Source organism: Aythya fuligula, chromosome 2 (assembly GCF_009819795.1).
Source record: "Aythya fuligula isolate bAytFul2 chromosome 2, bAytFul2.pri, whole genome shotgun sequence".
Lineage (NCBI taxonomy): Eukaryota > Metazoa > Chordata > Aves > Anseriformes > Anatidae > Aythya > Aythya fuligula.
Genome location: NC_045560.1, coordinates 97,550,182 through 97,838,539, shown reverse-complemented (window position 1 = coordinate 97,838,539; position 288,358 = coordinate 97,550,182). Strand labels below are relative to the sequence as shown.

The 288,358-nt window shown below is 38.3% G+C and overlaps 2 protein-coding genes across 3 annotated transcripts; one reads left to right on the top strand and one right to left on the bottom strand.

The window, feature by feature from the left end:
* The first annotated feature begins 75,606 nt into the window (after window positions 1-75,606).
* On the top strand, window positions 75,607-144,220 carry ZNF236 (zinc finger protein 236). The gene is made up of 33 exons (XM_032181116.1): window positions 75,607-75,667; window positions 86,099-86,241; window positions 87,468-87,632; window positions 91,812-91,990; window positions 95,237-95,361; window positions 97,247-97,419; window positions 99,494-99,640; window positions 101,516-101,587; window positions 104,547-104,750; window positions 105,998-106,226; window positions 107,525-107,797; window positions 109,774-109,977; window positions 112,706-112,850; window positions 114,676-114,936; window positions 115,169-115,419; window positions 116,016-116,117; window positions 121,031-121,182; window positions 122,379-122,485; window positions 122,585-122,736; window positions 122,853-123,065; window positions 123,543-123,822; window positions 124,289-124,392; window positions 126,351-126,716; window positions 127,939-128,084; window positions 129,175-129,406; window positions 129,915-130,094; window positions 131,309-131,461; window positions 132,344-132,534; window positions 134,407-134,538; window positions 136,032-136,229; window positions 137,960-138,089; window positions 142,330-142,506; window positions 142,928-144,220. The coding sequence occupies exons 1-33, from the start codon at window positions 75,607-75,609 to the stop codon at window positions 143,053-143,055; spliced, it is 5,775 nt and encodes a 1,924-aa protein (XP_032037007.1). The 3' UTR covers window positions 143,056-144,220.
* Window positions 144,221-146,651: 2,431 nt separating this feature from the next.
* On the bottom strand, window positions 146,652-236,147 carry MBP (myelin basic protein). Of its 2 annotated transcripts, XM_032180611.1 has the most exons (8): window positions 236,082-236,147; window positions 206,082-206,172; window positions 166,322-166,752; window positions 153,628-153,732; window positions 153,101-153,136; window positions 152,471-152,503; window positions 151,365-151,490; window positions 146,652-148,471 (listed from the first exon to the last, which is right to left on the bottom strand). In XM_032180611.1, exons 1-8 carry the CDS (start codon window positions 236,130-236,132, stop codon window positions 148,415-148,417), a joined length of 930 nt encoding a protein of 309 aa, XP_032036502.1. In that variant the 5' UTR covers window positions 236,133-236,147; the 3' UTR covers window positions 146,652-148,414. The 2 variants fall into 2 exon arrangements, with proteins under 2 accessions (XP_032036502.1, XP_032036503.1); XM_032180612.1 differs by lacking the exons at window positions 152,471-152,503; window positions 206,082-206,172; window positions 236,082-236,147 and having other exon boundaries at window positions 147,258-148,471; window positions 166,322-166,588.
* Between the last annotated feature and the right edge of the window lie 52,211 nt (window positions 236,148-288,358).

The window sequence follows — 288,358 nt, the reverse complement described above, 5'->3', positions numbered from 1 at the left end:
CCACACAGAAATGAGGGATTTGCTGCATACTGGTATTTTAAGGATAAGTACATTAAATCTTGTGACATGCTCGTATTTTATGGTAACAGGGACGATTTATGCAGCAGAACAGATGAGCACATTCCACAGACAGGAGCATTCTGCCGCATTTATAACATTTGATAGCAAGTTCTTTATCAGCAACCATTGTCCCAGTGAAAAGATCCATTTAGTTTTGTGTGTCAGCAGACACACAAAGGCAGAAGCACACTCTGATCCTACCTGAAAGCCTAGCTACATCCAGTGTAAGTAATCTGTAGAGGATATTTTTATTTAAAGAAGGATGCATTTTTCCCTATTTCTGTCTCCTGTTTCCTGGAAGCAGGACTGCTGAAGTTGGCCCAAATTCTGTGCTTATGCGAGCACTTGTAGGCTGCCTGCCATCTCTGCTGCCTGCTGGACGTTGGGCCTGATGCAGCACCAGGCTGGCTGGTGATACGCACAGCTTGCCTGGGCTGCAGTGGTCCTCCTGCAGCAGCTTCTGCAGACAGCAAGGGCTGGAACATGATGTCCACCTGGCCTTGTCACTTCATCTTGGACCACTAAGTGGATTCAGTGATATGTGCACCTACAGGTGCATATCCTTACAGATGAACCTAGCTGTGCTTAGGAATTGATTTTCATTCCCATTTCCATGAAAACTTTGCAAATTGCACTTCCTCTTAATAAATTTTCAGACAGCTTTGGTTAACATAGGAGACAAATTTTTCATTAAGTCAATTTTAAATCTCATTCACATGAGTGATTTGAAAGACAAAATAAAGAAGAGGGGCAGAAGGAAACACTGAATCTAGTGACTAAAGAAATCTACATGAGTCTGGTTAACTAGCTCATTCCATAATGTTCTAATTAGCAAGGACAGGCAGACAAAATTGTATCCTTAACATAGGAGTTAACCAAAATGCTGGTTTTCTAAAGCTGTGCATCTAAGTGCAAGAAAAGTATAGAATCCTAATACACGTGAATAAAAGGAAGACTTTATGTGCTTCTTTTTCTAGCTAAAGCATATGCTCAAACAGCTATTCTTTTTCACAGTGAATGATTACTGAGATCCTTTCCGTGCTGGATGTCTCAAAAAATGTGAGGGCTTCCTGGACACCGGGGACAGATGCAGTGCAGCCTCTGGGAACACTGATCCTACACTGACCAGGAGTGCAGTGAGTGAGTTCCTACGCTGACCAGGAGTGAGTTTGATCCTTATTGATTTCACCCTGAGGCACCTTCCCCTGCAGCAGCAAAGCTGGCTCAGCACACAGACACTTCTGGCACTGAGACACTTCGGCGATAGATCCATGTTGTTCCAAAACACCAAACAGCTGCTTTCTCTGCTGAAGAAATTTTTGTTTTGCACTGCAGACTCCTGAGATCTGTGATCAGGCAACTGTGGGACTTGGGGGTGTCTCGGTTTGCAAACCACATCTCAAAAAGAGATGAGGGTTGCTTCCCTCTGGATTCACCCCTTTTCTCCTTCCCCTAAGATATAAACATCCAGGGAACACATCATAAGCTACTGGAAATGACTTCAAAATATCAGACCAGGCCAGCTGTGAGGCTGTGTATTCAACAGGCAGGCTACAGCGCTAGGCAGCTGATTCAGAAATAAATCTCCATGTACAAGTCAGCCAGCCACAAGCTGAGACAGAGGCAGGGCTGTAAGGTAAACACAGCTCAGCACTCTTAGGTACAGGATGGAAAAAAACACAGCGTCTTCTTTTGTCCTTAAAAAGCAGGTTCCCAATTTGTTCCTTCCTGTGGGAAGTGAGGGTTATGCTCTAATGTATTGTAACTGGTCCAAGCTATAGGCAACTAATGACAATGCAAAGACAATTCTCCTCTGACTAAGAAAATACTGTCTTGTGCATCTCCCTGAAAATGCATTGTCGGAGGGACGCAAGCTGTCATTAACACACGGTCATGTCATTCAAGAAGGGGCCGATGGACCTGATACAAAACCCACCAAAGTCCTTCCTATTAATGCAAGACTTTACCTTTAGAAAAACACTTACTGCAGCATTTTGACCCCTCTCTTTATTTTTATAAGGCAAGGCAGACTATGATTGTCTTTCAGTTAATGATGTGGCAGGGGGTGACTTTTTGCTAGGCTTAAGAGACTTCTTTTAAGTTGCAGCCTTTAAGATCCACCTGGACAAGCAATAATTAAAGGGAATAGCAAATTAAATGCATTAGGAAGGGGAAATGATTTACTAACCAGGGGGAGAAATAATTTATTAGAAAAGAAAACTTTTCCTCTAAGCCGAGAGAGTCACATTACCTCTTTCACAAATCACTGGCTCTAGCTTTTCCTCCTCCACAGAAAGCCAGCCGCCCGCCCCACAAGTCTGCGGCTGTTTCTTTCCCTGGGGCACCGCTGCTGCACACACGGGGCCCATCCTGACATGCGCCTTCATTGCCCTGCAGAACTATTTTGGGACAGTGTGGAGGGATGGAGAAGAAAGGGGGGGGGTTATATTCTATCGACGGGAATAACAACAGACACCTCGTTACGGCTGGCTTAGAGCGAGGGCTCCCCAGAGCCTCCTGTTTAGGAATGGAGCCAAAAATGTTCGGCTTAAGCCAATCGGCTGAAATTGAAATGCAAGAAGTCGCAAATCAAGCAGGAGTCAGGCTGCTGGACTTTTCCATCTCACAACCAAGCAAGAGCAAAATTAAAGTCATCCCAATGAGTGTTTATTTCTCTAAAAACATTCCTATGGAACTTATTATTGATTCTTGGCATCGTAGCTATATGGGAGACCCTAGTGTCCATGACAATTAAAAAAACAACATGTTTATTAAAATTCAGTCACAGTGGCACAACACAACGTGCAATTATAAACACAAAACAGATGCAACACCATCTTCCCTATAGTCAGCGAAGATTGCAATCTGCAAACCATGGAAATTTGTGTCCTTGATTTAATGGTTTAAAATGCAGGAAAGCTGTTTACATTCACTGTCAAAATGTTTGCATTACATATGCTCACTGCCCCTGTAGTGGAAATATTTTTCCACTAACATTGCAGAATAAGCACAAAATGAAGATGCACCCCTCTTGGTAACAAAGTGCTGGCATAATGCAGTTTTCACCTCTGCTAAAACATTTGTTAATGACTCATCACACTGTGCTATTTCTTCCCTTTACCTTGGATCAGCCTCTTGAGAAATCGTTTAGTATCATGCACCCATTTTCTATTCCTCGCTAATCAGATAGCCTTTTGCACAAGACTACAGACACTGCTTCCATGTCTCAAAAGTATTAGTAGGCAATGTAGATTTTTTTTTTACATCCGCTACAGCAGTTCTCCATTATTGCAAACTTGAAATTACACAACTGAATTTGGAAAAAAGTGTAGGTACCTTCCCTGACACATGTTTAGGATCAAGTAGTTAAGCTGGATATTTTAAATTCCATCTCCAGTTTAAAAGGTACAGTGATGAATTTCAAGTGCCTGTACCCTTAAACCTGAAGGGATTTAGGAATGTAAGTCTCACGAAGAGACAGCAGCATTTTTTTAAATCAGTGAACATACATTGCAGACATGAAACATTTTGCTACCAGAAAGTCTCTTAAATGCATATCTGAATGCCTAGACACAGTGCTAGTAATGCTTAAGTTAATTGCTATGAAAATCAAGAGTTTCTTATGTTTGCAGAAATTCATTTAATTTACATTAGCACTGTACAGACTTGCCTATCTTTTCTCCTGTTTTCCTCAGTTTCCATAGGAGTATTCCCACGATTAAGCACGCGTGCAGTCCTAAAATCAAGGTCACAGTATTTTATACTGAGTGTAGAGCAGTATTCAGACACTGATTATGTGGCTGGTCACAAAAAAAAAATAAATAATTCTACAGGTAAGAAACTTGCATACCAGTACAGCACAAAAGGTGGGTATATTCCTTCTAACGTATATGTAGTTTGCTTTTGTTAACTAGAAAACTTTTGTTTAATAGGAATTGCTGATATGTTTTTTTCATCTTATGCAACTAAATTGAATGTATGAAATACGTAGCAATGATGAAATCTTGTGCAAGAGTTTTCCACTGTTAAGCCTTATCAAGAAAAATGCATTATTTAGCCGAATGCATACTGTGAAAGATTCTTGCAGTTCTGTTTACTTAGCTTTTTTTACTGTGTGGTTTCTTTGCTTTTAAAGAAACAGAAGATGACTTACATCTGAGCATGTCAAGTGAATTTTGTGGCTATTTTGGCTGCACTAAAGGCTTCTTCTCTTGACTATGTAAAAAAGTTTGTTGTCAAGAATATTTACTAGCATATTCTCAAGCTGCCTTCCTACAGGCAGCCAGCATCTGTTAACAACAATTTGCCTTTGGTTAAATACAAAAACAAGCAAACAGTAATTTTTCCTGGTTAAGGCAAATACTACTTGACTGGAAGAATCTTTCCCCACCTGGTTCAATTAGGAGGCTGCAAAGACAGTCTTCTGTCTGCAGCTCAGAAAGGTTGCATGTAAAAAGTTCAGAGGCTTGTCTACATTGCAATAACTTGGAGTTACAGCATGCTTAAAATGTTTTTTCCCCATCAGTCAAAGCGTGAGATGGCTGAGATATGTGAATGGTTGCTATCCACACGTGGACAGCAACATGGATTTCTTCCATAACTCTGCTTAATAGGAATGAATCAGGCTTTCTGTCTTTACAACTGGGCATCCACTCTGTATGTTTTCACTGTGAACAGATTCAGCTAACAGCTCTAATCTGTTCCTTGTGGGATAGAACAGAATATTTTGGAGACTTGGATACTCCGTTTCTGAAGGTGTCTAAACAATGTCCAAACACATGTACATTCAAAAATGTATTTGCTGCCTGTCTGCTGATGCTCACGTTACATGGAGATGCCACGCATGTATTGAAACAAACGTGACTCATATTTGAAATGCACGTACACTCAGAGTAACGTATTTTAATGTATTAAATATGTGATCCCCAGAGACAAATATACTGAAATAGCTCTTCAGCTGCTCGGAATACATGTCCCACCACACCAGACTCAGCAACTCTCTCTCCTGACTGCATTACGACACTGATGATAGAGCAGACCCTGGTGTTTCCAGAGTCTGTCTTTCTCTCTTTCTCTCATATTAAATCATTCAATCTTTCTGAAAGAGATCTTCCTTTTTTTTTTTTTTTTTTCAGGGGGAGATTCGGAATTTTTATCTTTTCTCCTACTGAGATGTCATAAATTACAGTACAAGCCTGGGATTACTATATGAGAGTAGTTTTAAACTACTCACTTTCTGACAGATTATGAACAGCCCCTTTCATACAGTGTATGCCTAATTTTTATTCGTAGCATTTGTTTGCTGAAAGCTTGTTCTCTTAAATACTGGAAGATGCAAAGAGACAGTAAAAGCGTGGGTAATGTCTAAAGAAATCTGAACAAAATGTCTAAGATGAAACCTACTTTGCTGTTCCATTGTGATTTCAAAACTTGAGAATAGGGTCACTAATTCTGCAGCCCTTCAAGCACTCTCAGGATGATTTATGGTTTTGTGCTGAAACGCTATAGCAAACTTAATGGTTTTGCATGGTTGAAGCATGAAATTAGGTGGAACCTGAGTGTTTCCACTGGGTGTAGGTTTGAGTTTGGGAGAGTTTTGGAGTCCAACATACCAGCCAAATAGTTAAATTCTGAAGCATATACTTACAGGGAAGCTCAGGAAAAAAATAAATCTAATTAATGCCTTTCTGCAAGTGCTACAAACTCAATGACATCAAAATGCATACTGACTCATACCAGTTTTATATAATTGACCATTCTAAAAGGAATGCAAGAAAAGTCAAAGGCATTTAATCTCAACAATTTCTTAAAGGAATGCTTTGAATTTTCTTGCTCAAAATGTCATTTCTTTCTGAGAGGACTGAAATCAAATGCCCTTTTCCCATTTAAAATTGAGCAAAACAATTCACTTGGTCTCAGCTTGTTTGTTTGTTTGCTTGCCAGTTATCCTGACCTAGGTCCAGGAGTCACACCTCAGGACAACGCAGAAGTCATGCCTACTCTTTCTGGATCATGGAGCCCTGCATTCCATGTGTTATAGGGACGTGGAAACTATCTCAATCTTGTTTTTGTCACAGTCAGATGGGTAGGGGACATTACTTATGGAGGAATTTGTGAGTTCAAGCATTGTCTGACGTAAAACCCAGTCCTGCAGTCCCTTGCACTGAAGGCTGCCACTGTCTCCTCCAATTTAGGTGTATGAAACTCGGAAACTTTGAAGTATCGAATGCTAGTCATACAGAAGTATGAAACCGCAGGCTGCAAACTGTGTCCTAAATCCAAAGAAGAGTCAGGGTTTGAGAAAGTTTCTAGGCAGCCTAGAAACCTTCCCACTCCCTGGCTGGAGTCAATTGTCAGCTGTGCACCCTAGGAAGATCCTAGGGCAGTACTTGCTGTGAGGTGCTGCAACGCTGACTCTAGTAATAGCTGAGACCTGTTAATTTGGGCCTTGGCTCTCAGGTTGCTCTCAGTCTTTACTTAAGCACAAAGTCTTTTAGAGCCCTCATTTGGAGTTCTGGTTATGTAAGGAGCTGAGGATTTGGCCTGTAATTTATCTGTGCCAAGCAAATCCCTAGAGCAAACAAAATCCTACCATCCAACCTAGCCAGTCTTGTGCAGCTGTATGCTCAGCCGTTTTGTATCCTTCTCGTTTTCCATAGTTCTCAAGTACTCCAAGGCTTGGTGAGAAACAAATATTCTTGGGGCTACCACACTCAACTGAATTTCCTCAATAATTTCACATAAATCCATTTTACCAGTTGCAAAGGTCTATAATATGTACCTACTTGTACATCCCTGAAGGCCTTCTGGACAGACAGACCAAGGTCACGCAGGCAGGGTTTGCGAGCTGTCTTTTTCCCTCTGTCATTGATGGCTGAGATGAAAAAGATTCCTTTCAGGTCTCCACCTCAGCAGTCTCCTCAAAACTCCAGTTGCAGAACTCTGTAATAGAAACACCATAATTTTTCCTCCTCTGGCATTTGAGTTTATATATGGTCAATGTTGCATTTCTTACTATACCAAAATACGCAATCCTCCTGTACAACAATGGAGAGAAATATTTATGAATTTCATATGCTTAAATTAATACATTAATAAATAAAATAACCCATTTGTAGTGCTCAGCCAGATTTGATGGAGAATGTTTTTATGCTGTAATGCAATTTTTATTTAGTTTTTAAAGTTAAAACTTGTTAGAACCCTTAGAGTTTACTGAGTCCTGAATATAATTTAACTCTATCCTTAATCATGACTCTCTGATTCAATATATGAGAAAGCAGACCTTCAAAATAAAAATTCTCTACCTTTGCTCACTTCAAAAATGTTTAAATTGACATAAGCATCTCAGCATTTTACAGGACAGAATCCAAGGGTTACAAAAAGTAGTTCATGGATAGCCAGATCGGGTAGAGGCTACATGTGTTTTTAAAAGTAAGAGTCAAAAAAAAAAAAGGAGAGGAAAAAAAAGATTATGTTTAAAGCTTTAACTATATCTATTTACTTGATGGCTCCCCTGTAAATGTCTTCCTTTACACTCTACATAGCAACAACCTAAGCATTTTCCCTTCCTTCAACACGGTATCCAAGTGACAAGAAAAACTACAGAATTAATAAAAATATAGCAGGGATCAGATTTAAGTGCCTCCTTGTCTCAGCTGAAATCATTTCCTTCCACTACACAGAGAGGTTTTGATGGGAGAACTTTGCTCTAATGAAGGTGGAAACAATATCAGAAAGGAAATAACGAAAAATTGACTAATGTGACATTTGAGCATCAAATTTAAAAGCAGTGATGTGAACTATTGATCTCACCTGTTAATAGCAACTATAAATTCCTTCCAAAACAGTACTTCTGAAAAAAAAAAAAAAAAAAAAAAGAAAGAAAATCTTCCTTTCTTTCCAGTTATCTTGCTCCTAATGGTCATTGCAAGGATAAATTGATTTCAACCTAAAGCAAATTCATGTGTGCAGTGGGATTTGACAATCAGAAAGTAGCTGGCAGGATAGGGACCTTTGTTTAAACTTCAGAACAACTTTGCCCAGTGAGGTGTCTCTACTATTTTGCCTACATATTTTCAGGCTTGATGACAATACACTGTCACTTAAGGATGCTTCATTTCTTCCCCCATTTGTTAACAGGATCCAGGATTACTTTCAAGCACTGGGTGGGTTGGGGGGTAGGAGGGTGAGCAGGGAGAGACAAAACAAATGAATATATTGGTGTTTTTCTTTGAGAAGTGTAGGTAGAGATATGACAGTTTCTATGGTAACAACAAGACTTTTTTTTTTTTATTATTACTAACAGGAAAATAGGTGTTGAGATAACCTCTTGTAAATTTTAAGTGCGTAAGTTATTTCTAGTCTGAGACATTGTTTTCAATTAATGCGCACTTAATTTTTAAATAATGGGACAACCTTCTTTAGGAGATATACGCTTCTCAGGTGTATAATGAGAGGTGTTGAGTTTCAGGTATGTATTAGGAAAAAATGCTAGAATGAGTCAGAGGAAAAATATTCTGCAAGGAAAGATTTCTGCTTTCTGTGGGATTCTCATGGTAATATTGTTGTGTAATGGTGATTAACTTACTGTTTATCAAAAGAACCCACTGTAAAGCTGAAACATTAAGGAAAGTTCAAGTAAATACAACAAAACTGCAGCTTGATTCCTGATGATGGTTTTTAATATAACGTAAAGAAATCCTATCTTTTGCAGGTCAGTAGGTACCATGACATGCTGCCTTGCTATTGTCACTACAGTTAACTGCGACATTTCATAGGCAAAATAATACAACCAGGGAAATCTCCTGCATGCTGCCCAAATGGGGTACAGGAGCTGCAAAAAGGAATAATTCTGGGATAATTCTCCCAGTTAGAGGAAACAAACAAACAAACAAAAAGAAATGGATAGTGTGCATATATCTATTTCACAGAAGTGTTCAAAAGCTCATCTTTATGCCTGATATAGAGGCTTCTGTTGCAACAGCCCACAGCATTGGTAGGAATGGGGGCATGTTGAGACAGAAGAGGGAATGGTTGCACTGTGCTATGTTCTCTATATTACGGGTTGCATACCCCCCATAAATGCAGCAGTCATTCCTATCAACTCTAATTCTTGTAAGCAGGGCACAGATGGGTTTAAAGCAGCCCAGGAACCACATGCAGGAAGATGACTTAGTGCCCTTCCTGAACTTTGAGGCTGTAATGTACTGTTTGTTTAACATTGCCCAAAACATGACTAGATTTACAGTTATTTTACTCCTTTTTCAAGCCCATGGATTTAAACAAGGCTTTATGCAGGCAACCTTGTAAAAAGAAAAGGGTAAGATCTGAAGCATCTTAAGGTTTTTAACCTCCCCTTCTTACAATCTTGCAAATAATAATAGTAATCATCTGCCCCTCCTCTTTCTCTTTGCAGAGCAATACGATGAGTCCTTTGCCTCTTAAGAGAAAGAAGTCCTGCCTCCTATAAGCGAAGCAACGCCAGCTGTTCAGAGCTGCTGGAAACTCTAAACTAAGCAGCCATTACTTCTCAGAAGAAAAGTGTTTTTAAAAGTAAGCCTCTGTTTATGGATGGTACTTATCCAGCCCCATTACATTGCTCTCTGAACAAATCATAGCTTTCAATGTGATAATCTTCAAGACAGGTAAACATCACTATTTTACAGAAATGTGATCTTACAGATGCAGAATTGAGATTTTTTTTAAAAAATGTTTATACTACAAAATTTTATAGGTTGTGCCTGTGTGCACTCTTCATTTTGAAGCCAGATGATAAAATCCTGAACTTCTGTCAGTCGGGTTAGACCAGTTCTTCCAGCAACACAAGACCTGCACAGCACAGGTCCACTGCTACCATGCTTATATAGACACTCCTGTGTAGACATTACCTGTCCCTTGACAAGCAGTTTTTCATTAACAATCCCACAACTGCACTCTTACTCCTGCGGGATTTCTCTAATCTTACCCTCAACTAAGAGGCTTGGGACTAAAGTCATTATCAGTTTTGTGTCTGAGAGCCCTAGTGTGGTTTAGAAATGCTTTTTTTCCCCAACTTTGTGAGTGCAGAGTAATGGTCCATGCAAAGCAGCTTGTCCTTGAGTAGTTGCCTGAAACGGTACAATAAAAAATACACTAACCAATACCTGGACACAGAAAAAATACATTGGAAAATGTCAAAGCAAACTTAAAAGTGAAAGAGAAACACTAGAATTATTACTGCAAATGTATTTAATGCTGCTTTTCAAGGCCCACAGTACTCAGGGTTTTCTCAGAGAGAACTAATGGAATATTGAGGGCTTTTATGGGAAGAAGAACAGAGAAAGTGAATTCAAACATCTTCACGTGAACTAAGGTATCACCCATCTCATACAATACCAAGACTTTAAAATATTAAAAAACAAGTTTCTAAAGGATGATGTGCCATCAGTTATACTGTGTAGATGACTTCTTGTTTCTAGCATCTTCTAGGTTCCAGCATTGTGCACTTTCTCCTGAACGATGGCATGAGCTGTAACACTGTCCTTTCTGTACATCACTAGTGATTGATAAGAAGTGTTATGTGTACCTTTGCAACAATCTGTGATGCAAATCAAAACAACCAGAACTTTGTTGTTTGTTTTTATTTTTATTTTACATGTTTGTTGAGCAAGAGAGACTCATTTTGGTATTCAGTCAAGATTTTCTTCCCTTAAAATTGAAATACAATGAGTAAAACAACAAGAAGCAGTAAATAAACAGCAGTCCTGTGATTATGTAGTTGCTTAGTAAGACTAATAAAAGTTCAGAACAGTTATTGGCCCCATACTGCATATTCATAAAGCAGCCTTCTGTCCAGCAGGGGCAAGCAGTTAGTGTCAGCTTTTCTCATCACCATCATCCACGCAGGATTTGGAGAGGTTTTGGTGCCTTTGTGCTTAAACTTCCTATACCCTTCTGTCTCCATCTCATAAAGTGTTTCTGCTTTATAAACACTCATAACCTCTTAAACAATGATCAGCTGTCACAAGATTAAGGTTTTGAGCCCACTAACATCTAACCTAATGGTCAGACATTTCCACCTTCTTTTTTGTGTGACCATCATACTTTCTGCTGTTACCTCCCACCTGCACAGAGAATAGCTAAATCATTCTTTGCTATTGTCTGTGCAAGACATCAATCAAGGGAGTGAAAAGGTAAGCTGAGTCCTTAAGAACTACAGTTAGCATTGCAACAGCATCTAAACATCTATATACACTGACTAGGATATTTTTATATTTTTTGTGGCTTTTCAGTTAACAAAAGGGTTTGATATCTGATTGAATTAAGAATCTGAATAAAAGGAACTGGGGGACCAGATCTAAAAGTGCTGCAATTCCTGGGAGGAACAAAGAGTCCTCGCAGTGCAGTGCAGCACTTCCCATTGATAGCCCTATGACAGCCCTGTGCAGAGATGGCAGAAGGAAGCACCTCTCTGACATGTCTGTTGGCTCATGTGCCCCAAGAAGACAAAACGTACAAACCCAAGGAAACACAACTGCTTTGCTAGCAACTGAAAAAACTTTACAGAAGAGACACAGTCAGCAAGACTATATGTAAAGTCCTTGTCAGAGCAGAAATCCAAACTGACATTTTCAAGCTCTAGCTGCATCCTTGACCTACTGTATTAATAGTGTTGGATCACTGTATCTCATAAACTGTTGAATATAAAGACCTACAAAAGATGAAAAAATAAGGAAAAAACAGGCATAAGATGCACTTGCCTGTGCTCATCGTGGAAGACAACTGAGGGAATAAATGGAACCAATTTTGCACTTTAAAAGAATCTCTAAAATTTCCCTTGCAAGGACTTTTGTAGTGATTTGAAGACATAACTAACTTTCTTTAAAACTTCTTTCCAAACCTCCCCCAGGAGGTTAGTTGTGTCTTCAAATCCATCCTCCATCCTGGAGTTATCTTACAAACAGGACAGCATTCACATTATTTTCAATTTAGGAATTGGGGAAAACATTAGTTCCTAGTCCTAAAAATCCTTCTATACAAGCTGAGTGGTAGTTCTGTCGGCTTGCAGGTGAATTGACCAAAGGCTGCCTAAGCATATAGGTAACTTGATCCTTCTGTGAACCGAAAAGATCTGCTGAACCTTTTGAGGTTAGCTTACCAGTAATAAAACTGGGTCACAGTCATCTCTTGATCAGCAGTGCCATTCAGCCTGGCGCACAGTGATCTCAGGATAGGATACGCAAAACCGCTATTTCTTAAACAATCAGTTGCAGGCTGTATATGTTAAAGGGAAGTTAGCATCTCATTTTGTTCCCCAGTTTTTCATGCATCTTTTACCACACTGAAATTCACCCTTTATTTTCCTATTCTGGCTGAAAGCCAAGCTGAGCATGGTTGTCACTTGGAATTACAGGTGTACTAATCGTTGCTATCAAAACCAGTAGCATTGTGGAAGCACACAAAGTGGTACACTGCAAGTAAAGATATCACCGCACTGTCAATCACTGCTTAAAGTTATTTGGTGTGGTGGCATTTCTGTAAGATGACCAAAATTCCTCTTTGTGAACACAAGTCATTTCAGTTGCAGTGGGAAATCCCCGCTCTTCTGCCCCCTTCCAATTACATCTCATTGGTTCAAAAAGCCTCAAGAGACCATGTAGTAACAGCAGTTGGGAAATGGTTTATTTTTGTTGTTGTTTGTTTTCTTTTATTACTCTGTTAAGCTACAAAATGTGTTGGCTCCTTCCAAGCAGCAATTCTGTTTTTATTTATTTTGAAATAAAGCACAGGTTGTTGGATTTTTTTTATTTTTTTTTTTTTTTGAAAAGATTAAGATTTCTCAAAATTTTGGTTTCCAAATTCCAAATCTGGTTTCCTCATTTTTTTTTTTCTTCCAAGAACTGTGTTTTTCCCCACTATTAGGTATCGTGTGACTTTGGTGTTCTGAATTTTGCTAAAACCTACTTTCAAAATTTAAGCATGACTACCACACGCATTATAATGTCTGTTGTCCCACAGAGCATGTTTTTGATTAAATTCATTTTCAAATTGTACTTGGTAGTTCTCTCGACTCTTCTCCCTGGTCTATATGCAAGAACAATTTTATAGAATCACAGAATGGTTTGGGTTGGAAGGGACCTTAAAGACCACCTGGTTCCAACCCCCTGCCATGGGCAGGGACAGCTCCCACCAGACCAGGTTGCCCAAAGCCCCATCCAGCCTGGCCTTGAGCACCTCAAGGGATGGGGCATCCACAGCTTCACTGGGCAACCTGTTCCAGTGCCTCACCACCCTCTCAACCTCATCTCTTCTCTAGACTGAACATCCCCATCTCTCTCAGCCTGTCTTCATAGGAGAGGTGCTCCAGCCCTTTGATCATCTTTGTGGCCCTCCTCTGGATTCATTCTAATACTTCCATTTCCTTCTTGTTTTTAGGGCCCCACAGCTGAACACAGTACTCCAGGTGGAGTCTCATAAGAGCAGAGTAGAGGGGGAAAATCACCTCCTTCAGCCTGTTGGCCACACTTCTTTTGACGCAGCCCAAGATATGGTTGTTTTTCTGGGCTGCAAGCAAACACTGCTGGCTCATGCCCACCAATACCCTCAAGTCCTTCTCTGGGGGGCTGCTCTCAATCAATTCATCACTCAGTCTGATTATTGGGGGTCACCCCAACCCATGTGTAGGACCTTGCACTTCGCCTTAGTCAACTGCATGAGAGTCGGATGAGCTCACTCTTCAAGCCTGTCAAGGTCTCTCTGGGAGATGTTCCTTCCCTCCAGTGCATGAACTTTTTAAAGTTCACTCAACACTTTTTTTATTAATTACTTTTATTATTTTTTTAAATTCATTTTTCTTCTCCTGAAAAAAGCAGTCTTTACCTGCTTTACTTCATTACTATCTTCAACAGTTCTCCCCAGTACCTTTGCAGTGAGTTTCAGGGCGCCCCTTGCTGGTTAGCAAATGTCCTGCTCACAGCCAGTAAGGGAGAGAGGGGTGGTTGTTTTTTTCCTTTGCAGGCATTTAGCAGTAAACAACAGCAGCAATTTATTTGCATTATGCTGACCAAATAAAACTGATCTTCACTCTGCAATTGGAAGCAATCAAAAACAAGTAGAAAAATGTACTGGGAATTAAAGAAGCCAAGAAACAAACAAATGGAGATAGGAGAGCTATTTTCTTCCATTATTTGTTAAAATAAGGAGGAGAAAGAATAAGTGGTAAACACAGTCGTGATGGAAACTTCCTCAAAGATATGACCATGGGACATTTCTACAGCTCTTCCTTGATTAGTTAAAACTTGTCTCTATAGAGAAAACTAAAGGGAGCTCAGTTTCTACCTCCAAAATAGTTTTTCAAATTCTCCTGGAAGTTTCAGACACATTTTTTTTTTTTTTTTTCTGTCAGAATACCAGAAGAGTTTAGGCCAGAGTAAGAATAAACTGCCACAAATGCACTGCTTTCTCTCTAACAGAAAAGCAAACAAATCAATAGAAGACTAAGGCTTTCTGGGTGCATAGAATTTGACAGAAAAAACATTTGAAAGTCTGTCCCAGACCTCAATATTAGCTTTTGGCTTCTCTGCACTGAACAAGAAAATTAACTGGTTTAAGAAATGCATATGAAATTTCCCATCTGGCTAACAACATGTATGTTTCTGCTCACTATGACAATTTGAAAATGCTGCTGAGATGTTTTAAAGTCGGTGTTTATATCTAAAAAGCCAAATCTTCCACAGCTAAGGTGGCCCTCCCTGCTTTCCTGGGATATAAATTAAGACAATAAAGTACAGCTGAAACTGATTTTTTAAAGGTGCATAGCCATGTTGTAGGTACTTTGATAAGTGTTCTTTAAAATCTGTCGTCTTTGCTGACACAATTATTTCATTTCAAAGTTGTTTATTTCCTCCATCAAGGAACATTTAATAATGGGTTTAAATAATTGGGTTTAAAGCATATAAATCTGTTGTTTGTATTTACTTGCTCATCACCTTAGCATTGCTAAATACATGCGTCATGTGAAGGTACACTGCTACAATTCTTAACTTGCAAGGGCTTCAGGTGCTTTGGAAAACCTGATGATGTTATGACAGACAGGTAAAAAGCACCATAAAGCTTGTCTGCTAGATACAGTGTATGCAGAAGCAATTTGCCTTCTAAAACTCTGAACATGATATTCTCTAATATTTCCTGGCAGATCTTCAGTAGCTAGAAAATAAGCATTTCCATATGTAAGAAAATATTCCTTTGAAATGTAGATTTTACTTTACAAGAAAAGAACTCAGAGAGAATTGCATTTTTAAGCTAAGGGTTCATTATTATTTATTTTTCTGCTTTAAAAATGCTGTGCATTTTCCATATAACACTTAGGTAGTAACTGCAATTCTAGTATGAGCTAAATTACTCTAACAAATCTCCTAGCTGTTTTTGTCCACTAAGAATAATCTCTCAATAAACAAATTTTGGCTAATACTTAGGTCCTCATTGCAGAGTTGGCTTACATTAAATTTAATATAATGCAGTATGAATTACTGCATTTATCTAAGATTTAAAATATGTTCACAACACCAAGTTGTTCTTTCTGTTCTTTCTGTTCCACTGTTTTTATACAGTGTTTTCCCCTTTAAGGAAAGCAGTTTAAAATGGTTGCTAGTCTTCTCAGTTGCTGCAACCACATGATGCAATCTATTGTCAAATTAGTGGGTGGCAGCAAGTGGAAACAGATTTCACCAGCAATAAAGCCCGTCACATGATTTCATCTGTTCACAGTCATACAGTCTCTTATCCTATTTCTTGCTCGATCCAAAGGCCCTGTCCACATTGAGCAGGGTTTATCTTTGTGGCTGTTTTTCACTAAGTGGTATTTGGGGGGGGGGGGGGGGGGGGGGGGGGGAGGTTGGAAGTATACAGGGAATTAAATAATTTAGTACAGAAAGCTTTGCACATGTAAAAAAGGGGTCCAAATGTGCAAACATTTTGCTAGGTCTAAACCAAACTTAAAATAGAAATATTTGCAAAAAAAAAATAATAAAAAAAATTAAATACATATAAAAATACAAATTAAATACAAATAAATGTTACAAATAAAGTAATCTTTTTAGTACAAAGTTTGCAGCCATTGCATATGAATCAGCAAAAGGATGAGGGGAAGCAAAGGTAGAAAACGGTATGGTATAAATAAACACAAACTTTTTATCTAAATGGAAAATTAAACTATTTCTAACCAGAGGCCTTTTATTTTTTGTATGGAACAGTGTTATGAGACTTGACTTCTAATTTCAAGTGCTGTTGAAGTCAGTATCACATAATTTAAAGCCAATTGGATGTTCTTGATTCTTTCCAAGTTTACACAAAATTTTCAGCCCTAGCTAGTCCAGTAGAGCCACCCCCTGATAAATTCCAGTTTCTACGTCCAAGGCCTAGTGGAAGTGGGGAATGGGAAGCATACACAGAGCCTCTCTCCCCCTCTACCACTGCCATTCTTAATTTCCCAAGAGACTTCTAGAAGACAGCAGTTGCCTTGTGCATACATAACCTATGGGAAGGACTATCTATGAAGAAAAGCATGAGTTGCCTTCTGATACACCAACATCAGGGAGATGTGGTTTCTGCACGGGGCAAGACAAAAGGAGTTTGATGACAAGGCCTTTAACAACACAACTCTGCATAACAAATCAGGTGTGATATCGCTCTACAGTAACTATCTGTCCTGGTTTGAAATGAGGACAGTTGTAGTGTTCTTCAGAAATAGCTCTCAGCACCCTGGACCATCAGCAGAACATTGATTATTCTTGAATAATGTGATTCCTCATTAATAAGTTGGTCAGTTAAACATAAATATTTGTGCTGTCAAATAGCATTCAAAAGCCAATGTATATATTTTCCTGGAGAGGTAAATGTCACTTCATTTTTTGAGAACTGCAAGGTAATCTGCAGATCAATGGGATCACCATTTCCTTAACTATGGCAATGCTAGGTACAGTGCATAGTGTGGGTTTGAATTTCTCAGATCAGCTTGGACTACAAAAGAAATGTGGCTACAAAACATACTTGACAACACTTAACACTGCATCCACTGTAAACTCTTTCCATTGACTTTTGATTCTCTTGCAGAGCAGGAAATTAGGAAGCCTGGAAAAATATAGTACTGGATCGAAAAGTGAATCCAATTCAGAAAAGCACTGAAGCATGTGCTTACCTTTGCTTGGGTCTTTAGCTCCACTAAAGTTAAGCACATGCATAGATGCTTTGTTGTTAAATCTGCTAGGTTCACTGCTAAAACGGCTTTATTAGTGAGGTAGCTTTACATATATAAAGAAATACAATCAACTTGAGAGATGATACAAGACAGAAGCCCCCAATTTCAGAGTTAAAGGCCCTCTTTTTGTGTATGTAACCGTTCATGTAAACAGATCTGTATTTAATTGTATTTCATTCCATTTCAAACATATCTATATTTCATGTAGTCACTCTTGTAAACACATTTGCTTGCAAAAAATATTTATGCAGAAGATAAGGTATTTGCACATCTAAGGATCCCTTTTGCATGGGCAAATAGTTGTTTACACATACAGATGAAAAATAGGAATACATAGATATGCAAGTGACTCTGAAATCTTGACACACATTGCCTTACAGGACAAAGCTGGAAGAAAGTCAACAGGCAATAATTATCCAATTAAAAGTCATGTATGCATTTGGAATTAGTTCTAAAGGCTCTTTAGAAAGACTCTACTGCTGTAAATGTCTCATCGTTGCTAATTCTATCCAGATCTATTTGAAGCATGTCCCTTCCTGAAGATCCACTAATAATTTCTTATCAAGAAGTAAATCAGCAAATGTTTGTTTAGAAAGTTGCCCAAATCAGATTGTTCTTGAGACACGTGTTGTGGAAAAATAGCAGGACTTTATTCACTCTCAAGAGTAAAACAATCAGAAAAACAAAACTGCTGTGGACCTGAGAGCAAAATCTGGCTCTTGGTATTCAAAAAAAAAAAAAAAAAAGAAAAGAAACGAACACACGCTGGTTGCTATAGAGAGAACCTCTTACTTTCAACCACAACTGCAGATGTGGTGGGGTTGAAGTGAATATGTATCTATGTATGTCTGATAGTACTTAACAGCTCTATAAAAGACTCATAAAAGTGATCTGAGACTCCCGCCCCTCTCCCAAAATTAGATAATTGTGAGTTATGTACTGACTGCCCAAAGGAATATAGGAGCATTCCACAGATAACTGTGACTTAAGTAACCTTAAACAAACATAACAGTTGGCCAAACAGTAGTGGTTGTTTACAGATAATATGTTAAAACCAGTAAAATAAAAGATTCATTAGAACAATAGTCAATTATAAAGAATTTACACATAGTTGCCTGGTCTCTCCATGTGGAAAGCCATGAAAGTCTGCAGTCAGTAATAAGAGGCAAAGGAGAGCCCATCTTACTGCTTGAAGTAGTAAAGAGGGGTCAGTGCCAGGGCATTCTCAAGCTCCTTCTCTACCCAAATTGGTGCCTTTTTTGTCATGTTTAAGTCCCTCCTGCTGTAAATAAAGCCAACTGCACTAACTTCCTTAGTATAACAGTATATACTGCGGTTTACAACTCTTTGCTATTCAAAACTATTAATGCCTAATGTTTAGATTGCAGGAGCACTGGGAGACCAGCTGGTCAAGGCCACATCGTCCTAGGTGCAAGGCAAAAATAGAGGAAGTAGCAGTCTGTGTCTCGGAAAGGTTGGACTCATTTTTACAGCCTCAATTCTGCAATTTCTGCAACATTTTCTGGGTTTACCTTCTATATCACAGTCCGAATGTTGTCAAAGTTCTGCTTTCTCAAGCCATGCTTATGAGGGCTTAGGCTGCCTTCTTTAGCACATCTCCAAGCCTCTGTTGGTACCTGCTGGTGGGCGGGAAAGGAGAGTGAAGGGGAGCAGAGCTGAGTGGGCTCCAGCCCATGCAACAGCCATGCAGTGTGCCACTGCACAGCCCTTCATGGGACAGAAAAATGGCAAAATCCTTAAGAGGTTTTCAGATTAAACATAATCACTTCACTAAAAACAGAATGTAGTGCAGCTACCTAGCACAGCAGAGGACTGGCCTCAGTGAGCATGATCTCTGGTTTCTAAATGGCATTTTCTACACCACCCATGTGTTTATCATTCTCAGACAAGCCAGGATTCACATGATGTCAACAACTCTAATATATTCTTAGTAAATTGCAACTGGATCTTTGAATCTCCAGACAGTTGAGAAACTAGTTTAGTAGTTCTAGTTCTCTCACCATGTCATACTCTCCAAAAAGAATTAATTGTCTCACTGAAGCAATACTCAAAGATTCGAAAGAAAAATAAATATAAGCATGCAGCACAGTAAACGTTTATCCAATAAACATTTTCACAGCTGAGCTTCAACCTTCTCATGTTCCAGATTCTTACATTTTATCATCTCATCCCACTTGGTACAGGCACCGCATCTCTTTAAGATACGCCTCATGGGGAAACACTGCCTTGGTAATCAAAACATTTAGACTGTAGGAGAAACATAAAACAATTCGCAAAGAAGTTTTATGGTGCAGGAACTGTGCCAGGACAAAACTGTGACTTTTCCCTGCTTGGTCCTTAACAATTCATTAATAGATTGGTTTTCTATCAGGCTACCTTTACTTTGATCATCTCAAGCTTTGGCAGATGTTCCCTCTGAATAGCAGCCAATAGTCTCCTGGTGACACTGTGCAGTGCATCTTCTTAGTCACCACTCTGCCCCAGAGATTGGCTGGTGCTGCTTACCATAGCCAGAGTTAACCCTAAAAGTTTCAATTTTAACCAAATTGAAATAATGACTTTCTTTTTTTGCAACTGCTTTCATTTCTGCTTTTACGAATATTTTTCAACCTAAGGCTGAGAATGGAGTAAACAGTTGCACGTGAAAAGGAGAAATGAAAATGATCTTCAGATAGCTGTTTCTACAGTGGAAAGCATTTTTAGTGTTCAGCCGTGGTTACAGGACAGAACAAAACCTTTAGGGTATCTGTGAGATGGGCAATCATTGAAATGATGATGTTAATCATTGTCAATTCAATCCTGAGAGGCACTGAGGCCCTTTCCAAAGACACTGAAAGTTTTTAATTCTCTGTAACATGATTCCATTTCAAAGGGGAAAAACAGTATTCAACATCTGAACTGAGCAACTTCTTTCTTTAAAAAAGGAATAAGGATAAGTCATGGAAAAATATATATGCATTTCAATGAGAAGAGTTTCAGGTTGTGGGGGAGGGAATCTAGTCTGTCTTTGGAAATGTGCTCATCATTTTCCAAGCTTAATACCTATAACCTTGAACATTTCCTAGTCCTTAGAAAAACTGCTGCGGTATCTTCAGTTAGAAGCAGGTTTCAGCGCTGGTCTCCTGAAGGTTTTTCTAGCCCTTTAGGTCAGATATTCAAAAACTGGAGCAATATACCATAGCTTCAGTGAAGTTAGAGAGAAGACATTTATCATAACCAACAAAAGGTCCCCCTTCATATACATCAGCTCTAAAGAACAGTAAATCTCACAGGAAAAAAAAAAAAAAAAAAAAGAAAAAAAAAAAAGCATTCTAGCATTCTGGCAGATAAGTTTATTTTTGAAGCCATACTTTAAGGATGGTTTAGATTTTGCATTGGTCAAACAAATTATGATATACTATTTTAGTATCAAAAAAATGAGAAACTTCTCAACTTTGGCATTGTTCAATTTTGGTATTGTTCAATTTTGGTATTGTTCAGAGTAAACCTTAAATCATTAAACAATGCTTTGATAATTCCATATCTGCATGCCCTTGATCTTGTTTTCACTTATTCTTCCCACTCACGCTTCTGCATGTGTGTCTGTATTTAAATCTGCTCCTGTTCTCAGTAACTAAGATGGCAAAACTCCTGCAGCTGCATTTTGCCTGCTGTTTCAGAGCCTCTCAGGCTAAGAGTGCTTCACAAGTCTGATTTTCTGAGCTCAAAGACTGGGCAGACCCTGCGCAGTGCTGGGTGTCTGAAGTCCATCTCCAGGTGTCAGGGGACGTGAGCAATGGGCCAGACTATGTAGATACTTTTGAAAGACTCATCCTTTTCGAATTAACAGAATTTAAAAAAAAAAGGCAGAAATTCTCTTTCTGTGAAAAAAGGAAGAGGGTCAGAAAGTCCAGGGAGCAGTCTGTTTTTCTTTGACCTGTTTTGCCCCAGTGTTTTGAGCAGCTGTTACTCACTAACACGCCTCAAGATGCAGCACAAGCACAAGCATCTCCAAAGCATCCCAGCAGGCAGTGTTGGAGGGAAACGCATTCACTCCATCTGAACGGTGAGGTGCCACCAGTGTCGGGGCTCACCTGCTCTTTTTCAGCAAGCACAATCAGGACTGCTGCTTGTTGAATAGGTGCCCGAGGAGATGGAGGCTCTGAGCTTCCCTATCTCCCCTCCCTCGCACACCTGCTCCTGGGCAGTCACAGTCTGGCCATTGGTAAAAGCAATAATCTTTGCAGCATGAGAAATGAGCAGGCTGCTGAGCCTCGTCTGTAGCAGAGAGCCATTGGGAGGAACTGAATAAGTGATTTTTAAAGATGGGCTAATAAATCATTAAAGTGACATGGTATAGGCCCAGGGTTTGTTTTGCAAGCTAGAAAGGGAATTGTAACATCCGTATTTCAAAACACATGCTCACCCTTAAGCTCCCATTTCCTGTGGATGGCATCCAAATTTAACCTTTCATTTCTTGAAGAGCAGTGTATTATATTTATCTGGTAGAATAAGCAAACAGCTGACTATAGCAAATCCAGGGAGCTCTTTTAAAACTATCAGCTAAAATCAAGATAAGTGCACTTCAAACTTCCCCCAGGATCTTCAAAAATAACTACCTACCTGCTGCCAGCTGTGTTGCTTACTTTTATTTTAGTGGAGCTGGCATAGCCTCATCTCAGTCCTCTGCAACCCCCAAAATATGAAACCCGCACCACCTCTCTTGTGTCAAACATGGTGGAAAAAAGCAGGCTAAAAGGAGAGTGCTGTCAGGTGGCTTTAAGATTTACTAGTGTGTCTCAGAAGGGCCACGTTATCTCTGACAACTGGTGGCCAGACACTGGAGCACATGAGCTACTATCAGCACACCCATCTGGTGGGAGCCTGCCATGCCCATGCACAGCAGGGAACATTTTCCTGGCAAGTTGGGTATGCAAAATGCACATCCCAACAACACCACAACTAGCATGGCATGCCCTGAGTTGGGAGGCTTTCTACATCGGCAAGACAGGTTACCTGGTAGAGTCTTGGTGCATTTGAATTCAGTCTCCAGTCACTGCTCACAGCTGGATGAAGACTTGAAGAGGTGGGGAATCCTGGCAGTGACCCAAGGCAACCTTCTTCTGTGCAATCAAGGCTTTAGCTGGAAGTCTGTCTCCATGAATGGCAGCAGTAACATATTAAAGAGAACTGGAGCCAAGCATGCTCCTAAGGGGCCTTTATAACGTGATCATGGACGTGGTTCCAGCCCTGGTGCTTATGGGTAGAATGGGGTGGTGCAACCATGTAACCCATCACCAGTCATATCACCAGAGCACATAAAACTGTGGCAGCGACCACTGAGGGTTCAGTTTGTGTCCCCTGAGCAGTGCCCAGGTTGCCTGCAATGTAACAGTCTGGACCTGAAGAATCAGCAGAACTGTGCCCTTGTATGTTGCTCTGAAACACACAGGTGAGGAACCTCAAGTGTCTTCTGTGATGAAATTAGACCTGACTCCACTTGTAGTCAAGCTAATCCCTTGCCAGCAAGATGTGGTGAAGATGCTGGTTGTGGTAGTGGGGCAACCAGTTCTTAAGTATTTCTGTTTTGTTTTTTTCTTCTTGATGTAGCTTTATTCAGTGACAGACATAGTGCACTGCTATCTCCACTGTGGCTACTTATGTCTTGGCTGTCAGCAGGTAGGAGGTGACTGCTAATAGGTTGGATTTGGGTTCTTACAGCCACTGCTGCCAGTTCACATTACCTCACTTTCAGCAATTTTTAACTTTTTTTTTTTTTTTTTTTTTTAATGTAACTTTGAATGTGTAGTCAGTGTATCATGACTCATGACATAACAGTTCACATTTACCACAAACACCTTCTGACTGGTGTGCCAGTAATGGGACCTACGTCAGATGGCCTTCCATGGCCTCAGATCACTCTTCCAAGGTTTGGGGTAACCAAAAGAAACTGGTAGCAATTCTCTTCCACTAACAAGTTGTGGGACCTCTGAAAATCTAACTGAAGTGCCACAGGGTATTTACAGGAGCTTCAGTATTGTTACCCATGCTTCAAAGCACTAACCTGAGTAACCAGGAATTAATACACACTCTCTCGATAACTCTGGCTCTGGTATTTATGCCAAGCATTTCAGAGGGTGGCAAGTCTGGGGAAGGGAGGGGCTTTCCACTTTGGTAGGCCCATCTGAGAACTTCTTAATCCTTATTACTGTTACACTTTTCTATGCCTGCCAGCCCGCAAGAAGGTTTGAAAGTCAGCCTGACCTCTGGTGTGTCTGATCTAGATCCAACAGGGAATGAGATCAGGGAGCTGTGAGAAGCAAACTTAATGGGGAGACTGCTGCAAATGTAGCAAAACAAATAATAGAGGCTTGAGTTTTTTTGTTGTAGAAAATACAGTGCTATGGCTTTTGGGTGCCAAGAGGCAGTTCTTTTAATAGCTACATTCTTTGTAATGCTGATGAGTGGCAATATAGAAAGATGAAAGTAGGAGGGCATTGTATTATAGTCTTACATATATTATGCCACAAAGAAAATGCGGTTGCTGGGTGGGGATTCTTCGCCCTCCTCCTGCTGAGCTATTCATACAAATTCTCTTCTGTGGATGGCAATCCCCATTCCATCTCTCCTAAATCCCAAGGGGTTTGCCAACTGACTTTCAATTTTCAAGTGGAAATCGCAGGACTGAATGGAGCATTGATGTATTTCCTCCTACACCTCGCTGTTCCTTTAGGAAGTGAGCAGACATTTTTTTCCAAAAGATGTATGCCATCTCCTGGGAACTGAAGAAACTGCAACCCCCTTGTATGGAAAACCCCTGTAAATTATTTTTTCTTCTTCTCAGAGAAGACCAGAATAATGTCCGCATAGCTAGGATCACTCACCATTTCTAAAATTGTTGAATTGTCCACATTTTACACCAGCAAAATTCAAATCACATTGAAAATGCTGTCTTCTACTTGCTGTACTGCCAAATTTGGATGTATGCCAAATAGCTTGACAAGATTTGTCAATACTTGGTAGTAATTGGTTACAAAATAGTGGCAGAACTTATCACATGCTGCTGTGATGTTTTAACACAAAGGCAGTCCACAGCACTGCTATGATGCATCTATTTTGTCCTACGGGACAAGTGCAAGTCAGAATAAAAACATCAGCGATTTCCCTCATAAAACAGCATATGATTCTTTAGCATACGAGTGAAGATACATTTCTCTTAACTTATAAACAGCAACTTACATGTGTCAAACCACAGTCTCTTCTGCTCGTTACCCTTAGGCTTTTTATTTACTACTAACACACCATTAAGCTTTCCCCTGTCAAGAAGACACAACAGGGAATAAAATGCACAGATACAAATAAATGTATTTTTGCTTTTTTGAATTAATAGTTGTGTAGATGACAAAGATAATCCTTTGTCTTTGATCTGCCCTTAAAACAAGGTAGTTATTTCATGTGGATAAGTCCTTGAAATAATGTCCGTAAGCATGGATTTGTGCATAAAATGGTTTTCTGCATTATGTCAATTAAATATACCTGCTCAAATTCTAAAAATTATTTTGGTTTCATAAAGGTAGAGAACAGTATCTACTTTTAAATAATTAAGGATGGCGCATTGTGCTTATTCAATTTGCTTTGATCTGGGAAACATTATGTTTAATAATTTTAATTATTTTTCATCACTTTCTATTTCTTCCAGAGACCTGAGAGGCTTTGAATAAGAACTGAAATGGTATTTTTTCACACACACACACACAAGTGATCTGACAATACCAGCTGCTAACTGACTTTATATAATGGCATTGAAAAGTAAGTAAACAGTCGTTAAATAAAATTTAGCGTGATGCAACTTGTAAACTGATGACACTGTTCATCTGAGCAACTACCTGGGACACCAAGTTTCAGTGACAGATGGGGTTTGATAAAACGTATGTGCAAACTGCTGAGAGGCCGCTCTCATTTTGTAATCCACTGGGAGGAGCGTGTAACATCTTCTGATTGATCTAGTACCACACATGCGTCTTCGCATACATGTCATCTGCTAGCGGAAGCAAACACTCACAAAACCCTCTTTTCAGTTTGAGCATAAAAGATAGGAGAAAGCAGGAATGACCCAGGAACAGAGCTTCCCACTGGGATGGCTGTGCCAGGCACCCACGCTGACAGGGGCAGGTCTGACAGCACAAGCTTCAGCCGAGATCATCTCTTAATTCCCACAAGACAAGTCAGGATACTCCGGTCCTCGCTGCCAAACTCCCAGCCTCTTAGGAATTTCCCTTTGTAGTTTGCCTCCATCTCCCACTTCCTGCAGCCTGCCGAGCGGCCCTGGGGCAGGCTGCCATTTTGGCTGCCCTCAGACGCGTGGGGAGGCCAAGGAGAAGGCTGGGGAGAGGCAGGGGGATGTTGGACACAGGCTGGGTGCATGAAGCAGCTCATTCCTTAGGGAGGAACACCTTCCACCTGTGCAGATACTGCTCCTTAGTTCATGTCTGGCCAATGGATTAATAAAACACATTGCATAGCTGCAAGTCACAGTAATTGCAGCCCCCACGAAAGTGGTGAGGCCAGGAAGAGCCTCCCCAGAGCCCCATCTAGTGACAGGGACCGAGGTACACCGCAACTGAGCTCACACTGCATGACCCCCTGCACGTTTTATGAAAAAAAGAAACTTCTCCTGATGAATCTCCCAGCACACTGGAAGTCCTTTGGCACACTTGCAGTCATAGAGGTGTATGGTACTCACACCACCACTGCTCACATTTTCACGGAGCAAGAGAAAAGGAGGCATTTGTATGAGTAGGAAATTACAAATCTGGGAATGCATCACCTCGATAATTTTAATAGAAAAATCACTCATCAAGTCAAAATACTTGTATCAGCCCAAAATACTGTATACTCAGCCTTACACCAAGATTTTTGAGTAACCAGACCTGTGCTTGGCAGACCACAGTTAGGTGCCCAACGAGAAGGTGACTGACTTGCCTAGAAATCGCCAATCTGTCTTCTTGATGGCAGAGGCAACTGTGTGTTTCTCCCAGTTTTGAAAATCCAATAATTTTCATGTAAGCATCCTAAGTATGGTGTGAGGAATCCGCCTGTAGGAATCACCACTTGCAAAGTCTGGGCTTACACACGGGAGTACCCTGTTGGCTGCCTGCTTATTCTGGCAAGGTGCAGAGAAAATTAATGGAAAGTTAGTACCATCTAAGTGGATTTCTGCAATGTGCTCACTATGTGCAGTAAGCATTTACTTGCCTTTTGAGACCATTAATTTTATATATGTGGAATGGTTAGCTGAGACAAACCACTCTTTTATAAACCATCAGTGCAATGCAGGACACTGCTCCATGGGTTCTTGTTATAACGTCTCCATTGTTTGGGATGTCTCAGAAGTAGAATTTTGGAGGATGGCCAAAACCAGAGGGAGAGTATATTTCTAAAGAGAAATTATTGCTAAGTATACTCAATCTCTGACGTGGACTCTTCTTTCACTCTCTCTGAAATTACATCTCTCAACAATGTTTATAGTTGGAATCCTAAATCTTTAAAATTTAGATTCTGTGTTCATACGGGTGGTTGATATATCAAATTTAACACAGTGATTAAAGAAAGGCTATTTTATTTTATCCTGTTTTAATTTAGTGCACTTTAACTTCCCATTTGTAATTGCCACTCGGGCAAAGAAAGAAAAACCCTTTTTGAAGCAAACTAACACCCACAGTTAGGATTTGGTTAATCTCTTTTCTCCTGAGGCAGGAGTTAGAAGACTCCAGGTTCTCCATGCAGCCACCTGGGACACAACACAGTTTTTAGGGTGGTTTTACTTCAGAAAACTTGTTATGCAAATATCACCGCTGGTTCCATCAGTCTGAGACAATTAGTTGACTATGGAAATCCAATATAAGATGTATTAATTTTTGTTATTGAAATAAACAAAGATAGTCCTAAATATATTAACCAGTGGCAGCATTATTTTATGGTCTGTTCTCAGTGGATTTTACTCTAAGCAGGGAGAATACGCAGAGAGTACACTGCATGTGAGCACTGCTTGGCCCTGAGGAGTCACCATCGTTTATGTCACCACGTAAATTCTCCTGGACTGTATTCCCGACCAATTGAAACATACAAGTATCAAATAACCTTTAAAAATGTTTTAAAGTTGAGAATAAAATCACAACGACAGAAGTTCTGGATGGAACACTGAAATATTAAAAGGTAGAAAATGAGGAGAAAGCACTGTGACTTTATATTCCACTGGTTCAAGATAGCAAAAATCATCAGAATTTATTAAGACTGAAGCAGTTTTTTTTTTTTTTTTTTTTTTATATATATATTATTTTTCCCCTTCCTGTTTAATCCCACAAGCTGTTGACTGCTGAGTTCAGACTCCCCATGCTGCTGTTGTAAAAACCAGCAGACGTCATTACAGAAATCTGCCTTTACTGGACAGCAGCAGCGAGGCTTGCCAAATGTTACCCAATGAGGAAGCTTGCATATCAGTATCAGTGGGAAACTGAAGCAGACCCGAAGCAAAGGAGGGGGAGGGAAGGAAAGTTTGAAAGATTACAGGACATTGAGATAAATACAGAGCGTGGAAACAAAACATGTTTTATTTATTTGTAAGGTCAGTGCCCTCAGCTGGAACAGAGATTTTGGAAGTGTATTAGAGGAAAAGTTTAATCTATCACAAGCACAAGTTAGAGCATGTTTAAATTCTGTTTATGAAGCAATTTAAGTAAATTTGGGCAATGGGAGTTAGGAAATTGTAACCACATTTGTCTAGTAGATTGCAGAATAATAGCAGCCAAACTTTAGGCATAATCCTTTATGAAAAAAAAATAAAGATAAAAAATACACAAAACCAGCAAACCTCTGTATAAAGTGACCTAGACAACACCCAATTCCCTGATCATCTAAAATGCATATATTGACTGTGATGAACAGTGATGTAGTTGAGTTACTTAACTCAAAGCAACTATTTTCATAAGCCTTTAGCTTAAACCCAAAATGCCTGTGAAAGATGGAGCAGTCAGGCTTGTCACAGAGCAATAAAAAAAAAAAAAAAAAAAAAAGGCAGTTTGGCATGACTTCGATTTCTTTCTGAACAGCTTGATTCAGTCAGACAATTCTGTTCATAGTTATAGCTATTTAGTCTTGGAGTAATGCCATTAAATTAAATGGTGTTATGAGTTTTTACATTGCTTAAAGGAAAGGAAAATAAGTGTATTACTTAACTGGAGTTACTCTAGCAGGGCATTTGTCCCAGATAATACACTGATATGCTAGATTATTTGCCTACTCTTGAGATAACAAACACAGGGCATAGTCTCAGAGGCCATAATACAGCAAATATGATATTCTTTTGCCTTTCAACATTTCCATATATGATTTCTCTCTCTTCCTGTATACGTGGGTGGTTGTCCTTAAGGCCACAATACATTGCACATACAACATGCATAGTCAAAGCTTAAGAGGGATAGAGAGAGGATGTTATTGTGTTCTTAAAAGGAGAAATGGCACTCCAACCTGATATTTTTGCGCTATTCATTGCAAACTCCATTACCTGCTTCTTTGTGCAAGCATCTATGCATTGTGGTTACATGCTCACACTCAGTTTGGATGTCAGCTGGTTATCTGTGGGTTATATGTGACACCTCAGTCATATCTCTTGCTTATTTAAGTGTGTAAGTTTTTGCTTAGAATCAATGTGAATAATGCAAATACAGCAAGCAAGGAATGTATGACACAAGCCATGTTGGCGGTAATAAATTGTTTTAAGAGTGCTTTGTTGAGGAGATATGAAAAAGGCCTTCTCCATTGTAAATAGAATGTGTCAACTCAATCACAGCTAGTTTGTCATTAGTAAGGTGTTTTTCGTGCATAGTATGCTTGACCAATAAAAAGATGCAGAATGAAGTCATCTGAAATTAACCTGATGAGTCAGAAGTGGCTGTTGAAGCACATCTAAATGTACTACTATTAGATTGCTGGTTTACAGTCACTGCACCTATGAGCAAGGGTAGTTACAGTGAAAACAGAGGTGGTCTGGTGTAATGACAGTACTGAATTTTCATTGTTTCCCTGGTAAATGAAATTGGCAATAAATAAATAAAAATAGGCCTTTAGGGGAAAGAAAAATAAAAAAGTAAGTTTCAATAAGATAACATGTTGTAGGCATTCTGTGAGGTAAACTGTTGGTACTAAAAATGGTTTGTATGAAAATTGGAAACCCTAGTGTTTACTTATATGTATGAAAAGAAACAGGTCAGTGACTTTGTTTCCATGGTGACCATTATTGAAATAAAACAAACTGACACCAATGCTGATTTATTTTCCCCTTCTGTACCCTTTTTAACAATCACTTTAGTCTGAGGTTGCTACTGGATCTAAACATGACGCCAGAGTGAACTTTGACAATATGATCTTCTGAAGTTCGTCAATGAAAAAAAAGAGCTAAACCAAGATCCACTTCAGAAAAAAAAATGGCTTTTTGAGCAGGTGCCAATTCCTGGTGTCTGGCAACAACATAGCTGACATGCTGTAGAGTAAGAGTTCACAGGGAATTGTTTGATAAGACTAGTTTCAACAATGAAAGAGGAAACCTATTTCTCAGATCCAAAACTTTCCCAGAAGGATGGGAACATTTCCTTTGGATTTTTTTTTTTTTTTTTTTAACCTGAGGAGACTCCTCAGGTCTGCATTTTCCAGTCAAAACCAGACACAGAAGGGTGGATTAGAGATTCAATAATTTGCCTGCTATGGATAATATGTGGGTTTGCTTTTGGACTGGCTTCTACTTTGACTCAGGTGCATGCTGCAGTTATTGGGGTCTTTGACTTCAGAAGACAGGAGTCTAAACCAGTGATATCTTATGTGCTCCTGAGTGCAGGAACATTGTAATATCTTGAATAATCTTACTCTTTGTGATGCTCACTTCCCAAATATGTTAAGTGGTAATTATTCCAGTTTCCTATTTCACAGAGGTTCTGGGAGGTTAACTTCACTGAAACTTTTGAGATGATCAGAAAATAGGTTCATATAGACACACTGGAAAGATAAATCTTCTTGCAGGTTTTCAGTACAACCCATCAGACCGAGGATATCAACCCTGTTATCATAACACAGCACAGAAGAAGCAGTAGAGACACCATGTGTGTTTGGCAATGTCTGTTGGATATGAAGTGCCATGGATACAGATATGGAGGAAAAGAACACAGTGCAATAATACTTGTGACAACAAGATCAATATTGGGCCAGAAGTTGAGTGTACACACTTCATTTTGTTTTCCAGTATCATTGTTTTGATCTGTTATAATCATAGTCAATACATTTATTTAGGCAAGGTAACTAGTGAGGAATGCTCCAAGTCAGAATTTTGACTGATTTTTATACTGGATTTGATATCACAGCAACCCTACTGTTCCCGTTAGTATTTACAAGAAGAAGAAAAAAAAAGAATAGATGAAGGAAAACATATGCACTTTTAAAACCTCAACCTGTAAAAGCAAGGAAGGTACAATGAGTTTTGTCTCTAAGGAAACAGAAACATGAAGAACTGAAATGGAAAATATTAAAGTGAATTTCTCTTTACCTGTCTTATATGATCAAGTCTGTGACTTCAGTGGAAGCAAGATAGCTGCTTTCATTTGTAGAAAAAGGAAATGGTCTCCCCTTGATTTGAGCTCTGAGCCCAAAATGGCACTTAGTGATATTTTTGGCCAGGATGATATTTTTTACTTCATATTTCCTTTCCCAAAGTCCTTTCTATGAGCTTTAAGTGGAGGTTTGGATATTGCAATGGTAAAAAGCAGTGACAGATGTTGTTACTACTCAGATCATACTGATGGTAGTCCATTGCAATGTTTTTTTTGTTTGTTTGTTTGCTTGTTTTGGTGTGTGTGTGTGTGTGTGTGTGTGTAGGTTATGAATTCCCTTAAAAGGCTTTTGACACTGTAAAAAGAGTAATAGGGCATCATTGCTATTGTCAGGAACAACACCACATAGGGTGGGGGACTGCCAATTGGTCACATGTACATTTTTAAATAGGAGAAAAGTTATTTTGTCAAGTTCACTATATAACAACTGTATGTCTCAAGGGCAGGCCATTCAACCAAACATAAATACTTCAAGTCATTCTTTGAGATAGACGATAGTAAAATCATGCTAATAGGAAGAGTCCTTTTTCTATTTCAATTCAGTAGAAAGGCTAGTCCTGAATGTTTCATGTAATGTTGTCATGGTTATGCTCTTATCCTACAAGGCCTTTTCTCCCAGTCTATTTTTTTTTTTTTTTGAGATTTACCTCATCCATTTCAATTATTTGGAGTAAATGCAGATTCCTGTCTTTTCCCACTCAGCAAATATTGTGACAAATTATTTTGCTGCTAATACTTGGCTAGCTGTTAATCTCTTCCTTAAGGCTCCTTATCTCCTAGACATGTGTTTTCTCAGGACACGTCATCTCTCTGATGGGGGAGGAGATATTCTCCCTGATGTACACCTTTCTGAGGGTTGTTGCTCTTTCACCATATTTAGGCTCACTTTTTCCCTCTACATCTGCATCTCTTTGTTTGAAGATTTTACAGAGTCCTCTTCTTTTGTTTCTAAATAATTTAAAAACATAGGGTTTTGGTATATCTGTAAATAGAAAGGAGTTAAGAAAGATCAGCTTGTGTACCCTTAGCATTAAATTCAGCCCATGGAAGTTAAAGGGCTAAAATGATTAGTTAATTCTAATTCATCTTGTAAGTCTTTACTAAATCCTACCTTCTAGACAAGCAAGGACATTTGTTTGAATTCCCAGTGACTGTAACAGTGATATGACACTGTAAACGTCTACCATGAATGGTTGTATTCAAGATAAAATGCCAGAGTGGTGAGGAGAAGCAGATGTCTTCTTATCAGGGATAGCTTCAAAATTAAATCAAATTTGCCATAATACCAACACATAGATGACTCATCAGTGGTCATTCACAACTCTAAATACAGAATAAAAATAGCAAATGATTTTTGTATAATATACTTAATTTCACAGCTATTTATTATTTGATTGGTTCTTCCAGACTAAGAAAACCAAAACCAACCAAAAGAAATCTCAGAAGATTATTTTTTTTTTCATTATGAAATACATTTCTCAAGAGGAAAAAGGTCGTTTGAGCTGAGGAATGTTTCATGTGACTTGAAAATGGACCATTAATATTAATCAGAGGAGTGGTGCACAGAATGCATTGACGAGAAACTCTTATAAGCAACCCAGCCAAAGTAATCTATGAAATTTCAATGGTATAACAAATACCAAAATGTGGCCTTTAGTTTTCTGATATGTGTGTCTGAATCCCACACTTACAGATTATGTCAGTGGTTAAAAATAGGGCTAGGAATATCTCTACCTTTTTGTCAGAACTCTTCAGCTATTGCACAGTTTGGTTTAATAGCTCTCTAATGATACTACACTTACGATTCTCTAAACACAGACCCAACTTCCATAAATAGTTCGGGTATACTCTTTCTCGTTGTCAGAATTGTCTAAAGGGCAATTTAGCTTAAAGAATTCCACATAGCTGACCTAGAGATATAAGTTATGTCCATGTTATAAAGCATTTTTCCTTTGAAAACTATGTATGAGCTACACAATATGCATGAAACACGTATGATAGTCAAATGATTGAATTTGCCTGCAGTATGTGGTGCTTTGTGTTCTAGACAAAATTAGGCTCTAGGTAACTGAAATGAGATACTTTATCTCTGGTAATTTGAGACTATTACAGCACTCCTCCTTACCCAGAGGAAAAGGAGGCCTGCTTTCTTAAACCTTGCCCTCAAATAAACCTTGGATTTTACCTTGCTACCCCAACTACAAAACAATTATCTTCTCTTAGATCAAATTGGCTGATTTCTATTTATGCATAAACAGAGCAGATATATAGTAGTTGAGATGTGGGAGATACTTAGCAGTATCAAAAATGTATGAAAAAGTGATCATTTCCACTTTTGTTCATGTTTGGCAAAAAGGAAAAAAGTAATTCATATTTCCACTGCAGATATTCTGGAGGAAGACATGAAGTGGCTGCTTCTGCTTACCTGAGCAACTAGATGAGTGGAACCAGCACCATGTATGCCAATATCTCTTTCCCACAAAATGTATTTGAGTGTCCAAGAGGATGTCTAAACTGATAGAGTGTTTCTAAGCTTCCGGGCTTAGGTGTGCCTTTTTTGACAAGGCATGAACCCCATACTGTGGTGAGACATAAGCATACCCCAGCCCCTCCTGTCTTTGTTTTTGGTGTAAAATTTGTGTGTCTTGGCCAGAGGGAGCCCCAGGTGGTTGATAAGCAGCATCTCCAGGGTCCTTCCAGGCAGCAAATGCCCATTGCTTCAGCTAAGGGCAGACCTGCACATCACAGCTCTGTCTGCTTTCCCTTAGGTTTGCATGGAAAAAGCAGCCTCCAATATTTCATACTTTTGTAGCAAATACAATTAAGAAGATTGTGAGGTGAATTACACATAGTTTAACAGCTCCTACACTGTAAAGGAATTTCTGATTGAAGGTAGCTTCTAATTTAGAAAGAAAAGAAAAGTAAAAAAAAAAAAAAAGCCCAAGTAACAGCAAACCAAGAGGCATGAGCTCCAATATCTATACTGAGACATTAAATAAATGCTTAGTAGAAACACAGCAAAATTGTGCCCGCTGAGGTTAATTAATTGCTAACATGACCTGAATAGGGAGGGCTAAAGTAATAACTGGGTCTTCCTGGAAAACCAAAGCTAAATCAAGCAGAGATTAGTTGTCCAGGGTGTAAATTATTGGGTGAGGTACTTTGGTCTTTATTATACAGAATATGTTACCATAATTTATTAATTTCTGAGCAGTCTCAATAAGGAAGGGCTTCCCTTTCCCATTTCACAGTGGAACAATGCTGTGAGTACATCTATATAATTTTGTGTATGCAGATATATTAAATACTGAATAATGTAAATAGTGATATCTATCATATCAGACAGCATATAAATATGTAGGAGATATTCAGTAGCATCAAGTGGCATTTAATTATCTGTGAATACATTTAGGTTGCTCATATTGCCAATCCTATGGTGGCAGATGGGAATCAACTAGATGCATGTTAAGTCTGTGATAACATCAGTTAAACTAATATGACAGGACAGAGCATGGCATGGTTTTCAGCTCTGCCTATCTCTTTGCCCCTTTGTTTACTAGGTCTTTTCAGTGAGACCATGATGTAGTGAGAAGTCAGGATGACTAAATAAGAACAAAGAGCAGGATTAATATACACGTAAAGAATAAACAAGGATATCTGGGCAACAGTCCAAGTCATTGGCTAGGTGGAGAGACCTTCAACTGTTGTTTGGTTCACGTAGTTATCAGTCCCAGAGACGGTATCAGCCACAGCTACAAAAGCTGGGTCAGATCACTTGGGAATTGGTCACTGTTCATGGTATAATTCAGATATGAAGTCAATAACCACAATATAGCTTTTCTCAAATATATTAGCATGTATTCCTAATAATAAATAGAACAAATGCATAATGCTAACACAGAAAAGCTTGTGGTGATCCTTTTTTTTTTTTTTTTTTTTTTTTTTCTGCTTCGAAATAATAGTTCTGAGTATATTTCCTTCTATGAGCCAAAAATGGGTCTAGAAAAAATTACTAGTATTTTAGGAAGGTGTGACTTTTGCTCACATCAGTAAAGTTGCTCACCTGAGTAATCTGAGAGAGACTTTACTTTTCTTCTTTTGTGAATATATCTAGAGCATCAGCCCACAGGGACATAATTTGCCATGTGATTTCATGTGCTTCCTTCTGATATGGTGACTTCTTTGCACACAGTTTTCTTTCTTCTATATGCTATCTCTCATTTGGCCCTCATACTGTGACCTAAATGCAAGTAATGATTCACATGGAGCACCAATGAGGTTGCAGAAGTCTGAATGAAAGGAAGCTTTGAAATGGAAGACCTGAAAATAAATCCGGCTGTGTACATACAGCAGATGTGTATGTCTGCTGCCGTATGTGAGAGCTGGGCAGGGGATGGCGATCATTTAAATATACTTATGGCAATACACAGGACATGAAGCCTAAGGCAAAGAACTAAATGATTTAGCTCAGATGCCATTTAGTCAGGGTATCATACATTGTAGGCCACATGAATCAAAACTGTAGGCCTCACATCTCTCCCAGACAGCTCGTGTCTCACATATACAATAACTATCACTGCCTGAGGCATCTGACTCCTTCCTTGTCCATCAAAGACAGATCCTTACGAAACAGCTCCATGACTTCTCCTTTCTGGTCTCGCCTCTGTCCTTGTTAACGCAGAGCAACAATAGGCCCTAATTCAAACATGGACTGCACACGCTGTTGTTTACTGTAGGCCTCCAAATGGCATCGGAAGAGGGTACTAATGCCTGAGAGGAGCTGAACATCAAGTGCCAAGTACAGGCCTAGCACAATACTGGAAGTTCTGGATAATTTCTGTCCCAAAACCCCAAGATACCTGTCAGCAATGCCAATTAAAAGGGTGGGGGGAAAAGGAAACTGTGTGTCATTTCTTCCTATTGCAACACTTTGCTTTGGTTTTTATTATCAGATTTTACTGTTAAAATTAAGCCAGGGACATGTAGAAAGCTCCTACGAAGATTCAAAAGTTCCCTTTAAAAACTTTTCCTCCTTTCCAATATTCTTAAAACTTATTTTTCTAATGAGTTTTCTAATGAGAAATATCTCATATTTTAACAATATTTTTACTAGGACTCTAAATATATATATATTTTCCCCCCAAAAATAGTTTATTTATTAGTATACTAGCCTGAAAGGTTTTTATTCTGATAGTTTTCACAGGAGAGCCTGAAACAAGTGTGTTAAACATAGAAGTCTTTGGAGCACAACTATCATGTTTCTTGACATATATACTGCCAGAATCTTCTGAGTATCTTGAAAGCCAACAATGAAAATCCTAAGTTTTCTAAATTTTCTCATTAAAAAAAATAAAAAATAAATAAATAAAAAAGAGTATTGTTGAGGTAAAACCAACCACACATGTATGACTCAGCCACTCAGTGTCACATCTGTATTCACACTCCACATTGTCCATGAAAGGATCCCGGAGCAAGGAGAAGGTCAGACATCTGAGTGCTGTAGATTCTAATCAAACAGACAATAAACAGAGAAGCCAGGTTGTTAATTTTACTGGAATAATAGTATTACTGAAAGAAGTGATTTTTTTTTTTTTTTTTTTTGGCTGGAAGAAGGAGAAGGAATAGAACACTGTGGCTTATACACACTTAAACTGCAATTAAAGTGTTTTTAGTAAAGTAACACTTTACTGGAATTGCCTGTTTCAATTGTTCTATTGCTACAATGAAAACTGGGACAATTCCCTCCATATACAACACTGAGAATTTTCTACTGCCTTGGTATCACTAAATCAAGCAGAGGCAAGATTTATTCCTGGAACTGCTACAGATATTTTTGAATGATAATTTTGTTCCACTGGTAGAGAGCACAGAACACCAGATTTCAGGTATTTCCAATACAATTTTTTGGGACAGGAGACTTCAGGCCCTGAGCACAGGAGCTAAATACAAAGTACAGACTAGCAGCTCTAATTTCACTAGATTTTCTATTCTCACCTCAGTAGCATGGTTCATGTGGATTGTACACTCAGCTACAGATTTCACGGTTTTAGCGTTGGGGCATAGTCAGTTGTGATGGCAGTATGGCATGAAGAAAGCCCTGAGAGCCCCACCCAAACTTGTTATTTTGTGAGCTGTGCAATCTTCAGGCCCATTCAGTTTCCTCATTGCTTTTACTTAGGAGGCAGAGAGCTGAAGTTACAGCTGTTCATGGCTCAAAGTGGCAACTGAGTGAATTGCTGGACTTGGGTTCAGGGCAAGGCACAACACACAATGTAGCTTAAGAGGCGACACTTGCTTTCTTCCAGTACATCACAGATTGGATGAGGCCCTGGGCAACCTAATCTAGTGGATGGCATCCCTGCCCATGGCAGGGGGTTGGAACTGGATGGTCTTTAAGGTCCCTTCCCACCCAAGCTGTCCTATGATTCTGTGACACTGAGGTGTGTCAACTTCACTTTGCATTTCCCATTCGTTACCATGCCACTGCTATTGTGTTTGGGCTTACAGTATTGCATGAAACATGTTTGATTCTATATTTTTTAATAAGGCTTGTACCTGCAATATTTAACAGATTGTCTTCACAACAGTCAGTCAGAGGCAGCATGGCAGCTACTGTATAAAATTTAAAGGCAGGCCTAATCTGCAGAGACCATAAATGGGTCAGAGTGCTGGAGATTTTTTGTGGGAGATTTTGGCTTGGGTGGGTGAATTCATGATTTCTAAAAGAACATTAAATCAAACAAAAAGACTAGATAGTCAGAATATCAGATGATACTTATTTCTCTGAAAAGTATGCCACAGTCATTCAGATATATGCTGGCCATCTTAAATGTGGCTTTTCAGAGAACTTTTTCTCAGGGATATTGTTAACACATCAAAAAGGCCTGAAAGGAGAATATAAAATAAGCATTTTACATGAAGCAGCCATATTTTTTCTTGTGATATGGAAGGTTTCAAGATAAATAACAAAAAGTGGGTGGAAAAGCAGAACCCTACGGATTTATTAAGCATGAATGACATTAAGAGTTGGCGTAAACTACAGGGTGAGTCAGTGCTGCTAACTGCAATGCATTATGTCCATCCTGTAGTCACATGATAGAAAAGGAATGCTGCTCACAGCACACACAAAAATGACTTGTCTTGGCAGCGTTAGAAAACGCACAGCCCCAAGACATTACTGTGTAATAATTTCCCTAGCAAAGGAACAAAAAGTATGACTGAAGCCTTTCCTGACCTTAGAAGTTGAGTCAGTTGGTTAAAGTTGACCTACTTTGCACTTCCATTTTCAACTTTTTAAACTAATAGCTTTTTGCTCTGAGACATTGTTTTTTGATTTTTATTTTTTTTTTAAATGATTACTTATTTTTGATCTGAGGAAGAACAGTAGATGAAGGATAAAGTTTTCAAGCACAGAGAGAGATAAGTGGAGAAAATTTTGTCTTTGTAGATTACATGCTTTCTAATATCATATTTGCAAGTAAATTTGTCCTAAAGCTGGCAGGCAACACATTTTCTTTATTACCTGTCATATACATGTATATCAGTGAATCATAATATCTATGAGTGAATCCTAAGTAAAGAAGAAAAGAGAATTACCATAATGGTTTGTGCCATTGCTTCTCTCATGTGCCAACTAGGCATTACATAAAACTCAAAATACTATTTTTTATTATTTCAACTATAGATTTTATATCTCTTGCAAAGAGATAGGAATGTTATTCCTTACTTAGAAGATGATCTTAGAAGATGAGAATTAGGGTACACTGTACAGTACAGAGTTACCCAAGGTTTTTTCTAATCAGCCAACACTGCTGCAGGAAGTCAGTGTAGCTACAACAATACGGATTTCCACAGAGCTATAAAACTCCCTTTTGGATTAGAGACAGAACACAGAGTTGCATTCCTCATGCTTGTGGGTGGAACCTTTACAATTATTCAAGGGAATTTCTACACAAGACTACCATTTGGCCTTTGGAAATATGAAGACTTATGCTTCGGGTGTGAGACTCTCTCACCATCTTCTTGCCTCCCACTCTGGGACTTTGTCTATCGTATGCAGCCAGCCAGTGACCTTCTAACCAGCTGCATCTGGAGCTGAAGGACATTGTGGTGGTGTGTTGCATAGTGACCAAGGAGCAAGTTTCCTAGCAATTTTGGTGTAGCAAGAAAAACTTATGAAGGGCATGTCATTCAGTCATAGTTTTATGGCAGCAAATTTCTCTTATTAAGAAAGAAAACAGAAGAAGAAGAAGAGAAAAAAGAAGAAGAAAGAAAAAGAAAAAGAAAAAGAAAAAGAAAAAGAAAAAGAAAAAGAAAAAGAAAAAGAAAAAGAAAAAGAAAAAGAAAAAGAAAGAGAAAAACAAAGAAAAAGAAAGACAAACACAAAGACAAAAACAAAAAAAAAAACAAAAAGAAAAAGAAAAAAAAAAAAGACAACTTTTTTTTTTTTTTTTTCTTTTTCCTCCAGTAAACTTAGTAAACTGTGACTGAGTACTTTCCTTTCCAACCTTCCTCCCTGGTTTCTGGTCATCAGAGGATACAGGAAATTTAGACATATTTAAGAGTGTAATACATCCCACTGTACAGTGGTGACTTAATTTTCCCAAACACAGGGGCAGAGCCAGGTCTAAAATACAACTCCTACCTACCACTGTAAACGTTGGAAAAACACTGCTTGTCTTAGTGAAAGCAGATTATTATATATTATGGATATGATGCTGGCATTTGAGCTTGAAAATCATGCAGACTGCCAAAATAGAGGAAGGGCTGTCATCTAGCACAGGCACAGAAACACTAAAAATGAGCAACAATAGTCTCCTTCTTATGGTAATCTGAGTTACCTTGAGCAACGCTGGAAGACACTATATAAATATTTCTGTTTGCAATATACTTCATACAGGTCAGCAGTCTGAGGAGGATTTGGAGCCTGGCCATCAGCTGAGAAACTCTTGGCCAGAAGTGGAGCAAAAGCAACATTAAAGGCTCTTAACCAGCCAAGTGACGGTTTCTCGGCATCCTTACCATGCACCTCATGATTGCTGGCAGGGAGACAACCATCTTACTGGGTGCTATTAACAGCTCAAGGTAGTGCAGTTACAAGCACCTAACTGTATGAGGAGTTTAATCAGTTACTAGCTTGCTCCACATCTGCGCTTGTGCAAAGAGCAAATCCATATCTATTCATAAGGAGCTGCAGGAGGCACAGAAAAGGTAGGTCTATACTTCAGGCCCAGAAGACACGTCTATTTTGCTATAACTGTAGATTATACTACTACTTTGGATACTTATGCCAGCTACTGACACCTTCTGACTGCACCACATATTATATATCCTATTGTTTTCAGTGGGACTATTTAATAGCACTAAATCCACATACAATTTTGCCAGATGTAAATTCAGAAATCAAAGACTGTAAGTCAGTTTACACCAGCTGGATAACTTTTCCAAAATCTTTGCTTTTCTCTGAAGTTATAAAACAATGAATGCTTTTGCTTAATTCATCTGGAGAGAGAGACATTTCCTTAAGAATCAACAGAAGGATCTTTAGAATAGCATGGAAAGTTATCCTTGGGGGCTGCTTTAGAGAAACTTTCATTCTATCAGTTCACTTTGCAAGGATGGAGAAAATGGTAAAGAGGAGGTATCAGGGAAAGGTTGGGGTATAACGCTTCTCTTCCCAAAATATGATTTTTGGTTGGTTCCTATATTTAGGATGGATACCAAATAGAACTTCCACCAGATAACACCAATTCAGCATTCCCCATGCTAGAAGAGACTGATTTTTATTTTTTTTTTCTGTTTCTACTCTACAAAGAATTAATATCCTTCAAAAAGTAGGGTTGTTTTATAACTAAATTAGTTTAGATTACATAGATTAAAATTGTGTATTCTTTCTTCTGACATTATCACTATTTCCAGTAGTTTAGAAGACCTAAATATTCTTGCAATTTTGCAGTGGTTTTAGATTTATAAACAAATAGTACTAACAGTGTTCCACCTGTGCAGGTTGAATATACTTTGTATTCCAAGTACACTCCACTAGCTCATGACTGCAGTGATGTTCACCAAATGAATAAGCCTTCATATGCTCCAGAGTCTTCTCTAATCTTATGTACACTGTATCTCATCAATGGAATGATAAAAATAGAAAATAACAGAATACAGTTTTAGTGTCTACAAAATAACATAAATAACAATTTGATTACATGAAATAAACTGCTATCATTTCTCTTCTGGCTTCTTAGGCACAGTTCTGTACATTGCATAGACTGTTACTTTAGACATAATTTGCTTATACATCTGTATAGATATAGTCAAGTGTGGTAACATTCAGAATAAATTCTTTGAATCAGTGGGACAAATTCTGCTCCTGCTTAGTTTGATGTTAATTCAACATTTATTTCAGTATTGCAGAAGTCAGAGTTGGCCTGATGATTTTTTTGTCATTCCAATAATTAGTACAGACTAGTATATTAATCTAGATGCTAAATTAATTACTCTAGTAATTAAAGTCTTTATAGAAACAATTTAACTCAAAGCCTGACATTAAGTAATATACCTTTTTTTTTTTTTAAAAAAAAGTAATCTGTAAGTTACAACATTTTGTACCTCAGCAATTTTTGAAAATGTTATTTTCAAAAAAAAAAAAAATTTTTTTTTTTTTTTTTTACAAGCAAACTAGCTTTGTAAGGAAATGAGTGTTATGTGATTATGAGATTATGATGTATATCATTTACTAATAACCTTTGATCCCCTTTTGCCTATTTCAACCAAATTCATCAGTATATAGGTAAGAGAAAAATATCTCTGTGGATTGATACTCCACAGCTTCTCTGGGTGACCCACACCAGTGTTTGACCATCAAACCTGTGGAAATAATTTTTCTGGATATCTGATCAAAATTTTTCATGTCGCAGTTCATGTCTGCAGTCTTTTGTCCTATCACAGTGCACCTCCCAGAAAACTTTGACACCATTCTTGCCATGCTCTCCCATTAGTTTGTCTAGGATCCAATGGGATCCTAACTCCATCCTCTCGTCTTATGATTGAACCAGCCTTTCCTTGTGTGCTCCAGCCCCCAAATATCGTGGTGGCCCACCACTGGGATCCATTATGGGGAAAGCTGCTAAAAATCTCGATCCTTTTTAAGCATTAAAAAATCTACAGTAGAAATGCAAGTGGTCCATTCCCAGCCATGGAAAAAGCTTAGAGTCCATGAAGATGCAGTTACAGAACTCTTCACAAATCAGGCTTTATTAATTTAACTGCTCCCAGATTTTTTTTTAATTATTATTTTTATTATCATTATTATTTATTATTATTATTATTATTATTATTTAAAGGGTTTTGAAGTTTAGCATCAGAATTCTCCTACTGGTTATAAAAGTCCTTGAGCAAGAACAGCAGGACTTAATAATTTAAAATAAGATGTATTACAGAATATTGGGCAGAAGAGTATTCCCCTAGTATCCTGGAAGTGCTAATACATAGTAACTTAATGAGGACAGAGGGGTGCCAGGTATCCATATGGTCCTCATCACTTTTCGCAAAGCAGTGTGAAGGGAGGAGCAGGTCCCACCGATTCATTATGTATTCTCCTCATGCAGGCAGGCAAGAGCAGACAAATAGAAATTAAGGCTGGAGAGAGTTTTGCCAGAATGCCAGCCAGTGTATCTTTGTTTATTTTGCATAGAGGTATTTACGTTTTTTATTTATTTTTTCCTGAACTGCATGGGAGTTGGAAGGGGTTTTCCAGGAGGAGCACAACAATATGTTTCTTCTTGCCCTGTGCTGTACATAAGTTGTGTGGTCTTCCCAGGTAGCATGTCCAAGCTTATGCTGTAGTAACATTCTAACTCTGCATAGCTTGAGACCATATTTCCTATTCTTCTTTCAGCTTTGTGTTGAAGGTACAGGGCCTGGAAGCTGGGGAAGAGACATTTACTAGCCTGTTTCCCAATCTGGAAAACCAAGACCAGCATACTTTCCACACAACTGAGATGTCCATTTTGTAACCCTAAGCACATGCTTGCTTGCTCTAACAACAAACAAGGTCTAGAAACTTCACAGATCATTCACACTTTATTTAAGCACTTTTTTTTTTTTTTTCTAATTGAAATATATATCTATGCATAAAATGAAATAAAAAGAAAAAATAGAAAAGAAACAGAAAGAGTCTTAATGTAATATTAGGAATACAAAATGAAGTGTAAAACTCAGTTCTACATTGTAAAACTCAAAAAAGCATTCTTTTACTCTGAGAAAATTAATTCAATCCCTTTAGCTCTATTCAGTTGTCTACAACTCTTTTACATGCCAAATGTAAATCTTAACATATTATTGTATAGTAATCTTAAAATAGATATTTGATGTGGATGATTTAATGTAGTTGGAAAAAAAAATGACTTCTAGGATGTTCTAACCAGTAAATGAGTGACCTTACATGTCCTATTTTACACTACCACTAATTTTTCTCATGCAAGATTCACATTTGCAACTACACTGTATAGAAAGCGACAACTAATACTTTGTTTTAGGTTTTCAGCAACAAGTACTTTCTTTATCACCAAAGGACATTTCACAGAGTCACTTCAGAGAATGCAAATTAAATCACAGAGTAAATGTCTTTCATCTTACTTCATGTCAGAGGAAAAGTGCAGTCTTTCTAGCAAATATTCTATTTTGGCATCATTTGAAAAGAAAGCTTTAATTAATAGTACGTTCAGTTTTCTGATGTTGAGTACTATTCAGAAATGTAGGCATCTGCAGCCAGCTAGAGGCCATTAAACAGGCTTTTGCGCTCTGTTGACAGGGTTTTGCTCCAGTACAAAAAAGCTCCAACAAAAGTCTCTCCAGCAGCTACAGAAAAGTGAAGGAGTAAAAGAAGACTAGGAAAGCATATTAATATATCAGGTAATACGTACAAGATAGAAAATGAAATTGTGAATCTGTGTATAGATAAACTTAAAGGTTTATGTGAAGTGGGAGCTGTGATTCATTTCTGGTTTGCTGGATGAACAACAAGTTTGCTCCAAAATAAATGTTACAGAGCTGCTAGATGGGCAATGAAAAGGCAGAAGACAAAAGTAAAAAATATGTGCTATCTTTTAAGTCAAATGAAATTGCTGATGTGCAATTGTGTTGTTCTGAAAACATAGTGTCTGAAGAAAAATACATATACATATACACTACAGTCACTTCAGTTTCTACTGTCATGCTGGACTAGCAGTATCAAAATGGGAATATTAAATATGCCATGAACCTGATCTGAATCCCATAGTATCTAAATGTGAAGTGACCCATTTAATCCATCAGATGAGTGAGAGTATTCTCAGCATCTGCCGCAGGCACTTGTACAATTGCATAATCCTCAGGAACAGGAGCTAGAAGGGAAGGGGGAAATCTATATGCTATGCATTTGAGGATGTGATTTTTAGTGTTTTTTTTTTTTTTTTAATTATTATTTTATTTTTAAAGACAGTCCTGTAAATGTATTCCTATTTATTTAACCTTGGTACCCAGGTGTTAAACTTGTGTTAAACCAGTGGTAAACTCCCATGCAGGTTTGACTGATCCTGGTGTTTATGCGTTTGCACCATGCAGTGCTGGCATGCAGTTGCTAGGACTTTTTCGCAGAGACTCAGTAGCAGCCAGGGATGCATTCACAGGATAGCTGATTCCGTTGCTATGCCTGCCAACTAGTGGACAGATGAGCAGTGAGTCCCTTAATTAGCAGAATTCATGTTAGGAGTGCAATTTCTACATCTTATTTTTTCTGCATATGATTCAGGTTGATACAGTATTGGCAGAAATTTGCTTTTCTTTATTATTTTCTACCTTGAAATTGCTCCCTGTTCTCATCTCCTTGCCTTCTGTTGAGCCTGATAGAAGCTGCAACTGCTTATTTATTTAAGAAAACAAACCATTTATTTAAATGCTTGTGGGCAGATATTTGAATCTAACTTGGAATAGTTATATATATTTTAATGTTTTAATTTTAAATTTATATTGCATGAAATCCAAGCACTGTACAAGATCTAAGTTTAGAAGTATATCCAAGAGCTTCTGATCCTCATAGCAACTGCAAAAAAAATATTCTAAAGTGGATAATAGGTAATATTAGACAGGATGATGGTGTGTCTTGAGATGTCCTACAGTATTTCTCTTTGACATCCATTCTTTACAAAGTAGTTTTTGGAAAGCGTTAAGGCAGGACCAGCTCTCTAGCAATAAAGGACAGAAAGGAGACTTAAATTAGTTTCCTTCTTCTCAGGTCTGATCACATCCTTTCACATAGATGAAGTAAAGGAAAAAAAAAAAAAAAAGTGAAGCTGAGTATTTGTTGCTATGATGATTAATGTAAGAGCAAGGAATTCTGAAGAAGACAACTTAAGTTTACCAAACGTACCACATGAGACAAGAAGCCATTGTCAATACCAGTCATTTCTAGAGCTAATGGTACTGAGAACCATTTGGAGATACTAATTGAACTGATTCAACCAATACACATAAGCCTGCGTCTCAAAGAGCAGTTCAAAGACACTAAGCTTACTAATACTATGTGCTACTCTTTCAAGTGGAGCAAAGTGGCGCTCATCTGACTCCCCATGGTTCTGATAGTTCAAAGTAGTGGAAAAGAGCAGAAGGCTCTCTTGGCCTTTTTTTCTCTCCACAGATAAAGTCATTGCTGGCTTCTAGCATGTAGCACACACCTGTGGCATTCCAAAGAATGGTTAAAGAAGAAAATATCCTAGGAAGTACATGAGGTACAGAGCAAATCCACCATGGCCAACAGTGATGAAATTCTGATATATCGCCACACCTGTTTGGAATAGTTGAAGGATGTGAAAGAGGTGTTTAGGACAGTTTTATGAGCATGTTTGACTGTGTGAAAACTGAGAAAGTGGCCAGCTAAGTATGGATGAGGTGACTTATTTGGAATGTAGGATGAGAAGTGGTCAGATACACAGGAACTGGCTACACTGGAGCTACCTGACAAACACCAGATGATGGCTTCTTGAGGCCGTTATTCCCTCTCATGGTAAATACCTACTGCCTAATTACCTAAGAAATAAATTGAAAGATCAGTGTGTGTTTCCTGTTTGGGATGATACAAATATGATCACAGACCATAATGCCTTGCTGGGCATATTTCATTACCTATGGTGTGAGTACCAAACTATGTTAGAAGTCTCTAGTCTCTAGAAATACTCATTTCAGGTTCTCCATTAAAGTGATTTGGAAAATGACTGAACCTGAGTGATGTAAAAAAATCAATTATTGAGAGTTAGCAGACTATATAACTAGAGTTAGCTGTCTATGTAAGATGCTTTGTGATTAATATTGTGATTGCCACAAAATTACTTGAGTTAGCACAGGACTATCCTTTTTTGTTTTTATCATACCTACTAATTTTCATTTTCCTTCCTATGTACAAAAGATTTCCACCTAAGCATGTTGGACAATATCATTGTACTTCAGTTGCACAATAACTGGAGTTCATGAAGTAATATTTATTTTCCTGGATCCATTCTAGGCAGCATACAATTCAAATATGCGATGAATGCCCCTGGCCAAGGAAAGTGTCAGAAATCTCTTCCTGTGATCATATATTAATTTTTTTTGGACAGCTAACCTCCTGAAGCCCTTAACTGAAGTCAATAAGAATTTTCCTTAAAAAAAAAAAAAATCTAGCCCAAAGCATTTTTTTTAAACACAGAAAGTTTCCAAAAATCCAGCAAGCAGCCCAGTCCTTATTCAGCAAACTGTTTAGTAACATCACAAGAGAACATAAAAGCCATGCAAAGAACAACTGTATAAATAAGAAAACTGACTTATCGTAAAGGCAGTTATCTGCCACGTGAATTAAAGAAAGCTAAGCATGCTGTTCCAGATAACACAGACAACACAGTACTTTCTCATTAAATATTCTTTCAGTGGATCTGCTAGTGGGTGCAGGTGTAGACTGCTTCCTCCAGGAATTTCAAATATTTGCAAAAGCTTGAGAGATAAACAAGAAGAATTCAGGGAAGAGCATGACTGTGGGAACACATATAGCTGCAGGGATCCACTACTGATCTGCTTTTAGAACAGCTCAAAATTGTTTCTGTAGCAGCAAAAACAAAACAAACAAAAACAAAAACTAAAAATAAACAAACAAACAAATAAAAAAACCCACACCACAAATCAAGAATGCCTTTATATGTTTTCCTTCAACAAATATGGAGTGCACTTGAATGGTCTCATCTCCATGTGCAGAGGACCAACAGACCTATGTCCACACTGAGACGGAGATGCGCTTCCTAAACATGTTCCTTTTTCTTTCAGATTTTTTGATATAATGAGATTTATGCCAATGTAAATTACACATGCAAATCTTCCATATGTCAAGACACGAAGATTTACCACTTAAATTTTGTACTTGATATTTCTTTCTCCTGACTAAAGTAATTTTATCAACATAATACAGGCAGCAAGGCAACACTTCATAAGCCAGATGTTTATTGACCTGTGTGACCCTCCAAGTGTTTTCCTCCTGATTATTTGTGGTATGAACATAACAGATAACATCTGAAGTAATGTGGGAAAATAGGCCTATAAACCCAGTCACTTTTGATTTTTGTTTTGGATCATTTTGATTTCATTGGATTTTATTTCCTGAAGGTAAGAACCTTAGGTGAAAAAGAGACCAAAAAAAAACCCGCAATTGATCTGGCTTTCAGATAGTTCCTGAGTTTCACTGTTGAGTGCTATAAGAGGGCATTCCAAGTAGGGTGAAATGAAAAAAGGTCAGTAATTTGATTCTACAAGCAAACTTACATAGCAAAATAGATGTTGTGTATTGTATAATTATGTTTTTATTGCACTATTAAGTGCAATGCATTGGCATAGCTATTAAAATATTAGGTGAAAATAATTATTCTGAACTAAAAATGCTGGAATGCTAATTGGTGTGAAGTATCTGATGTTAAAGGTATTACAGAATAGGTATACAGAAGGTTAAAGATGTGTAAACATGCTGGATAACCTTTTGGAGAGTATCAAGCCAAACAGTAATTAGCTATGACCAGAAAATTATATTTTTCTTCTGGGATGGCATCTGAAACCTTGAAGCTCCCTTAAGTTGTGCAACCTCATCAGAAAGCACAACAAACGCAGAGAGGAAACACAGAAAAGATATGGATAGTCAGGCCTATTTAAAGAAAGATACTCATCCACAGATGCTTTTTCTAAATAAGCAGCACACAACTCATAGCTAGGAGCTTCCCAGTTGTGAATAAAGTGGTTATTGTAGAAATAACTGCAGCACCCCCTCCTCTTCCTCTATCCCCAGATATTTTAATGACTCTTAACTGGAAACTATTGGCTGTACTGCTGATTTAGTGAAACGATTTGTGAGTGCCCTTCATTCTGTTCAGTGCAAAGTCACCTGGATGCCATTAACTACCACCACCAAGAATTTAGGGCAACCGAACTGGTTTTATCCTGAAATGTTCAAGTGATTGATTCAAATGTCTCAGCTGAGGTTGAAGTAATCATGAACAGAAAGGTGACAGAAAGACACAAAACATTTCTGATCATGGTAGGTATTTCTGAATTTGGCATGACATCAGGATCATCTTTCTCTCAAGACCAGAGAAAGAGGCTGTGGAAAATTTAATGTTATTTGAGTGATGGTTGGTTGCAGAACAGAAGCGTCGGATGAAATTACATTCTGCTCTTTGTTGCTACTTTTATTTAAAGAAAAGAAACATCTATATGATATTTCAATGCACAATTTACATGAGTTAAATTACAGTTTTGTCACTTATTTCTGTTTCATATGAAAAAAAAAATCAACAGAAAATCTCTGAATTTTGCTACCACTTAGGAAAAGGAGAATGCTCTATCCAGCTCACAGAATCAGAATGAAACTGCCCTCAAACACTATTATTTTTTATAAATGGTGAACTGAGGATTAGATTTGTCTATTTAGTTTGCCTATATCTCATGGGCAGCTTGTAAATCTATGATGAACAAACTGTCCCAAATGCTATGTTTCCTGGGCCAGAGAAGTTGCCAGTAATTAATTTTAAATTTTTTATGAAATATACCCCAAGATTTACAAAAGAAGTTTCCAAGATAGCATTTACTAAATGTAATACTTGACCTTTCTTTGGATGTCACATAGTGTGGTTGAAATCCTGCTCTTCACTATAGTCAGTACTAATAACTGTGGCTCCATTATTAGCTTAGACCCCTCATCCAGAATATGAGATTGACTTCATTGCCATGTGGTTCAAATAGCAGGTGAGAGTCATTATTGTGAAAGTGGACATTTAAATACATTACTCAAAATGAAGCAGTGAAAACACTGATGGAGGAAGACATGCATTCAAGCATGTCTTGAATGAGGTGTGATGCTTAGGAGAACTACACAAGAGTCAGATGATCTTATCAGGGAAAGTTTGTCTAATTATATGAAGTGAGACCGAGTAATATGAAGGAACCAAAGGCACTGTCTCCCTAGCCTGCACATACCAGGAAGCTTTGGGCTTAAGGTATTAATCTATATGGCTTCAAGTTCCTTCAGACAAAGGAGGAAAATAAATCTCAATGTCCCTATATGTGAGGTGCCCTGATCGACTAAGAATGTGGATAAAAGAGAATCATACCATCCTCTAGTAGCTTTGTGACTCAGGCTCCCTGGAGGAAAAAAATCCCCAATGAGTCTATTAGCCAAAGTCAGTCAGAGCTTCCTAACAATTGCACTGCTTTTTGTAAACTTATTTATTGCCTGAAAAAGCACAACTCTAGGTATTGTCTAATGATCAGTTTTCACATAGGAAAACTGCACCATTGTGCCCTTTATCCTATCCTCTTACATATGGGTCTGGATAGATCGGTCTTAAAATCATGTAAACTTAACTTCACTTTTAACAGTTGTTTCCTATTGAACCTTCAAATGCCTTAGAAATGCCACCAATATTTCAGTTTTTGATGCCTAAATTGGATATAAGGAAACTGTATTAAAAAGGCAACCATATATCTTACTTAATTTCCACAGATCAGAGTTACTAATGTTTCTTAAATGAAGCATTAGAGAACTTTGCCTGAGGGATGTTATTTATAAACTTCTATAGCCAATAAAGCTATGATTGAGAAAGCTTTAAGTGTATAAAAAAAAGTAGTATTTGGAAGTAGTCTTATTTTATTGTTAACATCTTTGAAATTAGATTATAGATAACATGCAGAGGAGTATAAACTAAAAGCACTTACATTGCTGCTGTGTATGTGTAACAAAGCATGACTTGGCTACAGCATATCCCAGTAATGCAACAGCATATCCCAGTAATACAACAGCATTACTGCAATGGCAACATGGGTGTAAGAGGTGTCTGAAAATGCCAGATGGACTCCAGAAAACTGGTCTTAAAAAAGGATTAAAGTATCATATGGGGTAGGAGAAGTGTCTATTGGATAATAGCAAACATTACATTGCTAGTGCTGCTTGGGTTTGGACAAAGCATTAACCAACTAAAATGTCATAACTTTACCTGCCAAATTCCAAATGTAAGATGTAGCATGTGGGTAAGAGACGCACAATAATAGTTTTCATTTAGAAAACGTAAAATACAATTCTTCAAGTAGGGAAAGCATCTTTCCTAAAACCTCTTTCATGTTTCAGTTTGATGTTAATTGTTTTGAATAAAAAAAGGGAAAGGAATCAAAATTCAGCCCATAACATTTATTGAAGTGTATGTAAGTAACAAAGATGCCATATAGGAAGGTTTTGACCAGGTGCTAACAAAGCTGCAATGAAAGAAATTGAAAAGAAAGAACAGAAAGAAAAAAACAACATATTTTGATATCCTTCAAAATTTCATTACAACATTATTGGATTAAGATGTCCATATGACACATATATTACCTATTTGAATGAAAAACAAACAAACAAACAAAAAAAAACAAACCAAAACAACAACAACAACAAAAAAAAACAAGAAACAAACAAACAAAAAATCACACAAAAAACTTATTTACATTCTACTTGGTTATATGGTTTGGAGGACCAAATTTAATTGTAAGAAAAATGTAAAATATTATTGAGTGGTGATATGCAAAATATATAAACAAGTAATTGGGTATTCATTTGTACAAGCTAGAATGGTGGCTATAAATTTAATATTTGTGGATTTCCATCTCTGTGTGTGTTGTTACTACAAGCTTCCTGAAAAGAGGAAATAAAATTTTTCCATCTCACAAATAATCTACCAAGACATTTGTCTTCATGTAACTTAGGAAGACTCAGCTCAGTTCTGATACAATTTCAGTCTCTTCAAGTCTCTTCAAAAGAGTTATGTCTGTCTTATGAAGTCTGACTATGATATAGTCTTCTTGCATTTTCCTTTTTGTCCTATTACCTTCCTCCTGTCCTATTATCCTTCCTCCATTACAGCAATGTGTATTGTTGCTTAATTTTATCCTCCAGATGGTTTTCCTCATCTGTTTAGGAAAAAAAAAAAAAATCTTTAACAAGAGTAGTAACAAAATCATGAGTTGTTTTTATTGTTTTTTTTTTTTTTTTTTTTTTTTTTTCTTAATTGTATCAATAAGACTTTATTTGAAGAGATGCAAAAAAAAGCAATGTTTTAGGGGGCCTAGCTGCTTTAGCTCTAACTCTTTCTAGAGTATCTACAGTGTCCTTTAATGGGACGTTCCTAATGCAGATGAAAGAAAGTGGCTTGCCTCAGGCCACTTCTGATTTACCTTTATTTTACTCCATTTGACCAGTTTCAGATTTTGTGCATGTACATTTACGGCTTACTAGATTGCATTCAAAATTTATGGTCATTGTTTTAGTCCATTGCCTCTATTCAATCCATATTTACTCACTATCTTCATCATCAAGACTGTCTCATGCACTTGAGGTTCACAGGTTGCTTGAAGAAGACCCTTATGTGTTTCATTATACAACTTAAATACATTATTCAAACCCTTTATCTCCTGGACAATATAAAAACTTCCCAGGATTTCTGTAAGCAAGCACACCTAACCTGCCAACAGTGGAAATCTCATGCTCTCTCCCCACTGGTGTCTAAAAACAGTAGTGGTTTTGACTCCCTAAGCTCCTCTGCACATACAAAAAGAAAAAGACAGCTCCATTCCTTAGAATACAGGGCAGTCTGTAGAGTCCCACTCTTCTGGCTGCATCAAAAAAACATTAGCAGAAAGCCCGTTGTGGTGGCTGACTGCCTGGTGGCGACAAGAGGGATACAATGCAAGTTCTTGTGAAATTTGCCTTGAGTACTTTCTCAATGCTTGGCTCTCAACTTGCTCAAAATACTTCATGTAGTTATGCTAGAATCATTACTCCTTAACTCAATACTAAAATGAACAGATTTATAACATTATTTTTCTTTTCCTTTGCATTCACCAAATATGCTTTCTGTTTTAAATAATATTCTGTCTTTCCCCACAGTTTTGGAGGTAATATTTAGCCCTCCACAATTAGCAGGAAGTATATTTTGAAGGCTATATTTAGATCTATATAGCAAGATTCTAAAACCCCTCTGGACAACCTCTTTCAGGGTTCAATCACCCTCACAGTTAAAAAAGGTTTTCATCTGTTATCTGTTCAAGTGTAATCTTCCATATTTCATTTTGTCCTATTGCCTATTGTCCTTTCACTGGGCATCACTGAGAAGAGCATGGCTACATAGTTTTTACTTGCACACATCAGGTATTTATATACATTGATTTTCCTCCAGTTCTTCCCTTCTCCAGGCTGAACAATCCCAGTTCTCTCAGCCTCTCCTTCTATGTCAGATGCTCCATGTTCTTATGTCCTTATGTCCATGTCTCTCTTGTACTGGGGAGCCCAGGACTGGACACAGCACTCTAGATTATGTCTTCTCACCAAGTAGAGGGGAAGCATCACCCCTCTCGACCTTCTCCTGTATCCCAGGATGTTGTTGGCCACCTTTGCTGCAAGAGCACATTGTTGTCTTGTGGTCAGCTACTTGTCCACCAGTACCCTCAGTCCTCTTCTCTGCAGATCTGCTTTCCAGAAGCCTCCAGATTAGCCTCCAACATACCAGTTATCTTTCCACAGGAGCAGGACATTGCATTTCCCTTTGTGGAACTTCATGAGGTTCCTGTTGGCCCAGTTCTCCATCTTGTCAAGGTCCCTTTGGTGTATCAGCCACTCCTCTCAGTTTTCTGTCATCTGTCAACTTGCTCAACGTGCACTATGTCTAGCCATGGAGGTCATCGGTGAAGGGGGTAAACAGTACTGAAGTATTTGAACCCTGAGGTACACCATTAATGACCGGCCTTAAGATGGACTTTGTGCCACAGATCACAAACCTTTTAAGCACGGCAGTTCAGACAGTTTTCAATCCAACTTGCTATTCCATTTATCTAGCCCATACTTCATCAGCTTGTCTTTTGAGGAGATTATGGGAGACAGTGCCAAAAGCCTTCCTACAATCAAGATAAATCATGTTTGCTGCTCCCCTCATTCACCAAGCTATCTCATTGTTGAAGGCTATAAGGTCAGGTAAGTAAGACTTCCTCTCCACAAATCCCTGCTTACTATTCCCAGTCATTTTCTTGTCTTTCATGAGTTTGAAAATTGTTTCCAGGGTTGTGTGCTTCACCACCTTCCTAGGTGATGAACTCAGGTGGGGGTGACTGACCTGTGTTTCCCTACATCCTCCAGCTTGCCATTCTTGAAGGCAAAAGTGGTATTTACTTTCTTCCATTCCTCAGGAACTTCTTCTAGTTGTCATGACCTTTCCAAGTTTATTGAGAGCAGCCTTGCAATGGCACCACATCAATGAATCCTTGTGTAAAGTCTGTTGGGTAGTCCTTTTCCTATCCTACCAACTGTGGATCCTTCTATATAAACCATTTTATGTTTGCAGCATGTTTTCTCCTGCTGAGGTATCCTTTATTTTTTTTGCTTGGTTCATAGTTTATTTTTTATTCTCTCTTGGTTCTTTCCATTAATTATTTTGTAGAAACATGAACTATAGAGAAAGACAGAAGTTTACTATTCAGTGTCATGAACTTCACCACTAAGTGATCAGTCATTCTTCCTGAATAAATGGAAGTCTAACTGTGATTTTTGTTTTAAGCCAAATTTCATTCTCCAGAAACAAGTAACGTGATGTAAAGGAAGAAATAAAACCAAGATACTGACACTGGTTCCTGTGCCATAAAGTAATGTTAGAATTATTTTTTTTACCAAGAGTTTCAGTTATGGCGATACTAATTTGACAATACAATAGGATTTGGGGGGAGAAAGTGTGTCAACTTTCTGTTTAACTGGGAACTTATATATGAGTGGTACTTTGATGAGATATAAAGTAATCATTTGTTTGGCACAATAGCGTCACTATGGGATCTTCTGTCTGAAAGTTTTTATTACAAATATTTATATTCAGCAGCATGAAATTTCATTTCAAAAGGTTTCAGAGCCTGGACTTACTTTGATGATGACTAATTTTGTGTATCATGCTTTCAGGGAGCTGATAAAAATTAAAAAAAAAAAAAAAAAAAAAGTGCTGGACAAAAATGAATGCACCTAAATAGAGCTACATGCATGCTAGCATTGGTAGACACAACCTCTACAGAAATTATGCCCAGTCAGAGTACATATAGGTCAGTTTTGCTGCAATCTTAGCCATAAACTAAATCATTATAAACACGCATAAATCTTCCCACAGTTAAAATTTCAAGAGGTCATCGTTTTATATTTGGCTCTTCCAGTGGCCTCAAGAAATTAATATACAGTCTGTTCAGTGCAGACATGTAAAGTTTAGCAAAATATCAGTTTGAAGTCTTAAGGCTCTGACATACAAAGATGTTACCATGGGGCAATAAATTTCCATGTGTTTGCTCCTGTGAGGTAATCGTCCATATGCACATTTCTTCTCTTCTGCAAATGCAATATAATTATGGGTAGTTTTCCTCTCAGTTAAAGAAGGATAGGCTAGTTCACTTTTACTCAAGGTAAATGCACACTGAGAAGTAGTTAACATGGTAATTAATATCTTCCAATAATTTGTTCATATGTCACCACCTATATATCCACTAGTGTTCAAATGCAAAGGTGCTAATAGATCTAGTGTCCTTCAGAGCACTAGCCCACAAGTTTCACTCACTAATTTCTAGAAAGATCTCAACAACCTTTTGATCTAGATTACATATCTAGAAATACATCCCACCACAAAGCATGAACTGCCATAATCAGGCAGACCAAAAGTCCACCTAGCCCTATGACAGAAGGCTAAAATGGATGCTTAGAGACAGCATCAAAAACATATCAAGTATAGAGCAGTGTTTTCTAGGAACATCCACTTTATTTCCAAAAAGCTGCTGTTTTGTTATATCCTGTGTCAGTCTTCTTTTGGTCTACTATATTTAAAATCACAATGGATCTATCTTTCTTAGATTTGTCCTGTCCTTTGTATTTTACTTCTCCATCCTCCTGGCCAGATATTCTATTATTGTAACAACTGATAAAACAAACTCAGCAGCTGTAGAGCTGGCATGTTTACTGTGTAACACAGTAAGTTAGTTAGATAGCATCAATATAAGTGTGAAAAGAATGGGTGCCCTATCCTCATTCTGCTCCAACACTTGAAGGCTAACAGCTACTCCAATGTAAATATGAGAACAATAAACAATTGGTCACACATATATATATATATTTTTTTTTTTTAATGCAGAATTTTAGTACTCTGGTTGCTGATAATAGATGCTTTCTCTAGTTTATAGACACGCAAAATTAAAAGGGCATAGAAACTACCTTTTCAACAGACTAACTGGAAGGAGCAAGCAAGGGCCCCTTTGGGGGGTCGTAACTAAGTAACTAACTAAATGGGTTGCAATTCAAGAAGATGAGAGAGATGGAGAAGGTCTCAGGGGTGTTGGGAGACTGATTACCCATGTGTGTATGTGAGAAGAGCAGAAACCCAGAATAAGTAAAAGATGTCAAGGGCATACCTATGTAAGCAAGCCGTGTGGGGTTATTTGGGAGAAAAAATTCTGGAGAGCTAGGCAGACTTTGATTTCTGAACAAAGAAGCTGTCTCATGATGCTTGTTTCTACTATTTCCTAGAAAGCAAGATGTTGTTTGCATAATTTTAAATTCCTAGGATTGCCACTATTGGACTATTCCCCTTTTTTTCTTCCTAATGCAGAGAAGGCTCTAAACCACTCCTAACCACAGACAATGAATTTGCTCTTTACAAGCACAACTGAAAAATTTACTTTCTAAGCTTTTACAGAACTGCCATCACAATAATATTTGCATATTTTACAGCACAATAAAAGAGAATTTTTGTCATGAGGTTCCAATGTGTGATGTGACATGAGATTTATATGGAGAAGTTAGACCCTGAAGGTTCACTGTTTGAGTTTTATTAAAAAGTGAGCCATGAGTCAGTGTTTCCAAGGCACTGTTAAAAAATCAATAACACAGCTACACACATAAAGTGAGAAAAGATCATGAAAATTTCACTACATATTAACAGTTTAAACTGTGATATAACTTCTCGTTTTAGCATGTTAATCCTATGCCTTTCTAAAAAGTATTGTGCTAACTACTTCCATGAAAAGCTGGCTCCAGTCTGGATACCTTTGGGCAGTTCACCCCAAACGGTTTACTTTGTCTGAAACATGATGGATAATCTGATTAGTTTTTCTTCCAAACACAATTTACTTTGGAAAGTGACAGCTACTCTGTGTCTGAGATAGACATGGAAAAGTACTCACTCTCTCTTACAGAGAGAACAAGGACACCTGTAAACCCTTATGACCTGCCCATTACCCTGGGCTCCCACACAGTGGTTCCCAGCATAATTTAGACAGGCTTCAAGTCCTGGTTAAGTTATGGCTATCTCCTGAGGATGCTCTACAGATGGCTGAATTGCCTGAAGTCTTCACCGTGCTGAGTGTTGCACCATTCTTCACAAAGCATCCTGAAAGGGTGGCCTGTGCAGGGGTAGCGATGCTTACACTCACCTGAGACTGTGGTTGGATTTAGGATGCCCACATCATTTTGTCAGCTCTTTGAACAACCTCTGATATTGTATAGTGTGTAGATGACAAGGTTTTGGTAGTGGGTGGGCTGCAAGGTTGGCCTCTGTGAGAGGAGACTCATGCTGGACACAGTTGGTCAGCTGTACCACAGGACACAGCTTAGGCTATCAAGTGAGTTGGTGGCCCATGTGAACCAGACAGAGGAGTTTGTGGTACCTCTGTGAGAACATATTTAAGAAATGGCAATAAATGCCAAAAGGGAGAAACACTAAGGCTAGAGAAGTAGGAGGGGCTCCATGGTGGAACTCTAGAAGGACTGTGGCCTATGGATCGACCATGGGAAAGCAGGTACTCCCCAAGGGTCTGCAGCCCTACAGGCAACCCACACCAAAACAGATGAAACAAATAAGAGTGAAGGAGGAGTGGAAGAAAAGAGTGAGAAAGGAGGAATGGCAGAAAGAAACTGTTATGCCCTGACTCCAGCCCCCTTCATTGCCAACAGGACTGAGCATAACCAGCTGTGATAAAAAGGGGAGTGGAGACTGGCAAGCAAGGAGGAAAGGTGTCTGGAGGGAAGCTGAGCCTGGGAAAGGGAGAAGAAAGGTGTTTTCCCTGTCTTTAAATGCTTGCCTTCCTTGTTTCCTAATACCCAAATCAGTAACTAGATGCTTTAAATTAAGTTAAATTCCCCAAGCTGAGTCTGTTTTGCCCACAACAGTACTGGTGAATGATCTTTTTTTTTCTTCAACCCACGAGTTTTCTCCACACTCCAAATGGTTTGTGTGTGTGTGTGTGTGTATATGCGTGTGCAATCAAGCACTTGGGTGGGACCTTGGCTGGCAGCCAGGACCAACCCACCACAGTCACTCACCCCAAATCTTGTCTTGGTATTCTATACTGGCAACTGCCCATTTCACAAGGCTTGGAAATACAGGTGTTTTGTATCGCAGTTTCTACTATTGAAGCTCAGTTTTTTGAGCTGCAAGAAGACAATGTGCTAATTACTTCAGGACTAAAACTAAACAGAATTTATTGTTTTGCTCTTGTTGTTTAAAGATGAAAAACAACCAGTGTCAAGAAAGTAGGGTTATATTTATATAACAACAAAAAATGATATGGAAGTGCCAAAAAGATTTAATTTCAAGTGCCTTTAATGTTACAGTAAATACAGACTTCAACTACCTGAAAAGCACAGTATCATTTTAAAAGATGTCTTTTTTTTTTTTTTTTCTCCACCCTATACTTACTTGCCTGAGATGCAGTTCCAAAATAATATTCCTCCAGTATTCAGAATCCTGATTCTAAATCACCAGCTTAAATTTAATTATGGCCAATCCATAGATGTCTGTTATTCTGCCAGCATTGTCCCTTAGCTAAACAGCTTTTTTCTCCCCCTCACAGTTACCCTTTCTTACACATTTATGTCTTAGTGGCTAGTAAGGTTGTTAAACAACAGTACTAGGATAGAATCCTTCAGGGTCTGCATTCCTGATCAATACTAGTTATTATTTTCTTTAATGTCTACGGCACAAGCAGCATGAAAAGTGTTGATGTCACGTATTTGGAAAGCATCAACAATGCAAAGTAGGACTGGAATATCACTTAGATGTATGATTTTATGGAGTGGAAAAATTCTCATTTAATGAATTGTAAGAGCTTAAGATGCAGGATGCTTAAAGACTTTTGCCCTGAGTTGGGTGCTTGTGGTTGGAAATAAGTTTTTGCACATATTGATCGCACATGGACCAACAGGCAAAGGGAAACCAGAATGTATGAGGAAAGGTACTGCAGAGGAGCTGACTGTCTCTTCCATCCCACAACAGCACTCACAGGATTTTGCTGGAATTGTGGCTGAGCAGTATTTGAGACTAATGCTTCAAATCTGAAGGGAGTACAGTGGAGGCTTAGGAGATCAGAGAGTGAAGAACACATTTTCTGAGACATTTATTTGTTTAACCTCAATCTGTGTCTTATTTTATAATTCCCCATGCAGTTACCATATTAAATACTTCAAATCCACTGAAAATAAAATGGAAGGATATTGAATGAAGACTTTCTTATTTAATTTGATTTTTCTTCTACCCACTACAGTGTCTTTATTTTCCTAATTTTCTTCTTCCTCTGTGCTTTTGCCAAGTGTGGAAATTAACATGAATCTCCATGTCAGTCTTCCCCTGCTGTGCAAGCAATTTCTAAATATCAGGTTGAACTGCATAAGCAAACCTATCATGTGCTGCATATAGCTGTAGCCAGGCTGCTCCCGTGATGTGAAATAGTTCATGTACAGCTACGCTACTTTTTACCCATCACTGTAAATATGACAACAGTTCAAAGCTTTTAAGACTCTTCTAAGTTGTGCCAGAAAAACAGTACCCCACAGTTGAGTCCATTTTCAGTGAAATTCCTCTTCTCATAAAACTTATTCAATGACTGTGACTGAGCACTCATAACCAAAACTCTCCTCCAAATCCCAGCTTTTAGAATCTGTTAGATTTTGTTGCTTTCACACACCATGGACTTTTCTCTCAAAGGACAGGAAAAGACTTCCCTGTGTCCTTGTGGTGATGAAAGTTAACCACATCCTGTGCTGTATTAGGAAAAGTGTAGCAGCAAGTCAAATGAAGTGATTTTTCTCATTTATTTTGTACTTGTGAGACTACATCTGGTGTCCTGTCTTCAGTTTTGGGCTGCCCTGTAAAAGAAGGATATGAACATACCAGAGTGAGCCCAGTGGAAGCCCACCAGGATGACTATGAGGCTGGAGCACATCATGTATGAGGAGGTGATGAAGCCATGTTTGTTCAATCTGGATAAGGGAAGTCTAATAGGGGTTCTAACTGTTTTCTTCTGCTGTCTGTAGAGTGATTATAAGAAGATGGGGACAGTGAAAAAGTAGGATACAGTGGTCCTAAATTGCAACAACAGAAATTTTGATCAAATCTTAGGAAAAAAATGCTTTCACTGAAAGACTGATAAAATATTAAAGGAGGTTGCACATGCAAGATCTGGAATATCCATCTTTGAAGCTATTCAGAACTTAACTGGACAAGGCCTGAGCACACCTGATGTACCTTCAAATTTGGCCCTGCTTTGAGTGGACTATGGACCACATGACGTACGGAAGTCCCTTCCAATCTAAATTAATCTGAGTTTCCAATTTTACCTTGCCACTGTAATCTCTTGGAAATCTATGAAAACATAAAGCCAACTGGGCTTCATTAAGAGGTGAATGAGTAGCAGAAAGAGGCAAGTTGTTATTCCCATTTAGTTGGTGCTAGTGTGGCCATGCCTGGAATATGGTGTCCTGCTTCACCCACTCCATTCCCTGTCTATTAAGAAACCAGAGTCCAGCAGAGGGATACAGAGATGGAAAGAAGCCAAGGGCATAGCCCCTCACATATGTGGGAAGAACTCTGTTTAGTTTGGTGAAGAAGAAAACATGGTGTGATCTAATAGTGGCCTAGAACTGTTTGAAGGAGAAATTCTTTGAAACTGCTCGAAGGGGAAATTAACTGTTTTTTTAGGTCATCCAACTCATTCAAGCATCTATTCTCTATGTCATCTCATTTATTAGGTGTCTATAAATTTCAAGTTGCCTGCACAGCCTCCTCTCTCCCTTCCTTTGCCCTGTATTTTCTTATTACTCTTTCACCAATCCTCCAGCTGCAGCACTAATCCTCAGATCTTTTCTTCTGTCTGGCAACACTTCATCAGTAGGTAATTTCCATCAGGTACCTATTCAAGATTAGAAAATATTCTACCGCTTCTGCATCAAGTGTTTTTCATGCCCGTTCCATTTTTAGTCAGTTTTTAATGCATTAAAGACACTGTATTTCTCTGTCCCCTGCCTGTTTTTAATAGATTGTGGAGGGTTTTTTTTGGATGTGTCATATTGAGTCAACAACAATCTATGCAGACATGAAAATATATAGTAACTTATGAGGACTATCAAGTTTGTGAAGGATGATTTTAACCGACCTTTTAAAGACATGTGGTGTTTAAATTAGTTCTCTGAGTAAAAGATCAATTTAGATCAAATTTCCCTACATTTAAAGAGAAAATTGTACTTCCTTCATCTCACCCTATAAAAACATTTTTTTAATGTTCTTTATTTCTTTGCTTTTATAGTCACTGTACTTTCCCAGCATTGGCTACTTCCATTGTTAAATCTCCGCAGTTAACTGTCCATCAGCTCTGATTAAAAGCAGAATGTTTAAGCTGCCTCAGCTGCACGCTGTCTGTTTTACTTAGCTCCCCTGGAGAAGACCGTAAACTACAAACTGCAGCAAACCACAGATCCCACAGACTTGAACCAAGCCAACTACCACCAAACACTGAAACCCTGTGTCTGATTTAAAATTAGATGGGAAACTGAGAGAAGTTTTGGTATTAGTTGAAGTTCTCTAAACAGAGGAGATTTAATGTGATCAGGTGCCTAGAACTGATATAGCTGGTTTGAGATGTGACACAAATTTCTCATGCTGCTAACTTGTTGCTGTGTCATGATTTTCTTGGGATTTGTTGATTTATTTATTTTTTTTAATCCCAATTCCCACAGTCATAAGACTACCAGAAAATGCTGAACTTCACAGGATTTACACACCAAGGACGTTCACTGTGTTCATCTGCTTGTGGTGTACTGTAAACAAACCTATATACTTTGAATCACTCCCAGTCTTAAAGATCTGTTTATTGAACTACTTTGCTCATGAAAACTGGCAATCATAACATTTAATTTATGCATAATGGGTTTATCACAATAAAATAAAACAAAATAAAATACATGGGGTTCATGCATCACATTTTTCCAACCCATATTTATGGACTTTCAGTTTTGGAATAGGAGGTTCCGTCATTCAGATCTACATAAAACATCTGAAAATAGAGTCTTCTAACCATCATTCCTAGTTTTATTTGCTATATAATTTTATGTCTCTGTGTCTCTTTTCACTGCCTTTATACTAATAGCCTTGCAATATTTTGGAATACCACTAGGATAGGGTGTCACAACGTAGAGATTGTTATTCTTAGAAAAAGGAAAGATTCAAATGAGTCAGTGATGCTGAAGCAGAGTAAAGGAGTGGAAGGTAGAGTTTTAGAAGCATTTTTTCAGTTGATGATAGGATATAGCATAGCTGAAGAATAATGCTTTAAATTAGTGCTTTCATATCTAGCTTCACTATTATAAAAACTTTTTCTTTGGATATTTAAATGCTTGCATTAATTCATATTTACCCGACCCCTTTTGTTTGTTAGGAGTTGCAACACTACACAATGACACCACCTGATCTAATGCTCCATATCCGTCCCAACACCTGGATACCAAAAGGCCTGTTAAGAATATGCAGCAATAAAAGCTGCCGTTTTCTTCCTATTGTGACTTCATATTGCCTTAGCACAATTTTGTGTGCTAATTTTCTGTAAGTTTTAGTCTTTGAAATATGCAGACATAATTCAATCACAAAAAGATAAGACAATATCCTGCAATGTAACTGACCACAGGCTCCTCAGAGTGATCCTCTTAGGGCTTTGCTCTTTTATCATCACGGTTTGAAAAAAAAATAATTATATAAAAATACAAAGTGTCTCCTGAAGGGCAATAAGGATGTGACAGAAACTTTCGTCTGACGTTTTGTGGACTCAAGGGATTTAAATTAGTTCTATTAATTAAGAATAATTCAAAGATAAAGACATTTATATGAAACTTGGAGAAAAAGGAAAAAACAGGTTTTAGCTGAATTTCTTTATGCTTTATTTATGCTGAGTTGATTTTCTTTTCAAAAAGAAAGTAATACTTGATGGTAAAAAAACAAACAAAAACAGAAAACAAAAACAACATTTTCATGGGCAGAGTAAAGACAAGATTTGCAATCAAAGGCCTATTAAAACCAGGAAAATAAGTGAACTTGAAGGCAAAAACTGATCAATTATTTTTTTGTGTGTTATATGCTTACGGATGAATTTTTAAATTTTTGGGGGGTTATATGTTCCTTTTTAGCTGATTTAACATACGATGCAACAAATAAAGTTAGTGAGCAGTAGGTAGTAGGAATTATGAGATTTAAAACTGTGAACATTATCAAATTAAAATATATAACTAAATCACCATCCATTTTTATCTGTGTGTATTAATGACAGCTACTGATAATATGCTATCCAGTGCCCCAAATTAAGGGCCTCTAAAGATAGAGTTAAAGCTGTATCACCTTCTAACTAAGTATGGTAACAGACAATAATAGGTGCTGTAGGGGTAAGATTCTGAACAGAAGAGTGCTGCAGTTTAAGAATGGCACCAAGCACCCAATGTTTAGTCATCTGCTTCCAAGTTGGCCCTAAAGGTCACTAAATTCATTCTAAAACCTGTAGACATCGTCAAGATATTTTATGAGCCTGTATGACTCATTAACATGATGGCTGCACTAGAAAATACTAGCAAATGCACAAGAGAAATACTACAAGACCAGAAATCCAGGACTGAACCATAATATGTATCTTTAAGGAGCTAAAAGCTTCCCTAAAACAAGCATCTGAGACATATTAAATGGCTTCTCCTCAAAAGTAACCCGTATTTATAATTTTTGCACTGTTGAGACTAGTTAGTGGGATATGCCAGTCAACCTTGGGCTGTGCCTCTGTTGGTGAATCCCAGCACATGTGAGAGCATTCCCAGACTCCGGAATTTGACTGCTGCTGGCCTGTACCGACTAGCAGTCTCCCAAGCAATTCCCAGGCACAGCTTGGGCGTTAGAGCATCCCACAACCCATTACTGATTTGCATCCAGCCACCCTGCTCTGGAGGCTGAGCGTGTTTGTTTACTGCTCTGCTGGTGAGTCAGCCCATGCCAGTTGGCTCCCGGGCCTGGGAATGTCCTTGGGAACTGTTTAATTTGCTAGAAGAAACGCACACATATCCCTTCCCTGCTCATGCTTCAGGAGGGTAAATACTAAATCTATAAAGTTTCATTCAGCTGGAATCACTCTTGATAGTCAAATCCATAAGTAAAGGTGGGTCTTTTTCTATGTATATTTTTTTTTAACAGGCTGCCTCCCCCTGTTACTTTAATCCCACTGCAACACAGGTGGCACAACATTAAGCCAAAATCAGAAACAGTTTAAGGTGTAGCCTGCTTTTATTCTGTATCTTCATTAATCCCATGCAGAATGTCTGGAGTTATGTTTCAAGGCAACATACATCAATACACATTATTCTAAGTAATAAGAAATGACTGCCCGCCACCTCAAACACTGTCCTGGAAGTCATGAGACCAAAGTTTTAAATCTTCCAACACAATGCATGTGCAGAGATGAAGCTGCAATAAGGTGACCCAAAGCAGACCACCCAGCAGCTGAATGTGCAGGCAGCCCTAAAGGGATGTAGGTTTTTTGTGCATCTGCAGCTGAAGAGAGACAAAATGGAGGGGCTGGTGCCTCCCATCTCCAGGCTGAATGCTGTAGCCATTAGGCTGTCTTACAGAAGGTACAGTATTACCAAAGGTTACTTGTGCGCATCTCACATCCCTGAGGAAATCCAGCTTCTTACCTCACAGTCTTTCTATAGACATGTAAGTCCGAATCAGAATGAGTTTTCAGACAAACCTATGTGTTGCCAGTGCCTGTTGGATAATGTTAAGTGGCTCCACTTCACATGATTTTGGTAGGATTATCCTAAATCTGTCTAGCCCCTGTATTCTGTGTTTTGGATTCTTGAGGCCCTATCTCACAAAATTTAGCTGCTCCATGATGAAATTATGGACACTGAATCGCTGTGATAGTTCTGGCTTCCAGATCTCTGCTGGATCTACATGGCCACGCTACTTGGGGCCAGAGGGGAGCACCCTGTTGACCGTACCGCCTGCACATTGACTCTGACTTTGATTCTTGCCTGGAAGGAGCAAGGTGCCTCTCCAAAAAGGAAACCTGAGGCAGACAGCAGGACTGGCTTGCACCTGTGCTCCTGCTCCTCCAGGCCATACAGACACAGCTCGAGCCATTTGGCTCTTTGAATTCAAACACAGATTTCAAAGACAGTAAAATTAATGCCGTAATTCCCCATGCGCAACAGGGGTGTAGCAGAACTTTCCTACCTTACAGGGACTGGGAAGATGACACGTTCACATTTTGGAGGCACTCAGGCAACACACCACGGGAGCCACACCAAACACGCAGCTAAAAAGATGAAACACACTTGGTGCAGATGGGGCAGAAGGACAGAGGCAGTTAGGGATCATGGGCTCTCAGGACAGACATACATGCCCTAAATCCCGAAAGCTTTATGTACACCAGCTGAGCATGTAGCTCAGGGCAAGGTGCTTGCAGCGCTGCAGCAGAGGAGCGGAGCGGAGAGGAGCAGGAGCCAGAGAAACAGGCTGGGTGCCAGCTGAGTCCCCCAGTGCCAGGGGAATTCTCAGCTGGGAAAACCTGGCTGCTTTCCAGCCTTGTTCCTCCGCAGATATATATATATATATCTGCATGTATGTATAGCAGAACATTTAAGGGAATAATTATCTTCCATATGTCTTCTAGTTTGACTAAGATTTTTATTTCATATCTGGGCTAGGACAGAATAAACCTGCAGCTGCCTGATCTGTGATTACCCTCAGCTTTCACATAAACCAGACTTTTAAGCCATCACACGGACAAAAACCTCTATGTCTGTCTTCTCAGAAAAAATGCAACCTAAATATTCCAACAGCTTAATGGCTGGAGTACCTGTACCTGAGAAGAAATACAGACAGGTGCTCCAAAGTTCTGCAATAACAGAAAATATCTTCTTGCACCTAGCACAGAAGCAGGTGGCTGAAGGTATCCACTTCTAAAAGCAGAAGAGGGAATAGCTAAGTGGATTTCAAGATAAAATTAAATGTTCATTTCTTCCTCTCTGGAAAACAAAACAAAACAAAGCCAACCCATTTTACTAGTTACCAGGTGTTTCTAATTTAATTAATTTCATTAACTTCTTATAACTTGTTCAGCCAGCTCTGCAGACAATTGATTTTTATTACTACGTGCTTCAGTGACTTTCTACATTAGATTTTTCCATTTACTACACGGTTCTACAAATCTCTTCAAATTAATATTCTGTTTTGTTTCTGTCTTTTCAGAGTTTTGATTGTCTTTTCAATCAAGCTTATCATTTATTTAGCACATTCTTCTATAAGGTAAATACAATATACATTACATAACATCAAATATTTACATACAGTGTTGCTGCTTCCAGAGGGTTGATTTCAAAGTTCTCATTATTGTGCCTCTGCTAGTGAAAATTGCTGACAAGCAGAAAAATATCATGACTATGATACTGTAACTATTTGATAGATACCAGACATGTGAAACAACAGTATCTGGAAAGTATTTTCTAATAATACGGCAGCTTCTAACGTTCACATTAACTCAGGATATTATGTGAGGGCACTGAAAGTTGTTAATCACATTGTTTACACCCTTAATTATAGAGGCAGAGTTCACACTGACACCTGCTGTTAAGACTGCCTAACTTTTCTCATTTTAAGACCATTTTCAGGCTCATTGCCAATTTAACTCTGGGGGCTGACCTTTTCTGAGTGTCATCTTGAGATTTAAAAAAAAAAAAAAAAAAAAAAAAAAAAAAAAAAAAACAAAGAAGGAGAATCAGTGTTTCAGATAAAATGTTTTTGTGATTTTCAAGAATGATGCAGGAGGATGACAGCTCGCTTACTTTTTATGGGCTCTCTTTCAATTACTTCATTAAAAAGAAAATCACTTATCTACATCCCTTGAAACAAGAACTCCAGAGCTGGCAGAATTACACTTGTTGAAGTTCCTGAGAAAGGCATCCACAGCTGGCCAAGCTATGAGCACCAGAAAAATCAGGCAATACTCACTGACATAAGTGGAGGGGTATTACAATTTTGTAGCTATCATTTGTGAAGATTCCACTCTGACAAATTGACAAAATTCTGTTCATGTGTCCACAAAAATGGTAACTCATTTTTGTGAAAATGATATTATAATGAATGATAAGGTATGATAATGATAATGAAATGATATAATAATGAACGATGATTTTTTTTTTTTTGTTTTGTTTATCTGGTAATAAAATAATGATGAAATTCTGTGCAAGTGACCAAGAGCCCAAGAAGATAGATAACTCTCATGAAATATCAGCATGCAGTTTTTCTAACTCTTCCAGAGAGAAGTCAGCAACAGGTTTCTGTGCAGCTGACTGCATAACAAGAAGCTTCGTCCACATATATGCTATTACAAAATCATTTGTTCCTCTCACAAAAGTCATATTGCCTGATTCATGTTACACAGGGATACATTAAAGCAATAACTCTAAAACTACTTTTGTAAAAGTTTTTTGTTTTAAATTACTGACATCCCTAAAAAACGTTATTGTGGAGTGCTCATCTGCTAAGATATATACATGATTTTTTTTTTAATTATAATGATTTTACGCTTTATTCTCTTATCGCTTCTCAGACAATTTGCAATCAGGAAGCTTGGATTTTAACCCTGAGTTTGCCACTGTTTTTCTGTGTGGCTTTTGAAAATTCACTAAACCCATCTGCCTCTGCCGTCTGCAGTGTCTATAAAATAGATGCGTGCTTATCTGATTTACTAGCAACTTATAGAGCTTTCCACATATACATTGGCAACTACATTTTTGGTCCAGATTAGCAGCTGCTGGATGCAGCAAAGACTGCAATTAGCATCAGTAAAGGGCAATCCTCACTATCTGTCTTTGATGTAACACAGCTTGGCATTAGTGCTTTCCTTCTCCTGTACTGACAACTCACACAGCCCCAAAGTTTTATGGTCATCTGCCACCTAACTAACACTTCATTAAGTAGAACACCTGCAGTGATTTTAACCACATCCCAAGGTAATTTACCCACTAATGATCTGCACCAGACCAGCAGTTATAATCTGATTGGAAGTGGCCTTGTTGCCTCAGTCCTACTGTTTTTTTTTTTTTAAGAATAGATGAAGCATAGAAAATAGATGAATAATTGATTTATTTTCCTTATTTAAATAAGCAAGTGTATTTAAAAAAAAGTTTGCTATGATGCTGATTGATGTATTTTTGGGGTGGTATATTCTTCAAATACTGATACATATTATATTTACAGGGAATAATTTATTCAAATAGCTGTCCTCCTAATATTAATAAGAACTCTGTTACAGGTTTTGTTTAGTTTAAGGTGCCAGAAAAGGATCCAAAAGCTTAATGTGAAGTTGGACTCAGAAACAAATAAAAAGATATGTGATTATAACGTGCATTTCAACAAAATAGTTAAAACAAAAGTGGGGGAAAGTGTATGACAGTAGAAATACTTCAGATGTAAACAAGAACATAAAAATAACAGCATGTGATTTATATATATATATAAAGTCCAGTGTTAGTTGCTTGGTTGTGGCCATGAGTCTAGCAATGCCTCTGGGTGCAGAACTGCTGGCAGCATTCACCTAGTCTTTGGATGCCCTCATGGAGCAATGGGTCCTATTAAGAATCAGAATCATTAATGTTGGAAAAGACCTCCAAGATCACCTGGTCCATCCACCAATATTACCCACTAAACCACGTCCTTAAGCACCACATCCAAATACCATCCAGGTATTCTGCTGAGCATCTTAGTATCTCGTTTCCATTTTTTTTTTTTTTTTTTTTTACCCTTTTGACTCTTCCTTTGACTCTATTATTTGTAAATAATAATTTAGTTTTATAATAAATAATAATTCAGTTTTTTTCCTGGATCATTTTTCTTTAGCTTGCCTCTTGCCATTGAAATAATCTCATTTGTCTAAATAGTTGAAACTTACCTAAGTCATGCCTCATATGGAAGTTATTCTATACCTCTGGTGTAGAATCATCATTGCTGCCCTTCCTGAACTTTCTCCAAATTCCTGTATTATTTGAGATGGTAGAGAAGGACGAGACCAGAGTCACATGACAGATATGGTGAAACAAGATTTACATGAAGGCAGAGTGACATTCTCTCTTTTGTTCTTCACTCTTCTCCAAATGACTCCTAACCTCTGATTTACTCTTTCAATCACTATTGAGCATCAAGTGATGTTTCTGTGTGACTATCTATCATAATTCTCAACTCCCACTCTAGTCAGCTCAGAGCTCATGTAAGTGAAATTACGATTTCTTCCCCTTATGTACATCACCGCACAATTATCTACACTGAATTACACCTGTCATTTTACTGCTCAGTCACTATGTTTTACTACCCTGAATAACTTAATATCATCAAGCTTGATTACCTCATTGCTAACATGCTTTTCAGTTATTTATGAGCATGTTTTAACAGTAAAGGTCCTAATATAGATTTTATGGAACCTCAATGGTCATTGCCTTTTGTTGTGAAAACTGACCATTTATTCCTGTCTCCCACCATTTAACCATACAAGAATCTTCCCTTTCATGATGTCGCCCTAAGTTTTCTTACAAGCCTCCGGTAAGACCCTTCCCATATTTTTTTGAAAAACCAAGTAAGCTGTGTCAACCACACAGTTCTCAGCATAACTGTGATATGACTTCATTTCACAAAAGCCAACATGGCTTTTCTCAAAAAGCTATCAAGATACTTAGTAATTCTATTTTTATATTTCCTGCCAATCTGCACAGTTTAGATGCCATGCTTAAAAGCTTTGTAGCCCCCCAGGTCTTTTTTCAAAACTTTTTTTTCAAAACATTTTTTATTATTTTTTTTAGATTTTCAACTTCCCTTGGTCCCTAGGTACCAAGGCAAGTTTGTGTGAGAAGAGTCACTGTAATGGCTGAGGAATCCTTCAAAAATTTTGTACTTAAACTCCATTAGAACTTTTTTGTGAACACAACTTAGTCCTGCTGCTGCTTTGCTGTTGCTTGTTTCCTCTATTTGCTCCATATGTTGTCTTCTGTTGTCACCTCCTCTTCACATAGCTCCTCTGAGGAGTCTTTCACAAAGAAGACTTCAGCTTCAGAGCCTCCCCAGTATCCTGCGACACAAATCTTCCAGAGGCCTAATTCCCTTACAAACCTCCATGAAGAGGCCTACCCCTATTGCATGGCCTCCCTGTACTGAGGCAGCGTTCCTGAGGCTAAACTCGACTCCCTGATTTCTGCAGTTTTAGTACCTGGCTGAGGAGAAGATGTTTGTGTTTGTCATGAACGGTGTTTTGTTCTACTGTCTAAACAGCATCTGGATATAAAACAGAGTTCAATAATGTGTCCAAATGTAAGCCTTCTGAAGAAAATACGCCACACATCCTGCACGTGGGGTGAGCAATTTTCCAAACATTGTCTTTATAGTTCAGAAATGATGTGAAGTGTAATTTCTATGAACTGAAACCCTCATTTCACAAAATGCTTTGCAAGAGAAGTCTGTATATGTGAAAGAGAGAATAAAGCCCTGAGACTGTACAGTTTCTCTCACTGTCTGAAATACTTATGTGTCAGAAACAAGTTGATTGTTGCACACAGATGAAATCAAACTCACTGTATACACAAAGACAATGTTGTTTAGAAACTGGGCATTCTTGATGACAAAATGGGTACAGGACTGCATTAGAACAGCCGTGGCTTGGTCATTATTTTTAAAAACTACTACATATTCCAGGAGCATCTGGATAGCAAGAGAAGAGCAGGGAAGTTCATGTTTTTGGAGGCTTTCTAGGATTTTACATTCTCCCAAAAACTTGTGAAAGGGGATTTTTAATAAAGTGAAGAACCAACAGACCGGTATGTCTCTGAATTACACAACATGGCTGAATTCTGTAATTATCAGATTAAAGTCCCAATAAATTAGAAATATGAATGAAGCTGCAGGATATTGAATGAAAATATGCAGCAATTCATGCAAACATTATGAAGAGAGATAGACAAGTGCAGAATGGACAGTAGCACTATAACAGAGCAGTCTCGGAGACAAATCAACATGTAACAGGAAAAACACAGAAACAGAAAAAAAAAAAAAAAAAAAAACATGCCCAAGAACTAATCACCAACAATAAAAGCATAAAAAAGCAATACAGTGCAGAGAAGACAAGCAAAATGAGAGACCATGTAAAATAGTTCGTGGTATATTATGAAGAAAAATAAGATGATGGAGGGGCCTTCTATCTGGTATCATACATTTGTGGCAGAAGAAATTATCATGCCAAAACTTCTAGGTAAGGAAAAAGAAAAAAAGGAGAGGAAAGAGAAGAGCAGAATGAAGGAGAGAAGAACAAAAGGCAACATAAAATAGAAAACATAAACCTCAGCCTATCATAAAATATCAAGACAAGGCAGCATACAAACAGGAAATTAAATGCCAAATATGTAGTAAGGCATCAATGAACTTAGTACATTATGAAGACTCTGGTATTGTTACTTGATCATAGAAAGCAAAATTACAACCACAAAAAGATTTGAATTACACAAGACATAAATATAAACCCACAAAGATTATGAAATTAAAATAAATAAACAAATAGATCCACACACAAAGAAAACAAACAGACAAACAACAAAACAAAACAAAACAAACAAAACAGAAAACTTAGAGGCTGGAATTTTGGGTGGTACAGACAACACAGAAACTAATGTCACCACAAGAAATCACAAAACTAATTACACTAAATATCTGACAAATGATTTTAAACAGATTCAAAAGCAAAACAGATCAACCCCCCTGCTATCTAAAGCAGATAATACAGTCTGGCATTCTCACAGCAGAGCTGCTGAAAGATTAGGAGGTTGCATTTGAAGAACTGGAACATCTTCCAGGCACTTTACACCCACAAACAGAAAAAAAGCAGCTCAGTCAGTGGAGTACCTGCACCACAAGATATGTATTACATAAATAGTAGACAAATGGAAGCAACAAATGCAACAGAAACAGTACAGCTACTCACAGAGCCTCCGATTGATCAATGTCCTAGTAATAAATGAACATTTAGGAAAGATGCTCAAGTAAATTGCGAAATCCTCGTTCAGTTTCTAAGGTGGAATGAGCCTTAAAAACTCAGGGTAGGACCCAATATTGATAACACTTTTGTAGGGATTTATAGCTGTCAATTAGAACTCCAACATTGATAAGGAACCTAATTTTTAATGTTTAGACAAGCGGTTTGAGTTAGTGCCCAGCTGACAACACATGAAAGTCACATAAACATGACATATCTAAGTTCAGCTGTGTATATTAAAAAGAAGCTACTAGACTCAGTGTACTTACTGTATTAGTGGCCTCAGTCTCAAAATACATTAAAATTTCACATGAAATACACCTCTACTGTCTCAGTACTAGAGTATAACACATCTCAGTATTCTAAAGTATTTTCTCTTAAACTACTGAACTGCACATGCAACTTTAGGGCTGACAATGAGAATTTCATGGATGTTATTCAAGTGGCTAACAGTATTTCAATTTACTTTTTTTTTTTTTTTTTTTTTTTTTGGGTAATGAATGTAAACATCAAATTTTACAGAGTATTAATTTGTTATCAAAATATTATTTTCCACTGGGATAGTGCTTTTAGAAGCAAGCTGGCAGGGCTGGAAACCCAAGTCCTTTATCCAAACAACAGCAAACCAAGGCACCCATTCTTTCATGAATGAACAAGGCATCCCAGCAAAGCTGAAAATATTAATGTTTCTTTGGAAGTCAATATATTAACACTGGAAAACTGTTTCTTTAGTGAAACTCTTTACACAAAACATATACTGCAGTTCTTGCAGTGTATAATTTCAACAATTATATACATGCCAAGTATACACCAGGTCTATTCTAGTTCATGTTATTATATTAATATGAGAGAAGGCTGCTGCTTTTATTGGCATTTCTACATTACTGCAGGTTTTAGTTCAGGTTATGCCCTATAAGCCTAGAATTGCTCTCATGCTGGAGTGAAAACTTATCAATGGTGAGTACTGTAGTTTAATACAGAGAGGAATTTTCTGTGATCTTAAAAAAAAAATTGCTTGAAACATAATCTGACAAATAGAAGTAATGCATTCAAATGGACCAAACCCAAACTGAAGTTGGGCAGCATGCAAATTTTAGTCCAAACAGTTCAAGTGTGGCAAAGCTATAAGCAACTGGAGATAGTGTCTCACAACCGTAAGGATCTGACTACTGTAACAGTAAACAGCACCCTACTTTGTAAGTAGGATTACTGAGATGGTTTGCCAGATTTCATGAGTTTGCCTTAAAATTTGGTAGTACATTTACTAGGAAAATGTAGAATTCAACTTGTTCTGTGGCCCTGTGTCAACCTCACTCTGTAGCTATATTCTTCATCTGTAGACAAAAAGCAAGCATGACTTTTAATTTTGCATATTATAAGGGCTGACACTATAGCTGCTTTTCTTCCCATAAATCAGTGATACCAGATAAAACTCACAATGGAAAGAGTTAAAGGCCAGCCATCTGACTAGCACTCTCCCTGTATTACATTACAGATTCCCCCTGGGGAACAGACCCATGTTTCCTTTGCATGGAAAGCCGAGCATGACTAATGGTCTGCTAGGCTCTCACCTGAGAAAGCACAAGGTTGTAATACCGTGGCACACCCAAAACCTGAAAAGTTCACTGCATAGCACCTCCGTAATAATGCAAGAGACACTGAAGAGAAACTGTAGTAGGTTATTTTATTATTCACAAACTGTAACAAATTTTAAATATGTTGAAATATCACAATTTCTGCAAATACAGACAACAAAAAGAAGAGCAACAGCTTTAGCTATGCATTAAGTACCTTTCTTCCAGGAATTGCAAAGTTCAAGTGAAAAATATGTCTATCATATAGACAAAGAAGGGTAGTCACAGAGATTAAACAGCTTCAATAATCTGAAAGTGGTTGTAAAGTTAAAGACAATGCTTATGGTATGGTATTGCTTTTTGCAATGGTATGATTTACCATTGTATTTCCTTGTAAACAAGGAGTTACTTTCATGTGCTATTCAACACTTATTCCATTCTCTTCATTCAAAAGTGGAGATCTGAAGCAAAATCTGATGTCTTTTCAACTTTTAGACAGAGCTAGTTTTGTAGAGAATGAGAGTGATGCAGCAGTGTTAGAACACTAATACACACTGACAAAGTACTACATAAATTTGGAACAGACACACAGACTTCTGCAGTACAGGATTAACATGATTGTATGTTCTACTGCTGAACACTGAAGGAAATGCTGGAACTGTAATACTGAAAAGCCAAAATAGGAACTAAAGCTGCTTTTTGTGTTAGACTTGGAAAAACTATATACTCCTTATTTTCTTGTATACATCAGTTCAAAACTGAAACAGAACTCAAGATTCAAAGTTCTTAATCCTAACATGGAGACCTCACCAGAAATACAGATAATCCTGTGGCAGAAACTGAAAGGAATAAAGACTAGTAGTTAGAATAATGAGCCTGTGCAATGACTTAAGATACAGATTCAGTTGGGTCTCTTTGTTTCAGAGTCCTGTCCCTAGGGTCCAACTGAAATCTTGTGAGCAGATGTCACTTTATCTCACAGAATTGAAGGTTGTAGTTTGCTGCCGAAAAGAAAGGCGTAACAACTTCCAGCACAGAACTAGCCTGTAGCCACCAGAGGCCACTGCTGTTCTTCGTCTTTTCTCTCCGTGGAGCTGTGCTCTTAGCAAGCAGCCAGCTCACAGGAGCCCCAGGCAAGGGTCACAGCAGTTTCACTCCTCCTTTCCCATATTTATGCACCGATGCTGCGTTTCTGTAGAGAAAATCAAACACGGTACATTTTTTAACTGGCAGATAGAAGAAGAAATTATCTAAATATGCTTGCCCGACCTTAGCCTTCAGGAAGAAATGAGACCTTGCATTCCAGAAACCTGATTCCATTCCTTTATGTGATTAAATTTGGTAGCTGAGGGCAAGGTTTTAGGTGTAATTTAATTAGATATATACATGAAAAGCATTTAACTCGGCACCCATGAAAAAAACAGCTCCCGACGTTTCCAAATAGAAGATGATAAATGAGTTAAGGTGTTATCAATATTAAGTGATGAGAAAGACATTACATAGTGTTTAGCTGGTATAGTTTACAGGTATCCACGCCTAGCCTGCACTATAGTTTTGATTATAGTTTTGATCAGGGATCTGCAGCACTCATTTAATGCTATTTCTGAAGAAAGTGACATAAAAGAAGTAAGTAATGAAGATAGGGCCATCAAATTTGAGCGATTAAGTAACTCTGTGTAATACTAAATGCGTTTTAGGAGAGGCTACTGAAAGACTATAGTTTGAAATGAAGCGCCCATATGGGGTCGGGGGAGGAAAAGAGAGATAGAGAGGCAAACAACGAGAACTGCGGATCTTAACAGATGAACAACTAAACAGGACCCACGTGGCTCAGGGGAAAAGTGAGTTTTGGGTCGACTTTTGCGGAGAAGACTTGAGGAGCATTAAAATAAATAGGAATTTCAGCACTGCGCATGCGCTGTTTCCCCTCCGCACCTCACTCCCCCCTCCCATACACACAAGGAGAGCACTCAGCGCGCATGCGCCGCGCTCCCCGGAGCTCCCTTTCCCTTCCCTCCCCGCCCCGCCCCGCCCTCCCTCCGCCAACGGCCGCGTCGCGCGCGTGCGTGCGTGTGTGCGTGCGCGCCGGGGGGGGAGGGGGTGGGAGGAGGAGGAGGAGGAGGAGGGGGCAGCCATGCCGAGGGGGCGGCCTCCGGGGCCCGGCGGGGAGAGCGGCAGGGCCGGCAGCGAGGCAGGTAAACGGCGCGGCCGGGGCCGGGGCCTCGGCGGGGGAAGGAAGGAGGGAAAGAAGGAAAGGGAAGCTCCGCGGGGAGCGAATATAGTCCCCGGATATGGGGGGGAGGGAGCAGGGAGCAGGGCCCGGCCCTGAGCAGCGGCGGCGGCGCCGGGCACCGAGCGGGGAGGGACCGGGGGCTGAGGGAAGGGCTGGGGGGGGAAGGACCGGGGAAGGGCTGAGGGACGGGAAGGGAAGGAAAGGGAAGGAGCGAGGGCCCGGCCGGCCGCCTCGTCTACCCCTTCCCTCCACCCCCCCCCCCCCCCGAGTTACCTCAGGGAGCGAGGCGGCTGAAACTTCCAACGCTTTCCTTCCTATTTATTTATTTATTTACTTATTTATTTATTTTTATTATTATTGTCCCACCCAGGGTTTTAAAAATGATGTTTCGTGGGTGGGTAGGGACACAGCGCCTGCCCGCTCGCAGGGAGCTCCCGGTGCGTCCCGCACCGCCTCTTTTTTGTTCTTGTGCCTCGTTTTCTTTCCATTTATTTATTTATTTTTACTATTATTTTTGTCGCTGTGAAAATCTGAAAAATAACTCCCCGGGCGGGATTTGCCTGTGGTGGGCTGGGGGCTTTGACAGCGGTCTCCTGACGCTTTGGTGGGTCTTTTGTGTAGTTCGGCCCTGCTGGTGTGACTGGGGATCCATTAACAGCACCCGAACAAGGCCCGTAAGCTGCGAAAGTGGACGTAGGCACAAAACCCCCTTCAGTGATTTTCTGCAGAACCACGTAGGCCTGTTTTTTTCAGATAAGAAGGGGAGAGATTTCATAAAACATAAATACCCTACCATAAATATTTCAGTCACAAAAAGCCGGCTAATTAATACTTGCAGCATACACTTTAAATGTCTGGCTTTCTGAGCGCTCGCAGATGAGCTCTGGCTCTCGAAGAGGAATGTGTAGGTGAGCCTTCTGTCTGGAGTACTTTTTGTAGAATTAAAATGTGCTGGCAAACAAAAATAAAATGTTGCACTGTTACATGACTGATGTTTTTTTTTTTGAAATGTTTTCTCCTGTATGGAACACCAAAAAGGCCACAGAGTCCTGTCAGAAGATAGTATTTTTTTTTCTTGGAGCAGCTGATGTCAGTTTTTTAACGCCAAATATAAAGGACCCAAAGAGCTTTGGCTTCTACAAGTTTTGGAAGTTGAGATTTCTTTACGTTCATTTTGACTACATCGTCTACTTAATTCTGTAGTAATTCTTGTAAGGTTATACATGTATGGTGTGCTTGTAAGCCCTGTAATGACGGCATGGGGCTATGAATGGGAAAAGACTGAGACAAGCTGTCCAAGAAGAAGAGCCTGGTGGCCGTATCCATTCTGCTTGTAGTCAGACTTTGATCTTAGATCCTTCCTCTATAGAAAATGTACGGCTGAAAGAGATCACTGTGAGCTGATGTCTAATTCAATCGTATCTTGTAGTTTTCGTGTTTTTAAAAAAATCAAAATAAACTTTGTAATTTATTAATGAAATTGCTTTATGGGGTAGTTTGTTGATAGCAGTTTAGAATTACAGGGTCTAGGGCTGCTGCAGGGATTCAGAGACTTGTGCAGCCTGCAGTTGTGAGGACTCTGCCCTGCACAGGCAAATATTGTGGGTGCTGGAACCTCTGGCCCTAGAGATCCCAGAAGTCTGGGACAACAGCAAAATTAGTGTGGTCAAGCATCGTGTTTTTTTTTTTTTTTTTCTACATTACTGCGTGGCTTAATAAAAGTAATGAATGAAGAAGCTCTAGCGGAACAAGACAGCTTGGATCTAGTGAAGCTGTGCTCCCAGGATATTTGGCTCTTTGTCCCATTCAGGTACATGCAGAAAGACCTAGGAAATGGGTTGTGAATCCTATGGGCTTTGAGTTCGGGGGGAGGAATTCAGTTGGAAAATAGCTGTTTGCAAAAAGAGGTAGCATATCTTTTGCTTAGGAGACTGTACATGTCTAGGCTTTGTTCCCTGTCAGTCTGCCCCCCTCCACAAATTCTCATAGCCCTGGCGTGCTCGTCTCTTTCACGGAGGAGTGTTGCTCTCAGTGGTTAGATAATCTATGTATTTATGTATCTATGTATTTATGGCAATACAGCTCTGTTTGGAAGGAAATCAAGGTGAATCAGTAATGCTTTGTTGTGCGGCTTCTTCAGACTTCTTTGACTACCATGTGTGTCAAACACCAGGCATGTTCTTTGTCCCATGAAAACTAAAAATGTTAGGTACAAATCTGAACTCTAGGCAGAATTAGTCAAAATATTATCTTGACCTCAGTGGCCGCTATTCTAAAACAACTTTTTTTTTTTTTTTTTTGAATTGGTAATGGTTTCCCAAAAGTATTTTTGATTATTGTTCTTAGTTTTTATTTTTAACTTGATCAAACTTTTCAAATTGATCTCTCCTTTGAGGAAGGTGGGCATAGAATATGATTCTTGGGGAAGCTTCATGAGCTAGTCTGCTGGGATCTGGGATTTTGCTGCACCTTCGTTCCTACTCTGGCTGCTTAGTAGTGGTTGTATGGCAAATCCTAATACAGAGGTTGCAGATCCTAATACAGAGGCAAGACGTTGGCTCTTGTCCTGAAAATTTCAGGATGCGGCCTTGACTCTATATGAAGCAAGAATAATACATTAGAAAAAGTGCTTCTCCACAGAGATATTTTTGAAGAAAGAAGAGGACAAGCAGCGCTTCACATGTAATGGGTGTTAGCACGCTAGTAACACCTTCATGTAGGTTCTGGTGACAGCCTCTAACCTGAAAAGAAAGTTATGAAACAGTTACTTGTGTGTGTCCTCAGAGTTTCCAGTGTGGCTGCAGTGTAACTCCCCTTACAGTGTTTGGACTGTCAGATTTGTAGGTTGTGAATTTTCAGCAAGGCACAATATTTTCAGGGTGTACTCAAACAACTTCTAAGCCTGGAGTGCATGTATGTCCTGTACTTAAATACAATGTGGATTTAAACTGGTTATTTTGTGCTTTCACATGGCATAAATGTTAACAAAATTCACAGATGAAGGGGGGTAAAGTTACAAAAAGTTACAAAGTTAAGGACTATAAGGAAAACAGTGTAGCTTCTTTAAGTCTGCTATGCAGAGCTGGCTGTATTTCGTTTACTACCTGTCAGTTCTCTAGCTTGAGGTAGGATGTGAATATATTGAACTAGGGGAAAGGTGGTCCTGTGGCTTTACTTTCCAATGTTGTGTGACTGAAGTGAGATGCAGCCTTAACATGCCGGTTAATATCAATCCAGAGAAGACTTATGGTGGTTACTTTAGTAGTTGTGCGCTAGGGTTTTATACGTTGACCTCTGACAAGTACAAGTAAGGCTAGGTGAGTGATGTTGTGCAGGCAGGAATGAGGGGTTTGTGGTATTGCCTCTGTGATGTAGGCTAAATCTTTTAAGTATGATAGATAATGGTAATTCCGTGTTAAAACATATAGGAGGGCCACCTGCTCAAATGTTTGCCATAGAAAAAGGGAATCTTCAGGCATTAATAGTGATAATTTTGTTCTGTCGTCATGGTGTTATACAGCAACAGTCAGATCTAAGTTTATGCGTGAGGGCTACGTTGGGTTCCTGCTGGAAGAAGAGAGCTTTAGATTACATTGGTGTTCTTTAATTCCACAGTCGTTCCTCACTAGGCTTAAAATAAATCAGTGCCTTTTCCCCAGTAATCTAAGCAGTTAAATAACTGGTGTTTAAGTTCTGGCTGTGTGATAACTTCAGTCCTTGTTCTGTCCTTCTCAAACCTTTCTGCCAATTCCAGGCCCTTGATATTTTGTTCCCTATTGCGGTCACACTCATACCTTCATACCTCATTCATTCCTAAGCATTGTTTCCAAATACGTTCAGGTTTTTATTTGAGACCTCTCAGGTCTCTTTCTTTTTGAGTTTTCTTCTGTAGGTGGATTGTGTTCCTTCTCAGAGATGGGGAGGATCACCTAGCAAATTATTTAATTCATTCTTAAATTTTTATTAATGATATTGTACCTAGACATAGGTGAGGGTCAAGGTCCAAATAATACAGAAGCAAACATCTGAAAAGCGGTAGCCTGGTGTTAAATGTGCAACTGTCAAAAAGTGTAATTCCTGTTTCAGAATATTAAGCAATAAATGTAGCAATATTGTACTTGAATGTCTTGTGAAGCTATTAGATTTGGTTAAGGAGATGCCAACTTTCGATTATCTTTAGATTGGGGTGATGAGGGTGGTGGGTTATCTCGTGGGTTCACCCTAGCCACCAAAAACTCACTCACCTCCCTCACTTCACTGCAGAATAGAATTGGAAGAACAAAAGTGTGAGAAAACAATTATGGCTTGAGATACAGTTAGCTTAATAAATCAAGGAAAAAAAAAATAGGAAGAAAAAAAGCTGTGCAAAGGCAATCATTCATTGTACCTCATGAACAGACTGATGCTCAGCTACCTTGGAGGGACCACCCGGAGCTTTTTCTGTTGCTGAGTGTGAAGCTGGATGGCAAGGAATATCCCTTTGGTTAATTCCTGGCAAGGAACATCCCATCCCTTTGGTTAAATCCCAGCAGCTGTCCCCTCTCCTCTTGCCCACCCCGGCCTGCTCACTGTTGGGGCAGGGTGAGAAGCGGGCAGCCCTCACACTGTACAAGCAGCAGCCAGCACTAATGGAAGCACTGATGTGTTATCAGCACTGGTTTGTCACCAGTCTAAAATAAAACCTGGCACCGTAAAGGCTGCTATGAAGAAAATTAACTCCAGCCCAGCCAGACCCAGTCCAATATACTTTGCTTCTAAACAGAGAGGATGGAGCCTGTCAGACTTCTGTGCTGCCCGCTGGGCGTCAGTGTGGCCGTGCAACTTCAGGATTCACCTGCGCTCCAGAAAGGAGCACGTCTGGACATCCATCTCACAGAGTGCTTCTGGAAGCTCAATGTCTGTGCTGGTGCTACTTGAAATTCAAGATTGCGAATTGACCAAAAAATAACAAAAACTATCTATCTATATAATATATATATATATAAGCAAATTTTATCTCTGTATTTTGGTCTGATGTGTGGGCTGAGAGTTGAGCCTTCCCCTTGCTCCTTCCATGAGAAGTCATGAGGAGTGACTGTACCTGTACTTTTTTTTTTTGTTTGTTTTAAAAAGTGCTGAGTTAGGTTTAAAGAAATCTGATTCTTTTATGGTTACAGAACTAAGTGTTTAATGATTCATACATCGTTATTCATCATCAAGATTTCTAGCGTAATATGAGAAGACAACAATTTTGCCATCCCCATTCTGTTCCCTTGTTCTACCACTTTTAATATTCAAAATTAGTACACAGATTTCGATAGCCTTGGGTCCTTGTGTCCCTAGGCTTGTCAGCTGCCATGTAGATTCAGTGGCAGGTTTTCCTAGGTGAATTCGGTGAGCGTGAGAGTTGTGTTGGATTGTCCTCTTGGTCTAATGCCAGCAGGCTGCTCAAGATCTACCGGGGCTGTGGTGCACTTGCAGCTGAGTGCGCCCATCTGCGCCTTGCACGGAGAATTGCTTACTGGCATGGGGCTGCTTACATTAGAAGAAATATATGGGAGCTCTCTCTCTCTCTCTTCCCCCTTCCACACTGAGATGTTACCAGGCATTTGGAGCAGAGAGCACCTGCTTGCTGCTGACTCAGCCCCCCAAGGTGGATTTTTCAGAAGGCAGCAGCACAGAAATCCGGTGGAGTTGACCCAAAAACCTTGATGGCTGGTATGCTGTGAGGGATCGGGACACTGCAAACAAACTTGAAGGCTGTAAAATTAAGAATCTTTAAAACTAAAGTGGTGTTATCTTTGATACTTTTTAACCTTTGCACTACAAACAAACTGCAAGAATACAGACAAGATCTTTGTTAGTGCATAAGGAACTACCTTATGCTTCTTTAGTTTAATTGTATCAATACATGACTGTCCCTCAAGCTGTGATGTAATGGGGTTGGTTTAGGTTGCAACTGGACAAGCATTCAAATTGCAACAGAACAAAGCCAGTGCAAAAACCTTTTGCACTGCTTCCATGCAGTTAATATCATTAAATGGCAGTGGTTTAAACTTTGCAGCTGCTCAGTAAGGATTATCATTTGTTGTGGTGTGCAGACATGAAAGAATCACTTGTCTTACAGGGCACTGGTTGGTCTGACGTTCACTTTTTGTTTATGTTTACGTCAAGAAATAGCTTCTCTCTTGAGTGCATATTTTCATGTGATTTTGTTGGAAGTATATGGTTAATAAGTTGATGTCTAATCTAAATAAAACCTCAAACTTTTATTTTTGTTATTGACTTGAATAGCATTCTGTTATCTTTGTTAACAGCCAGTAGACTTGTGTTTCCATCTGGACTGAGTATATCTAAGAACAGACAGATTGCTTAATCTGTGTACCCAATATTTACATTTTTCTTAGAGTTTAGCTCTTCCCAGAGCTTAGGCACCACATTGGGTATTATGATAGAGTTGCTAATTGTGACCATCAGAAGCTTTATCATGTGTGTCGGTATTTGTATTCTCTTTGGTAAGCAGGGAATGCCACGAGAGTTTTTAAAATGAGCAAATTGATCAGTGCATTTGAAAGGATAGAAACCACGTCCCATTGCTGACTTCTTTAATTGACTTCATCTCCATGTTTTTGGGTCTTCAAAATACTGGTCTTTAAGATGGGTTCAGTATTTTTCAGTCTTTGGCCTGTTTCATGGCCCAAGCTCATACGTTTAAAAGCATTGCTCCTCTAAATTAAGGAATGATAATAACACAACAGGGTTTTATTGCTGATTTCCCCGAAATATGGTAATGTAGGTTATTACTTTGACTTGCTGCGTGAATGAGGTATCGGTGTAAATAGTGTCCCCCATCTGCTTATTAATTCTTTCAACAAAAAGTTCTGTCAAGCTGTTACTTTATTTTTATATCTGAATGAAGACAGGCCCAAGCTATACTTTGAGTCTTTGATGCCTGTCTGAAAAGTTACAATATATCTCACTTGTTTGTTGCTTTTTTTCATTGACAGTGCCTTTTCTGTTCTTCTGTCTTCCCCATTCTAAACACATGACGGTTTTGTCCTTGCTGTTATCTAGTTCCTTGATTTCTGCAGAGATATTATTTTGAATACTTCCCTTATTTCATTCTTAGAAGAATGAAATAAAAAAACCCTTCCTGCATCTTTAATAAAAATGAGCTATGCAGCTCTCAGCAATACCCCAGGTTTGGCTGGCAATAGAGACTAGACTGTACTTTAGTGAGACTGTAAGTGAAAAAAGATTATCGTAATTTCGTCTTTCCCTTAAGCTAGTTCAGACGCAGTGATAGCAAAGAATTGAATTTGTTGTAATTTTAATCTGCGTTAGATCTCAATCCTGCCCTTTGAGTAAAAGTGAAACAATTGCTCTTTCAAAGTTCTTTTGAGTTTTTTAATTGGACTGTTTTTCTGTTCATAAGTAAGAGCAGTTTCCAGCTGATCTTCAATAGTTGAGCCTTTCAAGATTTCTGTATCTAACCTAAATTGATTTGCTGTGCCTTATCTTTCTGGCTTTCAGATGCATTTCTGCAGTAAGAGTCATCTGCCAAGCAGCCTTCTTCAGGCTGGACCAGGCAGTCCAGAGCCCAATCCTGACTCCCCAGCCTTCTTTCTTTTGCTCTTTGGGACACCAGCTATGAAAGATGTGATCAAAAGAATGTAACATTTGGCTTTGCAAAGTGTTACAGAGGTTTGCTTTGAAAGAGGAATGCTTAAGACCTTTCAGACATCATCACTGTATTTTGTAAATGGGAGATGTGTGCTCTCTTCCTGGAGCCTGAGGACAGGAGGGCAGAAAAGCTTTCAGGCAGCTCGGGCCTTGACCAGCATGAGCTGGTCTTGAGAAACTTCTGACGCTTCACTATGGGGTGTGATGTGCTCAGCTGCTGAATTGCCACAGTTTAGGCTCTTTACCTATTCTGTGTTATGAAATATTTTAAGATTATGTGTTTGTTACTCCTTTCAGTGGTGATCATTTCTTTCTTTTTAAACAAAAGCTGGAGCACTTTCTTCCCATATATCAGTACATCAGACAGTATGACTTCGTACACTTTGTTATCACTCAAATTCTGTTGCAAGATACTAATTTTTCACTAACATATAATTCTGCTGAAGTCCTTTTTGTAATCCAGAAGAAAATTCGTTGCCAGAAGTTTAATCAGTGTTGCGCTTTTGAAGATATGATACATGTTTTAATAAAAGTGGAGTAAGTTTTAATAAATGTTACTGATTAACATTTAATAAATGTTACTGATGTGGAAAAATAACTAACAGGTAATCTTATTCAGAGAGTAGTGAGCACGTTGCTTTCTCTCTGTTTCAAATTGTAGACAAGTTAGCACCTTTGATTATTTTAGTACTAGTTCAGTTGCTTAAGCATTGTTTTTGTACGTTGTCTGGTCTCTTTGATCTCAGGAGTGAATGTTTAAAGATAATAATCTCCTTGGTTCTTGGAGAAAGTTTAAAGCCTTTTTAAAAGTCATGGATTGGATCATTTTTCAGTTGTCAATTTAAAGTGAGAGGTCAAGCCTTCATGGGGTTGAACAATCACTCCCTTTTTCAGGGAAGAGGAAAGCTCCTTGCATTAAGTTTCTGCGTGGTTCTAGTATTGGAGTAGATTTTTCTTTTTCTTTTTTTTTTTTATTTTTTTTTTTAATCGTGTCAGTATTTACAGAAACTCATTTTGTTCCCTTTGTTCTACTTGGGTGTATTTATCACAAAAATGCTAAACTGACAGTGTCTTGTAAGTAACGCTGTGCCTACCAGCTTTTGGCTGTGGCCATTTCAGAGATGGAAAGGATACCTGCTATTAATAGTGTCTAAATATGCTGTGAATTTACTGCAGAGTTTTTTAAATGATGTAGGTTTAAACAGACACGTGTTTAACATTTATGATACTGAAGTTGTCTCTATAACAGAATGATGCATAACTAAACTTTGCAGAGCAAAAGTTAGTGGGGTGACTCGGGTAGCCCAGGAATGGGAAATGTGAGTTTCCAGGATACTGTTTTCAGCTGTGATTTCTCACCTGTGCTAAAACATTTTCTAGAGCTTCCTAAACTACAAGCTTTTTAAGGTTGTGTATGAGAATTATAGTAGGAAGAAAAGGTGGTCAGTGCATAAGGTACCACATTTTTTTTTTTCCTTTCCCTTATAACTGAGGCATTGAATGATAGAGGACTTTGAAGTAGGTATAGTACTGAGCAGATATACTCTGTTGCTGAATCATTAATTTCTTCAGAGGAAATATAAACAGGATACTGTAAACTCCTAGTTTTGTTTCTGCTTTCTGTGGCTAATTCTTACAAACGCAGATGGAAGTGCTGATGTTTGTAAAGGGCAACATAACTTATTGGATATCTAGATAATTAAATCAACTTCTTTTTGCATCCTGTTGCATTCTGTTGTTGATGCACTTGGAGCTGTGGCAGTGTTTGAAGTAGAATTGTTTTTTTTTTTGTTTTTTTTTTTTTTTTTTTTTTTTTCCTATTTAGTTTCCTCACTCTGCAGCATGAGTCAACAGACCTTTTTTTTTGTTTTATTAATACAGCTTTGAAGGCTCTTACGTATTTTAACCCTTCCTGCCAGTTTCCTTCATTAAAGTTTTCCTTTATTAATTTCTTAGTCATACAGTATGGTCTCAAGTGTAAAATCTGTTTGTCTTGGAACCTATGATTTTTCAATTTCCCTTTTCTATTAAATATTTAAGATAAAGTGAAAATAGTAACAAGACTGACTTCAGTAATCTGAGAGAATATTTAAGCTTTCAACTTGTATATCAAAAGTTATATGACTGTGGGCATTCAGAACAAGAAACCTATATAGGGTTAGACTGGGTCTATAAAAAATCATTTTCTCCATTGAATATATGTGTACACAGTTTGACTTGCAGTTTATTGCATCTCTCTCAGCTATTTGAAACATTGGTGTTGGTTTTACAACTGTAAAGATAAAGGTTTCACATTGCCAGAAGTAGAAGAAATAAAAGATTACTAAATCTGTGTTAAAGAACAGAAATCCTGAGTAGTTAGAGGTGCTGACTATTGTATTAAGTACCTTTTTATAAAACAAACAAACAAACAAAAACTACCACCACCAACAAAAAAAACAAACAGTTAATATTATTAAAAGTAACCTTGGTCAGTATCTTATGTATTCCTTGCTGTTCCTTGCTGTCTTTGTCAGCATTTCACATTGTTGCAAAATCGAAGGGTCTTTATGAAGCATGGAAAGAAATAATTTGTAATCTTCAAGATCCAGCGCAGTTAGAATCTTATAGGGGTCAAAAACTTATAGGAATTAGAATAGTTTCTGCTTCAAAGAACTCTTGTTTTTACAATAAATTACAAGTGAATGAAGTACAGAATGTCATACAAAATGTCTTGATGCTTGTTTTGTAGATGGTGTGCTGACCCCGACAATAGAGAACAGTAATTTTCCCTACCAAGTACCCAACTTCCACAAGTGTGAGATCTGTTTGCTGTCTTTTCCAAAAGAGACCCAGTTCCAGCGCCATATGAGGGATCATGAGCAAAATGACAAGGTATGAGTTATAGTAGATTTGAATTTAGAAAACACCAGTGTATATTGATACTTCCATATTCTGACAAGTAAAGCTAATAAAAAAAAATAAATGATTTTTTGTAGTTACATACCTCATAATTACTACTTGTGAACTTTGGAATTTTATGAAGTTTTTCTTGAACATTTCTGCACCTTTCCTTTGAGACAATACCTTACTTTGATACCATTTAGTTAAGTTATTGATTGAAGTTCAGTATTTTTTATTTTTAGGTGTTTGATTTGATTTATGAAATAATGTGGAAAGGTATGGCATTCTCTTAACTGAATTTGCAAACTGTTTCTAGATGTTAGCAATAAAAGGAGAATGATGATTGTATTGATTACCTAGACCCAGTTAGTCTTGAGTAACTGTCTGGAATAAAGTCAAGTTACCTAGTTTAGTAATCAAATTGAATCAAATTCAGGAAAGAGAAGAATGCAGTTTTAAGACTGCTGACTTTTTTGAATGGACCTTCTGCCCCAGGTTTCATATGTACTTTGAAGCATTTTATTTATTTTGTTTCTTGCTTTGTTTCACAAAGCTTAAACTGTTCCATGTGATTCAAAAAGTTCCAGTATTAAGGTAGCTGTAGTTGTAGATGGAATGGATAATGTTGAGGAAATGTTTAACTTTCATATGTTAATTCATCTGTCCGAAGGGCTATTTACACAAATTTCAGTGTTCTAAAGTTGATACATAAAAAATTGAAGTTAATATTGTTAAAACCATTTTATTCCATGCTTGCGTAAGAGTTTTTGTATCTAAAAGTGAAGGTGTTCTTTAAAAATGAGAAATGGTTGTGCAAATACCAACTGAAGAGCAGGTCAATCTTAGCATAACTCTTTGCTTTGCTGGTTGAATTATTGAGTTTGTAGAGAATTCAGTATCTCAGTTAAAGCAGGGAAACTTGTCTCTTGCTTATTCTTTTTCTTGCGAATTTCACTCTTCTCAGGGAGTCTGTATTTTGACTCCTTGCTCCTCTTCTTTCTTTCCCTAAACTCTCTTTAGTAGTAGCATTTCCAGTAGGGAGAGCTGGAGGAAAATATTTAAAATGGATGTTATTAGGGAACATTATTATATGTGGGGACTTGAATTACTACTTTTTTTGATTTTAATTTGTATAGTTACGCATCATCTATATTGTATATATAAACTTTTGGGAAGATTGAATTTTGTCTTTATTTTTGTGTGTTTTAAACAAACAGCCTCATCGATGCGACCAGTGTCCGATGTCATTTAATGTTGAATTCAACTTGACACTTCATAAATGCACTCATAATGGTGAAGATCCTACGTGTCCTGTGTGCAACAAGAAATTCTCCAGAGTAGCAAGTCTGAAAGCTCATATAATGCTACATGAGAAGGAAGAGGTAATTCATTAAACCTCATGATTTAAGTTTTAAAAAGACAAATATGTTATGCTGGTTGTACTTAATCCCTCAGCAATATGTTTTAGATTGGAAGATTGAAAAAATGGTCTCATTTAGAAGAAGCACAAAATTTCTACTGGGGAAATTATTTTAATAATAGTAGCAGAAATTATCATATCAGATATAAACATGTGTTGCAATCCTGTCTTCTTTAACAGAGAGAATCTGTGTGTTCTATAATTGTCATACCTAGTCAATGATCATTAGTTGATGAATGTGCTGTAAGTAATACTAATCCTACTAAATATTTGGCTCTTTTAGTTATTTACAAATACTTCTATTTTGAAACAACTGGTGTGATTTTATGTACATTGATAAGCCCATATGTAACAGTCCGTGATAATTTTTTGATGGCTGATGTAATTTTAGATAATTCCTGCTCTTAGTGTACCTCTGTGTGTATCATAGAATCATTCTGGTTGGAAAAGACCTTTAAGATTATCTAGCCCCACCTTGAACCTGGCACTGCCAAGTCCATACTTGAACCAGAGCTACCACGTAGCTCTGCATCTATGTGTTTTTTGAAGACCTTCTGGGATGATGACTCAACTACTTCCCTGGGCAGCCTTTTCCAATACTTCACAACCCTTTCAGTGAAGGAATTTTTCCTAATACCCAACCTAAACCTCCCGTGGCGTAACTTGAGGCCATTTCCTCTTGTTTTACCACTTGGTGCTTGGAGAAGAGACCAATTCCCACCTTGCTATAGCCTCATTTTAAGGTAATTGTAGTGTGTGATAAGATCTCCCCTGAGCCTCCTGTTCTCCAGGCTAAACAACCCCAGCTCCCTCAGCAGCTCTTCATAAGACATGTTTTCTAGACCTTTCACCAGCTTCGTTGCCCTTCTCTGTACATGCTTCAGCACCTTGATGTCCTTCTTGTAGTGAGGGGCCCAAAACTGAACACAGTATTTGAGGTGCAGCTTCACCAGAGCTGAGTACAGGACAATCTCTTCCATTGTGTTGATGGCCATGCTATCCCTGAAACAAGCCAGGATGTTCTTGGCCACCTGAGCACACTGCTGGCTCATATTCAGCTGGCTATTCACCAATATTCCCAGGTCCCTTTCTGCTGGGCAGCTTTCCAGCCACTCTTCTCTCAGCCTGTAGCATTGCACAGGGTTGTTGCTCCACAAGTGCAGGACACAGCACTTAGCCTTGTTGAGCTAGTATATTTTAATTACTGCTGAGACTTTCACGATCTATTTTTTGCATCGTGAAGCTGTTTATGCTATTACTATCTGTAGGAAATGGTTCCCTCTTCAATATTGTTATCAGTTCCTATTTTGCCATGTACACAACAGAGTTAAAATGAGAAGACTTCAGTACAATTTTGTTAGTACTACAGATAGATTAACACCTAAACAGTTTAATGGGAGTTTATTGAAGCAAATTTTTGGACTGCTAAAAGCATTAGAATAAGGAAATTGAGCATCAAGGAAGATGCCTAAGAGTGATTTTTAGTATTAATTTCTATTCTTAAGCTACTCTGATCTTGATACTAGGTGCAGATGTTAGGAGAGTAGATTGTGTGATGCCTCACAATTAAAAAAAAATAAACTGCAGCTTAAAAATTAAACTTAGAAAAATATCAGCAACTTTCAATTGTGAATTAATATGCTCTTGTAATTCATTATGACTCTGTGATAAAGCAGATGACCATTGCAATTAATTCAGAGAATTGCAGGAATGACTTTCCCAGTGATAACGTTCAGGGCCTGATCACTGAAGAGCTGGAATTTGAACTTGAACCATAGGGTATTGAGCAGGGTACTGGCTGTCATTCAGGAGTTCTTCAGGATGTGGAGTATAAGAAGTTAAATTAGTACTGGAGTACATTCTACCTCTTGTTTGCTGTCACTTTCTTGCCCTTGCTGTTAGATGGGTTGAAAGTCTGAAAACAGAGCAGATATGTACTCGCTTAGGGAAACATACATAGCGGTGGAGGAGGCTATTGTGCAAAGCTGAGGTTGGGGTAACTTTAGTCTTGTTTTGTGCTCCATCAGCCAGCTTTATCTACAGGTGAGTGCAGAAGTAATAAGAAATTGGTGTGATTAGCTTCTTAAACTGTCAAATTAGGTTTGTGAAAGTATATCTGTGTTGAAATGCAGAATTTCATGATTGATTGCTCCTGTGAGACATTCAAGAAGTTCTCTGGGCTATTGAAATCTAGCTTGCAGAAGACTAGCTTTTATCCTATTCTTTGGTGACTTACGGATTCCCTTGTGATAAACTGGTGTAACAGGAAGCAAAACAAAAACACATACACAAAAAAAACTCCGTGTTTGAAATTCTTCACTTTCAGGTAGCTTTCTTCTTATAAGTCATAAAGAAAATGCCTAGTGAAATATGTCCAGCTTTGTAGAATATTCTTGTGTTGTCTCATTCTTCTGAATAATGGTGGCACCTGATGTTATTTTTTTGATTTGGTGAAAAAAAATTAATTGAAACTTAAAATGTTAATTTATTACTTTAAAACTGCAAATATGTCTTCTTTGGGACAAGACGCCTCTAGGAAAACCTTAATGTATTGAGAAAGTTGAAACGAATGCTTGCTAAAAATGTACGTTGTTGGATGTGATAAGATGAAGATGGGTAATATAGGCTGAATGAGATGAATAGAGTTGGATAAAGCTGTTGTTGATTTTGGAAGTTTAAGTCTTATGTAGCAGTATATGAACTGCCTTCTTTCTTCAAGTGTCAGAAGGGTTTAACCCCAGTGAAGTTAACATCATGCAATTACTTGTTCTGTGTGTGGTGGTGTTTTTTTTGTTTGCTTGAGTGGCAAAAAAATAAAATTGGTACTATCTATTCCAGGGAGAGGCTATTTGGTTTAATGCATTGCTGAGTTTTTTTTCTTCTGCCTTACTTTGTCCTTGCTTTACTACTTCTGCCTAATTGTCCTTGCAAACTTTACTATACTGAACAGAAATACATAGACTTTGTATCAAATACTTTTTATTAGATTATTCTTTTGTTTGTGCAAATTGCTTAATAAGATATGTCCAACTTAATGTAGATAAATGCATGTGTCTGAAAAATGCTGAGAAAAGATTGACAAACTGTTTGGGGGGCCATCAGCTTGGTATAGTATGCTTTAGAAGTTTCTCTCTGTGTAATTTTTCTCCACTTGTACCAAAGGATCATCATAAAATGAATTTGTTATATAAACTTTCTTTTGAAGAATATTTTTATTCAGACTTGAAAGTAGGTCCTGGAAAATAAAGTAATATTTATTGGACCACACTGTAACTTCATTCCAGTAATCATGATCTCTAGGTTAAACTAAACAAGTCATCTTTGAAGTAGTATTTAATTTCATTAAAGGACTTATCTTTGTCTGGCAATTAAACATTGGCAATATTACAGATTTTTTCAATTTTTTTTTTTTTAGACTTGGGAAACAATTTTGTTGTCAGAGCATTTTAAAATAGCACTGCATATCCTTGTTCCTCTTCTAGTTTGCATTACAACAATACTTGACTTTGAATCTTCCTCCAAATTTTAGAGGAACTGCATTAAACATTGCAAGTATGATTTCCATTCTAAATGGCTAAGTAGAAAGTGGCATGGTTAAAATAAATGGATTGAAGTGATACCTGTCAAAAACATTGTGTCACTACTTATTTCTGTCTTGTCTAGGTAGATAGCTTGAGGTCAGTTAGCATTTAGTGTGGTTTAATGTTATTGTTAAATGGTACTCTGTATCATTTCAACTGGTTAAAGTGTAAAAAAACTGAATCTGAAGTTAAGATATTTTTGGTTAGGAAGTGGTATTTTTTACAAACGTTTATGTAGAGCATAAATGTATTCTGTGTGTATCTTCAAATAGCCAACCAAGGAAATAGGCAGTGGAGATACTGCACTGCTTGTTGCTGCTGTCTTATGAACTATTTCAGTATTTACTTTGTGAAGTTTCTTAAAAGATAAATCTTACCGTAAGTATGCAACGATTAGCACTCATAATTTATATTGTGAGGCTTAAACTTTTTTTTTGCTTGTATACTTTTATTGCTGCTTGCTTCCAGCTGCCAGTGTCCTCAGAAGTATACATGCATCTACTTGAGCATACAGCTGTTTGTGAATCTTTTTAAAAATCAGTCTCTATTATCTCTTTCAGAATCTTATCTGTTCGGAGTGTGGAGATGAATTTACTTTACAGAGTCAGCTGTCCATACACATGGAAGAACATCGTCAGGAATTGGCAGGCAGTCGGGTCCACAGCTGCAAATCTTGCAAAAAGGAATTTGAAACTTCCTCACAGCTAAAGGAACATATGAAAACTCACTATAAAATAAGGTGACAGTCATGGGTTTGTAACAAAATGGGCAGATGTTACTTTTGTCTGGGGAAGGCAGGAATAGCATTTCCAGTCATTGAAGTACCGCTATCTGTAGAAGGTCGCTTCCTTTCTTTTGTGTGCTGTTCTGATATGGCACTTGTTTTAAATCCTTGCTAAACTAGGCGATTCCTTTTTGAGGCCATTTTCTTGCTGGTTTTGTATTTAGGAATCCATACTAAACACAGTTTCATCTGTCAGCTACTTGTAAACACAGATTTTTTTTTTTTTTTTTTTCCTGACACAGTGCTTTTTGAAGTGCGTTTGTATGATTTCAAAGCCTAATAGCAATACATTGAAACAAATGTATGTTAATTTTATATAGCAGTTACTGTAATTGCAAAAATCCTAATGCTTGTCTTTTGCAAAGAAGAAAGTTCTTGCAGTTTAATCATATTTTGCTAGTCCCCATCACAACCTGCCATGAGTTGTAAATCTGAAAAAGCACAAAATGAGGAGAAAAAAAGAGGCCTGATAAATGCTGTTCTTAATTTTGGTCAATATTCTGTAATATCTTTCAGCTCTCTATTTTAACTTCACTTTTAAGAAGGTGAAGATAATTTTATGTTAGAGGAAAGCAGCACTTCCATTGGTTTAGTTTATACATTAACAAAGCCTAAGGTTTTGACAATAAACTTAACAGACAGGAAAAAATACATTTTTAAAAATGAGAAATATGAGGTATTTCCAATTGTTCTTATTAGCGTCTGTCTTAGGTTGGGCAATCTTGCTATTCCTGTTCTAGAAGGTTTAAAAATGAATTGTAGTTTTCATTTGCAAACTGAAAATTGAGGCTTTGGAGTATAAAGTTAGATAAGCGTATAATACTAGCCAAAAGGTGAGTTCTCATTGTGGATGTCTCCTGTGTAAGTTAAGATGAATAAATAAAGAATAGATGCGTGAATATATCATGGTAACAGTGATTTTTGAGCATTAGGTGTGTTCCGTTTTGATGTAACTGAGATATAAGTATAGTTTTAATTTGCATTTTGTTAAAGATGTTGAAGATAGGAAGTGTTTTTTTAAGGAGGAAAAAATTGATACAACTAATCTTGGCAGGGAGGCTAGTGACAAACAGGTAAAACAATTATTTGTGGTATTTCTTCTGCAGATTGTTTCTTTTATGAGTAACCTTTGTCATTTTGCAGGAAAGTAGAGCTCAGTGATCATTTGTTCATTCACGTTTAGGAAAATAAAGATTACTTTTGTATTCAGAGCTTCCTTATACAAAATTAACCTTATTTATCAATTTAGGTGTAGTGACACATTGCATGTATATCCAAGAAACTATTGTTTGTAAAAGTTATTTACTGTCTTTCTACCTGCTCTTCCAATGCAACCCATGTATGTGAGCCAGGTTAATGAATTGCATGAGTGTTATTTCATCACAAGGCTAACACCGCTCAGACCTTCTCTGTTTCAGTAGAAATGATTTTGAAGAGAAAAGCATGGAAATTCTGAATTTTGATATGACACAGTCCTGTCATATTGTTCAGGTGAATTATGAAAAGTTAGCATTTCATCTAACTTGACAGTATACAGTATAGTATTTAAAGTTCAAGGACCTACATAGGTAGCTAAAACTCTTATTTTTTGATTCTTGCTTTTAATTATAAAATAAGCTTGCAATTTGTAGGACCTAAGGAAAGAAGACTTTTCTTTTTTTTTTTTTTCTTTTTTTTTTTTTGGAATGTAGCTGCTACTTTCCCAAAAGGTATCTGTTATATGTCTGAAACATTTGAATAGAAACTATTATGAAGTTATAATTTTAATCTTCCACTAAAAAGAAAATGGTCAATGTATCTGTAAATGCTGAAATATTTCAGAAGATGACCTGATCTTGAAGGACTGCTCCTGCAGTTGTTTCCAAATTAGTTATAATTTCTTTATTAAAATGTCACAGCCATGCTATGCAGATGTTATTACTCATCAGAGAGCATATTGGAACAGTCAGGCACATCTAACCTGAAATGGGAGGAAGAAGAGACTAAAAATCTGTGCTACTATCTGTGCTGCTTTTCAGTCTTCAGCAGATGTTACTCTGGATAATTCAGTAACTTTAGCAGACACAATTGACGTGTATTAATAACAGTATCACCCAAACTCTGCTTTCTCTGGAAGAGTATAAAAAGTATAAAAACACACAAAATTTGTTTCAAGTAACTGGAAGAAAAAATGTGCTGTCCTTTAAACAGGCAATGTAGACTCTGACTCTGTTTTGGAGTAGAAAAATGCATCATTTGAATAGAAGTTTAAAGATTTCATCTTATACACAGACTATTACTTCCCTGCTATTTGTCACATTGTTGTTACCAGTTTATGCTTCAAGGTATATTTTTGTACATCTGATCCATGTTAGCTAATCTTTATTTCTTATTTTCTGTAGAAAAACAGTAAGTATTAAAATCTGTAGTTTCAGTTTGCCTTGAGCAGTATTGGCAAGCTGAATTACTATATAGGCATAAATAATCAGGTACTAATGAAAATGTGAAGTGGTCTGTATGTCTTAGTAGTTTGCCCACTACATTCCATTTTCTGCTTCTTAAACTGAGTTGTAATGGTCTGTAAGGTGTCCCAGTTTTTTTTTTTTTTTTTTTTTCCTGGATAAAATTAGTTGTTGTTTTTCCACATTTATGTTGCTGGTTTTCAGCCGTCATTTAAACTAGTTAGGTTGATTTATAGAGAAATCATTTATAAAGCTTTGTCCCATATATTACTGTGGCTCTGTGGAGATTGTGATACATATTTGGGATATTAAATACTTAACCTGTTCTTGTTAGACATAAGAAACTGTGTTTGTCTCTGCTTATGAGATCCTCATATGTAGTTGAGAACAAAGATTTTGCTGTGTTCAAGGAACAGAAATGAATTTGCAGTGTTGAAAGTTCCCACCAAAACAATACTTCTGAAGTTTCTCTGTACTTCTAGCAGAATTTACAATGAAATTGTCTCTGGGGAATCTACAAGATGTATCAATTTTACTACAGAAATAACTGTAAAATTTCTATAAAATTCTAAGTGAATCTAAAGGTCTCCAACTATTTCCATTGTTCTTTAACTTTTAAAGAACTTTTTTAAACTTATACACCTGATAGTATATATGTTCATAAAATTAAAGGTGTATATTAAAAAATGATGTAAAATAAATTCCTTCAAAATAATGCTTAATATTGGGATTAAAAAGAACTGTTTTCTTTAACTGACAGGGTATCAAATACCAGATCTTATAACAGAAACATTGACAGAAGTGGATTTACCTATTCCTGTCCTCACTGTGGAAAGACCTTCCAAAAACCAAGCCAGTTAACTCGACATGTTAGAATACACACAGGTAAGACTATGAAAGCAACTATTTTACTAAATTCTATTACCCCTTGAAATGTTAAATAATTTTCTCCCCGCTGGGATGTGAAACATTATTATGATGTTACCTGTTGGTTTAAAACACCCTTTATGTAATTGCTTTGATTAGGAAAATTTATATGCTTAAGATTTTTTAAAAACTTTTCATAATGATATACGTCTGGAAACTTTTAAGTACTTCGTAGGCCTTGTTTATTACAGAATGACACTTAATTCTTACAGTTTCAGAGGGCCATAAAATTTGGATCTCTGGATCAGGGCTTGTCTGTTACTCTAAATAAGATTTTGCATATTCTATAGAACAGATTCTATAATGTATTTCTACTGGTTTTGTGATTTAAGATGAGAATAAATAGTAAATTAATGGCATTACATTTGTTTTTATATTGATTTATTTAAAGTTAAACCCATATTTTCTCTGACTTACTGTAACGGCCACATTCAGGATGTTCAAAGTGAATTTAGTAGGAGATAAGACTATACTTTTGGTATTTAAAGGAGAGCAGGAGACTAATCAGTTTTGCAGAATGAATAGCAGGTGGTTTGGGCTAAATTAGTTTTAAAAAAATGTATATTTGTTTAATCCTTAAACAATAGAAATAACTGAAAAAAGTGGTGTATGAAATTAATACAAAAGTTTAGGAGGAAGTGTACAGAGAACTGTATGAATAGTTAAGTTTTAACCAGCAATACGTAATATAGGGTGAGATCGGATTTAAATAAAGCATTGATGCGCACAAGTGATGTGCAATTTGTATGTATTCTCCATCCTATGAATAAATTGCTGCTTGTTTAGTTCTTAGCTAATTAAAGTAGTAAATTATCTAATTGCCCAGTGTTCTTTGTATTAGCATTGTGCTCAGACAATAGCAGTATCATGAGTCATTGTGTGTAGGAATGACAGTTTGCAAAGAGAAATAAAAATACCTTTAGAATTCCATTGTGTAATCTTTTCATAGCAACATTCAAGTTTTATAGATTTTAGTTGTGATGCAGTGACACAAGAGGTCACCCTTGTACCTGCTTTAAAAGTTGCCTCAAAATAATATCCCAAAAAAGTCATTAAAAATAGTTTTCTTATTTTAGAGTCTAGTCTCTTTGATACATTATTTTAGCTATTTGGATCAGAATTAAGCAAAATTATAGTTGGTTGAGGACACATTTGTGAAGTTTCGATAAGTTCGAGAACATCCACAGTTCTCTTGAAGAATAAAAAGACATTTGTCTATTAGGGAAACCAGAGACAAAAAATAGTCTCAATCTACACATCATCGTATGTCATTTCAAGTTTCAAGTTGTTAGGAAACAGTCATTTAAGACAAGGATTCTATTATTACTTTAAATCCACAGCCACTCTGTCTGGCATACGATTGCTTGAGGCACTCTGTAATATATGGGAGAATTTAGAATATGTACATCTTTAATTTTGGAAAGAGTATGTCTGTGGTGCATATACAGTACTATGCTACCATCATAGTTGCATGACTTCTTTCTTTTCACCTCTTTTTTCCCTCCTCGGGTGCTTTTGCATAGTAGCTTTTTAGATCCACAGGTTGAGTGAAGCTGTTCTAGTAATACTTGTACAGGTTTCATTAAATTTACATACTGCAATAATCACTTAGGCTCTGTGAAAGTTTCAAATCTTTGTCTAGATGCTATGATTAGTGTTTGAAGTAAACAGTCATTGTCAAAACACCTAATAATTTGTGTTTTTTTCTCATCTGTGTGCGTATATCTATCTACATGCAATAATTTATTTAGTGATAGAATTTTCCTTTCAGATATGGGAAACTGCTAACATTTATCTAAAGCCTCTTACCCCACAGCTGCCTTTTTTTTTTTTTCCCCTTTAGGTGAAAGACCTTTTAAATGTAGTGAATGTGGAAAAGCCTTTAACCAGAAGGGGGCATTGCAGACCCATATGATCAAGCACACTGGTGAAAAACCTCATGCTTGTGCCTTTTGTCCTGCTGCCTTTTCTCAGAAGGGCAATCTTCAGTCACACATACAGAGAGTTCATTCAGAGGTAAATGCAATTATTCATAAAGTGGTTGGTGCTAATATAGTGCTTATTGGTGTTTAACCTTTCGTTCTCAGTATTTAAAATGTACTGTTTGCTATTTCTATGCGCACTGGTGCTTTCTTCAGCCAATATAGATTTTCTGCTGTAGTATAGATTCCAGTTTGTTGTTTTTTTTACCAGCAAATTCAGCTTGCTTAAAATAGCTTCATCTGAATAAATGGATGCTTAGGATAATTAGCAAGGCCTTCATTTACCATTGTCTTTTCGGTGCATTGAAAGATTAAAACGTCGTGTTTCCTTTAATAGCTAAAAATGCTACTTACCTCAGTATTGAGAGAATGGGGTCTGAAATCAGGTGGAAGTAAGCCAAAACCAGCAAAGTAGAAAAGGAGAAATTTCAAGCCCAAACACCATCTCCGATATAAAGCACAGTTGATAATTGTCTTTGAAGAATGCATCTTGCAGCCTTTATCAGAAGCTTTGCAGTTACAGCCAGAAAAGAAAAATAATGAAATAAGACTTAAAAAAAAAAAAAAAAAAAAAAAAAAAAAAGAGAGAGAGAGAGACCTCTTTATGGCATATTTTTTAATGCTGACATTTTTTTTGACAGACAATTTTAAAGATACCTAAGGTACTGATATACATGTAATATAGTCTGAGCAACACTGGCTATGCAACTTTGCGCAGTAATTACTGCATTGATTCAGAGAGTTGTGGTTTGAAATACCCACAGAAAAAGATCTAGTTTTGATTTTGGAGGTATATTTTGGTGGTAAAGGTAGCTTTTTTGTCTTTTTGCTGCATGCAGGCTGCCCTCTCCACTCTTTATCTCCGTTAGGAGAAAGAATTACGTTCTCGTTTTCAATTTTTGTTACAATGGCAGATCTTGTTTTTTATTTTTTTTTAAACTAAGGAACCTTCTAGTATGATAGTTTCTTATTTTTTGGATACAGTCCTTCACTGAATGTTTTGTATTACTCATGGTTATATTAAATCATGTTTACACTTCATATGGATTCATGTGACTCTTCTTCCTTATTATTCACAACTTTCTATACATGCAATATAAAATACATATGATATACCTATATCTATATAAAGAAAAATGCATCAGCATTAATTTTATAATTTGCTTTGGGGTTGCTAAGTTTTGGGGTATCAAGCCAAGTATATTTTTCACCTTTTTTGTCCTGTCATAAATACTACCTCCTGGTCACATCTCCAGCATTGTTGCATGATCCTGAGTGCTTATTTTAGTTATGACTTTGGATCTTTTTTTTTTTCTTGTTGTCATGATTTCCTTCAAGATTGTGTGCAGAACTCTAATTCTGAAGCAGTCAAATTGTTACAGGTGGTGATAAAACAGGATGATTCCCACTTGGTTTATCACCATTTGATCTTATCTGTATTTTGTTAGTTGATAACTGGCAACAAGACATTTCAGAAAGAGGTAGAGCTTAGTGTCAGAAAATAGAATTCAATATTCTATTCAACTTTTAACTTACCTGTCTTTCACCATTCTTTTTTCATGCAGTACTTAATAGCCTTTGGTCCAATCTCTCACCTTTGTTTTACTCAGACCTAAAAAAAGGGATTTTATTTGTTCTTGAAAATTTATCAAAGGCACTTTTGCACAAGTAAACAAAAGAGAACCAAAATCTTAAAATAAACTATCTGCATTCTTTCCCTTCATTTTTTTCCCAACTTCAGCATGTATTCAGTATGTTGTTACTTTTGCAGGCACATCTTACTTTATCAAGTTGCATTTTGGTTTTGTTTCTGAGTGTGTAATGGTAGGAAATTGTAAGGAAAGAGAAATCTGAAGCCTGATTAGCCAGATGACGTTTGTCTCACTCTCTGGTGCTTTCCAGTATTGAGAAGTGGAGATGAGTCATGCACATAGATTACAGTTGACTTGATAGCAGACTGATTCCATAACAAGGTATCAGTAACTTGGAGAAACAAATCATTTTAACTCTCATAATCCCATCGTACATTTGTTATGCAAATAAATAATGTAAAAGATAATTAGGCAGGTTTAGGGAAAATGTACTTAAACACTTTTGTTTTCCTGAAGGTCAAGAATGGCCCTACGTACAACTGTACAGAATGTAGCTGTGTCTTCAAAAGCTTGGGTAGTTTGAATACACATATCAGCAAGATGCACATGGGTGGTCAACAGAATTCTGCGAGCTCTTCAACAGATGTATCTCATGTTACAGCGGTAAGCTTCACTCAGTATATTATGAAAATTCCCTTAAGATTTTAGTTGGGTCTATATTTTAATTCCAGTAATTATTCATGTAGCTTTGGTTCTGACCTATTGTAGGTTTATTGTCCTTTTTTTTAGATTTGTCCTTTTGGAATTGATTTGCATATCGGCACAATGTAGATTGGCCAAGTAAATGCAAAAAAGGATTTACAGTTTGAGGGTTTAGATGAAAATATGGTGTAGAATAACATCAACTAATTAAAACATAACTCTGGTAGTTACAAATTGTGTGGGGAGGTTTTCTTTCTATGTAATGAAACTAATTTGGAAGTTTTATTGGAACAATGAAACCTAGATTATTCCAAGTACCTAAGAACATTAATTTCATAAATTAATTGTTGGTGTAATTCCTAATCTATGCAGAGGAGATTCTTCTTTTGGGTGTTTCTTATAACTTGCTTTCAATGTTAACTTCTTATTTGACAAGATTGTAAAGGAAAAAGCTTTATTAGCAATGCTGAATGTGTTTTTTTTCATTACTGAAATAAAAGAAAATGCAAAGATTCAAAAAGTGTTTTTGCTTTCATTTGACTATTTTTTTTAAACCAATGCATGTTTTTACTACATCATATTTTCTTCTTTGAAGAAAGATTCTACCTTTTAGCCTTTCTTCTTCTATTGCTTACCATTTCCAACTTTAATGCTCTGAAATTCAGTGTATGACAAGTAGTACCAGATTTTGAAGAGGAGGGTTAAAATTTGAAGTCTCAGCTTCAATATGCAGCTGTATCTTGTTGACAACAAGTGTCTAGTAGTGTTGTGTGGAGTACTATTTTTCTTTAGATTCTATAAAGCTGTTTTTATATTGCAGATTGTTTCCAGGTTAATTCGGGGGGAGGAAGAATTAATGTGTCCTATTTACTTGCAAGTACATATAATCTATACCTCCTTTTGTAGATCTTCATATTCACGAGTTTTATCTTAAAATCAGAATGGAGAAGGATTCCTTCATAGCCACCTAATGTTTGCTTTCCCTGGCCGGCTGTGTTTTTCTTGCTTTGTTTGGCTTGATTATTTTGCATTTGAATTGCACATTGATATTACAGAAGTGTATTGCCATTATCTTTGTCTCATGCATCTATCTCTGCTTGCATGAAGGCAATGGAAAATAATCTCTGTACAATGGTATAAGCAAAACAGAAGAAAAGTAATTTTAAAAACAGATGCCAATAAGCTTAATAAGGAAGAACAAGGATGACTGACATCTTAATTGTCTGTTAAAAGTATTATAATTTCTATATTTAACTTTTCATCTGAAATTGCAGATATGTAACAGTTGATTGCATATTTATTGCTGTAGAAAGATGGTATGTTCTTAGATTAGCACTACCATTCTTACATTAGAATTGACTTCCTTATCCTGATCACAACATGCGGATCTTCTTTAATAACAGGTTTCCTGTATAATACTTTTCCTGTTCTAAAGTTCTCTTTGTCATCCCTTGCTATGGATGTTGGGATGAGCAATGATTATGTCCTAAATGCATGCATTCCTAAACTTGATGTCAGCTGTATTGCTGCACTACCAAAGAAAGCATTATTTTCTGATACACTGGTACATCTTGTAAACTTGCTTACTCTAGGGCTGTTATGTATTTGCAGCATCAGTGCTTTATAGCTCAGGTAGGTTTGTTTCTAAAATTTATGTTTAATACCTATAAACTATGGAGCAACACAGGTGATTCTATGTACATTCGTATCTCTCCCATAGTCTTTTTTTTTCTCTTTCTAGTCTCAGTACTGTGGGAAAATGAACTGTGGTACTTAAGATTTTTTTTTTTAATTTCTTGTACCAAAGCTTAAAATACTGTTTTTATTTCTTTGTAGGACTCTGTCACCCAGCCTTTAACAACATCTCCTGCTAATCTTTTGCAACCTGTTGATAATAAATGGAAGAATGTAAGTATAGAGCATTTTTTTTTTTTGTCAAGAATAAAAAAGGGAGGAACTTTACAGAATTTGGTAAACTTTCTGGTGGAAAAAGATGCACAATTATCCACTATGATAAGTTCATCAGTTAATACATGAAGGCAGACTTATTGGTGATCACAGGTAGGTATTATGGAGAGAAAAGACTTTGAATAGGGTGCATTATTTTCAAAAGCTTTTCAACAAAGCAAGCTCCAAAGAGGAGCTGATGACCTTTTTGTCAAATGTTGAGTGCCTATTTTCTTAGACTGAATCTGAACATTGAAATTAGGCTCCTGTGTCAGCATGTCCCCTTGTGCAGTTCCTTCTACTTGATGCAGAGTGCTGGTTCCTGCCCGCTAGTAGGTGCTGGGAGCGATGGTTCTCCATTCCCACCTTCTTTGAAGAAGTGTCTGATAGTCTTCCCTAGCAAGTGAGAGAACAGTCTCCAATTCCATCCTTAGCCACAGGGTCTTCAAAGTAGTGTCTTCTCAAATGAAGACGCCTTCTCAAATGAAGCAGCCTTAGTAGGTGCTGGGTGCCCAGGCCGTTTGTGTGCAACTTTGCAAAATTAGCTTTACTGTGTATGTGGGGAATCTAGGAAGTCAAGCAAAGGCAAGCCTGACTTTGTAGTCTAGCAAAGAAAAAACTTGAATTCTTTCCCCTTGCTAGGGTGCCTTCTATTTTTAAACTAACAACTATATATTGTAACATGTATGGGAATTTTGAGGAAAAGGAGCATATGGCACCACCCCAAAACTAAAACTTCAGTACAAAGAAGAAAGCAGCAATTTTGTTACATGCCTTCAAAGTCTCATTCTTTATTTTAAGATGTGCTTGCTCCCATGCCATCGGATGTGTGCAGCCTGGGCACATCTGGGCAATTTGGCCCAGAAAAATGGTCCAAATTCAAAGGAAAGACATTTGCAAGTCTTCCATAACCTTTTCAATCCTTATTATTATGGATATTTGATATGTTAGCAAAAAGCGAAGTTTTCCTTGCCTGCAAAGATCGGTTTGGTCTTTTTATTTTGAGAAGATGGCAGTTTTCAGATCACTATTCATGATCTGTATTGAAAGACACAAGAGGAATCACCCATCAAAATTCTTGAACTATATGATGTGTTTTGTTATCAAAGAGATTCAAGGAGCTGCATCTATTTTGCTCATCAGACAAAATATTTAATGATGACTTGATCTTCTGTTTTGCAGAAAAAGGAAAAAATCTATAATCTCTGCATTAAAAAGAGAAGGAAAAAAGACTTGTGGGTTGAAACTAGATACATTCACACTTTGAAATTATGTAGGGAGTGTTAGTGTTGGAGCAACTCAATGAAGTTTGTTAGCAATAGAAAGTTACCATAATAAATTACTTGATTTAAAAAAAAAAAAAAAAAAAAGACTAATTTCTGTACAGTTACTTCACTTGAGGGAGTAATTGACTCAGCAGTGCAGTCTGTGTTAGTTACACAGCCAGATCAGAAAGCCCGTCATCACAAGGTTCACTATTCGATTCCACACACTCCATATGTTCACTATTCACTATTCCACCAATGTGGAATTAGAGTAATGATATAATACTTCATTTTCTGTGCTATTTTTAAAATTAGATATTTAATTATTCTAAGGGAAACCTAGAAAGAGGTCGCATACTGAAATGCTTATAGTTTTTTTGTGAAATTAGAATCTGAGAAGTTTTTCCATCTGTCCCACTGGTGAGGTGAAAAAAGATGAACTAATGATAAAAATGATAAAATAGCAAGTGTTATTCTGTTGCTTGTATGTGAGAAAAATGAGAGAAGGGTTTGTTTTATATTGTCTCATGCAAAAAGACATTAAGAATACTTCATGAAATTCTCAGAACTCAATTGGAAATTGGAATCAAGCTGATTTTTCTTCATACATTTCTTTAGAATTATTCTCAAATATGGTGACAGTGTCACTTTAACTGTCTTATGCAATGTGTCAATATAAAGAAAATCTTGGGGAGCTTTCAGACTGAAAGAAATATTACATGCATGAAGGCTAAGATTGTTCTTTGTCAAAAATGATCTAAAGAATATAGTGTTTTGTATATGCGTTTTTGCCTGGAAGTGATTACTTTTGGGGAAGGGAAATATTAAAAGCAAATATCCAGTGTGTTCCAAGAAACAGAATTACAGGGCCAGCCACTATGTATGAATACATATTTATTTTTTTGCAGTAAAATGATTAAAAGCATTTGTTTCAATAATGGTATATTTCTGCAGTGTGTTTCAAGAAAGAAAAGTTCATAAACAAAAGAGAACTGAATGCCTTTGTGATTGTAAAAAGAAATATTGATTTTTTTAATCTTTGTTTGTTACTAAGGTGTCATAAGGATGCAATTATCAAATCAGAACTGAAAAATGATTTTTAATCTAAAGATTTTTTTTGGGTATTTGAACACAGCTCTGTATATTTAAACTCTCAGAGTATAAATAGTTTCTTTTAAAGCTCAGAGGTTTAGAAGTTTGAAAGTTGGAGGCAAACAAGTTAGATTGTTCTGAAGGGTTTCAGTGTAACAACACTTTAATACAAAAATCTCAGCTAGTAGAAGTTTTCTAAAGGACTTGTTTTTAGTTAAACGAATTATAAAAAGACAACCATATCAGTGTCATGTATCTGTTTTGTACTTTTCATGTGGCCTCTCAATGTGGAATTCAATAACTGATAAGTGTGTTTTGTAAACTGGTTGAAGGTTCAGTAGTTGCTACAAACTTAATTCAAGCTTTAAGCTTACAGTTATGCATCTTGGGAAGAACTCCAAAAAAAGGCAGTGAGAAGACCTTAAGTGGCAGATCTGTGTGAAGCAGTCTGATAGAAGTCCTTGTAGTAGACAGTTAACAGACATTTCAGATAAGGGAGGTTAAGAGATAAGTTCATATATACGTTTTATCTTCCTGTACAAATATACTGCTGTATATTTCAGGCCACACATTTCCGGTCTCCGCTTCTTCAGCAGACAGAAAACCAGGTGTCTTCAGCTACTGCTAATCAGGGACAACAGGCTGTAACCGATGTCATCCAGCAGCTCCTTGAGTTATCAGAACCAGGTCCTGTAGAAAATAACCAGCCTCAACAACCTGGCCAGCAGCTCAGCATTGCTGTGGGGATCAATAGAGATATTTTGCAGGTAAGAGCTCTGTGTGATAACATCTTTACATTTCAATGGTTTTTCTAGCTGTTTTTATTTTAGTGAAATTTTGTTTCAATATTTTCAATGACAGTACTCCTCCTGTATTTTGAAATGATTTATCAGCCAAGAGAGAATTGTAAAGATCTAATGAACAGGAATGGAATGTGCCAGGATTATGTATTATATATTATAGTATATTATATTAAATAATGTGCCAGGCTTTATATAATATTATAAAAGAAAGGTTACAAAGAGTGATTACATGGCCTAGAGGAAAGCTGTGAGTGTACACACCTATTCATGGATATTTTACCCTTTGACTTTTTTTTGTCTGTTGCCTAGAAGCAGCTTTTGAAACATCCTTAAGTTATGATTCTTAAAGTGTGATCATACTTAAGAGGGATAATATTTTTATCTGATTAAAAAAATGAGAATGTCTCTGGGCCTTTATCCTGTTCTAATTGACACAGGGTATTTGAATTTTTTCTGATCTACGCAAATTCCTTTCTGTGTTGTGTTTTGTCTAATCCATTATTCTGTCCTTGGTCTTGGCAATAGGAAATGCTGTGTAGTATGGAAGAGTTCTGTGCAGGTTCACCATGTTATCTGTGCTGAGTTCCCTAATGTCTGGAAGGTTGTGTGTAGTTGTAGCAAATTACAATACAAAATATATAGTCTTGATAGCTATTAATAAAAACAAGGTTTGAAGTATGAGCATGTAGTACCCTAAACATACAGTGCAAAAAAAAAAAAGTTTTCTTTCTAGTGATCAAATATCTGCAGTCTTACTGTGTTTGAGGTCTTTGATCCGGAATCTTCTCATACACAGTAGTATCCATGAAAGTGCTTCCATTTCGGTCCCTTCAGGTGTATGTGAAATGGGTGCATTGCTTATGCCACAGTCTGAGGGTTATCAATGATATGTTAACAGAGGCTTTTGAGCTTTTCCAAGGCTTTCTTTGATGTAGCATTCTTTCTTTTTGTTGATACCTTCTATGGCCTCTCCCGAAGCTTGTGGGCTTCAAATTGACTGTTTATGGGAAACTATTCTCTTATGTAGTGTAGGTGTAAGACATAATTGTATATTTCTGGCAAATGTTAGATTCTATAGAGACAACTGGCACTTTTCTGAAAGGTAAGCCCTTTAATTATATTTATGTTACATCTTCTAAATGTCAGTCTGAGGAAAGTTGGTGCAGCTGGGAATGCTTCCTTCCTAGTCTAAAAGTTTTATTCTCTTCTAGCAAGCTTTAGAGAACAGTGGGTTGTCTTCAATTCCTGTCTCTGCACATTCTACTGACTGCAGCCAAGCAAAGACTCCTGGGGCCCAGGATCAGAGCCCAGATGTCCAGACTCTCTCAAATCATCAGACTGACTCTAATAATGCAGAACAAGATAAGGAGCAAGAGAGTACAGATAAACTGGATAAAAAAGAAAAAAAGGTTATTAAGAAAAAATCGCCATTTTTACCTGGTAATGTTGCCACTGTTTGCTACTTCTTGTAAAGACTACAGTATTCTGGGGGGTGTTAATGACTTTGTAAAGGAATTTCCCAAAACCTTGCAGATGAGTTACAGGCTTAATTGACTTTAACATAAAATACAATATTTGTATAAGCTATGATCAATGTAACTTATAACTTTTGTACTAAAAACCTTACCGAGTAGCAATAACTGAATTTAAACACTATTCTGGACATTATTCTATACGCTATTCAATGTTCTGGATTTAGATCAGTGGAGTTTTTGGAAAAGGACAGAAAATAGAAATCTTCCCTGTTTCTCCCATCGTCTTTCTTTGAGGAAGATTGGGATTTCGTGGTGTGTCCCAGAGCAGAGGGTTCTTGCTAGCTCTCCTTTTCCTCTTTTGGAAATGAGGCCTCACAGGGACACAAGTACAATGTTGTTGCCTCATACAGATCATTACTGATGTTGCATGTTTAAGTCCTGAAACTAGTGATTGAGCTGTAAATTTATGTTCACAACTGTACAGGCTCTACTGGGCTGATGTGAAATTCTGGGTATCTGTGGAACAGCTCTGCCTTTATATTGTTGGTCCAAATGCAGCCCATATTATTTGTAAACACACATGTAATTTTTCTTTCAGTTGTTCACTTATGTTGCAGCTGTACCTGTATCATAAATTGAACTAGAAACAGAGATAAATGAAGAACAGCATACATTGAGCATGAAAGGGTCCTTAGATGAGAACAATTAGGGATTCATAGCTTTCTTGAGTATGGATAAGAGAGTGCCATATAAAGTACCCCCTCCAGTGAGGTACTTAAGTCTTTAGTACTTAAAATAATATGTAGGTGTGGTTATGGTTGAGGAGTTTTATTTACTGTTAAACAACTGTTTGTGTTAGATGTGGTATTTATTACAAGTTAACTGGTATATTATACTGCATTATACCTACTGTTATACTACATTATTACCTACTATTTGAAGTGGCATTCAAGCTGCATTGTTTCTTGTTACTCTGTGAAATCAGACACTTCTTAGCTTAATTTTTTCTCTCCTTTCTTCCTTTTCAGTAGCATAAAAATATTTTAATTTCAACAGGATTTTGTTTGTCATTCTAGCCCGTCACTGCTTCTGTGAACTAGAATGCATCTAATTGAGAAGTTAATTGTCTACAGTGTGTGTTGTAGTGGCATCTGCAAAATGTGTTCTTTTTGATTACTTAGTATAATGGTGTCAGCATAGTGGAACTTAGAAAACAAAACTGTTAAAATACTTCAAACAAATTGTTTTTGTTTCTTATTTCAGGTTCTATACGTGAAGAAAATGGAATAAGGTGGCATGTTTGTCCGTACTGCTCTAAAGAATTTAAAAAGCCAAGTGATTTAGTGCGCCACATTCGCATTCATACCCATGAGAAGCCGTTCAAGTGTCCCCAGTGCTTCCGCGCATTTGCCGTTAAGAGTACTCTCACAGCACACATAAAAACACATACTGGCATTAAAGCTTTCAAGTGCCAATTTTGTATGAAATGCTTTTCCACCTCAGGGAGTTTAAAAGTTCACATTCGTCTACATACAGGTAAGGTCTCAAAACTGCTGGTGTGTTTTTGATAATGTGAGTGAGGCTTCAAACACATACATATAATGTGAAGTGCTTAATTATAGAGGTGTCTATCATGCTATTTATATCTACCATAGAATAAATCATTTTCAGTGTATTAAATGATGAACTTAAAATTTGTCATAGCTCTCTAGGGTTTCATGGCTTTGAAACTTTGGGCTTATAGAAAAGCTGTGGGCATTTAGTTTTCTGATAGTGATTCAGCTGTTTTTCCTGTTTAATATCAATTTATGAACATATTTGATTATGGTTTCTAGAGAATCATACACTTAGACTTCGAATTCTAATTTTACTTATTCACAGTTACCTTATATACTCTGTATCTTTTATTTTCCCTTCTTCACGTTCTTCAATAATGTCATTGTATCTCTCAGGATTATTTGTTTGCTTCCGATTTTATCTTCTGCAGTAAGGTGTTGCATGGTGTTTTCACCAGTTTACCTGTTTTAAATATCTTGTGTTGCATACCCTAAAACCCTTCTCATTTGGTCTTTATTGTTTACATCATACATGATAGCTTCAAAATCTGTGGCTCAGCTTCTATCTTCTGCATAGATTAAAATGAATTTTCCACTCTTGATGGACTATGTTGTCATTTTCCACTTTTTCATACTTTGTACTGGTAAATAAGCTTTCAGTCAGATACTCATAAACATGAAACTCTTTCACTTCTGTTTATATATCTTAGTTCTGCAAGATACTGTTTCTTATTGACTTCTGTAAAAATGTTTGTAGCAAAGTTCTTTTCCTGTATTATTTATTGTCTATGTGCATTTGATGTTCAGTGTTCCATGGTCTAACACCTTTAGTCCATTGAAATGTCAGCGTTGTATTCATCTGCAGAAATCTGACCTATTCAAAGTTGGCTTAAAAACTAGGTAATTCCACGTTCATGGAACTCCAGCGTATAACTGCTATCAGAGATGGACATTTGCTTCTTTTGCTGCCTGTCAGGTTAGGGCTTGCAGGGTTAAGTTAAATCTAGCCCTCTGTGCCATCTCTGATGCAGACCTGGTGAAGAGGAGAAGCTACAGTAATGCTTCTTAGCAGTGTGCAACTAGTTTCCACTATACTTTTGGGGCTGAGGGTTTTATGAAGCAGGCCACACCTTTATGTTAAGCAACACGGTCAATTTTTGTCTCAGGAACTTAAGTAATAGGTTTTGAATTTGTGTGAACTTCCTGCCATATAGACAATTAAGAATTCAAATGTTGAACTATACGTTAAGTAACTTCTACTGTGTTCAATATTCTGCCCACTAGTTTCATTTGGTGTTTCTTAGTTACTGTATTGTGAAGAGCAGCAGTTCATTCTTAATTCTTTCACATACTTTCCGCTGGTTTTCCACCTAGTCATGTCTTCTAGCCCTGTAAGTACGAGATTTTCCTTTAAACAAAAGCTGAATGTTCATCAGCTTTGCCTATCTCTGTGACAGTTACAAAGTTCTGTATGCATTCCAAGTCTCCAGAACTAAATATTACTGTTCAAAATATTCCTGGATTTTTCAGTGAAAAAGTTGTCCTTTAGTAATTCCCACTGGCACACTTATTTGGCTGTCATCAAACACTGTTGACATTTCAGAAACAGAGTCAGAATTTCTTGAAACTGTTACAATGTTCATCTTTTTCATACTATTAGGTATCATTTGTCTGAATGTTCACTGGTTCTTTTTTTTCCTCATATTTCTCTGACCTGGTATCTGTAATTTTTTGATAGCTTCTGGCACCTTTTGAAAATTGCTGTCTTTTTCCTGTTATAACCAGTTAGTAATTTGGCAATTTCATATTTACTGTTGGTTGGATTTTATTGATCTTCTCGGAGAACACTTGGACAGAAAACAAAACAGAAAATGCAGAAAAGAACCTGTATACCAAAACAACGTTTCTGGGGAAGTAGAGATAAAATCAGAAACTAATTTTTTTAATCTTTTGCAGGTGTTAGGCCTTTCGCTTGTCCTCACTGTGACAAAAAATTTAGAACATCAGGCCACCGGAAAACTCATATAGCTTCACATTTTAAACACACAGAACTAAGAAAGCTGCGACATCAACGTAAGCCTGCAAAAGTTCGAGTAGGAAAAACAAATGTCCCTGTACCAGACATCCCTTTGCAAGAGCCCATACTCATCACTGATTTAGGTAAAGAGTGAGTAAATCTGTGGTTGCCTGTAAACATGAAATTTGGATTTCACTGGAAAACAAAGGTGACAGTTTAATCAAGCAAACACAATTAGACCTTGCTCAGAAAGATGTACTTAGTCATCTGATTTATCTGATTAGTCATCAGTTAAACTAATAAACTAAACTTCGGAAAAGCACTTTATTTCATAGTTTGCTTGAAACTCTTTTTTGCTTTCTGAATTAATAAGTAGTCTTTTATTTATGGAGAAGTTGTATAAGTCTTAGAAATAAGTGTATGCATTTTTACCTTAAGTTATTTGGACTTTAGTTTAACTACTGTTATACATTTGATATAGAAAAGGTGGCATACAATCTTAGATTTTTCTTGAGTTAATCACGTTTATTCTAATTACATACATTAAATAAGCCAGTGATACATGATTTTACCGCATTTGGTGTAATTGTGACCTCAGCTAAATTAGTGGTAATATTTCGATAAAAGGCAGAACAGTTTTTGAACATACTACAGATAATTCATATAATTATTTTAATTCTGTTGTAGAACAATTATTACATCATTATGTAAAACCACTTTTTGGAACAAGGTAAGTTGTCTCACAGCTCAATCAAGATATGTTGTCCATTAGAGGTCAATATAGTGGGCAGGTTATTTACTCTCCATTGTCGTTTGATTCAACAGTTTGCTAACCCCTGCCTTGTCTATTTTATAGTCAGCATTATATAGTAGAAAATTGGTAATGTATTTATCCTAAAATCTTTAAAAATCCACTTGTTTTCATTGCTTCCAAGAATTATGGTATGCAAGAGTAATTGTTTATTTGGTGTCTGATATAAGATGTAAATTTTCAAAGAGCAGCAGCAAGACTTTGTCTGACAGCTTCAGATACTCAAATTCTATAACATTTCTTTCTTGAATGAACCCAGGAACAGGTACAGTCATTTTTCTTGATTTTAAAGAAAAAAGCACTACAATAAAATTAAGATCTCCACAGTGAAATTGCAATAGGCAGGCAGATGGAAGCAATATTAACAAAATTAATATAGTAATATTAACAACAACAAAAAAGCACTACCGTAAAAGTCCAGAGCAGGCTGAAGGGAGGCCTCATGGTGGCCTGCAGCTCCCTCATGAAGGGAGCGGAGGGGCAGGCGCTGAGCTGAGCTCTGCTCTCTGGGGACAGCAACAGGACCCGAGGGGACGGCATGGAGCTGGGACAGGGGAGGGTCAGGCTGGGGGTTAGGAAAAGGTTCTGCACCCAGAGGTGGTCAGGCACTGGGACAGGCTCCCCAGGGCAGTGGTCGTGGCACCGAGCCTGCTGAAGTGCAAGACGTGTTTGGACAACATGGTGTGACTTTTAGGTAGTCCTGTGTTGCCGACCGTTGGACTCAGGGATCTCATGGGTCCCTTCCAACTCAGGATATTGTATGATTCTCATTACTATTGCAAAAAGAATGTCAGAAGAATTTTTCTGGGAGAAGATATTCTTCCTAGACTGAGTTAGTTGGGGAACACAAAGGAAATTTTGGTTCACATATACACATATAGAAATATGTATAACATACATATACGTACACTTACTCAAGTCACAGCCCGATAAACTTAATCCCCTTTTGATATTGCTGCAACCTCTCATCAAAACATTTTCCTTTCTTCTACACTTTTTAAATATATTTGGAAGTCAGCAGAAACCCATCAGACTTTCCTTTCTGAATATGAAATACAGGGTTAGACCAAGCAGTTTGAAGAAGAAGAAAAAATAGCATGAAGGGCTTTTTTGGTGATTTAGTATCATAAAGGTATTTTTTTGCTGCTATATTGAAACTGTGTCATTCATCAGTCTTTCACACCAATGTTGTGATGAGTACTTTTGCATTCAGATGTATCAGTGACTGAGCTTGTTTACTTGAGATCTCTGCTACTGTTCCTATTCTGTTATTATTTGGAATGATGGCCTTATGTTGACTGCTTCTGAGACAGATACTCTTCTATTAGCAGTTGGATGTTTAGTAGCAGAAACTCTTACGTGATTTTCCAGAACTACCCTTAACCGGTTTCAGGGTTCCAGAACTCCCCTTAACTGGTTTCAGGGTACGGTGTGTAAAGCGTCTTTGTTTAAATAAGCCATCTTTTGATTCTTTTTTCCCCCAATAAATATTTGGAGTTACCCAGAAAATTAGCAAGCATGCTGATTAGGCAGAGTAGATCAAATAAAATATTTTAAAGTGGATTTTATATCATTTAAGGCTGCTATAATGCAAACTAATTTTTATGCAAGATAAGTGTTAAAACATGACATATTTAACATATATGTAGGTACACAAAATGTTATGTGGATAAGATGGAAGTAGGAAGAACAATGCATCTGATTGGCAGTGAATTCATAACAGTTGACTTTCTTTAAAATTGATTTTTATTTTTGATATATGTGAGGCTTAATGTAATGAGGTTGACCTATGGGTTAAAAAAATCAACTGTGTATGTATGCATACATAGTATGCATACAGTGTGTATAATGTGAAGTAGATGAATATGTATGTGAAGTAGATGAATATATAATCTCAAGTAGGTGCTGAAAATGTACTAATTTTCTTACATTCTTTCATACCAAAAGCTTAGTCGTAAGTTTTTTTTTTTGTTTTTTTTTTCCAAATACTAGCTTTCCAGATTATTGCAGCTTTGGAGTATCTTTATCAATTATTTTTTCCTTTGTGTTTTTATATGCAGGTCTTATCCAGCCAATCCCAAGGAATAGCCAGTTCTTCCAAAATTATTTTAACAACAATTTTGTGAATGATGCCGACAGACCCTATAAGTGTTTTTATTGCCATCGAGCCTATAAAAAATCTTGTCATCTTAAACAACATATCAGGTAAAATAAATATGAAGGAGAAAGGAAATGTACGCAATAACAAATCTTATGGAAAAGTACGAAGTGTACATATTGGTCACCGAAAAGGCTTCTTTTCAATGTTTTAATTGTCTTTAAGTAGTGAACCAGTGATAACTGATTTTTCTGGTAATGTTGAAGGAGATTTTGGACTAATCTGTGCCCGTGCACAGTTCTAGCAGTACACATGGTTGTGTTTACTGTGCAGTTCATTAGCAGTAGAATTCTTTTTTTTTTTTTTTTTTTTTTTCCGAAATGGTATATAGAAAATTGCAAGCATTGCATGTAATTTCTTTAATAATTTTGTAAATGCATACTCCAAATCATCTGCTTTGTATGTAGCTGCTGTTATTTGAGAAGGAAATCAGCCTTGTGTTGTTTTCTAGTTTCTAAGTACTGAACCTAAAAATTTAGGCTTACAATGTAATCAAGTAAACATTCTTGGGATCTCTTGGTTCCTTGAAGTTCTGTTCAAGTTCCAGAGTGTGGGTATTTGTTAAAACCCTAAAGCCATGGAGTTATAGAAAAAAATGAGGTGTGAGGGGCACCAGTGGAGGTAACTAGTATAACCTTCTTTTTGAAAGAAGAGCTAGCTTCAAAGTTAAATCAGGTTGCTCCAAGACTTGACAATGTTTTGTGGGCCAAATAATTGAAAGAGAAGACGGGGGGGGGGGAAGGGGGTCATGATTACTATGACCTAAGTAAGGATTCCCTGCAAGCAGGTGGTGATCTGCTTACACCTGCAATGTGAGCTTTACATGGCTTTCATACTTTCTCTAATTCAAATTTAGATATGTAGATCTATCTATCATACTCTTCTTTACTGTGGCATCTGGTGTGGTGGTCATAAACTTCTAAGAGTGCTATAATCATAAAGCATCCCTAACTTCACCCGGTTCCAGCTGGTTATTTTATTAAATCCTGGTTCTTTTATCTTCTATTTGCTAGCATTCACACTGTTATTCTGGCTCTCACTGCTCAGAAAATACAGTTGTAACCTTAAAAATTTTCATTTCACTCTGCTCCATTTCCTAACTTGTCATTCAGTCTGTATTACATCTTAGTGGAGTCCTAAAGGGAAACTCTAACATGTCTGGAAGGAAGGATTTGTCGAGCAGGATTTAGCGTTAGTACAGGTGAGGGTGTTTCCCCACTTCTGAATATTGTTTTCACATAGCAGTCTGAAGTACTAGTTATACTGTGCTTTGTTCAGGGAGTATTCAGGATGGACATAGTTCTGTTCTCAAAAGTTAACTTCTAGAAAATTGGCTGCAGATTTTAGTTACTTAAAATTTAGTTGTTAGTGAATCATAAAAGATGTATTAGAGACAAAAAAAAAAAAAACGAGCCTTCTTTATTGCTGAAATTCAGTCAAAGGTATCCAAGCTTTTCATTAAGAGATTGCCAGAATAACAGTTAATATGTGCAGGACAATATATTTTCCTCTGAATTTCTGGGGACATTGTTTTAGCTAGAATGAGCACACTGCATGTGAATGATATTATCTTAGTCTGAAGAGCATATTCAGTTCAACCTGAATAGCTTAATTCAGGCAAAGTCTGACCAGAAAAGGTGGCTGGAACGCGGAACATGGTGAGAACTGTGAAGATAATATCACTTCTGGCCCTGCCAATGATGACATGCAGGACATGTATAATTTATTGAAGCTATAATATCTAAATTTTGTTAACTTAGGCCTTTTCCATCCATCCAGTTGTTTTCGTTTTCTTTATTTTACTCTTTTGAAAATTTGTTATCTTACTACCTTTTGGAATCAAACGTAAGTCTTCTCCTTTCTCTTAAAAAGGTCACATACGGGTGAAAAGCCATTTAAGTGCTCTCAGTGTGGAAGAGGTTTTGTGTCAGCGGGAGTTCTGAAAGCACATATTAGAACACACACTGGATTGAAAGCTTTTAAGTGTCTTATATGCAACGGGGCCTTCACTACTGGTGGTAGCCTCAGGCGACATATGGGAATCCATAATGACCTTCGACCATATATGTGTCCATATTGTCAAAAAACATTCAAAACATCACTAAACTGTAAAAAACACATGAAGACTCATAGGTATGTTTACAACTTCTATACAAATCCTTCAGCGTATTTCGGTAGTCCTTTCTTAAAGATGCTTCAAAAGGCAGCTTTGCTCGGTAATAAATGCTAATAATTGAATAAGGATATTTGTTCCTGGGTAGCAAATACCTAGCTTGCTCTGTAGGTGTAGTAAATTTTGCTGTACAGTAAAAATAATCTGACAGTGTCTAAAGCCACAAAAAGACCTTCTTACCTTTGTTTGCAGGTACGAACTTGCACAGCAACTTCAGCAGCATCAACAGTCTGCTTCAATAGATGACTCTACAGTAGATCAGCAGAGCATTCATGTTTCTACACAGATGCAAGTGGAAATTGAAAGCGATGAGCTTCAGCAGTCAGAAGCTGTTGCAACAGATCAGCAGGCTATTTTAGAGTTAGACCAGCAGCCAGTGGTAGGCACAGAAGAAACAGCACTAGAACAACAATTAGCTGACCAGCCTTTAGAGCAAGATGAGGGTGAGTATTTGAAACATGACATTTATAATGAGGTCTGTTTATTCCAAAAATCAAATGATTTTGGTTTCAAGACAGTGCACGTAACAAACGAGAAAAGTACATGGAGTCAAAAGCTCACCACTTAGCATATTATAAAATTTTATTCATTAGTTTTTAGGCATACTTTTAAAAATATAAAACTATGTATCTTTACATGTTTATTTGTATCACAAACGAAACTGTAAAATATATTGAAAATAACGTGGCCAAAAACTTTTTCATCTCTATTTTTAATAAAAAGCACTGCTGTATAGTCTGCTTAGGAAGTAATACCTGTGATTTGAGGTTGGAAAATAACAAGATGTTTGGTCAATTTATTCTGTTAGTGATGATAGATTACAGTATTTTACTTTTTTTTCTTTTTTTTCTTTTTTTCCATAGTAAGTACAAGAGCCTACAATAAGCAAAGATTTAAATACCTATTCAGCAAATAATTTTTTGTTTATTTTTTAATATAGGAAAAAATGACTAAAATATAAATTTTTAGGAATAACTGAATTATACAATTAATTCCATCTTTTCTTGATACATATATTTTTTCATCTCCACCATTTCAGATAGATTTGTGACATCCCAGCATACTTTACAGGAAAACATCGCTCAATTTGAGCAACAAGCTATAACACAGCAGTCGTTTGATCAACAGGGCTTATCACAAGGTTAGTAATAAATAAAGCTTTTATAAAGGTTTTGAAGGTAATCTTCATAAATTTGGTTTTACAGCGTAGCTATCAAAAACATTTTAAAATCGAGCATCTACAATCAACATAACTGCAAGGCAAATAACTTACAAAAGCATTTTCTTTAATTACAATTTTGAAACTATATTCGGTAGAATATATAGAATACTTGAATGTAATTAGATTTTGCTTTTATGAGCTGATGATTAGCCATTACAGTATGGGGCTTGCAGTCAGGCATTTTATATTCTTTCCTTACTCGTGTTCGTAAATGATACGATAGTAGGCAGTGCACACAACTTGCCCATCTAACTACCTGCTACTAATTTGAGATGATCAGGAACATGGTCTACGATTTGATTGAGTAGCTGTTGAGGTTTGTGATATATTATCATGTAAAAATCATTGTTTCATTTGATGACAGTGATTTTCTTTATATTTTATAAATCTACATATGTAACAAATTAAAAGTTCATGAACACCTGGAAGCTTTTTTTTTTTATTCTAGCTTTAAAATACTCAAGTGTAAGAGATGCTTTTGTAGCCTGCAGAGAATGAAGAAGTTAGTTTTCCTTTGCTTTTCACTGGTGTCTTTCTTGAGTTGTTGCTTGATACGATGTTACTAGTTCTTGTTTGGTTGGGTTTGGGTGTACATTGAATTTTTTTGGTTTTTTTTGGTTGGTCTCTTCCTCCTTGTTCCTGACTCTAGCAGAGAACTTTAGCTGGTGATCAGCAATTGGTATTCCATCTGATTAAACTTCTATATTCTTAATTTCATTCCCTGATTAATTGTAGAGTGCTTTTTGTAAAAATGCTATCAACTGTTAAATTGCATGACAGTGTGAAGAAATAGTGTAATTTCTTGCCAATTTTAATTTTCTAGGCTGTTCTGCTTTGTATGTCACTGGGAAAAGAAATTAGTCTCCACCTTTATTAAGTAAAAGTGAACCAGGTCCTATAGTAACCCTGTAGATTACGTTCATTAGTTACCTCTTAAAGTTTTCCAAGTGAACAAAAAGAGACTGCAGAATAAAAACACAACCTTTTCGCTGTCAGTGTTATTTTCAGTGTGATGATGTTTTTTGTTTGGATTTTTATAGCTCTTTTGAACTTAAAAATCCAATATGAAGACCTTGTTTTGTTACTTTTTATTTAGACTTCAGTTTCTAGTATGTTATTTTCTCCATTAAGTGAATGTTAAAAACCGAGAGCTTTTTTCAGGAGAGGGGAAAAAAGGATACTTCTAGATCCTACAAAACAATTCTTTGACCAGATCTAGGCTGATCATCAGTACATTATGAAACTGGTACAGGAGAATCAAAACATTTGTGGTTTTATTTAAGGCTCTTTTGTATAAGATGTCTCCTATTCTACTTGGAATCTCATCCACAGATTCCCTACTCTTTGAAGTTTCCTTGAAGATCCTGGAGCCCTACAAAATTTTTGAATTTCAGGTAGGTAAGCAGTTGCGCGGATGCATGCGTTAAATTGGTCGACCCTCTCCCTATGTCTGCATCTGTGCTTCATGCTCCTAATTTCTTTTTCCTATCAGCTAGGCAGAGCATTCAAGCTCAAGACATTGTGTCTTTTTTTTCCTTGATATTTGTAGGCTGTATTCTTAAAATATTTTGTGTCATTGTTTATTAACAGAACATCGAAGTTTTTAGAAAACCTTCAGTAAATTTTTTTTTGAGAAAGGAAATCTTTGCATTTCATCCAAATGAGGCTGATTCTATGTCTGCACAGACCTGTTAGAACTTGTTTTTTTTTTGTTTTTTTTTTTTTTCCTTTCAGGTTTGTTTGTAATACTTTTCAGTAGTATAAGTATTATTTACTAGTACAAACAGAAATTCTGGTTTGTTCAGATTTTCTTCTTGATATGTTCAGACTTGGTAAGAAGTGTGTATCTTTTGAGGGCACTTCTGCGTCATAATCTGGTATTCATTTTAGCTAGTTTTGAAGATAGTAAAAGCACTTCAGTGTCCTTTGTAATCTTCCGTATTCAGGCATCTTCATTTGAAGACTTTTTAGTGAGGTCAGAACAACTAAATGGATCCTTTATCAGAACGTGTCCTTAGGTTGTTGAACATCATCTGTCACCAAACGTGTTTTCGTATAGATTGTCACCCTTTCTTCCTGTAAAATATCCCTATAAGCATGGTTGAATGTTAATAATTCAATTAGTGGAGATGGGGAAATTGTTTTTGAAATACAATAAGAATTCCAAATACTATTACTCTGTTGCCTACGTGAATATACCCTTGCCACCAGACTGCTGTTTTGCTTTCTTAAGAATTTGATTTGCAATCCTAAGACTTGAAATTCCTATTCTTTCAGTTACTATTTACACATTGATTGTAATGAATATGGTTCAGGTGGTTCCAAAAGTTGCCTAGGAAACAAACCTCCGGAACATTGGATTGCTAGTCGTGGATCTCTGCAGTGATAAATATGTGCATGTAGATGCATTTGTAATTTAGAGTTTGAATGACCTGTCAGTTTGGAAAAGAAAGACACAAAGTTGTTATTACAAACTAAGATACTGTATTCTCTATGAGCTATTACACGGTAGGTTTCTGATTCTCATGTCAAGCCATGTGTCTTCAGTAGTAAACTGATTTCCAGCATATTCTATTTTGTTCAGTAATTTTTATCAATGCAGAAGAGAATAGGTTGGGTGATGTTATAAAGCCTAGAGAAAACGAACATTGCAAATGAATACTTGTACTGAACGTAAAGCTGATCCAAGTTTAGAAAATTTTGTAGTTAAGAGACTCCCTTTTATAATAAAGACCTTTTAAGTCATTTTCTGTTCTTTGCTTGGCAAAAGAAAGTTAGGCAGAAGTTTCTGGGAAATGATAGTGATGGAAAGCAAGAACTGAAATTCAAGGCTATGAATTTTGTCTCTTATTTAGACATAGCCTGTCTCATTTCCTTATTTTTGTGGGTAATGTTCTGTGAAAATATTATGGTAGTGGCAAATGTCTTTAACGTACTAAGAGTTGTCAGATCTTTCTAAAATATTGAGTGGAAATTGACCTTTGACCTAGGTGTTGAGCAACACAGTGATGCAGCACTTAAATTCTTTTTATAGCTTATTGCTATATTTATTCTAGAACTACTTTCAGAAGTAGTATTTCTTTCTTCATTTTGTCCTAAAATACATCTAAATTCAGAACTTTTCTTCCTGAGCACTCTGTTGCAGATTTCTTTCTGCGAAACTTTTCAGCATGTCTATAATTGCTTTTATTAAAACATTAAAATGAACCAGGTAATGATATAGTAGCTTCTTTTTTTTTTTTTTTTTTGCTTTTTTTCCCCTCTTGTTTCTCTAATAAATGTTTTTAACATTTGATAGTTATGTCCATTTTTGTATGTAGGGTGTGGAAGTGGCATCACTTTAGTTTCTTGGTTTCTTGAAGCTTATTTTTGTGTGTGTTCTCATCATATATAATGGGAATACCATTTTTCCATAACAGAGCTTTTAAAATATATTTCAAAACAGCAATTAGTATCCCTTTAAAGACCATAAAGCTTCATGTGGCTGTTTTTCAGGCTACCTTTTTTATCATTTAATTAAGAATAATTCAGGTGCAAGGTTCAGCTTGTTGAATCCTTTTTTCTGGTAATCTTGGTGGTTCTAGGAGAAAATCTAAGACAAGTTGTGGCATTAGGTTTTATGCTGAATTACCACCTGACTAATAATGCTCTCGAGTTGTTTACATTTGTGGCTTTTCATTCTATGATGTAAGTGGTAGCACGTAACTAGGATTTTCTTTCTATATTGATAATAGTAATCTTATGCTGTGAAAATATCTTTTGGGAAAATTTCTGCTTATACTTAACTCATCCCAGTGTTCGATAAATGTAATTCAAAACATTCTCTAAGCATTGCTTTTTTGGCCTCTGATGCTGTGATCATCTGATATGAGTTTTTGTTTCTACCCTGTTTTCATAATCTTCACCCTTTTTGTCCGCTGAAGGCAAACTGCACAGAAATAGTAAAATTGCTGCCCTTATTAATTACTCATACTGGTGGTTTCATTTCTTCCAATGTAACACCGATTTTATTTAATATTAGAAGTATTAGGGCTTGGAAGGGTTGATAAAAGGGCATCTCTAATAGCATAAAGAAAATTGGAATCTGAGCTGTATTTTCCTGGCTTTGAGTCAGTGATACTATCAGTTTGTTCATTCATTTAGAAAAGGAATTGGTTAAAATCTGATATTTTAGAAGAACAAAACTGAATAAAAATTTCAGGTCTTCATACTGGAAATGTGAATTAAAAATGTGTTTATTTTTACTTTGCAGTTTGCCTTTGAGAGGCCATACTTTACTATGATCTAAAGAGTGGGAATATGTGGAGGAGATCCAAAGTAGGAGAAAATGGGGTTACTTTATCAGAAACTGGAGTTCTCCTATTGGGTCATCTCCTCCACTCACCCGCCATCCTCCCCACTGAGCTTTGCATCCTTGTGATCGGCTTCCAGTGTAGTTAAGGGAGCGTGGTACCAACATGGATAAAGGGAGATGGGTCAACCTGTTTGACACATGCATGCTTACATACAAGAAATTCAAAATTTCAATGGCTCTAAGGTAATTGTGGCACCTTGAAGAAACTTCAAACAGTGTTTTTCTGTGGAGGAGATTGTCCAATAGAATTCCAGCTAATGGTAAGTAACCCAATTATGCATATTATGTAGATCCCAGAAACATGTATTTTGCCACTCAGCAGTGAAGAGTATAAAATGAGCATTACCATATAGTAATACTACTTAATCTCTTTTGAAGGTAGTCTTTAAAAAACAAAAACAAAAACAAAACAAAACAGTGGTGTTATTGAGTCCCATTTAGTGTGTTTTCTGGTTTTGTGACTTTTACTTTCTGATAGGTTTTACAGTGAATGACAGCTACAATCAACAGACTCAGTTTCCAGCTGTACAGCAGCTGCAGGATTCGAGCACACTTGAATCTCAGGCTCTTTCAACGAGTTACCATCCACCAGCCCTTCTTCAAGTTCCAAATACAGATGCTATTAATGTAGTAAGTACTGCTAGATGGCAGAATCCATTTTTTTATGTTCAGTGATGATTTTATTGAATTCTTTAATAACTGATTTTGTAAACTGACAAATGGGGAAAGTTTCATGTTTTCTTTTCTAGATTGCATTTTTTCTTTGAGCAGCGAGGGGAAAAAAAGGGAGGGGGTAGTATGTAACATGTGACATGGCTATTTGTTTCATAAAAAGGTTTGTACGATTTGGTGCTCTAGGCATTTAAAAGATATAATACTATGAAGTAAAATTGCAAGCCTGAAGCTAAGGAACCTGTATGAGTCTTCTCGTGTGACTTAATGTTATAAAATGATCTTGTATTATTGCACTATATTCTTTCCTAATTCTTAAATTCTTACAGATGTGATCAAGCAATAAAAATAACATTATAAATATGTAGTTATCATTCATGGAGCTTGTATATTGCAGTGTAGAGTGTTCTTTCATAGCTCTCATCTGGTTAAATTCGTTTAAGTTTAGTTACTTATAAAAAAAACAAAAAAAAAAAAACAAAAAAAAACACAATTTAAATAGTACTTTTTATTATGCTAACTGTATCTACTGTGATGACCATCTATAGTAATAGGGAGTGTCTTTACCATTCTGATACTGAGCTGCAGGAATTACAGCCCTTTAATACTATTCTGCAAAGGCAAATGCTAGTAAGGGAGCTAGGTTTTAGGGTGTGGAAATGTTGGAGTCAATTCAGCCCTTGGAGTTCTTCTTTAAACATTACAACATGCTATTGTTCTGGAGGATTTGTCTGTAGCTATTGCTTAGAGGAAAAACCTGTTCAGAAAGTAGTCAAGAACTGTCAGCACCACTGTATTTTGCTACTTGGTTTGTGGCTCATGCTGTTTAAAATGGCTGCTTTAGTGCTAAATTTAACCCTTCAAACATTAGAAAATCTAGGAGACTTCTTTTCTAGATTGGTAGGGAGGTGTGAGTACACCTCATCTCTTTATTCTGGTTTAGTAGGTGCAAGTTTTGCTACTTTCCTTCTCACTTGGAAAGAGTGAGGTATTATTGTATTGCACTCAGTTTCTTGGCATTTGTGAAAGGGTAGATTTCTGGCATTGCTTTGATTATTTGTATTGACTGCAAATACTATATTTTTCCTTACCTACTTGTGTGGCTTTGTTTCAATATTGTGTTGCTGAAATTTACTTGAGGCTTTGATTTCTAGACTACTCGGTTGATACAAGATCAGTCATCACAAGAAGAACTTGAATTGCATTCCCAGCGGCCTCATTTTCTTGAGGACAGTGAAGATCAAAGCAGGCGTTCATATAGGTTTGTTATATTTAACTTTTAGGATGAGTCAAAGATTTTCCTGAATTTCTTATTGCTACTAACTACACACAACTAATGAAAATAATTTTCTTTTAATAGATGTGAATATTGCAACAAGGGTTTTAAGAAATCCAGCCATTTGAAACAACATGTACGATCACATACTGGTGAGAAGCCTTATAAATGCCAACTATGTGGCCGTGGCTTTGTTTCATCAGGAGTTCTTAAGTCACATGAAAAGACTCATACAGGTAACAGAGTACAATCAGCTCTGCATTTGCTTAACTCAGAAGGTTTACAGTACCCAAACTTGTATACATAAACTTAGAAGAACTGCATGCTACTTACTTGTTTCTGTTATTTTAAGGAGTTAAAGCATTCAGCTGTAGCATATGCAATACGTCCTTCACAACTAATGGCAGCCTTACAAGGCACATGGCAACTCACATGAGCATGAAGCCTTACAAGTGCCCATTCTGTGATGAAAGTTTTCGAACAACTGTTCACTGCAAAAAACATATGAAAAAACATCAGGCAGTCTCCTCAGCTGTAGCTGCAGCTACAGAAACAGGAGGGGGAGGTAATTTCATTTTTTACTCTTACTGTACTTACTACGTAACAAGTACAAATGTTTCAGTGGATTGCATGAATGCTGTAACAGTAATGCTATAAATTAGCCTTCAAGCATGGGTAATGTCCTGAGCCACTGAAAGTACTTTTTTGTCTAAATTGTTTAAAGACATCAGTTTGCCAGGAGCCTGTCCAGTGCAGTCAGAGTATTGTGTTCCATAGCTATTTTAATGTGCCATTACAAGATTTTTTTTTCTTGAATAACTCATACCTGTATTTAATTGTTGTAAAAATAAGAGTTACAAATCTATCTTGATTTAAAAGAAATATAAACATCTAATTAGATCTCTGAAAGAGATTTAAGTCCAAGCTCAGGCCACAGACTTTAAGTCCACCTAGTGGCCATGTGGTTCTTGGCCACCCTTTATTTTCATAATTTCAGCTGACAGATTAGGCTAAACAGATATGTTTATATATTTTTTGATAGTTACGTGTGTTGAAGATGATGAAGAAAACTCTGAGAGAACTTCAAGAAAATCTCGTCCTGGAGTAATAACTTTCACGGAAGAAGAAACAGCAGAACTAGCAAAGATCAGGCCTCGAGAAAGTGCCACCGTCTCAGAAAAAGTTCTTGTTCAGTCTGCTGCAGAGAAAGACAGAATTAGTGAGATCAAAGATAAACAGGCAGAACTGGAAGCAGAGCCTAAATACGCTAACTGTTGCAGTTACTGCCCCAAAAGCTTTAAAAAGCCCAGTGACTTAGTCAGGTAAGAAATGGAAAACTTCTGTATCTTAGATCTCTAAGTTCTTCACCAGACACTTAGTCACAAAAAAGTTATATGAAACCGTTACTGCTAAGCTAAGGCTTGACTCTTATTTATGTACATTTGTCTTTTTTTTTTTTTTTTTTTCCAGAATGTTTAAAAGATATGTACCAAAATGCTGGTTTAGTCAAATACAGAATATGCAAACTTTTCGTATTTCTTGTTTCTTGCACTATTAAAACGCTTGTTGGATTTTAGATTATTTTTCTTGCAATAGAACTTGAATATTAAAACATAAAAATCAATTTGAAAAAAAAACCAACCACGCTTAAATCATCTTCTTTGGTAGTTCTGCTTAATGTTACATTAAGTATTTGATAAAATCTAAAATTAGTAAGATATAAACTATTCCTAGAAACTGGCATAAAAGGTAGAGATTCATGTCATACATGTATTCTGGAATTATTAGGCATGTTCGTATCCATACTGGAGAGAAGCCGTATAAGTGTGAAGAATGTGGGAAGAGTTTCACTGTAAAATCCACTCTAGATTGTCATGTTAAAACACACACAGGTCAGTAAGATTTTGAATATCTTTGTTGAGAATCTTGTAACTATCTTAACAGGTTCGTTTAGCTTGAATATTTTGCAAGGAATGGTGTATTTCACTATGACGTGGGGAATGGCAATGCTAGGTGACATTTTCTGTGCTTACAGCATCATCAAATGAGTCGTTATTTTGAATAAACCATATTATTACTATGTCCTATACCAGTAGGCTTATAAGGTAGAATCATGGAATCATTGAGGTTGGAAAAGACCTCCAAGATTATCGGGTTCAACCATCCATCTACCACCAATGTCACCCACTAAGCCATGTGCCTAAGCACCACGTCCAACCTTTCCTTGAACACCCCCAGCGATGGCGATGCCACCACCTCCTTGGGCAACCCATTCCATCCAATGCCCGACCACTCTTTCTGAGAAGAAATGTCTCCTAATTTCTAACCTAAACCTCCCCTAGTGCAACTTGAGGCCATTCCCTCTAGTCCTATCACTAGTTATCTGTGAGAAGAGGCTGGTGCCCAACTCTCCACAATTTCCTTTCAGGTAGTTGTAGTGAGCAATGAGGTCTCCCCTGAGCCTTCTCTTCTCCAGGCTAAACATCCCAGTTCCCTCAGCCACTTCTCACAGGACTTGTGTTCCAGGCCCTGCACCAGCTTTGTAGCCCTTCTCTGGACGTGTTCCAGGGCCTTGATGTCCTTCTTGTACTGAGTGGCCCAAAGCTGAACACAGTACTCAAGGTGCAGCGTCACCAGAGCAGAGTACAGTCATAGTTTTAGCTCATGGAAAAAGTATATATGTACCTGCAATTTTTTTTTTTAACCATTAGCACTGGATACATTTTCTTGGTTTATTGTATTATGACTTTTATTTAATATTGCTCTTCTCTTCAGGTGGACTTCTGAAATATATCCACATTTCTAGTCATTTCCTTCTGTTGTTAGGCCTTGTGTTTAAAATCAGTTTAAAGTCTTTTAATATGTAATAAGCCTTTTTCCCCTGAGTGTCTGGTATAGTGTCTTTAAAAAAAAAAAAAAAAAAAATGTTGTGCTATCTGCAAAAACTTACTGTTTGAGGTGATTTAAATTTTTTTTAAACAAACACTACTGTTACGCTTCCTTTCAGATATGTTATTCTCTTGGATTTTATTGGCCTTTGTACTGCAGTTACTATATAGAGAGATTCTGTTGTAATACACAGAACCAGCTCTTGTATGTTGTTGAAAGTTCTGAGATTTGGTTCTCTGGCTAAGTATTTACTCCCTGCATCTCATCCCGACGTAGTGTATACTGCTATAGTGGAATAACTGAAGTCACACAATATTGTACTTCTGCTTTCACTGCTTTTTAATTCCCTGTATGTATAGCAGTTCTTGTTAACGTTTTACCTGAGTAGCCAGCAATATTGCATCATCTTGTAGATGCAGTAATCATCTTGTAGATGCCATAAAGTATACTTAATTTGACTTTATTTGGAAACAGTGCTAATTCAGCATTTGTCATTCCTGTATGACCTTTCATCCCAATTTGTAATTACTATTTTGTTGAACAAAAAGGGACGTCGATGTGTTAGGGTTTTGTAATCTAAATCAGTAAACTTAAGTAGGTTGAATTGTTATGTTAGGAAGTGAGAGATAATGATGAAGACGAGACATCAGGTGACCTATCAGGGTTCTGAATGAACACAGTGTATTAGAAATAAACTGAGTCTCAGAAATGTATTAGAAATACATTTACTCAGAAGTGTATTAGAAATAAACTGAGTCTCAGAAATTAGGAAAAAATTAAGATTAATTAAAATCCTTTCTTCATTTGAAAAGCAGCCAAAACTATAAAGAGTGTGGTTAATTATTTCAAACTTATTATGTTCAATTTAGTTTAGAATCCATGTTTTCTTAATTCATTGGTATGGGGCTATTGATTTTTAGAGTTTTTATCACTTACCTTTCTCTTTTTAAAATTTTTCTAGGTCAGAAGCTCTTCAGTTGTCATGTGTGCAGTAATTCTTTTTCTACAAAAGGAAGTCTGAAAGTCCACATGCGTCTGCATACAGGAGCAAAGCCGTTCAAATGTCCTCACTGTGATTTACGGTTTCGTACGTCTGGGCGCAGAAAAACCCACATACAGTGTCATTATAAACCAGAGACCAAGAAGGTTAGGAAGCCTGTTGCCCGTACTTCAACTGAGGGACTACAGCCAGTCAGTCTTCTTAATTCATCATCAACAGACCCAAATGTTTTCATCATGAATAACTCTGTTTTGACAAGTCAGTTTGATCAAAATTTACTTCAACAAGGACTTGTGGGCCAGGCTATTCTGCCTGCTTCTGTGTCAGGTAAAAACGGGTTACTTTTTATTAGTGGTATTTAAATGAAATACTGAATTTGGCTTTCTGCTAGGGTTCAGAAACTTATACCAAACGCTACTTCCAAGCAGGTAGCATTCAACTTCCTTCACAGTGATGACATAAATAGCTATTTACATGTATTTTAGAATGAAGGGGAAAATGTATGCTGGTCATAGTTCACTTAGGTCTCTTAAGTTCTGCTGTGGTGTTGCACTGTAGAAAGGAAGAAAACAAAGATAAGCAGCAGGAGTAATTGTGTTATTTTCGGTAATATTCTTGCCTTTTCTTAAAAAGAAGCGAAGCAAAACTGTTTTGCAGTGATGTCTTGGTCTTGTACTTAACTATAGTCATCAGCTACCCTAAGCTGTTGTCTGAAACCAACAAATAGAGTTCAGAATATACTGGTAAATTTTTTTTTTTTTTTTGACAAGCTTGGTTTGTGGAAAAATTGGAGATTTAAAAGCTATCTGTTTGCTTGGAGTTCTTGAATGAACAGAATAAGGAGTCCTAGGAAGAAGCAGGAAACTTTTAAAATCAAGATTACTGATTTGCATTTTGCCCAGAAGAGGTATTTCTTGGATGCTTTGTGAAGCAAATTTATTTATTGTATTAAGGGATTTTGGATAGGCAAAGATAAATGTTCTTGAGACATGAACCAAATGTCTCTGGTTGATCATACTTAATACTCAAGGTGTTTGGAAAAGGTATGTCAAACAAGGTGACTTCTTCACCTTTTCTGAGCATTCGTAGCAACAGTCTGTTTGACTTTAATATTAGTTTTCTAAGTTGTTAAGATTTTGTTTTTCAAATGCTAACGTACCTTTATTTCCACCCACATATGTGTGTAGGTTTACCTTTGCTTCCTTCTTGAATAATGTTTCTGTTCTATGCATAAATGTGGCAATGACTCAGGTGGACATACCTTGTGTAAGTGTTGCTCGTATTTAGGGGTGACATACTCTCCAATTAAATTTATACCAAATTTCTCCAGGTTCCAAAGCTACTTTGGTTTTGGAAGATGCCAACTTGTGTTTAAGTAATAGCTATCCCTAAGTTATATGGAATTTATAATTAGCAACTACAAGTTCTGTTTCCTTGCATATATACATGTGTATATGTGTAGCTTTTGTAGTGATTTTATTTACAAAAATAAGATGGTGGTCAGTAATGATAAAGAAAAACATTATAATATGACTGTTTTCTTTGGTAGCTGGAGGTGACTTAACTGTGTCCTTGACAGATGGTAGCTTGGCCACTCTTGAAGGAATACAATTACAACTTGCTGCTAATCTAGTTGGACAAAATGTTCAAATATCTGGAATAGATGCCACCAGTATTAACAACATAACATTACAGGTAGGTTGCTTTTAGTCTCTTGTCTCTAATTTCATAGAGTCAGTTTGAGGACTGAAGGAAGTTTAACTGAGTATACTTCTGGAAGAGTTCCCTTGAGCGAGGTGTTTGGCAGTTCTGTGCTATATCAATTGCACAGTGTTAAAAGACTTCAACGATAGCTACATTGTGGGTTTTTCCTGCTTTTTCTCCTCCAGTCTTTCTGTTTTTTACCCCTCTGGGATTTTGTCAGATTGCTTTAAATGCTGCTTTTTCTTTTAATTGCATTTTGTCTTTTTCACTTTAAAAGCATTTTAGGCTAAATCTCCCCACCCAGCAGTCCCCACCCCTGAAAACAACTCAAATGATTACAGAAAAGTTTTTTTTTCCTTACCATGACACCTGCGTTATTTAGCATGTTTTTAAATACTTGGTTTCAGAATTTAAATTCCCTTTGAGCTTGTAAAATGAACAATACAAATGCTTCATATAAAAAAGTGAGATGGTTACATTTAAATTTTAAAATGATGTTAACAGTTTTAATGAACTAGTTTAGGTTTGATCAGTTTAACAGAATCATTCTGAGGTTGGAGAAGACCTATGCAGGTCAAAAGGGCCAACCCCAAGCTAAGGGAAAAGTCATTTGCAGAGTTGCATTGACTTGCTTGGAGCTTTTTCAGACTCATAGGAGCTGAAAAAGTAGGTAATTTCTGATATCAGTCTTATCTTCTGCTCCATGCCTTTTGGCATTGAAAGTCCTGAAAACAGTGTTAAGAGTAAATGCAACACTAAGTCAGTACAGAATGCCAGTATAATGGGTATCCAGAGTCCAGCATGCTTGTATGCAACTATAATAATGATTTCCCGAACTTTTTGATGAAGGATGAATCTATAGCTGAAGCTAAATAGACTGTTTACATGTAGACTTTGGAGGCTTTCTATATATAGAGAGAGAGATACATTTAAAAACAAACAAAAAGCACAATAAAAACTAAAATGTTCAACTACGAAGTTCATGTATATACTCTATATGCACCTTCTTGAATTCTAGGTTTGCTATGAATATTCATGTAACCCATATTTGTTAACTTCAGATTGAGAACTTGCTTTTCAGATTGATCCAAGTATTCTTCAGCAGAGTAATTTACTTGCTCAGCAGCTAACTGGAGATCCCACTATGGCTTCACAGAATCCCACCCTCCAGACAACAGAAAACACAGTGCCTGCTAATGTGGTTATTCAGCCCATATCAGGCCTGTCTTTACAGCCTACAGTAACATCTTCAGCTAATATGACAATAGGATCTCTATCTGAGCAAGAGTCTGTGCTGACAACCAATGCTAGTGGTAAGCAGTGTCATAAGTCTTATGCTTTGAATTTCTTAGTTTGTCATGCACTGAGATTTTTTAAATACCTTGTTTAAAAAGATAGCCATATACTTCTTGTAGCAGCATATTCAGCAAATTCTACAATTTTATCATTTTTAATGCTCTTTTTTCATAAGGTAAGCTATATAATGAAAATAGAAGAACATTTTTAGTCTTTAGAAATGTATAAAAACTTTGAAAATCTTAACCTTTAGAGGAGTAAATTTGATAGTGGAAACAACTTCTCCTTTAGAGTACACGTTCTAAAATTTTATGTTGGCTACATCTTCTATAGTGAGAATTTAGAAACATAAACGTAAGATATAAATCTATATAAGATGTGTGTATATAATTTATATTAAGATATATATAATAAAGGTTTATATTATGTATAAATATACTTAGAAAATGTAGTAATTGTTTTAAAAATTGTATCATAAAGATAGGATCTTCATAGATTTTTTATTTTGTTGTTCTATCTATTTAGGTACACAGGACATCTCTCAAGTCATGACTTCACAGGGTATGGTATCATCTTCAAATGGACAACATGAGATAACATTGACCATAAATAATTCCAGTTTGAGCCAAGTTCTGGCTCATGCTACGGGTTCTACTACTACAAACTCATCAGGAAGTCCTCAAGAAATCACTCTTACCATATCTGGTTGGTATTTTTAATGATTTCTTAACGGTACCAGGTTTCCATTTCATAGGCTAGCTATACAGTATTTGAGGATATTTTCCACTGTCCACGGCATTCCTGTGGTGTGTTTTTATATACATCAGCTTTGTATATGCTCCCCTTTAAAATCTGCCTTTAAAAACAATGTATGCTTGCTTTGAGGACACGTTAAATTGGTTCCCTATTTTCTTCATAGTCTTGATTCAACCGATACTTCTCAGGGAGAAAACCTGTATAAGCAGTTTGTATTTCCTTTCTATGCCTCGTGTGGTGTAGTATAACTCCTGGGTAATGCTGGGATTGGAACAGGCAGCTCAGGGCAGGTCAACACCTGGAGGACTGAGTTTGTATGATCTACATTTACTTAAAGTACAACCATCTTCTAATATGTGCCCTGATCATTCTTTGAGTTGTACTATTCAGGCTTTATAATATATAGTTAATACGCTGGCTTTCTTTGAACGCATTTGGACCAACTTACTTTACTGCCTCTAAGAGACTGATCCTATTATACAGCATAAATAGCTGTCTACTTCCCCCAAGACACTGTATTTTGTGTCATTGCTTTTCTTTAATAGATTTCAGTATAATATTTAGTGCTTCTCTCTTTTCTTTATTTCTTTTTTTCTTTTCTGTAAAGCGTTTTATGTTTTCAAAGTGTTGTGGCAATAATGTCCATGTTAGTGTCATGGTTCCTCACCTCTGTTTTTTTGCTTGTCAATGGATGTTCACACATCTAAGGAACATGGAGTTCGGCTGTGCAACAGCTGACAGAATCTGCCTTCAATTTCTATATGTTGGGTGCCTGTTGAAGGTTCCACAAAATTAACATTGATCTTTTTTCAAAAGAGAGCATGGTCAATGCAATTCATTATCTGTATGGTAGATATAAAAAATATTACAGCCTTTAGTTTGTTAGGCTGTATAGGTTCATGAAGTTGGTGACTTGAATCTAGGAAAGATCCGTTTGTCTAAATAAGCAAAAGTATTTCTCTGTTAGTATCTAGATGTATGGTCATGTGCGTACATAACCACATCTGAATTAAAAATGTTGAACCTCCACATAATGCATTTTGTGCTTTGGTTTTATCTTCTACTTCTTTTATCAGTATTTTATTGTTGGAAGTACATTAGTACAATAATGTTGAGATATTTCCAGTTATTAACAGATATTAACAGGGCTAATTTCTGTTTAGGACAAGATCTTATTCAACATAATTCTGGAAGCAGTGATATGAATAGTAGCTTAAGGCTGACAGCACCAACCATCAACAGCCAGAGTACAGGGGCAACATTAACTATAAGCAATGACCAGCTTCTTTCTCAGGGCACTTCGCTAAATGCTCCAGGTATGCATAAAATGATTTTCTAAGAAAAAATGTAATGCCATGTTAAAAAAAAAAACACAAACAACAACAACTAAACGATAGACCAGATAACTGAATCTGAAATAGTATGATCTTGCACATTACAATTGAAGAACTACAAGCCTTGGGTGTGTTTTCTCACTAGCCTTACTTCATTGTGCCAATTTAAATTACCCACTGCACAGAGTAAGAAAGAAATACAGATAAGTCCTACCCCCAGAATATTCTGTAAAATTTGGAGGTTAAGGCTAGTTACCTATTACCTATTCTTAGGTAATGAAAAACAGGCAGTTGGGTTGTACCTTCTATCTCATCTTTTCATCTTTTTGAGACTTAAAAACTGAAAGCTGAGGCCTCTAGTCACATGTTGGAGAATCTATTTTTATACAGGTGTCTTATAACAGTTTGATTTTAATAAACTAGACTATGTAGCTGTTATAGTTCATCATCCATGTTATGAAAATAGGGTGGGATTGCTGTGTTGCGGAGTTTGAAATTTTGGTTTTACTACCTTGAGTCAAAGTAGTCTTTGAGGATTCTGAAAGTGGTCAGACTACAGAAGTGTGTAACCTGAAATTTCTTTGGGTGTTCTTTTGGCAATGAATATGCCTTATTACAAAGTTATGGCCTCACAGTATGATATACATCAAGGTACATTAAGAACTACATTTTTTCTAATTTTATCATTTGACTGATGATTTTTGACATGTGATTAGTTTAACTGATTTTGTTCTCTTGCTTTTGAGACATAAAGGCATAGCAAAGGAGAAATAGAAATGGTTAAGTTCAATTAAAATAATAAAATTGCAGTTAGAACTTACGTAACTTTTTTTTTTTTTTTTAACTATTCTACATATATTCCAGAGCTTAGTACAACAGGTGGAACAAACCTTCCTTCAACAACACCCATGTCTCAGCCTACAGTTTCTACACAGAATTTGGTAATGTCTTCATCAGGAGTTGGAGGAGATGGTAGTGTCACTTTAACTCTTGCTGACACTCAGGGAATGTTGTCAGGTGGTCTTGATGCAGTTACACTTAATATCACTTCGCAGGTAAGAAATGTTTTTTTCTGAAGTGACAGATAAACTAATATTACTGTCTTAAAGGGCAGGAATTTGGGATTTTGCTTACAAAATAATTTTGTATGAGATCGTTCTTCTTTTGTGATAAACTGTATATACATGGCTACTGTAATTCTTTGGAGAGCAAAACCTGACCAAACCATTTAAAAATACCATAAACTTAATTTCTTCTAATTGTAGCTTCTTTTTTTTTTTTTTTTTCCCATTTTAAATGAAAAGGGAGATTAGTAATGAATATTTCCTGTGGGTGCTCTGTGATTAGTTCTTACTTAATCACAGAACTGGTAGATAGTACTTTCTTGAGGATTGGAATGAGTGCTACACTAAAAATGTTTAAGAAATGTTAGTAGCGAATCTGCAAATTCAGTACGTACAGAATAAATAATGAAAAAAAAATAAGCTTGCTTTAAAATGTATTTTTTCCTTCTGGTTAAATTTAGGTTGTACCTTTATTCTTTATTGTCATGTGAAAGTCATACACTGTTATAATAATTTATGAATTATTCTGCTAGGCAAAGTAGCAAAGGCTATTTTTTCTCTCCTCAGTCTTCAAAAGATAGCTTCCAATTTTGATTACATAGTCCTGTGTGGAAGAGGATTAAAAAATAATTTAATCTGAGACAGAATAGTTGACCTGTGATAATAAGACACGTTATGAAGACCTTCATGTAGCCTTTTCTTTAGGTCCTAACTCCTGGAGACCTAAATAAGATAATTCTTTTACCTTGAGAACGCTAGCTTGAGAATGTTATCACTTCAGTTTATTTTAGTTATACAACATATTGTTTAGTAAACAATATAGTTTAGTATTCCCAAACTTTTTATTGTTTAATCTGGTAAATTTTTATCTTCCTCCTTGTGGGTATATGAGTTGTAGAGTAATTGTGTTAGTTCTTTTCACGGCAAGTAATAGGAAAGTGATTAAATCTATCCCTCTTTAATAGAGATAGTGATAAGAAATGATGCAAGAATTGTGCGATATGGCTATCATCTCCCAGGTAGCTTTAGCATTAATTTTGTTTTTATTATAATGTAAGATTTTTGTGGTGTCATTGAAAGCTAAAGATGGGGAAAGATTGTGTAAAGGCTTCTTAAATGTTTCTAGTAACGCATTTGTCATTTTTGACATTAGAGTAACAAAGCAACATGTAGCTTCATTTCAGACTTTGTAATCATTTAAACGATGTAAAGTTAAGTGTTGATGATTATCAATAAGCCACTTTTAAGTTAAATTAATAAGACTTTAAGTCAAATAATGGAAAACCATATTGGCTACTATGCAAACACGGTGTATGTAGCGCGAATCATGATAAATGGACAGGTAGTACATAAAGTTAGTGCATTTCCTGGGGAGATGGAAAAGTCTTTCATAGTAAGAAATAGAAGTAGTGCTGTGATGTTAGTAATTGTGACTCTCAATTGGTAATTTTGTATCTTGATTTCATGTATTTTGGAAGATTTCTTTAACAGATTTTAAAAAGGGAAATATTGTGGGAGACCATGCAGAAAAGCAGAAGATAGGGTTAAGGAAAGTATGATCTGGGAAGACACAGATAAGGGAAGGATGAAACATGCAGCACTTGATGCAAGACTTGGAAAAACTGAACTGAATCTCTGCTTTTACAGACTTCCAATCGTTGTTACCCTTAAGTTGGTAGGTTTAAGATGAAAGGGGAAGAGGAGAGAGAACAGTAGCATTTGCTCAAATAGGATACTGTAAAAGGTCTTTTTCTAGAGAAAAAAAAATTAGTTTTAGGTATAAAAATAACACGCTTGACTGCAATTAACTGTTTCAATATAATTAATTTTACTTCCTTTCCCTTCTCCTCCCCTCTTTGACAGGGTCAGCAGTTCCCTGCTATACTCACAGATTCCAGTCTCGCTAGCCAAAGTGGGTCAGGCTCACAGCAAGTCATACTAGTGAGCCATACACCCCATTCAGCAGCTGCCAACTCTGAAGAAATAACATATCAGGTAGATGCAATATATTTCTTTGTCTCTTGTGGGTAAAGGATGTTATTAATAAAAAGTATTAGAATGATTCTTCTGTATACCAAAGCAGGAAGACTGATGTCATTCCCATTGGGTAGAAGTTCATTTTAACTGCCTAGTCATCTGGATTGTGCTTAAATTTTGAGTTGATAACACTCATATTGAAAAAAGACAACAAAGGCTCTGGGCTCTGCTGGAGCCAGCAGCCCACTGAGGTAGATGCCCAGGAGTGTAGTGGGGTCACCGCAGCAGCGCTGGTTTAGTTGGCCCAGCCTCTGCCCCAGCACCTCTGAGGAGTTTTTGCAGTTGTATCAGCAGCAAAAGAAAAATGAGTTAGTCTGCTACAGGGGGGTCAGAGGACGCGTGAAAAAAACACGTGTAAATGTCCCATAGACAGAGTGTCTCTTTTGCTTTGTTTTTATTGCTAAGATTTGTTTTCTGCAATCCCAAATCATCTGCAAAGTGGGACAGTGACTGAGTAGCAGTACTGCGTAGCAGTGCTGTAGCAGTCAAAATAGAACAGTAACGTAAACTACTTTTCTGTCTTTCTGGTGACCGTTGACTGACTTTCAACATTTTGGCCTTTTTCTGAGAGGTTCCAACCAGTTGGAAATGTGCATACATGTATAATTAAATGTGTGTGTGTATGTTATTTATCATTTTGTTCAGTATGTATTATATTGCATCATTGCTAATTTTGTTACTATTCCTGCTTTCTACTATGGAAAACATTCTACTGTGCTCTCTTTCTCAACTTCAGTTTATCCTAAATAAGTAATTTAGAATAATATTTCCTTTATCTTTTGTTTATTTCCATTTATTTCTTTTTATAAGATTTAGTATTTAAGATTCTTTTCTATCCACAAAATTGAGCAAGTTTTTTGTTACCTTATTTGAAGAAAGTGAAATTTTTGCAAATGCCAGCATTGATTAAAAAACAAAACAAAACACCCACATCCTCTCAACTTTTAATTACGATTTCAGTACTTCTGAAATTTTGTGTTGGTAGCTCAGAGCTACTTCATTTAAAAAAAAAAAAAAAAAAGTCCTTGATAGATAAACTAACCAGAGAAAACACTATCCTCTGTAAAAATCAGACACTCTTTGGGTTTTTTTTTTATTGGTTTTGTCTGAGGTGTTTTTGGCTTTGAATTTTTTTTGGTGAGAAAAGAATCATCTGAGATGCTCAGGAATATATAAGTATAGGAAAATATTTATATACTCAAACACATTGGATTTTTAGGACATACATGAATTTGAACATAGTTACTCTAATCTTTTTGTTTTTGTAAAATAACTGTATTTAGTCATTGTTAAGAGCATTGAAATACAAGTTTATGTTTACATACAACTTAAATTTTTCCTTTGTGTTCATAGCTGCTTGCAAGTACTTCAAAAATGGATCACGTTGAAAAATAAACAGCTGTTGTGGGTGTGCCTATGTAATTATTTGACTGTTTTACAAATTGTTATAGGTGACAGAGGTTTCTCCTAATGTGACTAAAAGCAATCAAGCAGAAAAAGAAAGTCGTGTGCACCAGTGTTTTGAGTGTAGTCAAACCTTCTCTTCAGCCACCATGTTGATGCACCACAGTAAAGAAGTTCATGGCAAGGAACGAATACACGTTTGCCATGTCTGCAATAAAGCCTTTAAGCGGGCAACGCATCTCAAGGTATTTGGTAATAACAGTGGATCGGTCTGTTAACTCATTCTTTCGGTGTGGACTTCTTGTCATGCTAATGAAAACTACCTGTTACCCCTTTCCTTTCCGTTCATAGTCTGTGAGATATGAATCTGAGAGAGAGAGCCTAAATGATACTGCTTGTACAGATAGATAACTTCCCTGAACCACAGAGTATTTTAATGCATATATTGACCTTAGGAAAAAAAATGTGAATGACTGTCATGCAAATAGCGGTGGCAGAAAAAGATTTCATTTACTTTACTTGCATTATATATGTCAGCACTGCTTGTCCTGATTTCCAGAGAGGCTTTTGTAATCATAGGGAACATTTTACTTTGCACACTATCCTTTGGTTTTTAGGTGCTCTCTTTTTGGAGCACAAGTGACATCTGCGGAGGAGGCATTGGTTTTAAGTTATCCTTATATTGTTGCTGTTTAGTGATATTTCCTATGTTTTCTTTAGATTATCAACAACCTGATACTTCTGAATATTTTCAGAAATTTAGTTGTATTTTAATTATAATTATAGAATGTTCCTGTTAAGAGTATCAGGCTGTAGTAAACAAGTGGTCTCTCTAGGCCAATATCCCATCTCTGAGAGATACTAAAAGGCAGTGGATTGAAGAAGTGTATTAAGAACAGAACAAACATTTAACTTCCCCAGAATTTTTCCAGCTTCCCAGGAGTTATAACAGGAAATTTCCAGATCCAGAAGCTACGCCTTAATATTTAGTAGCTCTTCAGAGAGCTTTTCAGGAGATTTCCTCTCATTTTTGTATCATATTTCAAGGAGATATACTCTGGTTGTGAACTTTACCCCCTTGGAGTGAGAGTGTGTTAAAAGATTTTTGGTCCTTGGGGAAACTCTCAGAATGCTGTCAAACTCAGCTACTTATGTTTGAGGAGTTTTCCAGCAAAAAGTTTTTGGAATACAATATAGATAATTGTTTTCTTTAAGTAATGATGAAAAACAAAACAAAAAAAAAAGATACCAATCTCTTGTTTTCTTAGAAGTAAACCTTTTCTAGGCTTAACATTAGGGAGTTAATACCACTGAAGTTAGAAATGTTATTACTGCTTCTTACTAAAACGTGCCATACTTTCATTCTGCTCTCTTACCTGTAAAGACCTTAGTGTTTTTTAATTAATTCAACAGTTTGTTGTTAAGTGGTTCAATGCACATGTTGATAGTGCAGCTCTGTGTGTTGTGACTGTCTTCTTCTGAGGCTTTCACTCTTTTAGAATGGTACTTATTCAGGTGCTGAGTATAAATGTCTACGCATCAAGCAAATGAGGGGGAGATGGATGAGAGGGGGGGAAAATCCAATACTAACTTAGTACGTATAATTGCCCTAAATCCATGTTTGTAAGAAAACAAAATATTCAAAGAGCACTTTGAATGAATAACTTTGTCATTTTGCTTCACATAACTAGTGAGGGTACTAATGTATTAAAAAAAAAAAATAGTTCATACAGTTCTTGACAGAGGTTTTCAGGAATCTAAAGCTACCGATGCCTCAGTCTTACAAAGAAATGATATACAAATGCAGTGTTTCTTCTAAAAGGAAAAAAAACCTGCAGATTTCCACCGTCTTCCTCCTTGTCTGTTGCTGACTAAGATCCTCTGCTTTTGTCTTCAAAATGTAAATATATTTCTGTGTTAGATACTGAAGGTTTTTTAAATGGTTCTAAAACATTCTTTTTCTCTACTGGCTTAGGAACACATGCAAACCCATCAGGCTGGACCTTCACTGAGTTCCCAGAAGCCTAGGGTGTTTAAGTGTGATACATGTGAAAAAGCTTTTGCTAAACCAAGTCAGCTGGAGAGACACAGTCGCATTCACACAGGTAACATTGGAAACATTAAAAATGGGGAAGTTATCTGTATTGCTTCTAAGCTGGAGGGGACTAACTGTAAGCTATAGCTTAAGATGACACCCAAAAAATGATTAGTGTTTTTGTTCAGTGAGTCAGCCAGAGTTTTCTCTTTCCCCGCTGTCATTGTCTGGCAGTTAGCTTTTGGCCGCTCTTCATGGATTTAAAGCAAAATTCCTAATCTCTTCAAGCTATTGTGTTAGCCTTGTCATTTTTCCTTGGTTGGTATCACTTGCATGTCTTGTGAAAGATAATCTGAGTTTCACCTTTTGCCTGGATCTTCACTTTGCACTCTCAGATTCAGTCTCAGATTCAGCACTTTTCAGCATTACGTCTCTGCTGTATAGGCTTGTCTATATATCCAGCTGTCTTGTGCATGCTCTTATTACGTGCATCTCAAAATATTAGAACTTTATTTTCTTTGACTTTGATAAATACAGTCTTATTCAAATCCATTTGAAATGCTTTGGCTTTTTTGCAGAACTCCTTTCTGGATGTCATTGTACTGTGTTGGATTATTGTTTTTATGCCTTCATTCTCATCCGTTGCACCAGCAACCACAAGCTATCTGTCTTCCCATTCAAGTGACACTGAGCTGTTCTCAATCTCTGTCTCTGTTCTCTGTCTCCCTCTATGCCTTTCTCTCTCTTCTGTCCTCCCTCTTCCCAGCCCCTTATTGAGCTGTTTATTCCAGTCTCTGGTCAGCATGTGATCTCTGTGTTTCTCACCCTGTTTAAAATTTCCCTCCACATACCTGCATGCTTTCTACCATATGTACCAAATGTTGAGAGGGGATGTTCCTCGACTGTTCATTCAGTTTTATCCTCAAAACATTTTTAAATCTTTTGTCAGTATATCATGAGGTTTACGCATAAATGAATGCCTGGTACTTGCTTTACCATGAAAAAAAAGGATTAGAGAAAAAATTATTCAAGAACTCAAAATGTTTGTGGATGAGTTAGATCAGGCCTATATAATGTACAGCTTTCTGTGCGTTGTTTAATTTGTTCTGGAAGAATGAATTTGCCTTGTTGACTAATTCAGCATATACTTTGTATACTGTCAAAGGTAAAAACAGGAACAGTAATTACAAACACCACCTCATTTACACATCAGTGTTTGAGCTTTGGGTTATTAGGATTTGCCAGGCAACTGAGAGCCAGAGGGGCTGCAGATTCTGGATCTGTCTTTTCACATTTTGTTCTCCTACTGTTGAGGTCTCTCTACCAGGAAGGATAGGACAGTGGATAAAGAGGATTCATGAACTTAAGATTAATTTATGGTTTGAGTCCTTTCACTAAGGAAATCCTTAAATTTGGGAGTCCTGAAAACAGGTTTACAGATGCTGCAGTAGGAGGCATGGATAGATAGGGGTAGTGGGCATTTGCAGCAGTCTGTCAGCTAGCAGCATTTATCACTGCTCAGTTGTAGCTAGTTGTGTTTATTCCCACAATACATAGGTGTGTGTTAGCCTGCTTTATAAAAGCTGTTACACCTGGTTGACGGTGGCTTCTCATCTGGTTGTGGGAGGAGGCTCTGATTTGATCTGTTACAGCTGTTATGTTTTAGAGGTCTCTGGTGATTCTGTGAGTTCTGATTTAACAGACTGCCTGTGCATGCTTCTCTTTCCTCTACCGCCTGCCCCAAGAGAATTGCAGCTGTGGATGAGTGGTGACTCTCTCTTCTTTGTGAGAGGAAAAGCTGAAGAAGGGGAGCAGAGCTTCATGTTACAGTGGTAGAAAGGAACATTCTGGTTATACTGGAGAAGGGAGAGCCAAGATTTAAAATCAAAGGAGATTAACCATCTTTAGAATTCCACAATAATTTGCTTTCCATATAACTTAAATATAGCTTAAATAATATAGTTTATTATATATAGCTTAAATAATTCAGATTTTAGAAAAAGGGAGTGTTGTGTTCTAGGAGTCCCCCAAATAGCTTGAAATCAGAGAAGAAGCCAGTATCCCTCCTCCCTGCTTTGGCTCATGCTGTCCATTGTAATAGACACAGAGCCCTTCAGGAAGGCCGTGGAGAGACCACAGTCCCTTTATGCATCTGTTTCTCATAAGTCTGCACAATCGTAGGAAAAAAAAAATCTTCCTATTTTGGAATCGCTTATAGCTTATAATATACTCAGTAAGTCATCAAATATTTTGAGATTTCTTGGACTTGAGTGTTCATAAGCTGGGAATGCCCACAAGCTGCAACAATCCTTGCAGAATTCATTTTTATATTATTGTTGTTTGAAGTTGTAGATTGACTTGCAGTTGTAACATAACATTCTCTTCTGAAAGAATGACTACTCTTTTAAAAATCCCTTAAGAAAAATGAGTGAAAATGTGCTGCAAGCAAGTCTTTAGGTGCTTTTACATACACAGCCTTTCCTGTCAAAGTTTAGGAAAGCCAATCAGTTTAGACTTAAAGATGATTCTTGTCTGTGAGAAACGGATACCTTTCTTCATTAAACACTTTTAATGATTTATAAATCATTAGTAGGCAATACCTACTGAATCTGTGTGAGCCTAAAGAAAATCACATTGTCTCTATGAGTAAAATCATAGACTCATCTAGTTTGGAAAAGACTTTCAAGATTACTAGGTCCAACCATCAATCATGCCCCTTAGTGCCATGTCCACATGTCTCTTATGCCTGCAGGGCATAAGACTGCACCATTTCCATAGGCAGCCTCTTCCAGTGCCTAACCACCCTCTTCCATGAAGAAATTATTCCTCATATCTGATCTAAACCTTCCTTGGTGCAACTTGAGAGTGTTCCCTCACATCCTTTAAGTATCTTGTCCTTCATTGAGAAGACTTGAATGTACAGTTTGTAGAAATGTTGTGGTAATTAGAGGAAAGCAGATGCTTGCACTTCTATCAGAAAAAGTCATGTGGTAATCCCTTACACAGCACTAAAAAGGTTGTTTGTTTTAGTAGAATATAGACCTTGGAGTCAAAAGTATCTGAAGAAACAGATTTTCTACTTCAAACTACTGAAATTGTTGTTAATAAAAATGCACAGAACACCTCTGTGCTGCAGTTTTCATTTCTATGTCAGTCCGCTTTCTGATCTATAGTCTTAAGCCACATACAAAACAAATACACAGGCTGCATGCTACACACCCAGAAAACCTGTCAGCATTTTTTCTGAAAAAGCAGATCTTTCAGTGGAGGAAGGAACTTGGGTTTTAAAGTAATTGATACATGTTTCAATTACTGAGTATAAAAGTGGGTAGAGCTTTAGCCATAATTTTGCCACTACATTGAAGATTTGTAATGCTCTGAAACTTAATTTCTTGAGAGTTTTCCTTGAAGTGAACCTTTGCATGTGTTTATTTTCAGCAGTGTTGTTGGAAATGCCATGTAGTGGTTACATTCTTGAATAGATTTATCAGAGCAGTCTTCCAAAAAAATCCTTCTGGACCACATGTGAAAGTCTCTTTAGTTGGCAGGTTAGCAGAAACAATATTTTGCAAGTCTGCCCATTTTTTCCCTCAAAATTCAAAACAGAAATACATAAAAAGATTTGTTTCCAATATCTAGGGATGTATTCTTACTCTTTTTTTTCTTATTCTATTGGGTATTCTTATTCTATTTGGTAGATTAATTAAGTTTGTTGTATGAACAATAGTCCTTTCTCTTCAGCTTGCCCCCCACCCAAATCTGTCTTCCCTCTGCCTATCTTAAAGAGTATTGTTTGTGTCACTGTAACACACATTGGTGTAAGCATGAAGCCCTCCTGGGAGAGGGCCATCCTGATAGAAATATACTTGTTATATTCTATTAGGGTCCTTTTACTCCCCCCAAGAACACTGAAATCACAGAATTATTCTGAGTAGATTCCTAACAGACCAAAATTTGCTCTCCTAGTTCTTGCTGTTGTGATTCTATTTGCCTTGTTTCCTTCTCTCAGGATCCTGAATTCCACTATCTGATGATCACTGCACCCAAAGATGTTCCTGACTTTCACATTCCCAACTAATTCTCCTTTGTTCGTGGTTACGAAGCCCAGCCGAACACCTTCCTTGCTAGCTTCTCAGTCATCTGTCTCAAGAAGTTACCGTTAATGCACTCTAGAAATTTCCTAGATTCCTAGAGACTCAAGGAAAAAAACCCATTTGTCTATGTAATTTCTAGGTCACCTTAATGATACTGAATTCTGAAAAGCGTGCACGTTAAAATGAGAATTTAGTAAACACATTTTTCTCTTCTAGGGGAACGGCCATTTCAGTGTGCACTATGTGAAAAGGCTTTTAACCAGAAGAGCGCTCTTCAAGTTCATATGAAAAAGCACACAGGAGAGAGGCCTTACAAATGTGATTACTGTGCAATGGGATTTACGCAGAAAAGCAATATGAAACTCCATATGAAACGGGCTCATGGTTACACTGGTATGTAGCATAATGATAGCAATGGTGAGTGCAGAAAGCCATGTGGTTCACTAGGAAAACACAAAATGCTTGCCCTAAGTTACTGAGGGATTTAGACAACAATAACACCAGTGCTGGTGAGTTAGTATTTGAACACAACCCAAAAAGCAGGTTGAAACAGATGGGTTAGCACTTCTGGTTCCTGCTTTTTATGTGGAGCTCTATATTGCAGAAGTAGGAAGTTCAAAAACTCTAATAGGAAAACAATTATATTTTTGTGATTTTTTTTCAAATACTGTGTAATGTGTTCATAGATTCTGAGTTAGTTGTATAGTACCTTTCCAAGCAAGATTCCTTTATTCCTCAGGAATGTTTCCAAGATACTTTAATTTTTCTTAACTACACACCCAATCATACTTATTTTATTTATTTTTTTTGGAAGGTCCTGTACAAGAACCTGCTAGCAATCAAGAACAAGAAGGGGAAGATATTAGTCGTGCTCTGAATTTAGAAGAAGTGGTACAAGAATCTTCAAATGAATGGCAAAGTATAGGCAGTGTTTTTCGATGACAACTTGAAATCTGAAAGCTAAAAATGTTTTTGGGACTTGAATTTCTCTATAAACAAGTTTTCAGAGAAGAAAAAGTTGGATTTTACAGTTGAGGCTTCAAGCATTGGAAATATTAACAATAGAATAATATATTATAGGTTTTTTAATTATTTACAAAAATTACCTAAAAGAATCATTGTCTTTTTTTAAGCTTGTTGAAAAATATTGGTAAAACATCACTTAATCTGTGCAAGTTGTCTGTGAATCAATGAACTCAGGTAATACTGTATACAGTTTCATCTTCTAATTCACAGCCAGTATATCTATTTGAAAAATAAACTGGAACTTCATACCAGAGTAGAACGATTCCCATTTTTAAAGGAGATGAAGAATAACTTAACTTCATGAGGAAGCTATGAAGCTGTTAGCTTCCTTTTTTTTCCTCTTGTTTAAAGAAATAATTGAGTTTGGAAACAATGTTACAAAGTAGATGCATGCAGTATAAATTAGATCTTTGTTTTTTACAAGGCACGGGAAAATGCTATATTTCTGTTTTAACCATTTTGAGAATTTGAAAAAAATAAATTGCCATAAATTTATGGCTTTTTCTTGAGTTACGCTCTTCAGAGGGCACATGTTCATTTCCATTCCAACCACAGGGGCAGTTCAGTTCGTTGTTAGATTGTACATTAAAATGCCTGAGATTTTAAACTCAGCAATAATTATTTAAAGAAAATTCAAACTAGAAGAGGTTACAAAGAAATCCTCTTTTATGTTTGCTGTATTGGATCAGCAGGTACATATCCCAGTATCTGTGGAAAGCACAGCCATACACTAAATTTGGGAATTAAACATGCAGTTCTCTGTTAGTGACAGTCAAAGTGAGTTGCACATTAGGTCACTTATATTATACAAAATTCCCCAGTGCTGTAAATGGTTGTTTTAAATCTGTAAATTCCTCATTGTTTTCTTTGTGAATTTGGGAACTTGTTACTTTCATATGTTGTTGTTGAAGTCATTGTTTCAGCAAAACTACCTAAGTAATGCTTTGACAGGTGCCACTTCTTAAGTATATTCATAGCAAAGAAACACTGGAGTAAAAACATAGTCATCTTTTAGACATTCCAAAGACAGAAGCTTTTTTCTTATTTTTACCTTGTTCTTTTGAGTTTTATTTATATGTTACATATATATAGATATATATATATGTGTGCTTGTATATATATATATATTTAAAGTTATATGAGCCTCTGTGTGGCTGATCAGTATATTTTGTAAATACTAATCCCATTTGCAGGAAGTTCATCTTTTCATTTTGCTGCAAGTACTTCTAGATCAGTGGTGGATTCATTGTACTATAATACAGAGAGGGATTTTAATTTACTTTCTGAAAGATAATTGCTCTCAAATCCAGAAAGCCCTTTTTTGTAAATATTGTCTATACTTTGTCTATGATTCAAACTAGTTATTTCGGATTGCTGAATCAAGAAATCACTGTTGTTTTTGATAGGGCATCTCTCAAATCTTTTGTTAACTCTTTGGCATATGTATATAAGTAATATAGTTGGTGACATGAAAATAACACTTTTGTTATGTGGAATATTTAATTCAAAAACATGTTAAATAATATTACTTTTTTCCAAATTCTGCTTTGTGTATTTTTTTTCAGCATTTGACTTGGGTTTCTAGGAAACTGAGAACTGTTTAACAGAAGTGTGCCCCTCTCATATTTAAAGAGTGTATGTGAAGTCTTCTAGCAGTGTCTTTCCTTCCAGACAGTGTTAGTGTTTCAGCTGTTTAAGGACATTTTACAGTTGTTGTCTGAAGGCATATTGACCCCTTCACACGGCCCCCTATTTACCTATAATAAGATAGATTTTGAAGTTACACAGCCCTGAAAAATTTCAAATGGGCTGTGTGATACATGCCATGTATAAAACACTTCTGCTCTTTCAGAGAATAGTGTATATGCACAGCAAGGTTTGCTGGAGCTGATTTGTTGCATATGTGATGATGGTGTCCAGAGGTGGCCAAATATACTTCGACAGAAAATTATTTGCATGTGGTCATGTCCAGATGTAATTCCATCCTTCATACTGGCAGGAGGATTCTTAAATGTATGAAAGCATTGCCTACTCTGCCTCCGGTTGCTTTGCAGCAAGTCAGAAGTGGCAGTGGTTGGAAACAAGAGATGAGATTGTGCTAAAAACACATCTCATGAGTAAATGGATGCAGTTTTAAAATGATCACTTCTCAAAGTGTTTTCTCAGCAAGAGGCAATGAGTGTGTTGCAAGTCTTGGAAGTGACAAATCAATAGCATGAGTTATGTAGTCACCTGACACTTTTCCTGAATTCAGTTTGCTTCTCCTTTAGCTCTTGCAGTCCTGACAGTTACAGTAAATAGACTTCCTAAAAACATTTCTGTACCATGGTATTTTGTGTGCTTGCCCCAGCACCACCCCACCTCCTTGCCGGTGAACTTCAGGAATCCACTCTCAAATATCCTGATAGAGAGGTTTTCATAGCACGCATTACTTGGTGAGATTGAACTGGAAGCTTTCAGAGCAATGTATCTGATGTTCAGTACAAATACAGGCACTGGAACAAATATGTTAATAATGCTCTTGAAAATCCAAAGCAGATGCATTTTGTTCAGGAACTGGAAAGAACTCTGAACCCTTATTCAGGGACCTTGCTGAAGAGTCAGACTGTGTAGTGGGTAAGGCAAAACAGGGCTTAGGTATGCCTCTGTTCTTTCTGGTTTTATTGCAGTAGTAGGTTTCTGCTTGCCTCAGGCCTTTTGGCATGTGTCTGCTGAAGAATTGCTTTTGGTTTATGTTTTTATGTCTGTTCTCTCAGCACAAGAAATGACAAACTCCTAGTGTTGGTTGTCCATTATTATCAGAAAAATCTTTTCTTCATTAGTCGCATAGCCATATAAATTGCTGTTTTGTCAGCAAAGCTACTATTAAGTAATTACAAAGAAAGATTTCACTCTAAGTTTTAGTCTCACAAGAATTGTGTTGGTAAAATATTGTTTTAAATTACTGTGCCTTTTCTATATGAAGTAAACAACAACAAAAAAAGACACTTCTAGTCTCTGAAAAAAAAAAAAAAAGTTACTGAGGAGGAGGAGAGTGGTGACGGAAAGGAAGAAGCTTTAGCTAAGATCTGTAGTTGCACAGTACAGTATTCCAAAAGATTTCTCTCACATTTTTTACCTTAAATATTCTTTACCATTTTTGAAGAATTCTTGAAAAAATAAGTTGAGTTTTTGCATGCTCTGTTCAATAAAGGCGCTTTGTGTTGTACTTGTCTATGAAGGGCAGGATTTTATTGCCTATACATAGGCATTTTATGCCTTGCAGTATCCCCCTGGCCTTTAGCTACCACTGCAGAGACGCTGGTCTCCTATAAATCCTGTGTCATATTTGTCAGCTTTGTGGGCCACATTAAGATGTTAAGTCACCAACAATGTCACTAGAAGCCTGTGAACAGGCAAGGGTGTCCTGCCCAAAATGTCATTTTCCAGTCTCTTGATTCTTAATAAACTTCAGGGAAAATAATACTGTTGTGTACACAATGGATGTTATAAAAGACAAGAATTGGTCCAAGTTTCATTACAAGTTGATTACTTTATTTCGATACTGAATATTTTTAAAAGCTTTGTTCCTATAAGAACAATATGTGTTCAAATTAAATCAACTATTACGTTGCGGAGTATACATCTGAATGAAGCTACAATAGAAAAATACACATAGCAAACAATGCAGGTAACAGAAGATGTAACGCATGTGTACTCAATAGTTTTGGTGGTTTTGTTTTCTTTAATCTCTATGTATTTTCTATCCTCTCATCTTCCACTGCTTTATATTAATATACGCTGAATAGAAACCTAAAATAGATCTAGATGTGAAATGGAATTAACATACACGTTTATAGGTGACTTTTACTGGGCACTTACTATAGATGCAGTTTCAACCTGGGAAGCATTAACTGTAGTCTACAACACATAGGCTAAAACTAAAACAGAAAAGAAGAATTAATTAAGACACTTAGACGACAGCTTGAAGGAATGGTAAGTTTAAGTAATAAAACAGTGCAATTCAGAAGAGCCTTGTATTTCTCTATGTGGCTGGAAATACCATTGCCACACATTCATTTTAGTTACTTGTGAACAATTAATACCTAAATCTAACTCGGCTATAATTTATTTCTATCAGGCAACTACAGTACAACAGTTAAACGTTCACAGTAGTTTTACTATGAGTTGGCTTTGGTGCACTGCCCTGAACAGGCATCCAGGTGTTATTCAGGCAAAAGCTGAGCCAACCAAACCCAACACTGCTGCAATACCAAGACCTAGGTTTGAAATTCTATCGTAAGATGTGCAGGACTATCTGAGATACCAGTACTGAAGGGCTCTCTTTCAGAAATTAGACTTATTTATGTATATGTTTATTTACTTACTTATTTTACTGCAAAGTTAATGCTGCTGCAGCAGAGTTCGCTTGGAGCAACAGTGACGTCCAGTGGTTGGTCACATGTGCAATCTTAGATGTTTCGTTGCTGGGAATATCCCTTGTTTCTTAACATTAGTCTAACTCAAATTTGAAATCCTCTTTCTCTCCCTCATCTGCTCTTAATTCTAATGGTTTGGATGCGACGAGCAATTTTTGGTATGGAAAGCATTTCCTTATTACAGCTGCTCTGCATCGTATTGATTCTACAACATCTGCCCCCTCCCACATTTCACATACCTTGAACTCCCAATGTTTGGTAAACCTTTCCATGACTGCCTAATCCTGTTATGAAAATAAATTATTCTGTGAGTGAGAGAAGGAAGATTAAAACAAAACAAAAAACAAATAAAAATCCCAAATTAAAAAAACGTATTTGGATAAACAGTCCTTACAACTTCTGCACAAGGTGGATTTTTTTTTTTTTTCTTTACAGCAGTGTCTCAGAAATTCGTTAACAGCAGTGCTCAGTATTCAAGATGTTAGCTCTTTATTTGCAATTCTGATGTTCAATAAAATGAAACCAGAAGACTCAAGCTCAAATTAAGGGCACGGGAGAAATAATGAAGTCCAGCGTACAGTTAGGGCATCCTGAAGAAGAATGAGTAAAGTCAAGAGATCTTGTTACTTTACATAAAAATAGGGAAAACTTCTAGTAAAGCTACTCTGTGTGTTCCTTTCATTCAACTGTTGGTCAGGGATTGCCAATAGAAGTTTGTGTCATCTACTGCATGCAGAACCTAATTGGCATTAAGTAATGGATTGCATCTAACTAGGTAATTCTCGCAGTTGTTATTAATTTTAAGGCCGTTACATTATGAAGCAGAATACGTGATCCTTGAGTGGCATCTTAAAGCTTCAGCGCCTCGCAACTGGTGAACCAGACCGTGATCCAGGTCGGGAGCCAGAGCCTCCCTGTGGAAGAAAGAGCAACGTGAAATTAAAAGGTACTGGATATTTAGGGCTGTGCATTTAAAAGCAATCATTCCCTAATGCAATAAAATTATAAATATCTAGTGATAATAATAATGACTTTGCAGTGACCACTAGTATATTTTTAAATCTTATTTGAATTTTCACTTGAAAGAGATGATTGCTTTTCATATATTTTCACATAGGATTAATTTCTTCTCATTAAATTTCTTATACAGGGCTAGGCAGTCTCTCATGAATCGTTTGTAAATGAGTGTTCTTATTCAGACCTTGCTTATGAAAGCAATTTATTTATTTGGACATCTTAAAATGTTTCATTTTCACCCCCTCTTATCACTCCAAGGAGAGGGAGACTACTGCCTCTTTATGGCTAGCCCCTAATCTGTATATATTAAAAAACAAACAAACAAACAAAACACACACAAATCCAGACCTTGCATACAAGTTGAAATGTAATCAATTTATTGGTGTAAGTTCTTAAATGTATGTAGTTTTATCAACATCTGTCTTCTAGGGAAGACTACGATGCAAGTACAGGAAAAAAAATAAGAAGAGATGAAGGGCTGAAACCTGACCTATTCTTACAAATAAGAAAGCATCAGAATAGGAAAAAAGATCTGCCCAGAGAAGCTGTGGATGCCCCATCCCTGGAGGTGCTCAAGGCCAGGCTGGATGGGGCTTTGAGCAACCTGGTCTGGTGGGAGGTGTCCCTGCCCATGGCAGGGGAATGGAACTGGGTGGGCTTTAAGGTCCCTTCCAGCCCAAACCATTCTGTGATTCTGTGTTAATTCTCAGTCTTTGAGTACATTTGTGACAATTCATAAATTTTAAAGCCCTACAGCAGTTTTATGGCAAAGGTGATCGAAGCTAGAAGGTTTGGCATTTCTTTCTTTAAGTCATTTATTTCAATATAAGATTAAGCTGACTGGGTATCTTTTCCCATCAAACTGCAACAGAAGAATTTGTACTACCTCCTTGAAATTTTCCAGCTCTCACTTGAGGCTGCTTGTGTTTGAAAGGCAGCTTTACAATGACACATGCCCTAAGCAATGTAAGAGAGAAAAATGTATATTTTGCTACAGGTGAAGGTTTTGTCATGCATTCTGTTGGAGAGTTTGAGATGATCAGCTCTGCTAATGGTACCTCAGACCTTCTGTCTTCAAGTTAAGATTACTGTTGATCATGTTCATCATGTCAGAATAGTGTATAACGATTTGTTACCAGCGAGTGCTTTACTACCTTTGAGGCAAAACACAGTCTTGGTAAAAGCAGTGGGTATGATGTGCTTGTCATGTGTCTTTTACCTAACACAGAATGTAAAAAAATTCTGGGCTATGTTCTGCTGCCATGCTCTATACTTGTGCCAGATAGAGACTTACGTAGTAAGAATATTTCTTTTGGAGATTTACAGAGGTAAAAATAAGACTCAATTGTTTGTGTTTGTTTGTTTGTTTGCTTTAAAGTAAGCAATTGATTGGTATCTCTCTGTTTTGGGAATTGGGAATGTTAGCTACAAAAATAGCTAAACGAGTTCATTGTTTGAAGTATCTACTCATCTTGATTTGTAAGTATACATTCAAGGATAATCTAAGTGTTTCACTTATACTTCTGATGATTCAATTTGAAAAACTGAAATATATTACATTTTCAGATGTCTTTGCTGTCGAGAAAAACAAAACAAAATACATTTACCTGAAGCCTAACATCTTGTCAAAGTGTTTACCTATTTATGAGACGTGCTATGCCAGACCAAAGAGACGTGACAGTATCATGTACATATGTCAGCAGCTCACTAGGAAAAGTTTAGAGGGATGAGCAAATGTGCAGTGTTGATTGTTCCAGTGTGGCTTCCAACATCTAGTAATAATGAATTTTTTTTTCATGAAATTGTAATCTTAATAATCTATGTATTTTATTTTGTACTTATTTTCCCTGTGTTTTTACAGTTATATATTACATACTGCTGGCATCCACATCTGCGATGGTAAGTTCTGAAGCTGAATTGGAAGTTTTGTGACAAATGTATTTCTTTTTGCATATGTTAAGCATCCGAATTAATAAGTTGATTTGAGGCCTCTGACTGTTGTTTTAATGATACATCTAGGATTAGGCTTTTCACCATTTATCTTCCCTGCATATATATATATATGTCTATTTATTTATTTTTCTAATTTAAACTGCAATTCAATTGCTATTTCTATTGGTAGCTTGATCAGCACCTCTAAATCCTCATGCCTGACATTTATCCTGCTCTGTTTTCATTTATTAGCACTGGAGGGTGCTGTGTGGTGTCTCAAAGTAATGAATTGGCCAGATTAAAGATGATCTTGATGAAATGTTTATTTTTAATATGACGGTTTTCTAATTTGCATATGTGGTTTTATAAGTCCCTCTGCCAACATTGTAGGAGCTCTCACACCTGGGGTGGGAACAAGCAGGAACTGCCCAAGTTGTTCTGTACCAAGTATTTGTGAAACTATGCCCTAGACTTCATTCTACAGAGTATCAGTGGGCTTTTGTTTTCACTACTCTACATAAAGCCTGCTGCTGCTGAGAAATTGTCACCTTAATCACCTTCGGAGTTTCAGATCAGTTGTGAGTTCCTTAATAACAGATCGTGGTGCAGCTCTCTGTGTGCCTTTGTGGACTTACCTTCTTTCCTGGTGGTAACTGGGAGTGTGTTTCTACCTTTGTTTCCTATCCTGTATTTACTAGGCCATGAGATAACCTTCTGTTTTACCCATTAATACCTAGCTCCTTCAGAAGCTTTAAGGAAATGTGGCAGTTTCAAATATGTCAGGTTCTGGAGAGGACTGGCTTCTCTTTTTCCTGGACTCAATTTTTCATACTTATAGTAAATTCAATTGTACTTTACCAGTTTAAAGATTTTGGAAAGAGTGCCCTGGCCCTCATGATAGGATCCCTTGTGTCCCTTGTGAGCAGATTTATGCTCATAGAATTTTCCGCTTCCTCCGTATCCTGGCTTGTGTCCTTCACCACCCTGCAAAGAAAGATTTTTGTATGTATTGCAAATTAACATATAGAAATTGACATATATTCACATTGTAATCTTTCCTTGCCATTGCTGAAATGCAATACTTGAACGAGAACCGTAAAGGTGTTGGAATAAAATAACCTTTTAAGTAGTAAGCCAGGATGAAGGAAAATATTAGGAGATTATCAGAATATGCTTAAATCTGAGGGAAGCACCTATCTGTAAAAGAAGAATTAATGATCAAAAATGGATCAGGACGTTAACCTGCATGGCAAAACTTAAAAAGTTTGCAGTTTTACAAGACCTGGGATGGCTAACGCATCAAGTAAACTGGTGGTCTACTGATGGTGAAAGAAATGGTTGACAGCATGAAGGCTTTAATGTGTTTCGTCTTAAAATGTACACGTTCCTCTCCTAGCAAAACCAAACCTGTGGTAGAGAAGTAGAATTGAATTAGCTGTGATGACTGTAGGAAGAACTTGTCTAATAGCTGTTTAGTCAGGTCTCTCCTTACTGAAAAGGGTTGTGAGGAAAGGTAAGACAAAATACTTGAATGAGTGACAGTGTTAGTTTTGCAGGGTTTGCTGTGTAAGAACAGCTGGAACTGTGGGGCAGCTTCCCGTCTTGTCCCAGCCCCACCCTTGTATTTTTGTTATTCCCGTGAAAAGAGAAATGCAGCAGATGAGTCGTCCAGGAATCTTTAAAGGAGGAGAGCTTTGCCATGCAGTGGGTTTTGCTCCTGTTGTGCTAAAGCGAAAGAAGTTATCGCTGCAAGGCTGTCAAGTTGTTGGGTAAGAGCAAGCAGCGTGATTACTGTCTTAAAGTGCTGTGGGAGGAGGGACGAAAGTGGGATAGGAAAAACAAAATAGCAAAATTGAGACAAAACAAAATTATCACGTTGCTGCAGCAGCTTGAGGCAGTGGAGCAAGATATGCTTTGGCCTGGTAAATAAAATGGCTTTTACTGCAAGCGCGTTCATCACCTACCCAGCTAAATCTGGTGAGGGATAATCCTCTTCCCTGTACATGTAAGAAACAGAAACAATGGCATGTTGATCACTGTGGAATATAACATCTGCATGTGTGATGCACAGATGGTGATGGAAATGCAGTAAAGATAACGAAATACTGGCGGGATAACAAAGCATCGGTTGAAATCAGCAGTCTATGTACTGTCATAAAAATGAAAAAGGCAAAATTCTCAATCAAAATTAGAGGAGCTTCCATCACAAGCCATGGTTTGTCAGGGCTGGCTACTTCAGGAGCCATTGGAGCTTAGTACATGTAGGGACGGCTCCTGGGGGGGGAGGCTTGTCTGAAAGCATTACCCACTGTTGGGTATCTTCTATGTTACTCAATGGAATCCCAACAGAATTGGGCTGCAAAGATCCCCGTGTGGGACTGCACTTGGCTCAGTGCTGTGCATGAAATCAGCCAGTGCATGAGGAAGAGAACCATAGCTTTTCAATCTTAGTCCGTTGCTTGAGATACTCCCTTAGATAGCTCCTGATTTTAATTTAATACAGATAGAGAAAATGAATGAGGTCAACAGCTGAATTGGCATAAACAAGCCTGCAAAAAATCTCAGGCGTTGCACGAGGCCCTGCAAACACTCACCTTTGCTTGCATTGGAGGAGGGGTGCGGGGTGAGACCTAAAAACCAACACAAAACAGAATTATAAAACCATGGCAACAATAAATGTAGGTAACCATCAAGCCTTTTGCATATTATCTGAGATACTAGACCATAGTGTTAATTCTTGTTTAATTTTGTTGTACACTTTATTGACATAGCTGTTTTTAAACAAAAGGCATGCCTAAAGACACCCCATGCCAAAGACACCCCATGCCAAACGCACCAGCACAAACCTTGTGAATGGTGAAGTTGTATAATTGCAATCCCTGTTGTTGAAATTTGGCTGTGCTGACCGAGGGCTCACCCACTTTTTTGTAGCATTTCAGTGGTGTTTGCGTTTCCAGTTAAATTATATTTGTATCAGATTGCACAGTTAGCTCTAAAGCACGAAACAACTCATGAGTTTCCAGAGGCTAACAGAGGCTAACAATTGTGGGTTATTTGGTTACTGATGGATCACGAAGAAAATCTCTCATTCTAGTGTGTAACGAGAAGAGATGAGACTTACAATGTTCTTGAAGAAGTGGACTACAGGGTTGTCATCACCAGGCCGGCCGTGCTGAGATCTCTGGGGGATGGACCCTACGTGGCTAGCCCTGGCTGCGTGTATATCCTGCAAAGCAGAATAGGCAGAGCGCCAAGTCAGCGAGGAGGGAAGGGCAGCTGGAAGCGTGTGAAGGGAAAAGTCGTCTTCATCAGCGGAGAACAAAGGAGGAAAATGCCTCAGCAGTCTGCAGGGACTGCGATCTAAACTTGGCAGTGCTGTGAAGGAACAACTCTTTAATACAATGGCAAGTGCACTGTATGTACATGTGTGTATGCATAAATATGTTATGTGTGTGTATATATAGGTGTATGTATATGCATATCTATATATACATATAGGTATAGGTGTACATGTTTTTAACATTAGAGCCCAGTGTGGAACTAAATCTGTTATGGGACAGTTCTGGTAGCAGAAACTTTAAAAATTTCCTTCCTTCGAAGTAGGCTCATAGAATGTAATTTTAGAAAAGGAAACCTGAGGAGAGGAGATGCTGGATCATTTGTGAGAGCAAATCCAGAAAAAAAGAAAAAACAAACAAACAAAAAAACCCAACTCATTTTCTCAGTTTTCAGCAACTACATAGCACTGGTGAACTGCAAGAGCAACTGTTTTTAGAATGAAGGAATTAAATGAGACTGACACTACTTTCAATTTTCAGTGGTGCTCCTGTAGCAATACAGAAAAGTCCACTAAGAGAAGGCATAAGGACACAAATAACATAGCAAAGAGTGAATACCTTGACAGGTGCTTAGAGTGTGACACATCTGCTGTGGTGAAAATATCATTTAAAAAAAAAAAGTAAAAAGTTATTGTTATATAGATGCAGTATGACTAAGTTTAAAAAAGTGTTATGTATGACTGTCCCAAATGACGACTTGTCCATCCATCAGTGTAAGTGTAGAGCCACAGTGCCTCACGGTGAGCACAAAAGTTCCTAAGTGTATGCAGTAGGGAACAGAGAAGGTAGGAGAGAATTAAAATAACGTTAGTGCAGCAATGGTTCTCTCAGTATAATGAATTCCATGCAAATACAGTGACATTATAAGCACCAGGTGGATAATAAAATATTTTTTTGGCTTCTACATATTTATATTTCATATTTAGTGAGACAACCACTCACATAAGCACTTAGTTGTCCAAACTGAATGGACATTTGACTATATAATAATATGAGTAGTTATTTAAAATACACTTTATTTTCATCACATATAGGAAAACCATTGATCAATTTGCCAAGGAAAAAACTTAGTCTTATTGTTGGAGCAGGACTCCTGACTTGTGAATGGTTTGGTGAATTTTGAGAAATAAGTTAGCATCTATAGAACAGAGTTTCAAAGGTTGAAAGAATGTTTTTGGGCTTTGATTGTCTAGTGACATCTGCAGCTTTCAGAGCAACCCTGCCCTGCCTGTGTAGCCAGTTCTCAGCAGTCATATCTTGAGACAGAGATTTATTTCCATGTGCTTAGATCCATGGATAAAAGGTCCCCCAGAGCTACCTAATGTTACTGCTCAAAGCTACTGAATGGAAGATCTATTCTTAAATGGGTGGAGGCAGATCTTGTGACTCTGTGTGAATGAAATGTCTTTATCCTATGTTGGATCCTTTGAAATGAGAGTCAGAAGGCACATGAGCAGTGCCTTTTAACTTGTGTGTTTCTTAAGAGAAATGAATGTCAGATTGTTTAGGAGATTCATTTCCTTAGGACAAAAACAAGCAGATGCAGAGAAGTTCAACGGGTATTTATCAGCATTTTTTGCATGTTGATGATATCTAGAGATTTACTGTTTAAAAAGCAGGAATTCTGAACTTTATTGGGTCACTGGGATTTCCACAGTGCCAGGCAGGCAGTCCTGCCTGTGCTTCTGCAGCAATTTCCATCCTGCAGCTAGTCCCAGCATTGCCAAAATACCCCAGGTTGCCATCACAAGGAAGAAAGGTATCAACATGTTTGCATGTTTAGAACCAAGATACTTCTGCCATGTTTTAAAGAAAGCATTGCTTTGCCTCTGAAACTCTTTGGGTGCATTGTCCTTATGATAAGTGTCCTTATTTGAGTTCCGGTGCACATCTCCTTCGACAGTGTTGCAGGTGACAATTCCTGTCCTAGCAGCATGTTGCTGTCTATCCATGAAACTCTGACAGTACATGAAGTGGAATAAAATTAAGTTAGTTTTTGCATGGAAGTAGCCTGCAATTCTGCAATGGGCTGTGGATTGCCAGCAGGCGGTAGCAAGTGTTCTATGGATTGCTATCAGGCAGCAGCAAGTCTGAAAACATTAAGGATGGTTCTGTATGAATTTAAGATGGTGTTTCCCCACATCACAAATAATGTGCTTTTTGTTCATGTGATTAGCAGATTTCACCTGTGGGCAGAATCTTCAATATTCTAAGTTTGTGGCATGTGATTATATGTTTTCCTTTGATTTATGAGCAGATGGACTTGCTTTTCCACCTACACGGTGTTCTTTTCAGGTTTTGGAGTCCTAATGGAGAGAAGGGAAAATCCTTTTTATTTTTACTTGCTCATATACATGATTTACAAAAAACATTTCCCTCAGAAAAGTAGTAACTGATATCTGTAAGTGTTAGAAGTTAAATGCAATACTTGGTTGAATGAAAGGGAAGACAAATCTGGTTTATTGTGCTAGGTTAGGCTACTGAGGTTTTGTGTTGTAGCTGGACTTTTTTTGAATGAGCTCACTGAGTCATTGATTGGTAGTCTCCTGAATGTATTAATGAAACATTCGTCTTTAAATACGCTTTAAGAGCGGCAGCCCCCTGTGCTGTAGCTCCCTTGGAGAATTTGCCTGACTTTCGGGACTTTCGGTCTTCAGGGCACTGCCAATGAAGTCAAACTTGGCTTCCATAATCTGTTTGTTATGAAACATACTTGTAAAGTATAGTCTTGAATTCAGACCTCTTGGGTTACTGTTTGTGAATTTTAAAACAGAGGTTCATCTGTGCCAGTGTAATTTCTGGGTCAACCGAATGGTTTGTAGTGAACAGCAAGCAGTCTTGCTTTCCAAAAAACATACAGGACAGAGGAGAACACATCTTTCCACTGCTCCCAGTTCACTTTTGTTTGACAGCTGTGTCAACCTGGATTAAATATGACCCAAAAAAGCCGTAGAGGAAAGATCCCTTAATCTGAATAATCTTAATTATTTTACAGTATTTGCCAGTATTGGGTATTTAGACTGTATCTGGGAGATCTGAGGACACGGGCACAGTCTGCAACTTCAGTGTGGAATTAACAGTTTAAGGATTAATAAGGTAAATACTGAACACTTAAATGTATTTCTGAATACCCATGGTTATTTTGTCACCAAGGGATTCAATCTTAAAATGTTTTGCAGCTCTTTCTGGTGGTGCACTGGGAAGAATCTATATGCAATTCTGCTTGGGCTTCATTTTGGCTGTTGTGCAAGATTATTCCATGTCTAATTGCAGTGAAGACACCTGAGATATGCTCTTCAGTTTTGGTTAGTAGACCTAACCAATTCTCTTGGTATTTTCCATGGCACTTTATAATTGCTAAGGGGTGTTACTGCCTGTACTCTACAGCAATTAGAGGGAGGGGTCTTGGGATTTTTGATAAATGAAGCATGGGGGCCTTTGGTCTGAACATTTGTACACTGGGTTTGATAATCCTGTTTTGTGATATATTCATCCAACTTGATGGTTGGAGATTAAATTCGCTTTCCTTTAAAACAATTGCAGTTAAGTATTCTACATGTCCCACTTGATTTTGCCTTCAGATATGATGGTGAGTGTTAAATATGTGTTTAAGCAGAAGCAAACATTTTTCAGTGATCCTATGACTTTGCTTGACCTCTGACTTTGCTTGGTATAACATAGTATGTTAGATCTTGCAATTCATACTTACTAAGGGTGATTTTAAAATGTGTGTTACAAGCTCTAAGACCTCTTGTTCTCTGTAAGAGGATTGCATATAAGTAGGGATTGCATATACATGTAAAGATAAACTTAAAACTTGTAATTCCCAATCAGTTGATAACATGTTTTAGTGACAATAGCATTAAGATCTTTTGGTTTTGGAGTACTGAATTTATGTTCTTCAAATCTCTTTCAGTATCATTAATACATATTTTTTGTTGCCTCTTTTAGGAGGGGAGGTGAAAATCTAAAGAACATCACATATGTAATGGCAAAATTGAGATGCATCCAAAACATGTAAAAATAGCTGATTTATAATGTAACCAAGCCTAGTAAGCATTTCTGACATTAATAGGAATGAAAAGCAATGGATGTTTTTCGTGGGTTCAGTGGGTTTCATGGTTTTCAATGGGTTGCCTTCAAAACAGTGATCTTCACCAAGATCACTGTGCATGAATAATAAATCATACAAAATCTACAAATTTCAAATTGATAGAGATATAGAAAGTATCTACAGGTTGCTGTATAAAACCAAACTGTTCCACAGCCTACAGGAAATAATGCTTAACCCCATGAAGAACTTTGCAACAGCACTGGCAGAATAAAATCGCCTTTAAGTGATAAATACAGCTCATGCTAGTTTGTTTGAAGAGCAAGGTGAAAGAACAAGAGGCAATTTGTAAGCCACTCAGCTAATTCTGTGTTAGCACTTGAAAGGCACTCTGCATCCAAAGTCTCTCTGAGCACAAGGGAGTGGATATTCAGCTTTGAATTTCTGTAGTTAGAACTGTTTCCAAACAGTCTTTGGATGGGAGTGGAGAGACAGGTCCTTTCAATGAATGGTTCTACTTCTTTCTTTTAAAAAAGAGGAAATTTATTATATAGACTTTGAGTAGAGCAATCCCGGGCAAACTGACAAGTGCTTTTTTACAGGATTTGCTTCATCTCAGAATTCAGAGGTGTTTTGTGCATGGGCCTTTGTGCTCCTGAGCACAGCTGACGTTGTTTCCTCCGGGCTCTTCACAACTTACTGATGTGTTGCTGTAGGTGATGGGACTGTTCACTTCATCCCCACATGCTGGTCCAAAGGTGACGGTATAAATGCTTATCTAACTCAACAAGCTTTTCTAATCACTTCAGAAAGGATGAGCCATGCGTCTTTGTAATGGTGCTGTTAGTTTTGAGCAGAAAGAAAGATGGAAACAAAACCACTTGCTCAAAGGGACAGAGCAGGGTGGTAGGAAGAGAGGGACTGAGAGTCTGGGAGATGTTGGCTTCCAGTCGTGTGCTGAGATCAGTAATACACTCCTTGCCTTGAAACAGGTGGTAAAAGAAAGAGGAGGCGCTGTAGCAGAAAGATGGGAATGAAAAGCACTGGAGGCAAGACCAGAGATGACTGACAAGAAACCCAAATGTGACAGCATGAAGAAGGAAGCAACGGAGAACACTCCATCGAGAGAGGTAAGGGATCATCCATAATCTCAAACCACATTTCTCCAAAACCTTCTCACTCCTTAGGGCCTTGATGACTGCGGTTCACAAATTAGAAGGTTGACAGTAAGAAATTATTGGGGGGAAGAATGAAGAAATAGCATCTTGACAGTGTTTTAGGATAATGGCTTGTTTTAAGACAGTTCCCAAGTGAGAGACTGGTCCTGTCATACCTTCTTGTTTTCTCTCCGTGTTTATTTCATTCCACTGTCGTGACACTTCATAACGGGTTTTGTCATCAAAAAACAACACTTTCATTTACCTTTGCTTTTTCTGCAGCATTTCTCACCTTAGATTAGTCATTATATTCAAATGTTTTTCACAGTAGAGGCTCTTTGAACTGCTTGGGCATTGTCTCTGGTGCACTTTCAGTGCTGTCCCCTGCTGTTTGTAAGGGGACCCCTTTGAAAGGCCTGATCCCCAGTACTTTCATACCTCCAAGAAGCTCATGCAATAAATATAATGTTGCTGATTATTTGGAAAACAAAACTGTAAGTACCAGGTATATACTACCACTTCATAGCTACTGACCAGAAAAAAAATCAAAGGAAGGAAAAAGATTATGGCCATGAAGGGGAAAGATGTTACAGCCCTGAGTCGAGGTAAAAATGGTGCTGTAGTAAAAAAAATTATTTCTGAAAATACGCATTTCAGCTCTTAGGTAGCTAACACAAGAGTAAGATCCATGCCCCCACCTTAAAAGAGTTCTCATATTTGAAGGGCTTGGCCAAATGTTGTTTCTTTTCTGCCTATAACAGGTAAGAAAATGACAAACCCAAGTTTTGTGCAGGTTGTTACATGTATTATTGCTGATATCAGCATAATGAAAAGGGAGCATATAATAGCAAGGAGAGTCAACTATTATGAAGTAATTAGACCTGGCATGGTTAATAGCTTATTTCTTTGAAGCAAATACTACCAGTGGTAAAATTTCCAATGGTGTAGTCACTACAAGATGAGGAGGGAGGGAAAAAAAGCAACACAAAAACACAACACTGAAATCCTGAAGCTTTTACAGCCTCCAAGGCATGTTAATTGTATGAAATGTCAGAAATGAAAAAGTAAATGCATTATGAATGAAAGGCAAAATGGTGCTAAGGATCATTCTGCGTCTCCAGCAGAAATTCAGAGTGCTTTGGGCATTTTTTTTTAATTGCTTCACATAAGGTCCAATAAAAGCATCCAAAAATAGTAGTGAAAGATTTTGTGTAGCTCAGTGATGGAACCCAGTAGCTTTAAAGTGAAATGACTAACTGTACATGCCTAACCAGACACCATTTCAGGAACTACATAAAATGTTTTGCATCAGTACATAAAGCAAAAGCCAGCATTTGGTGCTAATGACGTGTGATGATGGTGGTACAAAACAAGGTCGGGAAAAAACAAACTTTTTTTTTTTTTTTTTTTTTTTCTATCAGGGAGAATTTATTGTGCAATCTCAAAATAGCTAAAGTACAAAAAAAAAAAACCAACACTTTAATCACTGTAGGATGAAAAGTGCTAAGGATAACAGCTCATGATTTGCAAGGAATCAAGCTTAACATATGATAGAAAAAAACACTGTAATGGATTTAACTGTAGAGAAATTTATTTGTAAATCTGGCTCAGCTATAGAGAAGTAAGCATAATGAGGAAAATGTAACATTAGGTAGAGAAAAGCCTTATACTAAACTTTGAACATGTTCATTTGACCCGTGTCTGAGTTTCAGGTTTCCTCCCTGCCCTTCCCACTTGTTAAAACAACAAGCACAAGAAACCCAACAACTCTTGGGTGTATTATCATAGTAAAACCAAAGCCAGACCTTACTCTCAACTGTGCTGTGGTGCCTTGCAGTTGAAAACCAGAGGAACTGCTGCAGAATTAACAATGCCAGTTCCTACAGTAGCTGCCATTGCCACCTCTCTTGTGGCCATGCTAAGGTGCAGGGGAAACGTAGCAGCAAGCCTGTATCGTCACCATGCGCTAAAATAAATTATCAGTGGTCTTCTTGAGGGTGCCCTAATATCTCTTTTTCAAACAGATCATTTTAATGTCATACTGGTGGAGAGAAGTCCCCAGAAGCAAGCTAGTAAACACTGAAATGGAAGGTACAGTTTGAAATTTAACAAAAAAGGAAAGTCTTTTGCTATAGAATGACCCCAACCAGTAATTTTAAAATGCTTCAGTTGACTTACTAGTATTTTAGCCTGAACAAATAATTAAATACTTCTCCAAATTTGAAGGAGAAAAATAATATACTAAAAGCAGTTACGTGCATAAGTTTTTCCTGTCCATCCAATCATGATTTTCCCTTCAAATTCTGCTACAGATCTGTGGACCCTGACTGCTTTGTTCCACTTGTAACTGAACTCTGCCTGTACCTGCAGTTAGTCCGGACACAAAACATCATTAATGCTATACCAAGAATTGGTGCTCACTCTCAGCGTCTCATCTAAACTAGTTTGACTTCCAAATTTCTCTTATAAAGTATATAGTTTCAAGCAGTAATTTCCTTAAAATGTTTCCTTAAAATGTAAGAGATTAGTGCATTAAATAATGTGTTAAATGTTAAGCATGTGTAACATATATGGACTATATATGTGTTAAGAGATGTTAAAATGAGTCATATATGATGTTGGCTCCTTAACCTTTTCTTGTCAAGTGATATGTGGTACTTACCTGTTGATACTTGCTTGTTTAGTGCAAGTTACTGTATTTGTTTCGCTTTAAACAAAGAATTCTAAAGTGCTCAGAGGCCAACCTTACAAATCAAATTAACTTTAACGAAACTGATGGTTTTGACACACTGACTCATTTTTAGGTCATTCATCATCCATTACTACCTGCTATGAAAAAGAAAAGCCAGATTCAGTTCCCGTCACTGGAATGTGAGAACAGCAGATGTAGCAGCTTCAGTTATTTAAAGTGTGGCCACCTCCTTATAAAAGGTAAGTTTCATTTGTCAAATATACTGTGTCTTTCCACAAAAGTCAGTGAAGTTTCTTTTAATTATCTCATTATCCCATCAAGTATTATGAAGTAGTTTGTTGTGACTTCTGTTAATGTATTAAAAGTATTTAAAAGAAATTAAATCATTAGTACGCCAGTTTTGTCATGTAAACAGTTTAATGAATACATAAACAAAGCACATATAAAGCAAGAGATTAAAACAAAATCATTACAATCACCATAAACTATATCAAAAACTTTTACAAGCATATTGCTTGCACAGCAGGTTTTACAAAACCAGTGTATCATAAGCAATACCACTCCCTGAAAACCAAGACCTGGAAATTAAAGATCACAGTATTTACTCAAAGCACATCATATACTAGTCCAACTAGCATTGCTTTAACTACTTGTCAACATCTTCATGGTGCTGTAGTATACATTAAAGCTTGCATGAAAAAAATGTGGATTGAGTTCAAGTGCAATAAGAAAAGAAGTATGGGTATTCGGATGATTACATAGGTCTGTGTTATTATTTGAAATCCTGGTTCCTAAATCTTTTGCCTTTGCAGCTTTACCAAAACTCTCTCTGTAGATCCCCATCACAGCCATTGCTTAACTCTGGCGTAGGGTTTGGAAATGAAGTTTCCAAAATTCTGATCCTACCCCCTGGTTCTGCTCAGATGGGTAAGTACTTAAGATACCTTGTGGCTGCAGGAAGGGAAATCTCTGTGGCTGCCTCCTATATTCCTTGCACCCAAACATGTATCTTGGGAAAGAAACACAGGTGCAAGGCTTCATACAGGCAACAGGACAACTTTACAAGTTTACACAGAAAACTGAAGTTAATACAAGAGAAGAAAAGTGGATTTAATCTTTCACTGTCTGGCTTTGGCCTATTATTTACTCTCATTCACAATATTTTAGTCTGTTGCTTTTTGGTTTGTTCCAAATGCAGTGTAAAGTTTAGTATGTTAATGAATATTGTTAAATCGGGACAGAAAAGTTCTTGTTTCGTAGTTAAGACTTTAGTAGGAAAAAAAAATCATAAAGAAAAATTACAAAAGCATAACCAACTGATTTAGTTGCAGTTGTTCCCATAAAAGAAACAAGTCAGTATTCAGCACATACTGAAGCTGAATACAGGCTAATACCTAAGAGGCATAAGGGAGATTTGATCATTTTAACATAAACTTGCTCAAACACTTTATAGATTACATCTGTAAAGAAGGGATGTAATTTATAGTTACGCTGTTGTGCTGCATGCTTCTTAAAGTGTTTGCACTGCAGTTTCTTTCTGTTGCCCTTTTAACATCTTTAATACAATTAAAATTAAGCAGAGTGCAAAAATAACTTTGCTTCGAATATTCTACCTTAAAAAATTGTGGAAGTACAAAATTCAAGCTGCTTTTGATTGAGTCCGCTATCAAAATCTTGATGCGGCAGGGGGTGGAGGGGACAATGGCAAATGAATTCACTGACCCGTAGAGGAGAAAGTGTTTCTGTACATTCCAGTACTTCTATTTCTATTTACTCCCATGGGACTCCCACGGGCTCTTAATTTAACTTCAGAATTCCATGATAAGGGAGAACCTGCTCCATGGGAGAAAAGGAGGCCACAGAACAGTCCCTTCTTTGTTCCTACCCCACCTTTCCTTACACAATAGTGAATATTATTCATTTATGTACTTTTCAGCTATGGCTGGAAGATGAAAATGCCTCCACAAAGAATTTATAATGTGTTTTGCTTGAATGTCAGCCCTAAATTTGTACAAAGAGCAAGTGTTGTCTTTGCATTCCAGTGCTTGCTGGTGTGGGTAGTTCAGCTACATGCTCCTACTGGGACAGGGGTTGGCTGAAAAGGGATGATGGTGAGGAAGGCAGCTGCAGAAATGCTTTTAAAAAGCTTCAAAATTTGGTCAGCAATGAGTGCAAGCAAATACGCAGTGCAGCTCCAGGAATGCTTCTACATCAAGCCTTTGAAATTCAACCTTGAAGGTGCTTTTCAGGGTATCCTATTTACCAAAGCCCTGTTTGCTTAGTGGAGTTTGGAAAACTGCCAGACTTCTTTCTTGTTCAGCTCTTCCACAACCACCTTTGGCATGTCTCACTACTCACACTACAATATTCGGCAAATTAGAGCTATTTAGGTTTTAAGTACAGATAAGACTATTAGCCCCCTCGCCTTCCTCTGTGTACACACACATAAATAAATGAAAGCACAAGCCTTCCTTGACACAAGAAACCAAAAGGCATTGATTCAAAGGCTAAATAAATAATCGTTTGTGGCACATTCTCAACATTTTCAGCACTGAAACTCTCCCGCAATGTAGCTTCCTAGGCTATGTTTTCATGCATCAATATTATCATTGTGGGAAACAGGGGTAGAGGTGCTTTGGCACTGGAAGGCAGTGCTAATGGGACTGACTTTTGCCAGAATAACAAAACTTCTCTGTGCTTCTAGACAAAATTTGCAAGCCAGGACCCTCAAATTAAATGCAGTAGTTCTTAAAAAAAAAAAACAAAACAAATCACCCCTAATTCTGTACAGTTTTTACAGATGTTTAAGTGCCTCAGAATAAGCTCACTGAACAGCAACAGAGATAGGACAGGTGCTATTCTGTCTCCTTGCACATGATTGATTGTAGAGAGCTGAAGGGAATCATAGCGATCATGTTCACCCCAAAGGACACAATACAGAAATCTGTACAACTTGCAGCCACTTTTCAGTCATCGCTACTAAAAAGTGGGTTGGTTGGTTTGTCTTATTGCTAGGCAAGAATGTACACACCTCTGTATAGTCTGTAGGCAGAATTTAAGTTTTTGGCATTGTTTCCTTGGTATAAAGAGCATTTTGTATATGATTTTTCAGTGAGTAATACAGTATACAAATACACCAGCAAGAGTTGAGCTAGCCAACCAGGTTGCAGAATACAGCAGCATTGGGAACAGTCCGTGACAGCTGTGAGATGAAGAAAAGTGGCTTTTCTTCCTTCTCACAGCAACTGCTTGTTGCACGTTTTAGTTGCTGTATGAACATCCCTGTAGTTAGTTGCTAAATCCTTGTTGTAAGCATTATCATCACAAGCACTACTGTCCCCGGTTCGTTAAGGGGAGCAACACCATGACCAGAACACGCAGCGTGCTCAGCACTGGTGACAAAGCGGGAGAAGCTTTGGTAGTTCTGGTCTTAAGGTCCCAGAGTATTTTCCATCCAGTGCTCTACACATTGCCACAGCTCTGTAGGGAAGTGATCACAAACCCGCTGTAAATCGCAGTATAACACCCCAATGAAACACCACAAGAGGGCTGATTTGGGAAAGCTGCGTGTACTGACCCATCCTAGCAAGCATCGCGGGTTAGAACTGTTGAACAGACAGCAAAGGTTGTCAAAGGTTACCAAAAAATTCGTGGCCAGCCAACAACTGTGAGCATTATGTTTTGCAATACTTACACTTTGAGCGACTACATCAAACAATAGATTTAGCTAAAATTAAGATTTTAGGAGTAGATCCATTCAAATGCTTATGTAGTGTGTAAACACACAAACACAAGACTATTTTCACCCTTTGCTATGTAAATGATATCTTAAAGTTTGCCACTCAGTGAACTCATTATCTGCAAACTTATCAAAGGATGCAGATTAATCCTGGAGTAGGAAAGAATGCAGCATCCTTTAATCAATACCTTGTTTTTCTATTCAGAACAAAGAAATGGTTTTGTTACACAATTCCTAGTATGAAATGGTTAGAATACAAGTCTTTGCTTCTTACCAGAATAAAAAAAGCAGCTGGACTATTTTGTAATGCTATCAACTGACCTTAAAACATGCCCTTGTGCAAGCAGGCTGAGAATCTGGCCACAGTTCTTTTTCCACCATTTATTTCCAACTCCGTCCCGTAATTAGTGCCAAACTATCTAGCCATTGTCTTGCATTTAGTGCTTTCATCCAGCTCCAGTTTGCAAATATTTGAAAACAACACACAAAAGCAGACTGATGTCTCTCTCTAAAAAGCACAGCATACAAATGCATAGAATGCACCGCATAAAATGTTCATAAAAGTTCCTCTCGGTAATGTTTCTAGAGACACCTGGATTTCTAATACTCCTTGTTATGACCCAGAAATAGCTCCTCATGTTTCTCAGATCTATGCTTTTTTTTGTTGTTGTTTTCAGATCAAAGCCAAGCATTACATGACACAACTGCAAGTACTGTCTTGCTGGCTAAGTCAACTCTTGCATTATAGCAGTTACACCTTCTTTTTAGTCCCACCCTTCCTTTTTAATTGTACTTTATTTTGTTGTAGCTGTGCAGTTCTCTATTCCTCAGAGCTCACCTTGCCCGAGCCCCGCCGGGGAACGTGTCTTTCACCTCCAAAGAATCTGCCCAGCGAGTCAAGTAGACCCGAGTCTCTGTGCCTTGGAGATCCATGTCGAGCATGGTCTGTAGTGCTTGCAGAGGCCATTTTTGATCCGTGCCGGAACGAGGAGCGTTTTTGCGAAGCCATCAAATCCGAATTCTCTGAAGCTGCTGCACTGTCCTCTTGGATGGTCTGTAGCTCGTCTGACTCGGAGGGCCGATCTTTGAAGGTGTTGTCTTCTCTTCCTGGGGCATCTCGGGAAAAGAGGCGGATCAAGTGGGGGCGACCGCTCGTGTCAGCTGGGTTGGCCTCGGGCCAGGCATTCTTCGGGTCTGCTGCGCCTTTGGAGTCTGTCACCGCTGGGCTCTTCGTGGAGGTCCCATTGTTCTGGTTCACATCTGCCTCTCCTGCAAACAACAAGGATGAGATATGAATACAGGCCTGTGAAAAACAGCCCGGGAACAATGCTGCTTTCTCTCCCTGGCCTTGAGATGGCCATTTCATACAAAACCCGTAAGCTGTGCAGTTGCAGCGAAACTATGTTCTCTAGCAGCCTGTCAGAACATTAAGCTATCTTGCAACTGAAACGCTGATGATGTTCTCACACAAAATTTGAAGAAGTTCTATGTGTGTTTTTTTTTTGTTTTGTTTTGTTTTTTAAACTAGTGTTTGTAAATAGATTAATACTTGTTAGAAGCACAACTGAAATTAACTTTATGTGGAAGATTTACTGTTGATTGGGCTTTCAGGCATGATGTCTGGACAATCAGATTTCCAGTACTTCCCGTTGTAGACTGGAACTCTAAACTCTGCTCTCTGTCTCCAGAACAGGAAAAAATATAGTTAAAGTAACATGCCTGGCTGTGTCTTCTCAACTGCATATTCCCCCCCGTGCTGCCAGAGCATCTCTATGCTTCAGGTCTGTCCCCATTTTGAATTTCTCACTGTTACTTCATTAACAACCAAAAGCATAATGAGGCGTTGAGGGTTTTCTTTATTATTTAAATTGTCCTCACTTCAAAAAAGTGGAGAATACTTGGCTGTAATTTTCTGCTTTGTCTCCCATAATAGTTTTTCCTCCATGTGTGAGCCTGGCCTTCTATATATGATGTCCTTGCTCTGATGCTGATTGAAGGCCTGGAGCAAAATGATATAATATGCATTTATTACTTGTGAAAAGTGATGATAAGAATTACCAGAACCTGATGAGCATTTAGCCAAGAAAGGAGCCGAGGCAGACCTCCTTATTATAAGTGAATGAAGTGTTTGCTGCCTTCTCTACAGTTGTGTTCTGACACATGCAGTAAAATATCTGAAAAAAATCAGTTACAGCACACTCGATCCTTAACATCTGCTTCTACAAGTGACATAAAACTTAGCGCTTTTTCTTACATTCTACACTATTATTCCTACTGCATCCAACTGAGGAATATATCTTACCACCAAAGAATACTAAAAAAAAAACAAACAAAAAAAGTATTAGTGGGTTACTGCTTGGGAAGTAGCCTTTAAGCCTTCAGAGTAAATGCTTCTCACACACTCACCCCATGTTAGGAAGACCATTTTTTGGAGTTAACAGAACTTGAAAATGCATGATAAGTTGCAGTCAGTCACGTATTACCTTTAGCTTTAGGATCTTCTAATTATCTCATTCCTGTTTGATTTAGTCTTTTTTTCCATAAGCAGGAGCAATTCTGGCAAATACTGTTATGTTTGTAGCCAAGGCTCAAATACTTCACTAATTCACCAGAGCAATCTTAGACTTGACACAGTCATTTCAAATTGCTTTTCCCACCCACAGGGCACTGAAGAAACCTCTTCTCAGGCTGAGATTAATTCTGAAATAAATTTATGGATAACCGCACAAGACAGTAATGCTGGTTTCTGCAAACAGACACCTGCTACTCACCAGGCTACAATTTATTGTCATCAGTCTGCTGCAGTTTTACACAGCTTTTCATATAAAAATACATCATGCAATTCTACCGTGCACCTTTGGAAACTACCTAGAAAATGTTGGGGAAAACTTTGAGAGGTTTTTCTTTGGTTAAAACATTTGAAAATATTCCTCAGGAATACTATTATTTAACCAATGTTAATTGCAACTTAAGACCTCATCAGTGGAGAAAAGGAAATTATTTGCTGTCACCTTTGTGATTTTGGTTTTCCTGAAAAGATGATTTCAGATTTCTTAGGAACTATTAAAACCCTCGACTGTTTTTCTTAGTCAAATGAAAGAGAAAGTAACATCACGAAGATGTGACACTTTCTGAAACGGCAAAACATTTCAACTAGCAGCTATAACCCTAGATTCTATACCATAATACAAATCCATTCAAGGCCAGAAAAAGAAAAATGAACAAAAGAGCTATTGTATTTAATTAAATGCATTAACAAAACACTAGAGCATCTGCATACTAATATTTTTTACAACAGTTGTGCTTTGTGTCTCTGAATACGTGTATTGGTAAGCAACAAAGGGCATTTGTGCCATAAAAGTAGCTTCTCCCAATGCATATGCAGCGAGATGCGAAGTATAAATCTGTCTGTATGTTCTATTTCAGTAATGAAAGCATACATTTAAGTTTTCTTATGGAATTTTTGCACACTTCAGTGTTTTCTAATATTTCAAAATATACAACTGAGAGATACTGTTAATATTTGAGCTAAGTAAGCCAAGCCTTCACATGCATTTGGAGAGTCAGACCCCTTTAATGATACCTTAAGGATAACCAGAACTAATGGCACACAGAGAAATATGCCTATTGGCTGATTCAGTAACAAATGTTTAGACTTCTTCCATTAAGGCCCATCATAAATGCAGTGCACACAGTACTGATAATTTCTTTGTTTCTTCCGGCAAGACGAAGCCCTGCTTTGACAAGGTTGTCTAAGACATAGAATAAACAAGAGCACCCTTCCTATAGCATGTCATTTGTACAAGAAAAAGCTGCCCAGGGAAGAAGAGAGCTTCAGGCTTTTTTTTTTTTTTTTTTTTTTTTTTTTAATTTCTTGTAAAATGGGTTAATTTTAAGAGTACATATAGCAGAATGCATTGCCATAGGCATAACTGAAAGGCTACTAAAGTGTATGCTCTTGTATTCGCATTTAAGTGAATAAAGACATTGAAAGCTGTACAAGTGGGAGTGTGGGAAGCACATTTCCTTGCTTCATCCCAAAAGCAAGCAGGGATCTGTCGCTTCAGGCACAGCAGAAGACTACTCCTGCAGGCAATATCACCTTCCCACAACCCCTCGAGCAGTGCAGCTCTACAGCTTGCCACTGGCACAGCTTTCCCTGGCCATGTTGGTGACAGTGGCCAATCTGTTTGCTCCCTGTACGTGCAGTGACTCCCAAAATGAAGGAACACGGATGGACCAACAAATCCAGTCTCTTAGTGAAACACAATTAACAGAAATGCCAGGAGTGCTTTCAAAGAAGCAATATTAAAACTAACTCCCATTGCCTGCCCATATGAGTCATGCCCCATCTCTATTTTCACAACCACCATGCCTTAACGCTCAGTTTGGCAGAAGCAGTTTATCCCAGTTCTTGGGAATCAACACTCTTGTATAAGCCTCAATTTAGCTGGAACCTCTCAGCCCTGTGGCTTGAATAGCTACTATCAAAACTTGATTTATACGAAGTGAGATCTCCATCTCAGATGGAGATTTTACAAACATCAGAAGTAGGTAATCAAAGTCACAATACTGAATACTTACTACATTTTACAATAACTACAGATTGCTGTTACTGATTACTAATTTCCTTCTTGTTTCCCTCTTTTTCTCCAGGTACAAAGATGAAAAAGATCTCACTTAACTTTAGGGACCTTTTGAATCAACTTTTCTTTCTGTGTAAGTCATGTATATTTATGAAGTGGTGCTCTTCAGCATAAAAAATACAAAGTATATTTCTCCTCTCTCTTCTATGATGAGACAACTAGATAGTTAAACACAACACAAAACAGTTAATCCTAACTATATTTCAGTATGTTTACTGAAATGCTGATGATAAAATATCAAAATTTTATACTGACTTACCTGTATTTAGTCATTTAAACAGTTGAAAGTTACACCTAAAAATTACTCAGCTTCATAATGACTAAGATTTCAAGATGTTTAGTAAACTGAAGTAGTAGTAAGGTATATGTGCAGTGTACAGGAAGTAGTTTGCCTTGCATTACTTGGAGAGGCTGAAAAAAGTCTCTTCTGGAATATGTGGCTTTTAGTAACTCTAAGGGTAACATAGAGACATTTGAAAGAATGGAAAGGACAGAAAAAGCCAGTCCAGCATCACTACACAGGAACTGCAGCTGAGGATGTTTGGGTTCCAACTCTGCATTGAGATCATAGTGCTGTTCAACAGTTCAACATTTGTCTTTTTTTTTTTTTTTTTTTTTTTTTAGGCAGTTCAGTTCTAATATTTAGACACAGTGATATGCTATGAAAGCCAGGGTCAAATAAAGGTCAGGCCAATTCAACACTTGATTTCCTCAGAAACACGATTCAACTATCTGGTGCTCAGCAGCATTGAGTAGCAAAGGCAAGTGTGGAAAAACTACTTAATCTGTGGACCAGTGCAGGTCATCTGCCAGAAATACCAAGGCCGGTTCTGGCTCCTCCGCCACTGGAGGTGGTGCAGAGGAGCACTGCACCACTTGGTGTGCAGTGGGAGCACCTGCTGATCAAACTAAAAGAAATGGAGAAAAGACAATGACAGAAGGGGTACAAACCAATAAACTGGTTCAGCAAACAAGGTTACAGATCTCTTGGTCATTTCCTAAGTGGCTGAAGAAAATAGAAGAGTTTTCTGATCAAAATTCTTGAGGAGGTTGCACTTGCTCCCTTGAGTACCACTGAAAGGTACAGTCCAGCTCCTGTTTTGTACTCTGACTGCAGTGCAACTCACAGCAGAATGGCACATCTACAGCAATTAGGCTTCAATAAGTAAGTATTTAGGCTGAGAGAAAAAAAGAATTATGTTTGCATTAGTCAATCTGAACTGCAAAGTTTGATTTCTCATTATGTATGCTAAGATACAGCAGACAAAAATGGCTCTCAGCCTAACTTTACTGATTTGGTTAGAAGGCAATACGCCATCAGACATTTTACTTCACAGATCTATTTACCAGGTTTGTCTGATGCTTGTCAAATTGTTGGAAGTCAACTCTGACCAAATACTTCTGTCATGAATATGCTGCATGCAGCATAATGGTGTGAAGGACAGTTGGTCATAGCTCTGAACACAACCCAAACCAATCTGCTAGTGCATTTAGCCTTTACACAACTATTTTTCCTATTTCCCTAGCAAAACAAGTGCAGAGAAACGTGTGTCTCGTAATACAAATCCACATGAGTTCAATGCTCCAGTTGTAGTGAGCCAAGAGACCACTTCCATTACAGCTTACTATATTCCCTCCCTCCTTGACAAAACTTACCACTGCTGGGAAAAAAATCCACCCAAAGTTTTCTATAGCTTCAATGTAACTTTGTAGCACAGGATGAGTATTTGCAGAGGAAACTTAGCTTTTGCAATGAGTCTGTCAAATTGTAGTCCTTTGGACTTTTCCCCCACAAAAATGACAAACCACCTGCTAAGCATAAAATGCAATGCTTTGACTCTTCACTCACTGCCCACCTCAGACATTACAGAGCATATAAGGCTCTTCGCAGACAAGAATAAAAGGGCTTCTATTTCATTGATTAGCCCAGTACACTTTTACCCTACTCTGATGAAGCAGTGGATAATGGGTATAAAGTGGCACAATTTTCCTCAAACAAAAATAACAAAACCAACCAGACAAAAAACAAAAACAACAATACATTTTCAGAGCTGACATTAGACTGCATTGCTGTGGCCCAATGAATGAAACTTTCACTTAAGATTTCACTTAGAAGAAGGTGAGGAGCCTGCTAGATGCTGCTTTACATGCACCCCTGCTGACTGAGGGAATAGCAGTTCTCAGCCAACCTGTGCAGGAAGCATTATGCCAACCTAGGGCTACTGCCAGCCTAAAAATGGATAGAACACATATGATCTATTAATTGCTAGACCGTTTTTAGTATCTCTGTCTTGGCATAGCTACTGACTGCTCAAACACCTCACTGCTCCAAGTGCACCCTGGCCCTCTCTCTCTGAAGAATGGTTGATGCAGAAACAGAGCTTGCCCTTGCAGCAGAGCTCGTGTGACAAGGCAGAAAGGTTTTGATGGGGAGAAGGGCAGTGCCAGGTCACATCCAATTACAGAAATACCTGTCTTTGCAGGCTCAGCAGGAGAATGGGATGACAGCGTGCCGACACTATTTATGCTCAGATTTTGAAGGAAAGAAATACTGCATTCAGTTAGGGGGAATAGGAGGGGTTCTCTCTACTTTTGGTGTACTTTGTAGTGGGGGAGAAATTCACTTTGCTTAAGAGAATGCTATTCAGCAATTCTTTCAGATATTAATTACTGCAATATGAAAGATGTAAGTACAAATCCTTACTTAATTTCTGATACTAACTTAAAATGTATTCCAGAGCTGCTGAAAGAAACTCCAGTGTTTGACAAACATTTGTGACATAATTCACAGCCAGGTATTTCACTGGGTAAGGTGCTCAGTAAAGTCTCCCTTGAAATGACTCACAACCTGCTTCCCCAGGGGACACTTGCTGGCTGCCAAAGGTGTCTGTAATACCAGTGCTGTTCTTCTTTTGACACCGAGAAAAATAAACCTTCCATCCACGCTGACCTGCCAGTTTCTTCTCAGTTCCTTCAGTGCTCAAGGGAGAGTAGGTCTGACTGCGATCCCGAGATGCACCATTTTCAGGGCTTCCCTCAGCTACGTGAAACGTAGTTCCCAGAGCTCATGAACCAAAGCTGGAAAAAAAATCTATCTGTGAAGTAGATTATCCCAAAGGTTACTGATAAGAGAAAAAGGGTTACATGCAGACATCTCTCTGTAAACAGTATCTGCCCGATTTTGTGTCAGTTCTTTCAGAAATGTGAGACTGACTGAGAGGGGAAAAACAAAAGCCTTCAATATCCTGTAGGAACAGACTTGGGCTTGAATGCAGCTGAATCTAATTTTTGCTGCTTCTGGTCCTCTAATACTGATTTCCAGATCTGACATTTTTCTGCTTGTGGGACAAGAAAGGACTTTTGGATTTTAAGTACTGGGCCCTGTCACTGCACTGCTTATGCAAGCAGCAGCAGCTTGTAGGGGTTCCACAGAATCTGCTTAAAATAAAAAACACTGTTCAGTGTGCTGACAACTGTTTCGAGGTCACGCTTACATGGAGGCACACTATAAAATTATAAGCATCACAACTAGTAAATTATGTTATTTAACAGCAAATATCACACATCTTCTTCTAAATTTGCCTCTTTCAGTTCAAGGACCCAATGCTTAAAAACTAGATGATAAACATGAAATAGAATAGATCCCTATAGTAAGCAGCTCCTGGTGCTGGGTGTTAGTGTGGTGTTCTGTTTGGTAGGGTAATTACACTGATCTTTTCAGCTTATGTGGTAAAACCCAAACACAATCAATGACCAGATGAGAACATGCAAGAATGTGATGTGTAGCTGGAACGGTGACACTCTAATGAAAATGCTGAAGTATTACCTCTTGAATTAGCAAACAGCACCTAATTTTTACAGCCCTGGCTGTAATTTAATGATTTGAGAGGACTGGGTCTATGAAAGAAAAATTAAAACACACTGTACATTCATTACAGTTGGGTTCAGCATTATTATTCCACTGAAGGCAACTAAGTTTTATGGTATCACTGTGGTATAACTACTAATACCGAGTCAAACAGATTTTGGATATACCATCACCAGGGTTCCCCCGCTGGAAAATTCACTTATTGTGAGGCTTTTCACCAAGGGGCATATAACTCCTAGCATCTGCATGTCAGAGATGTGAAAACACTTGCAGTCTGTGCAGCAATAGCTCAGTGCTGTAGTCAGTGCCCAAAGGCTGGATGTTAACAGGAAGCACATGTGGTTACTGTGGGCTGACATGCGTTAACGTCCTGTTACCCACTGTGAGGGGCTGCTCTCTGGGAGCCAGCTTTTACACTTGATGGAAGAAAAACAATGTCATGTCATCCCCAAACTTGTTTACTCTGTGTTATTTGTCTTCAAGTAACTTCTTTTTAACTGAAGAAATTTAGCCCTTCTCACAGATGCTCAGTTAAAGCAGCAAAATGAGCAGTGACAGCAGCTGAAATAGCCTCGTTCATTATGGCCATGTCAAAGGAAAAAGATCACAGAAAGACAGCCCACAATGTTTTTCAAACCATAGGAACAGCAGCAGTAATCACATAGCAACTATGCGTCTTCTTCCATTACAGACAATGCTGAACATATCAGAAACCAGAGGTACAGACCATTTTTTCTTAAACTTACTCTAAAAGTCACACACTACCACCAGATTCAACATGCAAGAAATTAGCAGGGGGCAGGGAGGATGTTACATGTTTCTTTGAAGCTGCACTGAGCTTCATTTCCTCCTCTTCCCCTGTTGTAGTTGTGTTTTATTTAAACTAGAGGATATATATATTTCTGCAGTGGGGTGATGCATCTTTGTACAGACTAACCAGTAACTCTCAACTTCTGAAGTCTTGCAGAAAGGCTCTCTATCCATCTGCTGCCCTTACATGTAGATGGTCAGTGCAGTTAGGTAAAGAAAAGTAATGACTTGGGAGTACATGGTACCAACTGTAACGAGAAGAAAACTGTTCTGGACTTTGTTATTTGCTTCCTGGGTACTCAAAGGTGATTTATGCTTATGAGCACAGGAAAATAAAAGTAAAGAAAAAAGAGGCGTTCAAAAAAGGTAAAAATATCCCTCATGGAAAAGTTATTTTTGATATCAAGGTTGCAGTTAAAACCAACCCACTCGATTGCACTAGCTACCTTGCACTCTGCGTGTTTCCATGCAGCTGGTCATTGGTTATCCCTGCCACTGCCTTACAATGAAGAGACGAAGTGAAGCCCACACGGTGGCCTACCATTGCAGAGGAATGCAGCAGTGTAGGCCTGGCTTGCAGCCTCTCGCTCTTGTTTTCCAGAAATTCTGGCCTTGCCTCCATTTGCTGAGGGTTACAAAAGAGAATACAGAAAACAAAAAAGCCTGTGGTTGAAACCAGTGGGACTTGCTATGGCAGAAATTTGGAATCTATGAGAAGCATGTGGCAGTTCTCCATACAACCCGCAGAGGTTTGTTGTTGGAGGTTTTTTTTTTTTGTTTTTTTTTTTTTTTGTTACACACACAAAAAAATAAAAGAATTTTATCCACCCACCAGTTTCAAAGAAAAATGTTCCTTTGTTGTTACTAGAACATATAGGTTTGGTTTAATCTTAAGTATCTCACAAAGGATCCTCCCACAGTAAAATGAGCTGGGGCATCATTTTTTAAAAATAATAATAATAATAATAAAATAAAAAAAATGTTAACAACAATGTTGTGTTGTTAAAGGGGAAAAATGAAATCACCTGTTTGATCCATCAGCATTTGTCATCCTTACAAATTGTACAACTGACCAGTAATAAACAAAGGATTGCTTGATGTTTTGTCTTCTCTGCTAAAGTCACATTCAGCCTGTTAGGTTGCAAGACCTGTACACATCACCCCCACAAAAGTAATTGCACGTCAAAAGTACTAGCACTTAAATCAGATTTTGCAACAACTCACGTTATCTTTTTTATTTTTCACAAGTCACATTTTTCTGAGAAACAACCTATGCCCTTCAGTGCAACTGAGTATACAGTAGTAAACTTAGATTTCTTCCATAATGCCATAGGGAAGCAGGGCCTTAAAATCAGCATAACTGCAGGTGAAATGAATGAGCTAAGGGCAGTGACCAAAGCATCAGGTTCAAACCAGCTGTAGCATATAGACTGTTAAAAATTATCACATAGCTAGCTCCTCCAACACTGCACCTGGTGACATTACTGGTTTTTCTTGACCAGGAGTTAAGTGTACACGTTAGAGATTATACTTAGGAAGAATACATTGCAGAATAAAATACAGTTATAATAACCAAATATGCTGACTTTAAGAAACACTGATTGTAACAGAAAAATTACTTACAGACTACAAAACCTTCCTTAGATAAGCTGCTTTTCAGTCCTGCAGAGTAAAACTGTTGATGTGTATTAAGTTTTCCTGGCAATAACTACCTAGACCTAACCCCAACAAAACACTTCACAGTAGTAGTAGTAGTAGTACTGCATATGAGTTATTCATATGTAAAAGAATATGAATGCTTGTAGCTCCCCCAAAACCCACAGTATTGACTTCATGGGTTTGTGACGCCACTTCAAACTTTGAATTCCAAGATAGATTTTTACAGAGCAGACCCAAATTAAAAACAAATTGCAGTGATGTGGCTGATCTATTTGGTTACTATGAATTACCTGCAGGATGCTGTAGTCAACATGCTTGAAATGTTCATGCATGCTTTTGGTATACAATGATATTTCTAGATTTCTCTCTTTTCACTATGAATGTATTTGAACTGAAGCTTTCACTAGAAAGCCCACTTGAACTCAGAGAGTCACCATCATTACAAAATCTGCAGTGAGGGGAATTACTTTGGTAATTTTTAGAAGAAGAAATTTTAGAAGATCCACCAGAGTGCCATAAATGATATTCAGACCCTGAAGTGTGTAATTTGTTAATATTTCTAAAAATATTTGAAATGTTGGGGCACAAATGAGCCTATAGACCCTTTTACATTTTCTCTACAGGACTTGAAAAAATACTGAACACTTTCTAAAGGCCAAAAAAGGGCTATAGAGATGTTCAAGGCTGTCTGAAATGCAGTTCTCTATGGGCAGAACAATTCCACAACTGTCAGACACTGTCTTAGTGTGACATTATCTTCACTTTGGAATTAATTTTCACCTTACATATGTGGTGAAAGGACAGAGAAGCAAAAGCCAGCAGGAGTCTGCATGAAATTTGGTCGCAGAGCTTGTCATATCCCAGAAACTAATGGGTTACTCTATGGTTTATTTTCTTTAAACTTATCTTCTTCCCACTTAAAACACTATTGCAAAATGATAAGCTTATCATCAAAGATAACAAGCTCTTAACTGGCTCATCCCCAGCCCAAGGCAGAGCTCTGTGCATCCCCACTGCTCTCACGTGCAGTACAACTGCCCTTCCTTGCTGTCCCCCACCTTGTCCTTCCTGAAAGGCCTGTGCCCAGCATGGTGGGTGAGCTATCCCACCTTGTCTCTGTGAGATCTCAGTGAGATCAAAGCCCTGCCTGGGATATGTGGGTGGCAGCCTGCATATCCTGTGAGGATTCAGATCGAGAGCTGTACTTCCAGCTGTGTCCAAGATGTAGGAGAGGCAAGAGGATGAGAAGACCCAGGCCATGACCCACATCTCCTGCTCTGCCCACAATGCTGATAGGGAAAGAAGCTCAGACCTCTGTGGAGAGGAGACCCACATAACCAGCTGATTCCATAAGGTACAAGACACGAGGACCTCTGTACTCTTTGGGAAGTATAAAACCAGGCCATGAGCTGCACCTCCACTTCAAGATGGTTGGACTTGATGACCCTGAAGGTCTTTTCCAGCCTAGATGTCAATGACAGACAACTCCTGTCTGATATGGGAATGAACAGCGTGTGGTTGTCATCTGCAACACCAGCTCTGCCTTTGACACGGACAGTAAGAAAAGCTCCTTGTGCAGCTGGGATGCTGAAAGTAGTGCTGGTGACGGCAGCAGATTCAGCACGCTGACTCTAAACCCTTAACCAGTAATCCTAAATTCACCTTTGGTGACATTATCTGAAAGGCCTGCCCCTAGGGAGAGCCCCAGACCCCTGGTGTAGGGTTTGGCCCAGCAAGTGCCCGTGGTGTGTGTACCAGGCCAGTTACTGCCACTGCGACCTGGCTGATTTTGTTCCCCACAGCACCTGGTCTCACGCCTTGTATGGCACCAAGCGGACAGACCTCCTTCCCAAGGGGCATCCCCGTTTCCCTCATGGAGGAGAACCACCAGCCTGAGTCACTGACTGCTGGAGAGGGCTTTGAAGGTGGTGAGGCAGATGGCAGAGCTGGCAGCAGGCTCAGCACAAAGCCAGGAAACAAGTTCCTGCATCAGGCAGGAGCCGAGAGGCCTCTTCTCTGGACAGGCCACCTCTACATTTTTGTTCCACCTCAGGCCTCCCAGAAAGATCTTTATCACATTTTGGCAAACCAAAGGGTGCCTTTGCCTTCCAAACTCAAGGAAAATGTACTCATCTGTGCTTCCCTGACTTTCCTCATCTCCTAGCCTTTCTTTCACTAGTCTGTTAGCTGAGAAGCAAACAACCTTGGCAAGACGGACCAGGATGAGTCCCTTCAGACACCCTTTTCCTCAGCCATACAGTTCTGCAACCACAAGCTGTCATCTCTTCAGTCCTCAGGCCTGGGCAAGAAAGAGCAATATCCCCAACTCTGGACAATCAATCTGTATAAAGCTCAGCACATCTCTAATCCCCCACATCCCTGTGCACAGCCACAGCACTGCTTTCCTTTATTTCTCTGGCCAGCTCTATCAGCAAGGAAACACTGCTCTCCTCCACAGCCTGCCACTCTCCACTGCATTTCATGTATCTGTCTAATGATTTCAGGCAAGTGTGAGATGGAAACAGCAGTAGTTGGGGTGTTACCAAAGAGTAAACCATCATACTGTACATACACCCCCGGAGATCAAACTGATATATATATATATATATATATATATATATATATTTTTTTTTTTAGTTGACAAGACTGTTTGGCATCTGCAGGACTCAAAACTGAAACAATGTCAAGCTGTCAAGCTAAAACAATAAAATCTCTGGTAACCCACTCACTTCTAAGCATTAAATACCAATTCTGAAGGGATAAAAATGAAACATTGAAATAAGTCCCCCATTACATATATTTAGTCAGCCGTCTTCAGCTCTATAGATTTTGACTGCACCATTATTCTTGCAAATGCAATAAAGTAAAGTCATGTCAGGCCAAACTCTTTGAATAAATATTTAAAACATTTTATCACCAGCATTGCTAAATCTCAACTAGTGCTAAAATGGGAAAAAAAATAATTCTGCCTAAAAGATCAGCAGCTAACTGCTAATTAAAAAAAAATACAGTAAATTCTTTGCAAATGTGTCACTTCAGGGATGTTCGGCATTTCAGATTTTAGGACTTGGCTGCTTGACAACATTTCCTCCTTTAAGTTTATTCATGTGACAGGGATTCACTGTTGAAACAATCACCCTGTACTCTGGACATAAACCCAAAAGTCAGGTTACTCAGGACAAAATTCCCCACGCCAAAGTCACGTGCAGAGATCCCCACACCTGAGAACATTTATGATGAGGATGCTCCCGGGGCACAGAATCCTGAAGATGTTTGGGGCTGGTTTAAAATCCCTCTGCAGCCCCTGGCACAAGGAATACAGCGCCCAGGGACCTTGCATCCTGCTGCCTGCTGTGATGGGGGGAGAACAGGATTTTTGTCACCATGCCCTGCCTTGCTTGTCAAAACAGCTTTGTTTGGAGGCTGCATAATGGAGTACGTCAGCGCAGACCTAGGAACAGAGCCATGTAATTGCTGTGGCAGAATGAGTAGAGGGTATGAAAATATTGCAAGACATGCAATAAACAGTGGGTAGCTTGTTAAAATATTAGAAAAAAGGTTTCAAGGCCTTAATATTGTTATAATGTATGCAACTTTTTTTAAAGTTTTAGAGGTACTTTAGACACTTTAGATAAAGCAATGATAAACCATTTGGAGCCTTCTCAGAATTTTTAAATTACGATAAAAATTTAAGATATCCTCAGTAATAAAATTTGGTATCCAAAGAAATATTTTTCAGAAGGAAGCTCTAATATAGGCCTGAAGAGTTTATATGAGATTTGATTAAAATGTCTGCCTGTCTGGCAGAACAAAAGACACTAGAAGGGAATCTTATCTCCAGAATTTATCATAGGGTTTACAGCAAGCAATGTCTTCTTCATAATAGCCTCAAGTGCAGTCCTAAAACTAGGATAACGAATACTTGAAACCAAGCAGAAATTTCCAACAAATACAGCAATGAATACAAAGGACTAAAACAATCTGCACGGACTGAAATGGCACAGGGTCTTACAGCACGCAGATTATTCCACATACACACACACACAAAAATAAAAAATAAATCTAAAATATTGGCAAAGAACTGAGGCAGATGTTTGAAAGAAAGATATCAGAAAGAAAGAGGTGAGTACTTCTTTTGATGACTAGAAGGTTAAAGAAAAAGACAAATTCAAACCTCTAGAGCTGAATAGAAATCACCTTGTCTGTCTATCCTGTAATCAACTGTCAGCACGGGGCAGGCAATAAAGAAACGCATGACAAGAGGTCACATGGAAAGACTGTGGACTTGATGGCAAACTGCAAAATCTACAGCATTTGGTGTCTGGATGCAAGTCTTCCTACCTTGAAGGAAAGGACAACATTTGCACTTCCAAGCTGTCACAGCACCCTGCTGTTCTCCCGCACCAAGAGCCCTCTCCCTTTTTGTCCCCCCACAGTTGCCAGCCCTTCCTCTCACATCCTCTTCCCCAAGCTCCTGTGCCAACGCCGTTGTCCAAACCACTCAGCTGTGCAGCCCATCCTGCTCCACGATCAGCACCATACTGCTGGAGGCTTCAGCAAGCTTCTTCTGGAGCAAATTCTAAATTATGTCTGCACAGCCATTCAACTCTGAAACCTCTCCTGGTTGTAAAGCCTACCTGCTCAGTACTAGTCAGAGGTGTCAAGTATGAGAGTCAAAAGATTAAAATGCTACCTCTCCTAGCCTGCATCACTAAATGCTTAAAAACCATGCATATCTTAGATACACCCAGACAAAATGTCTAAATTCAAGGGGTTCCTGTTTTCAAAACACAAATACTGCACAGGTATTGAAAGAAGAAACAGCTCACTTCTCATCCTTTGCAGAGGAACTTAAACGGCTGCACTAACAGGCTGATCATACAGTGATGCCTTCTCCATGTCCCAATTAAACATAGGTTTCTTCCCATTTCATTTTGCAACAAACCTTTCCATGAAAAGAAAACAGAACATTTCTATATTGGCTGATGGAAGGGACAAAAATTAAAGCACAGGTTTAAAAAGTAGGCTGGTACCATCTGCACAGCATGAAATCTCACATTTCTAGAATGTGTGTTTACAGGGGGGTTTCTAGTTTGAGAGCCAATGTGCTCTGCCTACACCTCAGTTCAAACCCATCTTGTTTGCCACTCACTCTAGGCCAGCTGAAAGCTGTACAGCTTTGCTGAGCCATGAAGTACTAGCAGCTCAATGTGAAGAGATCCTGACAATGAGCTGAAGCTTAGCCTGGTGCAAAAGTGGTTTTCCTCTGCCAGCAAAAAACAATTTCGTCAAGCTCCTGTCCCACCGCATGCTTTAAGTGGACAAATGTGTGGTGCACAGACCTACTGCAGGTTCTTTCCACAGATTTAATTTCCAGCTTACAGCATAGGCACTAAATCCTCAATATTCGTCTCCTATAAGATCAAAGGAAAAGCAGGAGATGAACTTAGCACAGAGGTGGTCAGCTTTCATTACTTTAAAACCCTTAAGTGTAGCTCAGCTATTCTCCTTTGTTAGAATTATTTGTAAATCTAGTATATGCCTCAATCTTATGCTGTAAAGTCTATTAGTAAGAACAGTGTACTTTTATAATTTTTTTATATCCACATTCTGAAAACAGAAAAATTGAACTTCTCTAGCCCTTTTACTGTTCCCTAGTAATTTCTGCTTATTTCAAGGTCTAGATGCTAGACACTTTTTGAAGAAGCTCTGACAATTAAACCTCTCCAACCTCCAGCAAGTTCTAAAAGTTTCAAATTGTCAAGTTTGCACATTTTCTTTTCATCTTTGAAAGTAACATTTAAGGTCCTAGTCCTATTCTTCCCTACCCCATTGCACATTATAGCAATGAATGCCCAGAGACCAGCCTTGGTTTATATATTATATTGTAATATAACATATATTATAATAAATTGAGGCATATTCAATATAAATAAAAGCAGTAATAGCAGTAAAAAGCAATGATAGTAGTATCAATTACCATCCCCGTCGATTCAGCAAGAAAAATCTGTCAAATGATAACAAAACTCATGATGGAATCACTAAACACATTCATAGAGAAACAATTTGCTTAAATCAATGCACAGATAAGAGAAATAAATCAAACATCAGGAGAATAAAAAACAAAAACCACCGAATCCTATAAGAAACTTTAGATTCTTAGTTGACAAAAGCACAAGGTAAAGGGCACCAGTAGCATATCTAGGCAGCCCCAAGACTCCATGGCATTGACAGAATGTCAGCCTCAATAAAAAGGAAAAAAAAAAAAAAGTGACCATAATTTACACAGCTCATCTCTTAACTAAAGACGCACATACCTAGTGTTTTGGTTGGATTTTAGCTAGTGTCCTCGGATGCAGTATGCTCTTAGTCAGAGGAGATCTAGGAAATTATTAGGAAATCCCAAAGCTGTTAAAGTAAATCTAAACATAAAAGTTCATTTCTGCCTCTGAGCTAACCATCTGTTGGAACAGTGCTTTGTATTTCTTTTCTTAATATTTTAGTGTCTAACCTCAGCTATTTCATGTCCTTAGAAACTCCATCCCACTCTCCATTATTACAGACCACATTATATACACTTCTAAACATGTTAATAAACCTGTTCTCATCTAGACAGGAGGTCACATCAGACATTTTCTATAGGCTAACAAATCATTGATATTAGATTATAAATACTAAGGTTTAAAAAAAAATAAACACTTTCTTTTTTCCCCTGCTGAACACTTGTGAGCTGTACCATAGTCCTAAATGTGACTCAATGCTATACGACGAACAATGGTGACAAACTGTATAAAACAGCGGCAGTGATCGATGGTACTTTGCACAATATCTGCTTTTCATTAGCAGCATTCTAAGAGTGAAAAACTGCTTGCACAGTACCAAGCCTTGTACCAGTTCGTGGGAGTTACTGCTATTAAAAAAAAAAGAGAAGAAAAGAAAGAAAAAAGAATTCACAAACTTTATACATGTTCAAATAGCAAAATAAAGTCACTTTTTATGTGATGAAGAGCACACTCAACAAGAAGAAATATGAGTTGTAAAGAGTAAAATTATAGCACGATAAAGGCACGCAATCTGAAATACTGTATGAACACATTTTTCCAAGTGTTAACTGGGGATGCTCCTCTCAATCCACCCAGGATGCACAAGAAAGAGGAAAACCACCACTTCCAGAATAGTTTACAGAGCCTGCGAGCGATGTGTTAGGTCATACCAGGATCAAACACGCACGTTCCCCGTTCCCCTAAGTGCAGATGCAAGCCTGGGAAACCAGGCAATACTTAGCCTCCCTTTTGCAGGCAGGGCCCCAGGGCAGCCCAAGTCCTGCCAAATCCCTTGGCACCCTGCAGGTGCCTGGAGCAGCCTCAGTGCTGCCCCAACATGGGATTCTCTGCCACGTGTGTGTGTATTTCTGAAATAAACAGACACAGCAACCCTGCCTCAATTTGCTCAGCAGTAAGTTTTCATTTTACTACCTCGGAGGAGCTGTGGAGACAGCTCACAAATAGTATAAAATGCTCCATAGGCAGGAAATAGCTGTGTTATCTCTGAAAATGAAAGGTCATCTGTTTTCCAGGTAAATGCTTCAGGGGCATTTCTGTATCCACAAGTTGTGGCTGTCTGGCAAAATAAGAAGTCTCCCCTATCAACCAACTCTACACTATCTCTGTGTGTCCTTTGGAAATACGTAAGTAAAGCAGTCTATTTATAAAGCTCTTGTAATTTGGTTCAGTTCTCAATTTAGGATGTAGTCAATTCTAGTGAATCACAGACTTTGGTTACCTGAAGAAACTTGAGTAACTGGTGGAGCCTTCCAAGTGGGGTCAAAGGCTCCAAGAGTGCCATGTGCTGGAAGAAGTAACTAGAAGATTGCCCGTGTACTTCTAGACTTGTGTTCCTGGCTTATTGGATGCACCTTGTCAGGGTGCTGAGTGCACCAGCAGGCTCTGCACCCTCTTTCCCCTGCACACCCAGAAGTTTATCTGCCAGTATTTGAGGTCAGCTCTGCCACAGGGTGACTGTCGCCTGGGCTCAGACTGCTGGAAAATTGCTCAGTTGTGAGGTTTTGTGATACCCTCAGTGACACTACAGGGACAGCTGTGCCTCATGCCTTACCAAGCTGGGACCTGCCTCACCACTGCACGCTTGCTTGGTGGTCACGGGTGGTGTCCAACCCTGACAGCCAAACCAAAACCAAATACAGTTATTGTGGAGTCCTCCTTTGTTACTTTTGGCTTTCAAACACTGCTGAAAGAAAACTAATCAGTGTCCAATCTGATAAGTGCAAGAATAGATGATTCCATCTCATTTCCATCTGCAACTGTGGTTTACACAAAGTTGCCTCCAGCATGCGAGTTATCCTACCTACATAAATAAAATGAGATACTTAGAAGACGTGTTGAACCTCTAGGATATCCCTCCCAGCAGCAAAGAAGCCCACTGGGTATAGTGTTACCTGAGAGATGAAAACAACAAGAAAGCTATCACGTGATGATTAACAAACCAAGAGATTCATTTCTTACAAGACATAAGCAGTTCCTAACTAGGACAGAAGCTTCCAATTGCAAAAGCCTAAAGCTCTGACTGCTTGCCTTTCAGAAAGTGTCATAAAGAGGCATTTAGTGAAACAAATTCCCTCCTCCCTACCCACACATCCTGACAATCCTTCTTGTGACATTAAGACAAGCCCATCAAGCAACAAAGGAATCAGGAGAGACCTAATGTTTGGAACAGAAGAACATCCCCCCCCATTTCAGATTTCAGCATTTTTTATCCTGACAAGGAAAATATTTTCTTTGTGCCTGAAAGGAATAAAATTAAGGACCATATTTTCTTTACAGGTGGTTGACACAACTTGGTTGAAATCTGTAATTGTCAAATCATCCTGTGCATCTACTGATGGTATAAGTACTGTGGTGTACCACATATAGAAAATGAGAATAAGATACAGGATAACCTGGCTTGTAGCTGTAAAACACTGCTAACTTGGCATTTAGTCTTTCTACTAGAAATCTGACTTACAATTGGTAACAGCTTGACTAGATGATTGCAAGCTAAAGTCACGCTGGTTACATCTTTTTTTCTCTTCACTGTCAGGCTTGCCACACTTCATAAAAAAGGCTTCAAGCTTCCTGCATACAGTTGGAGTGAAGTGGAAGAGCAGTCCGCCTCTCACTAATGCACTGTGGGTGAAGTTGTAGGGGGTAGGCTGAGTGCTAACAATCACCACCACCTCCATCAGCCAGCAGAAAGATTGCTTAATCTTTAGCCACTGTTGTGCTCATACTGCAGTATAGATCTGCTCATTTTCCTGAAGATTATTTCCACTGGTCTCCAAGTCATTTCAAGCCATCTGTGTTCACACAAGTGGCAGGGCCTGAGACATCCACCCCAGTTCAGAGGCCCAGTTCAGAGGGTACTTTGACGTAACATAATTGCATGGATACAACCAGGTCTCAACTTTGTTGAGCCATTCTTTGAAGAAAAGAATTGCATCTGTACAGCACTGTCAATACAGCCACAGATACAACTGGCACAGTGTGTGCAACACAACTAGTGAATTTTGCACCTAGATGCCTTTTCTCTCTATTAATCTGCATGTACACACACAAATTTGAGGTGATTGGTAAATGCCAGCCTACCTGCTGCCTGAATAAAGGTAATTCCTTTAACAAACTCCAAGCAAATGCATAAACATCAGCACAAGGTAAGGGTGGATGTACCCCAGTGCAGCAGCACCGTGGCCCTGATCAATGCCCCAGGTTACCTTCTGCCAGTGAAGCTTCTCACAGTGGGAAGAAAAAGCTTCTCCAACAATAACAGAGCACGAGCATTAATAACTCGAGAATGCCAACAGCAGCAGGTTTAGCTAGCTAGCTCAAATATGCCTTGAATGGTAGCCAGAGAACAATTCAAAATGAAAAAAAAAAAAAGAAAAAAAAAAAAAAAAAGAAACAGAGTTAAAGTGTCAGTGATTGGAAAAAGGAAAAATTATTTGAAGAGACTGTCTTTTCATGTTTTATAACACCAGATGAAAAAGAGCAAGAGGCTCTGCTTTTGAAAAAATGAATACCATTGCACTTGAATGCTGACTGGAGAGATGCCAGTGATGCCAATGATACCAGAGAAAACAGCTACAGCAATGTCTTTTCCTCCTCTACAGAAAGCCTGTTTGCCTTACACAATTTGTAAAATCCTGAAAATATGACTGAGTGAAACTTTTCTACTCCTGAAAAGGCGTAAATGTATCAGGGGCTACTGGCTTCACACATTTTACAAGGAATTGATCAATGTCATGGCTGAGCTGATCCCTGCTTGGAAAACACTATGGGAAACACATGGAAAACATTTCCCCGCTTGGAGAACACTGAATTCCTTAAGTCCTTCTTGCATCCACTAAACACACTGATCAAGGCTACTGATTGCTGTAAATAAAATAGAATAAAATATACAAAATAAAATAAGAACAGCCTCATCCATACCCCCAGTGATCTGAGTGTAGAAAAACTGCCTATCCTGTTTATTTTTTTATCTGATGCATTCAGGTTATATAGCTGTGCCAACACTATGGAACAGGATGTGAGCTTTGAAGTCCTGTTATCAGCCTGAATGTTCAGGTTTCTGTGAGATGGAAACACAGACGTAAGCAAGCAGAAGTGGGAAGGAAGGGACTGTGTGCACATGAGTACAAGGAGAAGCCAGCACACAGGCCCAAGAAAGAGCTGGAAAGTGTCCCTGGGGTCCTGCAGTTTAGAGGCATCCTTTGCATCTGGTTATTCCTCCACTTCAAAAGAAGAGAGAAACACTTCTTTGTTTTTAATAGTCTGCATATAAACCATTCAGCAAGAAAGAATTGTAAAGTACAGAAGTAAATCTTTAGATTCCAGGACCAGCTATGTGCTTGATCAGCCAACTTTCCTACCACACTTGGGATATGAACACTCTGGTATTGTGTCTGTCAGAAGCAAGCAGCCGGAGAGGACTGAGCCAGACAGTTACAGTTTTCCACCCATGATTACGGTCAGTGTGAGAGACACATGCCATGAATTTCAGACTGAGATCCAGCTGCAGGAGGAGGAGGAGACGCCCTATTTAGCCACCATCACCTTTCACCCTCTGTACCTGTACGGTTCTTTTACTTCTCCTCTCCTCCTGCCTCACACAGGCATAACAAAACTACATTTCCCTAAGCTGCTATGTCCCTTCTTGCAGCTTGCAATGAAGTGCATTCACCTGCAGCAATTAAAAAGTGAGTGGTGTCCAAAATTAAAATTAAGAATTGTTCTAAACATCATGCAGTTACTGCCTTAAACCACCTCCTTATTGGAAAAGACTTTTGCATTTCAAGACAAACATTGGTAATTGTTAGCAAGCAAACTTTCAGCTTTGTCACTGGTATCCCGGGTTGGTTTAGCAGCAAATTCTAAATGAAATTAAAAGCAAACAAGCAAAATGTCTAATCACCCTGTGCTGAAAATGGGCTGTGTTTGCAATGGGGTGTTTGGCGGGGCTGGCAGTAAAGCAATGGCTGTTGAATTCTGCTTTTGGGACAGGTTATGCTTAACCAGCCCTTCCAAAGAAATTGCAGGGTGCTCAAAAATGCAGTAATAGCAGGAGTAAAAAATTAGGGCTTAGCCAAGTGAAACTACATGTTACAGATGGCTGCAGTACACGTGCTTTGAGCCATCTCACTTGGCTGTCCCCGGTATCATTTTCACAAAACTCCACACAGCTGGTGGCACTATTTCCAGTCAAACTGAGTTTAGTGGTGTCAGTATTTTACCTTTCAGCTTCAGCTCACGTACAGCCATACATCAGTTATTTTGAACTTCAGCTTGTCCAAAAAACCCTGTAGAGACTTCCAAATGTCAAGTTATGTTGCATTCTGAGCTCCCAGACCATGATATTGACAGGGTGTATATTACTAATACTTGCACAATCCAGACCCTTCTAGTCCTCCCATTCCATTTACAATTTTGTTTTTGGAAACTGAGCTGTGAATGTGGAAATGTTTCAGGATATTCTGTAGGACCCACCTCTCTGCCTAGCATTCTTCATTATTTACAACACATATGGTTTATAGTTTTTCAGACACTTCTTCCAGAGCATTAAAAAATTTACCTTGGGTATTTCAGAAAATCCACCCACATCATGGAAATTGCTTGCTTAACTTTTTGATTATTATTATATTTATTTATTTATTTATTTTGTATCAGTTTCATACTCAAACAGATAGGATAACATGCTGACAGCTTATCATGCCTTTTCATCTGTGTTATTTACATTTCAAATCTGAGGCAAGATAATAACCCACAAGACTCAAAATACATTAAGAAAAATGTAAAAAGGTCAGCGGTAGACTTGGACACTAAACCTACTTGTTTACATACTGAAAGAACCTTGTAGCAGGATGCCAAGAAGAGTGGATGTGCTAAATGCCCATCACAAAATAATCAAAACCAGCATGGATTTATCCCTTAGGATCACAGTTACACAGCACTTCGTTGCTACCTAAAAGACTCATTAGTGGACATGTTCTCCTCCAAGAGGAGAAAATAAGATTGAGAAGTGAGAAATCCATGTGGCTTTTATTCAGCAAGGACCACAAAGCACAGCATGTGGTAGACCCTTCAGCATGTGATCACTAAATCCAGCTATAGTGGTTTAAGTTTCCTTTACTGCCTCTAAGATGTTTCCAAGTCAAAAACTGAAAATGCCACGTCCAAGGCACCTCCAACATAGGCCTGCTAGGTGAATAAATATATAGATGATGGGAAAGAAAAAATATCAGAACATAAGACAATGTATAAAGACTATCAAATCAAATACCAAATTGATACATCCCCGTTTCCAGCCTTGGGCACTCCAGCAATGCAAACTCCAACAAAAAGTACCTTTCCTTATTACAAACAGCTCAAAGCTACCCATCAGCCAGCCTTTCAGTACTAAAATTCCACTGCAAGACTCTACTTTAATAAAACCCAGACTTCAATTTTCATTTTAGACAAGATATAACAACACAGGAAATTTGCAGTAATCTCTTTTCTATGAAGAAATGTTTAACCTTTGTGCAGTGGAGCAAAGTTCTTGTTAAAAATCACCCATGTCATTAGGAGTGCAGACTACCAATGTCTCTATCAACCCAGAGCTTGATTTCAGCCCAAGGAAGCTGCAAGGCACATATCAGCCTGATTTGGCTGGGTTTAGTAGCACAGAGGGGTTCTGAAGCAGATTAGGACATACCACAGGCTGCATACAGGTAACAGCTGGTACTGGATTTTTCTAGACTAGTAAAAGCACAACATCTGATAACAAATAAGATGCTTTAAAGCAACTAACAGAGCAAAACATTATTCAAACCAGCATGAACAATAAGGACGGTTTGCAGACGTAGTATAGCCCAAGATTTCAGATATGACCTGAGACTGCAATTCATATACTTTCCCAAAAAAGTGAACATAAACCTAAAGCATAGATAAATAGTATAAAGTAAAAAGATGCTTCTTGGTCTGAAGACGACAAGCTGGCAGCAGCATCAATTTAATGAACAGGGAGAGAGGAATAAAAAATAAAATAAATAAAATAAAATAAAATAAAATACAACAACAACAACAAAAAAGCCAGTAAAACAAACAAACACAAGGAATATTAACTTGAGGCCCACACCAAAGGCCTGTGAGCCATGGACAGGTGCAGAACTCTGTTCAGACAGCTGAATTCTCTACACATTGTCCATTAAAGTGAAAAGCAATCTTTGACACGTTCAATGTTGTGCACTCACAAACCTCAACATTATCTCATGAAAACGGCACTTTCAATTTCCTTAGCTGTTGGTTAATCCAGATGCTGCTTCAGCAGACGTATTCGGACAGATAAAAAGATGCTAACACATTAAGTTTCACCCAGTTTGCAACTGTGATTTCTCACGTAGCATCTCTGAGGCTGTGCACTGCGTGTGAACACCCGTTAGGATGTCACTTGTCACTCTGCATGCAGTTCACCGCTCTTTCCTCCCCATCATCCAGAAGTGTCAAGAGTCAGAGGAAGGCATCAACCCCAGCTTAATAAGCAAGTAGTCATATTCATGATTTGCAACACAAAGGTTCATAACCAGCATGTTTGCTTAAGATTACAGCCTCTTATGAGATTTTAATAGGGTGTGGACACTGCTCTAGCAAAAAAAATATATATATAAATAAATAAATAAATAAAATTTTAAAAGTTAATCACCCGATCTTAATTTTAAATCAATGTAATTTGCAATCTTCTATTCTTCCTTTTCTAGGATGAAAAAATTAGGTAACGTGAACATCCAAAGGAACACAGAATATACATGTGTGTGCATTGTACTGCTGTCTAACTGAGCAACAGTTTTGTATCCTACGCATACATGTTTATACATATAAACATAATATTTGTTTCCAGATTCAAAACAAAATTACTGAACTGCTTTTTAGAAATTCTCAGGTTAGCTAATTCCTTTGCCCTTTAATATATACACATTCAAGCCCTGTAAATTGGCCTAGTGGTCTATTACATGCTTAGGAAACAGACGGCAAGCCTGTACTACTTTCTTTCATTTTCAGGTTTTCAGAGATGCCATGTATTGCTAAAACCATTTAATAAAAGTTCTGTAGATAATCATAAAACCAAGCTATCTAATCCCACATTATTAGTAGCAGCTACAGAGGCTCAGTCACAGTAGGTTAAGAAGATCTGTGGATTGCAATGTAAAAGTGATCTGTGGTTTGTGAAATGTACTTTAGGGTGCAAATACTTCAGTGATATTTTATAGCAGAAGAACTTTTTATCCCTGCTGGCACGATCTTAATGAAACAATTCTGATTCCTAAGCAATTGCAAATAAAAACACCCTGTCTACTAAGCAGATTAAAGACACAAGGTCAGACTTCTGTTTTAATTGAGATTTAAATTTCTTTTATTTGTTGAGCAGATGTGCAGGGATGATGATATTTTCAGTATTGGAAAGTGTAACCAACTTGTTACAGAACTTACCTACTGTTGTATTTATAATTTATTTTACCTTTGGGAAAGGGAGTGTGCTTGTTTGCATCCTCATTCTGTGCTTTTAGGCCCAAAATCTGTTTAAAGACTCACAGACTATGCAAACTTTTACCAGAAAAGAATATAATTTGTTAGAAGCAGCTTTTCACAGAAACTTTCTTTTTCAAGGATGAAGTCTCCAGTTTTGACTAGAATTTGTTATTACAGCAAAACGGTCACAACAACCCCAAGCAATGCTATTAACCCAAGTCATCTCAACAGTAATTCATCTGTCCAAGCCTGGAATATTTCCTAGCACATGGCTTGCAGGATCTCACATTTGGCATATATCCTGTCAGTTTGTTACAAATAAAAAATGGCCTTTAAAAAAATACGTACACCTAAATAACTTTAAATTGACCCTTAACCTAGGGACTTTTTAAAGAAAACAAACAAACAAACAAACAAAAAACATTCAGGGATGCAAAGAGAGATGGAACAAGTAATAACTGTGCTTTGTGTAGCACAGTTGTGTTAATTGTGGTAACACCCAGATTAATAACCAAGGAGAAATTTGGGTGTTTGTTCAGGAGAGTAGCTTATGGAAAGCAACTGAGATAGATTTGACTCCTGGCAGCAAAGAAAGACCACGTTGTAAAGAGGGGAAGAAAGTAATAAAGAAAAGGAATGAAGCAGCCAGATGGAAGGACACAAATGCAGCAAAAGGAGGTCTGACAGAGAGAAATGAGGCAGTAGGTGGGAATAACACATGGGGAGCAAAGCACAGGGAAAAGACTGGTGAGAATGGACAACAGCAATAAAATACCATAGTCACATAGTGGAGATAAGTCGTAGTAAATAGGAAGAACAATACATTGGAGAAATGACCTAGAGCATAAGAAAAGCACGGTAGGTAATTCACATTCTGTTTACACCAGGAGGATTTTAAACCTGATTAATGCAAAACTGTCAGGCCAGAAAATGGACTGAAAAGAATAAGCAGCAGGCAGGTGATATTTTTTGGAAAAAAAAATAAATATCTGTCTTGATATACCAAAAATCTTAAACATATTTTTGCTGCAGCCCATTCCACTAACATCAGGGATGCAATAACAGATTGAGTTGTATTCCCTGACTACCAAATTGCTTGAATTTGAGATCCTAACATGAAGGTAATATACAAACTCTGACTTTTCTCCTCTGAAAGAAATGATGGCAACCAGTGATCCCATTGTGCTTTGTTGCTGCATAATTGTTAAAGAAATGCTTTCCGACGCCCTGTGAGAGGGGGTACTATCTCGAAAGCTCAAAGGGATCGTTCATTTGATCGCTAAACATAGTGTTATTCTAACCACTCATGCACTCAGAGAATGCCTCTATTCTCATGTTCCCCTGGGAGTTGAGATCATCTGAGATATGCCGGCTATCAAACATAAAGGCTGAGGTAGAACTGCGGGCAGGATAGCTTAAGTGAAAGCTTTTCCGAGACCTGGAATTCATCTTCTGCATTGTTTGATGACAGCTGAATTTGCAGACCAGCAGGCTAAGTCTGAAGGTGTGAGTGTACAAGAGAGCCTTTACGTATGTATTTCAAGTTTGAGAGCTTGTGTGTCGAATAGTGAAGCAGATTTAAGAATGACAAAATTGATACAGATGTGATTTAAATCTCAGATACATGCATCTCTCCCAAAAGCCATGGGCAGAAGCCTGTACGTGCCTTTTATACAAGGCTGTTAGTAAAAACAGATAATACACAAGACAATATATAAACAAATATCCCTACTCTAAAAGACACGTACCAGGCTAAAAAGTTCCCCACAGATAATGCAGTTAACAAAAAAAAAAAAAGGTTAATAAACACTGTCTTATCCTACCATCTCCTATAAATATAATTTATTTCTGACCTTCTCAAGTTTGTTTTTACAATATTCCATTCTTTGAGTCACTAAGATGGTCTTGTGATGCATTTTTATGACTCCTGAATTGTTTTGTTAAAAACATTGTTATTCACCAGTAATCTCAAAAGTGCTCAGCCTCTTACCTGTACATATATTAATAAAATAACAATAATAAAAAAACAACAATCACCACCTCTGATCCATGTCACTTTAGCACAAATAGCATACAAGCAAGAACTCAAATCAGTAATATTATGTACTAAAATCTACAGAAGACTGACACACTTCCCAATTTATAATGGAGACAAAGCAATTGCCTAAGCATCTCCACTCTGTGCATATTACCATCCTCAATTAACACACAAAACAGCCTAGATTCCACTGTGAATTAAATAGATACATATGCAGTGCATGAAATGAGCATAAACACAGCCTGACAAAATTCCCCATCAATCTAAATTCCCCCTTTTTTTTCCTTCCTCCTCCAGTAACATGGCTTACTAACTAATTTTGGTGTGCAAATATTAGCTTGAAAATAAATATAGTTTGTAATCATAACATTTCAAGAAGATCTGAAGGACTCTTAAAAACCTCCACTTTGTGCAAATAATTTGCAATATTCAGAAAGAAGTGACCTCATTAAAACTTCAGTGTCCAGGAAATTTTGGGATATTTCCCTCACATTAAAATATAATTATTTTTATACATATTTTTCTTCTGAAACTATAGATCAAACAAAATTACACGTTTCAGATCTCTTCTGCCCAAAATTCTAAGACCCTTCATATCAAAATCCTTTTTAATCATTAATTTAAAAAGCCAATTAAAAATAAGTAAAACCATCACATGGATCAAATGTTGCTGTACTTCCTCAACGAAAAAAAAAAAAGCCTGTTAAATTAAAAGGGCTATATTTGTATTTAAATCAGAAACGCTGAATTATGAATCTGACCCTAAAAATATTTAAGTCTTTACGTAGCAGTTGTGCATCCCAGCTATGTCAATACAAGCGGACTAATATAGATGGTGGGGAAAATGCTTTAATTTTAAATAGTTCCCTGTGTCCAACCAGCTTATACTCAGCGTGTGCACGAATGAAAACATAAGCCTTTTCTCACACTTCATTCCTGATAAAGAACACAATTATGATATGCTGAAAAACACAGGGAGCCCACTAGAAAAGTCAGATATTTGTATATGGCAATAGTGATTTATCACAAAGAGGCCAGGAGCCCTGATAACTAGCCAAAGCAGCATGCAGTTTTGAGCAACATGCTGATTTCAAGACATTGACTGGTTTTCTTGAGGGAACAGCTCTGCGTGCTTTCTTTTTCTTACTTTCTTTTTACTGGAATCTCAAAAATAACTTTCAAGAACATTCAGACTGAGAAATCACACAACAGGCACCTAAACTTTAAATAGAACTAAAAAGAGCCCTTTTACAAGGGATATAAGAAAAATCTATTAGAAAAGGCCTCGTATTTTCACCGTAGGAGACATTTGTAACAAACACATATGTTAAACAAAAAAACCCTGTGGGTGGAAAAAATGTAACTCAAACTAGTAAGGCATTTTTCAACCCTTATAATTACTTACAATTGAAGGAAAAAATTGCGAGTCAATATAAAAAGATTGTTGATTAGATGAATAGGAAAGAGAAATTATTTAACAGTTTGCCTTCAGGGAAGACTGACTGGCAGAGCTATATTGGTACAGGGAGAACAGTGCAGCTGTAACTGTGTCCAGAGGAGGAATAGCATGTACAGAGGGTGCTAATGAAGCACTCGTGTAATCAGAGTAATTGTGCTGCTGTGATTGTGCTACTGAGTTCTCCCAGGCAGAACAGGCTTTATTCTCTAACTGCAGTTCACCTGCAAAAAACACAGCATTTTGATTCTTGTACTACAGTTAGAGACCAACAATCTCCTTGGTGCAAAAGTAGTTTGACTGGTGGAGGAAGTACATGTACTTTGAGAAATTGGAATCAGCTGTCACAACCACTGAGTGCCTTTCTTATATTCTTCCCCTTATGACTATTGGTCTACAGGAAGAATGAGGTCCTAGTCCTCAGCTAGGTGCTTCTGCAGGATGAACAATAACTGAAATAATGCTAGGATGACTCTGCACTTGGACTATGGTAGTTTAAAAATTGAGGAGAAAATCATGGACAATATTTCAAGGTTTATTCCTAATTCTGCTGAAATCTGGGGAAGTTCCTCTGTTTAGTTTCATTAATCATTGTCCCCTAGCAAGGAGGAGGACAAATTTTTCCACCAGGCAGTTTTCCAGTCACTCAAATATAACACAGACATCAACTGAATATAACATCAAAATCAAAGGATGGCCTAAAAGAAAGTAAAAGGCAACAGAATAACATTACTAAAATGGCAAAGTCCTGCTCATTCCATAACCTTAGCTCAGGAAACTGAAAAAATTGAACATTTCAGATCCGATGAATAGGTGACACCGAAGAAAGCAAAACTACATCACATCTAGAACTACTCCAGCTCAAATAGGCTTTGCAAAAAATTCAGTCCACTTACAACAATAAACGTCAGAAGTGCACTTCAAACTTAGCCCTTCAGCAGTTCACAAATAAAATTTTCTGCTCAATAGACTGCAGCTCCCCTAATCCACTTAGTCCCACAGCTACCCGTTCGACTTGGGGTTGCAACACATCTACAGACAAGAAAATGGAAATGTTCTTTCTGCCTGAAGCTGCCTCAGCAGCATGCAGGACATCTGATGTGACAGATGGTTTCCTCAAAGTCTGCTAGCTAGGTCGAACAGTTCACCCCCCATGGACCTGAGATCAGCATCTGCCTTGTTAAAAAATCAGATATAATCACTGCATAGCTGTTGAAATCAGTAGAGTTACTGTACTGAAAAAAAAAAAAAAAAAGAAAAAAGAAACAAGAAAAAAAAATGGAGCTCATGCTTAGATAAGGAAAGTAAGAGTTACCACATCCCGATTAAATAAGTGGGATTCCCTGAATATTTCAGGGCAGAAAAGTTTCTCAAACTTTATATATCTGTTTTTGGAAGCGTCAGTATTTCTGTTTTGTCTCCACAGACTTCAGTGAAGCCAAGTCTATTTATCCTAATGTTATGTGGTGACTTAGTCAGGTGTCTAAAACCTATCATTCTTTTTCTTCAAGAGTAATATTCAATCACTTTTCCCCAAACAAAGATTAAAAAGAAAATCTTATTACAGGTCTTTTGGAACAGAAGTCAGAACTCTTGAGAATTTCTTTTATCTGTAGCCAATTTCTGCGGCAGTCACTTGAGACGAAAAGAGATTTAGAAGTATTTTTGCAACAGCAGCCATACACGTGTTTGTTTAAACAACTGAATTTAGTCTCCAAAACATCGATTTCTGCTGCAATCCCCCTTGTCAGCACTACCACAGCCACTGTTAGTTTTCCATGGTTAATATCTCACACAGCAGTCATTATAAGATGCTGCAGCAAGGAATAAACACAAGCAAAAACCAAGCCACCACAGATGACAGCTACTAAATATCACTCAGGCTAATTTAAAGTTCCTGTTCAGATAGAGATACATTCCATCCAGCAGAAAAAAAAAAAAATGGTTCCTTCTAATTAAGTAAGAATATTAAAAGGTCTAGAGAAAGCCAAGCTTTTTATTGGCTTTTCATAGGGGAGGCTCTAGAGAGCGAGCCTGCTCTCAGCAGCACAGAAAAGAAAGAGCAGCATTATCGTGGCTGTTCGCTGCTGCTCGCAAGGCTTGGAAGCAACCGCACTCTTGTCACTACCAGGATGTTTCTGTCCAAGTACCAGTGTGTGCACACCCGCAAATACTAGTCCTTTTCACTTCTATTTTCCCTATCAGAAATAGATACCTCAGATGTGAATTTCTGCTGTGGGGCTCCTTGTTAGCGCTTAAAGGGACACTTGTCGTGCCCACAGAACTGAACTAGTGTGCCAAGGTGTGTATTTTAGGGAGTTAAGCCAAACCACAGCCAGCTTGCTTGGACTATAGCTTTGAGTATGGACTGGGTTTGCTGCCTGACAGGGTACTGGAGTCCTGGGGTTTCAGAGCTCTGTGGTACAGAGATGGGAGTGCCAAACCCCACAGCATTTTCTTGTGCTCATACACTCTGCATTCCTTCTTGCTTTCACTCCACCATCTGATTCATTTCCAGTCCTATGGACGCAGTTACAAGTGTCATACATTACACCGAAGCACCGTTTAGATTGACTCGGCATAGAAGTGAAAATATTTTGTCAGGGTCACTAGAGCACCAAAACGACTTGCAAGAGGTGTTTACAATTTACAGACATTCTCCACTGTCACAGTCCTTTCACAGAGAGTTTTCTGCTGCTCAGCTCTCCCTGTAATGCTTTCAGATCTATACCCATTACACATCCGCTGATACTTTCAGGGAGGAACAGCTGCTGACAGAGAGGAGGCAGCTACTACACCTTTCTCATCTTTCCATGCTCTTTGGGCAACAACTTGAGCATGAAAGAAAGTCCACAACTTTCCATACTCCAGACCACCACCCCCTTTCAACTGGAAGGTCAGGTTGATGGATTTCTGTTTTTTAAGCTCAACTCACTATCTCCATAGTTTAGTCAAAGTAAATAGAGCTAATTGCAATACTGCCAATGACTGAAGCTTAAATCAAGGTGTGAGTGGAAAGAATCACTAAGAGCTCCAAGCCAGAACTCAGTCCTATCTAATCCTGACAAGAAATCACAAGGAACTGAAATTGCACCCTACTGATAGCACACTGTATGGGAGGCACCGACTTAATACTGACCTACTGTGGTCATGAGGGCAAGAAATATTTGCCTCCATACCCCCCTTTTCCCACTGACTTCTGTCTTCTGCATCTAGCCAAGATAAAAACTGCATCAGGATTCCTCACGCAATGTGTGCTACAGGCCGTCCAAAGGAGCCCAGCTCTGCAGCCAGAGGTTATATTGGGATACAGTCCCTGGCACAAACCCTCAGCAAAGTGCCTACCTTCAACCAGGATAACTGGCAACTGAAAGCCTCGGGAGAATCCATTGTATTCACACAATTCTTGCCATATGACATTACTTTGGCTTAAAGTTGATATTTTGGATTTGATCCAGGAATTACCCAATAAAATTCCTTAATTCTTACTGTTCAGGAAGTCAAAGTTGGTGGCTTTAATACTTTTTTTTTTTTTTTTAAGACACAAAAGGATTGCCAATCTCAGTTGACGTTTCTGGGCATGTATTCTCATACAAAATTGTACCAAAAAAAAAATACTCTGGTTTTCTCCGAGGCATTACATCAAAAGTGAGTCACATCATAATTAAACTTTAATGACAACATCTGTTTCAGCTAAAAGGACAGAAGAGTGGTTGGCCCACAGAGGAGTATTCTGCTTTCTTCACTCAAACCAGAACTGAGCATTTATTCAGCCTCAAAAAAAAAACAAACAACAACAAACAACACTAGAAATGGGACAACAGCATTATGCCAGCTACCTACCTCAAAATAATGATCTTTCAGAAGCACTTTTAATTCATTTGCAGATAAAATCCTGCCTTAACCAAACTGGTTGGTACATAAGGACCAGTGATGGAGAACACTAAGCAGTCTGTTTTTTTCTGTGCAAACAGACCACTGCCCTGGGCTGCAGGCTGCTAACAGGACAAAGAAGGCAAAATACACTGGGAAAGGAGTAACTTGTTTTCATGGTTAGCTAATTAGCAGAAGGCCTCATAATCACCACAGAGCAGCATGTGACATTAGGCCACCCTTAGCCATCCTAACTTTTACATTCAGACACCATGTGTGCTGTGGATAATAATACTGACTCACTCTGAATAAACAAGGGGAAAAAAATTCAGCAGATCCTGTACACTGTATAGCAGGCATTAAATTCATGAGTAACTCAATTATTGAACTGTTATCGTGCTTACAAATTACAGGGAGAGCACCCTGCCAGGCCAGCACCGCTGAAAGTACAGCAGTCACCACTGGCTCAGGTCCCTGATTTTGCTAATGAATCTAGTAACAAACCCAGGCCCCAGGAAAGAGAGAAAAACCCTACGCCTCTTTGATGCCTGTAGCTTTTGTGTGGTGCAGATGAGAAAAAAACAAACAAAACAAACAAAAAAAACATACGGGATCAGACTTGTTAAAATGGTTGCATACTAATTTTGTGGCAAACATCAGTGCCATGTTCAAAGTAATCTCACAGGTTTAGGTGTTACCATGGAGCACTACATTAATTTACTGGCATATTAACTAGTTAGATGCCCAAGAGCTAACATTACTGTTTAAAGCATCGAATGACTGCCAAAAAAAAAAAAAAAAAAAAAAAAGCTTGAATGCTATTATTATAAAAAGAAAATCCATAAAAATGAGTAGTCACCTAATAAGCCATAACCAAACTACAGAATTCACATCAAAATGCAAATATCTGTACTTTATAAAAGCTTCAAACTTGAAAACAGCAACAACAAAAAAGATCAGCCAACTGCTGTTTCTGAAATCCTCTGTGTCTCTTTTCACCACAGCAGTTCTCTAGTGCATAAGAAACAGGTCAAGGTCTCCTACACACAATTTGCAGAAAGTGAAGAACAAAAAAGAACAAAATGTCAACCTTTTCCCTTAAAAAAAAGCTTGGGGTGGACACAAAAATGCACCAAAAGTAAAAGTTTGAACAGTATTCATCTCCTACTTCTGAGATTCAATCACTACACAAAAATGCAAAGCAATTTTTTGTTGAAACACAAATCTATCCTTTCCAGCTCAGAAAATTATTCCAGTCTTTCTGGTGTCATTTTGATAAACCAGTGGTCACTGGAAGCAGCCAGGTCAAGTCTTGTAAGAAATTGTGAAAAGGAAAAAGACAATGAGGACAACATGGACAGCTGGAACAACAGAATAATTTCCTACCTTATAATGAAGAACTACAGAATTACAGAAAACTACTAAATCCCCCCATTTCCCTCTCATGCCAGAGGGAATAACCGCATCATAGTTATAACATTTATTTTAGGACAACCTGCTGTCTCACTGGATTGATTTTTTTTTTTTTTTTTTTCCATAGAGTTGATAGCATCATTTAGGTTGGAAAAGGCCTTTAAGGTCATCTTGTCCAATTTTTAACCTGGCACTGCCAAGTTCACCATTAAACCATGTCCATAAGCTCTACATTTACATTTTGGAAGACCTCCAGGGATGGTGACTCAACTACTTCCCTGGGCAGTCTGTTCCAGCACTTCACAACCCTTTCAGTGAAGGAATTCTTCCTAATACCCAACCTAAACTTCCCATAGCACAACTTCAGGCCATTTCCTCTTCTCATAACACAGGAAAACTTTGAAAGTTTAAATTTAAACTCATATTCATGTTATTTTTCATCTGAACTCCTCTATTCTTTGGTATAAAATTGATACAGACATTAGAGTTGGACAGGTAAGGCAAGGTGGGCTGGTGAATGACATAAAGGTTGAGGAGGGAGAGACCTAGCATTACCTCCTTGATGAGCCAGTACTTCTGCAAATACAGCTGGAGAAGCCAAGACACCAAAATTTGATCATCACAAACAACCCCAAGCACTCTACTATGAGGACCAGCTACCAGATAGTATGATACCATTTAAATCTATCCACAAATGTCCCTCTGTGGCTGGAAATCAGCTTGCCATTATTTTGCATTAAAGTCACAGCCTGTGTCCCACAATCGACCATGTTTACAACAAGAGAAGCTTCCTAGTAAGAAGGTCACTGAAAGACAGTAACACCCAGCTCTTAGCAAGTCCCTGACACTACCACATCAACTGGGAAAGGGATTGTGCAGCCAAGAGATACTAAAATCTTCCCAGCTCCTATTTCATTCTGCCCCTTCCCTTTTTAAATAGGGATTGAAAAGCAAAAAAGAACTCAAAAAGCAATAGTGACAATGCCTACGCCTGTCAAAACAAATGGCAAGCTCATGGAGACAGAACTCTCCCACCTGTGCAGGGTTAGACAAATATCCACAGGAGTTTAACATGTAGGACAGAGCAGTGGGTGTCAGCATAAGCGATGAATCAGGGTTAGTCGGGGTTGCTGTGGGATTGTTCTGAATGCACATTATTGAGCTACATCCCTGAGCTCTGTACACAAAACCTACCTTAGGATCTACCAGCACTGAAGCTAAAGCTGGCAGAATGACAGACGGTGCTTCGCTCAGTGCCACCTGGCCATACGCAGAACTGAGCCTACCTCCTGCTCAAGTAAATGGTGAAAAAGAGCTCCACATTTCTGATATTTTAAGAAAATAAATAAATAATTTTGCCTCTTTAAAAGCAAACAAACGAAAATAAAACAAACAAAAAACACTGAAGAAATCACCGAAGAAAACCACAGCACAACTCCATGCTGCAAGATCCAGTAGGGATGACTGAAAAACACTAAGCCATGGGGAACCACATTTTGGCCACTGCCCCAGGTACCATTTTAGAACTGACCTCAGTAGAGATGAAACTTTCCTGTTTGAGGATATCACGACTTACTGTATCTTGAAAAGTTAGCAATGAAAAGCTTATGTGTGCTATCAAAGAGAACACGCCGTCAACATATCACAGTTCCCCCCGAAAGAATTTTCCCTTACATGTAATTTTATGCTTGCTCAGCCCAGTAGAAAAAACTCATCTGTACAAGCCTGCATTTGTCCTTCTCCAAGCTAATGCATTAAGGAATTGCACCCAAGGAAGGTCCAATCACCCTAGTCAGGATGGCAGGCAGTTTGGCCCCCACTTTTACCTCACAGATGTAGTGTTGCAATGGATCTAATAAACTTCTGAATTTTCCAGAGATATTTTATAGTTATCTTTGGAAGCAAAGCCAGCTGTCACCTCCTGATCCATTTCTTTAAACGCACAGTACTCTACCCAGCAATATTTTATCTCTCTCCTGTACTGAGTCATTCACGATCCTTTCCGAGTACATACTGGTTGCAACAGAGACCATGTTGACTACGTGCAAGTTCAGCAGAAGTTTGTAGCAGCAGGACAGCACAGTTCTAGATCACAGATGCATATTCAGTGTAGAACAGACAACAGAACTCTGTTGGGTGTTACAAGAAAATCCTTTCAAAGGCCAAACAAAACTAATACTTGTTAATTCAGAATTTGATAGTTACACATACCATTATCATACAGGCTAGATTCCCTTTCTCTTACCCGTATGCTCCATCTGTCTACTCTATCTTTTTGTATTAAAAGTTCATCGCTGTTGAGAATTAGATCTCCAAAACACGGTACAAATCTGACTCTTTTCCCATTTTTTTGTGTGTAAAGGATCTAGAATAATGGAGCTCCATTGCTGCTGAGGGCATTTCAGCCATACGGCAGTATAAAAATTTAGTAGTAAAGGACAACTGAAGACAAAACCCAAAACAAACAAAAACCCTCCAAAATGATAGTTCCCAAATCCAACTCATGAAGAAGAAAACAGACATTCATGTTCACTCACCAGGAGCCCCTCTCCAGTAGCAAACCAATCTTTACTCAGATTTACAGAGAGCCCTGTTGGGTCTAGCAGACTTGAAAGAGATATCCACACTTGGTTCTTTATCACCACAGCAGTTTCAATCAGTAATACTGTGTTTGCCTCCAAACCCATACCCAACTGGTAGGAACTGCAGAAACCACACTTCCTCTAGAAAGTATTTCCAAAAGAAACACTGACATATTCAAGCAGTACAGCTTCCTCAGATATCCTCAGTGTATAACAGCCTCTAACACTTGCATATACTCCACACTGTCGACAATACAGAGGGTTCCCTTCCCCTGATAAATCACCTCGTCACCTGGCCCAATACTAACCTTGGAGAGGGGGGAGTTAAGAGATTTCTGCTTGCTTTGCTCGGGCAGTCCGGGGGCTGCTGGGGACTGGCAGTTGCTGCCACCGGGTGGCTCAGTGCAGAGGGACAGCCACAATGATTTCAGGGGTCCAGACTCCCGTGGGCGCCCGCCGAGCTCTCATGCACAGAAATACAACATGAGTCGAGGCACGCGATCCCCCTTTGCAAAGGAAGCTTTGTGACTGTTTCAGGCTGGAATTGAATCCTTTGCTTCCTTGTGCTAACCTTTCTGTAGGGGGTGGCATTGTCCAGATAAAGCTAGGGGAAGTGTGCTTTTGCACAAAAGAAAGCACAGAAGACAGTGATGTATGTGAAAAAGGAAGGTTGTGCTGCAGCCTCTCAAAGAGGCTGGAGGCTATTTAAAATTCCTCTGAAGAGGGTTTCTAGTCAAAGCTGAAGCTATAAATTAAGCAACTCTTGGTGCATACTTGACACTCATTATAATTAGCATCACGAGGGAGAAAGAAGAAAGAAATGAAGAATGGCTTGAAATAGATCAAGACGGAGAATAAGTGAGCAGGGCCTGTAATCTAACCATTTAAATCACAGGACAACAAATTCCTCACCTACGGAAAGCTTTCTGAAGCTTTTCATTTATCATCTATACGTTGGATCTGAATCTCTTAACAAATTGCCCAGAAAGGGCAGGGAAAGGCAGTTACGTACAGCAGTGTCATTCTCAGAGACATAAAACTTGTACCTGCAAAAAACGTCCTCCCCGACTCTCAGGGAGTCTCACTCTAAAGTGACTGCCTTTGTACCCTCAGCCTTTGATTTCTTTACTGCACAAGGGTCAACAAGATTACAGACTCTATTTGCACCATACTTGCCAGTTCTTTCCAGCCAGTTTTCAGTTAATTTTAGAAAGCAAACCAGCCAGACTTCATTTGTAAAGTGGTAAAAGAGTTGATACAAGATGCTGACCATTTTTTGAGCTGGAAAGAAATTTTCCTTCTTGTATTGCCAAGTTAGCAAAGGTTGATCACTGGCTTATCTTAGATAAGCTGTTCAGTTTACGGATTTAGAACATGGAAATATTTCACAATTTGTTAGTAAATCATTAGCTTTAAAGAACAGGTAGGACACAGCTTATTCACCTTCTAAAATTAGCAAACGAATTTGTAGCGAGGTTATTACTCTGTACTGCGCAGTGATCACTGAACAATAATTTTAAATATACCAATAGTGAACTTCATGTTTTTTAATTCCCTCTCTCCCCCCACCCCTTTTTTTAAAAAAAATAAAATAAATTCACGATCCCCATATGTGATAAGTGCCACAGGTTTGACCAACTAACTGCTGGTTTAGTTCACTACTATCTGGGGCTAGTGATCAGAATAAAGATGTCTCAGAGCCTCTGAGGCATTGTTTAAAAGCCTGAGATTTCACTAGTAGAAAGAAGTAGGCTGAAGTCTCCCTGCTTTGCTGTCTCCATCCGTCTCAGAGGAGGAGCACTAGAGAGATCTGAACCGAGAAAGGGCGCAGTTTGAGACATGCATTATGCAGTGCCGTGGGGTGCTGTAACCAGTAGCACTGGATCTGCTGCAAATAACTGGTGGAGCAGATGTAGAGGAAATGAGGTAAGAGACTCGCCACTAAGTTAATAAAGCTGAAACCTAGTTCTTATGTCCACTTAAGTCCACTTGTGGATTCTTCAGCCACTGGCATTGCATGATCAGTATTGGAAGAATTCATGCCAGGAATTCAGTCTCACGTGCTAATCACACTATGTTAGCTCACAGAGGAAAGATGATTTTAGCCCAAACCAGTCTAAATGGACATGCATTGTTTCCACATATAGTAAGAAAAATTTAGTTATTCACGCTCCACTCCTTCTGTACTTAGAAAGAACAAAAATAATTCCTTACTGTACTCATAAATAGCTGAATCGTCCAAAATTTTAAGCTAGTCAGCCTTAATAAAATCCAAATCACTTTTGCAGATGTAGAGTTTCCATTCCAAAATGTAATGGAGGTAAATATTACATTCACTGACAAATCTTCATCGTCTCCTGCGTTAACTTTTGTCTACTGCTTTTTTTTTTTTTTTTTTTTTTTTTTTTTTTTTGTGGAGTCCCACTACCATAAAATCTGTATAAAGTTGGAAAAACAAAGGTTTCCTGCTATTTCTCCCAGTCTTATTTCAGCAGAAGAGGCCAAAAATAGTATTGTTATTTGATATGAAAGCTATCAGCAAAACCTGTGGAAAAAAAAAAAAAATCACAGCAAGAGGAACTCATCTAAAATCTAGGCCTCCAAGCATCCTCATGTGTCATCAGTCAGTTAGTCTATCCTTCTGCCACAAAATGAACTCTCTTATATCAGTTTACACAGTTACTTGTCTAACCTGTTTGTAAAGGCCAACTATGATGAATCTCCACACTTTCTAGATGACGCACGCCACTGTTTCAGTATTTGTTTTAGGATTCCCCTAGCCAACATTTGAGTCTTTCTGCAATTTAAAGCAATTGCTGCTTGTTCTAGCCATCAGGGACAGAGAAAAATTCATTTTCCCTCTCACCACATACATCTTTAACTTTGTTGAAGACTTGCATTCACTCTTTCTCCTCTATAGTAACCAACTACAAATTTTTCTTCAAACATATATTTCACACCTTTGATCACTCTTTGTTTGTTTCTTCACCCTTTCCTCCACCTTTCCACATCTCTCTGGAACTGTACTGCCCATACTCAGGTAGATCAAAAGGATGTTGAAGGAGTTATTTCTTCTGTTTTTAGGAGAGAGGGAAAAAAAAACAACCACCACCTACAAGACTTAACAAAGTAACACCAATAAAAAACACACAAAAACAAAACAGATCAAGTAACATTTCCCAATTGTCTGAATAACTCACCAAATACTTCATTGTCCTCTGAAGACTGCTGTGTTAGTCTTGCTGCTTTTGGACTCTCTTTAGCTGCCTCTTCCACCTTGGTTTCAGCATTCTGTAACAGAAACATTTCTTCAGATTAGGTATTCTAAAGTCATCAACCAGAAACATTCTTCAAACATCTTAATTATGCAAAAATTATATTCTTAAGTGAAAACTGAAGCACTAACAGTGAGGGATTTGGTATCTTTTGAATTTCATATACATGTTTTGCAAAACATTGAGGGAAAACACTCAGAAAACACAGATTTTCTTGTTTTGTTCTGCTTTGAGTTTTTTTCCTGTATCTTTTTTTTTTTTTTCTTCCTACTTTCCAGTCATTTGCTCTTAAGTCTAAATCATTGCATTTTCTCTGCTGTTTCATTATGAAACATTTTCACCACTGTCTTCCTTGCACCTCTATTTATTTAAAGTTAAGCAAAACTCTCCCAAAAGATAAACATGGCTACATGTCCTATAACATACTCCTCCTTCTGGTTGATACTTTCTTTTTCCCTTATAATATAGCTAAATAAAAGTCTGTACAATTTTTAGAGAGGTTCTTTTTCCAAATATGATGAGATTTTCCTGCTAACTCTAATGTCATACGATAGCACTAATGGTGATGCTGTTAGTAAAATTACTGACGTGTCTGACTGTAACAGGAGATCACATGCCATTGCCTCCTCCTCTCTAATGCTGTATTTTCTTCCACAATGAAAGAGATTTAAAATTATTTCAGATTTTTTCTTTCAGAGATTTAAAGTTTTTTCACATGTGCAAAATGAAAAACAAAGACAAGAAATTGGGACTGGGACTCTAACAAAAGTAACGTTAGAGCTCAGTGAATAATTTGGTTGTGTATGTGCATGTAGATTATATATATTCAAAACAAAGCTGGGCATTTTTGACATCTTGCTCAGGTGTCTGTCTACTAAATTTGCTTTACTTGCTTCTTCACTGAACTCACTGGAGAGAGAACTGAAGTGAAATTCTAATGTCAGTGGGCAGATTCTCACTGAGCTCAAGTTTCCCACGTGCCTACCCATCAAAGATCTCATCTTTGGAAAAAAAAATGGTGTTAGCAAATAAGACCAAATCCAACCAATTTTAAGTTTTTTTTTTCACTCTGTTATTTTATCCAAATTACCACCCTTTATATTTAAATCATGTTACAACAGTACTACAGGATATAAGAAGCAGGCCTAAAAAAGACATCTAAATTGGGTAGAATAAGAACAACTTCTTTAAAAACCATGACAGGCTTCTAAGTTTCCATCTTTCTTTCTTATATTTTATTTCTTTCTACTGACATCTTCCAATGTTGACTTAGCGAACCAAGAGATCAGAAGATAATGCACAAATATTTCTCCTCACAAAGCAAAGGCAAGTGAGCTAGAGAGAGCTACTGTTGCTTGTGAGCAGCCATCCTCCAGTCTTTAACTACCGCACTGACCCTGTGAAGCACAAGCACTTACATGTTTCTGAAACAAATTTACCAATTAGCTATGTAGTGTTATACTGGGTCCAGAGATAAACCAACAGACTGCCAAAATTCAAAGCATTTCATCCCCTAACTAGAAAAGCCTAAAATCTGTGCTAGAAAAGATCAAAACCTGTGCTAGAAAAGACCTAACCTGACAAATACTGAGTTTCAAATAATTATATTGCTACTAAAACCAAACAAACCATGTCACTCCACTAAAACAGCAACAAAAGAAGCTCCTCATGTTTTCAAAATGGTTTACTTTGTTACCCAAAAGAAATGTATATGCATGCTTGCAGCAATGCAGGCAGTAGACTGCATACATGATCAATTCTTGAGTGATGGATACCAAGTGACTGATGCGATATTAAGTATTATTGGAAAGAGTTAACTATGAACTGGGGAAGAAAAAGAGAAAAGTAGAACACCTGTGTTTTTGAAAGGGCAGGTACTGTTCTATTCAAGTACATGTTCATTTAGCAGACTTTTTATAATGTTTTGAAGAAATCACCTTTGAACAATTTATAATTTCTGACTTACATTTTGGAAGTGCTGCTATACAGTCCATGAGAAATATTAGTTCTGCCTTCGGAATTGCAGCACACTTCCAAGCTGTAAGCAGTCTCTTGCTTACCCTTGTTAATAACTGCACAGCAGATAAAATAAAACAATTTGACTAAGTCTGTCAACCTTCCTACACAACACAGCAGTCGAACTTAGGGAACAAAACTCAAGAGACTTTCAAGCAAGACAGCAAGCTTTGGTGGGAAAAAAGAAGAAAGCAAGTCTTAGGAAGCCTAATGGTGTCACAGCAGCAGCAGACAAGAGTAAAGAAAAGCAGAAACAAGAAGAAAGGGGAGAAACTGCGCTTCAGAGGAAACGATCTGCAGAAGAGAAAAGATTCTGCACTTTCTTGAGGTACCAAACTGAACATCCCAAGCAGAAAATCCATCAGCTATGAATCTCAAAGCTGAGGAGACAGACAGTTTTAGTAGATGCACACCTCAGTTTGTGTTAACTAGAACTAGTGTCCCTCAGGAAGATGGTCACAAACCAGCAGTGAGTACACTGAGAGACAATTGGCTTTAGACAAGCAACTTTGTGATCAGCACAAATGCTTGAGCCCTGTCCCCCGTGGCTACCCTGTGTTAGCTGCAGTGTGCAGGTGCTGTCCAAGAGGCACATGCCAAGGCCCATGGTGCCTGTACTGGCTTACAGAACCAGTAGAGGCCACTGGCTCAGTAACCCATGTATTAAAGTTGGGCTCTCCATCCTATTTTCCTTGCACCATAGCAAACAGCAACTTAGTTACATCATTTTTGTAAGAGATGGAGACCAGCTCTGAAAAAAGCAGAAGAGGACTTCTGCTACAACAGTGAGCCAAAAAGCAAAAAGCTCCCAACCACCACCGTGACACCATGGAAAAGACAAAATTCATGCAGTTAGATGAGCAAACAGAGTTCAGGGCTCTCCAAGATGAAGGGGACAACTGAAATTGTCATCAGAGCTATTGTTCCAGGTTGTGCAAAGATAGTGACTGTCAGCTCAATTTTTGGGTGTATTCCATCATACCTAGTGTACTGTAAAGCCAAAGGAGGGAGGTTGCTACTCTCTGTGCTCTTGTTCCTTTTAGGAAATGGCTGAGTCTGCAACTTGCTGCAAGACATCAAGAGCAGCAGCAACAAAACAGCTGGTACTCATAGACAGTACCTAGGAGTGAGTTGTCACACCGTGTTCTTTCTAGGGAGACATTCGCATCCATTACTCTAAAAACATGTTTTTGGCATTCTCAGGAAAGCTAGAAAGACAGAGCCCTGAGATATTTTGGGTTGAGTTAAATCACCAGGGAAGACTACATAGCAGCTGCGTTGCCTGCTCCCTGGATGAGCTACATTGTTGGTGTTGACAGATGTCCGCTCCAAGATATCAACAGGAAAGCTGCCTGAGAATTTAAGTCTGAGACATGACAGTACATGGCTGGATGTAAATCTCTTTGGCATGGCTCCTTATCCAAAAAAAGCTAACTGTAAAAATATTTCTTTTGCTTTATTATTTGCACTAAAAACTTACATGACACATTGTTACTGGCATAGCTAATATTTTACTACCAAACCTGATACAAGAAAAATCACTGCAAAGGAGCAACTGATGACCCAGATGCTCTAAAAACAATTTCTATACTAAAACAGATTTTAAAAGGCAAGATATAGCCAGTTGTTCAATTCTATTTTCTAGTGTCCCAAAAGTTCTCAAATATCTCAGTCCTTCCAGCCAATAAACAGAAAGTGAAAACATATTCCTTTACACTTCCTGAGCCGTACCAGGATGGATTCATTACCTACAGTGATAAAGTGCTTGTGGCAGGTCGTAAAATAAAAGCCCTTTGTACCTATCATAGTAAATGTAATGCTATCTAGATCTGACTTGCAGGTTCACCACTCACTGCAATTTTAGGAGTAACTGGCAAAATAAGTTTATTTTATAGGATTAGTTCCCCCAAACTATAGATTACATCAGATTTAGGCCTATATAGTTAAATGAAGTTCACAGAAACTCCCTCTCTATCCAAAGCACTCCCACAAAAATTTGCTTCAAAACAGATTTCAAGTAGGGTTTCCTGAGATGAGAAAGGCACTCTGTGCGTGCTTAGATGCTTTCAAAGCCTCTGACCTGCACTTTGGGGAAGTGAGGAAGACACTCCCATTTTTGCTGGTGCTCTGACATCAGAAGAGAGACTGCAAAGGTCATTACCAAAGCACAATGGAGCTGCATTTCTCTTGGGAATCAGGCCAACCTTGGTCCAAAATGCCATAAAAACCAACCAAACAAACAAAAAACCTAGCACCTAATATATCTTAACAGCAGGTCACGGCAAGCTGTCACAGTCTAGAAATACTTGTGCCATTTTACAAAGCAGTTGCAAAATAAGATGTGTGTATACACTGTAACTGCATATATGCAGATGTGTATGTATAACAGCTGCTCTTGCCTCAGCTTCAATAATATTGAAACCTGTGTTATAATGTGCTACAAGACACTTGCGGCCCACTTTCCCATTGTGGCAGATCACCAGTTCCTTCAGACTCTGTTTACCTGCCTTCCATCACATTTGATGCATCTCATCACGTCTCAAGAGAGCACTCCAGTCTCTATACTAAAAAAACATTTCACAATCTTTTATATGTAAATATACAAATGACTGCCAGCTATCAAAATATTTGCCACAACTAATACTGATATGAAAATTGTGTTCTGGCTGTGTACACACACATTAGTGCAAGAAGCAAGGCTGGTTTGTATTTTGCTGCTATTGGTGACTATTTAGAGGATCTTTAACAAATAGAAAATATTAAGAAATACTGAATTACAATGCTGAGTGTTCTGCAGACACTACAGCAGCCAAGTTAGCAGACACTACAGTAGCAGACCACTGTGAAGCATGTTGCATTTACCAAACCAGCTCATTTTCTCAAGAAAATTTAAGTCTCGGAAGTGAAAATTGTGCTGTTGAGTACTCAAGCCAACTTTTTAAGCTCCCTTGCCATTTTGCATACTAGTTAGAAACAGATCATTTCTTTTCCTTTCACCATAAAACTGTTACTTGAAGACTTCATTTTGCAAAGGAAAAACACAGACAAATCAAAACTTCTCATCAGAAACCAAACAAGCATTCAAGCGGAATTAGTGTTTTATCCAAGAGAATTAAAGAAATCTGTGAAATCCTATCCAAAGTATAGTTTTGTGTTGTCTGTGCTGACATCCACCCCTGCCTTGTACAAGAAATTCTGTTCTCTTATTATGTGCTCAGACAGTCTGCTTAGCTCCAACCCAAAGGCAGAAAGGAAAATATACTTGTTTCCTTTATTTTTCAGTACCATACTGGCATCAGAAGCTCTAATTGCAGCAAAACACCACAGACTGTGAATATCCATCTCTCCAGCATATCCATCTCTCCATTTCTGTGTGTACTTCCTTCATTACTGCCCACAGCAGTTACCTTCCCTGCATGTAACTCCCCAAGATGTAGCAGAACTCGGGGCATGATAAAATGTTTGATTTCTCCTCTACACTAGATTTACAGAATTATTTAAGATAAACAACAGGCATAAGACAGACAGACGTTTCTAGCAGACAAAAACAGATTTGACTGGCAGTAAGCTCCATTTTGGAAGAATAGAAAAAGCATAAGTTGCTGCAGACAATAATAATCTTAATAATGCAAATTGTATCCATAGCAGTAAATCATACAACTCCAGACACAGCTAAAGAACTCAGAAAACCATCACTGATATTTCACTTCTGCAGTGATATTCACCTAATTTATTTTACACAAGGCCGCCTTTCATTTAATAATCACATAATGAATGTATGATCTTCAGGTGACTGTACACTTTCAGGACATTATATACTTTGCCTCTTCTCAACAGAGGTAACTGACCTTCCACAGAGTTTCTGGAGAAGAAAAAAAGGTAAATCTTCAAATGGTAGATATGTGCTGCTTCAAAATGTGACGGTAAGATGATAGAGAGGCACATATCAGTATGTCTGAAATGCACGAATATTTTTCTAAGTAACAAATACAGCTAAAATGGGCAAGAATTACCTCAGTCACTCCTAACAAGGGTAATTTTCTTTGCCACTATCGCCTCATGTTCTGCATCTCCAGACTAAGCACTAACAATAGTGCTATCAGGCAAGTCTCATTAGAACAAGTCAGAAAAATTTCTTATTGCTTCCTTCTCAAAGACCTGCATCAGTCTCAAAATTTTTAGCTCCTGTTCATTGGGAGGAATATTACAGGTGCTGCTTAGCACAACCAAACAGACCCTGCAGACAACCCTGTGGACAGCAGGAACTTGAGGCATGCTGCCTGGCCCGAGATCTCCTCTACCTGGATTAACGAATGTATTCAAGCATTTTCCTGAAGTCAGCCATTAATTCTTCTTAACTGTGGAGATCCTTTACCACACCTGCCATTAACATGGAAACTGACATACATATTAGGAAGCATCCCGTTTGTTACACAGATCCCGAATGGTGAATCTTAACAGTGCCATGGTAGTTAATTCCTACCCCCTTGAGTGAGGCTACTCCCATCACGCACAACACAGTTATACCAGACTGAAGCTGGGTTCATGCTAGCTCCACAGATTCAAATTCTCGAACTCCTTTTTCATTCTCCACCAGACATGAAAGTGTTTCATAATTTTCCCAATAATTTTCAAATAAATACAGTACTCCCTCAAACCACAACTTCATCAGCCATTATCTCCATTTTTCTGGTAGACTCCCCATACAATTTTCATTTCTACAGGTTCTTTATATCCCACTTTGGAAATGCAATACTTAAAATATCCTTTATTCAACAACTTCTATATGGAGTAGTTATTCTTACATTCCTCTGTGTTTGTCAAAATCTTATTCAAGATACGAAGTGACAGAATGAAAAAGTGACAGAGAGAGGTGGGGGGAAGAGAGAGAGAGAGAGGAAGAGTCCTCCAAGGAGAGTTTTTTTGGCACTCCAAAATCTCAGCTTCAGCAGTACTTGGGCTGCTCTTGTCACCAAACGGAGAATTTAGAAAGAAGTTTCAAACTAAAGGATCCGATCACTAACCCTCAAGGCAGGCCTGAAAAGGCTGAAATGTGACTGAGATGCCTCAAACACATTGTCCAAGTCTTTGAAGAAATGCATAAAGTCTATTTAAAAACCCTAAGATACTAAGGGTTGCAATAAGTAGTACCGAATTCCATCTAAAAAATATTGCTAAGTTCCCCATTGTCAGTTCCACACTATTTTGCTGTTTGCTTCCATTTATGAAGGACATTTTAAAACTGCTTTTGTTCAGGGACAAGTTTTTACCAATTGGGTTATGGCCTTTACTAGTCGATAAGGTATTCCCTGGTGCTAGGATGGAGGTTCAAGCATGCGATAAGGAGAAAATAGAAATAAGTGATTACATTACTGTGCCCACTCCACTTGCACAAGTTAATCACATCTGGAAGAAAGGTGCTAAAATGACAGAATTCATTTGGGAACCAAACCAAACCAAACCAAAAAAAAACCTGTATAAAGATTAAGGTTTTCACAAGAATTTAGTGAACTGAAAACAAACAAACAAACAAACAAAAAAACACCCCAAACAAGCCCATGTATCCTGTGAGGAGAAACCTATGTGAACGACCTCTTACTACTCTGCAGGTTCCTGAGACACAGGTAGTATCAGCAATGCTCCCAAAGTAGCACGGAAATCACAGAAACAAGTTAAGACAAAGAAGAAGAACATGCTCCAGGTCAATATTTTCAATTTGAAGCAAGAATCCTGTCACGTGTCTTTTACTCTGTGCAACACTAGGGCTGAAACCATACACAGGAAGCCTGACTGTGACTCACGCCCACTGCAGACAAGCACAGACAGAGAAGTGAATTGCTATTTCCTCCACTGATCCCACCCCAATCATCCCAGCAGGGCGACAACCCCCCAGCTGTACAAAAGACACAGCGGCACGCGCAATACCAAAGCGTCAAGATCAATACAAGGACCTAAAAGTGCACTTGGAAATGCGCTGGGTTTCAATAACCTCCAGAGCACTTGACCTGAAGGCAACATTATTAAAGCGTAGGCGCTCCCCACTCTGATCCCGGACACTTTTTCTGAAGCAGAAAACACGCGAACGGGTGCAGCTCCTGCCCTAACGGACCAAAGAGGAGCCGTAACAGCACTTGATGAGCCAAGGCAGAAACAACAGGCACTTCAACTTCAAGCAAATAGCTAAGATGTTCAAGATTTCCAGAGTAGTCTGAAGAGCAATAGCCATCAATACCCATGCTTTCCCAGTCCACTCACCACCTTTATCTGATCTGAACTGACTGTTTGCCAATTCACTCTCCTTTCACATTCATTTTAGTCCCATGTTGAGGAAGTACAAATATTTCACTCTTTTTTTTTTTTTCTTCCCCCCCCCCCCCCCAAAAAAAAGACATGGTTTAAGTCTGAAATGCAATGTTAATGCTGTAGTCTGCAATCTCTTTTCAAAATACATGGAACAAGGGCAGCATTGAACCCCACTAGATGGGTAATTTTCCAGTGTCACCATCACGTGAGGTCCTTCTGAAGGGCAATAATAAAGAAAAGTACACAAAAGCAATCCTGTTTCCTTCTGCTAGTGAAACCGCTCATACATGCTAGCATTTTGATAAGATCTAAAATGAATGAATAGGGCTATCTGATATACCAGAAGAAAACGAGTCACCTAAGCAACTGAATACACCCAAGCTAAAGGCGCAACAGAGATGCAAAAACTAGCAACCAGTGACAGAAAAAGGAACAACAGAGAAAAATAACCACATCCATGATCATTAAAAAAAAAAAAAAAAAAAAAAAAAAAAAAAAAAAAGGAAACTAAGTTCACCAGAGGATTAAGAATATCTTGTTTTTCAGGCAAAGTTTGCCTTACAACCTTCTACACTGAACTTCTGGTATCATGGGTTTGAGTTTGGCAGTTGGTAATGACTAAAAAGCAAAATACACGCCCAGACTCTTTGAGATCCTCAGCCTTGAGTCCTCCATTGAGGTCTATGTACAGGACTGGTTGTGGCAGTAGGGCTGCTCATTTGCCCCTCTGAGCCACAGAAAGCAAGACACGATGTGAAGCAGGTAGCAGCGAAGCATGACGCAGGGGTACCGCACTGCTACGAACCCACCTCAAAGCAGCACTGTAAGGATTTTACCTGTGTGCTCCTCTGCAATGAACAGCAAAGAGGCTGAAAAATGTGTAGCTCAATCAAAATTTTTTTTGCTTTCTTCCATTACCTACAAGGAAAATATTTTATATGGACCTGAAGTACCAAAGCAGGTTTTAGGCAGGCTGTGAGCTAAAGCATAACTGTGTCAAGCTAGACACACAGAGAAGAAAACCAGTTCCTGACAACAGCTGAGCTCTGCTCAGTTCTCCAGCAGCAAACCAGACTTCAAGCAGGCTAGAATTTCACTTCAGGAATTTTATTCTTAATTCCATTGCAGACAAGTAGCAGTCCTTCAGGGTACAAACTGAAGATGACAACATACACTTAGAAGTCATTTCTATATGCAATTGAAGATGGGCTTTATTGAATAACATGACTATCTTTTTAGTGCTTGATCTGTGTTAAGGTACTAAATAAAAAACAAATACACATACACACAAAAAAAAAAAAGAACAACCAAACAAACAAAACCAACCAACCAAACAAACAAAAAAACACTAAAAAGGGTAGAAAGGGTAGACACGTTTAAACAGCTTTTCCAGTGTTCTACCTGCAGTGATACATTAGACTAATCCAACCCCCTTCTGAGTTTAATATTATGAGCAGAAAAAAATGCCTGGAAACAATTCTCACCAAACACTACTAATGGACTTTCAACTTCTTGAATTTAATTTAATTTTCATTTCCCAAGTCCTAGCTCTTGAGGAAAGAAGACTCACAAACTGCTACTTAAAAGCATCTTAGATTCAAAATTACATTCCTTCAATTCCCTGAAAACTACCAAGACATCTTCAGCATTTAAAAAGTAGGCTTTACTCTTGCTTGTCAAGAATTAAAAGAATCGGTCATAACACCAATCAGTTAATATTATAATCTAATTTTTCAAATATAGTGATTTTGAGGGAAGACCATTTTCACTGCTTTAGATCACTTGACACTCTCTAGTATTTTCAAATTTATTTCTACGTCAAAGCTAAGAGAAATTTTATATCCAAGTTGCCTGATATTACAGTATATTTACCTAAAAAAAAAAAAAAACTAGCAGGGACACCTCCCACTAGAACAGGTTAAGTCTTATAACAAGATGTTGAGTTATTTTTAATAAAAGAGGACATTGAGAAAAATAGTTTTGTCTTTTCAACTGGCAAGATATTTTAACCTAGAAAAAAAGAGGTTTCAGCTGCTTGTTGGGGTGCAGCCCCCTCACTGCCTAGCCACATGTCCTCCATCAGGCCAGGAGAGAAGCTGTCATGAACAAGCCACCAATCACAAGGCCTTCAAATGTTCCTGGCTATCCAGACAAAACACAAAAGGTTGGGCTAAATAGCTGAATGGCACAAGCTATTTGATGTAAATAGCTCGATATTAAATTCAAGATGTTAAAAGAATCTGAGTATTGTTACACAGTGATCCTGGAACGAGCTCAGGTCCTGAGAGTAGTGCAAATAAATGCACAAATAGCAGTTAAAAGACAGTATTTTCAAATGTCTAGATTTATGGGGTTATATTCACCAAACAATCGAAATACAATTTTCCAAATGTAAATAGTGTTTTGGTTCAGCTTTTCTCAGATAAGAGTTGTGAAATACAGCTGGCACAGCAGCAAGGCTTTGTAGTTGAAGGAAGCTGATAGAGGCACAAAATAGCCTGCGTAATGGTAACAAATACTGCTGTGATGCCTTTCAACTCCCACTTTAGGAAACTAATACAAACAGGCACACACTCTATTCACTTTGAGAGTATATGGCTTTGTAAAAGACCTCCAGAATTGGAGCTTAAATCACCAGCACTGAATAGTGATCGGGCAAGGCCAAGCAACACGAGCAGGGAAATAGTTTTGTGCAGGTGGTCTGGTTTCTCTGTTCTCTTCTCCTTCCTCATTAAAGTGGAAAGCTACAACTCTGTTAAAACAATCAAACAAAAAAGCACGATAATAACAAAAAGATGGAGAAAGAGCAAAAGAGTGTTACATCAGTAATGATTCCTGTAAAACATCCTTTATTCTTTTGTGGCATAAGCTTCCCCTTCCTTCAAAGAAATCCAGTAAATACAGATTCAATCATATTCTTCTAGCACTAAAATGTTTTAAAATACATCATGTTAAGAGAGAGGCTTTGTCCATCAATTCTTAGAAACAACGATTGTCATACAAGACAATTAGCGGGAAGCAAAAGAAAGTTTAAATTAAATACTAAATTTTGATACCAACTACCTTTTCAGAAAGCCACACCACCGTTTGAAGGATCCGGTCACCTGCAGTCCCACTACGGGCCCAAATCTGGCAGACCTTCTCAGAAGGCCACTGCAAGCCTCTCAAGTGTTAGCCAACTGTTAATACATAGTTGTCAATGATATTTAAATATAATTCCTTACCAGAACACAGAAAAAATACCTAGATTGTTCATGCTTAGGAAAAATCATCCTACAGCCAAAGAACTAGGTATACTGAAGTGTACACACTCCTACTTTTCTGAATGTGACATTAAGAAAACAATTTCAGAAAGCTGATTACAATCAATTTATGGTTTTGCCTAGGGCATGTGAAAAGCATCAAAATAACGATCCCTTCCCCACTTTCCCTAGGTACTTTTTTAACCACAAAATGCATGCTCTAAAGAGAGGTTTAACTGATTTCAGAAATATTCTAGCTGTCAGTCATTTTCCAGAAGCTGTCTAAACAGAACCTGAAAGACTGTCATAAAAATTACAATAAATAGCAAAACGATACACCTAATTAGCACTAAAAAACTACAACACAACCCAGCAGAATCTCAGAAAAATTAACCCAAAGCAATCCATGCCAGAAAGAAGGAAGAGCTATGCAAGATGACCCCAACACGAGGAGAAATGTTCAATTTTGCTGGAACAGAAGGGTAGACCCTTACTGAGATGATCGTTTTCCTTTCCCAGTGTTCATATGCACAAGATCACGGCCCAGTGTTATTATTTTCTGAGAGGAAAGCTAGGGAGCTGGCTCTTCAGCTATCCCACAGGTTCTCTCAAAGCCTTCAGTAAGCAGCCGGATAGGGCCCCCCCTGATCTCTCTTTTGGCAAGCACTTGGAGGAGGTGGGAAGTCTGACATTACACAGAAGTTGATGTTTTCTTCTTTGATGGCTTCTTCAGAAACTAGCAATTTCATGATGCAGCCAGCAGTGAGAGTTGTAACTCTTGGGACTCTACACAAGAGGCTCTTCTGAACTCACCATTAAATCCTGTGTGTTTTTCTTTCACGAAGGTGAACGCCTTTACAGCACTATTTGTCAACCACCACTGTGTAAATGGCATTATGCCAATAATTCATATAAAAACAGATACCTCTTCCCCTGATTTCGCTTACAATTCTGTGATTTTAGTTTCTAAATGCAAAATAAGTGAACAATGCTTTCCTCCATGCTTTAAACCAACACAAAGGCACTCTCACAAGAAATACTGTGCAGTTACAATCACACCAATATGACTGGAAGACAAATGGGTCATTGTAACATGTGTACAAAGCTAACAAGCTGAAACACTAAACTGCGTGTCCAGTAACTGAACTTTCACATCTCAGAATTGAATAACAAGGTCCTAGAGGCAAAACTTACTTTGGAAAAAAAAAAACACATAAACTTTTGTATAGCCAAAGGTGCCCAGAGAGATGACATTTTAATTGTTTATTTTCAGGCAACTGTTCAATCAGTGTGTAAACGTTTAAGCTGGCATTCAGATTGCACTGACCCTGGTCTAGCAACAGCAAGAAAAAGAAAACATAAGAGCAAAGGTTAATGAATGGCACAGGCCAATTTCATTCCTTGCTACACAGTTGGTATATAGGGATCCCTCAAGGCATGAAGCAAGCTACAAGACATTAGGATGCAGTTTCATTCAGCAGCAAGAGTACAGGAATGCTTTTGCAGTTGTGAGATAAATACACTTTAATTAATTCGTATTTTAAACCTGATCTGAGCACCTGATCTTATTGGGGCTTCCAGACATCGTACAGGGTATCAGTCAGAGCTTGAACTCTCAGAGTTCTGGCTACCAGGCCACCAAGCAATTGGTTGTATCGGTTCCATCATCACCTTCAGATATTGGAGCCCTCCTCTGCAGCCCACCTACGCCCTAATGTAGCCCAGACTATCACATGCTGATGTGAATTACTCACATATGCAATCTTATTTGTGTTTATCCAAACTTCAGTGAAGTTATGGGGCTAGTTTCTACTGTGACTTTATGATTTGTTATGCAATGAGTACAGGTAAAATGTTGCATTTTTTCCTATAGATCAAGAATTCAATGCATTGCTAGCTCTCAGAAACAGTCACCTTGAGTCAACTTATTTCTACGTACCACAATGAGCCAGTGGTAAGACAAACCTTGAGAGCCTGAGGAAATGACTCACCCAAATTTCTCACTTAGTACTTATTCAGACCCAGGTGACACCTGATTCATCAGCAAATACACACTATTACTCACGTGGAAATCGGGGATGCTTGCCTGCATATATGATTGCTTCCATTTAAGCACACCAAAAACACCCTAAGATCAAAATGCATTTTTCAAAAAAGTGTCTTCAGATGTCCAATATGGTAAGATACATGCTCCTTAATATAAATGTTTCATAAGGCTGTTTTCATACCTTATGAAAAGTATGAACAGATAAGCATTACCAAATAAGCAATACTCCATCTGTACTATGCATAACCCTATCCTTTATAAGCATATTTGTTTTAATTTTGGTTTGGGTTTATTTTTTAAATGCCTTTTTTTTTTTTTTTTTAAATAGACAGCTCAAAGGGGCAGTGTTTATTTACTTTTTAATTTATTTCAAGTTGTAATTTCATTTTCCAAATTTAAAGTGAAACAAGACACCAAACCTGGGAAAGACTAGGCAACAGCAATTTCCAATTGACTGTAAAAATAAAAATCCACCTTCTGTACTACCAGTGAAGTAGTCCCAGAAGTGATGACAATAAAAGGCTCTTGTTCACGTATACAGGAGAAATGGTAATACCAGTAATGTGGCCACACCTATGAGCAGCCACTTTTTCACTTAGTGAACCAAAAAGCAAATAGAAACTGGTGTTTAAAAAGATGATTCAGTTTACCAGAGGCTGATTCATTAATGAGGTTCCAATAAAAACTCTTTGTACCTTCAGGAGAACAAAAGTATCATGGTGGGGGGAGATGGGAACAAAGACATACCTATGCCATGCTGAAATTCAAGAGCTATATGTTAAAAATGAGAGTTTCCTACTTTGCTTGTTGTGCTTTACCTAAGTATTACTTCTTCAGCATCTCTACTCATCCTTCAGGCAGGAGAACTTGTTCTTCTCCCCCTCAACTTCCACTTTTTTTTTTGTTTGCTTTTAATTTAGTGCCTAATTTTCAGATCTTTTATGAAGTTGTAACCAGTGCCCATCATTCTAGCAGGAAGATTTCAAGCAAACAAGGATCATCACCCAACTAGAATGTGTGCTTTATGCCTCTGTAGTGAGGTGGGGTTTGGTCCGTTCTCCCACGTGCTTAGTGACAGGATGAGGGGGAATGCGCTTAAGTTTCTCCAGGGGAGTTTTAGGTTGGATCTTAGGAAGAACTTCTTTACCAAAAGGGTTGTTAGACATTGGAACATGCTGCCCAGGGAAGTGGTGGAGTCACCATCCCTGGAAGTCTTTAAAAGACGTTTAGATGTAGAGCTTAGGGATATGGTTTAGTGGGGACTGTTAGTGTTAGGTCAGAGGTTGGACTCGATAATCTTGAGGTCTCTTCAAACCTAGAAATTCTGTGATTCTGTGATTCGTCTTGAAAGAAAGAGGACTATACATGAGTGAGCAACTCATCTCCACCATTTTGTTTTGTTTTACCATGTATCCCAAAGTATGGTACTTTATTGGGGTATAAGAGACTGTTAAAGATAGGGTACATTCTGTTCTCAATAGAAACACCTGCATGAGAAGTGAAAAGGCAGCAACACATGGGTAAAGTGAGAGCCATACTTAATAAATTGAATTTCAGATGCTTAGCTATTTTTATCTTTTTGTTAAAAGTAGATGACCAAACAGCTTTAAGGGTAGCTGTTTCCATGGGTGAAGAAGGTGGGTGGGAACAGACTGCTTGGATATGCCACACGTACCCAGTGTCTGACCAACCTGAGAGTCGCCTGTGGTGAAATGACTGCTTTTGTGAAGGAGGGGAAAACCACCAGTGGTGTGTGCCCTGCTTTTAGCACAGGCTTTGACACCAACTCCCACAGTCTGCTGCTCTCCTCAGCCAACAGGGGAAGATAAGGTTTGGGTAGGTGGAATACAAAAAGCAGACAATTGGTTGCACCACCAGACTCAGATGTCTGCAATCAAGGGCACCAAGTCCAACTGGCAGTCAGATAGCAGCTGCATCCCTCAGGGATCAGCACTGTAGCCAGTATCACACAGTGACTTTAGTAAAGACTGTTGAGCTGCTCACTACATGGAAAGGCAGAGCTGCTGTCCAGAAGAACCTCGACAGGCTACAGAAACGGACTGGCAAGAACCTCATGAAGTTTAGTAAAGGCATATGCAAAGCCCTGCATTTGAAGTGGGACAACCCCATTCACCAGTAGAGGCCAACTGGCCAGAAAATAGCTGTGCAGAAAAGGTTTTGTTTATTTTTTGCATCCACTTCTGTTAAATGAGTGTAAATGATTGTATTACAAATGTTTGGAAGTGAAGATAGCTCCTGAAGCATGAAGCAAAGAAAGGGACTATTAACATGAAGATTTAACCCCAGTTCTCCTAAACGTGATCATTTGAGAGAAAAGCTCCCTGTAAATCCCTATGTAGTGAAAAGAAAGGGGGTTAGAAGAACAAATGTGTACTTAAGAGTTATGCTGAGATTTTTTTTCCTTTGTTCTGCTTTGCTCCTTCTATAGACTTTAAAGACATTTTGCTTGGAGCCAATATCGTCGCTAGAAACAACAGCCTCCCAAGGGAAAAGCTGTGGCTAATACATCAGTTTAAAACCACTTGAACAGTCACAACTGGTCACAAGAGTTGCAGAAAAACATCAGCCTGATTGAGCAACGAAAAACTCAGGACTAATTTCTCTCCAGAGGAAAAAGCTTCTAGCCTCAGAAAAAAAGATGGGTGGACTGTACAAGAGACTACAAAAAAGCTGAGATACTATGCTGTCTCAAAGACTGGCAAAAATGCAGGCAGTACTTAAGAATTATACCCTGTCAAAAAATGTCAAGAGAATTACAATGCTGGGAACAAAAATCAATGTACCCAGCTTTTAAAGCAATGATGATGTGAGGGTACTTGTTTGTTTGTGGGCTTTTCATTTATTTGTTTTGGTAAATAATCCATAGCAAGAAAAAAAAAAAAATCAATTGCCATGACTGAACAGATAAAGTATATTTTGCAAGGTTTAAAAGTTATTGTACTATTCACATGAGAGCAACAAATGTTGGCCCAGGTAAATAACCTGTCTATCACACCCCAACTGTGATGCAATACTCGGCGATTAACAAATAACATCCTTGGATTCAGCTAAAACAAATTACAAAAATCTATGAAAGCTAATGGCTATGACTTACATATACTTATGCTGCTTTCATAAAAGGATTGTGGTAGTAGCTACTTGTCTATACTTTTGCACACCTCCTGTGTACATTGACCTAACAGTATAATTAGAACCTCCCTGAAATGAAATTCTACAGTCTACAATCAGCAAATCGTACAGCCTAGTAAGCTCATATTACTTTCCCACTGCAAAATTCACATGCACATACACAAGGACAAAAAGTGGCTTTATAATGGAGAAATAAGTTAAAAACTGTAAGAATTAATGACAATGCAACAGCTCATTTTCATCAATATTTGAAGATCTTCGGCTCAAGCCACTGCTGTAAGATTGGTTTGGTTTAAAGGAAAGATTGCTCACTTCAGTAGAATCTTCTTCAGTAGATATGCTCCGTCTCAGCCTAGACAGATGACCTTTTCGAGGTAACCTTCCTTAGAAAAAACAAATCCTCTGATAATGTCTGTGCAAAATTAGAGGTAAACACGGTTACTAGAGGCGACGCAGCTCAGGGCAAACTTCTCCTTGTATTACCAGCACCCTGCCTACGGCTGAGTCACATTGAGCTTTTAGTTTGTTTTCTGCTCACCCCTCCTACCCTTGGAGAAAGATGTAAATGCAAAACATAGATATAGGTATAATCTATATCTACAGGTAAAGATATAAATATGCATATAATATATATATGCATATATCATAATATATATAATATATATAATATTGGGGTCCATATTAATCATGTGTCAAGCAGAGGAAGAGGTAGAAGGGGGAAAAATTGGGTTTCACCTCTTGTTCATAAGACCCAGCTGCAGAGAGACTCCAGCTCTTCAGACAAAACTGCTGTTGTTTTTTTTTTTTTTTCCCAAAGATTTTGCTTGCACATAGCCCACGGCAAATCACATTACATTAATGTGCAAAATCTATGTTAATGCACTACTTGGCTGGCAGTTTTAAGTGCACAGACGTCATGAAGTTAAAAGACTGCATTTCCCTCAGCAACTGTTACTTAGTAACCCTCAGCACATAAATAGAATTTTACATGGCTGCATATGTGTTGTGAAGGCTGGAATTTATGCCTCAATTCTACCGGTGAGCCAGAACCCAGGGAGCCATGCAGGGCACTGTACATCAAACGCACACCAGCTACATTCAACTGCTTCTCGAGGCAGGGAATTTAACCGTGCATGACCAGAGAGGTATTTCCATTCCCATTCTCTTTCTGGTGTTGCATCCTAAAAAAGGGGCAGAGACAACTTCTTTGAAGTTAGACCTCAGACAGATTTTTCTGGTATTGCTCATCTGCTGTTCAGTGCAAGCTTCAGACACAAGCAAAACAGTGAACACACAAAGCTCTTCACCTTCATCCCTAGAGGTAGTATAATCTACTGGCTATGTAATCACCAGGTATAATTGGTGAGGGCAAACCCACAGTCAAAACACTGAAGGAAAAAAAAAAAAAGAAAAGTAAATATAGGGATGAATAAAAGAAGTGGAGCATGATCAATTAAAAAAAAAAAAAAAAAAAAAAGACAAGAATACATCATCTCTAAGTATAAAAGTCTAAATAGGTGTATTGTATTAACTTGTATATTTGATCCTTCCACATATATATATATACGCTACTTGTGAACTCAATAACTCAATGACAGCGTACTTAAACTGTCTGAGTAAATATAAATGTGGGACTGAGTAACTATCAATGTGGGACTTCAGAATCTTTTGGGACCAAAAGACAGCCTTTCCAGCGACGAACAGAACAGGCAGCCCTTTGAAAATGCCTGGGAATCTTTTTTATTCAATTCCCTACTGGTGCAAAATGATCTATCAACAGTACTCCACTTCATCTAATGCTTTCCTCTGACACCCAACGGTTTTATCTCCCACAATGATTTAGTCTAACAAAAGTGAAATGTCTTGACATAAAAACAACTGATGGAGTTACACATAGCATTTCACAAACAAGTATATAAAGAGGTTACACAAATTATATCTGTAGTTATTACATTAAGTATAAGCATATGGATAAGCAAACATATTTCATTTGAATCTTTTAGCAAGTTTACAACCCATTACAAAACGTCCAGCATATCTTCCCATTTTGTACTATGAATAAAAGTCTTTTTTTTTTTTTTTTTTTTTCCAGATTCCCCCAAAAGGATTCTAGAAAGCTGAGCCAATCCAAACAGCACCCTCCCCCCCTCCCAAGCTCCCCCTTCAACTCTTCTGCCTTAACAGGTAACTCAACAGGTACAAGTTCTCATTGCAAAATCCCAGAAAATCAATGCTTCAAAATATGGGCTGCTACTTAGATTTTTTTTTTTTTTTTTTTTTTTTTTTTTTAATCTGCTGCAACCATACCTTGACGCTAAGTCTTGTAACAAGCAAGATGTCTTAGCTCAGATCACGAAGTCTTGAGTCCTGTTAGGCGTCAATCATTTTTGCTTTCAAGACAAACAAACCCAAAAAACAGAAAACACCACCACTAAAAAACAACCAACCAAGTAAACAAAAATAGGTTTGAAATTAACCCCATTGAAGACTGTCCAAGAGAACTCCAGCTGCCCAAAGCCGTCCCTGGAGTCCTCATTTTCTTAAAGCCCCAAGACCCACCTTGGCAGCACACCAGCCTAATTGAGCTCTGTGCAGGAGACTTGGCCAAGACTTAGTTGGGAACGGGGACAATTAGCTGGCCATCTGGCTCTCTGCATGGAGGAAAGCAGCTCTGCACCTGCTCCACCAGCCCACTGCTTGTAGCGTAATTGGTTAAAGCAAGATGATCAGAGCAAAACCAGAACAACTTGCCTCCTGCTGAGACCCGTGGCCCATGAGGTGTGATTGAGGCCAAGCCCTGCTCCTGGTGGAGCCATCTCCCTCATGGGTTCCACATTCAGAGGGTCTCTGATCCCTTATACACAGCAGCAGAAACTATTAAGAATTACATTTTCTTGAAATATTGAATGTAAGAGGAAAACAAAAATCATAGAATCATAGAATCATAGAATATCCTGAGTTGGAAGGGACCCTTAAGGATCATCAAGTCCAACTCTTGACACCGCACAGGTCTACCCAAAAGTTCAGACCATGTGACTAAGTGCACAGTCCAATCTCTTCTTAAATTCAGACAGGCTCGGTGCAGTGACCACTTCCCTGGGGAGCCTGTTCCAGTGTGCAACCACTCTCTCTGTGAAGAACCCCCTCCTGACGTCAAGCCTAAATTTCCCCTGCCTCAGCTTAACCCCGTTCCCGCGGGTCCTGTCACTGGTGTTAATGGAGAAAAGGTCTCCTGCCTCTCGACACCCCCTTACGAGGAATTTGTAGACTGAATCAACACTGAAAGTAATTTATCAACAATCAACACTGAAAGTAATTTATCAGGTAAATGAACCTGCAAGAAACTGAAAGCTAGATGTTGCAAGCCCACATTCTCCGCACCTACAAATCACCATAACTTAATTTGTCACATCTGAACATAATGGATTACTGTGGTTCAGATCAATCTCAACTAAAATATATTAACATAAGTTTTCTCTGAACACAGATTTGCTTCTGAAAGAAACTGTAGGTTTGCACTGTATCACAGGAGAAAGCCTCTTCCTACCAGCAAATATCCCACAGCATATTGCAAATTATTTCTTTCAGCAGAAAAACAAAACAAAACAAAAAGAAAAACAACTAAGTTTTAGTCTTCATTACGTACAGCTTTTGACCTAGAATCACATCTCATGTGATCGAGCTCCAGAAATAACATCAATCCTCCTAAACATATTGAGTTTTCTGTGTAGCAGGGGACCCGAGATAGAACAACTGTTACTTTACGCAGCGGGTCTCACCTATTGTGAGCTCTGAAGCCTTCCACAGAACACCAGGAGATTTTTATATATTCTATTACTATATACTTAACATGTTAAATATATTATTAAATATTTAACAAACAGATGGCATTGGCAAGTATTGAACTGTCTTTAATATATATTTTATGACGTATAAGCATTCCTCATTTGTTACAGTCACTAACGTGAGATGCTGATTCAGAGTCCCACATTTACCAACCTGCATCTGCCAAGTCTCATAAAAACAAATGGGATTTCAGACACTGGATTAAAAAAAAAAAAAAAAAAAAAAAAAAAAAAAAAAAAAAAAAGCAATTATTCAAGGCTTTCTCACTGTGCACCATAAGGCAAATTTCTACAGTAGAAAGCTCTGGCTCAACATTAAGAAGAGATTTAGCCTGTAGTTCATGGGGAAGATCAGAATGGACAGCAAGCTGCCCTGGGGAGGAAGGCTGCTGGCCTCACTTCTTAAAACTCACATAGTGAACACATGTGCAGCCAGTCAGGGGTATATATATTGAATACACATTTGAATATACACTCACATTTTTATAGGTAGTTCAATATATGCTTGATCTTTTTTTATATATGTGTATATGTGTGTGTACATTTATATACATGTGTATACACATGCACATAAGTAATTAAAGAGGGATTTAAAGTTTTTGCAAGTTTCCCCCTCACAATTGAATCCATGCTTCCCCAAAAAGAATTCAATAGCTATTCTCTGTTTTCTGTAGAAGACAAATTTTTAACAGGTACAAATGTAACATTTATATATATATATACACACACACACACACACACACACACACATACATGTTACATTTATATATATGTATAATATGTATATATAAAATGATAGTTGGGTATAAAAAAAACAACAGAAGAACTTTGATTTTCAACTCTTTCAAACAATGGCAATGGCACTACTGGATTGCTTGAGAAGCAAGGTACGGTGATAGGAATAGTTGCTGAACGTCTTCTGTCAACACAAAGAGAGAGATCTGGCTAGAAGAGAACTATTTTTCAAGTAGATGTGTGTTATAGCAGTGCAAATTTTATCTCTTCTACAGTGTTCCCCCCTCCATGATAAGACTGCCTGGCAGCTGGCTGTCTCGTCACTGTTTCCAAGCATGAAACTGTGCTGTTAATCATTAAATGCTGTTTCTGAAGCCTCCAAACATCAAAATATGGCACTGAGTTTAGACTGCATTAGAGACAGAAATACTAGCAGAATATAGCGTGACAAAAAAACCTGCGTGCAAGGAGTAGGGGGACCGAGAAGGTATAGGGAGGAAAGAAGGGGGGACTGTGAAAGACTAGGAAAATGTGCTAGACATTTAGTAAGTCAGTTATGACCACAAAACCATAAATCACTCAGATTTCAACGTAACAGTCTCAACCAGTGCCTTTTAACCAAGACGTTTCCAGCATATTGGGATTTCCATGAGTCATGTGAAAACCTCAGCGCTACCAGACAGTGAATCTAGTCCTGAAGCTCTTACACAGAATAGGAATAACTGAGGGCCCCCAAACAGTGACTTTTTTGTTGTTTTGATCAGTAGTGACTTGTTTAAGGATAGATCTCATTGATGATAGCCTTGCTACAATTTCTGGTATCATCAATTTCTGGCTACAATTTCTGGCATCTGCATCTTTTGAGCTGTATGGAGGTCATGAGCAAGCTGAGTTCCTCCATACCTCCCTAAATTCAGCACTGTTACAACTGCCATATTTCAGTTAAAGCTAAGTCCAGGTACACCAACCTGAACGTCATCCTGTGGCATTGTACGGGGAAAAAAATAATAAAAAAATACCACCCACAGTTTCCATCATTGTCTCTTCCTGATTATAAGAGATGTGCAGAAGTCCCCCTAATTATCCAATGTAAACGGTATTTAACTTGTGGCTCTCAGCTCTATGCAAATTCTTATATTGTAATGGCCACATCCACGGGATGCTGCACTGAAAGATCAGACTGTTTTTCAAATGAGCCTTATCTCAGCAATCAAGAACAAAGTCATATTACTCTGCTTAAAAGTTTTTCAATTTCCTTTTGCAAAAGACTTTTTTCCTCCAGCAAATTTTTTCCTCTAGCAAATGTTCTGCAAGTATTTCTGTCATGAAAGCTGAGGGCATGAGAAAGATAAGTAAAAAGGAAAAATATCCCATGACATCTTAGCTCAAGGTGGAAAAATACTTTTTGAACTGCAGCCGCAGACAAATTACGTTTATTTGGTGTACAAAAAACTGCAATTACGTTAGAAAGAGCTGTTTATTATTCATCTTCAGCTTCTGAAGTAAAAAGAGAAGTTATTGTTAAAGTGACACTTTGTAAGGAAGTCCCTCATCTTTTTTCTTCTGATATCCATTTCATTTTTGATGAATTTACAAATTAAAGTAAGATTCCCCTCACCTTAGCTATGTGCAATTCCTCTTTTCTTGTGGCAGGATGCTTAGCATCAGACTATATCAACGCTCAGGTTTTGGCTTTGTACTGTTGCATGGCGTAAAACCATGTCTACCAACAAGTTTCATTGACCCAGTTTCACTGTCAATTACTTTATCAGAAATATAAGTAAGTATGAGATGGAGAAGTCATATAAACCATTGCTCTGGCATGCAATACTCCCAGCTGGTGCCCAGAAGCATCTGAGGCAACAGAACTAGCATTAGGGGAAGAAGATGAGGACACTACTGAACTATTGAACACACTTTTACCAGGGCTTAATACTTTGACAAGTGTCATGAGAAAGATTTGCCAGTCATTGTCCTGAATATTGGAGATTCTGCTGGGGTTTGGCCTCATAGGCCAAGTTCTAATAGGGTGAAAGCACTTCACCCATGCTGATTTTACAGATTTAACTGTCTTCTAAGGTAATATATTACATATTGCACAAGATTATATATATATATATACACACACACACATATATATATATATAATTAACAAATATAACTATTGGAAATTCTAGGTTGTTTTTTTGACCTATCTCATCCAGTTTCAGAGCAGCTGATAAAGCGTATTGCCACATGATAGCATGTTGATCTACAAACCGCCATAATAGTAGAAGCACAAAGAGGTTCTTTGAGAAAGAAGGAAGATATCGCTCCCTTCAGGATCTCTGTATCGCTTATTGCTTCCTCCAGACTAAAAATAACATCTTCACCTTCATTTTTCTGGTGTGAAGTCGCTAGAGCATTGAACAAAGTGTTCTTGGGCTTCAGTATGGGCTGACCCTAAGAGAAGCCTGTTCAGCAAGCAGCCCAGTTCACAGGGAGTTCAAAAAGAACGGGCAGTGAATTATACCCTTTTCCTTCCAATTCCTTGCTAATTTTAGTGGTTCTATCATTAAACTCAACTGACAGGACATTTGTCTAGCTCTGTATCAGAGCTAACAAGCAGCAGATGTGAAAGAAACTATAGGAAACTACCACAGCAACATGGCATCTGATGCACAAGACCTCAAAAATTACAGCACGCACTTCCCTCTTCTGCTAGTCAGTTCTGCAGGCTGAGGGTGGGAGAAGAAAGCCTAAGACCCTTCCTCCTCCCCAGCCAAAACCACAGTGACTGCACCTCTTCCTTTTACACCCATGCAGACTCAACCAGCTCAAGACCTAAACGAAGAAACGTTGGTACTTAGCACTCATGCACAACAGAAAAACATTCTTGTGACATTTCATTTAACATTTACTTATGTATTTACTTGCTTTTTCATTAAAATGAAGGTCTAATGAAAAATGTCCAGTATTACACAATTCAGGCAAAAGCCTTAAATACTCAGGTGCCATGGTCCTGACCATAACTTGCTGCTTACCCTTCTCAGTCTTGCCTCCCACCTGTAACTCTTCTGCCAGTTGCTCTGTTCATAAGCATTGCTACCTTCAGTAGCATTCAGATACACAGGAAAAAGGGGAATTAGGAATCATAAAAGAATGACTTCTACACCACTGATGGTTTTTCTTCCACACATACTTATGATAAGCTTCAGATATTTTAGACTTAAAAAAATATTGTAACATTAATAGACCTTATTCAACCCATTGCCTGAAAAGTTTAATGAACAGCCAAGTATTTAAACACATGACTTAAATTTGGACACATAAATCAGTCCTTCCATAGCAGAGCTACTTGCCTACTTAAACATTGAACAGGCTTCAGTACAATGCTGAACGATGGTCTAAAGGTTAATTTTTGATGAAAGATGTCATAGTTACCACATACTTGGCATTCTCAGGGGCTTCAAACAGCACTGTCCTTTCTGTATCGCTATGATATCATCTCACTGTCTGAAGCACATTAGTGCCTGAAGGCTCCACTCAAAGTCTCAAAGTCCTCCTATTAATACAGAATGACACTGCATCTGTCCCAACAAGCAATCTAGTTAGACAGTAGGAAGGTTAAGAAATGTAACAGGAGAATACAGCCAGCACAAAGGGATTTGCTCAAGGCCAAATCTAGGTCAATGGCAGAATTTGAAGAAAACAGATGCCTATCAAATTGAACTGGTTTTGCTTAGCTTTACAGAACTGCCCTTCGCTCCCTGGAATGGGATTGCCTCTTTTGAAAACTTCCTTCCCTTGTACCAGACACCAGCTTGACCAGACGTAGCAGTTTGAGAGAATTTCTATGTGTAACCTGTAAAACTGGCTGGTGAAAGTGTTCACCACATTTCTCACAGAGAACTTTGATTCGGTCAACATTTTAAAGTTTTTCTCTTTATTTTCCCTCTACCTTCAGAAAGCTATTGAGATGGAGTAATGAGCTTGAGAGGGAATATTTTAATCAATATATCAAATATATTTGATATATTGGATACATCACGAGTCCCTGGATTCTTTTTTTTTTATGGTAGAGGTTTTACGCTCAGAAAAACAAACAAAAATATTAAAGGAAAATAAAAATAGCACTATACAACTTTGCTAGGGGAAAAAGTGAAAGGGCTTCACTCTTTTTACACATGGTAACAAGAATAGTGTATTTAAACATATTAAACTACAATACCATATGTCATTGAAAAAAAAGTATATCCCAGACCTCATAACCTACATATCAAGTATTTCTTAAACTTGACGTATTGATTAATAAAGCTTTATCTTACAAAAATAAGACTTCAATGCAATTAATATAACTAATCAAATTACTCCACGTGTTGTGTTCCCTCCCCCCTCCCCCCTTTCTTGGTACTTTACCATGCATACTAAGAGGAAGCACCTGGTGTAAAAGAAAAGAACAACAAACATGCACATGGTTTAGAGACAAGCAGTCTCAACAGTCTGAGGTAGGGCATCAAAGGAGATCAGTGTGAAACTCTTCTGCTTGCAGATTGCTCAGTGTCTATGAGGTAAACTAAACAAGTACTACACTGAGCCAGCCAGCTTCAGAATTTCACACCTCTCTCATCAGGGAGAGCCAGAAAACTTTCTGTCAATGTTATCAGGAGTAAAGGCTGCACAGGGTGCGAGATCTCTGAACATCAGCCATACAAGGAGAAGAAAAAACAGAATTCTCTTCAGAATCAGTGTAGAAACCATCTGACTTGTTGATTGATGCATGCTTACCGGAGCAATTTTGCTTGAACTGTGTTGAGTTCACTTTAAACACAAAGAACAACTTTGTTTCTTACAATTATCAAATGAACCACTGCAAAACACATTACAGAATCCATGTAAGATGGTAATCAAAGGTAAGATTTTTCATAAATTTACTATACACCAAGACTTGGTCATTACTAACAGATGCCTTTGTAGTTCAAGCAAAACATTAAACTGTAGATTGAGTACTTTATCATCACTACATCTGTTTTGAATTTCTGACTGTGAAAATCAATATACTGTGGCAAATTTACAGTTCTCAAAGTTCCTCAGAGTTGGATATCAGAGGTAGCAATTGATTTTGGTTCTTTGGTGTTTATTGACAGCATACCCGAAGTACAGCAAGGACATGAAATAGGCAAATGACCCAACACGTTTCAGGCCTTCTTATGTTTCTTGAGCAATCTCTTTACATGGCAGGGCAGTGGGTTTTTATCTTTCATACAAGTCACAAGCTTGCTTTCCAGCACCCCACCGTATGATGTGACCTGAGGTACAGGAAAACCAGGCTCTGTGGTCTTGCTGAATTTGGTAGTTCTAGAATAGCTGAGGCAGTGACCGAAAGACTTCTTCCCAACCCCACGGGCCTGAACAATCAACACAGAAGGTAAGAGCCAATTTTGACAGGTATCAAGAAGGTTCAGTGATTTAGGGATGCATATATATGCTGAACAGAATTCTCCAAGGGAGACAGCCAGAACAGACAGCGGCAAGGAACTGTTCTAATGAAACACTTGAACACACCTTCTGACATCAGAAAGAAAAAAAAAAAAAAAAAAAAAAAGCCCATGGCTCTTTGCAGCTGTGCCGAATTAACATAGATCAACTAGAACTCAGAAAAAAGATCAACAAAACTTTGTTCACCCACTCTTTTAATTCTACATTCAGTTCTCAGAGAATGTAACAAAATTTGTGACATGAAGAACAGGACATTATTTTCCTTTCTGTTTTTCCCATATACATTTAAGTAAGTTTAAACCCAAGTATTACCACCAAGAACAAAGTTAAACAAAATCCATAGTTGTACATTTACTGCAGGATTCAGTAGACTCAGTAGCCTAAAACCATCCAAAGTAAAAGAGAAATAGGAGAAATTGCTGTGTTCATTAAATAGTAGAGAAAGGTGAGGGCTTTGTAAGTATTTTTCTCATTACCTAAGTCAAATAGACCACTTTTCAAAACATTCAATTAATTTCAAATTTCTCCTCATTATTCATGAAAGCATCATTATAGCCTGGCATTTTTATAAATCAAGAAGATAACATTTTGAAAGAAGCATCACAGCATGGGAAGCCATCTTGCCTTTCACAAATCTGCAAATTTGAAAGCATCTTGGTCTCGTAACAGGAATTTGATGAAATAATTGGTTTCTGGCTATTTCTAATTTGCCATCAAATATCCAAATTTACTGAAAGTAAAACAAAGCATGATGTCAACTCAAAAAAAAAAAAAAAAAAAAGAGGAAGAAGAACAAATGAAAAATACACACAGTAATTGCTGTACTACAGGGCATTTTCTGTACAACCAAGAATTACAGTTTGTTTACAGTATCTTCACTAACACGTCAATATTCATGATGTAGCTACCTGGAGAACTGGACTATCTGTTCAGGAGCCAGTATGGTGTCTGTGCAGAAAATCTGACTGTTATGTGTTCAAAACAAGCTGCCTAAGATGATCATCTTTTTTGGTACTATATTTTGGGGAATTGAAACATTACAAACAGCCTGAAGTTACAAGTAATGAATTTTAGAATGAGCTGATAGCCTTCTGCATTGCAGTTCTACTGCTAAGAGCAAGGAGAGGTCATTCAGCATTTTCACAGCAGTCTCTGCAAGCCTGCAGCACCACAATACTGGTGGGAAAACTGTTCTAATTTACAGCTATATTGAACAAAGACAAAAGAGCAACTTCAGCTTGAAAACTAAAAACAAGTATGGTATATATGGTACAGAACTTTACTATTGCCTACAAGAACTGAATCAAGATTGACTGGTTACATGGAATACACGGGAGCACCTTAACCGTATCTTTCCTGATTTTAGATCTGTGGCCTTATCATTTCTTGTGACACTACTGCTGTCTTTCTTGAGTAAAGGGAGATCTTGATCAGCATTGGCTGTTTTAAAGTTTGGGGTTTTGCTTTACTTTTGCGCTCTGAAAGGATGAGAGAGGGACAGAAGATATTGCTACAGAAGTAAGTTCCCCCTTCGAAATATTTTACATCAATGAATGTTATTTTCATTGCAGAATTCAACATTCATTGAATGATAAGGAAAAATGAATTTAAAAGAGCTCAGCTGTCTTTTTCCTTCTAGACCTGTTTTACATACTCAGTGCAAGACTCATGGACACCTGACTCTTGCTCATTCCTGAAGGACTTGTGCCCATGGCATAGGCTGCTAGAGCTTGAAGAATCTTCTTATTTCTAAGGCCCCATGTGCCAGACAACTCACTGACCTGCCACTCAGATGTATAAGACACATGATCCCAAAGTGGGAGAGAAGTTATGAAGAGTTCTTCTAACCAGATTTTGTGCCCAAAGAAAAACCTAAGCACAGGACACATGGTGCACAACAGTCTAATAAGCTCTGTGTACCTGCCATGTCACACCTGCAGGATCTCCCACGCTTGGTCAGAAAGCGTCAAAATATTTAACTAAATACATCTGTTAGGTACACATGACTGCTGGATCCACACAAGGCAATTTTCTAGAAATGTAACCAAAAATCTTAAAGTGCCAAACACAGCTTGGGACTCACGCTATTGTTTTCACTAAAACCGAAACCATTTTGTAAAACACTGAATAGAAAACAAAAGCATGTTTCCAGTTCTCTCTTCCTGCTGTTTTCTGTTCCCTCCAACGTCCTCATGTACTTCCCTAAAGAAGAAGTCAAAGAACTAGTAGCTATATGAATTCTAGTCTGCATAAACCTTTTAGGGATAGCTGCTTATCTGTGCCACTGCAATGCAAAATACCTGCATTCCTCCAGCCAGAGCACAGAACTATCTGTTTACATCATCTGTCTGATGCAAAGGGCAATAAGTTTATACACTGTGGGATTGGACTGTAAACTGTTCTTTTTGGGTGGGGATGGGTAGAGGGAAGTTAGCAAAAGCTAGTAAGAAAAAACAACTTTTTATATATGCTTTATTTTAAGATACATGTGAATACACTCTTTCTGTACAATGCAGACACACAAATAAACAAGATATTATCACAAGGCAAACAGAATATCACATAATACGTGAAATACAAAGTGTCAACAGTGGCCTAGAAAATATATACTAACTTTTAGTTAATATTTTGATGATTCTCCTCTTTCTACCAAGGAGATTTTTAAAGTTGTATCTACTGAGACTGACAATTGTTGCCTTTGGAATCCTCTTATTTTACTTGTTTCCATACAGTTCCTTTCTTAACGATAAAGCCAACGACTGCCAAAATGGAAAGCTGTCAATAAGTAAAACATTAGTCAGCTCATTGGCTCTTTAAAAATGTCTGCAATTTCCTGCTCCTAAGGCTTATTTCATTCATTTCAAACATGACTGAGAAGCATTTTGTCAGCTATGCATCTGACACATGAAAACTTCATCCAACACAGCAAAATCCTAGTCTGGCTACATCTCATAGGACCCTCTTAAAGAAATGATTTCATTTTAAAATGACAACTACAAAAATAGCAATGGTGAAAGTGATCTGGTAAACATGTTAAGGTAGTAAATATAAATTATTATATAACACAGATTTCTGAAATGATCTTGCCTCTTCAATTTTCTGCTCTTACCTTGGTTGACTTGTCAGCACTATGTTCTCGTTTCCCCACATGGTTCCCCATGATCTACCACCAGAACTTCAAATTCTGAAAAGACAAAAACAAAACAGAAATTTTGAAACCAATACATTTATATTGAAATACAAATTAATTCTTCCTTGGACAGTACAGCAAAACAGCTCTCATACAATGAACATTTTTACAGTCCACAGTAAATTTTCCTTCTTAAAAAAGGAAGAGGAGGGAAAATAAAGCATTTGATTTGTACATAAGCCGAGACTAGGTCAGTATTTAGGCAGAAGCCCTATCTTTTGATATCATATTTACAATCCCAATTGCACAATATGTAGCAGCTGATTTGTAGCTGCAGATTTTTATAAGGCATCAAGTAAGTTCTTTAGAATTCACATTTGCCATTACATAAACAGCAATTACTGAAAAAAGCCAAGCACCACACCAAACTGCTAACAATTTGCTGTAGAGGTGAGAATGGATATGTTCTTTAAAGCACAGGCTTTCATGGCAAGCACATAGGAATGGAATGCCAACCTTTTCTTTGTATTTTCTGGCTTACTGTGGTGTATCTCAGCTTTAGCAGAGCTTATGTAGGTTAAACCACAACACTGAAATTTCAGCTTTTAGCTTGCATTTGTGGTTACACTACATATTTCGTCTCTTAGAAGCCTGTGTCTGTATAGTATCTTACACAGACATGGTTTGTCTTTGAGTTTTAGTACCTAAAGACGGTGCAAGGTAACATTTAAAGCCCCGAAACTTAAAACTACTTCTAAAAGAAGTTTCAAAGAGACTTTCTCTTCTCAGTATTATGAACTGGACTTTTGCTCATAATGTTGAATTTCTGACGAACAGTAATATTTGCTACTCTGCAACAAATATAATGCTACATACTATAAAACCTTGGCATCAGAAATCTTTGCGCAATGCTCAAACAGTATCAGAAGGCTGTTACTTCATTAACAATATCTTCTGCAAAAGCTTGGCAAAGAAGCACAACAGACCTTTGCTATGACAGAAAACATGTGAAGTAAAATAACAGCCTATTACCTAGTTATACTCGAAAATAAAGACACGGTTATAAGCTCAGATACATGGACTGACCTGCATACCAAGGGATACCTATCTCCAACAGATAGAGACTTTGATTACTTCTGACTTTCCATCACAAATGTGCATTTTATCGAAAGCCACTCTGTCCTGCATTGCTACTGCAATTTCAGACGGACTGACAGATTTCTCCCCAGACACAGATAATACACTTCAAATTAGCAAGGGTCTCCAGTGCTTATTCAATTATCCACCAAATTCCAGCCACTCAACACTCAAAATGACACATGTCACTATGTGATCAAATCATTCCCCACTAAATCCACTTCTGAGGTCTCACAGAGGAAAAATTAAAAACCATCCAAACTCATTAAGTGTACTCAAGATAGAGTTTATTGCCAAATAATAGATTTTTTTTTTTTAAAGATGTATGTGTTGCATAAAAGATTGAAATACAGCTTTTGAAACTGTGAAATCAGCACAACCAGTTTAAATTATTGTGACATTATGAAAATTTGCAATAAAAAATCCCCCCAAAATGCACTTACAACCTCGATTTCAGAGCTGAACTACCTCAGAGCAGCCTTTCTTCTTTTCCTTGTGAAAGGCAGCTCATCTCTCATCGCCTACTTTGCGACCTAAGGAAAATACCAAGTGGAATACAAAACCAGAGGAAACATCTATCCAGGAACGAACCGGCATGATGTTCCAAGTCATTTATAGAAACAGTAATAATGATAATAATATCAAACGCTCTGCAATGCACATACTTTTAAGTAAACAGGCAATGGAGCTGATGTAATACTTGCGAACTAGAACTTTGCTTGCTGTCCTGCCTCACCTTTCTCTCACTTGTTTCTGTGGATTAAATCTCTAGGAATAACTGTCCTGTGCCCGCGAAACACCCAGCACAGTGGGGCCCCACTCCTGCACTGCCATAGTGGAGAAAGATACCAGCTATGGACAAATCATATTGTGCACCATGGTGTGAAACTAAGCCAGATAAACATTTTAAATCCTTTGCTGGTGAGTGGAAAGAAAATCAGCAACAAGTTCCACGCTGCCACAAGCTAGCTGTAGCAAATGATAAGGCCAGTTTTCTTCCCAAGTGTCTGCACAAAGTAAGCACAATGAAAAACCAGCAAACCAGTAAGATACAAATTCCTGTGTAGAAATGAAGATACTTCCCAGACAAAGGCACAAAAATATCTTAAGAGTAACAGAAATGGAGAAATCTGTAAGTGGTCCTTTGGGAAATAAAGGCTTTCAAAAATTTTGATGCCAATTGGAAGTGGAAGCCTATAATGCAAACTTTTCTGTATGTATCTGATGGGAAAGTAGCAACATGAAATTAGAGAGGACAACATGCAGATCTGCGATGATCAGAGCACAGTACCAGCATACGCAAGCCTGGAAGCATTAAAATCACTCCCAGCAGCAAAAAGAAAGACCCGATTTTTCACTTTACATGTGAGCAGAAGTCTGCCGTACTTGATTAAAAACTGAGACCATGGGTCATTTTCACTTCAGGATGAAAGTACAGGCTGTTGTTAAGACTACCTATTTTGTGATTGCTGCTGTTCTGAGAAAGCCACCGTTTGTATGTATGCTGATTTTTATGAGATGAGTTGAGTCACTGACTTCAATGGGATTACTCACTGTACCATCTTTGTAGGAACTTGCAGCCAACTATTCAAAAAATCTGAGATGGAAGAGGATTTTCTTTTTTAGTAATTTTCGTAACATTCAGGTTGCCAGACGAAGCAGCTCTGCATACAGCGAAGCAGCAGCTCCTGGCAGTTATTAACAAATGTCAGTCAACCCAGCTACATCCTTGTTTGCAGATGAGTCCATACGTGCCTCAGCACTGATAAACAGCCACAAGAACAGTCATGAAGCTCCAAAACAATGAGAAAATACAACTGCCGTAGAAATGCAGCAACCTCCATTGAATCAGATGTGAATCAGTTCTAACAATAAGCTTCCAAAATAGGCCTGAGCATGAGATCAAGCTTATGACCACAACAGCACATGTCCTCAACCTTCCTAGTGAAATCCAGCAAGTTTTGTAATTCCTGTGAGACGAATGATTCTGCATATGACCTTAAGTCACAAAATGAGAGGGGACACGGGGAAGACCTGCAACAACCAGACCACAGCACCAGCTGCCCAGGCAGGCACTGCAAGCTCTACAAGCAGAGCTGCCCAACAGCCTCCACACCGCTCCCCCTGCCAGGAGCCAGCTGAAGCAGCTTTGCTGCCAAAACCCTAGCATAACCCAGTCACTGCCTGCTGCCGAAATCATTCCAGCTACCCAGGCTGCTTCAACTGATTCCCCAAAACAGCACAGGGATCTTGCCTGGGGAAATAAAATAAACTGCCTTCTCCCACCAAGTCACCTTACTCAGGGACTCAGTCTAACAAGTGGCCTGCAGGAAGCCTAGGCCAAGCCTTCTTTTCTGCTTTCTTCAGGATAGAAAGGTGTATTCCAGCTAGAAACAGTGGAAACACCACTTCAGGACAGAAACCTCTCTTTGCTATCTAAGTGTAAAATTAAAAGATGAACAAATACAGAAAGAGATGGGAAAACTCGGTCCTGCATATCACATATTCACAAAAAAAATATAAAATATATATATATATATATATAAATGCATGTATGTTTGATTAAAATTGATTAAATTGATTACAGATAGGGTTTTGTAAACATATATCATCAGACAATTTTTTTTTTAACCCAATTCTAGCCTTCCTGTTGAAATTAAATAGATATTTGTACTTTGGACAAGGTTCTGAAAAGGTTATCTCCCCCCACACACACACTGTCTTACATAGAGGTTTAAATCTCACTTCAGAATTTCCCCTGAAAGGCAGAAACATGTTCCTCTAAACTTTTTGAACATACCAAGAAACAGATTGGTATCTTTTTTTTGCAGGTTACGCTAGCTTAACTGCAAAGTACCATTTTCTTACTCACTGAAAGGAACCTGAGAAAAGTCCACTACTTGTAATTGTCAGACTCTAAAGGGTGTACATCTCCTGTAATATCTCGCTGAACATCAGCTTTCTGTAATCTAAATAAAAACAATAAATTTCAGCCCACGAGCTTGTTTACAGTGACAGCTAACGAATCATAACAATTCAGGAAATACAAGAGGCTAGAAGCCAATGCACCTGGTGCACCTGTTTTGAACATTAATAGTTATTTAGCTTTAAAACGTACAAACTATCTAATGGAAGTCACAGGATGCTGCAAATGGATTGTTAAATGTTATCCTTGAAGAGCAATTTAGTTATGTAAAATAAGGGTTCGATCTTACCTCTTCCCACGCACTTCAGTATGACTCAACAGAACTACACCTAATAATACAGGTATGTGAGCGCTTACATATTTACAAGTATCAGCTCATAATTAGTACCTTGTCTAGGAACATGTATTCACCACACACTGATGCTGGTGAATAATGGTGCAGAGCTACAGTGCTAGATATGTTTGCTGAATGCTCACAGTCTTACTCACGTATGGGAAGAGTCAGCATGGAACATAAAAATATTTCAGGAATTTACTTAAAACTTTCTGCTACATTAATTGATATTCTCGTCTGAATAAAACTGGATTTTACTACTACATCCAGATCTTATTAGACAAAAGAAAGCAGCATAGTTACTGTTAAGAAATGTCCAAGTTCTGTCTAATTTTGGTAGCCCTCTGATGCAGACTCTTAATGACAAACTTCCCCAGCAGTGACACACAAATCTTTTCTTTCACCAGTGTCAAGTCCAGGTTATGTAGCTTCCTGGGAAGCAAGCCGACCTATTGCCCAGCTGCTAGCTAGAAATGTTGAGAGTGCTTTCTAGGCTCTCAGGATGATATGCATCTTTAGAAAGAAGCCCTTCACTTCAGCATCTTTTTAAAAATAGACAGACCCTGGGCACACCTAAACTGCTTCCATAGAATTTCCTCATCATGGTCATCTGGGACTCCCATGTACCAAGAAAGAAAACCTCTTGCAGCCTCAGGTGAGCGACCTGTATCTAACTGCGTCAGTAGCCACAGTCAGAATCAGATGCAAGCAACCACACAAAAGTAACTCACCTCATGGGCAAATTGCTTCCTAGGAATCCAGCCCTATTAATTCAAGCATTAAATTTTGTGAAATAAATGTTTTATATCTCTTACAAGTTTCATAATTATTTCACATAAATTTAACTTTTCATTCCCCATGGAAGTGTGTAATCCTTGCTGGATCAAACCTTACTTCACTTTTGAGTTCCACAGTGCTATTTCTCTGAGGAACACGTCCTGAAGGAAAACCAAATGATTCTCTCTATATATGTCCGTAGTCAATGGCAAAAAACAAAATTACAGTGGCAAACAGTAATATTCAGATCAGAAAAGTCACCGGCAGTAAATAGCAATACATGCATTTTAAATTACGCTTGCACAATACCTTGCATATTAGAAATCTGGCCTATGTAGGCATTACAACAATTTTCATGTTTATAGACAGCTGTATGCTCTTTAGTGAGGACACTAGACCTAGAATAGTGTCCCTCTAAGAGACGGTTCAAATTCTAAACACCCGAGAAAACACTCCCTCGTGCTAGTGCAGTGTCTCAGTAGTTTAGGTACACCTCATCCACCAAAGGTATCAGAACTATTTCAGTATCAGTACATTTCATGTAAACAGTATGACACTGGAGAAAGGCTACAAGGCTATGATACTGCAGTAGAATATATTTTGTGAAAGAACACCAAATTATTTCCCAAAGCTGCCACGGAGTAAGCACAGCAGACAGGGTTTTTTTTTTTTGTTGTTGTTTTGTTTTGTTTTTTTGTCCTGGTTCTTTTTCTTGATCTTTTCTGACTGCTTTGCTTACACTTTTCCCTCTCTCTTCAACAAGAAGGATATTGCATTGTTTCTGTTTTTTTTTTTAAACACATGTAAATTTCAGGAATTTCACCTGAGGACAGTCCAAACTTGATTACAGACAGCAGCCTGCAAGAGCAATCATAATGAAATTTCTAAACCATATATATTTATTTCCCATAGCTTATGCTTCTCTTGTTTTTCCCTTCTTTCTTCCTTCAGCCCACTCCACCCTCTTTTTCTGAAACACTGTCAGCCTCATGTTCCCCATTAGGAATGAGAAAATAGATAATTTTAGAACAAATTTTTCAACGGGGCTTTTCTGCCTCCCTTCGTGAACAGAAAAATGCTCACCTGGCATCACTTAGCACACACTGTTATCTGTACTCCCTTGTACAAACACAAATCCTGAATGTTTGTGATCAGACGGCGTTAGCCACATGCTCACTATTTGTCTTCACAACACCATGATGGAAGGAGCGTCCTAGTATCGCATCCCTTGAGCCTGATCCAAAAAGGGATCATTGCCTTATGAATTTAGGACTGATTTGTCTATTTGAATTTCATTCACTATTATCGACATGTTCGTTTAATTTGCTATGTGCTGTCTTTACCAAGGGGCAATACATCTTTACTTTTCACCCTTTCAGATACCCTACTGAAGAAAAACAAACAAAATAACAACAAAACATCTATTTTTTTCCTCTCCATACTGAATGGGGGTCCAAAGAAGGACCCTTAAGGTCTGCATGGCATACAAGACCTAGAAGCACGCACCGATTTTTCCCAGCCCTCTGAAAAAGCTCAGGGGCATACTCATGGGTGTTTGTTCCTCAGCATTTCCCTGCTCCAGGGTCAACGTATTTTGCCACTGCAATAAAATAAATCCCAAGGAAAAAAAAAAAAAAAAAAAAGAGAGAGAGAGAGAAAGATATAGAAAGAATAGCTAAGTACAGAGATGCAACGCAACCTCATTCTGCATATAGTGAAGACATGGTGTAAGCTCTTAAGACCAGCACTTTCCATTATCATTGCTCCTAAAGTGCTCTATATCTCCTTTAGGAGCATGCCTGCAGCGGTGGACTTCACCTCTTGACCTGAATGAGTCAGCAACTGAACGACGTACTTGCCCTAAATGCTAAAATACTCAGAGAGAAACCAGAACACAAGGAAACATAACATAAATTAAGCAGGAAAATGAAAAAAAATGAAGAATGAAATTTGATTTCAAATGGTAGAGAATTTCAGGCCAAAATAAGGATCTTATCAGTACAACAGCAGAAAAAGACAAGGAACAATCAAGAAACCATGCAGGCAAGTATCATTATGACTTACATGCAGACTTTCGGGTTTTGAGATTACAGTACTCTGAAATCACAGAAGACCTAACATTTGTTTTCACATAAAAATGGAGAGACACCACGAAAATCAAAACAACATACATTTGAAAACTCACATTTTTTGTGTGTCTATTTAGAGAGACAAGAATTCCTCTCCAAATGGTGAGCTGTATGTTTTCCCTTTAGAAGTGAGGCTTCCAGTGAACACAGCCACTTTGATGCTCAGCGTCTCCCTAACACACCGTAGTGACTGATGACAAAATGCACACCTGCAGCTCCAAACGCACGTGAATCAAAGGCACTGCACGCTGGCTCTTATCTTCTCGTATTCGACTGACTGACAGATGGGACAAGAAGATGATTCATCCTCTCCAGACACCGTTAACATTGCTGGGAGAAAACAATGAACCACTACACCCTTCTCATTTAAATAAGCTTAAAAAAAAAAAAAAAAAAAAAGACACTGCCCCACCTTTCCCTCCGCCTGTTCTGCCTTCACACATGATCTACCTATCCATACTGTAAACATATCAGCCGAGAGTCGGGTTTCCTCTAAGTGTTCCTCTCTTACATTTGGCATAAATATAGATATTACGAAAGGCTCTGACTTTTCACCGCACTCCCAGCTGACTCCCTCTTGGCTCAATCTGATGCTGTAAAGCCATGTCCCTCCCTTCCCATAAGCTTGCTGCCAAGGAGGCACAAAACCCAATTTGTCTTTTGTGATGTGAAAAAAGCACCCTGAACAATATATATGCTTATATTCCTCACTCATTACATGCCATGTTACTCTTTTGCCTTCTCTTTCCTAGCCTGATTGCCTGAGCATTCATGCATAAAATTACGCTTTGAAAGTAATTTTTTTTTTTTTTTTAAATAACTTGATGGAAACTTAGTCCCCAAGCTTTTGATTTGAGTGTACTTAAGATACGTAACAAGATTCATGGGTCTTGTGACAACCTCCTAACAGGTTGCTATTACCCACAGTCTGTTAGCACATGCAAAACAAGACTCTCCAGCTTGAAACCCTTTGCTGTGCAAGTTGTACATAGGCACTGAAGCTTCATGAGGTGTCACAAGATGCTCTACTTCTACATCAAGAAACTAATTCCAAGAACAAAGTGACTGTAGAGAAGCAGTATTTGTGTGCTCCTCAATGCCTATCTGGCAGCAATACTACGACACTGGTTTGGGATTTTTATTTTTTTTTTTGTCACTGATAGAGTGGGTTGCTTTCCCTTCCAAACAGAGAAAACAAAAATACTTCTTGCTAAGGATAACTGTATATCTGAGAAATAAACAAAGTTACCTGTTTCTCAAAGGGAATTTCAGTCTGGCTACTTTGGGCTTTCCTCGCTGAGGTCAGAAGCTGGGCAGGTTGCAGTCACTAAACCATGAGGTGTTGCACTTGGAATTTTACATAATTAATGAGTAACAGCAGCAACCCTGACTCTGCAATCTGTGTGAGAAACCACTTAAGTCTTTACATCATCCTGATACTATTACTGTAGCTGTGTGCTTTGTCATATATACTTTAAAGTACTTTTGTGCTGTGTGCTTCATCAAATGTAAAGTACTTTTGTGCCTCACATTCAACAATTGCCTCATTTTTTTCTAAATCTTCAATTTCATGTACTAAATGTAGCCTCTATAAAGGTTGGGAGAGCTGTGAGCAAAGACAGCATAGGAATAATTATTACTGAATTCCTACTGACAAGAATAACAGGCCCAGAAAAATAAAATTCTATTTGAACACAATGATGTATGAAATGTACACAAGACAATTATTTCCCCTTCTTTCATTAAAATCAGATTGTTTATTTCATGTTAAAAGGAAGACAAAGGAATGTGTCAGGCCAAACACTGTTTTCTTCAGGATTGTTTTCTATTGCAGTTCTGCATTTATGTCAAATCATGTTTTATTCACTGTACAAAAAAAAAAAAAAAAAAAAAAAAAAGACGACAGCTAAATCTTGCAACAAGTCAAAGGAGTAAGAAAATTTGTGTTTTAATACAGAGCTTAGCAGCATATTCATTTTCAAAGGTGTTTACCAAAATACACCTCAAATTCACTCCATGATTAAAAGCTAAGTAATCTTAAAAGTTATTATTCACAGCACCCATCACATTATCATCTTAATCTTGAACAAGCTTCCTTTGTGAGGTATAAGGACAAAGTTTTCTATTTTTATTGTTATCTGAGTGTTATTAAAACAAGAAGAAAATGTTTCAATTATCATCATTAAATCTGCGACAGGGTCTGCAGCCCTCCACCAAAAAGGGTCTCTCGTTATGCCAGGCAGCATGGGAAGGCAATATGCCTGGCAGCATGTGAAGGCAGATGAAGAACATTGCTTCCCTAAATCTCCTGCAACCTCAGCACACAGAGCACATGCTCAGGAGGTAAACCCTTCTCTCATATGATAGATACAGCACAAAGACAGAGATAAATTACACCAGTCATGATAACGTGCCTAAGCAGCTTCACCTCATTTTACACCAGAACCTTGTTGAAATACAACAACGAGGTGTTTCTCTGCTCTCCGAGGTGTTATTTCAGCAGACTTTCTCAGGCACACATCATGCTAACCATCAGGCCTGGGCTTATCACGAGGCAGAGCAGAAACCACAGCAACCCCTCTCTGCCTGCCTTTATTTAAACAGCCAGAGCAGGAGGTCATCAGTACCATTAGATAACCAGCTTGTGATTCGCATACTCACACAGGATGTGGGAAACCAGGGAGCATTTCAGAAGGTACTGAGGGGAAAGATCAGTCTACGGGTTGATCACAGGATAACTGTGAGTCACCAACATGATCTGGCAGGGGAAAAAAAGAAAAAAAAAAAAAGACAAACAGACCTATGTTGTATGACGAGGGGGTATTTCCAGTCATGACAGGGAAGGACTGATGTCATCACACAACACACATGTATAACCTCATCTGAATGCAAGGTACAGCTCTTGTCAGCCATATCTAACAGCATAATTTTTTTTTTACTAGAAGAGATGCTGGGATAATGAAAGCAATAGGAGCCTATTATACAGGGACAGGACTAAAAACCCGTAAGATGTCACACCTAAAAGAAAAGCAAGGTTAAGACAGTGTTGAAAGAGGAGAAAATATATCCTGCCTTTGTATAAATCTGAGCTGCAAGTCAGAGTGGTTCTGAACACTGGAAGAAAAGGGTCTGGAAGGACCAGGAGAGAGAAAACTATAACCACTTTCAAGATAAGACACAAGAGAGTGACCACTATATTTCAGAGACAGCACGAATGGCAGGGCTCTGGCCACAGCCAAAGAACAGCCCAGGGTGACCCAGGGGATTACCTTCACCTGTGGATGCCCATTTCAGCCAGCACACCTGCTTTGGCTGAATTCCTTACTTTCCCAGCTCAGACAGTAACTCCATCTAACCAGTTCTCATCAAACCTTAGCTCACCCCCAGCACTCACAAGAAACAGCAGCTTGTAATGCTAAAAGGGAAGTTGATAATGCAAGTTGTTTTCTTTTTATGATACCTGAATAAAAAATCTGTCATTTAACATATGAATTATCAATGAGTGAAAACAATTGGTCTCTTATTTAACGTAGCCTCTTGCTTAAAAGAGCTCTTACTGGAATTGTAAGTGGACAGTTTGCAAGCAATGATATAATACTGACAGCTTTTAACTGTCAGTATGTACACTATAAAGCAATAACTACTTTTTCCATGATTCTGGGTGTCCACACTTGCCTTTACTATGCTAATGTTACAGTTTTAATTGCTATCTTCTTTTAGTACATCCAATAAGTTTAATGCATTACAATTTATAAGTATCTATTAGTAAATCCATTCTCACTGTGGTATTTGACGTTCATTTTGCAGATGCTCAGTGTCCAAATATATATATGTACATATATAAATAAAACTACACTAAGAAAGAAAAAAAATATTTTCCCCATTTCTTATCTTGCAGCACAAAATACTCAAAAAAAAAAAAAAAAAAAAAAAAAAAAAAAAAAACAAACCACCAAACCACCCAAAACATTGCCCCACCCCCAAACCACAAGCTTCATACTATCTGGTAAGGATGTTTAAAAACACAAGCTAAAAGCATAGCAGGCTTTGTCTGTTTTTAAAGTTAAGCAAAGTGGAAAGCAATTAGCACCAGAACTGATTTTTGTTTGTTTGTTTTTAAACAAAGCTGCATGCAAACATTTAGTCAGTTTGGATACATCAGAGGTCGCTTAAACTCACCCCTATGTTCATAATGCACAGATATATCCCACTTTTGTCAGCTATGTTACGTGAATTGCCTGTCCTGAAGCACTCTAAATGACATTATGCATTAGCTGTCTGCTCAAATAGAGGAGGGCTGCAGATTTTACCACGCAGGCTCTCTCCAACACCATGTAGGAAGAGCTAATAACAGCAGGTAATAAGGGAATCATCAGCAGGATAGGGTGGGTAGAACATCAGTGCCGCACACTCCCAACATGGTAGAAACAAGGGACCCTAAAAATATTGCTCAATCACTGTTTTGCTCATTTAAAGTCACAGCACTCCCACCATGCTGCTTGCTTGTTCCTTTGCTTACCTTTTGCATGCCCACAGCCAAGCCAGGAGGCACCACTTTGCACCACCAGGACAGTTTCTCCAACCTGCATCTAACCTTATATTATAGGCATGGTATTGCAAGGGTCTTCTTTATGAGCTGAAGTAAGTGCATGTATTTTTTAGTTTTATCTGATGATAGCTTAATTTTCAGGAACTCAAATGACACCAGGCTATAAAATTTGGTATTCTGGGTAAAGTCAGACCATTAGACCATAAGCTATTACTGTAAAAATACAGTAAGCTTCTTAAGTGTTGCAATTTCAGTTACCATAAAGATAAAAATCTTTTCAATAACTTCAAAATACGGGGTTCCCAACCACGTAAAACTAAGAATAATTTCAAACACTTCAGAATTGCAGCAACCTTTAAACACTGAGAATACTTGAACTGTAAATGACAGGCACCTTATTCAACTGACACTGCAGGAGAAGGTTTTGCACATAGGGAATGCAATTAGAAGCTGGAATTGAGTCAACATGCCCAAAGTTAACACCTCTCTCAATCAATAAAAAAATGATTCAATACCACAGAAAGACATATTACAGGATAAGCTTTCTATCTATTTAAAACGAGCGTGAAAACAAACACAGCCTCAAAGTCTTCTTGCATACATACAGTACTTTCAGAGAGATGTGAAGACAGACTTGCCATAAAGTCATCTGGCTGCACTCATTTGGGTGATCTTCGCTTTTGTGAGCAAACCCAGTGAAGGCAACTGCATTACTGCACATCAGGAACACACTGCAAAACCAGCTTTCAGGCTTACGTGTGCCAGTGTTATTGCTGTAATGCCTGGGTGATTATGAAATTATTTAATTGCTCTCTTGCCAAAGCTCTGGTTAGTTCTCTCAGGTTAAAGTACAAAATTGGCCAATTGTGAAATGCCTTTAATCATCTGTCTGTCTTCAGATGTACCATCATACCAATGCTTTATCAGCATGTTAATCTTTTATCCATAGAGGTTAATTTACAGAACTGGACAAGAAAATGTGATTTTACACATCACAAATAATTACAGCCTGAAAAACAGATTCCTAAAACATAAGAACCATTGATAGACATTAGAGTTAAAAGTAAGAACTCACGTATCTAAGATGTATCCTGGAAGTACTATATACTTTTTAGCATGATTTTTCCCTACATTCATTTTCCAGTTTAGAAATCTTCAATATATAATAAAATAAATGATTACACTAAGGTTTTGGGATACATGCAATATACCTCTGTTAAAATACTGAAAATTATTTGCATTCTACTATGATTTTTTACTAAAGTATTAAAGTCTTACTGAAATTAAGCACTATTGGAAGGATTAAAGAGCTAATTTCACATGCCATTCAAAACATATTACAAAAGCTGTATTTCTTATGAAGTCACTGCCAACAGGATTGTTACTAGAACATTTCTAACTGCAAAACATAACTCTTCTTACATTCAGTTCAAGATAGAGCTCCTGAAGAAAAATTTCTTTGAACATATTTATAACCTTACCCCAAGAGGTTATTCAGATATTAAATAGTAATGCAATGGCTACAAATTAATATCTGAAACATAAACCCATACAGCATAAAGCTAAGGACTGCTGTCATCATATGAAGAAATCATTTTGGTACACAATGGACTACGCGAAGTAATCACTGTTCACCAAGAACAGGTAAAGGCCTGAGCCTGAAAGGTCTGAATCAGAAGGGCATGTGGTGCCAACACGAAGCTCTGCCAAATACTAAATTCCCCAATAAACTGTCATGAACTCAGTGCTCAGCACCATACAGTCAGGCTAAAACTGTCTGCTTCTTACTAGAGTTGAATCAAGCGAGTCTCGGTTTTACTGTGGGTCTTGCAACATGTGAGGTTGGCTGGTGTTTTCCAAAGATCACCTGGCAAGTTATGAGTAATAAGGGAATATCAAATGGTGAGTAAAAGAAAAAAGTACCACATGATTGGTGAAGTTTTAAACATCTATTAGAATGCAAATAAAGACTTTCACAAATCCTCTCCCTGACACATATACATGCATTTCTTCCTATTATCAACCTAATGGCAAGATTATGGAACTAAATCAACAGAGAAGAGAATCCAAGCCAAAGACCACTGACTGCAAGCAGCCCAAACCAATATAACAGTTAAACTTACTGTCACTTCTGCTGCCACGTCCCTTTCTTGCAAATTACTCACGCACGAGGAGTAGGAATCACTGTAGCAGCAACATCCTGTTCCCAACAAACACGTTTCCCCAGGCCACATGAAGTCCTGGTACACCCATCATCACATTCCCAAGACGCAGGTGCCCCATCCCGTGACTCAGTCAGCTGCAGCTGGACAACCACGTTGTTCTGTGCTCTCGGAGTTTTCCTAGCCCCAGCCCAACAAAGCCCTAAGGAGCCTGGCCTGACCCCTTACCTGACCCTGCTTCAAACAGGAGGATGGTCCAACACTTCTTCAGGTCTCTTCTAACCTGAACAAGCCTACGAATCTGTGCTGGACTTTTGTGAACATGTGACACGGAGCATGCACATTTAGGCACAATGCAGCGAAGATGACAAGAATTTGCTGTACAAATGAGCTATGTGCAAGCAGTAAATTGAAATCCTTCACTGTCCTGAGTTTTATGCAATTATACAGATCACAGAAACTGCATAAGCATGTATTTCAGTCATCAGAACATGTCCTGTTCGTCCCTGAGCCAGGCAAACTGAACAACCTTAGCCACAATTAGCACAAAATTCACTGAGCAGCACTGCAGTTACAGGGAAAAAAAAATAAAAATTATATATATATATATATATATATATATATATATACACACACATGTATACAATAATAATAATAAAGAAAATACTACAGGTAAAATACACACCTCATGGCAGATACAACTGTTCCTTATGGTAGGGTGTAAACTGCAGATAAGAACTCTGAATATGCTGATAGCATGTTACAAGACAGCTGCAGAAAGGAATGAGCACATTGCTGTCATTGCTACACGCCATTTGTGGTAGGCATGTTTCAGTCTTCTCGCTAAAGCTTAGCTGTTGGAAAAATATTACTCACAAAGGGATGAAGTTTATAAACAGTTTACAATAAGAGGCCAATTAGAAGTAATGAAAAGTATTCTTCAGCCTTTTGCATGCTTTCCAGGGGTGCACAGAATTATGACTTGTAGCTACAAGTTTCAGCCTTTATTTAGAACCAATTTTCTTCACGTTGCATTTTCACTTTTTACCGCAGGAGGAGAAAAGAATATTTTGCAACCAGCTATACAAGTCAGCCAAAATTTAAGATGAACTTCTCAATATCCTGCGTTCAGCCGAAGAGCACCTCCTAAAATTCCCTTAACAACAACAACTTTCCCATGTGACCCCATTAGAGGTTCTTTTCCATTGGACAAGAATGTTTTTCTGCAAAACATAACCCAAGCCAAATGATTGCTTGCCCTCCAGGCAAACTGTGCTGATTCAGACTGTGCTGATGAAAGCTATGCTGGAAGAGAGCTAAGCATAAGCTTCTGCAACAAGCCAGGACAAAGTAGTAGTGCATATAAAAGATTACAAAAGCCAAGCCAGGGAGTTTATATTTTTACAGACTACACACTCTGGCTACCAAGAAACCCCTTGACACAATTAGCTTCCACCATCTGGGGAAAAGGTCCAAGAGTAAAAGGCCCAATGAGAGCCAAAGTAAATGATAATTATAAGTGTTTTCCTCCAAGTCTGTCCCAATTACTTGAGCACGTATTCTAAGCCAAAAAATAAGCATGAATAAAACATCACTTCTGTTTTCTTTCTGCTTTTAGAAAAATAAAAGGGCAGTTAACACTAAGAGTGACTTTGGAAATATAAAGATGCTCTGCACATCTTCAATATCGCCATTTTTTTCTGATATATGAAGCACTCTATGCAACTATAATAATAAAGAGACTATTTCCACTTTAGTTCATCATCATTTCTTCGTCTGCCTTTCAGGCACAGGTTTTCTTTGTCTGAGTGGGTTTTGTCCCATCCTGTTCCACACCCCACCCCATTTCACTTCAGCAACTTAGAGATGAAAATGCCTGGAATCAAGTTGCTCAGCACTTCCCAGTGATCACTCAACTAAAGATCCAAACTCAAATTGGACCGCTGTATAACCTGGTGGCAGATTTTAGTATTTTAGATTCTGTTTTCTGCTCCTATTTTAGTTCTCTGGAATGGTGAGAGCTGTCAAAACACTATGAATGCAAAACAATGACTAAGGGTCAGAAAGTTTCAGATTATAATGCTATCATTTTTAATGGACACAGCTTTGAGGGACGAGTCAGTCTCCAAAGTTCCTTCTCTGTATCATTTCACTAGTATTTTATCCTGTACCACAGATCTATCAAAAACCTCATCTGGTTGTTTTCCTTGTTCTGACTTCAGTCTTTGCTGCTGTAGCTTTCACTGTAACTGCTCCTTTCTGTACAGGGTTGTGAAGCTGTCCTTCACATGCAAAAACCAGCACATGCACACAAATCCATAATTCCATCCATATCTTCATAATTATATATTTGACCCTCAAAGAGGGGACAATATTATATATTGTCCTCAAAGGACAAATATATAATTTCACTTTAATCACTGCAAGCTCTGCATATGCTAGCTTTTCAGGTGATATTCCAGAACTACTTTTCCACCTGAGAATGAACAAAATTTGACAAAAAGTTTAAGCTAAGGACTAACTGATTATTTTTTTTTAAGCTCCTAAGGAAAGAAGGATGTTGATATCTGGGAAATAACAATGATAGAGAAGGATAAGTGAAAAGCATTACAATACATTACACAGCATCACAAAGCAATGTTTTGCTATTAACTGTGAGATGATGTGGACCTTGATCCCAGAAGCTGATGAGTCTCTTCTCAGATGAGCTGAGAGTCCAGGTTACTCAAAGAATTTGTCACAAACTCCAGAACACTTCCTGAGAGTTGGTACCATGGGAAGGCAGCAGAAATTCTGAGTATATTAGTCAGAAGAAACTGGCTGTAAGCTTGCCTGTGACGCTCAGGTTTACACACAGATTTAAGGACAATAGTGGCTGTCACAGGGATTTACAGAATTGCAGCATAAAAAAAGAAATAATATATAGACTGTGCCTTCACCATGATGCTAACCCAGGTTGTGTGCAGACTGCAGAATGAGTGAGATTTGGTCAGATGTAGCAGACAAGACGAGAGTCAAACTGAAGGGTTGGCAAGGAAGAAAACTTGAGGATATATCAAAGATCACCTCTACCACTGAACATATTCAATCAGCATTAATTTATGCTTCAGTGGTATGTCTGGAATACCAGATGCTAATGTTGGCCAAGATAATATTTAATAATCTGCATCTGGCTAGATAAGAGTGAACTGCTGTTACATATGCCAGCCTTCCCACAAGAGCTGTGGAGATAGCACTTTCAACTTACTTTACTTTAAAACATTCTTGGAAGAGAAGCTGTTCCACATTACTTCAGTGGAGTCTTATCTAGCAGAGAATACATTGTGTGTAAATAGTAAGTAGAAGGCACAGAACAACAGCCCTTTGGGCTCTGAAGTTATCGTTACATAGAAAACTGATTTTTCTCTGACACTTTTACAGCAAAGAGCCACATGTCCCCAGATAAACCTACCTCGGAGCTGGCTTCTTACCACCACAGCGCACCTTGGCAATTCCACACCCAGAAAGATGGCAGATCCCTGGACCCAACAGAAGCAGCAGCTACACAGTGGCCTCTGAAAGACCTTTGCATATGCAAACAGAGTGATGCTTTCTATCTGGAAAAGGCCACACTTTCATAGTTCAATTTGTAACTGGGAAAAAAAAATCATCAGGGCACTGACAGCTATGTAATAGGTGTATCTCGGGGGTTTCTGAATCTTTGGAGTACATATATATTCTAGTTAAGATGACAGGCTAATCTTGCATTATACAAATCCTTAATCAAATATACTCTATTGCAAATAATGATTACTTTTCCTGGTCTTGCCTGTATTCACAAGAAAACCAACTGAAAAATATAGCCAAGTGCTGAGAACATATATTGTGTCCTTGACAGCAATGTTGCTCCTCCTTTATTCTTGAAAATTCTCCTTCAGAAAGTCAAGGATTAAAAGCAAGCATTAAGACCGAGTAAAAAGGTTGTACACAATGCGTAAGCAGAAAAGGAAATAAAAGAACAGCTTTATGGGTGACTATTAGTAATGATCTCTCACACTGCCAAGCCTCTTTCTTCAAGTTGCTGAATTCCAAAGATGGCTATAACTCATCCAACTACATTGTTTCACCTGAATTTTGATTTCTAAATAAGCAGGCAAAGAACAAACACTTTTTCACACATAATCCAAAGCTCACATGAACCAAAATTCTTAAGCAGAATCCAAATACACCAGGTACCAATAAAAATAAAAAATAATACATCTCAATTAATTTTAGGAATCTCTGTTGGTACATATTTGCTTTGATTTTGTTTTCCCTTTTGTTTTCACTTTAAAATAATAGTTAGATGCTAGGTTCCCTCAGTTCTTAGTTTCACCAATCTGTAATGGAAAGGCTTGAAGTTAAAATTTCCCAGATGTTAAAGCTTTCCAGAAGTGTTTAAGAAATTAAACACTTTTAAGAATTAAAATGATAAACTGAGAAATGTTATGTGTATTGGAACAAAATTTAATAAATAAATAAAATCTGACTTTCTTTCCAATGTGCAAAACAATCCTAGTACAGCTGGTATGATCGAAAATGGTTGAAATAAAATGGAAAAAGACATTTTTGTACTTCAGTCATCGTGTGTTTCAGAGAGGAGAGGGAGAAGTAGAGTCGATCAATCATTTCAGATTTATTACTTTGTTTGTTTTTCCACTTTGAAAGATTTCTCTAAAGCTCCAGGAAAAAAAAAAAAAATCAATGGCGAAGTAAAGATTTAGAAAACTAACTTCACTACTGATTTATTTCAAAATCATTTCAGAATGAAGGAAAAAAAACTGGCTGGAAATTTCCATGTTATTTCTCTTTTTTTTTTTTTTTTTTTTTTTTTTTTTTTTTTTTTTTTCTCTCACTTGCCCTTTGTGTGGGCTTTCCTGGGATATGTCCAAGATTTACAGCTATTCCAAGCAGCAGAGCTGGGATTTCAGTAACTGCCAGGAGACTCAAAGGAATGATCCCACTTTATATTAACCAAGAACTTCTCTGAGTACTTTAAAATGAGCATTTTAAGCTTTTTTTTTTTTTTTCCCCCCCTCTCCATTTTCTTCTGAATGAGAGAAACACAGAATGTTTAAATCCAAATATTACTCTTGGGAACTGTTTAAGTACCAGAAATTCTTTAGCCAGAAAAAGTTGTTCTCTATTGATTATGAATCTCTTAGAGAATACAGTTGCAGGTTGTATATTGATTTCTACAGAAAAGTTAAACCTAGCATGATCAACCCTTCAGTCCCTGCAAACCTCTCAATAAAGAAGATGAGATGTAGCAAATGCAGATGGGGGTTACTGGTATCCCCTGGACATCAAGAAAAAAAAAAAAAGCCAAACTCTAAAAACAGCTGGAAGAAGTCAGGAAAACATGAGTACAATTTGTTCTTTGGAAAAGTTAATGCAATTGCTATGTATCAGCTGTGTAACTGACCTCAAAAGTGTTTACTACTATATCCAAAAACCCATCTGACACAAGGATTCAACACGGATTATGTTTGGTATTTGAGTGGTGATTAGATGGTAGGAGAGAGCAACTTCTTTATGTGAGACTAATACATGAAAATAACCAGAGAAACAAACAGAAAAATCCCTACTGATTTGAATGAGATAACTAAGTAAAGGAAATCTAAAATAGCGCATGTGGCAGAGCCTTTATTTAGTGTCACCGAGTACAGAAGCTCAGGTACTGTCATTGCCTGATTGGGAAAGAGCTGCCCATATAGTTTCATGCAACTCTCTTCAACCACTGCTAATTCTCACAGTGCTTAGCATAACTAAGAACATTTTGTCTAAATTTTTCGGTGTGTGAAGTCCCTAGGGAACTAGATTTCAATTTTTTCATTTTTATTTACGACCTGATCTGGATCACTACACAGGGCTCCTTCAGCTCAAATGCAGCATTCGCTCGATGTCTCATCGGGGTGGGAGCGATCTTCCTGCAGAGCAATTAGCACAATCAGACCCAGAACTAGGACTGAAGGCTAGAGGAATACAGTTAGAATGTAATCACCACTGAAGTCAGCCGCTGCCTTTGGCATCAGTAGCAACTGGATCACTCTCTCAGAGACTAACTTGTTTATTTTACACTCACTATCTAATTAGGCTCAAATTAAGCAGTTTGTGCAGAAGGCTGGGTGCCCCTGAAAATGGGTATTAATGCAAGTAATAAGCAAATAAAGTACAGAATTCCAGTGTTATCTGTCTGAAACTCCAGTTGTATAAATTGTTCGAGCAATGGAGCCCTAAAGCTCTTTTTCTTTCTTTTCCCCTTTCTGATCCTTCTTTCATTGCTTGGTACTTTTATCTTATACCTAAAAATCTAGGCCTCTTCAGAAATGACAGTGTCCTGCTGATTTTTTTTTTTTTCTTTTTCTTGGAGGCACCTAAGAGTTCTGGATACCTAGTGGCTTTTACACTTTCCATCTTGAACAGAGTGTTTTAAAGAAACCAGACACACTCCTGTTTTATAGAGCAGTATCAACTGGCTGTACTCAAAGCTGCATCTAAACATTCCTCACCTACCACTGCTCATCACTGGTGTCCTTTACTAAGTGAGAGCCTCACCACAACAAACATGCTTCACAGCTCCAACGTGACAGCTTGCCTGAGAGAAAAATTGCCCAGGTAATTAAACACCACAGGACTGGGCACCTCAGCAGTGATCCAGAAGACTGTGCTACCCTTTAATCTACTCATGCAAGATCGGACTGCAAACTTTCCAGACTCCTCCCCCATTAAACACTGGCTAGGCTTTCAGCACTTATGGCAAGGAATAATAGATTTCATCCACATTGGGCCTCACTGCAACTTGTTAAATGTCAAAAAATCATTATGTTTTCATCTAGGTTAAACCCATTTAGTTCCAGCAAGTAAAAATTTGAATCAAATTGCTTACATTCCTATATATGAGCACTCATCTATTTCCATATCACTTCCTTCTGACAGGTAAGAAATTAACAGAAAATGGATAGGAAATTATAGAATCACAGAATGGTTTGGGTTGGAAGGGACCTTAAAGCCCATCCAGTTCCAACCCTCTGCCATGGGCAGGGACACCTCCCACCAGACCAGGTTGCCCAAAGCCCCATCCAGCCTGGCCTTGAGCACCTCCAGGGATGGGGCATCCACAGCTTCTCTGGGCAACCTTTGCCAGTGCTTCACCGCCCTCAGACTAAAGAATTTCCTCCTTAAATCTAACTTAAACCTACCCTCTTTAAGTTTAAAGCCATTATGCCTTGTCCTATCCCTACACTCCCTGACAGAGAGTCCCTCCCCAGCTGTCCTGTAGTCTCCCTTTAGGCACTGGAAGGCCACTATAAGGTCTCCCTGGAGCTTTCTCTTCTCCAGGCTGAACAACCCCAACTCCCCCAGCCTGTCTTCGTAGGTTAGGTGCTCCAGCCCCGTGATCACCCTCGAGGCCCTCCTCTGGACTCGTTCTAGTACTTCCACATCCTTCTTGTGCTGAGGACCCCAGAACTGAACACAGTACTCCAGATAGGGTCTCACGAGAGTGGAGTAGAGGAAGAGAATCACCTCCCTCAACCAAAATCTAATAATTTGAACACTTAGAACTTTTGCTATTTATGCTGCGAGTATGAGATGTGGGTTTCAGTTTAATCTGTATTCTCTCAACAGTTTATAATGAAAGTGTTTCGTTAGTCATAACAATCATGTAGCAGAGTAATTAGAGCCTAAACTATAATGATATGTTCTATTTGATGGAATAAATAACTGAAGTGGCTATTTCAGCCGTATGAATAATTTATATAGAGTACTGAATAAAAACATCACAAAAAGAACAAACAGGAAATTTGTGCACATGCAGCAATACTGAGACTCAAGCACCAATTTTCCAAATTCTGTGTTTCTCCCAGCAACACTGAAAGAGATCATTGGCATTCCCCTGGGACAAGTTGCCTGATCCTACCATTACCATTCCACATGCATTCACTTTTAATCCAACATATCACAAACAGGCATCTTCTCAAACTCTACGAGCTGGATAGAACTGGAAGCCTGTCCCACTTCTACTACTGATTCACGAAGTGCCCAGCATCAAGCCTTGGTTGGTACCATGCCTTGAAAGCAGACATAGTGCTTCTCAGCACATGCAAGATATCTTGTCTGTAAAGAGGATGCAAGGCCTCAAGTGATTAGAAATGCAAGCATTGCATGGGAATTGAGTTTATGAGAAATAAAGCCCAATGCAAAAACAATTTTGTCTTGAAAACTGTTTCATATTTTTAGCTGTTTAATGTTGTGTGTTTGTGAAAATTTTAAAGGAACATACTGAAATCTCTATCATCAAGCAAATGGACTGCGGTGGGCCAGACCTTATCACTGTGACAATGATCAGTCACGTTATTAACATTCACTACTCTATTCCCATTTATCATTGCAGATCTGGGGTTTTGAGAGGTTGTATACATTTTTATTTTTAATTGTACAGCATGGTGTAAATATGGCATGAATACTCAATTTCTGTTATTAATTGTCTAGTTAACATAAATCCAGTGAAGAGAACGAAACTTTACATTTTATTCACTGCTTTCTCCCAGCTCGGTGAAAATGAATTTGAATCCATTTCATTAGGAAGCATTAGAAAAGCATCTTTTTTTTTTTTTTTTTTTTTTTTTTTTTTTTTTTTTTGTGTGTGTGTGTGTGTGTGTGTTATAAATACCAAGCTTTATCTAAGATGGATTACTTCAGAGCCTAATGCACAAACCTTACTTGGTATGTTAATATTCATTAATGCAACTTCTATTCTATGCACTGGCTTTTAAAAGCTAGAAATTGACTTTCATCTGTCTCATTAGCAATTGATAACATTATAAAGGTGTCCATCTGGTTACCTACTTCCTCAGGTACCTTTCTACTCTCTTACTGGAATCTTACATGAGTTCAAAAGCTACTGTAGAAAATCAAAGAAAAAACACCCTGTCAGTCAAACACAAAAGCAAGACTTCAACATGAGGGAATCCTTCATCCACAGGTGCCCGGTCAGGGCCCTGAAGGGGAGCATCATGGCAAAGCCCAACCAAGCACAGCCTTCTTGTTGTAGGCACCTGCCTGCAGAAGCTCTGCTACACCCTGGCATGGTATTTTTAATGTTCTCATGGGTGCTCTTCAGAACAATTTTAAACGCATACAGGCAGAGCCGATGTAGAATAGGAAAATTATATATAATCCATGATGCTTGAGAGCTTTGACAGGCTCATAGCAGTCGTCATTAACTGCTCTAAGACCATCCAAGTCTGTTTCCTGCTCAGCTGCCAACAGTAATCAACAAATCATTAAGGTAAAACAAGACCGTTCTCCTGCTCTGTTATTATTTACCTCAAATGACAGGGAGCACTTCGTCATCCTTCCAGCCAGGGATTTCAAGCCTTCATACACAATCACTCACAAGTCACTGCTTAACTTCTATGTATCTGTGAACTAGTAATGCTCTATAGACACGAATTATACGTAGAAATTCAGCATTTTAGAAATAAGCACTGGATACAATAAAAATTACAAAGTGCAACATACATTGTGTCAGCCCTAATCACCTGAGATTTTGTTGTGGTCCTACTGGAAAGAGGGAAAGCTTTGGTTCCTTGGCAATAGTCTCTTGCATTTTCAAATCTTCTAATTTTATTATACCTTTTACTTTCACAGTTTCCTGGTACTTTTATAAAAACCAACCACTTTCCAAACGTAGCACCTGATATACCGAAGGATAAATTTGATGCTCACAGGAAGCACTGTTGTGAGCGACCTATTTAAAACCACAAAGATACATGGTTACATTCTTTCCAGGATAAACCGTGTAGCGATTTTCCAAAAGTCCCCACGAAATAATAATAGAAACAATAATAAAAACGTACCCTAAAACCTCAGTCTTTGCTGACCCCACAGCTCGGCGACACCATAGACTCAGAGTTATTTTAAACCCTGTCAAAATCTACACGCACAAAAAAAAGATCGCACGGCCCGAGCGCACCCGGAGACACGCACTAAAGGCACGGCAGCTGAAGATAAGCGATTAAAATATGAAAATAAAGCAGAAGGGCGAGAGATCTGCCGGCGAGGGAGAGGCCGGGCGCAGGCCCAGCCCCGGGGGCGCTGGAAGGAGCCGGGAGGGAAGCGGCACCGTGCAGACACAGCGGCCCCGGTCCCCGTCCCCTCAAACTCCACGGGCAGCTCTGGCCGGGACCGGGGGTGCCGGGGCCAGACCCGCCCTGGGGGCGGCGGCGGGGCCAGCGCCTGCCCCGCTCCTGAGCCGCCCTGGGGCGCCTGGCCGCGCAGCGAGGCTGGCGTGAAAAGCAGAAGTTCGCTGGGTTTTGCTCTAAAAACTCCGCGTGCGGCCACGATGTGAAAGCGGAACCCCCCACGGTACCGACCTGAGGGCCTCCAGCCGCCGCCGGCCCCGTCCCCCAGCTCCCCGGGCCAGGATTAGTATATGTGCAGCGGGTGTCGGGGCGGTCGTGCCCCGCCGATCGCTACCGGGCTGCTCCCGGCCGCGCGTACCTGTCCCGCCGGCGGAATGGCGAGGAGGAGGAGGAGGAGGTGGAGGAAGGAGCCCGGAGGCCACCTGCCGCCGCCTGCCTGTGGCCGAGCCACCTGTGCTCCACTCCAGGTGTCCCGCAGCGCCGCCCGCTCCTCCTCCGAGCCCCGCTGGGCAGGAGGAGGAGAAGGAGGAGGAGGAGGGACGCGGGGCACACGGCAGCGAGGAAGAGGAGCGAGCCCAAACGCTGCCTTCCCTCCGCAGGGAACCACCACCACCACCACCTCCTTCCCCGCTGCGCAGCACCACCGCGGCGGAGTCCCCCCTCCCCGCTCCCCTCCCAGCCAGGAAGGAAAACAAAAAGATAAATAAAAGCAAAAGCGTAAAACGGCAACGCACCGGCGTCTCCTCCCGGTGCTCCGGGGACTGCGTGCAGCATCCACCGGGGTGCGGGAGGCAGCCTGCTCCCGGGCAGCCGCAGGGGCGAGCGGGGCGACCTCCGAGCCGAGCCGAGCCGAGCCCCGAGCCGTGCCGCGCCGCGCCCCGGGGGCGTGCGGCTCCCGCCCGCTTCTCTTCCTCCTCGTCCCGCCCGGTCTCGCCTGCGGGTGGCCGGCTCGGTTCCCCCTTCGCAAAGCCGCCCCCGGTACCCGTGCCCGAGGTGCTGGCCGCCCGCCGCCCCTCCGCGCACGGCGGCCCCGAACCAGGAAGAAGCGGCGGGCCGGGGCAGCGCCGTGCCCGCACCCCGCCCGGGGGGCCGGCCGGGAGGCTCTGCCCGCTCCGCCCGGGGCAACGACACCCGTGGGGCGAAGGAGCCCCTCGGATGGAGTCCCCGGGTCAATTCGGGGAGAAGGGGGCGAGATTTGGGGGTGCGGGCCATCAGATGGTTTTTCAGGGGGTGCCCGCCGCGGGGGTGGAAGGGGAAGGGGACAGGGAGGCAAACGGCGGTGGCCCCCTCAGGTCTGACAGACCCTAGCCAGCAGCTCGCCAGCAACGTGAGGCCTAACGGTGTTATAATAAAAGTGGAAATAACAAAACAAAACAAAAAGCCACAAACAGCCACCACCACCACCAAAAACCCAAACTAAAACCCAAAAGAACACAGCTGTTTTAGTCCCAAAATCGTGTGCCAGCAAGTGTGAGTAACCCCTGGTCAGTCTGAGGCCATTGGTGTAAGTCGCTGGCTCACCAGTCCTCACGGTTGTAAGGCAGGCCTGGCAGCGCCAGATGTGCTTCTAGTGTCCCGTGGCATTGTGTTACATTAGCCTCAGATGCACAAACTTAGGCCACATTTATGGGGAGAAGCTCAGAAGCATGAATGGTCAGGGTGATATTTCAGGGGAAGAGAATAGCCCTTTAAATTTTATCCGAGTTTGGGGAGAGCCAATCACACATACAGATGTTTGGGGCAAATAATAGTTTCCATCCTGTTCAAATGTGATTTTTATTATTATTATTATTACTTATGCAAAAATAGGAAGTAAATTTATAGATTTTTTGAAGAAGTTGCTTTATTTGGAAGGTTCATTGGCAATTTCTGTACTTCTCTGTTGCACCTGTCAAGTGCCTCATATTTAAACCTCAACAGATGGAGAGTTATTATGTCAACTACCCACTGACTCCACAATATGTAAATCTTTTGGGGGTTGCTATTCATCTTTGAAGATGGAGGAGGTTTAAGAAAATATTTTGAGCTGCTTTATAAACTGTATGATCTTACAGATAAGCAGTTGTTTAGATAAACATTTCCATTGTATGAAAGGAGCATCCCACAAGTAATTCCTCTTAGTGAGAAGTTTCCAATGTGAGCCTTTATTATAAATACGAAGACTACCATAGAGAATCTGAAGATAAAACACTGAAGTGCGAGATAGAAAAGATCACAGATGGAAAGAAGGATTGCAGAGGAAAAGAATAGATGGAATATCACCAGTACAAGCACTTCAAAGTCTTGGAAATTTCTATTTAGAGTACAGACAGCACTGCTTTGAGTCACTCTCTTTCTCCACATTCCTTCACTTGTGAAAAATACCGCTTTGTGTCATGGAAATTTGAGGAGCACATGAAAGGAGTTTCATAGTTAAACTGCACATATTTTCACTTCTAAATGGCAACCTTGTTAAAAAGCATGACACAAAGAACCTGATATTTATCAACTTTAAAAATGCAACACTAAAGGTGGTTAGGTGGTAACCTCTGCCTTTGTTGCATAAAATCTGAATGTAAAATTAGATGCAGATCTTATCTGACAGCACTCACAGGCAACAAATTAATAAATCACAGTAGAGAGACTACATACAATTAAGCACATTTACCCTATTGAGGCCTAAAGGTGTAGAAAGGTGTGACAATTTCCAATTGCAGAATGTGGTAGATTGTCATACAGTATGTTGAAAAATAAAATTTTTGGAAAAATACTGCCCTTTTACACCTGTTACAGGGTATACATGTATCAACTCTCTCTTAATGTGCTAAACACCTCCCTACTTCTCAGTCTGTAGTTTCCTTCCTTTATTTCTCCAGCATTTTGTGGGATGTCAGTATGATCATTTACATATACTTAAAAAAATTAAACTTCTGCACAAGTATTAGAGTCATTGGACAACATTTGTAGCTAGAAATTTTGACATGCTGATTTGTCCCTTACCGTTCTGCTACTCTTCATGAAGAAAACATGTATGTTCAGCAGTAATGCTTATGCATCCAGATCTACAAAGCCAGTGCCACTTTTTCTTTCATTTGCTTCCCGTTGCATGGAGAAAATAATTTTTAATTTTATTTTAGCATTCCCCACATGCTATTATTTCATCCCTGTTCCACGGGCCACTGTAAAGACCTCTACCTGAATAAATGAAAACATGAACGTAGGGACATAGGGAAATTAATCTGGATATTATTTTTTTTAATTTATTTAGTAAAATTCAGTAGAAGTTATTCCAGTAAAAAATTGTCAAGTTTTCTTCATGTAAATTAGAGAGAGGCAATGGAAAGAAAGCAGAATTTTCACTATGTATTTTTGTACTAGAATTGGTCATTTATTATTATTAATTACCTGTTATTACAAGTGACCTGGTTGGCTAATAGATTAGACTTACTAAGGAAACTATCATTTCCATATGAAACCTTATAGATATGAAAGCCTCATAATAGGTAACCAGAGCAGTGTCATATAATCTCAAATAATGATTTAATTAAAATTCGCAGGATGCTGTTGAATTAAGATGAAAGAACAGCTATTCACTTTCAAGAACTGAAAACAGCAAACGGCAAAATGTCGTAATGAGGAACCATCACTGAGATGGTGGTAATTGCCAGTGCAAGATTAACAATATTAAGCACTACGTGTGGAGAAAACATAATCTAGACCCAATTATGTTCTCATTTAAAATTTTTCATAAATGGACCTTCAGTGAACTCTGATGATAACACTTTCACTTAAGTCTTATAATCAAATATTTGTTATATAGACTGATGAAGTTGCCGTATTTGATAAAATACTTATATATGTTATGTTATGTTAATATTATGTATGAATCCATAAAAATAACAACACAAGGCTTAAAATGCTTTTTTAAGCAGAACCAGAATGACTTCTAATGACTTCTTCATACTTTTTTTTGTTTTTTGTTTTTTTCTTTCCTTTCAGTAAGTGCTTGTTTGAGTGATCTCGGACACAACACTGTTATATGCAGATGTTGCTTTCTGTCACAGACTGAGAGCTATGCTTTAGCATCATTCAGTTCTAATTCTGAATCCCAGAATTAGATTTGATTGCTGAAAATTTCTATATGGTTGTGGTGGCTAAACATTAGGACTGCTCTGACGAATATGCAGAAATATGGTTCAAGATATGTCCTTCTTCAGCAGATACCTGTGAAAGGGACAGTGGAAAAGCAACTGTTTCTGAAGACTTTGAGTCTAAAAAAACACACATTTTATTTCCTAAATGAACCTTGAAATCAAAGAGATGTTCTGCAGCCACAAATGGACAGACCCTCTTCAGAAATCTTGTCAGAACTCAGTTTCTTACTGACCGTGGATATTAAGGCATATGACCTTACTGTAAATATGCATTGAAAAGAAAATCTTTCTCCTTGTAAATTATGATTCCCCACTGGATGAAGATAACAGTGAATGGATGACAATATAATAGCCATTGACAGTCCTTGCAAATAATGTATTATAGCATTTTCTGAATGAGAAAGAAAAGTGATATTTTACAGAAATATTGTCATTTACAGATGTAATACTACACTGCAGAATAGAAATAACCTAATAAGGATCTAACAAGAGATTTTGCTCTGAAATGTTTACCTAAATAATTGATCTTCAAATTATAAAGATGAGCATTATTTTTATGACACCACCAATATCATGTTTGCTGAAGAAGATCAAAAAGCTGTGTATTGGGTAGCTTTAGAAGCACAGGTCTGTGAAGATGAATATGGCAGACCTTCAGAACAATTTTCTCCATTTTGTATTTTTTTGTCTTCAACTAATTGTTACCTCTGACAACTCCATTTTCTGTAAAACTAATCATCTGACAGGGTATTTCAAACAGATTTCATATGCTGCTACAGTCCTAGTCAAACAAATTTTATTATTATTATTTTTTTATGATAAAAACATCTTTTCCTCTTCTGTTTATTCTAATACAAACATTTCAGCTGATGAAAAAGCCAGTCAAAAATATTTGATGTTTATGTACTGTTAAGCACGTTACCACGTTTCTGTTTTTCACTAGCACTTAATCAGTAGAGAAAACATGCCTAATGTGTGCAGTTGATTTGCAAATGAATGAATAGAAAGCAATCCTGGGTGTAAATTCCTCTTCACTTATACAAATTAAAGTGTCTGTGTTCTGACAAATTACTTGTAGATGCACACATAAACATACACATCCATATTATATATGTGTATTGCCTTTTTTTTTTTTTCTTAAGCCATGGTAGATTTTGATAAAGCTTCTGTGGGCATGCAGAAAACTAACTTTCAGATAGACAGAAAAGGACATACCAAGGGACTCTGCCTACTTTCTACCTCTGTTCTTCTCATTATGATATATGTTCTTATTATGATATACGTTTTTATATCATTATGACATATGTTCTTCTCATTCGTCTCATCTTCTGTCTTTCCACTTCTTACACTTTGGCTTCTGCATTGCATGTTCTTCAGGACTGGGACTTCTCTATGGGATGACCCACAGAACACTTCCTCTATTTCAGCATAAATATTTTTAACCTGGCAGCCCTTACTGGGCTCAGTGTCAGAGGAATTTCTGCCTGACTGTTCGTTTGCAAGATCTATTCTCTCGGATCCAGCTGCCATCTGCTGAAGTCCTTGGTTGTTTCTAATGCAAGCCTATGTAAGCCATTTGGAGAAATCATCCTCATTTCTGAAAACTAAAGCTGCCTGTCTTACTGAATTTGGAAATGTTATACACAGAGCTGTCTAATTGGAAGTCTTTTTACTTCTCCGCATAAAACACAGAAAGGAAGAATGCTTTTGCTCAGTTCTAAAAAAGAACATTTGCAACTCCCCAGGTAAAAGTTTCTCATAAGGGTAACGGGGAAAAACAGGTGTAGAATATAAAAACAGACTTAGTGTAATTACCATTAAGAAGGATTGCCTGGTGCCCACAATAAAATTACTTTTTCAAAAATTTTATTTATTTATTTTACATAATCTTAAGGTTCTGGTATTTGAAATCTACAAATTAGTTTTTGTAAGGGAAATAGGAGATATATTAAAACGTGATATAATGACAATACTCTTTTCCTGGAAACAGTATAATTCTTGAAATGAAAATCTGCAGTAGCTAAGATGTGTGTTGCACATAATTTTGGATCATCTAGCTCCTGAATTCACTGCATTTTGAAACTAAAACACAGAATACAGAGGAAATATGATATGTCTTACCAGGAGAATTTAATGTGTGCTCGGATCAGTCTCATGCTAAGTAAAACATATTCTGTAAATCTGAAACATGATAGCCTTCATTACACTTTATCCTACTGCTAAAGAGAGAAAAAGCTGTAGTTTCTGTGTGGGCAGACGTCTACAAAGCATGGCTTTATTGCTATTCAGGGCGCTTCCAATGAGAGGAAGTCAACCAGTCTCACAAATAAAACGTACTCCAGAGTGCCTGAATACAGCTGCTGCAATATCAGCATAGAAAGAAAACAGAAAAAAATAAATCTAGTAGTTGAACCAATGCCTTTCACTCTTCACTGTTTCCTCTGCTAGTACAAAAAAACAATGACAACCTGCAGCTGGGCTTCAGTTTCACAAGACAGCAAATCATTTAATTTCTCTGGTTTGCTATTGAATCGTCTAGAGGGATTTCAAACAAGAAGCAGTTTTCAGTATAAATCTATGCTAAGTGCACATTTATAGGGCACATACCTGTTTACACTGCCTTCTCTTTTTCCCCACTGGGAACTATGTGTCGCTTTCAGACATGGCAGTGTACTAACCACGCTCTAATCTTTTCTTTCAGTCTGACCTGATTAAACAGCTAGTGCAATGTAAATAAGGAATTCTATCACCGAGCTTACGATACACGTTAATGAAGTGCACATGACTTTGTTCTGCTACGGACTTCAGCTAGAGTTGGCAGCATGTAGCATTCCTTCCCCCAAAGTCTACATGTTCAAAGTGAAGGTGAACAACAAAAGAAGTCATTTGTGCCTGTAAAGTTTGTTTTTTAAAAAATGAGGATGTAATACCCTTGCAAGGAGTTGCATCACCACCGTGAAACACTGAAGCAGGTCCAGAAAGCATTGATGTGAGTAGGATTTTAAAAGATGAGCCTGACAGTATCACAGTTTGTGCTGGGCAATGTCTCTTCCTGGCGATTATTACGTCTGACCAGCAGGTCTGTATTGACTTATACAATGCAGTAAGAAAATAGACAAGTAGGAGGAGAGAGGTTTTCTGTAGTAATTCATTTTTTCACAGTGTGTATTCTACTTCATTGTTTAGCACTAAAGTTTACCCCAAATTCAGAGATGGAGAATTCAGGATAAATATTAGTAAAAGACTACTATTTAGACTGGCTATGAACAAGACTGTGAAAATAAGAAAAAAGAAGTCTGAACACATAATATTCAGTAATCACTGAAAATACAGTTCTGTCCTCATCTTTGTGAACAAAAATAAATGGAATAGCATTTCCCTCAATTCCTTGCTTAATATTTCTACTATTTTTTCCACACATCTGTCTTCAGGACACCTGCTTCATAGTCACAATGCCACAAGACTCAACTTTGAAAATTCACTGTCTCCAACCATTCAAATGATACAGGACTAGCCTGCAAATTTCAAAGGGGCTTGAGCAGCCCCTGCTATCCTACCTCCACAGCCAATGCTGAAATTTTCACCTCAGATCAACTCTGCATTTGACTAAGCCAAGCTTTCCCTTTCTTGAACAAAATAAATGTGAGGTACAATACGACAATGTTACTGGATGTTCATTTTAACCTGCATGGCAGATCTAATTTCCAAATGCTAACAACCCATCTGGATTTTTAGACATAAATTGCAAAACATGTGTTTGCTTGTTTGTTTATATATAAAGAAAGCAATTTTCTGCACAATACTAGTATAAGAAATAGCTCAAAATGTTTTGGAGGTGGGAGCTACTACCATTCTTATACATCTACAAATTGGTATAACTATTATTGGCACAAATACATAAATGAGGATTTTTGACAGTAGGTGCCTAAAATGACCTGTTAAATCCATGTTGAAAACCCAAATACATGACCTGATTTTCAATAACAGTGAACTTCAGCAACAACCAGTGATACTAGTGGGCATTATTGAATACTTAGAGACTTAAGAAAGATTTGGACTCACATGCATTTTGACAGGGACATACCTTACAGTTATCTGTGTAAATTCTTTTCTTTTTTGATATGATCTGGATATAAGGGATGGGAAAAAAGATATGTGGAAGAAATCAATTCAGAAAGGATGAAAGTAATTTGACAGGTCAAGATACGATTGAAATACAGGACAAATAATGGCAGAAAGAAGGTAATTTCATTTGAAGCAAATGAGTTCACAAGTGGGGAACAGTTAACTAAAAGCATGGTGGATTGCCTGAATGTGCTTCTACAGCCTTGGACATGTTCTGTCTGCAGCAGTGCACAGGTGCAATTGAAGATCTCTCTTGATGTTGCTTCTTGATGCACCCTCAAACTCAGCCATCTGCACTGCAGATGGAATGGATGCCATAAAAGCCACATATGTGATCTTCTGGGTATCCCAGAATATCCTGATGAGGATCAAGAGGCATGATGCTGCTTACTGTTGAGTTAAGGAATGCAGCCATGGTGCAACCACTGATGTTACTTACTTATGGAGGCAACATTAAGTGGCCCAAATGGCTGGCAAAGCCCTCCTCTTCTTCATAAGATCAAATATTACATATTGAGAAGGAATCTTTTTGTTGAATTTCTTGTGCAAGTCTAGAATAGTGGTTTAGTAACTGTAGCTGAGAGAGCTGTTTCTCACACTAAGCATTTTCTTTCTGCCATTTTTTCCTGAGCAGAACTGATTATTGAAGGTTTGTTTTCTTAAATGTGGGAATCAAAATTAGGTGAAGACTAAACTTTGGAAGAAAAATATTGTGGACAAATATGCTTTCTCTGCTCTAGTTCTACTTGTACTTGAAATGAGGATGTTGGTTTGTGTCTGGAAATGAAAGTTTGTGTCTGGAAATGAAACTTTGAACACAAGGACTGCCACTAAGCAGAGATCTGACAGCAGTGTTGAAGAGGCAGAACTAACTACTTAAATATTGCACAAGTGACTATGTGCTATCTTTGGTGAGTAGAATGGAACATGCAGTGTTCAACGTTTTAGAAAAATTCACACTTTCCAAAATGAAAAAATTGCCATGTTTTCTCCATTGTTGTACAGCTTACACAGCTGTAGAAAGACTGAAATCTGATGCATCACCAAGACAGATGATGTAAACTGGAAACTTGATGTTTCAAAGGAAAAAAGTACTTAAAATGGAAAACAGAAACAAGTGCTAGTTACTTGTCTGTGCAAAGCTGAATTTCCAAGAAGAAACAAAACAAATGGGAGCCAAACAGATCAAGATGTATTTGTGAACACTTTATTAACTTAATAGCACCACCTCCAGCAGGGAACAGGCAAATCAATGAGTCAGTGAGCTTAGAATTACAATGAATATACTAATACCTTGTGAAATATTTTTATAATTCAATAAAAAATTCAAAACTTAAAGTTTAAACCCCAAGTGTTCAGTAAACTCTTTATAAACAGTAAAACTTGTGTAGACTAATATTTATAGCTAAAGGTTGTAATTAAACAGTGATAGATATAAATGATTGGAAAAATGAATCACAGCTGAACACCTGCCAATGGCTAACACCATCCCTGTAAAAATACCAGTGTGAGAATATTTTAGTAGATTAGTCTTATCTATGGTTCTGCTTTAGGCCAAGGAAATCTTTTTCTGAAAACTGCCTTGTTTGATTCTTCTTTATTAAGCTAATGCTACATAAGTTAACAATATTACTTTGTGTAATATTTCCTTCACATGATATAAACATTGCTTAATCTTTCATTAAATGTCAGTTTTGATAAAAGAGTGACTTTAGGCCATGGCTATGTTTCTCTTCCACAATTTTCTATCAAGCTAATTGAAAAACTGAAAAAATGTAAAAGTCCTCAGAAGTTAACAAAATAAAAGTTTTTCAATGTATGTTTATATACAATATTCATATTAATAAATACAAAAAAAGGAAGCAGCTAAAATAACCTTAAAATAGTCATTTTAAGGTAAGCAAGCAAAAATAAATTCTATTCAATACATTTGGAAATAAACATGATTTGCTGTACTGTTTTGAACATTGTCTAAAGCTAAGTTTTGTCAAAATACTATTGCAAATTAGCATGTACTGGAGCCACCAGCCTGTCCAGAATAGCAGGAGACAGTTGTTTTTTGTTGTTGTTGTTAGTAATGTAGCTGGTGCATAATTTTTGCATCAAATGTCAGCTTCTCCCAGCATGAGAAAATGATGTATTCTGGAAGGACATATAATAGAATGAAGAATACTAAAGTGTTCTACTGTACAAAGACTATTAAGGGAAAATGTGATTTTACTGACAGCAGTAACCCATTAATCCAAGTTAAATCAGGTACATATTTGATACGAGACCCTTACACTGAATGCCTCTTTACATTAAAAATTTTAGTTTTACAGTTGACATGCACCTCACCACCATTACCAAAGTCTCATGCAATTAAAATTATCTGAGAGTTTAAATTTACCAAACTTAAGGTAGAAATATAGTATGAAGCAGGAAATACTGAAGTTATACATTTATTGAGCGTATAATGCACTAAAACAGACACAGATCCTTAGAGGAAAAGTTAGAATTGACATTTTGAGATTATCCTGAACCCTCGATTCTCCCTGTAAACATCTGCAGAGCTGTCTCATTATCCTGCTTCAAGTTGCTTTAATACCATCAATTGCAATAATGCATATATATGAAAAACAAACAAAAAACAAAAACCAAACCAGACCACAAAACACTCACTTCTGTCCCAAATAAACACATCAGCCCACAACATGACCGTGGTTAAGCTCTTGGTGTACCGAGACAAGCTGACTGGCAGTATTTGTGACCCATAGTATTCATCTCTTTATACTCCTTCCCATCTGCCTGTGTCCATCTGCTGTCTTGTCTAGTATTGAAAGTCTTTGTAGTAGTAACCATCTTTTACTTTCATGTTGGAAAAAGCATTTAGCACAAAAAGGCCTTGGGTGTTCATCTTCACGTTAAGAAATTTTATTACAGCTAGTACACTTTTAAAGAGCTTTTGACTACATCAATTTCTCTTGCTGTGGGATTGTAGTTCATGAAGACCTTTGAAGAATTCTGTTCTACCTACGTGTTTAATGAAAATGTCTACCTCCTGCTGGCTTGGCACAAACTATGGGCTCTGATACAATTTAATTTGCAGCCAGATAGGAAAAAATATCTGTTTTAACAATAAGCAGACATATTTAGTTCATGGCATTTAGTTGGTTAGTTTTTTTTTTTCTCCAGTATAAAGGGAGAGAAATTATTTAATAATTGTTCTTGAATGTTATGCATGACTTTAAAAACTATTGATAAATGTAAACAGTAATAGTTGTCTGCAATTAGTTTCTGCAATTATTTTGTTGAAATTAAACTGCAAAAATTAGAGTGTGTCTTTCAGGATCGGGCTTCTTTTCCTGCTCCTGAAGCTGAACAACAAACAAGCTGAGCAGCATCTCTCCAACCTCACTGGAGATCTTATGCTTTGTTCTGCTTGTGCTGAATGCAGTGCATGGTACCAAAGGCATTCCACTTTTTTCACTGCAAAGCCTCTTTTTGGGTGAGAGAAAAAAAAATATTTTCAATAGGTGTTCCTTGCAAAGAACAGCTTGCTGAATGTCATCTTGGGCTCAGATTCACTGAAGATGTCTATTCAGAGCAGTGTGCAACTGTGGTCCTAAACTCGAAATCTGGACCTATGTAATCAGCCCCTTTCTTTTAAGCTAATGAACAGATTTCCATTGATTTTAACAGGAACTTAATCAGACCTTAAGCTCTTCAGGGAGGGGAATTGATTTTTCTGTCATGTGTGGCATCCAGCCTGCTGTCAGAGATTTAATTCAGGATGATAACAGTAGTTACAAAAGAGCTGGAAACCATTTCATTAAGTAGACAAAAGAGAATTCTAATGATAACTTCTGTCATAAGGCTGCTGTTTAAGTGAAATATTAGGTTAGGATAAAACAGATCAAGCATCAACTAATACCTATGGATACTTTACATGTCTATCACTCAGCACTGCCTATTAATGAAGTCTGTTTCTCCAAAAATAGAATAATACTTGCCAATTTCACAAAGTACTACATTTGGAAGAAAAATTTTTCGTTATCAGTTTTTTCCTCTCTCTCTCCCCTCCCCCTCTGTATCCATGTCTTAAATTTTAGATCACAAAGTAAATAAGTATTTCTACTTTACCCAGTAGTATAGAGAATTAGTGACACAGTGCACCATTATTTCTTGCCTGTACTTGAACAACCCCCCCTTTAGGATTAGAACTTGCAACTTCTTAATGTGGTAGGGAGTACTTTTTCCACAAACACTGCTATTAAAAACAATAACATTAGTTGCAAATTGTTGACTGTACAAGGTGTGAGGATGGATGAATTTGTCTTTGTATAAGGATCTGTTCTATCAAGAGTCTTTCACAAGTGCATGAACTGCTCAAGAGAGGTGGTGAACTAATAGGTCTATAAAAGGGGCACTGACTGTCTGCATGATTAGAAAACTATCTAATATAGCACTGCCACCTGCCTTTTTTCCACAGAAACTGTTACAGTTGTTCCATTTAATGGCTATCTGTGAGTTAAGTCCTCAGCTTTTATGGTCCAATTCAATGTCTAGCTTCTGCCGAGTCTGAAAATTAGCTTTTCATCTATAATGGCAGGCTTCAGATTGAACTACTCTGAAAGGAGATAAAAATAGTATACGTTACACTTTTCTGGGGAAAATTATAAAAGATTTTCTTTTCATTTGATATATTCTGGGATCTTGTTACTTAAGAAAAAGTATAATTTACCTTTTGCTCTTCTAAAATTAGTCTAATTCAGGAAAAACTCCAGCTACTTTCCTTCATTTTTTCCTACCTTTAAAAGAAGAGAAAAAGGTTGTCATTGGGAATGCAGCTGATTTGGGAAAGGAAGGAGAAAGAAGTAATGCTTTGCTTTAAAAATAACTATTTCTAGAATCATTTCAAGCCTTCAGAAGAATAATGTTTGTTTTTTGTTTTGTTCTGTTCAAAGTATTTTTTTATTTTTTCCACTGCAGAAACTGAGAACATTTTCTAAGTCAGGGTACTTCTGATGATTCATCTACAAGGAAAGCAATCACTCAAATACCAGGCATACAGATGCTTTATCGTTAGCACTACCTCAGTAAAATTCTGCTCCAAAAAAAAAAAAAAAGACATTTAGAAAGGTAACAATACCTGTATAATCACGATGTCCCACACAGAATTCATGCAAAACTATTAGCATCTGACATGCCCATTAGCTCTTTTGATGCCTAAGATCAGTTTTGCCTAAGATCAGTTTTATTGATTATGAAACTGTTTAGCCTCCTCCAGATCCATGAAATTGTCAAATTTGATCTCTTTACAGAATAAGATGAAAAGTTAGCAGTAGAATTGTGTAAATATTGCCAATGTTTTCTGAATGCAATCAAGGTTTTTTTTTTTTTTTTTTTTTTTTTTTTGTTTAAATCCCTATTCCTCCTCATTTTTATGAGTTCCCTATAGTAAAAAAGAAGTCACTGATTGAGACTTCCTGTCATAATTGTTCAGGTCAAGTACCTCAAGTGGTTAAGAAGGCTAAAACAAAACGGTCATACAGGTGTTCATTTTTGAGGTAGCACATACAGTAGGTGAGAGACTTCTGTGATTCTTGTCAGTTCCCTGGCACAGAGGCAGTTCACCAACTTAGCCATTCTTCAAACCTCTCTCTTCATTAGTGGGAAGGCTCATGTATATACATCAGATTCCCCAGAAGTAACTAGAGAAAATTAAATTTTCATTCAGCCACTAACACCATCAGGAGCTTAATTCTTCTAGGTATTATATTTCAGGTAGATGATTTATGCTGCACCCCCAAAAAACAATGGTTGTCTAGAAGACAGCATCATCAAAGTCTGTGGTATTGATTATTCTTTCAGTTCTGTTTCACAAATAACATTTTCCTACTTTATGCAGTTTTTCAATGATACCAGTTTCACTTCAGACAAAACCTGTTATTTCCACATCTGAAATACAGGGCTGAATTACATCTGTCCGATGTGGTTTTGATGGTACTCGTTCTGTCTAGTGTTCAAAATGCAACGTTTGACAAAGGCTTGGATTTTTCAATATTTTTATTTAACTTGATCACTAGTCACTGTATTATTATCATTTTTATAAGCACAACTTAGTCACCTTTCTTAATACAGTCATATTTCTGTTTGTTTGCCTCTTTTGTTTTAAATGACGTCTGTTATCCTTAGACCATTATTGTGTATAATTGTATACTTTGGAGTAGGAGGTTGGAGGGCAGTCACCAAAATTCATTGTCTCTCCAGGCAGGACTCCACCGATAATGAAATGAAGACAAGCATCTAAGTATAAGTACCTTGATTATGGTTTTAGCTTACAGATTGATATTGAATATACCACAGTGAAAGCTATGTTCCACACCAGAAGATGGCAAACAGTCCTTAAAGAGAGGAGGCAAGAATTTTACTCACTGAAGGAAAGTATTGTCTACTAGCTAGACATATATAGGCAGCAACCCCTTGGCTAACAAAGCAATATATACATAATGAAAGAGGGGAAAACAATTCCATTTTTCATGAAGAACAATGGCCTGATTGTCCGGATTAAGATGAGTTTTAGAGTAAAAGAATAGATCTGTCTGGATGTCCTTGAAGGGTTGAAGGAGAGGAGAACTAACACTCCATCAAAGGGTGGGAAGGGGAGCAGGCTGAGATGTGAGCATACCTGAAGGTGAAGATATTTCACTGGTGGAAGACTGGAAGATTACAGAAGCTGTACTCAGCAAGGTTTCAGGTGGAGGCTGCTGAGCAGAAGCAACCTGAGACATGAGACAAAAACCCAAGCCTCAAACAATATCTTCTCAAAGCAAGCATAGTAGCGTGTGAATAAGGGAGAAAGACTTTTCCTGCATAACCTTATTTTAAGTACAGTAGACAAGGTTTTATTTCATTTCTGCATGTATATCTTTTTATAAGGATGTGTAACTGTGCTGCTCATGGATGTTGTAAATAGAGAAGAGGAGACTAAGGGAAGACCGCATGGTGGCCTACTACTTCCTCACAAGGAAAGTGGAGAGGGAAACACTGTTCTCTGCTCTGTGGTTAGCAATGATAAGACCCAAGGGAACAGCATGCAGATGTGACAGAGGAGGGTCAGGCTGAATACTGTGAAAATGTTCTTCACCAAGAGGGTGGCTGAGTACTGGAACAGACTCTCCAGGGAAGTGGTCATGGCACTGAGCCTTCCAGAGTTCAAGAAGGCTGGCTTTCAGACATGCAAATTATATGGAGGACCAGCACCACGGACATCAAGAGATGGTTAAATTTGAAGCTTGCAGGGAAAATATCGAAGTATCATTACTGGTTTCCACTGCATTAAATGCTGAATGAATGCTTTAAAAAATAAAATAAAACTACATAATACACAAGCTGATCCATAACTTTAGAGTGAAAACTATGTAGGAGATAAGGCATAAACATTCAATGAACCAGTCAGTCTACAACATCATCATCCAATGCAGCAGACCACTTCCAAAATCTTTATAACTTGTTGCCTTCCCCTGGGATCTTCTTTTTGAGCTGTGAAACAATATCCCAAAGGCAGGAGATTTTCTAAAGGACACGGAGAGTATTGTGTTTCATTCAAAAGTAAAATGGGAAAATTCCTGCATTTAGCTGTTATTTAGACTTCATATTTATTTGTATCACAAGAGTACATGCTCTGGAATTGCACTTCTGTCCTTTTACTTTGCCTTTAACTTTCCGTATTTTTCTTGAAATGTAGGCTTTAGTGTAGGACTCTGCTGCTCAGAAAGAAAAAGAAAAGGCTTTTTCCTTAATGGTTCTATATTCTGCAATCATTTATAAAAGCAAAGTTTTTATAAATCATTAAGTTAATGTTTTGTCTCCAAGTATATATTAGTTATTATATTTTTAAATTATTGTTATGACAACATTGCAAGAGCCTGCCAAGATTATATTTGCCTGTCATAATGGTTTAGTCAAAAGACACAGTAATGGTCATTATGCTGGGGAATAAATGGCCTGGGTGAACAAGACAAATTAAGAGACAACTGCATACATGATGAAACGACTTGCTTAGACCCACAAACTTTACCCGTGACTGGCTGAAGAAAATGCACATCTTACTGAAACTAAACTGTCAGATCTAAAAGTATATCAAATTTTGAAGAAGTTTGGGCATGTGTTTGAAATCCATACTTAATCTCACCCAAATACTACAAATCAAGTCCTATGCAAAAGCTATTTGGGGGAAAAATTAAAATAATGTAATAACCCATGCTCAGCTGTTTTATTAAATTGCTTCTCCTTTTCTCACTAGATCCCTTGAACTTGGTGATTTCTGTCCCCAGATCTTGAAAATCTGTAACATTCTGGGCAGAAATGAATTTACAGACAGAAACATCTGTGAATCAGATGATGACTCCCTATAAGCAAATTGTCCCTGAGGCACTTGGTCACTGGTGAAGAGAAAGCATCATGCATTACATAACTGGTAAGTGTTGGCTGAGGCCTCAAATCAGGAGGAAGACACCATGGCACACTGTGGCTAAAGGGTAATGAGAAACTTGCGCAAATGTGTGTGGGCAAGGAACGTGAATCACTCTTCATAAATATAGAAAAATTAAACAAGACATTTGCTAGATTTCCCATATGTCATCTGAAGTGATGTAGTTTGAGCTTCCAGTTCTGAGGTAGAAAACACTACACAGTGTTTAGCATACAGTGCACATGGCCAAGTACTGTGTATGAACTAAGACAATGAAATCAAATCAAGATTAAAAAGTTTCTGAACTTAATTTTAAGATCTATGCAATGGGAATGGTACATTTCACATAAAAAGCAGTCAAAAATGAGCATCTTTGTCTTAGTATGTATCTTGTACATTTATGAAGTACAAGTCGTAAAGCTGACATCAGTAACAGAATAGCTTGGTTCCAGTTTATGAATCGGAAGATACAATATTTTGCATTCCTGTATACTTCCTAGTTGAAAACGGTTATTGAAGAATGTTACAGAATTTATTTCTTAAATTTCCAATGCCATTTATAGAAGAGTAAGAGGGAAAGGGGAGAAGGTAAAAAAATAAATGACAAACTCTATTATAGGCTTTGATTAGTTTTAAATAAAATACATTTATTTGTACCCCACATAAATTGTATACTGTCATCTAGCACTCAATACCTTGTTCTAGCCTTCAGAACAGATCAACAGAAAAAAATGTATTGTAGGCAAACAATAATTAGGTGGATATGCATAATCCTATTTTTCCCCCCCCTCCTGTGTTCAACATGCCTCTATTACTGCATCCAGTGATATACAACTATGGCAGGCTGACAAAACTTCTGTACAAGATTTGGGAACAAATTGGCACTCTGACACTCTAGGAAGTTTTCCCAATATATCATTTTGAAGCATGTGGTAAAAACACTAAGAATCAGAATCTGCTCTTGTGACTTATGAGTTCCTCTTAGTTGTGTGATAATAAGTTCAGCCTTCTCCACTCTCAGGAGAGTGGCTAAGAGTGAAATATTGGAAATCCAAAAGGTTGCTTTATTTATCTAACTAAAATCAGTATAAAACATGAACGTTATGAAGAGTGGAAGAGAAGAACACTCACCCTCTCTTAATCATCTACACTTTTCTGTAGTTGCCTGTAACATACAAGCAAGCACCATGAATCTTGAAGATGATTACACTGTGACAATAAGAATGTCCCTTACTGTCCAAGCCTATTCTTTTTTGGAAACTCACTCATGATTCATTGTATTGCTTTCACCTTGGCAGGCTCTTCTGCAACATGGAAAGATATAATACCATTCCACTACATGCCCCAGGTCCTGCCTTCATGTCAGTGCTCTGCAACATTTGCGTGGAAGTGTGTTTAGCTATTTCCTCACTGGGATTATCTGTAACTGAAAACTGTAACTGCTGCTGCTCTGTAAATAGTTTCCTGGTCATGTTTACACACAGTGTTTTCTTCTTGGTGGGAAAGTGTGGGTGGTTAGGGTCGGGTGGCTGGAAGATGTGGCGCTGTATGGAAAGGTGGAGCCCCTCCCTTGATGGGCAGTAGCGTGTGGTCTGTGATGTAAGCAAGCAGAAGTGACGCTATGGGCCTCGGCTATGTAACGCCATGTGACTCAACAATAAATGCCATTTGCCATCCACCGCATTGGTGTCTGGCAGGCACCAGCGGCCTGGGATTGGTCGCCGTGCCATTCCTGAACCAGGTCGCCACTGCCCCCTAAAGGCAACAAGTGGTGCTGAAACCGGGGAAGACTCCTGGATTCGGGTGAACGGCGGCCGGAGCGGCGGGACCAGCCCAGCGGGGAGGACGCTCCCAGACCAACAAGGAAGATGGAAACCCTTGTGAAGGTCGTATCACATTTACGGAAGCTATGGGGTGGGTCAGCTGAGGAAGCCAGGGGCGCCGGTGGGGAACCAGAGTCTGAGGAAATCTGGGAGAGACCACCGCCATGTGTGCCCCAATACGGCGCCGAACTAGAGGACGAAGGGTGGGGCGAAGATGCCTCTGGCAGGAGCAGGGAGGAAGTACTAGGTTTTACTAACATGTGCAAATGGGAGGAGAAGAACGAGAAAGAGAACGGCTGTGGGGGCGACTGGGGAGGAGGTAGAAGCGTGAGAGAGGGGCAGAGAGCCGATCAGAATGGACATCCAAAAAAACGCTCTTGTTTGTGGGGCAAACGCCTCGCCGAGAAGGCGGCGGGGCGAGCCACGAGGGAGAGAGCGGCCCACCTGCAGGGGTGGTGGGTGGGGCTGGAACTCGACAGGAGGGTACTGGGACTCGGAGGTGACCAGTCAGTTGAGCTCCTACTCCGGATCAGATAGTGATTCAGATTCGGAGGAGGAGGAGGAAATGGGGACAGATAGAGTCATGAAGTTATGGCAACTACTCGTGGGGCCAAAGAAGCTATTCGTACAGCCTCTAGAGTTATTGCCAAACCATCGCCATGGTCAACAATAAAACAAAGTGAAAGTGAGAGCTTTACACAATTTGTAGATTGTCTCCAGGCAGCGGTCGACTCTTCGTCACTGCCCGTGGAGGCAAAAGGCCCAGTCATAGCAGAATGCCTACGCCAGCAGTGTAATTCAGCAACCAAAGAAATCTTCCGATCACTGCCGGCGGGGTCTAGCATCGTGGACATGATTAAACATGTCGTGAAAGAAGAGCACCTAACCCCGATCCAGGTAGCTGTTCACACTGCAATAGTTAACATAATGGCATGTTTTAAATGTGGCCAGGCAGGCCACATCATGGCAAATTGTCCTCAGTTGGGGGGTCCGCCAACAGCGCTTCCCCCATGCCAAAACCGACCCAGAGGACCGTGTTGGGCCTGTGGAAAGAAAGGGCACTTTGCCAAGGAATGCAGATATAAAACCCAGGGAAACAGGAGGGGGAGAGGGCAATTGGGCCGCGCACAGCCCTCTCCCACTTGGGACATGAGGCGGTCCAACTATGCCAACCCCGGATGGGGTGCGGTGCCCCCGAACCTACTGCCCCCTCAAGAGGCGACCAATTTTATGGCTCAACTGACGGTCCAGCCAAACCTGTCCTTATCTCAGGGACAGCAAGGACCACCCTCTGGGGGCAAGACCCCAGGGTGGCCCTGGCAATAAAGTGTGATAACCTGCCAGTGGTGTGGGGGATCTGTTCCCTTTATGATACCTTAAATGACATCACCATTAGTGTCTCCTTTCTGATTGATACTGGAGCAGACGGTACAGTTATCCCTGAGATGAGCTGGCCTCCAAGTTGGAAATTGGAAGATGCCCCCATGGTGGGTGGAGCTGGGGGATTAACCCAAGCTCGGAAGAGCGCTCAGTTGGTTGCAATCACGCTCCACACTGAAAAGGGACCAGAGAAAACCATTACTCTCTTCCCATATGTCATGTCAGGAGTCCCTCCCCTGTTGGGAAGGGACGCTTTAGCCCTGTTAAAAGCCAGGGTGGCAAATTTACCGTAAGGGCCACTGCCGCATACCCACTTCCACCGATTAGGCTGAAGTGGAAATCGTCCTACCCAGTGTGGGTCAAGCAGTGGTCCCTGTCGAAGCCTCGAATGGGTGTTCTTCTTGAACTAGTCGACCGTGAACTACAACGAGGTCATATAGAGCCTTCTACTAGCCCATGGAACACTCCAGTTTTTGTAATACCCAAGCAAACCGGTGAAGGATTTCGCCTCCTCCATGACCTGCATGAAGTAAACAAGATAATTCAACCAATGGGTACTGTCCAAACGTTGTTGCCTATGAACTCTATGATACCGGAAGGGCAACCTTGTGCCGTCCTTGATATTAAGGACTGTTTTTTCTCGATACCTCTATATGAAGAAGACAAGGAGCGGTTTGCTTTCTCTGTCGTGTTTCCAAACATCCAGTGCCTGAATTTATGCTTCCAGTGGAAAGTGCTGCCTCAAGGAATGATCAACTCGCCTGCTATCTGCCAGATCACGTTGGATTGGGCGCTGGCACCAGTTCGGTGCAGTGACCCGACCGCAACTATCATCCAATTCATGGATGATATCCTGATTGCTGCGCCGTCAGGAAGTAATATATGGCATCCTGTATAATAGTACAGGACAAGCCATAGTCGAACGAGCGAATCAAATTCTGAAATCTAAGTTGGAGGTATTAGCAAAAACGGTTGGTTTTACCACCACCGTTCCCTCAGGAGACCAAGCACGCTTGCTAGCGACCGCTTTGTTAGCACTAAGTCAATTCCCCAGGGGAGAGAAGGTGAATAGCCCCGTCCAAAAACATTGGACCACTCGAGCACTAGAAGAAGGCCCATCAGTTACAGTTAGAAACAAGCTGGGAGGATGGGAACAAGGGTGGAAATTAGTTCTGACAGGGCAAGGGTATGCTGCAGTCAAAAAAGATGGCAGGGTCAAATGGTGTCCGCTTAAGTCCATCAAACCAGACATTCAGAATAAAACTAATGAAAACTGTGTTTCTGTTCACAGGAACAAATCATCGGACACCCCCGTAATCCGTATACCCCAGTGACAAGAGAAGCCAGTAAGTCGGCAAGCGTCCTGTCTAAGCCTGAGAGTTCCACACTGGCAGAATCCAGACAACAGCGAAGCGGCCTCCGTGAGTGGGGGGCTGCAATGCCTTTGTGTGATCTTATCTTTGGACCTTGTATACTAAATAAGCTTGTGTCGTTTGTTAAAAGTCAGTTAGAGAAAGTTTACATTATGTTGGTAGAACACCAACGACTACTTTAAGAGTGTATTTACTCAGGGTTACCAGTTACCTCCTAGTTTTCTCCTGGTTATTGTGCCTTATGTTTTTTATTTAAGTTATGATGTCTACCTCTTAAGATTGTTATCAGAATTGTTTTTTAGATTGTTATATTTTAGCTAATTTGTTTGTGCATAGGGAGGGGGGAAATGTGGGTGGTTAGGGTCTGGTGGCCAGAAGATGTCAGGAAAGAAGTTTAAATTACTCATTTGTTTTAAACTGCAATGTCATGGCCCAGTGTTATGAGGCCTGGTGTCAATCTTGCCTGTCCTCCACGGCCTAGGACCCCACTTCAGCTCTGTGGCCATTATTCCCTGCCCTGCCTGGCCATGGGCCCCACCAAGCCAGGCCCTCTTGCTGGCAGATATGTCCTCAGCTCATCTCCATCCCCAGGGAGGTGCCTGCATCTGGGTCTGCTGTGGTGGCCCAGCTCCAGCAGTGTGATGGGCCCTTGCTGCTAGTCCTCGCCCTGATGGACCCCCATTGGGAACCCCCCATGCCTGTGGTCCCTGCAGCACCCTGAAAACCAGAAGGAAGGAAATACTGAGGAAGTGTCAGGAGAACTTCAGCTGCTCAGAAGGATGGTGATGTATTTTCTGAGACTCTAGACTCAAATTCAATACAGAAAATAGGTGAGTTTGAAACTCCCATCTGAGATGTATCCACAACAATTTAGACCCCTAAGTTTATTCCTGTCCACTTCCTAGACCTTGCTTGCGATATGCTGAAATGTTGAAGTGGAAAGGAGAAAACAGTAACTGTAATGGACAGCAGGTAAACAAAGGATCCCAAGTGAAGCACCATAGCACTAGATGTTCTGCCCTTCCTGCTTCTAACAGGAAACGCAAAATCTCTTCTGAGTGCACAGAATTAAATGATGCTAAGGTGAATATCATCCACGCACATCAGCTGTTCTTTCCTTCGATAAAATAACGTTACTCAGCAGAGGACATTTAATTCTTCCTCTAATGTGTTTTCAGTTAGCCAAGCATACTCCTGGTTCTCATTAATTATATGCTTCCCAAAATACTTGCTGGTAGTCTCAGTCACTCAGAGATGAGCAATATGAGAGCAGAATATTAATAACTGTGTCATAAGCAGCTCTTGCCAAAGTACATTTAAATTAATGGATATAAGAATTTTTTGTTTCTAATGAGAATCATTAAATATTAGATTGAATTTTAGCAACATCTGGAAAGTGGCAACAAACTGTCAATAATTTCAGAATTTATGTAGCTGTCTGAGCAGCAGTTACCCTCAGAGTTGAAGAAAAAATGTATAGGGAAAAAAAAGGTCTTAAAAATAGTTAAACAAGTATTTTACAAACAATTTAAAACTACAGGTAAAAGTGATAAAGGATTCTTGTCTTGGGATTACCAATTAAAATACATTTAAGGAGAACTAAATAAATTCCAGAGAAAATGAACCAAGTGAATGTATGAAAAGATACTTTTGCTTGAAAAAGCTTATAATCTAAAGAGATGAAAGAAAGGCAAGAAATGAAATATGCAAGCAACAGAAAAGAAGTGAAAGGCAGTTGTATTTACCATATTCTGTAGACTCCAATTATTGATTGTACAACCAAAAAGTTAAATAAGTTAAATCTCATGAATGAAAATAGTGTTTAACAACACTGAAAACAGAAAGCTTAGGAAAGAGGAAGCAAAGTCAGAGGTACTCTAAAAAAAAAAAATAAAAATAGCTGAATTAAAAAATGGCTGAACACAGCAAAGTTTCTAGCTAGCTTCTAATACTGCATCTTGTTCCTTTAGCTGGCAGCTGAAATTTGATCCCTTGAAGTGACAAGATGTACAATAAATATCAGAAAAATAAACTTAACACCTAGGCATGTGTTGTATCAGACACCAGAACTTTTAATTTATCATATTTTTTTGTTACCCACCTCCAAATATTTCAGTGAAAGATGCCAACACTTCCACAACGCAGTGCAAATCTTTACAGATAAGTGGGGTAGCCCTTATTCATGAAAGTCTTATTGCAACCTTGATAATTATCTGACATTGCAGTTTAGCTACATCAGACTCTAAATACAGTAGTTTTTGACAGCCATGTAACTCCTTATGTCCTTGCTGCCTGTATAATCTCTTAATGAATCCCAAACCCTGAACTAATTTTCAATACACGCAACATTTTTCTGTGAGAAAGTGTGACCTTTCAAGAAGTACATGTCTTCATGAATATGACTTTCTAATGTTTTAAAAATTAGTAATAAAAAAAAGAAACCCAAGCCAAACAAACAAAAAACCACCACCACAGCAAAAACATCTTGTTGGATTTTTTGGACAATAACAAAAAAGCAATAAAGCAATGGAACCAAGAGCTGCAAAATTTCCTCACCTGTTTACTCACCAAGATTTAGAGTGCCACAGAGTAAAGATAATGAGCCTTTCCTAAACAAAGGCAGTCGCCATAAATGGAATACTTCAGTTTTTCAGTATTTTGGCTACCCTACTACAAGAACATGGAAAATAATTCTTCCTGGCTCTCACCTTCATTTTTACACTGATGTGACTATCATTTTGTTAGTGATATATAGAGATGTAAGCTATTAATGTCAAACTTAACAGAAATTAGATCTATTCTAACATGTGAGTATGAAGACTCTTCTAATGGAATGAATTCTGACTACATCTAGCAAAACAGTTGTATAAGATATTACAGCTATAATACAGCCTTAAGTCAGATCCAGAGATTCTGGTTGTCATTTTCTAATACATTAATTAATACATTGATCTTTTATTCTGAACCTCTAACAAGACCCAGCTTCCTCCACCCACACAGAGGGAGTACATTTAATATGACTTAATGGCTAACAGAAGTTTCAGTCAGTATATTAATTATCCATAATGTCACTCATTTCCCCAGAGCAGGAAATGAAGAGAACAGTAGTAAAAAGGAGAAACCTCTGGGCAGAAGAATCCAGAGACACAGTCTTTTACCTAACAGCTGATTTGGGCATGACTTATGAAGGCTGAGCAGATAAAATATGTCACAGCTAATGCCCTAAAAGACAATACCGTTTTGCTACAATAATCTTCAGCAACTGTTTTGTGTCAGGGTTGCACCTTAGGGAGACAGTAGGCACTCTCCCAGGCAGCTGTGTTCCATCAGTGGATGTAATCTAAAAGGGATCAGGTAATTCCTATGAAAGGCTGGGGAAGCTCAATATGAGCAAAAACGAAGAGAAAGATGTGGAAACCTCACAAGTTCCCGTGGTCTGTCAAGGAAGCAAATTTTTTTCAAGAATCTTCAGTTTCAAGATTAAAACTGATGTGCAATATTATTTTACTAAATCAGTAGTGCAGTTTTAAATGTGTGCAAAGCCGGAGGATATAAAAAGGATTAGTTCTCAGTGCTGTTATGCACTCCTGTAGTGATAGGCATCTCTGCTCTCCTACCACTCTGTGTACCACCCTAAATAAACACCTCCATGTCATCTAGTGCTAGAGTGCTTTTCCTGGACCTTGTCTTCCATCCTACACCCACTGAACCCTTTTTCTGAAGGTTTAAACAGTGTTGTGATATACATGGTGCATAGTGGCCAGAGAAATGTCAGTTCTGTGACACACTAAAACACACTTACTTACTAGCCTGAGAGGTGCACCTGAACTTACTGCTGGTGATATCATTGACCTTTCTTTGTAGAAGAAAGAAAACTAGCAGCCTCTATAGTGATCACTAAACTCTGTTCTTCCTAAATTTTCTAGTCTTACACTGATGCTCATGTACTGCCCTTGGCATGTAGTTTCAGGGTCAGGAAAAGCTGACATCTCTGTGGCAACTGTTATGCAGACAGCATGGATTCAAGTATTAAATGCATAAAAACACAGAAATCTACTGCACATTGCTAATATGTTACACTTACAGGACAGTTTAAGTACATGTTAGATGATGAGCGGGGACAGATCTGGGACAGAGGACTGCCCACTGGAAGCTGGAGCAGCAAGCTTCTCCGAAAGTTTCTCCACAGCTGAGAAGCAGGCCTGTAGGGAAGAGGAGAGACGTTATTAATACTGTCAGAGTTGTTCAGCCAACTCATCCACTGCGGGTAGATCTGGGGAGTGGTCAAGTAAGTCAAACCACAGGGTGGCACAGAGTTTGCTGCCACTCTGTTATCTTCCCTGCACAGAAGAACGGTCACCCCTGATAGCTGAGAAACACATTTGTACAGGTGAGAAGGAAGATAAATTCTCTTTAACGTGATGGACCTCTTCCTGAAGTTTCTCGACAGCCAAGATATAGGCCTGTAGGGAAAAGGAGAAACTTTCTTCCTGATGCCAGGGTTCTTTAGTGAACTCTTCCAGTGTAGGTTCCTCATGGTCTTTCCAGGTTAATCACAGAGGGAGAGATAAGTAAGTCTGCGCCTCTGTAAGTCTGCACCTCCATAAGTCTGTGCCTCCGTAAGTAAGTCTGCGCCTCCATAAGACTGCGTCTCTGCCTCAATAAGTAAGTCTGTGCCTCCATAATAAGTCTGCGCCCCCATAAGTCTGCATCTGCGCCTCCGTAAGTAAGTCTGCGACTCCATAAGTAAGTCTGCGCCTCCATAAGTCTGCGACTCCATAAGTAAGTCTGCGCATCTATAAGTCTGCGCCTCCATAATACATCTGCGCCTCAATAAGTAATTCTGCGCCATCATAGTAAGTCTGCATCTCCGTAGGTCTGCGTCTGCGACTCCATAAGTCTGCGTCAGCGCCTCCATAAGTCTGCGTCTGCGCCTCCATAAGTAAGTCTGCGCCAACATAAGTAAGTCTGCGCCTCCATAAGTAAGTCTGCGCCTCCGTATGTAAGTCTGTGCATCCGTAAGTCTGCGCCTCCATTAGTAAGTTTGCGCCCCGTTAAATCTGAGCCTCCATAAGTCAGCGTGTGCGCCTCCATAAGTCTACGCCTCCATAAGTAAGTCTGTGCCTCCATAAGTAAGTCTGCGCCTCCATAATTCTGCATCTGCGCCTCCATTAGTCTGCGAGTCCATAAGTAATTCTGCGCCATTATAATAAGCCTGCGCCTCCATAAGTCTGCGCCTCCATATGTCTGCGCCTCCATTAGTGTGCGCCTCCATTAGTCTGCGCCTCCATTAGTCTGCGCCTCCATTATTAAGTCTGCGCCTCCATTATTAAGTCTGCGCCATCATAATAAGTCTGCGCCATCATAATAAGTCTGCGCCTCCATAAGTAAGTCTGCGCCTCCATAAGTAAGTCTGCGTCTGCACCCCCATAAGTACGCCTCCGCCTGCATAAGTAAGTCTGCGCCTTGATAAGTCTGCGCCTCCATAATTCTGCGCCTCCGTAAGTAAGTCTGCGCATCGTTAAATCTGCGCCTCCATAAGTGGCTGTGTGCGCCTCCATAAGTGTGCGTGTGCGCCTCCATAAGTAAGTCTGCCCCTCCATAATAAGTCTGCGCATCCATAAGTAAGTCTGCGCCTCCATAATTCTGCATCTGTGCCTCCATTTGTCTGCGCCTCCAAAAGTCTGCGCCTCCAAAAGTCTGCGCCTCCAAAAGTCTGCGCCTCCATTATTGTCTGCGCCTCCATTATTAAGTCTGCGCCATCATAATAAGTCTGCCCCTCCATAAGTAAGTCTGCTCCTCCATAAGTAAGTCTGCTCCTCCATAAGTCTGCGCCTCCATTAGTCTGCGCCTCCATCAGTCAGTCTGCGCCATCATAATATGTCTGCGCCTCCGTAAGTAAGTCCGCGCCTCCAATAGTCTGCGCCTCTATAACTAAGTCTGCACCTCCACCAGTAATTCTGCACCTCCATAAGTTAATCTGCGCCTGCATAATTAAGTCTGCGCCTCCATAAGTAAGTCTGCGCCTCCATAAGTCTGCGCCTCCATAAGTCTGCGCCTCCATAAGTCTGCGTCTGCGCCTCCATTATTCTGCGCCTCCATAAGTAAGTCTGAGCCTCCATAAGTAATTCTGTGCCTCCATTAGTAAGTCTGCGCCTCCATAAATCTGCGTCTGCGCCTCCATAAATCTGCGCCTCCGTAAGTAAGTCTGTGCCTCAATAAGTTAGTCTGCGCCTCTGTGAGTCTGCCTCTGCGCCTGCATAAGTCTGCACCTCCATAAGTAAGTCTGCACTTCCGTAAGTCTGCGCCTCCATAATAAGTCTACGCCTCCATAATTAAGTCTGCGCCTCGTTAAATCTGTGCCTCCGTAAGTAAGTCTGTGCCTCTGTACATCTGCGTCTGCGCCTCCATAAGTCAGCGTCTCCATAAGTTGGCGCCTCCATAATTCAGTCTGCGCCTCCATAAGTAAGTCTGCGCCTCCATAAGTAAGTCTGCGCCTCCATAATAAGTCTGCGCATCCGTAATAAGTCTGCGCCTCCATAAGTAAGGCTGCGCCTCCATAAGTATGCGTCCGCGACTCCATAAGTAAAACTGCGCCGCCATAATGAAGTCTGCGCCTTCATAAGTCAGCATCTTCATAAATAAGTCTGCGCCTCCTTAAGTCTGCGTCTGCGCCTCCATAAGTCTGCATCTGCGCCTCCATAAGTCTGCGCCTCCATAAGTAAATCTGCGCCTCCATAAGTAAGTCTGCGCCTCCATAAGTCTGCGCCTCCATAAGTAAGTCTGC

Bases quoted from the DNA above. Each gene is read 5' to 3' on its own strand.
- MBP (XM_032180611.1), bottom strand. From the start codon at position 236,132: ATGGGGAACCATGTGGGGAAACGAGAACATAGTGCTGACAAGTCAACC. The intron at 206,173-236,081 runs GTAAGAGCAGAA...TTTCTGTTACAG, and splicing joins GTGCTGACAAGTCAACCAAG to AATGCTGAAACCAAGGTGGA. The intron at 153,733-166,321 runs GTGAGCTCTGAG...TCTGCTTTGCAG, and splicing joins CCCGGCGGGGCTCGGGCAAG to GATATACACGCAGCCAGGGC.
- ZNF236 (XM_032181116.1), top strand. From the start codon at position 75,607: ATGCCGAGGGGGCGGCCTCCGGGGCCCGGCGGGGAGAGCGGCAGGGCC. The intron at 97,420-99,493 runs GTAAATGCAATT...GTTTTCCTGAAG, and splicing joins TACAGAGAGTTCATTCAGAG to GTCAAGAATGGCCCTACGTA. The intron at 123,066-123,542 runs GTAATTTCATTT...ATTTTTTGATAG, and splicing joins TACAGAAACAGGAGGGGGAG to TTACGTGTGTTGAAGATGAT.